The 265,418-nt window shown below is 48.1% G+C and overlaps 8 protein-coding genes across 19 annotated transcripts; 3 read left to right on the plus strand and 5 right to left on the minus strand.

The window, feature by feature from the left end:
* Positions 1–8,054: 8,054 nt before the first annotated feature.
* LOC131580305 (putative lysosomal acid lipase/cholesteryl ester hydrolase) lies at positions 8,055–14,612 on the minus strand (the record flags this gene model as incomplete). Its single annotated transcript, XM_058841364.1, has 10 exons — positions 8,055–8,288; positions 8,717–8,782; positions 9,361–9,432; positions 9,866–10,009; positions 10,394–10,530; positions 10,853–10,962; positions 11,170–11,368; positions 12,065–12,230; positions 12,709–12,802; positions 14,539–14,612. Coding segments are annotated over 10 exons (1,296 nt in total), but the record flags the coding sequence as incomplete, so codon positions are not given.
* Positions 14,613–21,493: 6,881 nt separating this feature from the next.
* Positions 21,494–24,695, plus strand: LOC131580257 (lipase member M-like). Its single transcript, XM_058841275.1, has 9 exons — positions 21,494–21,517; positions 21,874–21,991; positions 22,429–22,627; positions 22,740–22,849; positions 23,088–23,224; positions 23,376–23,522; positions 24,013–24,084; positions 24,322–24,387; positions 24,462–24,695. The coding sequence occupies exons 1-9, from the start codon at positions 21,509–21,511 to the stop codon at positions 24,693–24,695; spliced, it is 1,092 nt and encodes a 363-aa protein (XP_058697258.1). The 5' UTR covers positions 21,494–21,508.
* Positions 24,696–29,851: 5,156 nt separating this feature from the next.
* LOC131580306 (lipase member K-like) lies at positions 29,852–40,602 on the minus strand. The gene is made up of 12 exons (XM_058841365.1): positions 40,541–40,602; positions 37,355–37,409; positions 35,689–35,758; positions 34,795–34,910; positions 34,541–34,658; positions 33,477–33,675; positions 33,111–33,220; positions 32,821–32,957; positions 32,244–32,381; positions 32,075–32,146; positions 30,974–31,042; positions 29,852–30,085 (listed from the first exon to the last, which is right to left on the minus strand). The coding sequence occupies exons 1-12, from the start codon at positions 40,600–40,602 to the stop codon at positions 29,852–29,854; spliced, it is 1,380 nt and encodes a 459-aa protein (XP_058697348.1).
* On the plus strand, positions 40,566–92,704 carry RNLS (renalase, FAD dependent amine oxidase). Of its 6 annotated transcripts, XM_058841393.1 has the most exons (9): positions 40,566–40,712; positions 40,820–40,916; positions 41,682–41,824; positions 42,438–42,463; positions 42,566–42,596; positions 51,085–51,153; positions 82,347–82,520; positions 89,333–89,508; positions 92,394–92,704. In XM_058841393.1, exons 1-9 carry the CDS (start codon positions 40,601–40,603, stop codon positions 92,589–92,591), a joined length of 1,026 nt encoding a protein of 341 aa, XP_058697376.1. In that variant the 5' UTR covers positions 40,566–40,600; the 3' UTR covers positions 92,592–92,704. The 6 variants fall into 6 exon arrangements, with proteins under 6 accessions (XP_058697376.1, XP_058697374.1, XP_058697377.1 ...); XM_058841391.1 differs by having other exon boundaries at positions 42,438–42,596; XM_058841394.1 differs by lacking the exon at positions 51,085–51,153.
* Positions 92,705–111,560: 18,856 nt separating this feature from the next.
* On the minus strand, positions 111,561–184,215 carry PTEN (phosphatase and tensin homolog). Of its 5 annotated transcripts, none has more exons than XM_058840681.1 (9): positions 183,972–184,192; positions 168,079–168,163; positions 164,304–164,348; positions 159,499–159,542; positions 156,081–156,346; positions 150,590–150,731; positions 147,920–148,086; positions 118,447–118,523; positions 115,330–115,513 (listed from the first exon to the last, which is right to left on the minus strand). In XM_058840681.1, exons 1-9 carry the CDS (start codon positions 184,048–184,050, stop codon positions 115,345–115,347), a joined length of 1,074 nt encoding a protein of 357 aa, XP_058696664.1. In that variant the 5' UTR covers positions 184,051–184,192; the 3' UTR covers positions 115,330–115,344. The 5 variants fall into 5 exon arrangements, with proteins under 5 accessions (XP_058696663.1, XP_058696664.1, XP_058696666.1 ...); XM_058840683.1 differs by lacking the exons at positions 115,330–115,513; positions 118,447–118,523 and adding exons at positions 135,743–139,399; positions 140,730–140,954 and having other exon boundaries at positions 156,081–156,319; positions 183,972–184,215; XM_058840682.1 differs by lacking the exons at positions 115,330–115,513; positions 118,447–118,523 and adding exons at positions 135,743–139,399; positions 140,730–140,954 and having other exon boundaries at positions 183,972–184,215.
* Positions 184,216–187,629: 3,414 nt separating this feature from the next.
* ATAD1 (ATPase family AAA domain containing 1) lies at positions 187,630–201,234 on the plus strand. 3 transcript variants are annotated; one of them, XM_058840776.1, is made up of 10 exons: positions 187,630–187,762; positions 189,489–189,664; positions 190,876–190,974; positions 191,205–191,325; positions 193,119–193,319; positions 193,952–194,058; positions 195,787–195,876; positions 197,367–197,417; positions 198,854–198,990; positions 199,820–201,234. In XM_058840776.1, exons 2-10 carry the CDS (start codon positions 189,503–189,505, stop codon positions 199,938–199,940), a joined length of 1,089 nt encoding a protein of 362 aa, XP_058696759.1. In that variant the 5' UTR covers positions 187,630–187,762; positions 189,489–189,502; the 3' UTR covers positions 199,941–201,234. The 3 variants fall into 3 exon arrangements, with proteins under 3 accessions (XP_058696759.1, XP_058696760.1, XP_058696758.1); XM_058840777.1 differs by lacking the exon at positions 187,630–187,762 and adding an exon at positions 187,971–188,109; XM_058840775.1 differs by lacking the exon at positions 187,630–187,762 and adding an exon at positions 187,983–188,121.
* On the minus strand, positions 199,932–228,476 carry PAPSS2 (3'-phosphoadenosine 5'-phosphosulfate synthase 2). The gene is made up of 12 exons (XM_058840759.1): positions 228,378–228,476; positions 214,864–214,969; positions 213,224–213,459; positions 212,409–212,547; positions 212,030–212,148; positions 211,797–211,910; positions 211,044–211,155; positions 207,687–207,892; positions 206,891–207,026; positions 205,669–205,937; positions 204,953–205,182; positions 199,932–204,782 (listed from the first exon to the last, which is right to left on the minus strand). The coding sequence occupies exons 1-12, from the start codon at positions 228,396–228,398 to the stop codon at positions 204,641–204,643; spliced, it is 1,830 nt and encodes a 609-aa protein (XP_058696742.1). The 5' UTR covers positions 228,399–228,476; the 3' UTR covers positions 199,932–204,640.
* Positions 228,477–238,324: 9,848 nt separating this feature from the next.
* On the minus strand, positions 238,325–254,455 carry MINPP1 (multiple inositol-polyphosphate phosphatase 1). The gene is made up of 5 exons (XM_058840764.1): positions 253,879–254,455; positions 253,071–253,259; positions 252,091–252,188; positions 251,011–251,144; positions 238,325–242,106 (listed from the first exon to the last, which is right to left on the minus strand). Exons 1-5 carry the CDS (start codon positions 254,417–254,419, stop codon positions 241,707–241,709), a joined length of 1,362 nt encoding a protein of 453 aa, XP_058696747.1. The 5' UTR covers positions 254,420–254,455; the 3' UTR covers positions 238,325–241,706.
* Positions 254,456–265,418: the final 10,963 nt, after the last annotated feature.

A 265,418-nucleotide genomic window follows, 5' to 3' on the forward strand; every position in this document is an offset into this window, starting at 1 on the left:
CTATGAACTGAAACTGGTAGAGCCTCATAAGAAGACTATTGGTTAAATAACTGTAGGCTCAAAAAACCAGAAACCTTTTTCACCACCTTAGAAGCTCCTGAGCTGAGCAGAAGCCTATTTTTAATGCACACAATTAATATGATATATGATTTCTAATGTTTTGCCAGGTTCTCAAAAGTTCGAGCTTAACTTCAGCCCAGCAGCACAAACTGTGAATTACTCTCTGCCTCCCTCCTTCTGCTCCCAGTGCATCTCCCACACCACGAGACTTTCCTGCCCTTGGACGTATTCCCAGCAAACCTACCTGTGGTACCACCAAGATGCAAGTTAAAATCAAAAAGATGCTTTTCCCCTTCTTGGGGCAGCTCCAAAAGGACACAAATCAGAAGGACACGGAGGAAAACACGTTACCAGGCAGAGCCCACTGGCTGGTCTGAGCAGGCTGCTGGTGGCAGTGCTGGTGGCTCTGTCACCACCAGAGATAAAAGGACCACGCTGTGTCAGAGCCCAGCCACGCTGGCACACTGCTGTCCCTCATCACGTGCCTTCCAATTAACAGATGTGTGCTGATCACTCCTGTGGCACCTCCCTCCGTGTGGCTGTGACTTTCGTGCGTGCAGAGGATTGCGTTCCCAGATCCGTGTGCTGGGGAATTCCAGCTATGGAGTTGCACCTCAAGCTCATGATAGCCAAGATGAAGAAAAAACAAACAAACAAAAAAGCCAACAGCTTTTCTTTGTAAATGTCATTTCCTAACTCCCAGGGTCATTTCCTGTCTCCCAGAGTTATTTAGAAGAGTTCCTGGTGCAACAAAGTCAGTTTGGGCTCTACCATCTTTACCAAGCCTCAGCAGCATGCTGAGCTCCCCAAGGACAAACAAGGACAGGTCAGGCCTCGCTGCCTGCCTGGATGGGACACACTTGGTCATTCCACTCCTTGTGAAAAGTGACAGTAAGGTCTAAAAGTGTCGTGTTAGCAAGGGGCAATTCACAGAAGCTCTGCAGGAGCTTTCTGGAAAAGCACGAGGCTGCAGGTGTCACCAGCAGCCAGCGGTGCGGAGGAGAGCTGGTGCAACACCTCTGCTTGGCCAAAGCCACAGAGATAAGGTGTTTGTTCCCCACCTGCAGCCCGTGACTGCCTACCTACGCCTTTCCCTGCCTTGGTAGCCACCTAGAAACCTGTGGCTGGCTCTGCTGGAGTGTGCCTTCCCTGGCTGTGGATTGGGCTGCCTCCCAGCGCTGCTGCCAGCCGTGGTGCACGAGCGGGATGTGAGCTGTGAAACGCAGCCCGAGCACGCGCCCTGCTCCAGCCCCAGCCTGTGCTTGTCTCTTGGTGCCACAGCTGCTGGCACAAGGGGCTGTGTGGGTATCTTCCTCCTCGTGGCCAGGGCCTTCACTCCTTCATTACCTTCTGCACCCCCTCTTGGCTTTGGGAAATGTCTTCCCTCGCTTGTGAGCACAAAAATCCCATGACAAAGCGTCAGAGGATCGTGGAATGGAGCCCATCTAGGTTGGAAGGGACCTCAAAGCTCATCTCATTCCACCCTCTGCCATGGGCAGGGACACCTTCCACTATCCCAGGCTGCTCCAAGCCCATCCAACCTGGCCTTGGACACTCCCAGGGATCCAGGGGCAGCCACAGCTTCTCTGGGCACCCTGTGCCAGGGCCTGCCCACCCTCCCAGGGAACAATTCCTTCTCAATATCCCATTTATCCCTGCCCTCTGGCAGTCTGAACCCATTCCCTGTGTCCTGTCACTCCAGTTCCTGATGCAGGGTCCCTCTCCAGCTTCCCTGTATCCCTTCAGGCCCTGGAAGGAGCTGTGAGGTCTCCACACACCCTTCCCTTCTCCAGGCTGAGCAGCCCCAGCTCTCCCAGCCTGGCTCCAGAGGGAAGGTGCTCCAGTCCCCTCAGCAACTCCATGGCCTCCTCTGGACCTGCTCCAACACTTCCATGCCCTCCTTCTGTTGGGGGCACAGAACTGTGCACAGGGGGGGTCTCACCTGAGTGGGGCAGAGAGGCAGAATCCCCCCTCCCCTGCTGCCCATGCTGCTGCCTTCTAACTCCACTACTTGTTCTCTAGGAGAGTTACTAAGTAGTAGTAATGGTAGTAATAAAATAAAGTAATAGAGGTTGGAAAGGCAGCAGAGACTTCTCTGACATCCTCAGGTTTTGGAATGAGGCCATTGGAATAGTTTGTCAGTGCTGAGGTGAGTGTGTGATTCAGCACCTGGAGTTATTCTACCTGTGCTGGAAGGAGAGAAGATGCCAAAAACAAGCAGCTGGATTTTACTGAGGAGCTCCTGTGTAGCTTAGTCAAAGCAGGGAATGAAGACCTTTGAGGACTTGAAGGAGGTTGGGTTTAGACGGGATATTGGGAAGGAATTGTTCCCTGGGAGGGTGGGCAGGCCCTGGCACAGGGTGCCCAGAGCAGCTGTGGCTGCCCCTGGATCCCTGGAAGTGTCCAAGGGCAGATTAGTCAGGGCTTGGAGCAATCTGGGCTAGTGGAAGTTGTCCCTGCCCATGGCAGGGGATGGAATGAGGTGATCTCTAAGGTCCCTTCCCACCTAAACCACGCTAGGATTCCACAGTTCTCAGAGGGATGTGTGTCCAGGTGTGACTTGGAAGGCAGAGGTTTCCAGCCAACGAGTCATCCATGTGCTTCCTGGGCTCCACCTGAGACCCAAACCCTGTATTTTTCTTGGCCTCTGAGGCCCTTTAAGAATCAAAAGCTCCATCTTCTCGTGTGGTGTGTTGCAGAAGCCTTTTGTTAGCTTCACACTTCATAGATACTAGGCAGCATTGCTGCTGGATACCTTTCATGTTCTCCTTTGAGGCATCACAGGACTGCAACCCCACCTGCTGCTGGCACAACAGGAAGAGAAACAGCCCCTGGCATCAGCTGTGTCCCCACTGCCACCTTACAGGGGCAGGTCTGCTGCTGCTGAGTCACCTCCTCTGAGGCACACCGGGGCACGTTCCTCAGCCCTCAGCACAGGGACTGGAGTTCATCCTGTCCTGGGCTATCCCAGGACAGCTGGTGCCCTGCTGTTTTCTCCTGCAGCCACCAGGCTGTGTGCCCAGGGTGCTGGCTGGTGCCTCTTGCCGAGCACAAGGGTAAACCAGTCACAAATCATCTGTCCCTGGCATCCTGAGCTGGGAAAGGGAGTATCACCCTGATTTTAGCAATGAGAGAATGTCAGCTCTTGTGCAATTCCTGCCAGATAAGCACAACTCCCTGGCAGTAACCTTGGAGAGCATGGCTCAAGTTAAAGAACCTGACAAGGGAAGCAGTCCTTATCTGCTTGTAGCTCTCCCAGTTTAAAGTCCCTTTGGCTAGGCTGGGATATCTCTGGTTATTATTGTTACCTTTGGCAGGGTTTTGCCCGTGCTGGAGTTGCACAGTGGAGCTTGAGGAAGCAGCTGATCTTTTCACAACACCTTGTTGGAGTTGTTCGGGCAATCATTCCATTCGCTACAATGAAATGCAATAAACAAAAGCATAAATGTTCCTGAATGTGGATTGGGAAATCATGGAAATGTGATCACTGGTGCTTTTCCTCCAGTAATTCCCCCTCTGTTCCTGCATTCAGAAGATCCCAGAACAACCCTGAACTTCTTCTACTTCTTCCCTCATCTCTCTTCATTGTACAATTGGCTTTAAAGCGTATTTTACAGCTAAAAGAGTTTGGTTTGTGGGTGAACAGACCTGGGACAACATGAGCAAAGTTTCTCAATAAAGAAGTACCTACAGTTTTCAAATTTGGTGCAGTAGTGCTCTTGAGATTATTTTCCAGCGTCCTGGAGAAAAGCTGATCTGGCTCAGCTTTGCCAAAGCCCTGATCAGGGCTATCAGAGATGTTTAGGGAGCAGGAACATGTCCCACAGGACGTATTCCAGGGAATCAATCACAGAATGAACTAGGTTGGAAAAGACCCTTATGAGATCATCAAGTCCAAGATGTGACCTAGCACCTCCTCATTGACTAAACCATGGCACTGAGTGCCATGTCCAGTCTTTTATACAAGTCCAGGGATGGTGATTCCACCACCTCCCTGGGCAGACGATTCCAGCTCCCAACCACTCTTTCAGTGAAGAATTTTCTCCTGATGTCTAACCTAAACTTCCCCTGGCACAGCTTAGGGCTGTGTCCTCCCGTTCTGTCAGTGGGAGAAGAATCATCATGGTCAACTCTGGCTTGTGAAGTTTTGGAGAAAATGACATCTGATCTTGATTTCAGCTACCTGCAGCTTTCCATGGCCTTATACCATTCCCACCTGCTTGAAGTCCCATCACATGAAAATGCAAGTCTCAAAGGCCAGGGTCTCTCACTCTCAGAGGTTCATCTAGCAAACTCCAAAGAAAATTTAGAAATTACATTGGCAATAACACAGAAATTGCTGTGAGTTCCTGAAAAAAAGGCAAAGTGTTTTCAACCAAATGAAAGCCTGAATCTACTCAGCAATGCCTCTGGAAATTGTTGGCAGGCTGTTAAGGATCAAAAAGATGTGAAAAGGCAGTGCACCATCTGTCATAACTCGATGAAACCTTGTCCTAGATTAACTCTGGGACCAATCAGTTTCTAAATAACCCCACAGGCCAGCACGTTGCTTAAAGCAGACACCAGAGCAATCTCTGGATTACTTGCAAAAGCACCACTTCTCTCCAAGCCTGTGCCTGTGGGAAGGAGGCTGTGGTAGGGCTGTTCAGCACCTCTCCAGTGTGGGCACAGCCTGAAGCTGGCCCTGTGCCCCACTGCACAGCTCCTGTGTGTGCTGCTGTCCTTTGCACTGAGTGTGTGATGGTAGGAGATGATGGATCAGCCAGCACGATGACACTGCTGCGCCCTGAGCGGGATGTGACACAGCTTTGAGCCCTCATGGCCTCATGTGACACGCTCTGCATGAGCACATCTCGAAGAAAATTGAATAAGAGGCTGAGTGACCAATGTCCTCCCCACGTGGAGGTGTGTGACTGAGGCTGGCTTGCCCACACAGGGAGGAGAACAAGGGTGGTGAAGGCTTTGTGCTGCTTTGGAAGCTCTGAGTGTGAGAGGTTGAATTGATCTCCATGGACTGAGATATGCAGGACATTGATCTCTTGGAGCAGGTCCAGAGGAGGCCACCAAAGTGATCAGAGGGATGGAGCAGCTCTGCTGGGAGGAAAGGCTGGGACAGCTGGGATTGTTCAGCCTGAAGAGGAGAAGCTTTGGGGTGACCAAATTGTGGCCTTCCAGGGCCTGAAGGAGATATAAAAGTCATGAAGAGAGACTGTTTAAAAGGGCCTGGAGTGCCAGGACACAGGGAATGGCTTCCCAGTGCCAGAGGGCAGGGATGGATGGGATATTGGGAAGGAATTGTTCCCTGGGAGGGTGGGCAGGCCCTGGCACAGGGTGCCCAGAGCAGCTGTGGCTGCCCCTGGATCCCTGGAAGTGCCCAAGGCCAGGTTGGACTTTGGGGCTTGGAGCAGCCTGGGATAGTGGAAGGTGTCCCTGCCCATGGCAGGGGATGGAATGAGATGAGCTTTGAGGTCCCTTCCAACCCAAACCATCTGTGATCCCATGACTCTGGGATACCCTGTGAAATCACCACAGACCTGTCCCATGATGTTTGACTTGCCTGACAGACCTGAGACACACAAGGTCTCCAATCCTGCCATGGTGATCCCAGGAGATGGAATTTCACGGTATTTATTCTTCAAGCGTAAATCAATTTTCTTCCAAAACACACACCCTCATCCATTGTTGATCCTTTAACAGCAGAGGGGAAGCAAGCACCACAACCTGATTGAGCCACAACTTCACCAAAGTGCTCTGGCACGGGAGAATGACGATAACACGTTGCAAACACTGAACCAGATAATTGCAGAAGTGGCAGAAACTTCATAACCTGAGCAGAAAGAGACTAAACCCTGCACTTTTTATGAGTTTTCAGAAGTTAGAAGTTAGCCCTTTTAAACTAAACCTGAAGAAATGGCAGGTGGGGAACGTGGTTTGTGGTGAGCATGGTCGGGTCTGATGATCTTAGGGCTCTGTTAAGGATTCTGTGATTCTAATTTCCTGCCAGCTTTGCAGAAGTTTGCAGGGCAAACATCTCACCAGTATCTTTGTGTGTTTATTTGCCAAGGTGGAGAGGCTGTCCTGCATTTGCATTGGTACCCATGGCATGAGCACGGTGCAGTCCTGTAAGATGCTGCTCCAGGGCACAGCCCTGCCGTGAGCAGCTGATCACACAGAAGAAGATGTCATTACAAATATCATAAGTGAGGCAGCTAATCACTGGCAATCCAGGCAGATCCCATCTAACCTATAACCTCATTCCTGCACCCTGGGATTACCTTGCCCTGTCCTCTTTTCTTCTGTGGTCAGTTCCAGGTACAAGGGTGGAAAGTGAAACACTTTAGAGGTGGTAACTCGAGCAGAGCCCACTGCACTTGCCCCACAAGGCACCACCAGCCCTGTGCCACCATCTCCAGACACCTGGATGAAACTCTGCTGCTGAAACCCCACAGTTTGGCTCCAGAGAGCAGCTGTGCTGGGCTCCATACCTTCCTCACCACCCACCTCTTCCCAGCAGGGAGATGCTGGTGGCACCGTGGGCATCTGCCAGCCTGAGCAGCCTGGAAATTATCCCTGAGCAGAAGGAGCACTGGGCAAGCAGCTCTCCCTCACCTGCACCTGGTAAGGTGTCTGTGCTGAAAACCCCCTACCCACAGAATCCTGGAATGGTTTGGGTTGGAGGGGACCTCAAAGCCTGGCTCATTCCACCCCTTCCACCATCCCAGGCTGCTCCAAGCCCTGTCCAGCCTGGCCTTGGACACTTCCAGGGATCCAGGGGCAGCCACAGCTGCTCTGGGCACCCTGTGCCAGGGCCTGCCCACCCTCACAGGGAACAATTTCTCCAGAGTTTTAACCTCTAGTTAACAGTACAACCACACAGAGCCCAGTAGACCCTACCAATTTATTATTATTATTATTATTATTATTATTATTATTATTATTATTATTATTATTATATTTGTAATAATAATTATTTGAAAGAGAACCTTATCCTTTGCCCTGCTTGCTCCCAGGCATATCCTAAGAAGATAGTTATACAAACCAGCAAATTCACAATTCCTCCTCTGATTATTAACAATTAATTATTGTTATTTTTAAGTATTAATTATTGTTAATTATTAAGTATTATTAACAATTTAATCCAGAAGCTGAAAATAGATTTAGACTCGTTACTGCTTTCCACCACACTCTTCTTCTGTCTCCCACAAAAGAATTCCCTGGGAGGCACCAAAAGGTGGCCTTTGCAGCTGGGTTTGTGCCTTAGAATAGCTTAAAATAGTGCAAAATGGTGTTTCCTGGTAGAACTTATTGAAACTCCTTTGTTTATAAGTAAGATTATCTAAATCAGCATGAATCTGAGAAACATGTCTTCTTTGTTAGTAAAATGGGCAGTTCTCATGGAAAAAAACCTTTGGCCACTCCTCCTTGTCACCAGGCAGGAAGTTTATAGCTCCTTCTGAACGTGAAAGAAGGCAGTGAGTGTCAGGAGGTTGGGATTCTTGGTGTGGAAGTGTTGCCAGAAGGAGAATAAAGCGATGCAGTATCCGTCCACCACGTGGTTTCATCCCAGCAGACCTGTTCCTGTGGGACACCAGCATCCAGGAGGGCATGGAGCTTCTGTCCAGCTGTTTGCAGCTGGGAAGCCAAGCTCAAGGAGCCCAGAGTCCACAATGGCCACCAGGAGCCAAATTCCACCGAAATTGGTTGTTGCTGGAACCCCTTGTGAGTGAGGCACACGGGAGACTCAGGCTGTGAGGGCCATGCTCAACTTCTGCAGGGAACCTCAGCCTATTGAACCTCAGTCCAGAGTGCCTTTCCAGTCATTGGATTGGCTGATTTTCCTCACTGGCCAGAGTAATATCAATTCAGACCAAGTGTAGCAGTTTATTGAGTTTTTCCCCCCACAGTTTTTCTTCATTTTTTTTTTCCCCCCACCCCCAAATGAAAGAAGCCCCAGAAGTCATTGAGAAGCCAACAACCACTGCCACTGCACCACTCTAGGTGCCCTTCTCCATCAGGTCAAGCATTTCTTTGTACACCTGCTCATAGACCTGCTTGCCCCAGAGGAAATCAAAGTGGACGAATTCAGGGATGTACTTCTTGTAGGCCACGTTGGAGATACGGGGCAGGGTGATGTTCACATCTTCAGGGGCTGAAATCCAGTCCTGGCCCCCATACCAGGCAGCCAGCGGGGTTTTCATGTTCTCCAGCTCATAGAAGGGAGGAGTGGTCTGGAAGACAGGAGGGAGGTAAAGGGCTAGCCAAAAATTCAAAGTGTATCCTGATGGCTGCTTGGAATTTCTCCCTTATCCCAAGGGATGGAAGAGGAACTATCACCAGGGAGCCTCACTATGTCTTGGACTCCTTTTCACCAGAGGGTAAAAACATCACCACTGAGCGACTTTTTTTATTAGAAAGTGACAAACCTGCTTCCCCCCTATAAATTAAATTCCATAAATACCATGGAATTCATAGAGTCACAGAATGGTTTGGGTTGCAATGAACCTCAAACACCATCTTGTCCCAGATCCCCTGCCACGGGCAGGGGCACCTTCCACCAGCACCAGGCTGCTCAATTCTCCAAATTCTGTCTCAACCACTGCAATATTTTCATTGCAATATTCATTTATTTTTTCCTCTGAGCATGGCTCTCTCTTACCTGGTTGTAATGAAGCACGTTGTCACTGCCATAATCATAACACTTGAATTCCCCTGTCTGATAGAGCTGGAAAAGGAGAGTTACGTTTATTATCCACGCATTGGAGGGGTCTCTAAGAAAAGGAAAAGATGTGACAGGGGACTGCACTGTTCCCTCATGCCACTGAGGCTCAGTGAAGCGATTTTTACATCTGGTACTGGATTCTGGGAGGAGAGCTCAGCCCCAGGAAGACCTCGGCACGGAAACCCATGGGGAAGAACCTGGTGTACAACCAAGAGCCTCAAAGGAGACACGAATCACACCTTTGGACAAGTTTTTTGTGTGTTGTGGTCACTGCCACCAGCAGAAGGACGTGAGCAGAATGTTTTCAATAATTAATTGTGTCATTAGTGGTCATTAGGGTCATTACTGACCCTCAGCCTTTGCTCTGGCATCTCCTGTCCTGGTTTATCACCAGTCTTTGTTTCACCTTCTACAAGCCCCGAGGACTCTTGGACCTCTTTTGTTGGAATAAATAACTTAAATAAATAAATAAGCAGTGTTCCAGGGCAGCGTTCCTCTCTCTCCCTGCACAGCTCTGCAGGGGGAGAGGCTGGGGATAATTCCCAACCCCTGAGCAGAGAGAAGAGAACATGAAGCATTACCTGGCGCCAGTGCAACATGTTTTTTAGGGATGTGGAATCAGGGTAGCGGGCCAGGTAGACATCAACGCGGCTCTGCGAGAAACCATTGGAGAGGTTTGTTCTCCGCCCCCCAAAAAATTCCACGTCAGAAATAAAACCAAACCTGCTCAGTAGCCACACTCACACAGAGCTGAGCAATCCCAAAAATGGGAGGCTGGGCCATGTTAGGAGTCTGTTTCCAAGACAAAGAAAAGCTCCATATCTCGTGCTCAGGATCCTTTTGCAAAGACGAAGCTCAACTCATGGCAGTAGCTCTATGTGTTGTTCTTAATATGCTTCTTCCTTGGAATATTAAGGAATTACACCAATGCTTCACTTGAGAAACCCCCACCCTTCCCAGGTGACTCCAGCCTGAATTTTTCTACCAATCAAAGAGGTGAAAGGCCATGTGGAGGCGGCAGATCCCAGCTCAGGCTGGGACAGTGAGAGAGCGGATCTCTTGAGAGGGGAGCTGGGGTGTACGTACCTCGTTCAAGCTGTTGGTAAACCCACCGGGCAGGTAAAAGATAAAAGAGCACAGCGTTTTCAGCATGGGGTAGGTGCACATTCTGGAAATCACTTGCTTCAAGACCTCATCCTTATCAAAGACCACCGTGTGCCCTAAAATGAGCTGTGGAAGTCAGAGGGGTGTATCAGTGGGGTTCATGTTCTTTTCTGTCTCCAGATGCTCCCCACCTCTTTGCTCACCCCTGAAAGCTGCTGACAGCTTTGCTGTGCTTTGTCATTCTGGCTTTTCAGAAATGGCCACGGCCCTGGAAGAGCCCTGACCTTCCTAGGAGAGGTTTCTCCTGGGAGAAGGGATCCCAAACCAATTCCTATTAATAGTTCTCTGATTAAGGCTGGACAGGAGGATTATTTCCCTGCCCTCCAGGCTCACAGCACACGCACGAACACTCAGAGCAGGGAGATGGAGGTGATGTACGAGCACTGCGTGTCTCAGGTGACCTTCCCAGTCCCTCCTCCCCATCACACCTCAGGTGTGCTGAGGACATACCTTAATCAGCACCTCGGGAAGGTCAAACACCCTCACCAAGGGTGACTTCATGTTTGAGTTCACGGTGATGGGAGCCAAGGCGAAGAACATCTTGATTTTACGATCCAGTTCGGGAATGGATGAGAAGGCAATGAAACCTGCATGAGGGAGAAGGAAGCAGACCCTGCCCTGTTGTTTCTGAGGGAGCTGTTGACTTCCAGGTGTGTGTCCCCTTCAGAAGTCCCCTCAGAGGTGGCTCCAGCAGGTCGGGCTCTGGCAGCAATGAGATGCACCCGGTTTGGGGCTGCCACTGCTCAAAACCCTTCTGTTAAAGCAATTACCCGCTCTTTTCCCTTTTGTTGTTTGAAAATGCCTGGACATTACCCTCCCTGGCCAAGGTTTTAGGAACATTCCCAGGCTGGGGGTGCACAGCCAGTGTGGCTCTGCCAGCTCTGCTCTCCTCCTCCTCCTCCTCAGTACCTGTGGTGGTGCCTTGGGAATAAGCCACGTAGTACAACTGCTCCTGCCCCGTTTTCTGCAGGATGTAGTTGATGGTGGCTGGAAGGTCATACATGGCCATCTCATGGAAGCTGCAGGGGAGACAGGCACGTGACAAAATCACTCTTGCTGAACTTGCCGTGGCTACTTGGGTGCGGGCGAGAGCTCTGGCAGGGATGGGCGACCCAGTTTCTGCCCACTGGCAGAGGGTGTGACTGTCAGGAGCACCCCTCCTCCAGCCTGCAGACACTGCTGAGGGTACCAGGGACCTGCCCACCCTCCACTTTCACAGGAAATACCTGTAGGCTGAGTATTCCTGCTGGTAGAATTCAAACTCTTTGTGTTTCCGTGACCAGCTGTTCCCGCGGCTGTTCCCGATCCAGACGTCGTAGCCAGCGTCGGCGAGGATGAAGCCCAGGCTGCCGTTGGGCAAGTTGGTGACCCAGTTGCTGCCCTCCAACACCAGGCCGTGCTGCAGGAGGACCACGGCCTTTGGAGCTGGAGGAAGAAGAGGAAGGAATCATTTTCTCTGACCACGAGCAAAAATTGATCATTCACGTCCAGGTATTGCTTTGGCAGCTCCACCCTGGGAAGTGACACCAGTGCAGGGACACGGTCACCTCCGTCCTCAGTCTCTCTGGGGAGGTGTTTTTGAAGAAGGCCAGGGCAGAGACTGGAAATGTGGGGAATTTTTACACTTTTTTGCCATATTCATGTATCTATACCTACGTGCTTCCCAGGGGAGGGAGGCACTGCCGAGAACCGGGTGTCACCCCACCATTACTTTGAAACAGGGGTTTCAGTGCAGAAAATCCCAAAATGGTGAGAGGGCACTGAACTGGACACAGGAAGGATCCCAAAGAGTCAGTCAGATGTCATTGGACCTGCTTTGGTTTCCTTTCCTGGCTTTTTGCTGCTCCACTGTCTGGTTTTGAGCTGAGGTAAAACCTGGGGCAAGATTTCTCTGTCCCATTCTTTCTCCTTCCTCTTTGGAGCAAATCCTCTCAGAACAAGGTCAGCATGGTGGGCACCTGCGTCTCTTCTGCTCCCGAGGCTATTTGCCTGATTTTTCCTTCAGGGAAAGCTGTCTCTTGGAGGACCCAGCCCATGGTGAGGTAGCCTTGACCGTGGGCCTCCTCCAGCCCAGCAAAGCTCTCAGGGTGCCCTGCAGGCAGAGCCTCCTGTGGCACTTACAGGGACAGAACATGTTGGATGCCTGTGCTCCTGCCTTGTGGGAGATGCTGAAGCTCTCCTGCTTGTCTCTGCCGTGGGGAATCCTCTGCAGGGTGAGGTAATAGCCATCGTCTGTCAGCACCTCGTGCTCCTCATAGGGGTACCCGTGGTAGCGGACGATTTCACCCTGTGGGAAGGGAAGGACAGCATGGGATGGTCCCCAGGGAGGGAGGGTCTCTGTCCTGAGGGGTGGCAGGGCTTGGCTGGGCAAAGCCATCAGTGCTGGAGGTGACTCCAGGGGGAGGGTGGGCTCAGGACCTCCCAATGTCCCTTCCACCAACGCTGTGGCGATGCCATGACTTCAGCCAGAATTTTTGGCGGCTCCCTGAGCAGGTCTGGTGAAGAACTGTCACTTTCTGTGCTGCAATCCAGAGCAGGGCAGCACAGACAGCCAAACTCTGAGCCTGAGAGGGTTGTCCTGGCCAGACCTGCTGACTTGGAATGAACCCCCCCAGTAAATGTCTGCCATAAATCTCTGTGTACGTAAGAACAGGGAGACAAATACCTAACAAAATCCACATACCTAACACAGAGCCCGTGGGTCTTGCACAGACAATGACAGCACAGGTAGCTTGCACAACCAAGCAGGAAAAGAAGGGACTTACAACATCCATGGACACCTCGGGGTTTTCTTCTGAGTTTGCAGCGATGAACATTGAACAAGAGATGGTAAGGAACAGCCACATCATGGTGCTCTGCAAAACATTGTTGTGAAGAGTGTGAGAGGCTTTGCTGGCACTGGCACAGGAGCTGGGGGGGAGTTCTCTTGATGTGCACTGCACTTCTGTCAGGATATCAACCTGACCCCTCAACAGGCTGAAACGATTTTAAAACTCAAGTCCTCTAATCGGTTCTGAAAATGGCTCATTTTGCTCATCTTGAACAAAGCCAGAGTCCAAATTCCATCACATTTTATTCCCACATTCTCCATCAGGCCCTCACACTCAGAAACATGCACAGGTACATCTGTATGTGCCCAGGCAAACCTGGTTTTTGAGGGGGTGATTATAGATCATTCATTTAAAAGAATGTCTTGGATAGCTGGAAGAAGAGGTTGTTCCACTAGTAGCTAAACCACCCAATTTTAAGTTGCAGGGCCGTGTTCTCAAGAAGAAATCAAATGATGGGGTTGGTTTGTGTTCTCTTTATGGCTGAGAGAGACCCTGGGATACTCTTGGCTTGTTTTTGCAGACCTGAGTGAAATGCCATCTCAGGGCACCCCTGTTCTTCCTGGGAAGGATTTTGGTGTCTTGTCTGGCTTGTTCCTACCACAGAACATCTCACTGATGTTTTATCTCATGGAAACAGAATCACAGAATGCTTTGGGTGGAAAGGGACCTTAAAGATCATCTTGTTCCAATCCCCCTGCCATATAGGAACAGGTAAATCTGTTGGAGGTGACAAATTCTCAGCAGAAATACTGCCTCAGCTACTTAGAGGGGTTCAATTCTGTGGAGAAGTTTGGCAGGGACCGGCCGAGTTCCCACTGAATGCCGGCTCCAGGTGTCTCACACACACCCCATTCCTTCTCTGGTGAAACAGAGGAGATCTGGGAGCAGCTTTCTGTCGCTTCTCTCCTTGTCATCCTCGCCTTTCCCTTCTGCGGGAGGACCCGGCTCCCCGTGCTGCAGGAGGTGTTTTGGCAGCGGGGGAGAAAATCACCTGCTCCCTCTGCTGTCCCCGGAGCGGAGCAGGGAGAGGAGGATCAGCGCACCTGCACCTGGGGACACCCAGGACCCAGGGACCCCATCTCCCACCCGAGGGACCAGGGGCTCCCCCACATCACCCTGAGCCCCCCGGGCCGCGATCTGGGGACAAGATCGCTCCACCAGTCTCCAGCCTCGTTATTTTAAGGGCAAGCCTTTGGAAAAAGCAAGGAGAGACCGAACACATTTTTGTGGCGTAGCGTCAAGAGAAGGGCATGCAAATTCCAGGGAAGAGCCTCGCCTGGGATGGCCCTTTCCTCTCAACAGTCAGCTTGGAAAAACATTCCCTTTGTGAGGTGCCCCTCATCTGAGCAGACCCCGAGAACCCCCGGCAGCAGCAGGGTGTCCCCTCTTCCCGCATCATCCCGGTCCTGAGCCCTGTCCGAGCGCTGCCACTCTCCTCCCTGGGCAGGGACATTCCTTTGGAGCCGGGACTCCGGGAAAGCCCTGCTGTCCCTCCCCTGATGCTCTCCGGGTGCCTGCAGCTCTGTCCCCAGGGATGGCACCCACGGAGGAAGGATTACCCGCGGCGGTCCAGGGGCTGCGGCAGAAGAAGTGTGGGAGCCTTTGTCCCTGATGTCCCCCGAGCAGAAGGTCCCCGCTGCCTGCTCTCATCGGGCTGCTGTTCCCTCTGCTCCCAATTCGGGAGCGTCAGGAGCCGCCTCTCCCTCTGATCCCTCCTCCTATGAAGGTGTAATTTACCTGAGGGCTGGAGTCTGGAGACACCCTCCCCACCTGGGAATGTTTTCGTGGCGCTGCAGAAGAGCTGAGAGCTGTAACAAATTGGTGGTTTCCACCCGAAGGAGTCATTTGGCATCGGCCATGACCTCTGTGACCCCGAGGATGGGCAGACTCCGGACTCTCCACCTGCTCTGGGACTGGCTTTGGTGTCCTGGGACTGGCTTTGGTGTCCTGGGACTGGCTTTGGTGTCCTGGGACTGGCTTTGGTGGCCTGGGACTGGCTTTGGTGCCCCTGAGGGCTGAGTGGGACCAGCCCAGCTCATCCCACCAAACTCCAGTGGGAAAACCATCCAAGCTCCTTTTGGCTCTTTCCGCTGCCTCCTGGCACGGAATGAGCCTGGAAATGCAGAACTTCCCAGTCCCAATAGCAACTTCAGGGGCTGCTCTGTACAAAAAAAAAAATAAATAAAAATAAATCAAACTCCAGGGAGGGAAGAAGCTGTGGATGGAGACTTCACATCTTGCCAGGCTTCCCTTCGTGATGCCTTTGGCCAGGAGCTGCCTGGTGCCCGAGGAGGTCCCTGCAGGGATGGGTCACACGAGCTGTGGGTGTCATTTTGGCTCCTCTGCCTTGGTGGTCACCTCTCCACTCCTTGCCCAGGTGCTGACTGTGCACCCTGTGGGATCCTGCAGCCAACACCTGCCAGCTCTGGTCCAGCCACCTCTGCTTGCCCAAATGCAGACATGCTTTGGAAAGCCTAAGTAGCTTTCCACCTCTCTCTGGAGCTGTAATGACTGGTCTTTACCAAGGGCTTGCTGGAGGCAGTGCCAGAAGCCCTCCCAGCTTTGAGCCACCCTCAAATGAGCAGTGGCTCAGAGAAGAATCTGATTTTTCCCCTGCAGGGAGAGGAGGAAAGGTGGAAAAACAGGATCGGGTATGCCCAGACAAGAAAAAAAACCCACTCACTCTTCCTCCCAGCACCTACAGAATTTGAGTTCCTTTTGGGGACAGGACATCAGAAAGGTTCCTATGGCCACTCCTGGTCCTGGCATCACATTAGTGGGGAGCTCCCCAGGGTGAATCACTGCACAGCCTGTTAAGGCATGAGCAAATCATAAAATAAAATAAAATAAAATAAAATAAAATAAAATAAAATAAAATAAAATAAAATAAAATAAAATAAAATAAAATAAAATAAAATAAAATAAAATAAAATAAAATAATTAAGAATTCTGAGCCAAGCTTATTCCATGGGTTTTAAGAGTTATTTCATTTTCCTCCAACAAGCACCCACTGAAAGGCATGGGGAGAGGAGGGGATTACTGGAAAGCAAGCAGAGGGTGAACACTGGGCTGCTTTCCCACCAGTGCTGCTGCTAGGACAGACTGGTGTGACCCCTCACAGGGGCAGGGAGGGACCAGAGGCCACCTGCCCCACACTGCTCTCATCTCAGGGGTTTTTCCCTAAATTTCCTTGCACTTCAGCTGGCTGCTGCCCGGCCATGTGGGCACTGAGGTGCTGGGGAGGTCCTTGTCCATGGGATGGTGCTCTCCAAAGGAAACAGGGAAGCCTGGGCAGGGCAGCAGAGGGTGCTGTGAAAGTGCTGCAGAGGGAAACGAGCTCCTGGCCAAACCCTGAGGGAAAGTGCAGGGGTTTGGTGTGTGGAGAATCCCCAAACCCAGCAGCCCATGGCTGTCCACATCTCCTTGAGCATGAGGTGCCTGTGTGGCCCGGCCGTGGCCACCCAGGGCAGGAGCTCTGTGGGGATGGAGCTCCCTCCTGGGAGAGGATGGGAAAAGGCAGCCCGGCAGGGTTACAGACAGCATTTGTGTTTGTGCTGCTTTGTCGGGCTCAGAGGGGCAGTTCTGTTGCCTTGATAAGCCCTGCTGTTATCTCGGGTCCTCAAGGACCCTCAGCAGCTCTGAGCTTGTCCCTGATGGGGGCTGAGGTTGGACCAGAGGTCCCCAGAGGCTGCTGCCAGCCAGCATCACCACAATGCCCTGGCTGGCTTTACCTTTCCTCTTCCTGCAGTTGTGGAGGAGCAGGAGGGGGAGAATAGGCCCTTCCATGGATCCTCTGTGCTTTTCAGCTGATTAGAAAGGTTTTTGGCATTCCTTCTGTTGCAGAGAGGGTGGGATGTCTCTTTCTGTGTGCACAGCCAGTGCTGTTGAGTTTAACTTAACGAGAAACTTGGGCTCAGGTTTTGCTGCTTTGTCAGAGACAGGATATAAAGTCTGCTAGTGAAAAAAATCCCACCCAACCCCAAAACCCCAAGCCACCCCTGTCTCTGGTTTGCTTTCCTCCTTTCTCACCAGGCAAAGGTCGAAACCAACCAAGCAAGGCTCTGTGCTGAGCTCCCTCCCTACCTGATCATTTCACTGCTCCAGTCACTAAACCCCTCCCTACCCTCCCTCTGGAGCTATTTTGGAAACCAGCTTTCCAGGGTGGAAAGACCTCACTGGCTTCAAGGAGAGGCCATTGTCCCCTGGTGCTGGGCTGAGAGTGGCAGAGCAGGGAGGTGTGCCATTGCTGCTCCCAGGCTTCCTTCCCATCCATGTGTCCCCTCAGCATCCCTCAGCTCCTGCTTGGTGGGGGACAGCATGTCCTGGCTCCAGCTGGGATTGTCCTGGCTGCTGGCTGTGCACAAGCACAAGGAGCTCACAAGTGGGACATGCAGAGAGGGATTTGTGCCAACAGCTCTCTGCCCTGGCCAGGAGGAAAAGCAGAGGGCTTGGAGATTTCTGGAGGTTTTCTGGACCTGCCAGGCAACCCACTACAATCTGAGCCTGTCAGACAGCTGCCTTGGAGCTGGGGGATCCCCCAAGGCTCAGGGCCTGGCCCCAGGGCTGCCCTGCTCACACATTTCAGGCTGCTTCCTTGAGGACAGCCAGGCTTTCTGTGCTGCAGCTGTGCCTCTGGTGCTCTCTCTGTGCCTCTCCAAACAGGACCCTGGTGCCTCAGGACCCCTTTGGGCAGGGGGAATAAACCACTGGGTCTGGTTGAGCCAACCCAGCCTGTCCTGGCACTTTGGCCTGGGCCTCCACCCACCATCTCTGGGCTCACTCCCATGTGGGGGTGTCCCAGTAGTCCCTGGGAACCCAAATCTGGATTCTGCACGGAGATCCAGCCTCCCCAGTGCCAAGCAGAGGGGATAATCCCCTCCCAGGACTTGCATGTGCAACACATCTCCTCTGTCTTGAGTGGAGCTGGAGGGTATGGAGTCATCCTTCCCGAAAGTGGCCGAGCCTGTCCAGGAGGAGAGGTTAAGGAGGTGGGGCAGGGGCTGGAGAAATAAGGAGGGAAGGCCAAGGGCGAGTTGTGGGCTTTCGGCTTGTCCGGAGAGGCACAGAGGAAAAACGGGAATTTTGGGAGAGGAAGGACCTCTGAAGGACCAGGAAAGGCTCGTCAGGCTTCCTGCAAGCCACTCTGAGGGAGATGAAGGTGAGCCTGGAGGCCAGAAGCTGCTTGTGAGGACACAGGGACCGAGGGCAGCCCTAACCCTAACCCCTGCCTGCATCCTGGTGGGATCTGGCTTTGCTGCACCTGGGGCATTCAGGGGAGAAGGAGAAGGTCTGTGCAGCTCTGTCTGCAGAGCTCTGTGCATCTCAGCAGCCTCCTGCCTGCCCCTGCTCTGGTGGCAGCAGGGGACACTGGGGACGGTGTGAGTGCTGCAGGGAACCGCAGCCTGAAGGTCTGGGCTAGGGACAGGCAGGTTTTGGGGAGCATCCCCCCAGCCACTGGGCTCCAGAGTGGTGGGAAGGAGGAGGTGACCTCGGGGGGGGGTCACTAGAGTGATGTTAAATGCCCAAGCTGTAGGAGTAGGGAAGCTGAGGGAGGGGACTCTCATCATTTCTGCTGGTGGAGGTGGTCCCTAGGTCAGCTTGAAGATGAAGCCTACTTTGTTCTCTGGCACTTCTCAGCATGGATTTTGCTCTCTTTTCTCGAAGGAATGCCCAGCTTTGCCTTGTCAGGTCTGTGCCTGGTGCTGCCTGAAGGGCCAGTCAGGGCAGGGAGCTCCTAACCCAGCATTTTGCCAGCTCTCTGTAGCTGTTAGCAGACCAGCCTCCTTCCTCCAGGACCTCGGCTCCGTGTGGGGAACAGCACCCAAAGGCCTCGTAATTAAACACAGCTCTTGCAAAGTGCCTCATCCTGCTCTTTCATGCCAGCATTTAAATCCAGGAAAAAGCCCAAACAATAATTCTGCTGGTGAAAACCACAACAAACGGGTGTCTATCCAAGCCAGAGGTATTTTGCACTGATAGAGGAAATATTTTGCTCAGCAGTGATATCACCCCAAACCAGGGTGAACAGGAGGCTGGGATGGAGATGGAAACCCTAAAGGTCCCTTCCCACCACCACCACTGCTCTCCTGGCAGGAGGAGAGGTGATGGGGCTGGAAAAACCTGGTTAAAGGAGCCCATGGGGCATGGTGGAGGGCTGACTGCCACCCCTGCCCACAGAAGATTTGCTTTGCACCCTTTGGATGTCCACTCTCAGGATGTCCATACCAACAAAATTCAGTGTCACATGCAAGTGGTGTTTCTTCCTCCTTTCCTGGGTGAAATTTGCCCCTTTCTTTTCAACCCAGGCATGGTCCCTGAGCCCTGTCGCTGAGCCTGGTGCTGACACACAGAGCTGACACGTGTTACCAACACCTGGAAAGCCAGGATGAGCAGCCAGTGGCCTGTCTGGCAGCTCCAGAGCACAGGCAAAGCAGCTGGAATCCCTCTGCCAAGGAATGCCAAAAATGCAGCTCCCAGCTGGAGGACACCACCAGATCTGTGTGTTCCCAAACTTTAGGATGTGGCTCTTTGCTGCTGAGCTCCCTGGGGCTTGGGATGCGGTGTCTGAATCACTGGGCTGTGTGACTGGGGAGGGACTGGGCTTCCAGGTGTTGGTGGACAGGTCCCAGCCTCCCTGGGTGTCTTTATAAGCCAGAAGGATTGGTTCCCTCAGTGCCACCAACCCCGCTGACTGCACGGAGGGCCTGAAGCAGCAGGTCAGGTTGATGTTCTCCTCCTAGCCCAGGCTATTGCTGAAAGAAAGGATTCCAAGTGAGTCAGTAGGTGTTATTATCACTCCAGCTGTGCATTTTATGTGTGGAGAACTCGGTGGTTAGACATTTTCCTGTGTCTTCATCCATTTTTAGCTCTGTGAGAGGGATGGGGTGCAGGGGCTTGGGTTGCATTACCCAGGGCTGGTGCCTGGGGAACAGCAGCTTTGAGGATGAGCAGGGCCCACCTCTGCCCTCCTCCAGCCTGGTTTCCCATGCCCAGGGACTCACAGCTGAGTGCCAGTTTGGGTTTGGATGGTGGGATGTGTTGCCTGCAGGGATGGGCAGTTCATGGCTGGAGGAGCTGGCCCTGCCTGGCTGAGCTCTGAGATCTGGGGCTGGGGTGGCCTCTCCTCCTCCAGGGAATGCTCTGGGCTGTCCTGGTCACCCGGGGATGGACTCAGCTCTGATGACCTGTGTGACCCCAAGGCTGGGTGCAGGAAGTGGGGACTGTCATTTTGGCTGTTCGGGCATGCACAGGGAGGAATCCTTCCCTCTCTGCCACACCTTGGGACACCAGCAGGATGGCCACGGAGCAGTGGAAGGTCCCCTTGCACGTGGTGAAGTGCAGGGTTGGGTGTAGATCTAAGGGAGATGGACCATGGGGACAGAATTTGGCAGGGATTTGTCAACTCTCTGGACAGGAGATGTAGCCCTAAGGGAAAGAAGCTCTTTCCTAAGTGACAAGCTCAACCAGAGGATGCAACAGGTGTGAAACTCCTGTGGGTTTAGCAACAAGAAAACAGCACTGAGGATCACAATGTTCTGGAATCTCCTGAGCAGGCCTGGCTTTTCCATGCCTTGTAACCCACAGTGCTCACTGAGTGGTTATTTCAGCAATTGGTCAGCCTCTGATGTCCCCAGGCATGGCCTGCAATGTCTGTGGGTGAGGAGTCACTGCAGCTCCTGCCTTCCTGCCATCCTTTCTATCTTCATTCCACACACAGGTTGAGGGGTTGAGGTTGAGACATTTTAGGGACTAAAATCACCAAAACGTGCTGATTTGCACTGAGTCCAGCCTGCAGCTGTGGCCAGTGGGTTTGGGCAGCTGAGCAGGTCGAAGGGAGATCAGGTTTAGCCATGTGGTTTGTCTGTGGGATCAAAGAGCAATCCAACCTCTCCATCCCAGCAGAGCAGTTTAATCCCAGGACATCCCTTCTTGCCTGCATCTGGAGATGGAGGCACTGAGGTGCTGGTGGAGGGCTTGGACCCAGGGCAGGGATTGAGCTGGTGCTTTGTTTTCTGCTGTGAGAGGGAGTTTTTGCTGTGGCCCACACAGGTGCTCTGTTGCCGTTTTCCTGAGCAGCCCAGGAAAGCTTTAATGTGCAATAAGGCTACTGGGAAAATACCCTCAGGGAGGCACAGAGCCATCTTTAGCTCCTGCAGCAAGATCATCAGGGAAACAGACTTTGCTGGATCTGCCCTTGTGCCTGGAATGCCTCGGGCTGGGTGCTGTGGACGGCAGGGTGATCCAGGAGCACCTGGCAATAAAGCATCCAAGGCAGGAGCAGGGAAGCTCCTGCAGGATGGAGCTCTGACATGACCCCTCCTGTCTGGGGGAGGATTCTTCCCCTGAAATGCTTTCCCTGAAAGCCTAAGGATTTCCCTGGAGGCACCCTCGTGCTTTTCCCAGGCAGGGGCTGGTGGGAAGCTACTTGTCCCACACTGTAATTACAGCTGGACCAGATGAGAATGGTCAGGAAGAGAGGCTTGGGGTGGGTTCCAAACTGCACAAGGGGTTGCAGGCACCTGCTCCCTGTGGCAGCATCAGGCTTTGGCTGTGCTGGGGCTGCACAGTGTTCCTTGTGCCCCTGGAGCACCCCCAGCCCTGCTCATCCAGCCCCGTTATCCCCCAGGTGCTGTGGACAGGTCAGATGTGGCTGCTGCTGGTGGCCCTGTGTCTGGCCCAGTGGCTGGAAGATGCCACCCCAGCTGCTGAAGCGTTCTACAACCCTGAGAGGTTCATGAACATCGTAAGTGCTGGGGGACACATCGCCCTTCCCCACGGGTATGCCCAAAGTCCTTCCCAAGGGACCAGCTTGGTCCACCCCTTCCCTGCATCTGCACCTGGCCTCTTTGTGGGGCTTCAATAAATAAAAAATTAAAAAAAAAAAAAAAAAAAAAGATGGGGCATCAAAAAACTCCCATCTTTGCCTTGCCTGAAGTCACTGACTTCATGCCCTCAGCTTGAGCTTGGCCTCTCCCTGCTCTTCCTCTGATTCCTTCGGGTGCAGGTGACACTGGGGAACGTGGGTGGCAGGAGAGGGCGAAGCTGAGGCAGGCACGGGGGGCTGGGTCACCCTCTGCCCTCACACCACTGTCCCTGCAGAGCCAGAAGATCCTTTTCCACGGCTATCCCAGCGAGGAGTACGAGGTGCTGACAGAGGACGGCTACTTCCTGAGCCTCAACCGGATTCCCCACGGCAAGGAGGACACTGAGCTCTCAGGTGGGCTCAGCCTCGCCAAGGGGGCACCAGCTGTGACCCTGGCCCCTGCCCTGATGCAAGAGGGAACAGAGGGAATAGCTGTGCCTTCAGACACGGTTTGGGCAGCTGGAAGAGTGATGAGGAGTTTCTTCCTGGCTGCCCTGCGCTGCCCCTGGTGATTCAGGAGCTCAGCACTGTGTTTTGCTGCACCTGAGACGGGGCAGCGTGATCCAGCAAAGCCCCAGTGCCTCTTTCCCTGCAGCTCCAAGGTTCAGCCTCAGAGTCTGGGATAGCAAAAATCCCCCAAACACAAAAACCACCAGCATAACCAGGGAAATAATGGGAGAAGGGGACGTTTAATGTGAAGCCTGCAGCAAACAGTATCAAGAAGTACAGCGGTGTTTTATTTATGGGAAAGGTGTCTTCTTCTGCCAACTACCCAATATCTCCTCTTTCAGGGCCCAGGACCCCCGTGCTGATAGTGCATGGGTTTTGTCTGGATGGTGGCGACTGGGTGGACAATTTCCCTGACAGCAGCCTGGCCTTCATCCTGGCGGATGCGGGATACGACGTCTGGATCGGGAACAACCGGGGCAACAGCTGGTCCCGCCGGCACCGCAGCCTGTCCATCAGCTCCGAGGAGTTCTGGGATTTCAGGTCAGGGGCCACCAAGGGCAGGGCTGGGCTGCAGGGCTGCCAGTGCTGGGTCCCTGGTGGGAGGTTGGGAGGGAGGTGGGAGTCTCCTCCAGGCTCTCCCTTTGCCGTGCAGCTTCCATGAGATGGCCATGTACGACCTCCCGGCCATGGTGGACTTCATCCTGATGCAAAGTGAGCAGGAGAAGCTGTTCTATGTCGGCCACGCTCAGGGCAGCACCCTGGGTGAGTGAGGAGAGGGGGAGAGGCCATCAATGCCCATCCCTAACTGGACACTGCTGGCAGCAGGGCTGTGCTGGCCCTGCCTTCCCAACCCTTCTGCATGGGAGAGGTTTGCCACATCTTGCTCATCTATCCCAGGCTGTGCTGGCATCCAGGAGCGGTTTTTGTTCAAACCCTGCACCTCAAACACCGGGTCTGGGGTGAGCTGGGGTTCGTGTTGTGACCTCGTGCTGCTTTTCAGGTTTCATAGCGTTCTCCAGCTTGCCACATCTGGCTGAGAAAATCAAACTCTTCTTTGCCCTGGCTCCTCTGTACACCTTCCACCACGCCCGGGGCCCTGTGTTAAAGCTAGCCTTTCTGCCAGAACTGCTGCTCAAGGTACAGGAGGTGTTTGTGGCTTGTTACTGCCGAAATCCTGAGGCTTTTGGCAACTCCCGCCCCCTGCATTGCCACCATGTGCTGATCCTGCTCCTCTGGTGAGCATTGGAGCTCCTGACATCGTTCCTAACTTTTCCTCGTGCTCTTGCAGGAAATATTTGGAACCAGAGAGCTGGTTCTGGTGGGGAGGAAGGAGAAGCCGCTCCTGGTTGAGAAGTGCAGCAGGCCTCTGGCAGCTGACGTGTGTACCGACACCATCTTCCTCGTCGGAGGCTTTGACAGGGACAACTTGAACACGGTGGGTGCACTGGGCTCTCAGTCCAGCTCACAGCCCTCCCTGGTTTTTTAATTACCTGGAGGTGATTAATGAGACACAACAATGAGTGAAAACCCACAAAATAAGGTGTGCAAGGCAACGGTTGTTTGGAGATTCCCTGCAGTGGCATCAGGGTGTTACACCTAGTGGAGTCTTTGCTAAGAGAGAATCACTTGTGGTCTGATCTCTTAGGGAAAGGAAACTCTTCCCTTGTTGGTTTTTTTTTATTTTCTTCCATAGCATAACCAAAGAATGACTGGACCAGTTGTATTTCCATTTTAAGATATTGATTGAGTGGCTTACCTTTGAATGCTGCTTCTAGCTCTGAACAGGATAAAGCTACTAAAGAATAAAGAGCATATAAATTTTATATCACAGTTATGAGACGGAATGCTTGATTTTCATCAAAGTGGATCAAGGTGGATTTTCATCCTTCCCAACTCACTTAGAAAATACTTTCTTTTTTCTGTAGAGCCGACTGGATGTGTACCTATCTCATTTTCCAGACTATACGTCAGTAAAAAATCTTCTGCACTGGGGACAGGTAGAGACTCTGATTTTATAACTACTTAAACTTTTCTTTCTTTTAATCTGTGAAAGTGTTTTTTTTCAAATGCTGCTTCATTCACCCTTGAAATCGATAAAGGAGGTGGAATCAAAGCCAAGAGATAAAAGGGATTTTTAAGCTGCTGCACCAAGGTGTCTCAAAAGCCACAGCTGTCCCGGGCAGGGGGCTGATGCAGGGTATTACCTGGAGTAACCCTTTCCCTCTGCCTTCCAGACTGCAAAAACATCGGAGTTCAGGCAGTTTGACTACGGGCTGAGAAACATGGAGAAGTACAACCAGGTGAAGGGGCTGGCTGGGATGGGGATGGGGAATCACACCCCAGCAGATAACAGGAATGCTCTCCCCCTTCCCAGCTGACGCCGCCCGTTTACCGGATCGAAGCCATGAGCGTGCCGGTGGCCGTGTGGAGCGGGGGCCACGACTGGGTCACTCCCCCTGTGGAGACCCAGCGGCTGCTGCCCCGCCTCACCAACATCGTGCACCACGAGCACTTCCCCGACTGGAACCACTTCGACCACCACTGGGGCCTGAACGCCCCGCAGCGCGTGTACGGGCGGATAGTGGCCCTGATGGAGGAGAATCCATGAATCCATCCATGAATCCATCCATGATTTCATCCATTAATCCATCCATGAATCCATCCATGAATCCATCCTTGAATCCATTCATGAATCCATCCATGAATCCATCCATGAATCCATCCTTGAATCCATCCATGAATCCATCCATGAATCCATCCATGAATCCATCCATGAATCCATCCATGAATCCATCCTTGAATCCATTAATGATTTTATCTATGAATCCATCCTTGAATCCATCCTTGAATCCATCCATGAATCCATATATGAATCCATCCATTAATCCATCCGTTAATCCACCCATGAATCCACCCATGATTCCGTCCATGATTCCATCCATGATTCCATCCATGATTTCATCCATTAATCCACCCATTAATCCACCCATTAATCCACCCATGAATCCATCCATGAATCCATCCATAAATCCATCCATAAATCCATTCATGATTCCATCCATTAATCCATCCATGATTCCATCCATTAATACACCCATGAATCCACCCATGAATCCATCCAAGTGCTGCCCCAGGATGGAGGAGCCTCCTGTTCCCACGGGACACAGGGTTTGTGTGAGGGATGCCCTGCTTGAAAATGTCTCCTGTCCCCCTGTTCCACACTGATTTGACACTTTTAAATGCAATGCTGTGATTTCTGCCTGCCCTCTGTGTCTGTAGAGATCACAATAAAGTCTTGCACCACAGCCAAGCTCCAGCCCTTGGCTTGCTGGGCCTGCTGGGTTTGCAGGAGGTCTGCTGTGTTGGGGTGTTTTTTCAGCTTTTGCAGGTTCAGAGCAATCCAAGAGTGAGCTTTTACTCCAGGAATTGAGCACGTGCTGTGGTTTGTGGGTTTAGGCACAGGAAGGGAGGAAAGTGACCTTGTGAGAGCCACTGGTGGAAAGAGGCCACATCTGGCCCAGGGGGCTCTGAGCTGGGCACAGCTGGCAAAGGGCAGAGAAGCAGGAGATTCTCCTTGCCAGATCCTCCTCGCTGCACAGAGTGAAGTTCAAAAACCGGTGATGAAATGTGCAAGGAGAGGCTGAGCCCTTTTGCACCTCACAAATCCACCCAGCTATCCCTCTCCAATCACATGGGTTCTTGCCAAGCTTTTCTTGCTCATCCTGTTTAGCTCCTTACTGTTGAAATGGAAAAGAAAGTCACGACTAGAGGAATAAATTTCAGCCATTCTGTTTCCCCTGGAGGGATTAACTCATTACCAGCTCTCAGGGATCAAAGCTACAATAATTTTTTTGCCTACATTTGTGCCTCATTAAACAGGGCAGGAATTGGTAGTGCCATGACTTAGTTTCAGGTTCTGGGGACATCTGGTGAGGGTAAGGATCTCACTTTCTGGATTCTATCTTATCAGCAGGGCTACTCAGAGAAATCCCCTGCAATCACCAAATCCACTCATCTGCCAGCTTGTAGGAGCAGAGCAGCCCAGCAGCAGGATGGAGGAATCCTCTGCATGTGCCTTTCACCTTGCCAGGGTGGGAATGGAAGAGGATTGCCAGAAGTTGGCACCAGGAAGATCATCTGCATCAACAGGGCATCCTTGGTGTGGCCCAGTGACCAGGACTGAGCTATTCCTATCTTGTCAGCAACTCCAGGACTCTGGAGAAAAACCTCAGAGTGAAAACCTGACCAGGTGGATGATGAGAAACAGCAGCTCAAGGTTTTCCAAGGAACAGACACCAGCATCTCCCCACCTCCCTGATAACTGCCCAGCCAGCAGAGCCACTCATCAGGTGAGGTGGGTATGCTCAGCCTAGCAGCCCCATCTATTTATTACGTGGGATTAATTTATTCTGTTCATTGCACATTATTTATGACAGAGCCATCTCTGTATTACTTGTGCTGGCCAGCAGTTGTTTGTGGAGTTGTGCAGGATTCTGCCTGCAAGTCCCTGCACGTGGCAGAAGACACCCACAGCAGAAGGTTTCAGGACCTCCAATCCAAAGAAAATAAAAATGCTGATGGTCTGGGCGGATTAAACCTCATCTGGATTAATTTGCAACCTCTGCATCCCCCGCCTTTTAATAGAGAGATAAATATGTTTAAAGGATAAAGCAATGCTCTCTAACCCAAACTGACGTCAGCTGAGCAGCTTGTGGGGCTGCAAAGCTGGGCTCAAAGCATCGATCCTCGTGAGGAAGGCATCTGCTGGTGCCACCAGCACCTGGACCAGCACAAGCCACACTGGGCTCTCTGCTCAGGCTCTGCAAAGATTTTCCAACCTCTGACCTGCATCTGAAGAGGGAAAGGAGAAGGATCCACCTCGAAGTCAGTCTGTCAATAGATTGCCTAACAGCAGGTTGCCAAAAGTAAGGAATTGGCACACGGGATGGGAGCCTGTTGCCAGCGATTTGCAACACAATGCTGAGGCTGGTGAGGGTGGATCACACCTGTGCTCAAGGCTGCACACTTCAAGTACCTTTTCCAAGTGAAAGAAAGTCGGGCTCCTGTTATCCCAGCCACAAAACTGTGAGGATCTGGAGTCCTGGCCTCTATTTTGTATTGCTTCCCAATCCTTTCACTGAAGAATCAACCTGCTCACGGAATCAGAGAAGCTCAGCAGGCAAGGGCCAGCAGGTCTGGCTCTCGCTGGTGCCACACCAAACCTCCCAGGAGCCCACGAGCCCTGTGGCAAAAGGCTGTTTGTTTATTTATCTAGCCTTTTATTTTACTTGGGGATGGTTTGGGGGTTCTTTATTCATTTATTTCTACACTTTCTGGGTCCTGCCATGTGCCACGAGTCTCATCTGCAAATGTCTCCCACTGCTGGCAGATGATTTATTTTCATTTCAGCCAGGATTTGGGTCACAGCTTTGTTTCAGTGTTTTGAAAGGGAAAGAAAATGTTTAAGCACAGCAAAAGGAGACAAAACAATAAAGGGAAAGCCCTTTTGTCCCCATGGCAAGATACAAAGTGAAGCTGTTTTTAAATTTTTTTTTTTTTTTTTTTTTTTGGGAAAATTGTTTCTGCAGAACTGAAAAGAGACTTTTTTTTTTTAAAAAAAGGAGATGTGTTTAAACAGGATTAACTTAAGCAAGAATTTGTACTATGGAAAGATGCTTAGAGAATCTGTTAAAGACAGAAAAGCAAACAATATCCAAATCCCATAATCTGATCACCTGATAAAATTTATGAGCAATTTTCTTAGCAGAGAGAAGAGTATTTACTGGAAATGGACTGTCTTGAACAAACTGAATAACCAGATTAGGTGAAGAGCATTACCTAAAAAGACAATTTTACAGAAAGCTTCTTGGAATGAGGAGGAAGCTACATACTTAGGAAGAAAACGGGTGAAAAAATAACTAAATCATGAATTATTTACTGCACCCAACATGGCTTTGTGGTAAGCCAGGAAATTGTAATGAATGCAAGCTTCTCTTCATAAATAAATGCCATTAAGTTTTCATTTTGCTTGTTGGCTTTGCCTTTCAGAGGAGAATGGCTTAGGACAGGCTGAGGGAAGCAGCAGGGGAAAAAACATAAAGATAATTTTTAAAAAAATAAAATAAAATATAACATATAAAAAAGAAAAAAAATAATAAAATAGAAAAAAAGAACAAATAAAAAATAAAAAAATGAAAAATAAAGAAAAATAAAAAAAAGAAAAAAGAAAAAAGAAAAAAGAAAAAAGAAAAAAGAAAAAGGAAAAAAGAAAAAAGAAAAAAGAAAAAAAGAAAAAAGAAAAAAAGGAAAAAGAACAAAGGAAAAAGAAAAAAGAAAAATAAAGAAAAAAAGAAAAGGAAAAAAGAAAAATAATAATAAAAAAGAAAAATAATAAAAAAGAACAAATAAAAAAGAAAAAAGAAAAATAAAAATATATAAGAAAAAATAAAAATTAAAAAAAACCAAAATTAAAAATAAAAAAAATAAAAAAATAAAAAATAAAATAAAAAAATAAAAAACATTGCTTTGCCTCACAGCTGGATTCTCCTTCCCTGAAAGAAGCTGATTCTTCTGATGGTTGCACCACTGACACGTTTATTGAGATTTTCTGATGAGCCTTGGGATTTTGGCTGACAGAAACAGCCAAATTTTTTATTGCTGTAAAATAACTGCCCTTCCTTCAGGCTAAAGCAAATAATCATCAATATATCATGGCACCTCTGAGATCACCACTCAATCTTATTACCAAAACCTCTCAGATAAACCCTAACACAGGCACTTTGTGAATACCCTAAGCCCCTTTTTATTTGGATTTTACACATTCTGCTCCAGAATCACACACTGGACCATCAGACTTGCAATTTCTCTTCAGGATTTATTCATTTCTCACCTCTCAGTCACTGAGACAAAAATAAAAAGCCCAAACCCAGCCACATTAAAAATGTGTTTAATTACAATTTTTATTGAATTCAAAACCACTAGTACTGTTTTTTCTCTAGGGAGATGTCCTTCCAGTACCTGAAGGGAGAAAGATGGAAAGAAACAATTTACAAGGGCCTGGAGAGGCAGGACAAGGAGGAATGGCTTCCCAGTGCCAGAGGGCAGGGATAGATGGGATATTGGGCAGGAATTGTTCCCTGGGAGGGTGGGCAGGCCCTGGCACAGGGTGCCCAGAGCAGCTGTGGCTGCCCCTGGATCCCTGGAAGTGTCCAAGGCCAGGCTGGACTTTGGGGCTTGGAGCAGCCTGGGATAGTGGAAGGTGGATGGGCTTTAAGGTCCCTTCCCACCCAAAAATATTCTGGGATCCTACTTCTGGATTATTTACTGCAACCCACGGTTGCAGCAAAATCACAGATCTGTTGGATCTCCTTCTGATCCACCTCGATGGTTTTAAGCATAACAGTGCCGGACCTGAGGCAGCAACAATGAGCTTTGTGTCACTGATGGAGGCACAAAAAAACCCCCCAAAACAACCAACCAACAAAACAAAACAAAACAAAAAAAAAACCCCAAAAAACCCCTAAAGGAAAGAGAAGGAAAAGTGGAAAAAGAAAGGCAATGCAGTGCCAGCCAGGAATAGCAGGAAGGCTGCTCTCCCCACCCTGTCACTGCTCCAGTTAAAAAGCAGAACATTTTAATCAACTATATTCAGGTGATCCAGATAGAGGGAAATTTCAAAGTCCTCTAGAGACAGCACTAATCTTATGAGAAAAAAAAAAAATCAGGAAAAAACCATAAATCTGATATCAAGTAAACCCAGCAACTTTAGGGATGCTTCTTCATGATGTCAAGGATTTCCCGGTACAAAACCTCGGTGGCATCGAGGCCCAGCACGAAATCCATGTGGTTCCAGTGGGGAATCAGCTTGTGGTGGAGCAGGTTGTTGACCTGGGGGAGGAGGAGGGCGGTGTCCCGGGGGTCGGCCAGGCAGTCCTGCCCCGCGTTCCAGATGGCCGTCGGCACCTCCATGTCCTTCACGTCGTAGAACGGGGCCCCAGTCTGAGGAGAGGGAAGAGAGGTTTCACAAAGGCCAGGAATACTCTTTGGGAAGGGAGGGAAATAAAAACTGGAGCACCTTTCTTCTAGAAAGAAGAGAAACTTCTATAGAGACGCAGCGTAGCCTTACGTGCTACAATTTAGCGAGTTCATTTAACTAAAATTAATAAGAAAATTTGTTCTGCCCGGCTAGAAATTCTGGTTCTGATACTGCAGATGGTTTTGATACTCTGGATGGTTTTGATTTGGAGGCAGGACTTTGGCTGCCCTGATTTAGTGCTGTTGGATGATCATGCTACCAGCAGGAGGTTGGACTGGGGACCTCCACAGGTCCCTCCCAGCCGGCCCTGCTGGGGTTTGTGGTGATGCTTCACCAGCATTTCCTGCAGCCCAGTGACAGCAGGGAGGTGCTTGGAACCAAGTTTTTGAAATTAAAACATTTCTGGAGGGTTGTTTCAGCTCCACACCCTGAGGACTTGCCGTGAGGTGATTTGTCAGCAACGTCTCTCGTTACCTGCAGTGTAATTAATCAAGTTAAGAAGCACCCTGCTTTCTGAACAATTTTTGTTGTTGTTGTTTAAGGAAGAAAGAAGGGTTTTTCCTTTTTTTTTTCTATTCCAAAGCTTAACGACTATTTCAGAGAATAAATTTTTCCTAATATTCAGTTTGGTGTAACTTGAGACTCTGGAAACTCTGGAAAGTGGAAAGCCTCTAATTTAAAGTGTTTTATTCCATTTGAAAGGTGTTTGCAGAACAGAGCTGAGAATGGAAAATGCTGCTGTTCCAAGCAGAGATCCTGACTTCCAGTTTGTGAAGAGAGGAGGAGACACCCCAGGCATGGATGGGAAGAGGACAGGGAGAGGGAAGGTCGTGGCCATTGGAGAACCTCACCTGTCTGTAGTGAAGGCTGTTGTACATGTGCCCCCCGTCAAAAGCTCTCAGTGCCCCACCGTGGACTCCCTGCAGCAAATTCAGACATGCAGTGCTCTGAGTGAAATCACACTTCTGTGGGGGTGCAACCAACCCTCAAAAGTCAAACCTCAAAAGTTAGTTTTCATCGCTGAACTGGCAGGATTCTTCAAGTGTGTCTCACGGGTCTGGCCCAAGGCTCAGCACAAGTAATTATTGTGGTGATTTTGGAGAAATGGGCAGAGATTATGTTTCTAATGTTTGTTGATAACACCGGGATGGGAAGAGGTTAAAATGTTCTGGAAAATGGGTTTAGAACTCTAAATATTCCTTGTGGGCTGGAGAATTGGCACAGTCAAAAATGGAGGGAACCTCTGAACATCCCTTGTCTAACTGGAACAGGACTATCAGCAGTACAAGGTCAAGGTGGCCGTGGCTTGATCCCCCTCACTGAGCAGCAGCACTTCAGAAAATGGAGTGTGTGCTCTTGCTGCAAACCCCACAAAGTTCTTCTGGGGTCCCTGAGCAGGAATTCCATACAGGGAAGAAGCTGTGCCCTGAGTACAGCCTGTAGCACACACCTCAGAGAAGGTGCATGGACTGAACCTGCAACCTAAAAAAAAAAAAGTGCAAATTTGGAGCTTGGGGAAGAGGAAAGGATGGCAGCAGAACACAGCTGCAGTGTCGAGGGGCTCTGGTGGTGACTGTTCTCATGCCCACAAGGAGAAATAATCAGCTTTATTGCGAATAGGCTTAATTGGCTGCTATCCAAATGCACCTCTGCCACAGTCTGACCACTAATGGCACTCGGGCTGCAGGGCAAGAGTGGAGCTGGTTTGAAATAAGACCCCTGGAACGTGCCTGCTGTGGATTCAGGGTCCTCAGCTCCAAGAGTTTCTCTTGACAGATCCACTCCTTTGGGGCCTCTTGGCTCAAAAATCGGCCGAGTGTTTTAGGAAGGGGTGAAAACAAAACCCACAAAGATCTGACAAAGGTGTGTCTTGCATTTCCCAGCACAGCAGGCTGCCCATGAGGGACCAGGGACACTCTGCTTGGCTCAGGAAGGAACCTGGCAAGGTTTACCTGCAGCCAGTGGATGATGTTCTGCACTGAGGACCCTGCCGGGGTGTGTCCCACGTACACGTCGAATCGGCTCTGCAAGGACACGGGCACATTTCACAACAGGATTCACATTGGCTCCACATTGGCTTTGGCCTTCAGAAGGGCTCTCTGCAGATTTATTCCCACATACCATGTTTGTGTTCTTCCAGTTAAAGCCGAAAACCATAGACAGGATGTGCTTGCAGACCTTTGAGCAGACACAGAACCTGGAGAGGACCAGCTCCCCCAGGGCAGTGTGTGGCAGGAACTCCCTGGTGCCAAACAGCTCCTGTAAAATTGCAAATGTGCTCAGCAAACAGCAAGTCTGGTCGTGCTTTTCCCCAAAGCACCACCAACTTTACAATTCACAAACTTCTATTTTATCCCCACATTAAGGTTGCCCATAGTGAAGCCTCCCTTGCACCCCGTTAAATGCTTCTGTTCCTTGCTTCTCATGGTCATGATCTCCTACACTCATAACGCTCCTCTGTTAAATAGTAGGGCTCAATTCACAGCCTCTGCATCAGTTTTATTCACCAATGTTCTGGATCTAATTCTGCCAGAACATTTTGGGGAGTGAATTCAGGTTCTGTAGTGAGGTGTGTTTTTCTTCATTATGAAAACAGCACAGTGCTCCCCTCTCTGTAAATGACTTTAAATATTCCACAGATAATTTCACAATCCCTATGAAAAACATTTTGGCTGTGCAGAACATGTTGCAGACCAACCTTAAGCCCAGAGTCAGAAAAGAATGAGAGTTTTCTAAACGGGCTCTGAGAAAACGTCACCGTGGTCACAGGAGAAAGAGCAAAGAACACCTTGATTTTCCGAGCCAGCTGGGGCATGGTGGAAAAGGCTATAAAACCTGGGGGGTGGGGGGTTGGAAAACAGTAGAAAAAAGAAAAAATGGTTTAGTCTTTCAAGACACTGGTGCATGTAGTTTAATTTCAGTGAGTGATTTTACAAATCGGACAGGGGGTGTAGACTTGTCGTGCTGCCATCGAAAGGACCCACTCACCTATAGTGGTGCCTTGGGAATGGCCAATATAATACAGCTGCTCCTGGCCTGTTTTCTGCTCAATGAAGCTGATCATGGCTGGGAGATCGTATTTAGCCATCTCATCGAAGCTGCAGAAGGAAGAGCAGATGTCCTGCTGAGAGCTGCAGCATCCCCATGTGCACAGCCACCAGCAGCAAACCACAGGACCAGCAGGGAGGGCAGGGCTGCCCCACAAACTTCTTCATCCTACTGAGCTTTCACGTGGGGTTTTCACTCAAAATAAGTTGGATGAGATTCATTTCAGCCTGGTCCACTCATTCCCCAGCTAGGGCAGCGTGACCCCGACAGAATTTGGCTGTTTCTGAGATCCTCAGACCCATTTACCTGAAAGCCCAGAATTCATCCTGTTTGGGAGTCAGGACCTGGTGTCTCCTGGACCAGGTGTTTCCTCTGCTGTTTCCAATCCAAACATCGTAGCCAGCATCTGCGAGGATGAAGCCCAGGCTGCTGTTGGGCAGGTTGGTGAGCCAGCTGCTCCCTTCTGCAAGGAGACCGTGCTGCAAAAGTACCACGGGTCTCACACCTGCAAGACATGATGACTCCTTATTTTTAATTTAATTTAAAAATCAATATGAATTTATTATTTTTTACAACATTAAATAATATGATTAATATTAATTACATACCACGTAATAGTATAAATATTAATATTCTAGCATATTCTATTTTATCGATGTACATAAATTATTATAGTGATTATTATTATTTTATTAATTGAAATTTTTTCTTTTCTTTAATTTTTTATTTTTGATTTTGCGTGATGACTCCTTATTTTTAATGCTGTTTGTCATCACTTGAAACAGTTTGTAAAGTTCTATCCCCTTGGCAGCCAAAATCTGTGAAGGTTTGTGTCAGCGTTCCTCTAGATTTCATTTAAAAAGCAGATTTGCTAAGCTGAGCCATTATCTTGGCCTTTATCCCCAAAATCTCTGGGGATTCAAGCAGAACTTGAGCTGCCCGGGGAGCTCTGTAGGCAAACATGGAGGAGTCTGGGGATGGGACAGGAAAAATGCAATTTTCATGGATCTAACCCCCCTCACAGGACAAGAGGATCCCCTGGAGGCTCCTCAGGGAGTACCAAACCAGTCTGCTGATCCATCAAACGGCTGCAGGAGCACATTTTGGGAGCCAGGCTCTGGAGAGAGAACCCAAGGTGTGCCACCAGGATGGATGGGCTGCCTCTCGCTGCTGGGATCCTGACATTCAGTGCTCAGGAGTTCCTGAGGGGTGAGGAAACACCCCTGGCAAGGGATCAGCCTTCCCAACAAATTCTGGTCCATCAGGACCGATGCTACGGATGCCGAGCCACAGGGAGCCTTGAAAACCCTCTTGCACAAGCCCTGGTATCCCAGTGAAGGTTTGTGTGCTCTGTAGGGCATCAGTTTTACCTTGGCACCCGGCATTTCCTCTCCCATGAGGAATTCTGTTGAGCTGAAGGATGTATCCATCTTCTGTCACCACGTCATACTCCTCACTGGGGTAGCCCCAGAAGGAGACCATTTCACTCTGCAACCAGAGGAAAGCCAATAACAACATTTTCAAGGGGAGGAAATCCCTGAATGTGATATTTAACTATAATTATTTAATCAGCAGCCATTTCCTGGACGCTTCCCACCCTCTGCTCCAATGCCATCATACTCACGATGTTCATCTCTGCTTCTGGATTCTTAGCAAATGGGGAATTCAAGAGGCACTCCCCGGATGCCATCCCGTGGAACACGGCCACCAGAGCTAGAGCCAGCCACATCCTCACTGTGCCTGGAACAACACAGAAGCAGTGCCAGGGAGAGCAGGGGCAGGGGAGGTGAGGGCAGGGGAACACCCCAGGTAGGACCAGACTCGGTCTGATGGCCTGGATGATGGCTCAGAAGCATTAATGCACGTGGGGTGGCTTAGGAAACACATCTCAGCAGGGATGATTCCAGGGAGGTGGGAGAGACTTTCAGGAATTCCAGTAAGAGGCGAGGCAACAATCCTTGCAGTGCTCTGCAGACCACTGGGAATTACAAGAGGTTAAAATCATAGAATCACAGAATGGGTTAGGTTGGGGAGGGACTTTAAAGCCCCCCTCATTCCAAGCCCCTTCCACTACCCCAGGTTGCTGAGACCTCCTTCGAGCCATTCTGATACCCAGAGGATGCTGGGTGTTCCTTGTCCTATCGGTGACCGTGCAGTGCCACTTCTCCAGTCTCTCTTCCAGGAAAGGGGATGGCTGAGAGGGAAAGCTCTGTCCCATCACCCTGCTGTTTGCATCACCTGTTGACACCACTGCACAAACCTCCCCAGGAGGGAGAGGGAGGATGAATAAATCCAACACTGCCTTCCCTCCCTAAACAGAAATCATGGAAAGAAAATCTCTAACCGCTTGCCCTTCTCCCTGATCATGGTGTAAAAGACAAGAATTGATTACATTTGATTCAGAGAAGGACATTTTAAGGTGAAAATCTGTATGCAAAATGGGGAGGGATGCATCTTGCAGCAGATCTAGATGTCCCTTAGTGATACTGGGTTTAAGGCAGCTTAAAAAACCCCTCACTCTGTGCTGGAGACTGCAGCTGCCGCAGGAGGTGGTGGAGGCAGATGGGAACAGCAGGTTTTGCACACAACTATGGGCAGGAGGCATCACAAACAGATACCAGAAGGTCTGGGATTGCAGCATTGCTCCCTCTAACAACTGTGACATTGGACACCACAAGAAAAATTGGGCTGGACCAGCCTCTAGAACCGACCCAGCAAATCAGATTTTGGTCCCCTGTTCTGAGGCAAGCATGGGCTGTAAGTGCCACGAGTCCCAAGTGCCATTCCCAGCCGCATTTAGACCCGGCTCTAGCCATGCTTTTCCCACACTCACCTGTCCAGAAGTGAAGGCAGCCAGCCCAGCTGAGAGGTGGCACAGCTCCTGCAGGAGGAGATGGGGAGATGTCGGCCCCTGGGCAGGATGGGCAGCGCAGCAGGGAAGAGATGCCCAGCCCGGAGGAGATGGAGATGTGGCACACGGCAGTGTCAGAGGATGGGTTGTCACCCCTGGCTGCTGCAAGGAGCAGTGCTCTGCATCCCTCTGCAGACAGCCCTTTTTGAACTGGCTGCAGGGTGGAGTGGGGGGTGTAATCACCCTGGGACACAGGACATATAAATCGTTATGTAACACCACCGTTTAGAAAGTGCAATTCCCCAGAATTAGTTTGTGGAGGCCGGTTAAATACTGTTTAGGCAGAGTCAAATGACTATGGACGTTTGGAGGTGATTTCCATTGATAAAGTGGTTTAATTGATATTGCTGAAGAAAGTTTCCAGCTTCCCATTTCAATGGTGGTTTTATTTATTTGTTATTACAAGACACATAATTAAGTTATTGCAAGAAAAGATCAAAGTCTAAAATGTATTTCCAGTAGCTGTGGATTAGAAATGATGATGTTTCTTGTTATACAAAGATGCCACATGTGAGATGGAGATTAAATCCCAGGCAACAGGCTGAAAACATCTGTACTGGGTCAGGTCAGGCTGGGATGGAGTTCCCTTTCCTCATAGCACAGGGATGGGACACAGCCAAGTTGCCACAGCAACACTCAGTACCTTTATCCCTCCACCCAGTTTTCTCACTTTTGCTCTCCCAGTTCCCTCCACCTGCCCCACTTTGGGGTGGGGGATGGAGCTGTGTCAACCCACTGCAACCTCCTTCTCTTCACACCCTTACAGGGAGGTGTGAGGAGTACCTAAGTGCCTTATCCTACAGGTGTCCTGCCAAGAGGGAGAGTTATCCCTCTCCACCGCCCGTGCCAGGGCTGGCGCTGCCTCCTGCCCTTCTTTCCTAGATTGTTTTGCTTTGGAAATTGCGGTGAAAGGTCAGTAGGGAAAGGTGTCTTCTGTCTGTCAGCCTGGAATGGCCCTGACACCTGTCCAAGGCATGCACCTAGATGTGTCAGTTTGTCCCACTTCTATGAACACACAGTAGAACAGGGGTTTGTAACTTAGAGATTTGGAGGTTAAGGGTGGCTTTGTTTTTGGGGCAGTGAAACCACGCTGCACTAAGTCACCTCTGGCTTTCACCTTCTGAGGAAACACATCATGGAAATCTACACTCCAGGGAAAGGGCAGAGTAACTCTGGTCACACTCATCTGGAGGCACTGGAAGGGGCAAGATGAAGGCTGCACCCAAAAGAGTCCTGCAGCACTTGAAGAGCAGGACATTGTCACAGGCCTTACAAGATGCTCCGGCCTCCCAAGGGTCCTGTGCAGCTCCTGCTGAAGCACCACCACTCTAGAGGCAGAATGGGGTCAAGGAGAGTCCCTTGAGCTTCATTGCATGGCCAGACCCGGTAAACTCAGCTCCCTCCACCTCCTGCTGCAGTTTGTCAGCCTCTATGGATCGTCTTCACGCCCCTCTCACCAGGCATTCCAGAACTGGACGTAGCACCCAGGTGTCAGCTCCCCTGCACCGAAGAGCAGGGGTGACAGTGGCCAGGTGGCCCCTTGGCCACTCCTGGGGTTCTCCAGCCTTGCAGGGAGAGCACATTGTTGGCTTGTATCCAGTTTGGTGCCCACCACCCTTCCTTCCCAGGTCATTTCCAGTAAGGCTGTTGTGCTACAGCTCCTAATCAGTGTCCCCATGCCCTGCCCTCATCCAGAGCCAGCTGCCACCAGCACATACTTCAGGTAGGTGTTTAGCCTGAAAGCAGGAACGTGTCACACATCCAAGAGTTCTCACCCAACTCCTGCTGCCCTCTCTTGCATCACTCCTGTTTTCTTCGCTGGCAGTGCCCACATGTTCATCAGGTGAGCACAGAGCTTTTTCCACTGCAGTGGAAACTTCAGCTCTACCCATCGTGATCAAGTGTAAGCATCAAGTTTTCTATAAAATTACTGCCAGGTTTTCTGTCTTAATTCTTGGTGTTCCTCTTTTGGCCTCAACTCTTTAAATTGTAATAATGTCTTAATACTCTTCTACATCTAATAGGTGTTAGGAAGCATTCAAAGGAGGTGATGGGGAAGGCTCTGGAGGGCCACACGAGGGCTGGCTGAGGTCACTTGGTTTGTTCAGCTGGAGCAGAGAACACTGAGGTCACAACTCCCCAGGGGCTGCAGCTCCTCCTGAGGGCAGCTCTGCTCTCTGACAGGGACAGGACCCAGGGAAAGACTTGAGCTGTGCCAGGGGAGGTTTAGGTTGGAGATGAGGGAAAGGCTCTTCCCCCAGGTTCTGGGTTCTGGGCACTTCCCAGGCTCCCCAGGGAATGGGCACAGCCTGAGGCTGCCAGAGCTCCACACAGGATGAGATTGTTGGGGCGTCTGTGCAGGGCCAGGAGTTGGACTGATGAGCCCGTGGGTCCCTTCCAGCTCAGGATAATCCATGGTTCTGTGGCCCTGTGACTGCTTTCCCATCTCCTTCTACATGTAGGAGACTCTGCTGAGCCTGCTGGCATGCCGAGCTGGCAGTGAGAATCCAGGTGAGCACCCAGTGCCATCAACCATCGCCAAGCACATCTCCCACACAGAGCCATTCAGTGGCCAGTAGGCCGAGTATTTGTGAGGTTTGAGAAATCTCCTTTTCACAGACTCAAGGAAATGGTGGTGACAATCCCCTGCAGAGGTACAACCCCACGGGTCGTCTGGGAGGCAGCAGAATCTGGAGGGAGGGATCCACAGCAGGCAGGGAACAGGACAAGGTGCCAACTCTGCAGGAGGTGCTGAGGAGGGGACACAACCTCCAAATGGGAATCCGCAGCAGTGGATTTCTACTCTTACACGTTGGATGGTCAGTTACACAGCCAAGCTTTTATTTTTTTTTTAAAAGTCCCAGACCAAGCAAGGGGAGACAGGGGCTCCCACCTCTCTCCAGGAAGAAGGTGTTCTCCTGTTGAACAACACCTACCCTGAGGTCAGCTCGGAGCTCCCTTTGAAGATGAGCATCACCAACACCTGCCTCAAGCAGCTCTGTGCAGCTTCACACCGGTCTGTTGCTAAACACCTCTTCCAAAGTGTGGGGTTCTGGTGTCCCCCATACCACAATGATCCTATCAGAGGTTTTCTGGAACATCTCCTTTCACCCACACAGCTGGGGAAGGGTAGCAACCCAAATCCTTCCCCCAGCTGCCCACTCTCAGGGTTCTCAGGACGGGAGTTTGTTTTCCTGGGGCAGAGGCATCGCACGCAATGTCACCACCCCTCAGCACTATTTGCCCTGGGCCCAGCACCCCGCTTTCCTCACATCGAGCCGTGGCTCCTTGCAAAACACGGGCCAGGTGCTGGAGAGGAGCCCGCCAGCACCTTCTGGAAGATGTCACACCCCCCACCCCCAGCAGGTCCTGCCGTGCAGCACCTCCAGGTGGGCAGGATTTGATACGGCAGAAGCTGCTCGGTAAGGGTGGGTCAGACCCAGCTCTGGAGCACGCCTGGACTGCTGGCAGGGGTGTGTGACACTGGTGGGTGTGACACAGGGGTGTGTGACACTGCTGTGTGTGACACTGGTGGGTGTGACACAGGGGTGTGTGACACAGGGGTGTGTGACACAGGGGTGTGGGACACTGGTGGGTGTGACACAGGGGGTGTGACACAGGAGTGTGTGTATAGGTGTGTACACCAGGCATGCATGCACGTACAGGTGTGTGTGTGTGTACAGGTGTGCCCAGGACAGGTGTGTGCCCAGCCGTGTGTCTGTCCAGGGGTGTCTGTCCAGGTGTGTGTGACACAGGTGTGTGCCCAGCCGTGTGTCTGTCCAGGCGTGTCTGTCCAGGTGTGTGTGACACAGGTGTGTGTACAGCCGTGTGTCTGTCCAGGGGTGTCTGTCCAGGTGTGTGTGACACAGGTGTGTGTACAGCCGTGTGTCTGTCCAGGGGTGTCTGTCCAGGTGTGTGTGACACAGGTGTGTGTACAGCCGTGTGTCTGTCCAGGGGTGTCTGTCCAGGTGTGTGTGACACAGGTGTGTGCCCAGCCGTGTGTCTGTCCAGGCGTGTCTGTCCAGGTGTGTGTGACACAGGTGTGTGCCCAGCCGTGTGTCTGTCCAGGGGTGTCTGTCCAGGTGTGTGTGACACAGGTGTGTGCCCAGCCGTGTGTCCGTACAGGGGTGTCTGTCCAGGTGTGTGTGACACAGGGGTGTGTGACACTAGTGTGTGTGACACAGGTGTGTGTACAGCCGTGTGTCTGTCCAGGGGTGTCTGTCCAGGTGCGTCCCCAGCACAGCCGTACCCGCGGCTTCCCGCGCGCGCGCAGGCGCGGGCTATGGGCGTGGCCTAATTAGCCCCGCCCACAGGCGCGGCTCACGCCGGGCGCGCGCAGCGGCGCGGGAGACCCCGCCCGCCGAGGGCGTGGTCACATGGTGGGCGTGGTCACATGGGGTGTGGTCACATGGTGGGCGTGGTCACATGGCGGGCGTGGTCATATGGTGGGCGTGGTCACATGGCGGGCGTGGTCATATGGTGGGCGTGTCCGGGGGCGTGTCCGGGGCGTGAGGCGGCCATGGCGCGGGTGCTGGTGGTGGGCGCGGGGCTGACGGGCGCGGCGGCCGCGGCGCTGCTGCGCGGGGCCCCGCGGGGACAGGTGGCCGTCTGGGACAAGGCGCGGGGCGCAGGTGGGTCCGGCGGGGGGGTGAACCCGGGCCTAGCGTGTCGTGTGCGGTGTCGCGTGTCGTGTCGTGTCGCGTCGTGTCGCGGCGGTCTCTGACCGGCTGTCGCGCAGGGGGCCGCATGAGTACGTCCCGCGCCGACCGCGGCAGCGCCGACCTGGGCGCGCAGTTCGTCACCTGCGAGCCGGAGCTTGCGGGGCCGCGGCTCAGGTGAGACCGCCCCGTCCCGCCCCATCCCGTCCCGCCCCTTCCCGCCCCGCCCCCAGCGCTTCGGCTCCCGCCCTCCGCCGCTCATCCCGCCCATCCCGCCCATCCCGCAGGTGATGCTGTCCCACCTGGTTCTACATGTAGGAGACTGGTGGGAAGCGCGGGGTGCCCGGGGTTGGTGGCCCGGCGTGGGGACAGCAGGGACCCGCAGCATGCAGAGGTGCCGTGCTTTAACCCCCCACCGACACCCGGAGCCCCGCAGCCGCTCGCTCTCTGCCCCAGCAGCGGGATCCCGGGGACAGTGGAAGGGTGAAAGCCGGGAACCTCATGGGTTGGGATGAAAGATGCCCGGGTAGCTCACCGTACCTTGGAGAAGGGGATGGAGGTGTAGCAGCGGTGTGAAAATGCAAGATTTGCCTGGGAAGCAGCGAAAGGCAGGTGCGATTCAGGCGCCTGTGTTCGGTGGCTGGAGTATTCCTGCATTCCGCTGTGGCTCTGGAGTTTGTGCCGCTGTTCAGAGCTTCAGGGAGCTGCCGTGTATTCCTCTGCCTCCGGGTCATGCCGCTGGCAGTTCCATCCCAGGTAGCCTTGCTGTCAGGTAAAAGGCCAGGCCCAATGCAATAGCAAGGTGGTTTGTTCTTTTATTGCTGCATTTGTGCGTAACCTGCCTTGAAATGCAGCCTGGTAAAATTCGAAAGTCGGGCTGGTCTTAACTTTGATTGTGGGAAACTGAGCGGTTTTCATCCCTATGTGTTTTTTCCTTTCAAGCTTCTATGAGGACCTTGTGTCTCAAGGCATCCTGAAGCCGCTGACCGCTCCCGTGGAAGGAATGGTGGTGAGAGAAGGCTCCCGAAATTACGTGGCACCCCAGGGCATCTCTTCGGTCGTCAAGTACTATTTAGAACAGTCAGGTAATGCCTTTGTGTGAAGGGGAAAGTTTTAATGGTTGTGTTTTTGTCGGTGCCTTTGAACGGTCTTTCAAATTTAAATCCCTGATGAGGATGTTAAAGTTCCTTTTTGGTTTATGTGTGTGTGGAATTTGCTTGGGTGGATAAACGTGTTGGTGAGCTCAGTGAATTTCTGAGTCCTGCAGGTATAAAAGTCTCTATACAAACAGAATATCTGCTGTGTGACTGGGGGCAGAGGGGTGAGCTGTCCTTTGGAGAAAGGATGTGAGCCTGCTGCGTGGAGAGTCCTTTGGAAAAGGAGTTTAAACTTTCTGACGACTACCTTAGGTGTCATATGTACAGTTCAGTGATGAATTTAATCCTGCTTAGAAAAGTTTGAGCTGTGAGAGTTGTTTGGTTCTTCTATGCAATTATATTATTATTATTTTTTTAATCAGCTGTTTTTTTTTAAACCCTAATCTTGTAAATAATTAGCTATGTTCCTGCCTTCTGGCAGTGGGAAGCCATTCCCCCTTGTCCTGTCATTCCATCCCTTGTAAATAACTCTCTCTCTCTTCATTTTCAATTCTGTGGAATTCACTGCTACATGTATTTAGCTGCTGTTTTTTCCATGCAGGTGCAGATGTGTCCTATGAGCAGCAGGTAACTCACATCTCCCTGCGGGATGGGAGGTGGGAAGTCTCCAGGAAAGCGGGGCCCCCGGAACAGTTTGATGTGGTAATTCTCACCATGCCTGTCCCACAGATTCTCCAGCTGCAAGGTGACATTGTGAACAGTAAGTTTAGACCTCAGAATTGCAGGTGTTGAATTTAAAATAGCGTTTGAGCATCTTGTGAAGCAAAAAATAACACTCAGCAGTCTGAGCTGCATAATTGTTCCATCATGACAAGGTGGGGAATGATAAAAGGTGGGTGATTTCAAGGCCATACATGTGTGTGACCAGAAACACCCTGACAGAATAAATATCTAAATAGATGAGCCAGTTTTCAATCTGATCTTTATTTTTTTTTTTTTCTGACTTCTGAAGCAGGGCTTGTCTTTGTGCAGCTTGCATATAGTTACTGGATTGGACAAGTTTTCTTGAGCATTTCTGTAAAGACAAGTATTTTCATTACAACCTCTGGTTTTAAGCTTTGTGCCTAAGTAGGTAAGTGTCCTGTAAGAACAGGACTTCCCTGCTAGTTGCTGTTTTATGAGGCCTCCCGTTTCCCCTGTTCTTTTACCCAGGAAAATAATGGTGGGTCTGGCCCATCCTGTCCTTATTGAGGTGCTCTGGTTAATAGTGAAAGAAATAAAAATAGAATAAGAAATAGCATAGAAAAATAGAAATAAAAAATAGAAGGAGAGGGAGTGGTTTTTTTTGGGTTTTTTTTGAGCCCTCCCGAGGTTCTGCTAGTCTGCATTTCAGGGCCTTCTCTTCAGGGCATTCTCAGGGCACTGATGTCTTGCAAATTGTTTTTCTTGGGGTAATTAAATCCTTTCTTGTCCAGAAAGCAGGCAGCTCCCCTTCAGAAGGTGTAATTAAGATGAACAGTTCCTTTCACTTGCTCTTGGGGGAGCTGAAGCTGTCAGATGCTTCCCACAGCATCCTCTTCATATTCTGTGTAAGTGCAGGATTGACTTTTATCTGAATCCAGCAAGTTTTGTCTTCTCCTCCCCTTCTTCCTGTTTCTCTTTCCCTCTCTGCCTTTTCCCTGTGTGGGACCAGCTTCCAGATGTCCATCCAGCTGTTCATTCTGCACCTCAGGCAGCAGCACTGACTCCCCCTGCCCCAGAGTTCCTTGGCACTGGAGCCATGGCTGTCTTTACTCCTGTTTATTTAGGCTAAGGGGAAGAGTAGATGAGGAGGGTGTTTCAGAGCCTGAACAGGGTGCAGTTTCAGATCTGTTTCACATTTCCAGAGGGTCAGGTGCATCGCTGTGTGTCTAAACAACATCAGTGTTGTTTTGGTTGCACATCAGGGAGCCGAGTTTTGCTGGCAGAGAAGGGAACTTTTCCTGAATTCACCTCTCTTGCGATTTAAGATGCAATTTCACGACAGCTGCTGAAAGGAATAGGTGTTCCCTCCCCTCCACACTGACACTTTTCAGTCATTTGCATGCTCTGGTCTCCCAAATCCAGGGGCAAAATCCGGTGATTCTAACAGGAGCCATATTTGTCCCTTCCCGGTAGTGATTCCAGCTGCTCCTGGAAGGGGAGGTTCCTGCTGCCTGTTGGAAACTTCCCTCTGGCTGTCACTGTGGATGAGAGGGCTCCTGTTGCTGCTGTGGGATGGAACAGGAGCTGTGCAGAGCTGGAGGAAGGGGAGGGTTTCCTCCTGTGTGGCCAGCAAGGGTCAGGTGTGGCCGCTCCACCACGGTGGGCGAGCGGCTTAAAGGGAAGGGGGCAGGATTTGGGAATATAGCTGCCTTCCCTGCTGGTCTGGAAGGCCCTTATTAGATAGAAGAAGGACTCTGGAGCAAAGTGAAGGATGTGCCTGGGCAGTGTTAATCCCAGTTGCTGTTGTGGTTTGGGATGAGGGGTGTTAAAGGAGCGAGTTTTGGCTGTTCCTGCACGGTTCTGCTCTGTAGCCTTTACTGCTGCGGTGTAACATCCCTGCTTTGGCAGCTTCTCCACCAGAGGCATTTATGAGTTGAAACCTCTCCCATATCCCCCGTGGTCTCCCTTCACTTGCCCCCTCTGAGGCTGCTCCCTGGGATGCCTTTTTGGGGCAGTTTTGCCAGGGGTTGAAGTGCTTGGCTGGGGAGCTGTGCCAGGGCCCTCTTGAGCCACTGGGCTATAATTTACTCCCAGTTCAAAGCCAGATGAAGTTTTAATTGGCTTGTGATGAGATATTGCTGGCATTAATGTGTGGATAAAGGCTGCAGGAGAGGAGAAGGAGCAAAAGAACAGCTGGGTGGAGTAGGGGATGCTTTGATCCATTAGTGAGGGTTGGAATTAGCCTTTGACATTTGTGTGTAAAAGAGCCTGAGCTGGAGAGTTCAAATGACTTGCCAGAGGTGGGAGTTCAACCCTCCAAGAATTCACCGTTTTCCTGTTCGAGGGAGGAGGTCTTTTGCCCCCCACGTTTTTTTGAAAACAGTTTTCACTTATTTATACAATATTCGGAAAGTTAATATTTTGAAATAACCTCTTAAATTTCACATTCGGTGGCAAAGTTGCTGTTTTAATACTTAAACTCAGCAGACCAAACCAGACTGGATAGTTTTTGTGTCCTTTAACCTCTTAGATGAGCCTGAACATGATGTCATTGTGAAGCATTGTGTGCATTTAGGAGGAGACAGAATTAAGTGGCCTTTGGCACTTTATTACCATTTTATATGGGCTGTGTGAGAAATGAATGTTCCAGATTTGCTTCTCTTGTGAGAGAAAAGCCAAGTCTTAGATTAATGGAGATGTTAGTGTGTAAACATAACCAGTTTTTAAAATAGATATAAAATAAATAATGTAATAAATAGTGTATATATATATATATATATATGAAATGAGCCTTAGTTTCCAAACTTTATTCATTCTTGCTACAATTATCACACCCAAATAGATGCAGCAGTTGCATATTTAGCAGCATCAGAGACAGAAGTGCTTCCAGCATGACTTCCAGTAGCTGTTGGGTAAAGGGTTAACTCCTTGCAGCATGTTTGGAACAACAATAGGTGGCAGCAATCGAATGATGTTTGGGACATTCAGCATGAATAAATAAATTAAATTTACAGTGATTTGGGCTTTACATATTCTGGTAGTAAATATTGGGGTTGTGCAGAAGATAAAAGGGATATGAAGAAACGTTTCTGAGGTCGGTTCAAGGAAAGGAATCAATTTACTTGAAAGTAGGATCTTTGCTAATGAAAGGACAAGATTTTGCAAATGTTCATTGCCCAGTAGTATTTCACAGGTGCTGGACTGTTATACAGGCTGCTGATGTTACAAGAATCCTAGATTTATATCCCAGACTCCATAGGATCCCTGGTCAATGCAGTTCTTTCTATGCATTTTCAGATCAGTTGGAGAACCCCTCTTATCAGCTCTGTTTTTTAGTTTCAGGCATTTGGCAACATGGCAATTTAAGGTTGCAGCGATTTGCAGTAGTTTTTTTATTTATTTGTGTGTTCAGAATGTTTTCATTACGTTGCTTTCCTTGGAATTTCAAATTGCAGTTCTGCATGTTTAAGCTGCTAATAAAACAGGATGGCTTGGCTTTTGTTTTGAGCCTGACCTATTTTTTTTTTTTTTTTCTTTTCCATCTGTGTGAATGTCCCACATGTTTTAAATAATACAAGCTGATGAGAAGATACAAGTGAAACAGGGCTGTATTTGCGTGGGAAGGCTTTATAATGTGAGTTAGGAAAGCACAACTCTGATAATTTTTCACGACTCACAAGTCCTTGCTGAGTGAATGTGTTTATTTTTGGATAGCACGACGATAAATTCGGAATTCTGCGGTTCCAGTTCCAAGCAATCTAAGCAGGGCTTATCCAGCTTGGAGCTCTCATTACCTAACAGATCTGAAATGTCCAGTGTAAACATGTACACTGATTTGTTAGTTGCTTATCAGGGAGCTGAGGCCACAATGTGGAAATATTTGGGCTTTCTGGAAACACGAGGAGTTCTCGGTTGTGGTCCTTTTCAAACCTGTCACTCATCTGGCTGGAGAGCATCCTGGTGCTGCAGCAGGACATGGAGCATCCCTCTGCAGGAAAGCTCCTGCCTGTCTTGGCCTTGGACACTTCCAGGGATCCAGGCGCAGCCACAGCTGCTCTGGGCACCCTGTGCCAGGGCCTGCCCACCCTCCCAGGGAACAATTCCTTCCCAATATCCCATCTAACCCTACATTCTTCCAGTTTGAAGCCATTCCCCTTTGTCCTGGCACTCCAGGCCCTTGTAAAGAGTCTCCATCTTTTTTGTTGGCTCCTCCAGGCACTGGAAGGTCACAGTGAGGTCTCCCCAAAGCTTCTCCTCTCCAGGCTGAACAATCCCAGCCTTTCCTCCCAGCAGAGCTGCTCCATCCCTCTGATCATGCTGGTGCCTCCTTTGGGAGGTTGTTTTTGGATTTGCCCGTGGAGTGTTCTGACAGCTGTGAGGGAGGCAGGGGGGAGAAGGTGGGACTGCACATCTGGGGAGCAGGGGAGTGTCTGAGGAGGAGCAGCTGCCACCAGAACCTCTCTGGCAGCCTTCAAAGCAGGCAGATCTCCTCCGTGCTCGCTGCCTGCTTGCTGCAGCTCGGCTATAGCCTCTCTGAGGGAGCACTTCTAAAAATAAAGGCTGCCAGAGCTGGAATTGCACATCAGGAGAAAAAAAAATAAAAATGAAAGTAGGCCGTGTGTATTCTTCAGTGTGTGTTTGACTCAGTCTGTTTTGAGGTGGTTTTTTTGGTTCTTTTAAATATCTACAGTGCTTATAAGGGGCTTATTCTGCAGTTATTGAGCACATTGGGAACCTGTCAAATGCTGATCCCAGTGACCCTCCCCATCTGGGAAGTGTGGGGGTTAAACCCCATGTGTGTGAGCACGAGAGGCCTGGAAAGGAGAGTGAAATCAAATCTCTATTAGGTAAAGGGCTGCTTTGCATTTTGGTGCTGTTCAGATGAGGCTGCCTGCCTTGGGTGGAAAGCTGAAACTCTTATTTGACAGATCTCAGGGTAAAACAGAAGGAAAAAGGCCAGATGCAATTTGCTGAAAGAGCAAATAGGCATCTCCTCGTCTTCAGGCTTGGTTCCCACTCCAGGAGAGCCCATCCTTTGGCCAGACCAGGGTGCCAGCTCTAAAAAATTAACCCTGCAGAGAGGGTGAGTCCTGCTCTGTCACAGCATCACCTTTTAGTGCCTGGAGACGTGGCCAAAGCATTTCCTGCAGCAGTCCCTGCTCCTGCCCCAGCTGCAGCTGCAGCAGCACAGCTGTCTGTGGCACCACAGACACACAGCCCCCCTCCCTGCCCTTTCTCCCCCCCAAAAAAAGGGTGGGGGAGTTATTTTTAGCAGGCTCAGTGGTGTGATCCTCAGTTCACCATGTGGCCCACAGACTTGCTGGCACACTCTGCTCTTCCAGCAAGGGTAGGGGAGCAGCTCAGGGGCCGGGCGAGTGGCTGAGCCCTCGGAATGCTTGTGATTCTGCGGTTTGAGTCCTAAGCTTAGGTTTCCTGTGCAGTCCCAGGAGGGATTTCAGAGCACCTGCACATTAAACTGGTGGCAGATTGTGCTGATTTAGCTGAGCTGGTTTGAAAAGAAAGTTATTTCTGACGTGTAAGGCAGGGCTGCTTTTGTGTGCTGACACTTTTAAGTCTGCCTGACGTGGCTGCTTGTAATTCCTTGAACCTGGACGTGCTTCTCTTCCTGCTGTTGCAGCCTGTGCTGGTTTGGCAGGGTCCTTCAGCACCAGGGCACTTGGTCACAGACCTTTATCTAATGCTTCTTTAGCTCTTTTTGTGTCATTCCAGTATCCAAAATAGAAATGGGACCACAGACATATTGGATCAGCTGAACCTGAGCCCATGTGCACAAAGTGTGTTTTTTTGGTTTGTTTTCTAGATAATAAAGGTGGTGGTATTTGAACACAGGACGTACTTGGAACAGAACAAATAAATGCTCTGAAGTTTGTTTATCCCAACAATAAACACAGATACCTCTCAGCTTTTCCCAGTCTTTGGTTCTCTCCAAGGGTTACGTTCAGATGGAGAAATCTTTCCAAAGCTGCTTTTTGCCATGAGCCTAAAAGGAGGGAAAAAAAAAGAAAAAAAAAAAAGAAATAGTTCCTTGCCAAAAAATGAGACCAAACTGAGCAATTCTGAAACTTCTTTATTTGTGTCTTGTGGGACATGTGTTTAATGAGCTGGTGGTTTCTGTGATGTAGGAAGCTGGGATGTGCTAGAAGATCTTATTCTTCAGGAAGTCAGGTTAGAGCGTTTTTACCAGCCTTGAATTTTCAAATCCTGAATCTAAAATAGTTTTGATGGTTGGTTTTGGGAAACAGTAATAATGTTACCTGTCACCTCTACCTTTGAATAAAATCCTTTTTTTTTTTTTTTGTTGCAAGCTTTTCCCTCAGGTTTTTGGGTTTTTTTTGGAAAAACGTGTTTGGAAAAGCTCTGCCTCCTTTCCTGTTACCAAACCTTCTGGGCACACCTGAGAGAGAAAAATGTGCAAAGGTGACCACAGGCTGATTTGGACTTTACAGCCTTCTTTTTGATGTGAAAGCTGCCACTCAAACTATGGCTTTTATAGATCTGAAAACCCTTGAAAAGTCTGGTGCAGCTTTGCAAGCAGCCTTTACATTTAATTGCTTGCTTTGGGATTTATTTATTTTTTAGTGCTGCAATCAAGTAGGCAGACAAAAGCCTTCACTGGACAATGTTTTTTAAATGTGTTCTCATAGTTTAGGCAGTGCCTCTGGACTGGAGGGGGTTTTGTAGATTTCTGCAGGATATTTTAATAGTTGCTGGCCACTCCCATCACTGTAATTGAGACCATTCTTTACAAAGATTATCTTTACCTCCCACGGACACGTCTGCGAACTTTTCAGTTATTTTTGTGGTCCACATCTGGATTAGAGCAGGGAGGAAAAAATGCTAATTTTAAACCTAGCGAGGTTTTGGCTCCGTTGAGTCAAACCTAAATTTTGCATGGAGCCTGCTGTCAGCTTTCCCCACGTGGCTTCATAATTTCCAAGAGCGTTGGTATGGTCTTGGATTAAAGAAGCCTTAGGAATAATTTACCTTCAGCCACCTTTTGTAGAAATCAAGTTCTGTTCCTTTCCCTGAGCCATCAGGTAAGATGTTATAGATGGTTTTGGATTTACCTGTGCTGCCTTGGAAGCCTGAGCTTACTGCTGATTGCCTTGCTCTTCTCAGGGTTTTAATTCCCTCCTCTACTCACTTTGTCAGAGATACTCAAAACACTGCAACTGTTCTTTAAAGAAGAGAGAGCCCTGATAAACTCTCTTCAAGGGCTGCTGTAATTTAGGAAATGGGATAGGCTGGGTGAGAAATGAGGGTGTGATTGGTCACCTTTATTGACTTAGCTGATGAAGCACCTCCTGTTGTAGCAGTGGACTCTGCTGCCAAAATTTATTTAAAGTGTAAAGAACCCACTGCCTTACTGAAATGGATTAAAGCTATCTCTTCACTTGATTTATGAGCAAGGGATATGCAGATCAGGCTTTCCAGAGTCAGTCCTGAGGCACCAGTAGCCTCCAATTCTATTCCCAAAGCCATCCTTTAAAAATGCAGCTCTGCCAAGATGTGTGTGACTGCACACCTCTCCATAAAGAAGGATTTACTGCTCTCTTCCCACTGGATTCATAAGTTAGGGAGAGCAGGGTGGATGCCTATGGAGACTCAGGAAAATAAATTTTACTCAGTGAACTGTGTGCAGGCAGCAAGTGGTTTGAGTGTCTCACAGGCAAACAGAACAACAAGGTGGTGTTTGGGTTTGTAAAGCACATAAGAAATAGATTTTCTGTCTGTTTCCATGCCCGTTTCTCTCTGGCACGGTAGGAGGTGTGTTCAGGAACACCGATGAGAAACCTTTTCATATATTCTCATTTAAGCCATGCTTGGTTGCAAAACCAGCATTCACATTTTCTAATGGAAATCATGCTCAAAACCAACATAAAAGCAGGAAAAAATGTTAACTTTGAAATGACCGCTTGTTTTCAAGCTAGGATTTGTGCCCAACTCCATGGAAAAATGCATCATTTTCCCAAAGAATTTAGCAAAAGCTTAGTTTCCTAGTTGGAAGAAAACGCCACATAATTCATATTTAAACAAGGAAATTTGCCTCAGAATTGGGGTTTATGTGCAGATGATCCTAGAATGCTTTGGGAGGGACCTTAAAGCTTCCACGACAAGAGGGATTCCTTCCACTATCCCAGGGTGCTCCAAGCCCAGTCCAGCCTGGCCTTGGACACTAATTAGGAATGAAATACTGACATTTCTTGTGTCTTGTTAGCTTTTTTACAAGGTGCTGGTCCTTTGCAGACATTTTGTAAGGCATCAGATAGTAAATGATACCTTTAGATGTCAGTGTAAGTCTGTCTTGCCTCGTGCTGGTGCTGCAGGATCCTGTCTCCGTTAGCATCTGCACGCTTGGGAAGAGATGAACTAATAAATTACATATCTGTGGTGCTGTCAGAATGCTTCCAGGAAGGCATCCTAGTCTCAATTTCTGTGCTGCTTAAAATACTGGCAGAGGTCATCGTTGTGGCAGGCTTTTTAAACTTAACTCCTCCAAGTTTTTTGCCCCTTGGTTCAGAATTCCGTGTGATTTTTCCCAGCTCTCCCCCTGCCTGTTGGTGACAGTCACGACGCCGTGTTTGCTGCTTCAGGCACTGAAACACCAGCAGGTATTTGGAAAAGAAATGTAACACATCATTTATTTATTTTTTTATTTTTTTTTTAAGACACCCAGGAGGTGGTAAAATGCCTCAGTAATCCCACAGGGAAAGGGTCTGACAGTTCCTTGTGAGCAGTTTTGGGAAAAGGTTTGGCTTTCGTGTCTCAGAAGTGCTCAAAAACCTGTGGTAGTGTTGGAAGCAGTCTGAGTGGGATTTTCAGGTGGTTTGCTGGCCTGAACTGAGGTTTACATCAATACTGATTTTAAGGGGTTTGGCTTTGTATTTTTTAAGCCTGCATAAATCTTCTGGCAGTGGAATTGTGCTGCTGATCTGTGTGTGTTTATAGCCAATGAGAGATGTTCTTATTTGATGTATTTTAAATAATTTTCTGTTTCTTCGCTGTCACATTGCCTTCAGCCATAAATCCTATCTCCCCACTTTTTTTTTTATTATTATCTCTTGTATTTTACTGTATTTTTTGTGTGTGTGTGTTATCTCTTGTATTTTACTGTCAAGTCAAATGTCATGGTACTTGGTATTAATAACAGTTTGTGGGGGTTTGAGTTTCAATTTTAAATGAGTACCTGTGTGGTTTTTTTATCTTAATGGGATTTGCAAGGCAGATAAGTGTGGACAGTGTTTTATGACATCAGTATTTCTGCTTTGGTTTTGATTGGGTTTTTTTTGGTTTTTTTTGTTTTCTCTTTGTCACATTTAGCTATTAGAGTCAATAGTCACCATCAATAAAAGCAATTTTCTAAGAAACAGTTCCTTGCAGCAGGAGGAGGGCAGAGTTTGGCTTCAGAATACAGCATTTGGTATGATGTACTAATAGCAAGGATTTTTTATTCCATCTGGTATCTTTTTTCAGCCTCTGGTAGGTTGCAGCTGATCTGTCAATAACTTTCTAGGAATCATGTTTTTATTTTCCCCCTCCACTGTGTCACATTTTGAGCATTAGGATTTGTTCACCGTGGCTTCCCTCCTCACAAGCTAAAAAAAGGAGACTGGAGAACCAGGGTTTTTTAAGTTGTACACTTGATTGTGTGTCCAATTTATGAAAGTTGGCAAAATTATGGCAGAGGAGGGGCCAGTTGCAATCAGGTACAGCTTGTTTAATTTATCTGTGCTTCCAGAACATGTGCTCCGCATGCTTGGCTGCGTGTCTAAATCCTTTGGAAAGTCGTGACAGGAGAGACAGGACTCAAAATGAAAGAATGTGTGATAAAACAAAAGAAATAAACCAGAGAAGACACCCAGAACATGTGATCCAGTCGAAGCCACATGAAACTGATTGTGGGCGAAGCATTACAAATGTACACAGCTTTTAATTTTGTTTTATTATTTTAGCCATCTCTGTTAGTGATTATGTCTCAGGTAGATGTGAATACCAGGCGAGGAAGCTGCTTGAAAAACAAGCAAAAATCCCTATTACTAATGGAAATTTAGTCATTTAACAACATTTAGCTGTCAGAACTCTGTAGTGTGGCTGTGGTTTGCACGACAGTGCAGCTTGGGCTTGTGGGGGGGGAGATTTACCTTCCCTTTATCAGTGTCTCAGCCTGGGAGTCAGTGCTGACCCCACAGATAAACCCTGAAGAAGGTTTGATGAGGACTCCTGAATAACCTGACCCTTCAGACTTGCTGGCTTGCTTTCCCAATATTCCTTTTCCCGTGATTATGCAACTGCAGCACTGGGAAGTGTTGCTTTTGGGTTCGCCCTTTTTCTTGAGAGCAACCTGAACAACAGCTGGGAGGCCACAGGATAGGAGAAAAAAAAAAGGTAACACACAATGGGCTTTAGATGTGTCCAAAATACCTAGTGCAGGCCATGGGAAGAACACTGCTCCTGGGAGAGATCATTGCATAACCCAGAACGGGAAATTAAATATCATACAGAGAAATAAGTTATGCCACTTCCCCTTTGGCGTGTTTTTGATCACCAAAAGAGGTCCTGATATGAGGGAGAATTGAGGTGGTTTATCTTTGCTCCCCACGCTCCTGTATCAGCCTCCCTCTGTCACCAAGGCACGTATTTTGACGGAAAATAGGGAAGGAAAAAGCAGAACATGGGTTCAGTTATTGCCGTGGCATGTCACATTTTGCAAAATGTTACAAAGATTTAACAGAGTGGCTTGTTGGGTTTCCTAGCTGAGGGCCACACAGGGCATCATTGAAGTTTTAAATGTGAGGACAAACTACAGGACTTTCTAACCAGCTCTAGAATAAATCTGTTATTCAGGGTTTTTTTGCTAGAACAGTGGATTAGTGATTTTTTGTTTGTTTCCTCCCCATTGTCGTGAGGTATCTGCTCTGAATATCATTGAAGTGTCAGACACTAAAACATCACAGGTACCAGTTGACACCAATTCACAACTTTTTCAAGGGAGAATGCAAGAGAAGAAGCCAAATCATAAAATTCTCCTTCAAATTAAGTGCCTTGTACATTCAGCCAGCAGAACGAATAAAGAAATGAGTGTGGTTTTTATCAGTTTCTCATCAAACCTTTCTATAAATATGTTTGCATTCCCCCAGTCCTTCACTGAGGCCAACCTGAGCAGGCAGCAAAAGGGGAGAGAGATGAAACTTTCCTTCTAAGAGCATATGGTTTTATTTAGAATGTGTTTCACAACCGTGACGTACAGAGACAGGGCTTACTTGTGCTCCACACTCCCACTCACCCACTCTGCAAGGAAAACTGCTCTCAGGATTTTAATAAAAACAGGAAAAGTGCATGGAAGGAGGTGGAGATTTATTCTATCAAACTGAGGATAAACATGACTTCATGAAACCAAAGGAAATTAACTTTTTTGTGGTAGAAAAAAACATACACCTCTTGAGCACGCTGCTTTGCGTGCTAGCAGGTGATTTTTGGGTGTAGAATAATGCTGTATTTACATCAGAAATTCACTGATGATGGCATGGGAATGCTTAGAGAGGAAGAGTGACAGAAATCAGTCCAAACACAGATATTGTGGTGTGTGCATGGACAGAAAAATCTGTCCTTGAATGAAGTTATCACTGTCTTGTTTTTTCTGCCACATGGTGTTCAACTTAAAAATGCTGATAAGCCTCTGGGTCTGATCACATCCAAGTGCTGCATTTCTTGGTTCTGCTAAAACATCTCTTTTTTTTTTTGACAATTGATGGTTTAAAAGCTGTTTGTTCATGTTCCCCTTTCAGCCTCCTTTAGCATTTATGCATGTGACAGGACTGATATAAAAAGGGAAGTACAAGTATTTCAAATATAGATGTTGGTCTTAAACCCGGTGACTTTTATATGGTGACAGTTTCAGAGTGGTGGGTCGTGGTGGAGACACAGGATTTGTCATGTACCTGTGTCCTTCCCAGAGTATTCCAGTTTATAAATCCAGGTATTTTCAGGTTTATTCAGTGCAAGTGCAAAAGTGAATTTTCTCAGCTACGACCGTCTCACACTCACCTATTTTTTCCGCAAATTTCTTTTTTTTTTTTCCATTCAGTGCAGGAAAACCAGAGTCTTACCCTGCTCTCTTCAGCTCATGTGGAACAGGGTGGTGATTTGCAGTCTCTCTAAAGCCTGGGAAATTCCCCATGGAAGCAAATGGAGCTCCGGTCACATTCCAGACAGTGGATTTTTGCCACATCCTGTGCAATATGGACTCCGTTTCTCCATGAAGACAAAAGCCTTTGTTCTGCTGAGTCACACTCCAGAACAATAGACAGCTACAGAAGAGTTGATATGCTCTGTTTCTAGTTCCAGTTTTGACTTTGAAGTTCTCCCCTGTACTCACTTCTCTCCCTCAATTTTTTTTTAATTTTTTTTTTTTTTTTTTTTTGGTTGTTGTTGGATTGGGGTTTTTTGGTTTTCTCCTGTTTTTTTTTCAGGCCAGGGTTGCAGCGAGGCTGAGCAGGCACGCGTTTTCTGAGCCCTGCTGGTGTGGTTCTGTGGTTTCAGGGATCACACTGACTGTCACATGCCTGCAGGTTCTGCCTCCTTCACCTAAAGCCGCCTTGGGAAAGAGGGAAGTGGAAGACAACGCTCAGCTTTCACGAGGCTGGATCACGGCATCTCCCAAGGGGATGAGCAATAACAAATTGTTATTTCTGAGGTGCCTCCTTCTCTTGTTGGACTGCTTTTGCAGGGGTGCAGCCATCAGGGTAATAACAGGATGTGATCCATGGAAAAAGCAGTGTGACAAGGATGCTATAATATAGCCGGAGCCAGCTTATGGAAATACCTTTTGAATATTTGGAAATATTGCTAAAAATTGATGGGGGTGTTGCCTAGTGGCAATTACAGTGGATTAGAAGAGAGTGTAAGAAAAGGGGGTGAGAGAAGGGGAAAAGGGCCTTGTGGGTGTCACCTCCAAGCTGCAGAGCCCAGACTTTGGGCTGGTGGATTGCAGGTTTCATGTGAAATTCCTGTCAAATCCTTCTCCCTTCCCTGGAGGCTGAATCCCTGGAAGTGCTGGGGAGGGAAACCCATCTTGAAGCAGCCCCCCAGATTAAGGTTTGTGCTCAGATGCTTTAATCCAGCATCTGCATGGAGTGGAGCAGATTGCAAATCATTCCCAGAGGAGATTTTAATGGGGTCTTGAGGGCTTTATCAATTCCTTTTTGAAACTTCTGGCACCTCACCTTCTTTTGTTACACTGGCTGCTTACAGCTCTGTAATGTTATTTGTTTGGCTCTAGGAAAATCTACACTTAGAGGGTTTTTTTTCCCCCTATCAACATTATTAGTGGGGTTTAATTAGAATTATTGCTCACAATACTGATGGGCTAAGCTGCTTGAAGCTCTCTGAATCAAAAGAGAAGGGCTGGTTTGGGCTGCAATAAAGAAGCAAGGCTTTGTTCCTGTGGGAAGGTATTTTGAGCCTCTTCCTTATCTCTCTGTCATTTGGAGCACATCCTTCACCAGAAAAGTGCACTGCAAGGTTTGGCACACGTTTAGCTGCGCTTTGGGTGTTTGTTTTACTCAAAAATTAATTTTAAATTGAGTGCTTTCAGTTGTTTGAGATGAAATTGGTAGGAGACAACACTGACTATGAATTTCTGTGTTTGGGTAAATTATCTTGTGAGAAATTTGGTAAATGAAAAAAACCCAAAAAAGCAAACCTCCAATAAAATTCAGGAACTATCCATGCAAACTTAAAAAAAAAAAAAAAAAAGTCCCCACATAGGAAGAGGAAATAAAATATGGAATCCCTGAATTCTGGAATAGAAGGAAGAAGAAAAATGCTCGTTATTAAAATTGATGGAAAATTTGAGCATCTGAAAAAACCCAGAAGGATTTGCCAGTACATGCTGGATATTTATATGAATATGCAGCAAAGCCTTCTCAGAACCCTGATGAAGTGGGGGTAAAAGAATAGTGGAAAGGTGTATTAAAAAAAGTACATAAATTTACTTTTAAAACTCTGCTGTCACAGTTTGATCACCAGGAAAGAAAGGGTACCCTGGATCTGGCAGTTTGTGCAGCTCATCCTGCTCAGAGTTCATTGCCAAATTTCCACTGACTCTTTTATCATAACTAGATTTTACCTCAGTTGTGTTCTTCCACCATGATGAGGTTTGAAGGGTGCAATTGCCTCTTTATCCCAGAAAGCCAAAAAAAACGAAGGAAATGAGTTTTGCAGAGCTGCTGGGAATAGTAAAGGGATAAATAAATCCAACTGAAGGTGGGGACAAGAAAAAAAGAAGGTTGATGATTTTTTTTTTTCCTCTCCCCCAGGAAAACAAGTAGCTAAATTAAAGCCCAGAGGCTGTGTCCTCCAAAACCCGAATGTCACCTCCACAGGCAGGATTTCAGTCAGTTGGAAAGGAAAAGTAACAGATGCCTGCGTAGTAAAAAGGTTTTAGCAAAGAGGAAGATGATGCATGCATTAGCTTTGCAGAAGAGAAAGATAATTACTGTTAACCATCTTTTTTTTTTTTTCCCTTTTATTCCCCCCCCCCCCCAAACTGTTACTTGATTAACATAATCAAGTTACAGTGGGAGCAATTGCTCTCAATTAGTCCTTGGTTTGCCAATTACAGCTTCTACTTCAGACTTGATAAAGGCAGGGGAGGTTGGTGAGCCTCAAAGTGTGTCTGTTTTTTCTGTGCAGGATCTGCTGAACTAATAGAGGGGATGACTTCTCTCAGCAGCATTGCCAAGCTTATACCCTGAAATGATCAAAGGCACAGCCACACAGTTATTTAAGATACCTTCACGTCTGAGAAGATTTAGCACTTTTATTTCTTGGCACAGTTCTAAATCTTCCCTAAAAAGACACTTCAGAGTAAATAAAAAAAGCTAATTTAGTAGCCCTGACAAAGCTGGTACAAAAGATGACACAGCTGTGAACTGATTTGAAAAAACCCTTTAAAAACAAAATGTGCACACCGTAATTTGGAATATTTACTAGGGTGAGCCAGTCTCTTCTGTGTTTCTCTGTGTGAAAACTCCGAATGTGTCAGACTTTTTTTTTGTTTGTTTTAGTTTTCCACATTGGTAAAGCAAGAACTCCCCATCCATTTCTTAATCTCAGCCTCTGCACAAGATTCCCAGTGCTGGGAGTTCTTCATCACTGGGTACTTGTTACAGCACCCTCCTTTCCAGGGTTATTTTGATGCTGCCAGCACCTTGATGTTGGTAAAATCACAGAACCACGAGGTGGTTTGGGTTGGAAGGGATCTTAAAGACCATCCAGGAGTGGGATTCTTTGTCTTGGCTGATGTTTGCCTTCACAGCACAGGATTGGCAGAAGCTTGCAGGGTTTAATCAGAATTTTAAGCCCCCTCATTGGCTGGGTTAGCACTCTGTACAGAGGAAGGGTTTATTGCAGTTCCACAAACAGTTGTTTTTCCAGCATGAACCTGGAATTAGAGACCTTTCAGTCTAATGGTCCCAAAGTGAAATTCTCAGAACCTGAGGGACTAAGATTTTTTTTTTTTTTTTTTTTTTTGCTAATTACAATAGCTACTGTTCAGTGAAATGCCTGTGCCAAGATACTGCCAGGAGCACTTATCTGTCCTCAACAGCAAACAAAAAGTGGAGGCGGAAGAGTGAAATAAAAAAAATAAAATATATATTGTTCAGTCAAGATAGATTAATAGTGGTGCACACAAGCCACACTTCCTTGTGGGTTATATCAGTTCTTTGTATTTTTGTATGATCTAAAAATGTCTTTCCCCTGCCTTTTTTTTTTTAATTTTTTTTTTAATTTTTTAATTTTTTTATTTTTTTCTTCCTCTGTTTGGGGAAACTGGATTGAGCCTTCCCTTTCTGTGGGAACAGTTAGTGCCAAAAATGCTTCATTTTGCTATGTAAAAGTGTTCATTTCAGGGGCTGTGCAAATGCTGTGCCTCAACTGAGTTTTAGTGCTTCATGAGGGATTTTGCTTTTTTCAAAGGTGGTGTATTTTAGGTATTTTAGGCTTGGGGATCTCTAAGGAAGCATTAAATCAAGTGGCTTGCTGGAGGTTGCAGGGCTGGGGAGGCTGAGGTGAATTGTGCACAAATAAGTGGTTTTGTTTTTGCCTTTTTGTGCACTGGAAGGGTGATGAGCCTGTGGCTCACCCTGGATTATCCTGAGATGCTGCAGAAAGCAGTGGAAATGCCACCTGTGTTAATTCTGCGTTAATTAATTTCAAGTCAGAAGGGTAATAAAAGGAGGGATGTGGAAACCTCTGGAAACAGGAGCCCTGGGAATGTAAGAAAATCAGGGAGAATAAATTCAGCTTTGTGTAAATTGAGTGTTTTTAATGCAGAGCTGCAAGGCATGGGCACAGGATGAGGTTCTTGCTGGAGGAGTTGGTTTGGATGTGTGTTGACCTCCTGGATGCATCTCTAGATGGGCACTGATTTCACACACAATTCTGCATTTTCTCAGTTGTTTTCTAGTGGTGTAGGAAGACAAGCAGTGCTGCACGGGTGTAATTATGTGTCAAACGGCCAGCCCTAAATTTTAGCATGCTTTTACAAATGGAACACTGGGTTGTGTTCCAGAACCTCTCAGTGCCATTTACAGTGTGTATCTCTCTTTGCAGACGATCCTTTGTGAGGTGTGCATTCATTGCAGGGCACCTAAAACACCTCCTAAAAGCTAATTAATGAGTTGTCTTTTGTTCAAGTGTGAAAGATTTACAAAACTGCCAAGTAGGATTTTTTTTGTGTGGGGCCAGTCCTTAATTTCAGTTTAAATACTCTTAATATTTTACTAGAAGTTTAATATTCCACTTGTAGTGGAATGGAAACCTTCTGCTGAGTTGTCATCAATAATGTTCTTTTTTTTAAAAAAAACTAGGAATCCTGGTAATTCAGACACTTCTAATTAGGCCTGATATCTCTGGTTCTATTTTTGGGAGGCATTTGGCTAGCTGAAAGTGAGTGTGCATAATTATCATGCCAGCTCACCCCTGGCACTGGTTTTGATGTCAGCAGTTTCACTCACCGACGCTACAAATCGTGAGTCATTGATTGTTTTAGGATTAGAAATCTTGTGCAAGGTTTGGAGACGTTTGCTCTATGATTTGTGACTTCCTCAAAGTGTTTTTAGGAGGGTGAAGAGAATCTTGTGTGTTCCTGTGCACAACCAGCATGAGGGAGTAAGCATCCTGGAAGCTGTGCAAAAAACATTTTCTGGTTTTCTTTCTATTTTTTTTTTCCTCCTGGTTTATTCAGGACTCTTAATGCCCAAGAACCCCAAAACATCTTCTGCAAAGTTTCCTCTGATTTTAATTTACATTGTGCTACTTTTCATGATTTGGGGGGGAATAGCAAGGGCAAAGTCTGTCTGCTCTTTGCTAATTTTTATTCTGCCAATCCCAATATATGCAGCATTCTAGAAGTGATATTTTATAAAATTTCATGTTTTGAGTTTGGGAACTGATACTACTTTTTTTTTTTTTCTCTTTCTTTTTCAGCTGAGGTGACTTTATTTGGTTATGTTGTTTTGAGTTTTTCTGTTTAGATAAGTAATAAATTGTCTATTGCTTATCCCCATCAGACCATTTGACATGGAGTCCTGCCTTGAAACCCACACCATTACAATAAACAGTGCTAAAGACTTTTGCTGGGAAGCACAGGAATGATGAGCAGATAGAATCCAGCTCAGAATTTCGAAGGTGAGCTCCACCTGTGGCTTTGGTTTTCACTGAGGCTTTGTTTTCATCCCTTTATTCAAGTTGGTAAGGCACAGCTCAGGGCTAAACCAGATGTGACTGTAGTAAGCTTCAACTTTAGGTAATTCTGAAGAGAATGCATGAAATTTTGGAGTGAATCCAATGGTGTAGTTCAGATCACATCAGGACAGGGGTTTCACTTCAGAAGCAGCTGAACAACAGAAAGATCAGCTTTATTCAGATTTATTCATGCAGCCTTTAAATACAGGCCTGTTTGGGCAAGTAATGAGAACTTTGAGCTGCCTCACTGTTCCCTCCATCACATGTGCACAACTTGATGTGAGCTTGGAAGCAGCAGCAGAAATATTATCTGGGAAAACTTAATTTTCACTTGCTGATAATGCCATTAGTTGCATGCAAAGAAGTGTTCAGCAAAGCCTGTGGTGTTCCAGGTAGAATCACCTTCCTGCTGGTCAGGTTTTTGGAGTTTTGGAGTCTTGTCTACAGTCATTTTGAAAGCTGTGTCTTAAATTCCTCCCCTTGAAATGAATTCTGTGAGCTGACAAGGTGGGGATCTCGGTCAGAGGTTGGACTCTGTTTTGGAGGCCTTTTCTGACCTAAATGATTCTGAGTGTTCAAATTTATGTTATTGGTTGGTAGGAAAACATGAAATAGTTGAGGCTATTTTGCTCCTGATATCCCTCACATAAATGTACAATTTGTAAGTCAGGGGCCAGAGTGACTCTTTTCACTAATTTAAGCCACAAGTGCAAATTTTCATAGAAAATTTAAAATCAGGGGTTTAGTCCCTCTCCAGGTGAACACCCCCAGCTCTCCCAGCCTGGATCTGTAGGAGAGGTGCATCACTGGGTATTTCTCAGAAGGGTATTATAAGATTAATTCAGTTATTTTGTTTCCCTTAGGGGGTTTAAACCCTTTAATTTGGAAGCTCTTTTGTAACTACATCAGCCTAGCTGATCTTTGTAACCCTTGTAACCACCAGGAAGATAAAATTGGGCTGTAGGGGTTTTCTCAAATATCCCAGAAAGGTAAACTCTGGGACAGAGGGACAAAATGAGCCCTGGCCCAGAGACCAGCTGAGTTCCCCCTGGGGGGCTGCTCAGTGTTCCACAGCCTGATGGATGGTGGAATCCCCCTCCAGGGCCTTTCCCAAATCCTCAAAAAACCCCCAAAAAACAACACAGGGCCAGGCCCTCCCTGGCTGGGCTGAGTCACGGTTTTTGGAGGTGGAAATAACCCAAATTCTCTCCATGGGCTGCCTGGATTTCACATTTCCATGCTCCCCACACAGAGCTCTCTGGAGGAAATGTGTTTGGGGTGACGCTGCCATTCCTCCTTCCATCCCTCGCTCAACAAACTGAATTTATTTTAAATTCGAGTTGGGGTGGCTAAACAGCTACATTTGTGCTTCTCTGCTTTCAGGAGCTTTTTTCCCAAATCTGTGGACTTTGTTATTCAACATGAGCACAGCTCACAGGCCTTGGGACATGGCAGGGACCGTGGAAGTTTGTTAAATGCATCACAACTTCACCAGCAAAGCAATCAGGCCATTTCTGTCTTTCTGGCTGGAGCGAGAGAAAAGAATGATGCAGAATTTGAACGGCAGTAGGGCTTTTATTTTCATTTTCTCTTTCTGAGGTGCGGATATGTGTTTTGGGTAGTGATTTGCATGATTTTTTTTATATTTAGTTCCTCTCGGTTACGGTGGAGGAAGTTTGCAGTTCATGGGAATCCCAGGCTGAGCGAGCAAAGGGTGGGAATTGTCTGGTTACAGAGCTGCGTGAGGCTGGAATCTGTCGTGCAGAAAAAGACATGGAACGTCATAAACTCCAGCTTGGATTATTATTCCAGTCCACTAAGCTATTGCTCTGAAGACTCAGCAGTAATGAACTCATAATGTGTGGTTTTGGTTTATTAAAAATGTATGTGACTTTTTGAACTTTTAAATAACGCGCACACACGCTAGACAAGTCTTTGCTGTGCTATCACAATCTGGCCTCGTTGAGCTATTTATTGTTTGTCTGGCTGTGAATATGCTCTTTATGTGTGTTTAGTTCTTTCATGTTCCTTTTAAAGGAGCTCCCGCTCAGAAGCTCACGAAGCACAGACATCAGTGGTTTAAAAGAATGGCTGTCTGTCCCTGCAGTGCTGCCTTCCAGAAAAACTGAGAGTAATTATACATACAGCTCCTGTGGAATGAAAATTGGGCACTTGATATTTAATAAACAGATATCTGCTTATCATATAAAAAAGTAGGAGACGGCTCAGTGGGTTTTTTTATACTCCTAAATTGCCTGAGATTTGGAATTAGGGTTTTTTTTTAAATAGTTTTTATCTAGGCTGTGAAATGTCTTATTTAAATGTTCATTAATGTTTCTTTTCTATGGGAGACCCATTGGATAAACATGAGCGAGTGTTTGGTTTTGTCTGTTTTTACAAGTGACTTTGATCATTTCACCATACTTGCAGTTTTCCACTGAGCTAACTTTGTATCAGTCAAATTTCTTTCTAATTACAGAATTCTTTTCAAGGAAACATGCAAGACCTTCTTTTGTCTGTTGATTGTGTGGAGAATTGGAGAGAGAATAGGGCAGTCATGAAAAGAAAAAAAACAACAAAACATTCTTGGGCCAGGTAGATTTATTGTTCATATTTGTCATAAAAATCTAACCAAACTTTTTGAGTAGCCTGATAGTGTGGGGCAGGCAGAAGGGTCACTTGGCCACCTCCACTCTGGCAAATCCACAAAGAATTCAAAGTGATGGGAAGCAAGCTGGGACCAGCTCAGTGCTGAGAGCCCATGCTCAGACAAGGTTATTTTTTTCAGTTCTGTTCCCATTTTACACACCAGGATCTGTCAGCAGGACGGGGAGATGTGGTATGTTCTTAAATATGATGTCACCAAACCCAATGTGAATAAATATGTATTTCACTGCCAGGCTTTGGAGGGAAACTGATGAACGGAAAATGAAAATCTCGTGGCTGGCTGAGGAGCTGGCCGTCCTTAGCCATCCCGAACAAGTAGAATTATTGCATTTTCTCAGTAAATCTTAATTGTTTGATCCTTGTTCTGTGCCTCTTGCTGTGTCATCTGATGAATGCCATGAATTAAATATAGTACATTCGTTTAAACCACCCACAAATAGTCCTTCCTCCCTATCTCAGCCCAGCCAGCTTTAAAAATAAGTGCTATGTGCTTTTATTTACCACATCCTGCACCGCATGACACTTCCAAGGATGGAACCAAGGAGAGCACATAGCAGTGCTGTTCCACGATTGGAAATTAGATTACAGATTAGAAAGCCCAGAGGGACCGCCCTGACCAGATAAAACAGTCCCCTGGAGGCCATAAGACTGTTTTAATTGGGGCCAATCTGGAAAGAAACATCCAATCTTGGCACAAACACTTTCAGTGATGGATGAGCCAAAGGATGCTTGGTACGTTTGAGTGGGGATTGCTCTGGCTTGTGATTTTTCAGCTTTTGGGAAGGGCAAGAGGTCTTCCATTCCTTGCCTTTGATAGATTTATCTCTCCCTTTAAATCCTGCCTTGAAAGAAGCCTGGGTTTAGCTGGCCAGTAGTCTTGCTAGGCTTGCGTCGGCCGGAGTGAAAAGTCCTCTGTCAAATGTTTGCTTCCCAGACTTGTGCAATCCCTGTGGGATTAAGCTGTTCCTTGGCCTCCTCTGCGTGGGCTGGACAGAGCACAGTCCGTGAGCTTTTCATCTGCAGGCGTGGTTTCCAAAACTCCTCATGTGTCCTGCCCAGGGCTCCTTGCACTGCATTTCTTTCACTGGATAAACCAGTGAAAGATTAAAATCACATTTTAATCACGGATTTAAAATCACATGAAGGTGTGCTTCATATGTCTGCTTCTCCTGTCATTTTATACCTGCTGTTCTTCACATTCCTGGTGGTTTTTTGGGGGGGAGGACCAAGTACAAAAAGAGGTTGGTAAATGGGGTCATTTGCAGAAATTAAGGGGAGACTTGTGCTTCTGTTGTACCCTGGAGATGAAAACACAAAGAAAGCACCATCTGTTTGAAGAACCTTCAGCCTCTTCCTCACAGCAGGTTCCTGGCACGGCCAGCATTCCTTGAACCTGGAGGCAGAAGCCCCCTTTCCTCCCTCCTCCCCTGGAGTTTGCAGTGACACCGAGGATGTGGCTGGAATCCCTGGCGTGGCCCTGCAGGATCTTCCCACAGTTTCCCCAGGGACAGGCGAGTTCTTTTGCAATTAACATAATTGACTGGGAAAGAATCCTGTTTGCCTCGGGATAAGGAACTGTGGGATTAAACCTAGACACATGGTGCACACGCTGGAATGAAGGCTGCAGAAGGATGGGAGGCTCTCTGTTCTGGGAACTTTCCTGCTTGCAATAGGTGCCCTCAGTGCATTTTGCACTCAGATTCTGAATTTCTTCGATAGAAGGATGCTGAGGTGTTTTTTACATTTACCAGACTCTCTCAGTCTTCACCCATTTTATCAGCATATAGCAAATTCTTGTCATAAAGCATCATTTTTCTAAAAGTCTCCTTGTTTTTTTTGTTTTTTTCCTAATGAGCAGGTAATTCTCCAATTTACCTTGGGTAAAACTTGGGCTCTGAAGCTGTGGGCAAAACTGACTTCTGTGAGGCCAGGATTTTTTAATGAAAATTACAAAATATTGCTGACATGGGATCTTAACTCTTCATGATCTATTCCACATATTTGAGCCAAAGCTGAATTAAATCTCAGGCCTTAAATTCTGTTTTAAAGATCCCTTTTTAAATTCCGTGGTGTTGCAGGAGGTGTGTCGGAGGTTTCCCAGCTCTGCTGGGGACACGAGGTGCTGTTCCAGAGGGATGTGATCCCATTCCCAGGGTGCCACTGGACAGGGTGGGATGGGAGGAGAACCCTCCATGCCCAGGTCAGGGGGTGCCTGGTGTGCTCTGCAGAGCCCATCTGTTGTGTAAGCAGCTCCACTGTTGTGGCGCCTACTTTAATTAAGGCTCTGACAGTATTTCCATAATAAACCATATTTTAAAAGGGTTTATTACTCAACTGTAAAATCTGCTGCAGGCTGGGACTTGGACTAGGAAAGCTTCATTCTTTAAGTGTTTTCTGAGCTTAAAAAGCTATTTTTTTTTAAAAAAAAAATAGTGTGGCTGCATAGAAATCTTTCTTTGATCATATAGATGAAATCTTTATTTATAAAAAGAAGAGTTTGCAGTTCTATAAACAATGCCTGTTGAATTGGCTGGTGTTGACTGCATTGCTTAGGGTATTTTTAACCATGAAATAGCTGTTATGGTCATTCTGTAATTTGATGTAATTTGAATACTGATGTATCTTATTGTCTGTGTGATGAAAAGTAAAAAGCCTCACTTAGGGCTGGGGCTTTAGTGCTTGATGGATTTCAAACAGCAGAAGAGAGAACTCCTGCCTGTTAATAACCTTCCTGTAAATCAGGACAAGTGTAGGAAGGGACAGAGTGTAAATGCCAAGCAAAACTGCAGCTTCTCCACATGTTTAGGATACACTTGTCCTGCTGTGCTCCGTTTTCAGCCAAAGGCAAAAGTCAGAATAACATCTTTTAATGAGGGAAGTGCATTATGTATGAACTAACAGAGCACACCAGGACATGATTTTTGGAATGAATTTTTTTTCTAGATAACTGGACAGGTTTCCCTTGTTTTGTTGTGTTGTTTGTTTGTTTGTTTTTTGTTTTTTTTTTTCCTGGCTTCTGGTTAGTCAGGTGAGAAAGTCCCTGCAGAAGGGACTGAGCTGTAATTGAATTTCCCTTCAGTAACTGCTTGTTCAGAGATTTCTGTAGGACCAGAACCTGTGCCAGTAGGATTTCAGCAGCATGCTCTGAAACACAACAAGGTTTTCCTGGTGTTTTTATTCCTCCAGAAGAAGTTTCCTATTTTGGCTTGGCTATTTAAGTTGAAAAGCTCTGCTGTTACTTACTATGAGTGTGATAACATTTAGCTGCTTTACTCTGGATTATATTTAGACATACACAACTTGATCCAGGGAAGAGACCTAATACCCTGGAAGCCTGGACCACTCACTTAATGGGTTTCTGTTGCCTTTGTGACAAGCCCAAGTTCCACAGAATGAAGGGATTTGTCAAAAATAAGTAGTTTCCAATCCTAGTGATTGAGAGTGGGGCTGCAAAAGTTGTTTTTTTTTTTCTTTCCTCTGGCAGTTTTTTGTCAGAGAGCTTTGATTATATCATGCAACTATTCAAAACTAGAAATACTGTTTTTACAGCTATCATGATAGTATTTTTCATGTGGTTACGGTGGTATCAGTTTTATTCTGTAGCATCTGGGGGATTTGGTTTTGGTTTGTTTTGTTTGGGTTTTTTTAATCCAGAGTTAAAGAGTCACCTTCAATTCTGAGCTGCTTTGACCATGTCTGGAAAATTAAATATTCTATTTTCTATGCTAGTGAGGGAAGTTGAAAGAAATGAAAAAAATCAGAAGGGAAATGTACTTAGTTTCAAAGCCTGACCTGGGAGCCGGTGAAGCTGAAGTTTGGTGATCAAGGAATGATTTGGGTTGGAAGGGGCCTTAAAGCCCATCTCATTTCACCCCTGTGCCATGGGCAGGGACACCTTCCACTGTCCCAGGCTGCTCCAAGCCCCAAACCCCAACCTGGCCTTGGACACTTCCAGGGATCCAGGGGCAGCCACAGCTGCTCTGGGCACCCTGTGCCAGGGCCTGCCCACCCTCCCAGGGAACAATTCCTTCCCAATATCCCATCCATCCCTGCCCTCTGGCACTGGGAAGCCATTCCCTGTGTCCTGTCCCTCCACCCTTTGCACAGAGTCTCTCCCCATCTGTAGCTCCTCCAGGCACTGCAAGGCCACAGTGAGGTCACCCCAAAGCTTCTCCTCTCCAGGCTGAACAATCCCAGCTGTGCCAGCCTTTCCTCCCAGCAGAGCTGCTCCATCCCTCTGCTCATCCTGGTGCCTCCCCTGGCCTCTCTCCAGCAGGTTCATGTGCTGCTGATGTAACAAAACCATCACCGAGTCACCGAGACTGGAAAAGCCCTCTGAGATCATGGAGCCCAGCCCAGCACCGCCCCACATCCCGATCTTCTGTGGGAAGGGAATGGGGAGGGGATCAGTTCTGCTGTGTCCCAGCGCTGGCATTCGGCTCTCCTGCAGCAGATGGCAGTGCTCCCGGTGCTCCCAGTGCTCCCAGTGCTCCCAGTGCTCCCAGTGCTCCCGGTGCTCCCGGTGCTCCCAGTGCTCCCAGTGCTCCCAGCGCTCCCAGTGCTCCCAGTGCCTCCTGCACAGGCTGTCCTGCCCCCAGCTGTCCGTGCCTGTGCTGGCTTCAGCCCCTCTCTCAGGCCCTCAGGGCTGTGATTTTGTCTGTGTGCATCAGTGATGGGTCACTGTGGTGTGACTGTGCCCTAGGAAGAGGCAGAGTTGCTGTCAGGGGGTCAGGGAGTGTCACTGCTCTGCCTTAGACCCAGGGCTGTAATTGGGGAAGTTGTGTTTGGATCTTGGCTCACATCCAGGCTGCTGCAGGAGGGGGAGGAGAGGGGGTGCTCCCCCCATGCCTGCAGAGTAAAGAACTTCCTAATATCTAAACCTAATATCCACTTTTAACCTTCCCTTCTTCACTTAATGCCATTCCCCCTTGTCCTGTCACTCCACACCCATGGGAAAAGTCCTTTTCCAGCCCTTTTGGAGCCCCTCTAGGCTGCTGACACGACAGGAGAGACTTTGCACGGGCCTCACAAATTGTCTGAAGTTTGAAAGATGGTTCAGTCAGTGTATTTTCACTGACCTGTCACAGGCCATCCCTTCCTTCACATCCTGTGTTGAGCCTGGTCTCAGGTGGCAGCAGAGCACACCTAGGTTCCCTCTGGCACTTCAGCAGAGAAATTCCTTCAGGGTTTGCAGAAACCATCAAGGATGGAACAGCTGTTAGTTAACCACCTGCTTTTGAAAACTTTTCTTTCCAGTTGCTGCCTCTTGAGGTGTTTTTCTGGGGCTGGCCGATCCTCGTAGAGACGGGAAATCTCTGTCTAGAGGAGTGCTGAGCCTCCTTAATTATCCCATCTCCCAGATAGCGTTTTCCTCCAGCTCCTTTTTAGGGTCAGAATTTGTCATTTCAGGATGCATCTGATGAGTTCTGTACAAAAATTTAAGCTCTCCTCCTCCTTGCTACTCCAGCTTCCTGCATGGAAGGTACAGATTGTGCAGGGCTGCCCGCTCAGGGAGACTTTGTAGTCTCCCTGAAACATTTGTATGTATGAAACATTTGCAGGTTTCCCTTGCAGTTTACTTTTCAGCAATCAAATTGTGTGTACTCTTTTAATCTCTGCAGGAACCCACTAAAAATACCCACTGGCAACTCCTCGCCCGTTTCATAGGATCAGGGAATCACAGAGTGGTTTAGGTTGGAAGGGACCTTAAAAATCATCCCCCTCCAACCCCCTGCCATGGGGCAGGGGCACTTTCCATGAGACCCAGTTGCTCCAAGCCCCATCCGAGCTGGCCTTGAAAATTTCTGCATTTGTTTTATTTTTTTTTTTAGTGTATTTTAGCCTCTCTCATCTCCTGGTGGGCCTGAATAATTTTTCAGGTTGGGTTGTGTGTTGTCTCAGCCTTTTCTGAAAAGGTGGAATGAGCTCTGAGCTTGCTTGGGGCTGCTGGTGGTGCTGAGCATTCAGTTACAGAATGTAACAACTTTTTAAAGTACTTTTGATAGTGAGATCTGTTACAGTTCTGCAGTTCAGAAGAGTAAATAAAACACAGAGAGCATATTTAGGAGGAGAACAGCAGCTCTCTGGATGATTCTTTTCAGCAGTTGCAGTGGAAATCTTTAAAGAGACTTTCAGACATTTAGCACCGGCCAAGGCAACGTTAATTTTTAAACCGCGTAATCGAAAATAAAATACCCTGCCAATTCAGTAAAAGGATTCATCCCATTGTTTCTTCTAAGTTTAGGGAGACAGAACATCTGGCATGGGAATGCACAGAAGTGTCTGTTAATCTCAGTTGTGAGCCTTCCTTCTGGACTGCCTCTCTCTGAAAACCTCAGTTCTGCGTTTTCCTCGTTTAGTTCAGGTTTCTCTGGATTCATCTTTCACTTGTTTTTTGAGAACTGCTTTTCCATAAACGTTTTTTGTTTGTAAATCTGTTTGTCTGTTTGTAAATTACCTCTACTGTATTCTGTTGTCTTTTCCTCCTGTCTTATTGCCATGTATTTAATGTTGTTTTTCCTGCCTTGGTTCTCATCTGCCCTTTTGCTTCTTTCCCTGCTCCTTTACCCAGTCCCAGTTTCTTCCCTTTTCTCTCCTGCCTATTCCTTTGTATCCACTTCAGATTCTTCTGTTTGCAGTGCTGGAACACATCAGAAATTATGTTTTCCCCTCTCCCTTGCCCTTTTAGTTACTGAAATATGCACATAAGAATTCAAATGGGCTTCTAAAAATAGTAAAAGGATAAAACTGTTTGTTTCAGCTTTTCAGTCTTTGCTTTATTAGAACTTCTGGGAGGAAAGGCCCAGAAAGTCTAGAACTAATTCAGCTAAAAAAAAAAGAAAAAAGCGAAATAAACCCCCAAAAGAAATATGGCCACAACTTATTTGATTAAAAACTACCCAGAATAAAACAAAAGCCCCAAACCTCACGTGTGCTCTGTCCATGGGTGGTGTCAGTGTGGCATGTGTAATCCTAAGTGGCATTTATATATCCTGGGTGTCTTTATTTCTGTGAGGAGTTTTATGGTGTTTTTTGCAGTTCTGGTGGTTCCTATTAAACCCAGCAGAACTTGGTGTGGGTTTAAAAAAGGAATGGCTTGTCAGGGCCATTTTTAGAGAAGATGAGAGTCACATAAATTGTAAAAGATCTGATGGATGAGGATTTCTTCCTGCAGGAAACGTCTGTCCAGGCTGGCAGTTGTGAGTCCTGGCATTTTCCATTGTCCAATAGCTTCTTCTTCCCCAGCAAGAGGATTTGCTTTATAAGACTGCTTAGATAATTCCCAGATGAAAGTAAATGGATTTGATTTTTTTTTTTTATTATCATCCTGTACACAATATTATGAATGTTAAACTTTAAATTCCATCCAAATTTGGATCTGTAGATGTTTGTGACATGATTATGAAGATCCCCATCCCTGTGATGCTCCGGTGTTATGTAGCTTTATCTCAGGATGAGGATTCCTGAAACTGTGTGTCCCAGATTCTCCTGGACTAATTATTACAGTGCAGAAGCCTTCTAAAAATAAACTTTCTCATTAGATACTAGGTTTTATAACTACTTTTCTCTTCAGAAAAGTTGTATTTTCCTCTTGAAAGAATAAACTTTATGGCTTTATTTCCTTCCCCGTAACCCCCTGAAGTACTGGTAAGGCAGTTTACCTTTTTTACATTTTAAAAAGTGCTTTTAAAAAGTGTTTGGGGTGAATTAAAGGCTGAGACAGGGACCTATTGGACATGATTGGGCAAAAGATGGTAATCAGAAAACTTCTGGTGCCAGGCAGTGGAGTTTTGTGTTTGCACAGGCACAGTTGTGGTGGATTGTATTAAGCAAATACTTGTTTTCTCTGGTGATGAGGAGGGAAATGAGGGTCTTTGCCTTGTGTCACCTCTCTGAGCACTTCTCTGCCTTATCCCCTACTTTCTTCCCTTAAAACCTACTGCAGCTCCCTCCTGCTTGTCTTACAGGTGTTGACAAACCAAGCACAGTTCTCTTGGCCATGTCTCAGTGGGATGAGAGTTTACCCTCTGAAATAATTTGTATGCCTTTGGAAGCATCGGCTTGAAAGCCTCGTTGGGAGTTTAAATTACATTTAAATGGATTCAGTGTTTCAGCTCATGATGAGAAGATTTCTCCCAACAGTAGAAAATCACAGACTTCCTCCAAATATAATTTAGTCCTTTTTTTTTTTTTTTTTTTTTTGCAAATATTTGTGTGTGATTTGTCATGAATTTTCTAGCACCGCTGGCATGTCGCTGTGCCAGTGCCTTTCCTCCCTTTTTCACTGGTAACTTTGTCATCCTGATCCTTTTGCCTTGTAGTCAGGGGTCACATTCCACAGCAGGTGGTGACATGAACAGTAGGATTTGGTATTTCATGAGTTTTCAGCTCACCCATCCAAGGGAGAACACAGAACTTTTATCAGATGGGGAAAAATATCTTCTTGTTGCAACTCTGCTCTCCTGAGGGGCTTCAGGATTGTCACAGAGTCATAGAACATCAAGGAGTTGGAAGGGACCTTAAAACTCATCCCATTCCACCCCCTGCCATGGGCAGGGACACCTTCCACTATCCCAGGCTGCTCCAAGCCCCAAAGTCCAACCTGGCCTTGGACACTTCCAGGGATCCAGGGGCAGCCACAGCTTCTCTGGGCACCCTGTGCCAGGGCCTGCCCACCCTCCCAGGGAACAATTCCTTCCCAATATCCCATCTATCCCTGCCCTCTGGCACTGGGAAGCCATTCCCTGTGTCCTGTCCCTCTATCCCTTGTAAAGAATCTCTCTGTGGTTTTTGTTGGCTCCTCCAGGCACTGGAAGGCCATGGTTAGGTCACCTCAAAGCTTCTCCTCTCCAGGGTGAACAGTCACAATTCTCTCAGCCTTTTATATTAAGATTGCCTTCAAACCCCTTTTCTCTTTGGGATTTGTTCTGTGCTGCATTTTTTTTTTTTTTTCCCCTTCTTTGCTTCCATAGTGGTCCATGCTTTCCTGTGGTGGAAGCAGGAGAGATTGGGTAGCTGATAAGGTATTTCCTGTAAGGAATCATCTCCATAAGGGAATCATTCTTTGCAGATTTCATAAAAGAAAACCATACTAAGTTATATTTTTGTTTGTACCACCATCTTTTGCATCTCTTTGAGAAGTCAGGTGTCCGGCTTCAAGGATTGCAGAATACCCATCAGCATGCACCGAGGTTCTGGACAGGAGAGAGTGGAAATGAGCAGAGCTGGTAGAGGACCCATCTGAGGATGGTAAAACACAGAGGCAACTTCAGGCCAAACCCCTGGAACGAAGAGAAGCAGCCTGGAAGCATTTAAGCTAAATTGTGTGACAGATAGAAACTCACAGTCATTAATAATATCAAAAAAGGGAGGCTGTTTATGATGAATTGAGAAAACAAAGCTTAATGCTGAGAATTAGCAGCAGAGTAAATGTCCAGAAATTCCCTACAGATGTGTAAGGTCACTTAGTTCCCCAGCAACCATTTTTCTTAACTAAGGAAAGCAGCAGACAGATCCTTCAGTATTTAACACAGTCTTTCCTTACCAGTAAAAACCATATGGGAATCATAGCTGGACTGTCAGGGAGGAGGGGATGGCAGCAAACCCACTTCTTGGCTGTGTCTTCCACTTCAGTCCTGCTGTTTAAGGAGGAGTGTGATTGATAATTCCCACGACATCAGGAGGAAGAGCATCATAATTCGGTTTTAACACGAGAAAACCCTTGCCTTGGGAAGGTGCCCGTGGTGCAGGTCAGTGTGGAAGGGAAGCCAGGTCAGAAGCAGCTGCTGGAGCTCCTGTTCAGGAGGTTCCTCCTGTTTGTGCATGCCCTGGTGCTGCTGGAGACAGCCTGGTGTGTCCAGCAGTGCGTGCCCTGGTGTGTGCAGCGTTCCAGGAGCTCCAGAGGTGCTGGATGGCCAGAGGCACGGAGCGACTTCTCAGCAAGGGGTGACTCAGTGGCCTGGCACTGCTCAGCCTGGAAGAGACAGCTGCATTGTGTTAGGGGTGTAAAGCTCTCTCCCAGCACAGGCACTGGGAAGCTCAGGAAGGCTGTTTGGAGTGACTCAGAAAATTTCAAAAGCAGAGGTCCAATACCAAAACTTCAGTATTAGTCATGTAATACTATATACTAGTCTGGCCTGAATGGGGGGAGAAGAAGTCCCCTAAAAGTCACCCCAAGGGGGTTCTTTCCAAAGTTGAATGCAATTTCTTTGACTTTTAATGTGCACAGCTCTACCCTGTGTTCCTTCCTTCTGCATCCTCGTGGTAATGAACCAGATGCACTTTAAAAAGAGAAGAAAATATGTTAATATCTCGTCTTAAGTGGAAATTTCCAGAGGCCAGCTGAATCCTTCCTCAATAATTAATGCCTGAAAGCATTTTCCTCCAGTTCTTATTTAAATGGAAATAGCTTTGGTGTCTGATATTGTGAAGCTGCATTGCACTGCCTGGTATTGCTTTACAGGGCTTGAGGTGATCTGGGAAACAGGGAAGTGTTTCCAGGAGTCTGTCTTTACTGGGACCTTGTGGGAGCATCCCAGCTGCTGTGTCCCAGCCCTACAGGCTGTTGGGGTCTTCCACGAGGAGCTGCAGCCTGAAAACCACAAGCATCAGGCAGATCTAATTCCATTTCTGTCTGTGTTTCTTCTGCCCGAGTCACAGCACGCAGCAATAATCCAACCTCTTGCTTTGTTGCCTTGAAAAGCTTTTAATGCTATTTCAGCAACTGGTGTAATATTTAAAGAAAATAAATCCTCTTGGCTTTGGTATTCAGCTCAATGCTGTGTACAGTAGGTGAATAAGTTATTTGCTAAATGTTTTATGATGGTGATTATGTAAGCAATGAGCTTTTACGTTTTGGCACCAGAGAGTACCAGAACTGTGTGTAGTGCTTTGTAACTTGATGTAGGAAGGAAGCTTAATTTGCAAATTAATCCAGTTTCATCTTCCTGCTGTGCCATGTCATTACAGAGGACTTAGAAGAGCTTCCTTCCTACATCAAGTTACAGAGTAACTTCTGCAAATTAATTTGCAAATTAATCCGGGGGAAATGTGACAATGAGCTTTATTTTTTTTTTTATAGCCAAACTTTTCCAAGTCTCTTTCCTCAAAGGTAAGGACTTAAATCTATGTAGAGAGCCCCGAATAAATCAGATTTTCTCGAAGGTATCTTCAGTTTCTATCAGCATCAGTGCAAACCGCAGGAACTAGTGGGCTCTGTGAGAATAACACACTAGAAATGTGGTTTAGTATGGAAGCTGGATTTGCAGTGCTGCTAATCAGAGTGACACGATGGCCTGCCATATGTGTAATCTACATCTCCCTCTAAATGCTTACAAAGCAGGAACTGGAGTTGATTTTATTTTATATACGTGCATTTTATTTTTTATTTGGACTTCATTGACTAATTTCTCAGGGTTCTTTCTAAGTGAATCTTAATTTCCAGGCATGTTCAAAATCTTGTGGAAAATTCTGGGGCTCTTAGTTCCTTGCTGGAAGGAGTTATTCTGTGCTGGTGACTCCACAGCCAAACAAAACTGGAAGAAATGTCCCAGCTGAAATGTGGGCATTTTGAACCATGACAGGACTGGCTTCCTTTCCCCAGGCAGGTTGTGCTGTAACCACAGGAAGGGCTTGGATGGTGAAAAACACTCAGTTATTGTCGTCTCCTTTAGTTTTACTTGCTTATAAATGTCATATCCTGTTCTTCCCAGGGTGGAAGCTTAGCAGAGGTTCAGATTTTCAAGTGTCATTAATTTTGGATCAAAACCATGGATGCAATAACCCACGGGGAGCTGCATTTCCCTGCTGTGGTGTGTGGGCATTGCACGACCAGATTTTGGGTTGAGAGTCAGCCTCTGTCCTCACAGCTCAGTCCTCCAAATAATGAAAAGTTGTTTTCTTCATTAATGCAAATCCAAGGAAATGTGAATCTAATGTCAGAGTGTGCATTAAACCCACCTGAGAGTGAGCACGCTGGCTGAAGGGAACAGTGGGGATGTGTGTAATGCAGGGTAAAAATAAACTATGGAATTGGGGATGGAGGATAGTGGTTTACCAAATTTAAACATTATTATGTCTATGTCTATTAAAAGTAACAAAAAGTATTATTGCTGTGGATCAAAGTTTTTGTTGGTTTTTTTTTTTTTTTAAATGAAGTATGAGTTGAGCATTGAAGTGTTTGGCAAAGATGCCACAGAGAATCTGCCCTGGTTCCTCATCCCTCCTCTTTACTGCCCTTCCTCCAGGAGACAGGAGTGGGTGGCTCTCAGCCCCTGTGCCAGCTTTGCCCTGTGTTCTAGGAAAGCTGCAGTTCCATTTCTCTGTTGGTTAACAGATTAATGGAGATGTTCCTCGTGAAAATGCAAGGTTTTAGTTTAATACTGAGTGAAATACTGAGGACAAGGAGCAATGGCCATAAACTTAAACACGGGAAGTTCCACCTCACCATGAGGCAGAACATCTTTCCATGAGGGTGGCAGAGCACTGGAACAGCTGCCCAGGGAGGGTGTGGAGTCTCCCTCTGGATTCATTCCAAGCTCACCTGGAAGTGCTCCTGTGTCACCTGCTCCAGGTGGCCCTGTCTTGGTTGGGTGTTGGACTGGATGCTCCCCAGAGGTTCCTTCAACCCCAGCTCTCCTGTGATTCTATGAATTCCCAATAATCTCACCAAGAGCAGCTGATGGACAGTTATCCAAGCTTAGTTCTCAAAATCAGAAACTTCATTAAAATCTGACTTGTGCTGCCTTTTTCTCCCCCAGCATCTCTTTTCCACTTCATCATCTACATTTCTAAACATGCCTTTCCATTATGTGCCACAGACTTTAAATAATGAAGCTGTGTGCCAAGTGAGCCGGGGCTGCTGTGATTTGAAGTAGTTATTTAGGTCCTTAGTGTTGCACACACACAGAGGTGAGGGATGTGGTGGATCTGAGCAGGATTATTCCAGAGCAGTGCAGAGAATATCACAATAACTCTGCTTAGTGACCATTTCAGTGCAGACACAGCCGTGGCTGGCTTTTAACTGTTAACTGCTGCCTTTAGAAGAAAAAAAAAAAAAAACAACCAAAAAAAACCCCAAAATTTCTGAGCTGTTTGATAAGGAAGCTGAGCTTAAAACCGAAGCCTTTCTCATAACCTCTGCTCCCTCCTACGCAAAGCAGCAGCAGGAGCAGGCTGCATCTTGAGGAGGCGGTCAGCGCGGTGGCAGAGGGCCAGTGGCATGGGCTGCAAGGCCTGTCCTTTGTCCCCACGCAGCTGGAGAGCTCGGGGCAGCAGCTCCTGACCCTGGAGAGCAGTGGGAGAGGTCTCTGCCAGCCTGCTGGGGAAGGAGAGGCAGCCATCCAAGGAGGTTTTGTTGTGATAATGTGCCAACCTGAGTAAGTCACCTGCCGAGCAGAGCGGTGGCAGCTGTGACAATGAACTGTCCCTGCGGGTATTATCTGAGCTGCCCATTCTGCTGGGTGAATCTCTTGAGATCCCTTAATTTCATACCTGAGCTGAAAATACCTTTGTAGCCGTTTTACCAGAGTTTCTAGCTTTTAGAGCAGTGGTGATCACTGGGCACTGAGAGATGCCCTGTCACCAGCGGTGTCTGAGTGATGTGTGTGGATTTGCTGCAAGTAAAATCTTAAGCAAAGCAGTCTAAGGAAATCACAAAACCTTTTGGGGCATAGGATCAGTGGTGGGGTTATTGAGGGCATGGCTATGAGAGAGGCAGGTGGTCACTGAAGTGAAGTGCGAGAAAAAATGAAGAAGGTGGAGGGTTTTGGGTTCTGGAAGCTGCAGGGTGGCTGGGCAGTGACAAAGTCACAAAGTTCAAGCCAGGCTTTAATACTGTTCCCATCAAAATGGAATTATTAGAATAAGAAGTTTACAGTGAAAGAAGACAAAAAAGAGCAATCTTCTCCTGAAGTAAAAAGTCCAGCATCCTCATGTTTTGCAGTTTTAATAGCACTTTCATTCCTTAAAAGTACTGCCAAGGGGGTTTTTTCTCCTTGCTGCTTTGGTGGCTGGTCATGTCTGTTTAGCTCTAGATTTACAGTGACCTTGGCAAAACCTTAATAAGTGATTTTGAACATACTAGGCAGTAGCTGCTGTGCACTAAAGCAGAGGATAGTTCTGGCTGCTTGTTACCTTTTGGTGGAGCTGGTGATTGCCAGGATGCAAAATCCCCTCTGCCACTCGACAAGACTGGCTGGTGAAACAGTGAGAGTTTTCCCTCTCATGCCTGGAAGTCTGTCAAGCCAGGATTTTGGTTTCTGTGCCCAAGTTTGCCCACACACCCTTAGGGTAATGCAAGAGCTGGATCCAGGTGTCCCAGCTGCGCTCTGACATCGTGTGGTGACTTCATGGGGAGATGAGCCTCCACAAGCTTTTAGCGGCACTGCATTAGCAATAGTGGAACTTTCCAAAACAAGCCTTGTTTTAAATACATCTCACATCATAGCACCTGTTTTTCCCTGCAGTCCTGATGTGGTTTCTCCCTGCCCCCAGCAGCCTGAGTCCTACACTGACCCATTGTGGCTCTTGCCCATCTCTGCTTGCCCAAAAGTGCAGGTGGGAGCCCAGCCCTTGTTGGAGCCTCTGGCAGCTGCCACAAGCAGGTGGTGAGGGATCCAGGTGTGCACCCCTGCAGTGCCTCTCCGCAGAGCAGGGTGTCTTCAAACTGCCAGAGGGCAGGGATGGATGGGATATTGGGAAGGAATTGTTCACTGGGAGGGTGGGCAGGCCCTGGCACAGGGTGCCCAGAGAAGCTGTGGCTGCCCCAGGATCCCTGGAAGTGTCCAAGGCTGGGTTGGATGGAGCTTGGAGCAGCCTGGGATAGTGGAAGGTGTCCCTGCCCATGGCAGGGGGTGGGAAGAGATGATTTTTAAGGTCCCTTCCGACCCAAACCAGCCTGTGATTCCATGATATTGCAATCTCCTCCTGCACTTTTCTGGCAAAAGAGTAAAAGTCCAGGGTTAGACCTTGATCACCCCAGTGGGTTCCTGGCCGTCGGAGCAGCTGGGTTTATTTCTGCCTCCCTGGCTCGGTGCTGGGAGGCTGGGCTCCCTCCTGGATGCCTGGATGGCGTGGTGCCCGTGCTCCCAGCCTGCCAGCTCCAGCCTTGGCTCTCCTCTGTCCTGCTGGCCCTAATGGGATCTCTGGGTCCTCTCCTTCCCACAACACGAGTGAGGCAGAGAGGTGACATTAAAGCCCTGGAACAGCAGATAAAAGGCCCTGGCTGTATTTATTGAGTGTTACAGATAAGTAATCCACTCTGCTGTCAGTGTCTGCAGAAACAGCAAATAAAGTGTACATGCCCCTTGCTTTGATGTGATGAAATCTCCAGAGGACTCTCACTTCAGTGGCACTCGCAGTGCAGCTGTAGCTGAATCTTGCAGTGGAAAATACAAGATTTTCATGTCTTCATGCATTGCTTTAAAAATATCGCTATGGCTGTATGCTGGGCAATTCTGTGTTCTGAAAGCTAGGGTTGTTTTGGTTTTTTTCTTCCAAAATGTTATTAAAATCATCTTAACCGTTTTTGTTGGAAGGGGAAAAATTAATAGTTATTTTGTGGTTTCATACCCAGCGTTAAAACAACAGTCTGGTTTTCATTTAAACCAATAAAAGTATGGAAATTCAAAATGAAGGTTCTCTCCATGTCCTTAGATCAACTTGCTGGCCTTGCTGCAATGCATAATGGATGGAGCAGGGGGAAAACCTCAATCTTACAACTCTTAGCTTTGTTTTTGCTTTTTTTTGTTGCTGGATTTCAAATCTGACGTCACTTTCTTGCCTGTCTTCCCAAGCTATAAAAACTTCCTGGATTTGGTAAATGTGCAGCTGCTTAGAACCCAGTGAACCATAGATTTTATTTTTTTTTTAAGAACCTAAGCAGTAGTGAAGGAAAGTATTTAGCAAAGGCACATCAGTAGTTGAATTAATGCGCTTTCAAATGTTGGGGTGTAGAGCTGACTGTTGGGGATGAAGGGTTTCAGTCAGTTCTGGTTTATGGTGTGGTCAGAAAGAGACCAGAGGGGCAGCTGGGGCACAGCAAACCCCAGCCAGCCCCAGGGGAGCAGCCCTGGGGTGGGGCCCTGAGAGGTGGAGGATCCCCATCCCCAGGGATGCCCTGTCATGGCCTCAGTGACCTGGTGCAGCTGCCCTGAGCCTGAGCCTGGGGTCCAGGGCCCTCCTGCTTCCAGCCTGCAGTTCCCTCCCAGCTCTGGTTTAGCCTGGGACAGGGCAGGGCTGAGTCTGGAGGAACCTTTATCCACAGAAAGGGAGCTCAGGCCTTGGCAGGGGCTGCCCAGGGAGGTTTGGAGTCCCCATGCCTGGAGGTGTCCAGGGAAGGGCTGGACGTGGCACTCAGTGCTCTGGGCTGGGGACAGGGTGGGGATGAGGCACAGCTTGGACTCCATGGGCTGGGAGGAATTTTCCAGCCTCAGTGATCCTGGGGTTGTGTGAGCTCCTCAGTGAGTCTGGGGTTCACATCTCACCAGGTGAGCAGCATCTCACTGCCCCCAAAACATCTGCAGGCTCTGGGCACTGCAGCAGGCTCTCCTCAGCCTGGCTGGTATCCCAGCTCCTCAAGGATTGGGAAAGTCACTTCTTCCCGACGCTGTTCCTTCCCTGGCCACTGTGAATGAGCTGCCCTGGCTGTGTACAGCCCTTTGATCTGGGAAGTCACAGCCCTGGAGCTGCCTGCCTTCCCTCTTCTCCCCTCTCCTGGCCTGCTCAGCTGGGCTCGTGTCCTTCCTGCCCTTCTTCCCCAGCCAGGCTCCATGTGTAGGTGTCTGTTTACACCTGCCAAAATCTCAGCTTTTCCTCCATCCCCTCTCTGCTGTCCAGCACCCATCCCCATGATCCTGAACACCTTCTGAAGCTTCAGAGCTGGTGGACACAGCTCCATAATGACACAGTACCTCTCAAATGAGGTACTTGAGAGCCAGCTGGCCACCTTAGCTTTGGCAGCACCGAACGCTGTGAAGGTTGTACCTGCTCAAGGGCTCCCTGTAATAAACCTGAAGCAAATTCCCACCCTGGGGAGCAGGGAAGCTCAGCTCCATCGCAGGGAATTTGCTTCACAGGCTGGAGGAGGTCTTGTTTATTTTCCTTTCCCCAAGGGAAAAGGAGTAGCCAGAGTAGCCTGAGCAAAGGGTAGTGTTTTAGATGGGATGTTACAACTTCATGTTTGTTTGCTTGTTTATAGGACTTTGATATTCTTTGGAAGAGCAGCAAGAATGTGCAATGCATTGTGATTATTTGTGGTGGCTGTAAGAAGGGGCCTGGTGGTGATGGGCATCTGGGAGCCCAGCTGGGCACAGCTCCTTCCTGAGAGGGGCCAGGGGGGTTCTGCGTGACATCTGTCCCCTCTGCTGTGTTTAATGTGTTTAGCAGCAGCTCTGTTCCCTGTCTGGGCTCCTCTGGTCTGCCAGGAGGAACTGGGACAAGCCCCGGGGAAATCGCTCACGCCGCTGTTCCCGCTGGAAAGGAGCCCCGGGATGGTTCCCGGATCCTGGCACTGGGTTAAACTCACGGCTTTGGCGGGAACTTAGGCCAGAGAACATTTCCAGCGGGGTGGGATGTGCGAGGTCCTCTCCTGCTGGCATCCTTTCCTCCAGGGCAGCCCTCCATCCTGCCCCACAGCCCTGCTTAATGCCCTGGCTTCCCCTCCAAGCCACACCAGAAATCCCCCTGTCCTGAGGGCTGCAGTAGCTGGAAGGAAGCTGTGGAAGAGGGGAAGGACGTAGGAGGATGGAGGTGACAGCCTGCAGGAGACTCATGGAGCTGGGGCAGTCCTGCCAGTGCCTGGGTCAGCCTTTGAACGGCACAGAAAACTGGGATGGAGGCCAGAGCCCTGCCTGGGGCGTGCCAGGCTGCTCTGGGCCTTTGGCATGGAGCCCCAGGCACCCAGGAGCCCTAGATCCCAGGGGATGAAGAAAGCAGAGTGACCTTGGAGTAGATCCTTCTTGGAAAGATCTGAGAGCAGGGGTGAGAGGCAGCTGGACCCCTCAGCTCCTTCTTGGAGGGAGAACTGGAGAGGGAAAGGGAGCTTCTTCAAAGCCCTTTGTGCTCAGCCAGTCCTGCTTCCTCCACCTGGCACCTCCACCACCACCTACTGCCAGATGCCATATTTCTCCTCCTTTCCTCTCCCCAGGTTTTGTGGCTTGGGTCAGTGTTTCTTCCCGCTCTCCCTATTTCTCTGTTCCCCAGCGTATTTGTGGGGGAAATAGGAAAAAAAAGTACTTCCCAAGTGTTTTCAGGTTTTTGTGGGTTTTTTTTCCTTGGGGACATGTCAGGGTTGGTTTCTGGTGGGATTTGAGGTGGAATCCGACTTGTGATGCTCTGATGTGCTGGGCGTTGGGTCAGGCTGGTGGGGGAGACCCACCAGGAGCCTCAGCTGGGAGAGCTGGCAGGACAGAATCCTGTGCCATGAGTTTGGGATGGCCCTGCTGCGGCAGGGAGGTGGGGCCAGGTCAGCCTGACCCATTGTGGGGTGAGCGGTTCCTTCCTTCCTACAACATCAGCTGAACTGCTGTCTCTGCGTGTGCTGCTCCAGCTGGCACAAGCCTTGGACATCCACTCAGTCACAGGAAGAGAGACGTGGAGCTGGACTCCACAATTAGCCAAGCTGGTGGGATTCTCTGTGGCATGAAATTAAATATTTGAATGCTTACAGTGGGGCTAATGCTGCTTTGTGCAGCTTTTTATGAAGATTATGAAATTTCTGCAAAAAGCAGATCTCACTGTAATTGGAAGATAGAAGAGTTAATCACAGGGAGGAATTAGGATTCCTACTTGCCCTGAAATTTTATAAACTGCTTTGAAATACCTTCAGCTGAAGGAGATGAGCTTCACTACGAGCCTATTGTATCTTGAGTGCAGAGTTTTCTTCATTCATTTGAATTGCAGTGGAGAAGCCACAGGGCTCTTTTCCCCAGAGGTTCAAGAGGCTCTGAGTTCATTTTGTTGATATGTGAAGTCATTTTGGTGCTTGTCGAGCCATACGACCATTTACTCGATGTCCTCGAGGCAACCCAAGCATTTTATTGCTATTTATTCAGCCTTTGAGAAAAGATTTGAAACAAAAAGTCACCGAAGTCATTGAAGTTTCGAGTCAGAGGAAACTGAGGGGGAGTTGGGAGATGAACCCCCAGCAGCTGGGGGAGGGTCGTGTGTGAAGGACACACTCTGCATAATGCACCATTAAAACTTCATGAAGAGGTGTCCCAGAAAAAAATACTACAAAGCACTAGGCTTAATATTAAATTCTTAGTTTTAGCAGTCTGGTCATTTTCAGGAAGGGAATAATCAGCTTAACTGCAGCATTCCCATATTTAATGTTCTGAGAGGGATTGTCTGATTTTCTTTTCCTTTTTTTTTTTTTTTTTTTCCACAGTAATTAATGAAAGTCAAAAGCAGCAACTGGAATCTGTGAGCTACTCATCCCGCTACGCCCTGGGACTGTTTTATGAGGCTGGGACAGGGATTGCTGTCCCCTGGGCTGCTCAGTACATCACTGATAATCCCTGCATACGCTTCATCTCCATCGATAACAAGAAGCGCAATATAGGTCAGTGCTCCCATTATTTCCCTTAAACACAGCCACAATGGAGGGTGTAGAGCATGAGAAATGCTGTTTAATTGAGTGTTGCTATTCTGAACAGAGCGAGTATTTAACTCCAAGCCGCAGCGGATGGCGTTTAATGTCACATTTGGCCTGTAATAAAGCACACAATGAGAGCGGGCCGGCCCTCAGAAAATCAGCCCCCAGCACATGGTTTACGTTACTGCGTTTATGAAACCACTGTCAGGGGATTGGAGACATCAAAATGTTGCTATTCCAAGAAAGAGCTGGGGTTCCTTTGTTTAAACACTGATTCATGCACTCGCCAGTTTGTCTCCCCTCACCAGTTACTCTACAACTCCTGCTCTTTCCACAGGGCTTGGAAGGAGGAATGAGTTCTACAATTGGAGCTGCTCAGCCCAGTTCAGAGTTAGCCAGGGTGCTTTTGTGATCAGGGAGAGTCTCTGAAATGGCTGCATGTGCTCGGTAGGGCTTGGAGAATATCCCCCAAGACAGACCCTTCTCCTCTCTTTCTGGAGGATGGCAGTGGAGGAAGGGTGTGTTTCGTTTATTAAATGTGCTTCACGTGCCAGGAGTGTGGTGCCATAGAATAACTCGAGAAAAAACACTTGCAGACAAGTTAGAGTCACAGAATCCAGGATGGTTTGGCTTGTGAGGGACCTTAAAGACCCAAAGTTCCACCCCCTTGCCATGGGCAGGGACACCTTCCACCTGTCCAACCTGGCCTTGGACACTTCCAGGGATCCAGGGGCAGCCACAGCTTCTCTGGGCACCCTGTGCCAGGGCCTGCCCACCCTCCCAGGGAACAATTCCTTCCCAATATCCCATCCATCCCTGCCCCCTGCCAGTGGGATGCCATTCTCCCTTGTCCTGTCCCTCCATCCCATGTCCCCAGTCCCTCTCCAGCTCTCCTGGAGCCCCTTTAGGCTCTGGAAAGGGCTCTGAGGTCTCTCCAGAGCCTTCTCCTCTCTAGGCAAAACATTCCCAGCTGTCCCAGCCTTTCCTTGTAGGAGAGATTCCCCATCCCCCTGTGGAAGCACAAATTCATTGTTTTCCCTAAGAATTTAGCCTGTTCATCTGAAAAGGGTGAAAACAAAACAGAAGAACGGCTGGAATGGCCAAAACAAGGATGTATCCACCCTGATGTGCTTTCTCCAGCAGGGACTGAACAGTGAATATGTTAAAAAAGGAGCTTAAGGAAAGCCAAATACAGAGTGATCTTTTTTTCTCTGGCATTGTCTCCTTGTTACTGACTGTTCAGCTGGAGATTTTCTTGCATCTGAGATTCTGTTGCCATTGTCATGTTCAATGAAAAATACCTGATAGATAATAGGGCCTGCTGATCTTACCCTCACCAGTGTCAAGGAGGAATTCACCCATGCTTTCCCCTCCTCTTTGCACCAGCACCAAGAACAACAAATATGGAACTATGATGGAATTATCAAACAGCTTTGCTGTCTCCAGATGCAATTGAACCATGTACAAGGCACATTATTTGGGGCATATTGTTAACAAATACGTAGAAAGTACCAGAACATCAGTGTTGGCACATACCTTTCTCACTGAAATTTCCCTTGAACTGGGGGAGAGTTCTGTTTATATGAGCAATTTTTTCCAAGAAGAACAAACTTTGTGTGCGTCTCTTCCTAGGAGACAGACTTTAGACAGCACAGGCAAGGGAGGCTGAGTGTGAAATTTATTTACATGTGAAGTTCTGCAACCAAAACACATGAATAAAAAGTTCCTTTATGCTTGTTTTAGCACATATGCAAGCATTTGGCATCTGCATTTTTCTTCCTGTGTTTCCAGCTGCCCTCCAGAACATTTCAGTGGGAGGCACACGAGCACCTCGCTGTCTGTCCCTTTTAGCTTCACTCCACTCGTCCACCTTCCCATTCTTCTGTTCTTCAACCTTGATTATTTGGACTCATCTGAGGAAGGGGATGGTGGCAACCAAAAAAGTAAACAGTCAGAGGAAGCAGAACTGCTGGGTGAGGCAGCTGAGATCTTCCAGGGCAGTCATCGTTCCCAAAAATCCATCGTTTTCTCCAGTTGTTTCTTCACCTGATGTATCCGCAGTTAATGGAGGTTTATCTCACCCTCACTGCCACCTCAAACAGTAGCTTTTCAATAAACAGCCTGGAACAACAGAAATCCAGAGGAAGTAACTACAGCTGATAGTTGTGCCCTGCAGGAGGTTTGGAACTGGACGATCTTCTATCCATTTTATGATTCTATGATCCTGTGAGCTTTCTGCTGAGGGCCTCACATATATAACATCCCCCTAGAGCAGGTAGTCCAGCCTTTAAAAGGCCAAAAGGCAAAGGCTGGCCCTGGCTGTGGAAGCCCAGGCTGTCCTTGTCACTTGTCTGAGATGTGGCAGTAAAGCAGAGACACCCAACACACGAGCGTTTCACGTTGCACCAGCGAGACGCAAACCGGCCCTGTCGTCGTAATCGCGCAGCGGGGTGGGTTTGATAAAGCAGTTTCTCTGATGCCACCAATTCCTGGTGTCATCAGGAGTCTCCAGGAGGGAAGGCTTTTTCCATCAGCTGAGGATCCCAGCTGCTGTCGGTAGAATCCCGTCCCTGCCTGCAGAGGTGATGTTACATAAGGAGGAGCCCACGAGAAGCGTGTGCTGAATTCTGCGTGTGGTGTGCATGAATATTAAACACTTTGTGGGATTGGCTGCCTCAAACACCCCATCCATATTTATACCGGGTCGGGGGGACAGTGGGAATTCTCCAGCATAAATTATTTCTGGAATACCGCAGTCTTTGCATCTCTCTGCATTCCAGGAGGACTAAAGATAGATGACACATGAAAGGGGAAGTGGTTCCTTTCTTTTGCTCCAGGATTGCGGTGTTATGTAATTTAGAGGGAAGATCTGCCTTACAGGTTTTTAGCATTGTATAATTCCTGAGTGCCCTCTTTAATTGTGAAACAGAGATTCCTTTCCTTCCTGAAAAAAGAATTTTTAGGAAGATGAAAGAGTTAAAAGAACTATTTAAGTTTTTGCCTTGTTGTGTTGTAACCCTCTGCCAGCCCTGCCTGCCTTTTAGAAAAATAATCAGAAACTTGGTAAGGCTAATGAAATGCTGGGTTTCTGAATATAAAAAAGTTAGTGTCATTCTTTCTATGATTTCTCCCAAATGTGCCTTATCAGGCAGGAGATTTTATTCTAGGGAGAGTGTGTGACCTTAGGAGCCACAGGAATTTCTGAGGATAACTGGAGAAGCTCCTGGCCCTCCTTCCAAACAGCAGCGTGACATTTTAAAAGTGAATCTCCATCTCTCTTGCTTTCAAAGGTGTTGTAAAGTTGATTACTGCACTTTTTTTAACTTTTAGGTAGGGCTTATGAGGCCTGCACATCTCTTTTGGCACCTCCCAGGGAGCAGGGATGCAGTTCCAGTTCCAGCTTTCCTGCTGTCCTCCATGCTGACCCAGCAGCATTTCCCTCTTCCAGGGTTTGTTTGGTGTGGCAAAAGCCATTTCCCCTCCTCTCCTGCTACCCAGGACCAGAATGGGGTTCAGATGGCAAAACACATCTCCCCAGGAAGCTTACAAATTCCTGAGGGTCAGGAAACAACCGCATCTCGGTTTTTATCGGGATCCGTTATGGCTCCAGGTTTTGGGCAGCAACCCGAGAAGAATACTCAATGCTGCTCCCCTAAGATGAGGAGAACATTCCTGTGGGAGATGTGTGCCTATCACATCCACAGACAGTTTTCTGCTGGAGACCAGGCTGGAACTCTTGGACGATCCCTGAGCACTCCAACAATCGTAGAAAACAATCTGCCGTTGAAGCTGGCCCCACTTTTGAGCAGGAGCTTGGACTAGAGACCTCCAGAGGTTCCTCCCAAAGTTCTGTGACTCTGAGGCAGACAATGTTCTGGTGAGGATTTACTGAACACACTAATAAGTGAACTGGGAAGCGAATCTAAGCAAGCCCCCTTGGCGAAGAGAGGAAATTCTTCAAGATCTGTCTGCATTTGCTGCCCTGCAAGTTTCAATGTTAGCGCAGCTGAAACAGTAAAAAATATTCCTTCCTCTCTGTGGATGTTTTGTGGATGCATCTGTGGAGCTTGCAAATTGAACTGCAGGTTGTGGCTGCTTACTTTTATACCTTTATGAAAGTAGATCTCCCTCTCCTGAGGGTCAGTGGGTTTATGGGATCTGCATGGTCTGTGAGTCACAGATGTGCTCCACAGCGGCCCTCAGACATGGTTTTCTCTCCTAGAATATTGTTGTTTGGGAAAATACAGTTGCCTTTTGCTTTCTTGGGGATAGTAGGAGCTATGGCTGCTTCTCCCTGTCTTTGCCAAGTCTCCTCTCTCTGGCAGTTGAAGAGCAGGTGGGTCCTTCTTAGGGTGCCCCATTAATTCAGTCCCAAGAGCATTGTGCTCTGTCCCCATCCTGGTACCTTGAAATCCATTTAACCTGCCCATTCCTCCTTTTCCACAGTTCCTTTTCTAACCTGTCACGCTCCCAGAACATGATAGACACCATGCTGACCGTTTCCCAAATGGATCCTATGGCTTTCTTGCTCTGGTGGGGTTCTCTCTGCTAAGGGAACTTCAGGTCCAGGGATCACATCTCATCTCTGAAGTACTTTTTCAGTTTAGGGACTCTGAACCCTGACCTTGGCATAGATTCACCACAGAAAAATAGATTTTGCATTTTGCCAGGAGGAATATTTTGGTGGGCAGATGATCCACCATGGGCTTTCTCCAAGAACATATGTCTTGTTTCATTGTTGTAATCATAATTTCATATGTTTTATTTTACTGTAATTTCTCTGTCTCGCTCCATCCCTGAGACTGATGGTAAGGAGGACGTGGCCCCCACAGGAGCTGGCTTGACACCCTTAGTACCATCTGAGAACTTGCCAGGGCAGGAGGAGATCCCTGTGGGAGGACTTGGCACCAGGGGCTGTTCTTGTTGTCACTGCCTGGAGCAATTCACCCACGAGCCTTTTCATCCCCCTGTGACAGTGAGAGCAGCTGGACCAGGACACCACAGTTCTGCACTAAATGTGTTACTCAAAGCTCAGAGCCACATTCCTGACACCAGATGCCCTTGGGCTGCAAGCCACCGTGGCCCTGGGCTCTGTTCTCTGTGCTCTTCTCCAGGGCACTTTTTATTAGCCCCATCCTTTTTCTGGGAGCTAATACTCCCAGCAGACTTAACCCTGTATGAATTCTCACTGTCAGCAGTCTCTCCTTCCCTTTTTCTGCACAGCCTGTATGATTCCTCCAGCTGGGAATTGATGACGACTGTTGAGACAGTCCCAAGATGTTCAGAAGAAGCCGATGGCTCCCGCCTTCTGCTCACAGTCCAGAAACCTTTCCCCTCATTCCCAGGTTCTAGGTCAAGATGGAGTTTTCCATCGCTCAGGGCCCTGTCCCAGGGGTGCTCTGCTCACACAGGAAGGGGTTTGGTCTTCTTGCTCTTCTGTCCCTCACCATGTCTGTGGAGAGACATCAGAATACCTGGTTTCTGCCCCCAAAAAGGGGAAGGAAAGTCTGAGCAGCATTTCTGATGCCCACAGAGATATGTCCTGTGGTAGCTGTGAAACCAGGAAACATCTTCCTGCCCTTTTTGCCACGTTTTCAAGTGCAAGGGTTGGCTGAGCCGGCCCACCCTACAAAGAGACTCAGAGAGGGGTTCCTTCCACAGGAATTTAAAGCTGTGGCTTTCACACTTGCAGATTTGGTACTGCTGCAGCTCTGAAATGATCAGACCAGGACAGGAAGCTCACCAGAGAAAGACATTTCGGTTGCCTTTGGAAAGCTGGAATGTGTCATCTTCCCAGAGGGGGTCTCTGGCTCGAGGGGCTGGAGATTTCCTGACTGGCAGAGCAGTGATAAGGAGTTTATCAAGCTTGGTGTCCAGCAGCCAGAATGGTCAGAAAGTGCTCAGCTGCCTCTTTCTTTGTGGATTCCTCCGTCAGAAAACACATTTGCTGAAACTAAAATCTTCTTCTAAGAATTCAGGCAAAGGTCTAACCGGGAGAGGCTTTCTGCTTCCAAAGGAGGGAGTTGCTGGGTAAGGGAGTGAGAGGGATTCACTTAATTGAACAACCAGCTCAGCTGAAATGCAGCATAACCCACGTCGTGTCCTTGCTCCATCCTGCTCATCGGAGCGGGAGTGACTCACACAAGGATCTGTTGGATCCTCATCCTGCCTTGGCACAGGGAAGTCCCTGAGCCCAAAAATCCCCTAATCCAGGCAAATTCTCCGGCATGTGTAAGGTGACAAGCCAACATGCCAGTGGGGACAGGAGTCACCTGCTGCAGAGAACCTGCAACCACCCCCAAATGTAACAAAGCCTGGCCCTTTCCAAATCTGCTGGAATCAACATCAGCACTAGAGCTATGATTCCGTGGTCAAAAGATGAGAACAAACATTTGTGACAGGACAAAAGGTGATGGTTTTAAACTGAGGGAGAGGGTTGATTTAGATGAGATAAAAAAACATTTTTTTTACCATGAGGCTGGTGAGGCCCTGGCACAGGGTGCCCAGAGAAGCTGTGGCTGCCTCTGGACCCTTGGAAGTTTCCAAAACCAGGTTGTTGCAGAGATGTCCTCTTTGATTTGTGTTCTTGTCATGAGCAACATGGGTTGTTATTCCTTGTGCTTTTTTCCCACCTGGAAGAACAGGGTGGTAACACAGGTATTCTTGTTCTTACTGACTCCTAGGCCAGAGGCACAATTGTCAGCATGTGGGGAAGGCAGGTATGAATGAGCAATCCTTCAGAAGCACCTCTCCATTTCTTTATTTTTTTTTTCTTTCAGAATCTCCTGAAATTGGGCCCTCAGTCGTGGTGCACACGACAGTGACCTTTGGAAGTGAGCACCTGGACTCAGACCCTGCAGAGGTGCAGCAGATCATCCTCAGCCACCTGCAGAGGATTGTGCCCTCCCTGCCCGAACCCAGCAGCATCAAGTGCCAGAGATGGAGATACTCCCAGGTACTCCCTGCTGGGGCTGTGTGTTCCATCCTCAGGGAGCAGGAGAAGAGAGGATGGTTGCTCAATATCCATAACACATTCCTCCACGTAGCCATGAGCAGCATCCAGGGCTGGCCAGCAAAAGCCAGGTCGTTTTTAGCCATTTTTTTTAACATTTTGGGCCTGGCTCAGCAGTGAGTTAAGCAGCTCTCTTGGTAAGGAGGGTAGGAGTAGTGTACAGGAAGGAAGTGAATCCCACGTAATTCAGTGGGATTTTCACTGGTGCTTAAAAATCATGACTAAATGCATCTCTCTGCATCCAAAAGTATGTGGTATTATTAGCAAAATTCCCACCCTACCACAAAAGAGCAGAAGTACAGACGTGCTAATTGTGATTATTTGATTTGGCCTAGCTCAATTTAACAGAATGTTATGCAAAAAGTATTTGAAAGTAAACTACCTAAGGGTAATAATAGCAAAATGTGTATATTTTGCTGTCTTCTTTTAAAAATCCAAGGAAATTGTTGGCGATTTCCTGAAGTATTGGAGTGTATCTCCATGTTTACCCAAAGCCTCTCAGATTTAATTACATTGGTGAATTTGAACGTGGAGGTTGACACAAAATATTTACTTTTAAAGCAGTCCCCTAAAAATTTTTCCTTTTTTGAAGTTTCTGTGGATGGATGTTGTGGAGTCTGCTCATACCCCTTGATCTGCATCCAATTTGGGAACCTGGTCTCGTTAGCACAAAGTTTATTTTTCTGCGAGTAAAGTATTGGTGGATTGCAAAAGCAACCTTAGCACGGGTACTAATATTTATATAAAACATATCAAAATTGTGGTGTGTTCTCTGAGTCCCTCTTTATCAGTTCAGGGGGGAGATTTTGGGAAAACCAGGTTAAGGTTCCCTGGTTGTGGCATCTGCTCTTTTCTCCTGCCTTACCTGCTGCGGACTGCTGGTGCTCACGAGAGCTGTGGGTGGGAGCGGGGAGAAGAGTTGGATCCAGCTCTGGAAGGGGCTTCCAAACCCCATCCAGCTCCTGCTTCTGTTGCTCTGACTCCAGCAGCTGCTGGTGCCACAGGAGGAATTATCAGCAGTCTGTAATTTGGTGGATGAATGTCAATATGTCTTAGGTTGCAAATAAGCCCCAGGAGGTCAGACCCGTTATCTCAGTAAAGAGATCTCTAATGCCACCCTATAAAATAATCACTGCCTAAATGAAATATCTGGGGCAGAGCTCCCTCTTTCTCCTAAAGCTCTCTTTACTTTCAATTATAATAAGCTGTTGCCACAGAGGCCAGGGGAACTGTTAAGATGGGTGCATCTTTCCCCTGACTCTTTTAGATGGGATTTATCCTACTTGTTAATTAAATCCGGCTGTAACATCCTTCACATGGCCAAACACAATCCTGGGATTAAAATGCAGACATTACAATTATCCATGGCAGATGAGAGATTAGGACTTCCAAAATTCTACTGACACTACTTAGCAGCACAGCTGCAGTTCTGGATCCCCTTGCTCTAATTATGGTGAAGGCACCATTAGCATTCAGAGCCAACAGCTTCCCAGCCCACCGTGTGTCTTTGGCAGAGTCACTTTATGTGGATTTACTGAGGCTGGAAAACACCTCCAAGATCATCAAGTCCAACCTTTGACCAAATACCAGGAGGGGTAGGAGCTGCATGGTACAGCCAGCATCAAATAAGCACTGGGTAGCCAAGAAGAAAGGATGCTCAAAAAAGACTTTTTCTGCCAAGTCTTTCTGCATTGTTTGTACTCAGCTCGATCTGTAAGAAAAATTCAGGAGTAAATAAAGTATTGACTTAAAACTGGTCACAAGGGGAATCTCTCTCTGGATTTGCCATACCTGGATGGACTCCTCTGTTAAGCTGAATAAAGGATAAGGGCTTGCTGATTTTGTCCTTTGAAGAGATGCTAACACCAGTAGCAGAAAATGCAGCCAGCAACATAAATGTGGGTTCTTTGCAGCTCATCCACACTTGGCAGTGGCAGAGAATGGCTGGCTCCTCAGTGGCCAGCTGAGGGTACATTTGAATCCGTGGAAAAATGCCCTGGATTTAGCAAGATTCCTTGGAAGCTGACAGTCCCAAGAGGGGATACAGTAACAGCTTACTGGGTGGGAATCCAAGAAATGATCAAAAGAAAATTGTACTCTCTGTATCATGCTTTAGCAGGTTGGGCACCAGGAGGAATTTCTCCATGGAAAGGGAGCTCAGGCCTTGGCAGGGCCTGCCCAGGGAGGTTTGGAGTCCCCATGTCTGGAGGTGTCCAGGGAAGGGCTGGACGTGGCACTCAGTGCTCTGGGCTGGGGACAAGGTGGGGATCAGGCACAGCTTGGACTCCATGGGCTGGGAGGGATTTTCCAGTCTCAGTGATCCTGGGATTCTGTGATCCCAGAGACAGGAGGTTCTCTTTCCTGTGTTGAACCCATCTGGGATTTTGCAAGCCCCACTTTGTTGATGTGAGATCACCCTCACACCTTTTTCAGTCTCTACACCGGGGTCAGATGAGTCACTCCTACTGAGACTGGCTTCTCTTAAAGTTTCTTAATTTCCACACGCAACAAAGTTTTACTCTTAATTTACTCTTAATTATTCAACTCCCAGAAATAAGTATTGTGTTATGGTATTTTGATGGTTAATGTTTGGATCTGCCTTTTGGAGTGGGAGGCCAGGCTGGACAGGGCTTGGAGCACCCTGGGCTAGTGGAAGATGTCCCTGACCATGGCAGGGGCTGGAACAAGATGAGCTTTAAGTTCCCTCCCAACCCAAACCACTCTGTGGTTCTGTGATGTGCTTCTCAGGAATTCAGACATTTCTGGTGTGAAATTCAGGTGAATAAAAGACTTTCTCTCCCCATTCCCTTCATGTTTTTCATTTCCAGGTTACAAGGGCTGTGCCCAATTGTCCAGGACAGATGATTCTTCACACTCAGCCTCTCCTGATCTGTGGGGGTGATGGATTCACTCGTTCCAACTTTGATGGCTGCATAGAGTCTGCCATGAGCCTTGCACAGGCTGTGAAGCCTCATTTACAGCAATTTCAAAGTCAGGCTGCTAAACTTCCTCTAGATTTGCTATGAATTTTGCTGTGATGGATTGAATTTGAACATCATCTTACAAAAAACAAATAAAGGAAGATGTATCGGTGTGCTGGAATAATTACTGGGATGGAATTAAATTGAATTTTCCAGGATCTGTGCTGAGAGTGGTTATTTTGATTGAAGTAAGATTTTCCCTGGCTCTAGGCAGGGGCATGGATCTCCAGCACTCTTGCCAGGTCTCCTAATACTTTTACAGAATAATGAAAATTATGTCAAGCAGAGGACCCTGACTTGAAGTGGCACAAAAATCCATAAAGCTGCAGAGTTTGTTCCTGGGAAACTCCTTATTTACTCCTTGTCCTAGTGACAGGACAAGGGGGGAATGGCTTCCCTCTGCCAGAGGGCAGGGATGGATGGGATATTGGGAAGGAATTGTTCCCTGGGAGGGTGGGCAGGCCCTGGCACAGGGTGCCCAGAGCAGCTGTGGCTGCCCCTGGATCCCTGGAAGTGTCCAAGGCCAGGTTGGACTTTGGGGCTTGGAGCAGCCTGGGACAGTGGAAGGTGTCCCTGCCCATGGCAGGGGGGTGAAACGGTGTGGGCTCAGAAATTACTCAGAAATTATGCAAGAAATAACTCATTTATTCTAAATTGGGTTTTAACTTGCCCTTCCTTTTCAATCACGTGTAACAAGTCTGGTAGCTCTCTACCACAGCACTAAAAATAACAAAATTTAGCAGACAGAATTTAAACCATTACAGAGTACAGTCCAGCCTCTGTTTTTCTTACTTTACCCCTGCATTCCACCCAAATCTGACATCCTGGATCACAGCACCTGACCACTGTGATTTACAAAATGCCTCTGGCCATTTCTAGTGGAGTATTTTAAGTGACACTAAGAATTTAAGACTTGTTAATTTTAACAGTAGGCAGAAAACTGGATGTAAGGTGTCTTTGACTCAACACTGTGTTGTTCCTCTCAGATGGATTTCTCTGAAGGGATGTGATGCTCTTCCAAGGGCTTTGTATCAGCAGCAGCCACTGATACCTGGAGTGACAGGTCAGTGGAGATGTCTCTGGCTCTGTCCTTTCAGCAATCCCTCAGCTTTTGGTCACCCTGATGCCTCAAAGTACCCTTTAATAAGCAAATCACAGATTCAGAGATGTTTTTGGAGTCGTGAGATTTTCAATTTGGAGCTTTTTCAAATCCTGGTGAGTCTCAGATTGCTCCTTCCTCATATCCCAGACTCATGGAGGTGGGAAAAGCCCTCCCAGGGCTGTGCCTGATCCTCACCTTGTCACCAGAGCACCGAGTGCCACGTCCAGCCCTTCCTTGGACATCTCCAGGGATGGGAACTCCAAACCTCCCTGGGCAGCCCCTGCCAAGACCTGAGCTCCCTTTCCTGGAAGAAATTCCTCCTGGAAATACCGTGCCAGTCTACCAAAATGCCTCTGTTCTGCAGCATCCCTCCAGATTAAGATGATTTAGATAAAAATTGCTTGGCTTTTTTTTTTTTAAGGTGGAGAGGAAAAGTTGTTGGATGTGTTGTGCTCCCTGGGCAGTGGGAATGTGGGAGCAGGGAGATGTGGAATTCCCACACAAGGCGGGTGACAGGGAGATGTTTCAAAGAGGCCACTGTGTCCAGAAGGGTGGCAACAGAAGAGACTTGTCTCGTTGATTTCCTGGGATTTCATCCCTGATTTTCGATTAACTGGCAGATCCATCCACTCCAGCCACTCTCTCCCTGTTCCCAGACAAGGGGGATGGCTGTGTCTGCCCTCAGCTGTGCCCAGAGAATTGGAATTGCCCAGAGAATGTGGAATTAGAGCCTTCCAGCTCCCAGACCAAGATGTTCTCTTCTTCCTCCTCACAAGGAAAGCCGGGGCCATGAGTTTGCAGTTCCCAGCTGTGGTAACTTCCACCCAGGGAACGCCCCTTGGCAGGGCTGGCCACTGCTCTTACAGTGGGAATGTGGGAACAAGGCTGCAATGGATGGATCTGCCAGTTAATCAAAAGTCACATCCATCCAGGGAAAACCCCAGGAAATCAACCAGACAAGTCTCCTCTGTCTCCAGAGACCTGGGCCGTGTTTTTGCGCAAGCGTATGAAAATAAATTGAAAGATTAATTTAGGTTTGGAGACTTGGGGTTTTTGTTTGGGGTTCTTTTTTGTTTGTTTGTTTGTTTTAAAATTCCTTTTGAAAGGCAGCTGCAGGTGGGAGGTTCTGCCCAGCTGAAAGCACCCCTGTGACCACATTTCCTCTTGGTGGAGGGGCCGTGTTGTGCTGGTACAGCCCCAGGCTCAAAGCAGGGGTCTCTGCTGCTCACCCTGGCAGAGGAGTTTCCTCCTCGAGTCCATGCAAGGAGCAGCAACCTGAACTTGTGCCACCCAAAGCGTGTCTGGGTCACCAGCCCCAGCCTGGCACCGAGGACTCTGTGCCTGCCTGGGCTCGGCTGCCAATTCCGGAGTGACCAACTCCGAGGGGCCGGTGCCTCCAGAGGAGGCTGTGACATGCCATGAGGAGGCTGTGACATGCCATGAGGAGGCTGTGACATGCCACAAGGAGGCTGTGACATGCCAAAAGGAGGCTGTGACATGCCATGAGGAGGCTGTGACATGCCATGTAGAGGCTGTGCTGGAACCAGGAGCCCAGGTGCTCCCAGGGAAGGACCAGGGCACTCTCTGAGCTGCCCAGCGAGCACCTTGAGCCCCTGTGCAGAGATTTCCCCGGAGCCAGAGCCGGTTTTGTCTCTAATCCATCCTCTGGCTCAGCTGTGCCGTCCCTAAGCCGCTTTGTGTGGCAGAGCCGAAGCCCTGAAATCCCGGAGCCTTCTGCTGCCGCCGTGCCCGGCTCACTGCAGCGCCTCCCTCTCAGCATCCTTGGGATTTGCGCTTCATTCCCACATCCAGGTGGGAATCAGCCGGTGGTGACACCTCCGCCGAGGAGGAGGAGGAGGGAGGCTCCTCTTGAAAAGCAAAATTCCTCCCCTGGAGGCAAATAAATGGAAACAGGGAGAGAGTTACGGCTCAACCCCAGCGGAGAGATTTTATGTGGAGTAAAATGGGGGTGCAGGGCAGGTTGCTGTCATCTTGGAGGCTGTGGTGATGAACCCCGCAGAGACCCCTGGAAAGCCTCGTGATTCTCCTCATTTCCCAGTTCTCATCCTAAGCGTCACCACGGGAAAACCCAGCCAGGTGCTTGTGGCTGTCCCCGACTGCTCCCAACATCTGGGAAAGCGCTTTTTAGTGCCGAGGCTTCCCGGGGGGCGAGCGGACAGCCCAGGCTGTGGGAAAGCCAGCCCGCTCCGCCGTGCCCCTGCCACCCCACGGCCGAGCCGGGGACTCTGCGGTCAGCCACGGCTCCGTGTGACATTTTCTGCTGTGCACAGGGCACCTCCTGCCTCACCTGGCCCGGAGCATCCTTCCTTCGCTGTCAGCCGCCGCATCTCCCCGCGGGGCCCTGGCGCTCCCGCGGCTGCGGAGCAAAGATGCCGCCACCTCCTCTCCTCTCCTCTCGGGCCGTGATGCTCGCTCCGGCTTTCACCATCCTTTTGCAGCCCAGATTGGAGGGGAAAAAATATTTCTTCTTTTTTTAGGAACGTGGTGGGCAGTCAGCGCTGGAATATAGGTCAGCCTCTGTCCCGGCACTGCTTGCCTTGCCCGGAGCGCAGGGAAAGGGGATGAGCTGGCAGGAGAGGAGGGGATCAGCCGCTCTCCTTCACCACCTTCTCCCAGCGCAGAAAATCCCAGCTCAGCACCTGGAAGCTGAGCGAGTTCCCGTTTGCAGAGAGCCATTTGCACCTGGCGGCTCCCCGGCACGGGAGGGATGGAGCCTCGGGAACACGCCGGGACAAAGGGATTTTTGTTCTCCAGCTGTTCACAGATGTGTTGTTGCAATAACCACGGGCTGTGAGCGAGCCTGGTGCAAACCCTGGATCACCAGCGCCCTGCATCCCGGTCATTGGGGGTTTGCACCTGTGTAGCGCAAATCCCACTTTCCTTTGAGTAAAAAAGCAATCCTGGGGGCCAGTTTGGGAGTGCAGGCTGCAAGCATGGCAGGATGGGAACAAATAGAAATAATCCCCTCAAATATCGCGGCTCCAGCCGATCCCCTGGCCCTTGCCAGGAAAGGATTCGCCAAAGGATTTTTTGAGAAGCTCGAGGTTGAGGAGAAACCCGGGGTTTCTGGAGAAACCCGGGGTTTCTGGAGAAAACTGGGGTTTCTGCCCCAAACGTGGCTGGAGATGGTTCCTGGCTGCTTCTCCAGGTAAAAGAGCTCATCTTAATTCCACCCCCTGCACCGTGTGCTGGAACTGGGAAGTGAAACAGCAAATGCAAGGGACCCATCCCGGTCCCGGTCCTGGTCCTGGTCCTGGTGCTGGTCCTTGACTGACCCTTTATCAACCTGCTGCTCTGGGGTGGATTTTCTTTAGGTGTCCTGGGCTTTTCCCTTAGAGCTTAACTCGCAGGTAGGATTGATGCTGAGCGAGCAGCTCAACTCCAGAGAGAGGAATTTGGTCGGGCAGGGAGAATTTCAGGGACAGTTCATGCCCCAGCCACACGGCCAAGAGATCCCTGGGCAAGGAGGGGACATGATTTGGAGGAGTGTATTTTCCTTTGCTCAAATCTGCCTAAAAATAAGTGAATTTTTCTTATAGGACTGGTCTTCTTTTGTCCTTCCTGCCTGCAAGTATTGTTTTTGAATTTGGTCAGTAAGAGAACAAACTTTTTTTGTATGGATAATTAAAAAAAAAAAAATAAAATTTTTTTTCTTCTGTTTTTCCCTGGGGATCTTAAATGGAGATGAATATTCTCTGATGCAGTGTACACACAGAGGCCTTCATGTGGGGGTGCTCAGCCTGGCCTGGGTCCAGGTAGTCATTTTGAGAAGGATAAGATATCCACCTCCTAAACTAGTGAGAAAAACAGAGCTGGGACACTGCGAGGCAGATTCTCTGCATGGATCTGTGAGCACAGGGTGCTAAAGAAATCCCCGCTTCCAGGGAGCGGCCAGAGGGTTAATTTTGGCTCCCTCTGCCTCACTTTATTCTTTGAATAATGAAATTAGTTGTTCCAGAGTCTTTTGAAGGGCTGAGCTGAGCCTTCTTGCAGAACAATACATGCTGTGCTCTCGATGTGAGTGCCCTTATGGTGAACTTTGAGCTACACATCTGCTATAAAGAACTAACTCTTATTCCCAGTTGGCCACGGCTAGGAAAGGATTCCGGCTCCATCCACGCCTCGGCACAGTTCTGTTTGCTCCATGGAAGCCTGGCCTCGGAGCAGAGGGGTAGGAACCATTTGGAAACCTCGTTAAAACGCCCCGGCACGTTCAGCGCTTTCCTGGGCCGAGGGAGAGCTGGAGATGAGCCCTGCAGGAGCTGAGCACGCGACTGAGCTCCAGCCCATTCCCAGCAAAGCCCCTTAAATCCGGCATTAGCTTCCCAGCTGTGCTGAGAGGCTGCATGAGGAATTCCCTTGGGATGCTTTTGGTTGGTGTTTAGAGAATTCCAGAACCACTGAGGCTGGAAAATCCCTCCCAGCCCATGGAGTCCAAGCTGTGCCTGATCCCCACCTTGTCCCCAGCCCAGAGCACTGAGTGCCACGTCCAGCCCTTCCCTGGACACCTCCAGACATGGGGACTCCAAACCTCCCTGGGCAGCCCCTGCCAAGGCCTGAGCTCCCTTGCCATGGAGAAATTCCTCCTGGTGTCCAACCTGAGCCTCCCCTGGCACAGCTTGAGGCCGTTTCCCCTTGTCCTGTCCCTGTTCCCTGGCAGCAGAGCCCGACCCCCCCTGGCTGTCCCCTCCTGTCAGGGAGTTGTGCAGAGCCAGAAGGTTCCCCTGAGCCTCCTTTGCTCCAGGCTGAGCCCCTTTCCCAGCTCCCTCAGCAGATTTGACTTTTTGGCAAAGCTGGTCCAGCAGGCTTCACTTGACCTGCTCACTTTGTAGTCCCTGCTGCTGGGGCTGAGGGATGCCCAGGATGGGCAGCGAGGGTGCTGAGGACCTGGCACAGGGTGCCCAGAGGAGCTGTGGCTGCCCCTGGATCCCTGGGAGTGTCCAAACACAGGGCTTGGAGCACCTGGGATAGTGGAAGGTGACCCTGCCCATGGCAGGGATTGGAGTGAGATGGGCCCCTTATCTTTGTAAACCAAAAAAAGCAGGACAATGGTGTAGGAAGGAGACTGAAATGGTGAGAGCACAAGGTGTGGTGGCATCTCCCTGGAGATTTGGTTCCCAAATGGACATGTCATTTGTTAGTTATTGCAGGCAGCACTGATGGCAGCAGTGAAAACAACCAGTGGCAAAATAAGTGGCAAGCTGTGGGTGTCACAGTGTCACCTATACCATCACCAGGTGTCTGCGTGGGATGATTCATGCAGTCACAGTGACTTGGTCACAGGAGGTGTTAGATCAGATGGTTTCTCACACCATCTCATGGAGTTCAACATGAAAAAAGACAAATTCTGTTTCTTTATCCTCCTTGGCTTTTAGGCTTGCTGTTGGCTGTGGATCAGGATGGTCTCATTTGAAATTATTTTCCCCTTACAAGCCTCACTTTTGTCCCTCATCCTCTCAGTTCCTCTTCTTCATGCTGGTGGCACCTCCATCCCACATCAACATCCCTCAACACCTGCAGTGGGAGGTGCTGTGCCCAAAAACGAGATCTTCTCTCCAAAACCAGCCCTTGACCATGTGCTTTTTATCCAAGCCCCTAAATTTGAGTTTGTTGAGTGGAAGTCACGGTGAAGAGCACAGAAACACAGGTTTGGGGCAGCTCAGTCCTCCAGAATCAGGGACTGCTACATTTCCCCCACGTGTTGCAAGAGGAGCAGCTCAGGTTCATCCCAGGAGGCTGAGAAATGGTAAAACTAGGATTTCACTGAGTGCTGGATTCATTCCTGTGTCCTTTTCCTGACGGGACTGACTGCAGCTTGAAGCAGCAGGACTTGACAGGCCTTTTGTCCCTGCCCCAAGGAGCCCACTGGAGCACAGTAATTCCCTCTTCAACACACGGCAAGGAAACCACTTCATAATCTTCTTTTCCAAAGCAATATAGGCCAAGCATCTTGATCCTTTCCTTTTCAGCCTGGATTGGGGATGCTGGACGTGGATCCTGTAATCCCCTGGGATGTCCGGGAGCGTGCACCCTTCGCTCTGCAGGACTCGGATCAGAATCCTGCTGCAGCTCCTGCCTGGAGACCTGGGTTTGAAGGGCAGGATCTGAAGGGGGTCCAGGAGCTGAGCTGCTCCAGTTTGAGCAAAGCAACCAAGAGGGGTCTTTTTCCCCTGGTGGAAAAACCGCTGGAGATGGCTGCCGTGGAAAAGCGGAGTTATTGCCAGACACGGAAATGTTTCCTGATCTGTTTACTAATATTTGGTGCTCCTTTCTGGATGGGGCTCAAACCGAAATCCAACCACACGCGTCAGCAACTTCCTGCCCTCCTCCCCAGCCTGGGCTCCTGCACCCGGGGGAGCAGCAGGGGTGGGAAGAGCTGGTGAGAGGCGAGGAGGGAATTGGGTTGTTGTTTTCATCTGGCAGGAGCTGTGGCAGGGATGCTGGCGCCAGGCCCTGCTCGGAGGGGCACAGGGACAGACCAGAGGCGTTTGTTGCATGCCACGGTCCCCGGCCGGGTCGTGGCAGGAGGGCTCGGACAGGCCCTGCCCACCCAGCCCCTCGGGCAACCCAAGCCCGTGCCAGGCCAGTTCCTAATGGCAAATAAATAGGATCTTACAATCGTGTCTTTATGATGGGGATGTTTACAGCTGTCCCAGGCTGTGGGGGAGGGATGGGAGGGACGGCCAGATCGCGGCTCCCGAAAGGTCATCGCGGCACACGGGGCTACCGTAACCCTCCGACTACAGCAGGCCTTGGGCTCCCTGCTGGATCAGCCATCCCCAGCACAGAATGAACAACGCTCAAAGTGCCTGTTGTTCCTTGCAGCTATGCTAAAACCAAGGCTTTTCACCTTTTACTTTCACCGAAGGTTCTTCCGTGTTTGAGGTTTTGGTATTTTCCTGTCTGGACAAAAAGCAATGGGATCTGGTGTTTTACTTCCCTGCTCTGCTTGAATCATAAAATTACTGGTGAAGAGAATGGTTTGGGTTGGAAGGGAACTTAAAGCCCATCCAGTACCACCCCTGCCATGGGCAGGGACACCTTCCACTATCCCAGGCTGATCCAAGCCCCGAAGTGCAACCTGGCCTTGGACACTTCCAGGGATCCAGGGGCAGCCACAGCTGCTCTGGGCACCCTGTGCCAGGGCCTGCCCACCCTCCCAGGGAACAATTCCTTCCCAATATCCCATCCATCCCTGCCCTCTGGCACTGGGAAGCCATTCCCTGTGTCCTGGCACTCCAGTTCCTGACGAAATCCCTCTCCAGCTTCCCTGTAGACCCTTCAGACTCTGCAAGGAGCTGTGAGGTCCCCAAACAACTTTCTCACAGCCCCAGCTCTCCCAGCCTGGCTCCACAGGGGAGGTGCTCCAGTTCCCTCAGCAGCTTGGTGCCTTCTCTGGACCTGCTCCAACAGTTCCACGTCCTTCTTTTCTTGGAACACCAGAAATGTGCACAGGAACTTTCCCTGCCCAGTTGCGCTCCTCAAGGGAGCTGCTGGCTCTGAAAACCCACCCTGAGCACTGGGCAGGAGGGCAGACAGCCTTCTCAAGTCCTCTTTAGCTCAAGTCCACACCACTGGGCAGATCCACCCTAATCCAACCTCTCCCTGCCTGCAAGATGAGCAAAGAGCAGCATTTTGCAGGGGACACTCGTTGCTCCACCGGTGTCAGTGCTTCCAGGGCAGCTCCCAGTTTCAATGGCCCCAGGTCTCTGTTCAATAACTTAAAGCTCACCATTTTAATCTCAAGTTCTTATTTATTTGTGGCAGAAATCAGCACTGAGTCTCCACAGAAATTGTTTACTTTGCTGTTGTCAATAGAAACTAAAGGTCAAACAATCAGAGCTGAGCCCGTGCTTCTAACTCAGTATCTGTTTATATTTTTGCTGATGAGTATTAATAAAAATATTTGTTTGGCCAGGGAGGCTTCACAGCTAAAACAAAGGTGGCCATGTAGTTGAGAAGTGTGGGAAAATAATCCAAGCCTACAGCTTGCATCCCAGCCTGGCTGAGGCACCACAGCCCTCACAAAAATATCTCCTGGATCCCTCCATCTTCTTGGGCAACTCTTTACACCTTTAAAAAAACAACTGTGCAGGATCCATTGTAGCTTTTTAATGAGAGAAGGGCAAAGGAATACACCTGGGGACTTTGAAAATAGCCCTATCTGGCACAACAAGCAATTTTCTCTGGCTTCCAAACTTTCCATTTACAAGAGTTTTGTATACATGGCTTAAGCAAAGCTTTGGGGTTTTTCTCTTTCATTCTTTTGTGTCAGATTCTAGTTTCCTTGGGGAAGAAATTGAGGGAGGAGAGGAAAAAGCATCTAAGGAGTCAAAAGAGGGTTGTACTTTTTAGATGCTTGAGCCCTCTCACTCCACCTTGTTCCACCTCTGCCAGATCCTGCCCAGGTCCCCTTTGGTGCACCAAAACCTCTTCCTTCCTTGTGTGAGATGGATTAGAGAAGACAGGCTCTGGTATTTTGGAAATGAATTTGTGATGCCTGGGTGATGGTTAAGAGCTCTTGTGTCATCAGTAATTAAAGCCCACTTGTCTCTCCCCAGTGAAGAACCGAGATTGTTTTGCTGAGTCTCAAACAATATCAGCCGCGAGCGAACTCCGGTGCCTGAAACGAGGGCTCACTGGAATGAAACCTGCCTCAAACTGGGGGGAAAAAAGAGCTTGGAGGTCTCATTTTGAAGTCACCTGCTCAGTACCTCTTTGGGTTCAAAGGGTGCAAAACTTCAGTAGCATCACACGATGCCATGCGTTAGCACGGGGCTGTGAGTAATTCCGAAACCCTCACCTCTGAGGTGGAGCCAAATGACACAAAGTGAATCACCCAGAAGCCCGTGACCCTTTTCTGCTGGCAAAAGAAGCTGTGAACACAGGTTGCAAGTGGCACAGGTTTCAAGTTTCTCTGCTTGTTCAGCATTTTGGTTGGCTGGGCTTTTATCCTGCCAATATTGCTCAGCAGTTGGATCCCGAGGCAGCTTATGTGTAGTTCTTTTACTCAGAAACCTGGGACCACAGGTGTTCTGAAACAGAATGCTTTGGGGGAGTTGAATTTTTCCATCCCCCAGTCTCTGAACTCTGGGCTTCATCATCAGGTGCTCAGCTTGAATGAGGATATAAAGCAGAAATCACTTGCTCATCACATCCGTCCTCACAAGGGAAGGTCTCTTTGATTTCCTGTGTCAGAAGAGCGTGACAATGTCTGTATTGTTGCAAATCCCCTGAGCCCAGTGTCCCGTCTTGAACTCTGCCCAAATACCCGGGGAAAGGTGCAAGAACAAGAAAAACGTGCAGGGAAATTTCACCTGGGGGCTCTCGCAGCTTCTGGCACTTTGCTGCTCAGGGATTTTATGAAGTGGGTCATTTTGGAAGCCATCAGCACCCTGGAAGGAATTCCTCATTCATTAACTCATTCATCACCCTTTTAAACTCACAAAAACTCCTCACATCCCCAACAAAACTAGGGGACTCTGCAGGGGAAATGTGTGTCCTGAGAGCAGCACCCTTCTCCTGCCCAACCTGAACCTGTCTCCAGCTGAAGTTGGTGCCATCTGCTTCACTCGAATTTCTCATAGCTGGGCCTGTCATAGGCAGCAGGACAGATCTGGCTTAAATAGCTCCTCCTACAGAAGCCATTCCAGTTCTTTCATCCTTCCCAAAGCTTTCCCAGCTCTGTTACCTCCCTTCAGAGATGGGAAGACTAAAACTGCTCGCAGCATCCAAGTCCCAGGGGTGTGGTGAATTTGTGCTGCAGCATCATGGTGCTCTCCCTTCCTCTGCTGGCAATTCCTCATGGCGTTATGGCTTTGTTTGGATGCTCCTGTTCTTTCCAGAGACCATCCATCAGAATATAGGGATGTCATTCTGGAGTGCTGAGAGCAGTCAGAGCCAATCACCTCACTGGTAGAATTTGGGTTATTTTCCCTTTATGGATCACTTTGCACCCAGTTAATGAATTGATTCCTCCACGTTGTCCTTCAGCTTTACCATCCTGCATATCCCATTTTTTTCCAGGTAGCCAAGGAATGTGCTGAAAAGCCTGGATTTCAGTCATGTGGGAATTCCACTGCTGCAGCTTGTGCTGGTGAATCTGAGGCTCTGATCCCAAATCCCCCTAGAATTACCTACATCCCCGCTGAGCTCCATCCACACCGGCACCAGGGGCTCCTGATGTTCCCGGGGCGTGGCAGGGACACGCCTGGAAATGGGGATGGGAATGGTGGCACCTGCAGCTGTGCTTTGAACATTGCTTAAATCCTGAGGAATGAGCCTGGAGCTCCAAAAACCTGCATTGACAAGGAAATCACTTGGTTTTGCCTCACACAGGGGCAGCGAGCCAGGGGTTTGCCCTGGTTAATGAGCCAAAATGCTAATAAAGTAAATATCCTCATTTGTGCAGGATTCCTTCTATTTTACATCAGGGACAGCTTGGCCTCCATCCCTCAGAGGGCTATAAACCTGGTAAGACTAAAATAACAGGGGGAGCATCAATCCAAGGAGATGAGGCCAGTATTTTATAGCCAGTGGATGTGTCCTTGTATCCAGTACTGGACAGTGGGGATGGAGTTTAATGGAGTTTAACCACTCCATTACTGTGCTCTTTTAGGAGCATGCCTGGGAAGATGCTGGAGTTCAGCAGCTGAAAACTGAAATCCCAGCACCTTCCCCTGTATTAGCCACTGCTCTGTGCTCAAGGAGAGGTGTTTTTGCAGGGACTTTGGAAAACCCCAGAAAAAGCAAATTCTTTTCTCACACACAGTTACACGGAATATTTCCTGACACAAAATATCTGCTAAACCCCTGCTCAGCCTCAGCTCTGCTGGACATTTTTGAGGTCCCAGGAGCTCCTGACATCTCCAGTGGCATCATCAGAGATTCTCCTGCCCTCTCTGGCAGGCCCCATGGTGCCAGCCCTCTTCCCTTTGGTGGGATTCCCACCCATTCCCACTCTTCCCCCAGCCATAAAGTCCTTTCTTCAGCCCCACCTGCCCTGCCTGGGGGCTGGGACAGCTGGAGGAAGAGGAAAGAGTGTGTTTGGCTGCCCCTACACTTCAAAGGGCTGTTCCAGGGATTTCCTAATTAACCTTACACCCCACTTAAGCAACGTGAAAGCACCGAGGCTGCTCCCCGTGGAGGCACAGCTGGTTTGGGCAGGATATTTTTTCCTATTTGTGTGTGGACATATGGGCTGTGTTAACATTTTGACACGTGGCAAGAAGGGCAGGGGAGGTTCCCTCCTTCTGCAGCATCGAGGACCTTCTCTCTAGATCTGCTGGCTTGGATGGGGAGCATCAAGGGGTTTAAAAGGGGAAGCTGGAGACCTCAGCTCACCCCATGAATGTGAATTTTGCACTGGGGATTGAGCCCTTGGGATGAGGTGGGAGGCCAGCCCCAGGAAGAAGGGAGGGATCCACATCAGGAAATGAGCAGCTCTTGTGCCATCCTTGGGTTGGGCTGGTTTCCAGCTGGGTCTCCAGGGACACAAGTTAAGGTCCCCAGTGCAGTGCACCTTCATTGAGCAGCAAGAGGGCACTTTAGAGCCCAGATCTGGCTGTGTCTCTATTTGTCCCTTGGAGAAAGTTTCTAGAAGAATTGCAAAGGGGAAATAATCATGGAATCCCAGAATGGTTTGGGTTGGAAGGGAGCTTAGAGACCATCCAGTGCCACCCCTGCCATGGGCAGGGACACCTTCCACCATCCCAGGCTGCTCCAAGCCCCAAAGTCCAACCTGGCCTTGGACACTTCCAGGGATCCAGGGGCAGCCACAGCTGCTCTGGGCACCCTGTGCCAGGGCCTGCCCACCCTCCCAGGGAACAATTCCTTCCCAATATCCCATCTATCCCATCCATCTGGTAGCAGGAAGTCATTCCCTGTGTCCTGTCCCTCCAGGTCTTGGAGTCCCTCTCCATCTTTCCCCTGTTTTAATGCCAAGGTTTCCCCTGGCAGGTCAACGTTACTTCCACTGCAGCCCAAAGGAAAGGACTCAGAAATCAGTGATTTCACTTCCATTGTGCCATTATTCTGCCATCTCACCTGCAGCCTGTGGTTGGTGCCATTCCTGTGCTAAGGGGGCTGAGAGGAGCAGAACCTCCCCACAGCTGCCTCAGCCTCTCCGTGAAAACTCCCTCATGAGACTGATTATCAAAATCGAGGTCATGACGCAGGTGTGTTTGAGAAACCCTTTCAAGTGATCAGGGGTGGAGAAAAGCAACAATCAGGGCTTGCTAGATCAGCAAGCTCTGACCTTGCCTGCAAGGTGAGCGGGCCACAGAGAGGAATCAGGTCTGTAGAACAACTTTTAGCACAAAACTGCTCCACTTAGGCAAGAAAAATGACTCTGTAAACCTAAACCAACGAGCAATGGAAACTGAACTTCAGCTTTTTGGGTTCCCACACTTCATAAAATCTGTCTGGGGGGTGGGGGTAATGGTTTGTGAGAATGAAGAAATGCTTCCCATCAGCTGCTGCTTGTCACGGAGGATTTTCAGTATCAGTGATTGGAACACACCCTGAAGTCAGCAAGGGCAGGTGCAGCATCCCCAGGAGCCTGGGGGGCTTGGAGGAGGTCTGCAGCCAGCTCCCCTCTGCCACTGCAGAAGCTGATACCATTTTGCAGCCTGGCACCGTCTCTAAAAGATGGCTTTTAGAGGCTGGACCACCAGTTTGCTCTGCAGTCTGTACCTGTTTCCTTCACCTGGGTTTTCTTCAGCTGATGCTAAAGAGGACTCTGACTCAAAATCAGTGGATTTATGGCCACAGATAAAAAATTCCTCACAGGATTTTTTTAATCTTCCCTGTAACCTCTTTAGATGTGGTATCTGTGCTCTGAGAAATTCACAAGATGAGGACAGGCACTCTTGGTGTCTACACTCATTACCTATTAGGTCATTTTTAATTAAAAGCAATTAATTTTGTGTATTTCCAGAGTAGGAACCAGACCTACCTTGACTTATAATGGGATAACACTCAACAATTCACCAACCCAGATAAACAGCGTGAAAACCAAAAATTCATGGATATTTTGAGAGATGAAGAAGATTGGCAGCCCTCGGGTCACAGGATCAAAACAACCTCAGTTTGTGCCATAAATCTCCATCCCTGGGGGGGTGGAACTGGGCCTGATTCTGGAAAACAAAAGTGCCCTTCCCCAGTGGTCGGTCTGGGTTTATTCTTCTATCAGACAGTCACTTTTGATTAAAAAAAAACTGAGCCTTTTTTCTCTCTTACCGTGAATGCCTCGCACAGTCAAGAAACGGAGATCCTTCCTAACCATAAACACCACATATGATTTTTGCTTGTTGTAGCTGTGGCCAGATGCTGGCAGGCCCTGTGCCCATGGAAATCAGGCACTCTCCTCTTCCCAGCCTCTCCAAGAGCCTCAGCACTGACTCACAGTCAAGGGGAGGAGGGGGGAAACAAGGGAATGGAAAGAACGCAAAGCAACCGCTCGTAGTATTTTATTTCTCCTGGATCTAATGAAAGGGAAGGAGGACTTTGAGACTGAAGACAGTAGAGATCTGATCGTGATGCTGAAGTGTTATTTCTCCTTGGATTTTTCTGTTCCTCCTTTTCAGCAGGCAGGAGTCTGTGGTTTTGGTTCAAACCACTGTTGGGAGGAGCTCCAAAAGCCAAACAACTGAAGGTAGAAATAAAAGCCAGAGGTGAAGGTTTCTTTGGAAACCAAAGAAATCTCTCTGCATTTCAGGCCTCAAGAATTTACCAGAACAAAAAAGCACAAGAGGCAGGTTGTTTTCTGCAAGGCTGTGTCCACAAATAGCCCAAACACACACCTCCCTGAAAGTAAAGATCGGTAAGAGATCATCTCGTTCTATACCCCTGCTGTGAACAGGAACCCCTTCCAACAAACTGTCCAGCCTGGCCTTGGACACTTCCAGGGATCCAGGGGCACCACAGCTTCCCTGGGCACCCTGTGCCAGGGCCTCAGCATCCCCACAGGGAAGGATTTTTTTCTAATTTCAACCCTAAACCTCCTTTCTTTCAGTGTGAAGTTGCTGCCCCTTGTCCTATTACTACACATTCTTGTAAATAGTCTCTCTCCTGTTGTCTGCTCTCTACTCCAGGAACCCCAAACCATGAGTTTTGCTGATCCTCCAGGTGTAACTTGGATTGGCACAAATCCCCAGTGCAGGCAGGCTGCTCTTCCATCAGCTCCAAGAAAATTCCCAAGCATCACCGCCCTGCTGCTAGCGAATTTGGGATCAAGGAGTGCAAATATCTAGAAAGCAAATGAAGTTTGCTGCTCAGACCCTTCACTGAACTAGAGCTGATACCACCATAACTGGGGTTTTCCATGCACCTGAACTGCCCTTCCCGTGGCTTCCCGAGGGTTCCGAGGGGAGACGCTGCCATGCCAGCCCTTGGATCTCCGGAATGCAGGTGGCACAGCCGGATCCAGGGGAGTGGTGCCAGCTGCAGGCTGTGCACAGGGCTGTCAGCACCACCTCCAGACACGGAGTGCTGCAGGGAAGCTCCTGAGCATCAGCCAAGCAGGATGGATTCCAAGCTCCTCATCCATCGCCCGTAACCCTGCCACTCTGGGAAAGGTAGCTCGCCCTCCCTGAGCCAAAAATGGAAAGGATTAGCACATTTTCCACCCCCCAGAGGGAACAGGAGACTGTTTTACCTCTGGAAAATGGGTTGTAGCCACTGGCTCCTTCCTAGGGGATTACATGGCATGCCTTGCCCAGAAATCCGTGCAAGTGGTTTTTGGTAGGGATCCCCAGCCGAGCGCTCCATGAATAACTTCCCAAAGGAAAGGCAGGGAGCCAGCCCAGCAATCCTTCCCCCAGCACTTTCAGGAGGTGGCATTTTGTCAGGAAAGGCAGTGCTGGGGAAGCTGATAACTTGTCCTGGGATCTCCACAGCTCCCAAAAGAGGGGCTGCTCTGGGGAAGCAGCTGGCACAGGGCACCACAGCAGCTCCCAAGGGGATCTCCAGGGCTCATTTCCTTGCTCCTTCCTCAGCCACGCCTTTGTGGCCACAGATTCCCCAAGGTGAGGGTGAGATTGGGAGCCTGGTCAAAGTTCAGTGACCCTTGAGAGCAGAAGGGAGGTTGCAATTCCAGCAGCACACCCAGGAATGGGGGGCAGGCAGTGAATATTTTTCCCTTTCCATAGCTTGCTCTCTGCCCACCACTTTTATCGGTGGTTTTGGTATTTTTTAAATAGCAGCTGTTCCAAAGCCTGACACTGAAGAATTTCTCCCCAGTTTAAAAGCTACCCCTGAGTACAGAAAGCTGAAATTTGGCAGGGAAACCAAGAAGTTCCTTGGAACAGCTTCCTCTGAAAGATTTGGGAGTTCAAAGTTCCACAGCAAGGTTTCACAGCACATTTTGCACCTATTTTGTTTGAAGAGACCCATAAACGACCTGCCCAGGAAGATTTCTTAGCACATTATCCGTGTTGGGAGACCTGAGGTTTGTGGGTGTTTCTCACCCTCTGGGCAGAGAAAGCCAGGGTTGCCAAATTTCCCTGGAAGGCACCGTGGCCACACGGGAAAACCTGCACCAAGGAGGTTTCCAGTGACATTTTATATCTCATGTCCACCAACAGGAGCGGGTACAAGCTCCTAAATTCCCATGAATGGGAAAATCCTCAAAAAAGAAGCCCTAACCAACAGTCCTTGGAGATCACAACAGCTCAGCCACAAAGAAGAGAAGGCCTGGGGTCTTTTCTGCCTTGGGTCGGGGTTGGTTTTATGCTGGGTTTTACACTTGCCCGTGGACCTTGTGTAGTCAAAAATAGAACTGTAAATTCATCATCTGCTTTGTTCTGTGCAAGTAATTCTCTATTCACAGCTCACCCTCATCCTGCAGAGCAACTCACATGCTCTGGTTTGTTACGCCAGCATAGTCTAATTCCAGAGATCACAAAAATAATATTCCAAGTCTAATCCCAAAGAAAGGATTACCAGGGATCAAATCCATTATTTCACCATAAATCCCTTTTATGTCTTTTTTTTTTTTTTCCCCATCAGCGATCAAAGCAAGTGGATTTCAGCTCTAAAATGCTGCTGCTGTACAGCCAGAAGAGATCCTTGCTCAAGGCACAAGGCTTAACATTTACTTGCTTTTTTTTTTTTTTCCCCTCCTTTTTTTTTTTGCACAGTATCAAAGGAGATTTATTTTTTCCCCCTTGCCAAAAATAAAGTCTGGTCTAGATTCTCAGCTGCAGCTGAGAGCACTGGGAAAGAAAGTAGCTACAGCCCATTTTTTGCAGCTTCCTAATCTTGTAGGACAGTTTCTAATCTTCTCAAATTGTCAGCAGCCCATCAGTGCTGTTTCTTCCTTTGACAGTCCAAGATGAAGGGAGAAGCTCTGGCCGTAGTGAGGGGAGGTTTAGAGACCCCCAAAGGGGTTTTTTCCCCCCTCTAAACACAAGGGCAGGCTCAGCTCACCAGCTGCAGTGTTTTTGTCACTGCTGTTGCCCCAGTTTGCTGTGTGATGCTCTGAAATGACACCTTCAGCATCCCACTGCCCAGGGGTGGGACACTGCAGTTCTGATCCTTCTGTTTTCCATAAAACACAGCCAGAGCCACCAGCCACAGCATTCCAGACCGGGCTGGTGGGCACAGGCAGCCACCTACTTCCCCTGCATCACATCCCATGGAAGACAAAAGCCATCCAAAGCCGTGTCAGCCGCGTGCCACCAATAAACAGCACAAACCAGAGCAGTCTGTGCCTCCTCATGGCTGGGAATCCATGGCTCCTCCACTAACTGGAGCATATTTTCTGTCCTAATCTCAGCCTGTTGGAATCAGCTCTGCCGAAACCAACAGAATGATACGGGTCAGATCGATTGTGAGGAAAAATTCAATTTATGGTTGTGCCATATGCGGCGCTATAAAAGGGACTGGGCCGTGCGTATGGCTGGAGAAACAAACAGCACAAATGCCCCCACACTGTGCTGCCCTTCAGTCTTTCAGCACTTTCTACATGGGCCACGATGAGAGGAGGGAAAGTGCCATCACTTGTCCTTTGAAAAAAATTGCCAGCCTTCAAGTGTCCCTCTCCAGCACCCTCCAAAAGACCGGGAATCGTCTCCTCGTGGAGGTTGCTTGGAACACTGAGAGCCTTTGAGGAGTTGGTCAGGCTTCTGGCATGAAAATTTCCACCAAAAATTATAGAATAATTAAGGCTGGAAAAGAGCTTTAAGATTATCCAGGCCAACCATCAACCCAGAACCACCAGCATTATAAAAAAAAAATCCCAGTTTTTCCCAACATTTCCTCCTTCCCCAAAAAAAAATAAATCTGCCTTGTTTCCTTAGGGATGCATTGAGATTGAGGTGCATGCTTAAAAATGTTTTTTGCAGAGAGGGGGAGCATAATAAAAAATATTTGGAGACCACTGACTCAGAGGAATCGCCACTCCCAGCTGGAGTTTCAGCCCAAAAAGCTGAGGGAAATCGGCTGCCACAGCCCCTCAGCACGCCTGAAAAGCTGAGGGGAGGTTTTGGTGCCAGACATAGGCTGCTTCCAGGGAGAAATAGCGTGTCCCAGAATTCCCCTTCAGCCTCTAATGGAATAACCACCAGCACTGCAACATGCAGCAAAAGCCCCTGAGAAGTTGCCATCGACTCATCACAAAAAATAATGATAAAAAAAGCCCTCAGTGGATTGACCAGCATTCAAAAATACATCCAAAGGATGCTCTTGCACGTCAGCCTGCTCTGGCACGCTCCTTCTGCACAGGCTTCCAGATGGTCCATCTTTTTAGCCTTTCCTTTATTTTAGGCGGACAGCCTGAGGCACAGCAGGACCGTATCACTGCTTTATTTGAGAGCAGGGAAAATGAAAGTTCTCCCAGCAAAAAAAGAAATTATTTTTCTAAAAATAATTACAAGACAAATAATTCTCAGATTTCCTTTTATTCTTATTGTTCTTCCCCACGCAAGGCCACAGTTTTCAGAGAGCCCCAGCTCAGCAGAGATTTAAAGGAGCCTCTTGGTGGTTGATAGTCCCTGTATTGCAGTCACTGATTCACAGATTAATTTATTTTTTGAGTCTAAGTCATGCACTCCATGCTGGACAACTTCAAGTGCAACAAAAGAAAGCCTATACACTATAGATCTATTTATTAGACAGTTTTCAAGGTTTTCCAAAAGGCATCTGTTTAAATGATTTCACACCCTCTTTCAGTAAAAAAAACCAAAAAACAAACAGAAACTAATTTCTCAGGGTCTGCTGTGAAACCAACTGATTTCAGGAGGCAAACCTTAAATCTTGATAATTATGTTCTGTTTAAGTGTGATTCTAGAGCAGGGTGGGGAAAACCCAGCCTGGCATCTCCAGGAGCTTCAGGGCTGTGAATTGAACAAGTTGCTTTTCCTGCCACCACCTCCCTAAAAAAGGAGGGGAAAATCATCAAGAACAGCGAGCACATACAGTAGGAATCCAACTGCTCTTTACCATTTCCCTCTTTCCTCTTCCAAAAGCCTGCTTGATGGGCAATCAGCAGAGGGGAGGGAAGGATCCTCTGAAGACGCCACCAGGTCCTGGCTGTGACCATGGTGTGACTCTCTCACGTGCTATGGCTCCCTCCAAAAATGCGCGGCTTCAGCACACGCCCAACAAGTCCTACACTCCCCAAATGAAAGAATCTGTTGGTTTAGGAACCTGGATTGAGGCCTGTTCACATCTGACCCTCCCTTGAGCCTCCTGAGCCTCCGATGAGGGCTCATCCTTGGAAGATGCCAAGGGGAGCAATCCGAGTCAATGAGAAGCACAAAGCCACTGAGCCTCCAAAAAAAAAACCCTGGATGGGAGTCAAACAATACAAGTTTTGAGAATTATTTTAGACTAAATTCTCCTCAGGACGTGATCTCCAAGGGTGAAAGCTCGGCCCCACCGAGGCCAAGAGCAAAACTCCTGCAGACCTCAGCAGGACTTGGCTGCCACCCAAAGCAAACTTTTCAAGTCTCAGTCAAGCTCTTCAGCTGTAGACGTTCATTTCTATTATTTCTGCAGCCTTTTTGTCTCACCAAAAGGATCCTTCCGCAGTGGCCATCCAAAAGCCGTTGACAAGACAGAAGAAATTTAATTTGCAGCTGAAAAAGAAGTCTATAAATTTCTTTTATTTCTTTTTCTTTCTTTCTTTTTTTTTTTTTTTTTTTATGTTTTCCCTATTAAAATCAGTGTGTCTGTGACATGGTCTCCAAGCGTGGTGGTGTCAGTCTGGCTGGTGGAGGAGTCTGACAGCCCTCAAACCCTTTGGGGACTGGGATTATGCCCTGTTCTATTCCTGCTCAGCCCCTCACCCTACAGGACCCTGCGTCTGCCGCAGGAGCCTTCCAGGGACCATGGTAAAAGCAATTATAAACACAAGCATTTTGATTTCAGCCCTGTTGCCTCTCCCTGTGCCAGCATTGTTTGTCATTCCCAGCAGACCCATGGCATTTTCTCCTCCCAGGGAACAGCACTGTGACAATGATGTTGGAAGTTCTCGCTGCTTTGACGTTTGGAGCCACGGTAACGAGTGAAACACGAAGCCTCCGCTTTACAACAAGTTCTGTGACTTGTGGTGATTTGTTATAAAGCTCCTGGAAACCAGAAGTTGCACCAGTCTCTGTTCTTGCTGTCAGAAGGAAACGTCCACGTGGCCACAGGGGATGGCTCAAAAACACGGCTCTGAGCGTGCCAAAAAGCTGGAAAAGAAAGAACAGCCCGTGCTGGACTAGTTTTGTTCTTGGAGATCACCCTGGTCACCCTGTGGCTGGCAGGGAGAATTGAGCCATCCCACACCAGCTCTGTGGCCCATGACCTCATGAGGAGAGGTGACCACAGCCTCTGCCCACGGACAGACACCTCCTTCGCCCAAGAAATCAGCGCCAATCACCAAAACCAACCTCGATTGCCTCTGCTCCCTGCATTAAAATGCCAAGAAGTTTTGTCACTCCCAAGAAGAATTCCCCACCCCAAATGCCATAGGTTCAGACCCCAACTCTTTACAAGAACCCCGGAATTTTCCCCATATGCTGGCACTTATGGAATCATTCTCAGCAAGCAGAAACACAACAGGCTTTGGGAGGAAAGAAAAGAAACCGTGTCTTGCTTCCACCTTTGTCTCCTCTCCACAGGCTCCGACATTTTTTGTGCGATGGGAGTGGGGCCACGCCCTCCTCGTTCCTATAGATGCCAAGTTGGTGACTTGCCACGTTATTGGAGCCCACAAACCTCGGGCTTTGTCCAAGGAAGGAAGTCAGGCTCCAGCAGAGGCAACTGCATTGAACTTGCCCAAACATGCAGATTTCCAGAGCTCCCCGCTCCCACAGCCCAAAGGACATTGCAACACCATCCCGAGAGCCTGGCGCGCCAAAGCGGGAGCTGATGTCCAGGTTAGAGCTAAGCCACTACAGGAAGATGGGCATCTTAGACCCTGGGAAATGCAGGGCTGCAAGAACAGGGAGAATTTCCTAAGATTTTCCTGCAGGACATGGGGGAATCTTGAGCTTTTGTGTATTTTTTTTTTTTTTTTCACTTGCACTTTTCGAGGAAAGGCTGGGAGAGTTGGGATTGTTCAGCCTGAAGAGGGGAGGCTGCAGGGTGACCTCATTGTGGTTTTCCAAGGCCTGAAGGAGCTACAGGAAACATGGAGAGAGACTCTGTGCAAGGGATGGAGTGACAGGACACAGGGAATGACTTCCCAGTGCCAGAGGGCAGGGATAGATGGGATATTGGGAAGGAATTGTTCCCTGGGAGGGTGGGCAGGCCCTGGCACAGGGTGCCCAGAGAAGCTGTGGCTGCCCCTGGATCCCTGGAAGTGTCCAAGGCCGGGTTGGACTTTGGGGCTTGGAGCAGCCTGGGATAGTGGAAGGTGTCCCTGCCCATCGCAGGGGTGGGACAGGATGGGTTTTGAGGTCCCTTACAACCCAAACCATTCTGGGATTCTTTGATTCTAAAGACTACAGGAACCACATCCAGCTCTCCCAAAACCCTTCTGGTCCTCCAAAAGAGGTGAGCAGGAGACAACAGGGCAAGCTTGAAGACAGAGCTCCCATAGACATAAATAAATTCCTGTAGGATGGCCTGGATGCACAAGCTCAATTCTTGTTTTGGAGGGGTTTTCACAGCAATTTGGCACATTAAATAAAAGCTTTGCTTGCATTCAAACACCCATCAGGAAATGTTCCGTTTGCTGGATGTGTTGGTCACCCCAGCTTTCCCAGCTTTAGAATCACAGAATATCCCAAGTTGGAAGGGATTCACATGGATCACTGATCCAGCTCCTGTTCCTGCCCAGACCCCCCAACAATCCCAGCCTGTGCATCCCTGGCAGCGCTGTCCAAACGCTCCTGGAGCTCTGGCAGCCTCAGGCCGTGCCCATTCCCTGGGGAGCCTGGGCAGTGCCAGCACCTCTGGGGGAAGAGCCTTTCCCTGATCTCCAGCCTGAGCCTGGCCTGGCACAGCTCCAGCCCTTCCCTGGGTCCTGTCCCTGGTTGCTGAGAACTGAGGAACCTCTGGGAATAATCTGCTGCACCCTTCTTTGTCTGAGGGAATTCCACAGGCAAGTGACTTCTCCAGCGCCCTCGAAGAACCAGCCCAGAGTCATGCGATATTTCTCCTTCCTCCCTCTCTCCTCACCTCAGATCAACCCCATGCAAGGAGTCTTTAGCTCTGCAGTCATCTGTGAGTCACTCGTGGCACCTACACACATGTAGCCACCTGAAGCAAGCTGCAGCAGAGCCGGGCTCTGTGCTGCAGGGAGGACACCGTGTTCCCCGGGCCGCGCATCTCCTTCCCTTGGCAGCTGCTGCAAGGGCTGTTCCTCCCGCTCCAGACACCAGGGAGCACCGAGAAAGGAACCCTCCCCAAACTTCCATCCAACAAAAACAAAAGGAGGGATTTGGGAAGGTAGAAATTAACAAGTGTACCAAATTATAAATCCCAGGATCACTGAGGCTGGAAAATCCCTCCAGCCCATGGAGCCCAAGCTGTGCCTGATCCCCACCTTGTCCCCAGCCCAGAGCACTGAGTGCCACGTCCAGCCCTTCCCTGGACACCTCCAGACATGGGGACTCCAAAGCTCCCTGGGCAGCCCCTGCCAAGGCCTGAGCTCCCTTGCCATGGAGAAATTCCTCCTGGTGTCCAACCTGAGCCTCCCCTGGCACAGCTTGAGGCCGTTTCCCCTTGTCCTGTCCCTGTTCCCTGGCAGCAGAGCCCGACCCCCCCTGGCTGTCCCCTCCTGTCAGGGAGTTGTGCAGAGCCAGAAGGTTCCCCTGAGCCTCCTTTGCTCCAGGCTGAGCCCCTTTCCCAGCTCTCTCTTCTGCTCCCCATCACACCTGTGCTCCAAACCCTCCAGCTTCAGCATGGTTAGATGGGATATTGGGAAGGAATTGTTCCCTGGGAGGGTGGGCAGGCCCTGGCACAGGGTGCCCAGAGCAGCTGTGGCTGCCCCTGGATCCCTGGAAGTGTCCAAGGCCAGGTTGGACTTCAGGGTTTGGATCAGCCTGGGACAGTGGAAGGTGTCCCTGCCCATGGCAGGGGTGACACTGGATGGGCTTTAAGGTCCTTTCCAACCCAAACCAGACTGGGATTCCATGGTTCCATGTTAGCTCAGCTCAGAAGAAGGGGATGTGTGTGCTATACCAAACCCCAGATGCCCTGACAGACACTTGCTCAGGACCACAAAATGAGCTTGAGAAACTACAAGGGGGAAATGCAAGATAACATCAGCCAGAGTTGGGATTTCTCTGGAGGGAACAACCATTTTCTCTCCCCACAGGAAAAAAAAAAAAGAAAAAAAAGAGATGAAAATACGAGAACTGGGGGATCACAAGGGTTATTTATGAAACACTCCTGATGAAAAGGATAAGAGCAGTTCATAAACCTCCAGAGAAGGCAGCAGCAGAGCAGCCCATCTGCAAAACAAGTGCCCAGGAGACTGTGAGGATTGAGAATGGCCCCAGGCTAACAAACTCTCACACCAAAACATCCCACTGAATTCTAGTAAGAAGTCCCACCCTGCTGGAAATAATTTATGCTTTTCCTTAAAAAGTTTATGATTTCAGGTACTTTTAAGGAATTTTTCACAACAAAATGTTGTTCCTGGAAAAAATTTTATTCATTAAAACTGAAGCTTTTCTCAGAAGCCGGTAGGAACAAGCAGCAGTCTTCTGGGATGAGACTTAAATTCCCCCTATTATTCAGCCCCTGGATCTGAACCCAGATTTTTCACCTTCAGTTTAGTACTTGGTGTGGGATATCTTCTCTCTGGGGTCTCTTCTTCTCAGACTGAGATCCCCCCTCTTGAAGCCTGTGGCTGCCTTTAAATTACTGGGCTTGGCAAGGTAAAATGACCCCTGGTAGAGACATTTCCCTTTGCAGGATTTTCACATTGCGAGGCCTCTGATCACCACAGGGAAAGTTCCCAAAACCTTTTGGCTGCTGATCCTACTTGCAGTTTCACTTCCAAGCTTGTGGCCCCACTTCACAATCCCTTAGGTTCTGCTGTCCTCTGCAAAGCGCCCTCAATCCCACCTGGCTCTGAACCTTCTCCTTGGGAAGCCACTTATTGCTTTGTCACTGGTCACCTGGCAGGCTTGGAGCACACTTTTCCCTGACCTACTAGCAGAAATTAATCCCTTTTCACCCTGCCCAGGTTATAAATGGTGTTTCTGATCCCACCCCTGAACCTTTGTGGTTTTTCTCGTTGTGGCGTTTGCCCGTCGTGCGTCAAATGCGGCAGCGCTGCGCCCTGAACATCTCAGCCACATTTCTTTGGCCAGGGCACAAATTCTGGTTTGTGGTTTCAGATTAGGTCTTCAGCATGTGAAGTGAGCAGGCAACACCCACACTTCTCTCCAAGCAAAGCAGTGATGCTGAACCATGGAAATCCCGAATGGTTTGTGTTGGGAGGGAACTTAAATTCATCCAGTCCCACCTCTGCCATGGGCAGGGACACCTTCCACTGTTCCCAGGCTGCTCCAAGCCTCAAAGTCCAACCTGGCCTTGGACACTTCCAGGGATCCAGGGGCAGCCACAGCTGCTCTGGGCACCCTGTGCCAGGGCCTGCCCAGGCACCACATCTGTGATAAATTACTGCAAATTTAGTACAACTGTTAAACACAGTGAAGTCCATGCAACTCTCTCATCAGTGCACCCACCTCCACACCCTGCTACCTCACCAGCTTAACCTGTATCTTTGTGGCCATCTATTCTTCTGAGATTGCAATCAAGCAAAAAGAAAGAATTGCATGCTCTAACACGTGTTTAATCTGGTAATCAATTTGCTCTTATAGTATGCAAGAGCTGTAGCTGTCCCCAAAAACGGGCTAGGTCCACGGTGGAGCATCTGCTCTGCTCTCTGGATTAGGGAGGATTCAGTAGGAGACCACACTTGGAGCAGCTGGTGCCAGCATCCAGCAGCCCCTCTCTCTCTCTCCATGCACTGCCCAAGACAAGGCAACATCAGGTTTCCATTTGAAGATTCTCCCCATGCTCAGCCTGGAGCTGAAGTTGTCCTGCCTGGTGGCTCTCTGCAGCTCCCACAGCTGGCCTGGACAGCAGGCTTTCCTTCTTTCCCTGACTCCACAGGCAAACAACACCTTCCCCCTACAATTCCTTAATCCAACCTGGCCAGGCAGCAGCAAATTTCAGCCTGGGAGCTCCAGGACGGACTTGGGCAACCTTCCCATCATCAGAGTCTGCTCCTGGCAGAGAACCAGAGCAGCTGTGGCATCTTCTACCCAAAGGGGGTAGACAAAAATCCCCTTGGTCTCTGCATGAGACCTTGGGGTCTGTACCCACCTTCTCCCCGTGGACAGCTCGGGGTCTCCAGGTCTGTGTCTGTGTTCACCAAGAGGTGGAAGCGAAGCCCCCTGACCCTGCAGACTCACAATAAAAAAATACCTCAAAATTAGGGTCTCCCCAGTTAGGGAGGTTTGTCTCAGCATGTTCAGATGAGGCTCCTCCACATCTTGATGTCTGCACAGGCAAAGCTGGGGGGTTGTTTTCACTGTACTTGCACCCTCCATACCCTCACACTGGAATGATGGGCAAGAGAATTCCCTGAGAATTCTTAAAAACATTGAGTTAATGTTTTCTTTATTGTTTTTTTTTTGCCTCAGTAAGTGAAATTGAAGGGAGCACTTGCCTACCACAGGTACTTCCCTGTGGAGTTTAGACAAATGAAACAAGTGAATTCAAGAATCAAACCTGCATGAGGAACAAAACCTGTCATTTCTTCATATTTTTGATCAAAAGGCTTTGTTTGCCTTGCCTCCCTCCCCAGAAAAAAAACCACACCAGAAAATTCCTGTGCCACACAGAGCTGTTTTTCAGAGCCTGTTGGAGGAAGAGAGTGAGTCTGTTTTACTCAGCCTAGGAGTTAACAGCACGCTGTTACTACAGGTTTGCACACATGGCCGAGGCTGCAAAACACACCTCTTCTGAAAAGAAATTATAACTGGAAGCTTAAGCTACCACTGAACATTGAAGTTACAAAAGTTTCAGTTATGCAAGCGCACATTTCCTGGGTGTGAACATCTGACAGGCAGTAAATGAGGTGGAGAAGGAAGTTAATAAATGAGCACAACCAGCACAGTTGGAAAGTAAGTGGATTTGAAACTTTCTAAATAAAATCAGTCATTCAAAGCTCCGTGCTTGCAGTCAGCCCACGAGGCATCTCGACTCCACAGCTGTGCACAAACGCCTGCAAGCACCTCTGTAAGGCATGGCAAAGGGGGGAAAAAAAGGCACCTACAGGTTCCTTGAGTTTTGTGGAGGAGAAATGGGTGTAGCAGGGAGGATTTCCTTATGTCCCTTTCAAAACACCGTGACTGTTACCTGAAAATTTAAACCCATCCTGAAAATTGCTCCCCATCCCTTTTTTCCCTTACAACACTTCCCGTGTGGGTCCCATGTCTGAAGTTTGTCATATGAGCATATTCCTTCTTTGCCACCTTTTCCCTGGGTCTACATCACCACAGCCTGCCTGTGAGAAATGGAATCAGCTTTCCCTATAAAGAAAAATTTTGGGAGCATCTCAGTGGAATTTAGACCTGCTAGCTTCCTGGAGAGAAAGTCCAGTCTGCACCCTCAGGGCCAAAACCAGAGATAAACCTTTAGATTCTAGCCAGCAGGGAAATAATTCTGCAGCCAGCCTATGATTTACTATAAATTTCCTGAATATTTTGTGATTTTTCTGCGTGCTTGTCGCTCTTCATGATTTTTCATCCCCTATCACCGCTGTATTTGAAACACTAACCCTTACTTTGCCCTAAATTCCCTCTGAGAGGAAATATTTCAGTGTGTTGGTTCGAGTATCAAACCACACTGAAGTTTGAGTGCCTCAATTTGGTCCCTGTTATCAAATCCAGTAAAAAAAGAAACCCTCACAGATCTCCATGGCCAAATTCACTCAAGAAAAAGCGACAACAAACCAAGTAACAGGAGCTCCCCATCCAAAAATAACCACATGTCCATCATTAGTGGTTTGGCTGCTGGTGGGGAATCACGGTTCAACAAGGTCATGCTCTGTCACTCCACGGGCCAGATTGGGTTTCTCAAAGGGAGAACAGATCCGAGCAGGAATTTTAAGCTCTTTGTGGAATATAAACCACAAATTGGAGTGTTGACAGTGGTGCTTCTTGATTTGTTGTTACCTGGGAGCATTAAGCACTGAGTGGAGAAGAGGGATTTTCCCTGTGTGTGGAGAGGGGGCATCCCTTGGATGGGTTTCCAAGCAGAGGAGGATCTCCATCCTCAGGGATGCCAGGACTCACCTGGATGTGAGCAACCTGCTGGAGATGCAAGGTTAGGGACCTCCAAGGGAGCCTCCCTCCCCAGTCTTTCCCATCATCAAACTTTACCCAGGCTGATGTCATGGCAGATCCTGCTTTTTTTTTGCCCTCTGAACACTCAACAAGGTCTCAGCCTTCCCAAAAAGGCCCATCCAGTGTCCATTTAAACCTGGTGTGAGGGTGGGATGTGGCCTAAACAAACCCCACGTGGAAGTTCAGCTGAGGGCACCCATCCCACCACCAGGGCTTTTCCCTTTTCCCAGCCCAGACCTGATTCACAGCCCCAGGGGGACTGAGACAGGCAGCAGGTGGCAGGAGGTGGCTGGACACCAAGTTTTGCCACGTGAGAGGTTTCTCCAGGGGTTTTCCAACCAAGGAGGTGCCTGTGGCAGCAGAAGCTGCAGCCTGTGCCTTCCTCCCAGCCCTGGTGCAGCCGTGGCCATCAGCAGATGTTGGATCCTGGTGTGCCTTTTCCTTTTTTCTTTCTTTTTTTTTAATAATTTTTCCTTTTTATTTTAGGACTAGCATCTGGTTGGCTCGCTCCCAAGGCTCTTACTCAGCTCCATGGCACTGGCAGCCGACAAACACAGCAGCTTCAGCAGCACCTGCCCAAATCCCCAGTTATTCACCTTTTCTCAGCGCTATCTTAATTTCTTTCACAGGCAACCTCTTATTTACACGACCACTTCCATCAAGCTTTTTTCCCTTTTTCTTTTCCTCTCGATTTCCAGAGGAGTTTTTGCCAAAGTGAGGTAAAATAGAAGCAGCAACAACCACCATGAGTTGTGCCACAGGATGGCTGAGGACCTGTGAGGCTGGGCTGGGCACAACCCCAGCACTGTGACCAAGCAGCACTTCTGCTTCTTCACTCTGGGACTGGGACCAGCACTGGGAAAAGCTCAGCAGCACAAAAAAAAAAAAAAATCCGTAAGAACATGGCAGCCATGCCATCAAGGCTTTCCCCCCTCCCTAGAACAGCTGATACCATCAACAATTTTAATACTTTTTTGTGTTTTAATAAAAAAGAGTGCACGCCCAAGACAGCCCAGAGCAGACCCTGGCTGTGGGAATCCCATCCTGGGGCTATTTTCTATTTGAGGGATGGCCAGACCCAGCAGCCAAGTTCAGGCCTGTTAATGCATGCCTCGCACACATTTAGATGTGTCACATTCAGTCTGCCTTGAAGGACGGAAATAAAACCTTGAGAGGTGCCAAACATCTCATCTGCACGAGATTCAGTGTTTAAAACCTGCCAGTCCCGAGCAGGAAGGGCTGAACTAGGTGTTTTGCTGGGATTTCCCACCCTGTGGGATTAATATTTCCCCTCATTGCTGCCAGGTCTTAGACCAGCCTGCATCTTGAGTTGTCTTCCTGCAGCCTCTCTGGGAGCTGCCACCATCCCTCTCTCAAAGCTCCTCAGCCTCCCTCAAAGCTGCCAGGAGCTCCTTATCCAGAAGCCAAAGGCGTTATTTTGGCTGTTTTCCATTCAAGGAGTGACATGGGAGGGCATTTCAGTGTTTGCCCCCCCACAGGAGAGTCTTTTTCTGACTTCAAGAACCTCCAACACCTTCCTGGTCAATTTATCCCACAGAATAGCCTGGGTGGGAAGGGACCTTAAAGCCCATCCAGTGCCACCCCCTACCCTGGGCAGGGACACCTTCCACTGTCCCAGGCTGCTCCAAGCCCCTTCCAGCCTGGCCTTGGGCACTTCCAGGGATCCAGGGGCAGCCACAGCTGCTCTGGGCACCCTGTGCCAGGGCCTGCCCACCCTCCCAGGGAAGGATTTTTTCCCAGTATCCCCATGCAGTTTCTCTCCTCAGGTCTAACCCCACGGACATCCAGTGCTCCCTGTTTCTATTTCCATCTCCCGTTTCAAGGCTTGCTGTGGTTTCCACTTTGAAGGGAATTCAAACCCTCTTGTCTTCCCCTCCACACCAACCCAGCTTTTTCTGCCAGCACTGCCTTCCTGACCAGGCCTTGGAACATCCACTGAAACGTCCTTGAGCAATTCCCCACGAACTGGGACCAAAGAGCAGCTAATTCCTACAGCGATGCCCAGATTCATTTGGTGCCGAGCCCTTGTTTAATGGATTTCATTTGCACCGGGAGACTTTCCGAGGTGGAATTACTGTCTATAACATTTAGCAATTCCAAGAATATTTTATAATTCTGACAGCCTGCATCACCCTGGAGCCTGCCATGGTAAACAGGCTCTCCCCTCTCCCTCTCCAGCAGATGGCAATTGAGGCAGTCAGGGAGGTTTCATGTTTGTTCTCATGCATGAGCCAAACTCCATTATTCCCTTTTTTTTATTTTCCTGGAAGGACATTGACCTGCAGGCACTGGAGAGAATTTTCTCCCTTCCCTCTCCACATTTTCAGTGGTTTGGTGACAGACCTTATTTGCAAGAAGCAGAATCCTGGAGGCCAAGCACCTTTCTAGGCAGGGCTTTGAATTCTGAGTCGGACATCCCAGGAAAGCCATCCCACCTGATCCCAATAATGCCACTGGAAAGCACAGGCTTGCAGCTCTGGCACCATGCAGCTCCACAGCTGGCATGGCGTGGGGTAAAGTTGGGCCAGAGACCCCCAGCAGGTTCTTCTGACCTAAATTATCCTCTGATTCTAAGCCACATGCACTGGACACTTCACCAGATTACTCCTTCTTGTTCTCTTCCCTCACAGGGGACGTGCCAAAATTCCTTGATAATTTAAAAACCATCTGAACATAACTGGTTTTCTAGAGATTTAAGGGGTCACGGATCTGTGGCACTGGGTGAAAAAATATTTTTGAAGGTGCCAGGGATGGTTTATGTGAAAAACAACCACAGTTAGACTTTAACAATTTCTTTTTCTTTTCAGGAAGACAAGTGTTTCACAAATTCTGACAGAGCTTGGTTTTCTATGGCAGGACAAACCAGTGAAGATTCCTGCAAAATACAAATAGCACAACAAAGAGAGTTCATAATTGATGCTAATAAAGAGCAGGTTTGAAGACTGCAGAAGCAGCAGTGCTGACTTCCACGAGGTGATCAGCTCCAAGGCTTTCATCTTCCTGCCTGTTTCCCCCCCAACCCTGCAGTGCCTTGGCTGGAGCCCATCCAGAGCCATCCACAGCAGGTTCCAGGGACACTTGGAAGAGCAGCATTGATTTTCGGCCCTGAAAGAAGCATCAGTTCCAAGAGCAACCCTTCACCAGAAGGACACAGCATTCCTGCCCAAACCCTCCTCCTGATGACGCCTTTGGTTCCTGCACCCGATGCAGGCGATGGCTCAGGATCACTTCATTTCCCCCATGTAATTAACGCCAGTCCCACGGCCCGGCTTTGGCCCGCCACAAACGAGGTGCCAGGATTTATGGCTCCAGGAATAGCTGGGCTTTGCATCCAGCAGCCAGGCAGGGGGATCCTGGCTCCTCCAGGGGGGATTTGTGCGTCACTGAAGTGGCTCCAGGGGAGTTAAGTCATCCCTGAGTGACTTCAGGTGCTAACGGCTGCTGGAGCAAAATGGGAAGAAAGTACGGTGAGAACTGGATTTGGGGGATCAGAGGTGCAGGGGCATTCAGTGAGTTCTACTCAGAAGGTAATCCCAAATTCAGAGGGAGCAAAGAGTTCCCCAGACTCCTGCCAGGGCTGTGATTCCGTGCTGTGCATTCACACATCCCCCACCCCCTCCGTGCTCTGCCCCATCCAGCCTGTGCTTCCAGGTCGGGAAATTGTCCTTAATCCACGGCAGCCACGGCGTGGGCTGGAGGCCAGGAGGGGAGAGGCACTGATGGGCACAGCAGATGTTGCTCCAGTGGCTGCAGAAGGCAGGCCCAGGGCCAGGGGTGAGCAGGGGCGGTGCTGATCCAAGTGGGAAAGAGAGAGGCTCGGGAGGTGCCTCCAGCCTTGCCTCAGGATGAAACTCACCCCAAGGATGGGGACACACCTCGGTCCCGTGAGCCCCTGTGAACCCAGGGCCTCCTGCCACTGGTAACTGGGCAAACTCCAGCAGAGAGCCAAAATTCCATGGCCTCTGCTGGCCTGCCCCAGGCTCAGCCTGGACCCACCAGGACATTTCCCTAAAAGCTCCCACAAAGCCCAAAGAGGAAGAGTAAGGAGCAATGGGAAAGCCGGGATATTTCCCACTCTTCCATGATGGAGAAAGTCATGGCTTTCATGGTGTGACCCACAGATGTGTATTTTGCCAATTTTAGGTACAGTGCACTGAGCTGAAAGAGGTGGGAAGCAAGAAACCCCCTTCTTTATATTTGCTTTATTTGTTTTGCTTTCTACAGCCATCAAAAAAATTTCATTTTTCTTTTAAAATCCATACCCAGACAGTGGCCTTGTTTAACGTGGGCTAGGATCAAGGGAAGCAACCTGGGACAGTGGAAGGTGTCCATGCCCATGGCAGGAGGTGGAATAGGACAAGCTGTAACCCAACCTTCCAACCCAAACCATTCCGTGATCATATGATTTTATGATTTTTTTTTTTTTAAAATGGTGACAAACAACACAAGAATCGAGTCATAAGAATGAAGATCAACCAAAAGACAAGAAAGGAGGATAGAGGTTACAGCTGCACTGAGGAAAAACTTTGGAAGAGCCATTTATTTTCCGTGACAGAGCAGCAAATTGCCAGTCAGCCATTAATCACCACAGCAAAAGAGTTCAGCTGAGCATTCTCCCCCAAGAGGGTGGACCAATGGGGTCAAAACCTCTGCTTTTGGGTTTTATAGAGGTTCCCCACCAAGAAGAGACAGCTTGAACCTCTTCACTGCAATGATTTCATTTTAAAATATCCTGGGAAGTAATTTAGATGTGAACAAGCCGTGGAAAATGTTAGCCTGCTGGAGGAGTTGGGAGAAAGACAACTGAAAACAGAAGTGAGAAACGGGGAAATTTCAGAGTGGCTGCAACACCCCAGCATCAAGGGATTTTTATTGTTTTTAATATTATTATGGTTACTACTTAAAAAAGAATTTTACAAGCCACAGTCAATAAGGTTTGGCCGTTTCATTTGCCCAAGTCCCCGTGAAAGTGAGTTTGAGCTCTCAGGGAAGTACAAAAAAAGCAGCCATGCCATGACACAGGGAGGAATTTTGGTAGGGGCAGCTTGGACTTTCAGGAGCATGAGCTAAACCATGCTGCCTCCAAAGCAGCTGTTAAAACACGCTGGAAGATATCAAAGCAGCTCTAATTAACTTCCTGCTTCAGCCCTACTTCAAAGTATTTCTGAGAGTTCTCAAGGCAGAGCTCGCGCGGGGCAGTTTCTGGAGGAGGGCAGCTTGGCGCTCCTTCACCGCCGACTCCAAACGCGCTTGAGATCTTCCCGTTGCTGCTTTTGCTTAAAAAGTGGGTAGAGAAAGGCTTTGTCTATCACATATCATGGGAGGAAAGCAGCAAAACACCAGATCGGTCAAATCCTTCCCTAAGCCATCACCTCCTAAAGGATGGTCCGGTCTGGTCCTTCCCAGTAACGTTACCTCGGATTCCAACCCCATTTTACCTGTGAAGCTTAAAGCAATTTGAGGTTTGGACCAATTAGAGTGGCAGAATCCCAGGATGGCGTGGGTTGGAATGCACCCTAAAGACCCAAAATTCCACCCCCTGTCATGGGCAGAGACACCTTCCACTATCCCAGGCTGCTCCAAGCCCTGTCCAGCCTGGCCTTGGACACTTCCAGGGATCCAGGGGCAGCCACAATTCCTTGCCTTTGTTCTCCCAGGGCCACCTCAAGCTCTGGAATGATGCTGAGTTTTGATCCAATCTCATTTTTTTCCCCCCAGTCTTGAGACATATGCTCCTGTGTTTATTTACCCGTTTGTTTTGATCTTTTTTTTTTCCCTGCTCCAAGAGACATTTTCCCACATATCCACGTCTGCCTCCACTCTGACACGCCAGGATCCCCATCACCATCCACTTAAACTGCAAGGAGAGCAGTAATAGATTCCTCCTGTCCCTGCCTGAAGCTCTGCCTTGCTCCAGCCCCATCCCACACCACTCAAACCTAAACAAACCCTTGCCATGCTTTGTTTGAATCATTTTATTCCCAGAAAAGAAAAAAAAAAAAAGGAAAAAAAAAAAGAAAAAAGGTTGTCAGGCCAAAAATAGAACATTTTTCCGCTCTGAAGAACAAGCAGCAGCATTCCTGGGAATTCAGACAAATAACATTGGTCAGGAGACGTCTCACAGACAGCAGAGACATCCCAGAGCTGCTCCGATGTCCCGCAAAGTGGGAAAGTGTTTGGGATCCCTCTGCCTCCCACTCTGCGGGGTGAAATCAGAAGTGATGAGCTTGTTTCTGCAGCGTGCTCTGTGAGAAAGGGTGGCTGCTCTCCACAGAGAAATTTTAATTATTTTTTATTATTGTTTTAAAGAGAAAATGCCTCCTGACAAAAATGTGATGCTGTTTGGAGCACGATCTTTCACTAAGCACAGTCACCAACAGTGACATTTTTACCAAGGTAAAACCAGCATTTTTGACTTTCTGTTAGAATATACACAGTATTTCACCTGACTGTATGCAATACAAGTTACCTATAATAGTATCTATATATATATATATTCTATATATAATAGTGAATAAAATTATATACAATTTGGAAACCATGTTTGGTGGTTGGTGGAGAGGAGACTTTCAGTGAAATTTTCAGAGAGCTTAAAATACTCAATTTCAATACTCATTGTAGGACCCTTTCAACTGAAAACACTCAGTTCCAGTCAGTCACAAATCACCCAATTTTAATTTCACTAGGAGCTGCTCTCAGTTTAATTGACTTTCTTTAGCAACTTGAGGTTGGGTTACATCAAGGCAAATGGGGAGCTTTGTTTTCAAAGACATCTGTGGTGTTTTGGGAGCCTTTGGGCTGTTTTTTGAGTGGGAGAGGAAGGGCAAATCCCAAATTTCACCAATCCTCAGCTACACTGAAATCCCTCCAGGCAGATTGGGTTTGTGGGACCCTACTGGAGACCTCATGAACGGAATGTGGAAAACCTCTGGCACGATTTACACTCGTTGGGCAGAGCATCACAAGCACGTGGCACAAATATCTCACCTTTGAAGCAGCAAAATCTCCCCTGGCAGCTGGGGGGGTCTAAAAGGAGCCTCACACCCAGGCCAGGTGTGGGGGAGAGCTCCCACCTCTGAGCACTGTCACACCCCCAGAGCAGCAGCAGGCTGGGAAAACACATCCCTCAACAGGAGACCTCAGTGTGGGTCAAGCAGACGTGCCTGGATAAGCCCCTGTGATTTCCAGCAGCATCAGGTTTCCTCAGGCCACTCTGCTGGATTTAATTCCCCAATAATCTCCTGCTGCATCAGCTCCGGCCCTTTGGCTGGAGACCGTGCTCTGCCTGCACACTCCGGTCCCTCCTCATCTGAGCTGAATTTGGAATAAAAAGTGTGCTACCAGCCCTCTTTGGGAGGTGAAAATACCTCCAAATGCCTCCTGAAAGTATCTCCATTTACTGGGGGAGAAAAAAAATCCTGTTCTGTTCAACAGACTTGTGGGCAGATCTCACAGCACAGCCTGGAAGCTCACTGCTATTAAACTGGACAGGTGAGGAGCCTTTCTGGCTCAGGACTTATTTTTCTTTTGATGGGGTGGGGGGGAAAAAAATGAAAATATTAACTGATTTGGCAACAGTTAATAACAGTTAACTCATGGGAAAACATCCATTTGAACAGGGATTTTCTGTGCCAGCAGCAGGGTCATTGACAGTGTGCCACAGGGAGAGGAGGGCAGGAGGGAGAGGAAAAAAATTCAGCTCAGGCCACTTATTTAGGGTCTACCTCATGAAATTCTTAATAATGACATGCTACCAGGAATCCAGCTACATCAGAAAAGCAGGACAAACCCTGTGCTCAGCAGCCATGGCCATGGAGGAGAGAGCCAAGGCTGCTGGCACTTCCTACGGATTTAGGATTTGCTATGGATCAGCGCTGGTTTGAGGTCCACAGGTGCTGGATTCAGCCTCAAGCTTTGGCTCCTGCCATGAAAGCCCTTGGATGAAAGCCAGGTGTCTGCCACCTCCAGGCTGAAATGGTCCAATATCAGCATCTTTTGTCCTGGGAAAAGAGAGGAAAAACCTTTAAAAAGATACTGTAGCTCAACCTGAGGATGCAGCTCCAGCTGGAGGAGGTCAGACCACAGGGGTGCAGCTGATTACGACCCCAAAGGGAGAAATATCGACATAAGGAGGGTGAGAGCAGCACACGTGGCACCGAGTGGCTCTGCTTTTATTCATTTTTGCTACAAAGGCTAGAGGAAAACAGGCCCTGAGAGACCACAGCTCGACCTGCGCCGAGCACGGCGGGGCCGAGGCACAAATCAGAGCGGGGACCACATCAGCTCGTGGTGAAAGACCACAGATCAGATAAAGAGTCAGCTTTTGGCAGCAATTGGAACAGAAAAACAGGAAAGCTGCAGCCCTGATGAGACCAAAGTGGCCAGAGACTGTGCACACCCTGTTTGCAAGAGCACTGGGCACCTCTAGGGACACAGAGAGTAAAATCCTCACTGGGGCTTGGCTTGACAGCTGAGAACAGAGCACAGACATCTTTAAGACACCCCTGCAGGGGGGATTAACCCTTCCCCAGCCACCTGCACAGTGCCACAGCCACACCTTGGTCCCCAGCAAGTGCAGGGAATAAAAGCCTGGGTCACCTCACAAATGCAGCAAGAGGAAGAAAACGGGGGAGAAGCGACTGTCACGTGAGGTAAAAAATCATTGTGAGGCATGAGCACGGCTAAGCAGCTCATGTATTCAAAATGCCTATCCAGGAGCACCCATCTCCCAGTTAAATTACTTAATGGGGTTCAAAATGAAGGAAACACGTGCTGGAGATGCTGGAGACAGAAAGTGTTGGCTTTGATCTCGTGATTTTAAACTCAACACGCAGGGCAGAGAGGGAAAGCAGCAATGAGCGCCGGGGGCACGCACAGTGACACAGGCACCCATGGCCCACACAGGGTTTGTGCCATGGAGAAACCCCTGGGAGAACCTTCCTTGCCTGTGTCATCACCAAACCTCAAAGCACAAGGATGGTGATGCCAAACTGAGCGACCCCTTGGGGAATGCAAAGCAGGGACGGGTCCTGCAGCCACAGCTGTGCCACGAGGGGAGAAAACAGCCTCGCTCCTGAAAGGGGGCTCTGCTGTGGCAGAAAACCTGGAGATGCCTTTCCTCTGGAAGTATTGCATTCAGGCTTGGACACTTCAGCCTGGAGGTGGCTTTGCCAGAGATCTCCAACAGGGCAAGGAGGAGGAGGAAGGGATGGCCTTCTGCTGCCTCTTCTAGCACGAGCACTCCAAGCGCCTGACTGGACTGAGGAGATGTTCCCTCACATCCCCCACAGCACCTGTGAAACCCCTTGTCCAAAGATGCAGAGGGTGCCAAGAAGGGGAGATGGGAGCCTTGAAGAAGAACGTGCTCAATACACAAACCACTCCAGGCTCAGGAAGCCACCAGCTGGTTCTGGTGAGGGGCTGGTCTCAGATGTGTGTCCCCTTACTCACCCCTGAGCAGCCACCTCCAGCCCCCAGGGCAGGACACCCTTTTCTGTGAGCCAGAAGTCCAAATGGTTGTACAGTTACACAGGTGTACATTCAAAACTGTTACTTTTACGTTTTAAGGCTTTACAGCAAGACACTGAGCTAAATAAAACCACAGGACCAACCACCCAAAGCAAGCAGTCAGCAGTGGGCAATTCCTCTTTTTCAGGTTTTCCTTCAGATATTGTCATGTGGACATTCAGCTCCTTTTACCTCCCCACACCTCCTTGTCCAGACTTCTCACCTCTCCTCTTGCCTTCCCTTCTCCCTGCAGTCAAGCCAAGCTTGCTTTGACTTCAACTCCTGGAAAAGTCAGAAGGCATTAATCAAGCACTCTATTGTGCAACTGTTTCCATCACCGAGTTGCATCTGGTCCCTGAGGTCTCTTAACTCTTCATTAAGAAAGCTCTCCACGTGGAAGGAGGCGAGAGAGGGCTTGGACAGCACTTCACAGGCTCTGCTGCGCACGGTTCTGCACGGCTGGAAATGAACGCCTGCAGCCCCACAAACACATGTGCAAAGGAGCCCAGCACCGAGGGCTTTGTCACAAGGAGGGGACACAAGCAGCAGCAGGGCCACTTCTGAGTCATCTCACTGGCAGGGTGATGGAGAGGAGGCACCCAGAGCTGCAGGTACAGAGCATCAGACCCAGAGCACTGAGGTGCCCAGCCCCTGAGCACCAGCCCAGGGCCAAAACCATGCAGGACCAACCCAGCTCCCATGCAGCTGCTGCAGGAGGTGGCATGCTTCATGAAAACTCAGCTACAGATGAACTGGGCAGTGTTCCATCCCAAAAAGGGCATGAGCTTTGTCAGAAAAACAGACCTGTCTAATGGAAGTCAAGTAGTGAAGAGAGGACATCAGGCCATGGCCACTAACCTGTGCCAAAAGCCCACCTTGAACACCCTGACAGGAACTGGCCCATCAGGGTTTTGGGCAGTACTTCTTGGCCAGCTCGTGCCACAGCACCTGCATGAGGGTGTAGGTACTGCCACAGAGCCCCCAGCTGCTCTCAGAGGACTCTCTTGTACTCCACAGGTCCCCCAGATGATTTCCTTTCCCAGCCACGCCGCTTAACTCAGCCCCTCTTTGGCTGTTGGAAGTGACTCCAGGGCACATCCACCTCCTCATGCTGCATCTTCCCTGCCAAGAGCCACCTCAGGGGGTGTCTGAGACCGTGCCCACCCATCCACCTCCTGCTGTTGTGAGCACGTTGTCAAATCCCTAAAAATCAAACCCCACCTCCCCAGAGGGGCCTGAAATGCTGCCCTTGCAGAACCAAAGAGATCAAAGCTTCCTACTCCCAAGTTTTTTTGCTATGGGGACAGGGAAGAAGAGGGATGAGGATGGATGGAGAGGAAAAAACCTCTGCCAAGCGCACAAACCTGAGCAAGCTCCTGATCACAGGCTGGGACCTTCACCAAGGACACAAAGAACACAACATGAACAACGAGCTGGCTTAGGGGAATTCATACTTCCACCTCCAGCATCCAGCTACCTTCCAGATTCTGGTCAGGAGATGCTGTGCCAAAGCTCAGGATTCTGTCCAACAGGTAGAGCTTTATGTGAATGTCAGAGTTTGGCAGATCTGATCATACTCCTCTCTACAATAACCTCTCCAGATCTTACTCTCGAGAAATTAAGCTTGTCAGAGGGAGCTGACAAAGAGATGAAGGTGGCAAATTATGCTCCTTGCAGAATCTTCCTTCAATGCTTCAACCTTCAGGAGAAGCTGGAGCATTCCCTGGAGTGCTGCAGCACGGACCCCACCCCCAGAAAAGGCCAGACACGTTGGGTGCCATCCCTTCTCCTGCTTCAAGGCACAAACACGAGAGCTGGAAGTTCTTGTGCAAAGCTTTGCCTTCCTCTCGACACAAACGAGACAAAAGCCAAGACGATGGACAAGCTGGAGTAAAAAAAACACCAACCTTCCTATCTGGCTTTTTATCATTGCTCTGTGTTCCTCAGCTCAGTGGTTCCCAGCTGCTTCCAGCCCTTTCCCTTTCCTGGGGGGCTGCAGCTTTTCCAGGAAGCCTCCAAGCCCCCCAGACCTCAGCTGCAGGCTGGTTTGAAGGGCGCCCACCTGTGAGTGAGGGCTGAGAACCACTTCAGACACTCTAAAACCACTCAAAACACGTGGACCTGAGCTGCTTTTCAGGTTCCAGGGAAAAGCCACGTCCTTCCCAAGTGCTGATATTCAGGGAAGGGGAATAACTCCTCTTTGTGCTGGTGAGTGGATGTTATCAGTCTCCTCTCACTGCTGCGTGATCTTTACCATCCTCCAACGCAAATTTCAACGTTTTCCTAAGCTGGTTGCAGTCCCAACTCCAGTCTGGAGCTGTCAGCCCTCCTGTTTCCATAGTTTCAAACACTTTTTAAAGCGGAGGATCCCCAAGCCAACCTCTCAAACGCATCTCCCGCCCTCCAGATGCCTCTCAGACACCTCTCATCAGCTGTTTCATCCCATCCTTGCAAAACCCCAGCAAATCTCTATAAACATGTGCCATCACCCCTTTCCTCACAAGTTCCATGCCTCCACCCACGAGGTTTCACTCTCCCATTACCAAATCCTGATTTACATTAAAGCCTTTGCCGCCTTCTCCTCCAAACTCATTAATTTCCATTTAAGAGGCTCATTCCTGCAGAGATTTCCATGACAGAATCCTTCCCGTTTTCTTCTGCCATTTTCCTCCTGCCACTGGAGGATGGGGCAGCCCAAGATCTCTCTGTCCAGGCTGCTGGAATTCCTCAATCCAGCTTTTCCCAGCTGCTTTCAGCCTCTTCCAGACCCCACATAACCTTCACAGTACAATTATTTTGTCAAAGGCCACAAAAACACCAGTAGGGCCTGAAGCAGCCCAAATTATACAAATTTAAAGCACAAAGCTCAGCCTCTGAAATATCATCTTTTATCAGCTTAAAACTCCTCTGTGAACAGGAAATCTTGAAGGCAGAGTGCCACAAATTTCAGGGCTTAGGGATGGGAGACAAAGTAAATTACCAAGCACAGGAGCCCTCAAAAAGTAAAAATAAACCCCACTAAGCCCATTTTTTTAATATTTCTGTAGCCAGCACAGCCCATACAGCAACATTTGCAGCTAGAAAGTGTAGCCCAGCAGTTCATTAGCAAGGTTTTTTTATTCAGGTTGCTCATCACAAGTCCAGTCCATGTGCTCATCGTTCCCATTAGGCCGGATAAACACATCCAGGTTTGTGCAGAGCACCAGGAGCTCACCAAGGCAAACACATCTGCTGAACCTGCACAACCCTAATGTTTCTCAGAGATGTTATTTCTTTTTTTTTTTTTTTAAAAAAAAACTAAAATCATTTCTCTCTGCTATGCCTTCAGAATAAAGCTCGGTAGACAAAAAGAAAAAAAAAAAAAAATCCAAACCACAACCAACCAAAAACAACCAACCAAAAAATAAACCTAAAAAAACCCCAGGCAGAAAATAATTACCTGTCCTATATTGCAACACAGAGCAGTGGCTGAAAAGTTTGAAAGCACAGAAGGTAAGTGGAAAATGAGAAGAAACACATGGAAAAAACAATGAAATGCCATTAAAAAAGCTAAACAAGGAAAAGCCTCAAAGAACAGGGAGCGAAAGGCAAAGAAACAAGCAATGGTTTTTATTTTAGTGGGACCTTCAGTTCAAAATAAAGGGATTTTCTCATCTGCCTTGCACAGGATTGTATGGAATAAATAAAGGAGCAGAATTACCAGGGACAGATGTGGAAAGACGGGGTTTGAGAAGATATCGAAGAATGAGGGTGACAAGAAGCCAAAGCAGCAATTCATGTTCTGTTTTTGAGGAGACACTGAGCTGACTCCTTATTCGACCTCCCTCCCTTTGCATCGAGTCACAATCTATAGGAATGGTTTGTTGGGTTTTTTTTTTCAATCCAGCTCCCACTGCACCCAGGTCACCTCAGGGAATCTGCTCAGACCGACACATCATCACTCATTTCAGAGCCAACCAACCGCAGGAAAAAGAGTTTAAATTCTCCCACCAGTACCTTTCCTTCTTAAAAGAGTGCAATTTATAACTCTGCTGCAGCTTTAAAAGAAGACACAATTAATTATTAACCACCCCTCCATGAGCTGCTGCTCCCTGCTGATGCCAGTGGTTGGGAAAGCTCAGCCAGGCCCTGGAGCTGCAGAGGGCTCAGAGGACACAGAAATCCCAGGTGTGGGGATGGAGCACAGGGACTGTCCTCTGTGCTGCCACCCAGCACCTCCCTGGGAAGCTCTGTCACCACATTGGTCACCAGAGTGGAAAAAATGAGCTTTTTTTTTGCCTAGAAACCACCTTTAGCTGCTGGAGGCTGGGCCATGAGACTTTCAGTCAATGGGATGAGTGTCAGAGTCAAATAAAATCCTCTCTCCACAGCACTTCCCACCTGTCTCCAGAGCAGAATCCCTTCACAGAGAGAGAGATCTCTGTATATTTATATTGGATATATATGTATGTATATATATATTTATAGAAATTCCTCATCATGTTGAACCCTGTTCAGACTACTCTCCTCTGCATCTTCCCACCCTGCTTTCATTTTTTGGACACAAACCAAGCTCACCAAAAGGAACATGCTTTAACATCCTGGGTGGCAGCACGTGCTGAGGTGCAAAGCCCTTCCTGGTGCCACTCACCTGGCGGGGTCAGACCCACCTGGCCAACACTGCACCCACCCCACAGTGCACCAAAACCTCCCTTCCCAAACAGAACTCAGCGTTTTTTGGAGATGCTCAGCCAAATGTAAGCGAGCTGACCTTACCAGTGGTGGGAAGGAAGGAGGAGTAACAAGAGGCACCCGAAGTCACCCGATTTGGGGGTGCAGCAGAGCACCTCCCCACCCCTTCTCACCTTCCTGCAGCCCAGGGGGAACCCTGGGAACAGGGAACACCACCTAGGATTGAAGTGCCACTTTAAAATCTGGCTTGAAAACAGCCAAGCAACCAGAAGAACCCCAGAATTACCTACTTGATCTGTCCTGAGAGTGGACTTGATGATCTCAAAGGGCTTTTCCAACCTTAACAATCCTGTAATTCTATAGGGAAAAATGCATCTCACTGTCAATGTAAAGCTACTCCAGGAGAAGAATTCTCAGGTGGCACTCACGTCTCATTATGCAGCAGATGCAACATTAACTTATTTATAAGGTGCATTTTGAAGTTCTCTGTGAGACTAAATATAAAATCCCAGAATGGTTTGGGTGGGAAGGGACCTTAAAGCCCATCCAGTTCCACGGGCAGGGACACCTTCCACTATCCCAGGCTGCTCCAAGCCCCAAAGTCCAACCTGACCTTGGACACTGCCAGGGATCCAGAGCCTCCCCACCCTCACAGGGAAGGATTTCTTCCCAATATCCCATCTATCCCTGCCCTTTGGCACTGGGGGGCCATTCCCAATTTCCTGGCACTCCAGGCCCTCGCCATCAGCCTGTCTCCATCCTTGTTGCAGCTCCTCAGGCACTGGGGACAGGCACCTGCCAGTGTGGTTTGATGCCCCAGGAGGTGCCTTCCCTTCACCAGGATAACAAAGTGAGGGTCTGATATCCCTGCACACCTCTGGACTTCCACTTTGGCACTGCTCAAACCTCTGGAAAACACCAGGATTTGGAGCAGCAGCTCCCTTCAAACCCCTGGATGCACAAGGAGCACCCTTGGCTCCAAGCAGCGCACTCCAAATTCCACAGCTTTACAAGCACAACGTTTCAGCTGTTCGCCAAGCTCAGAACACTGCAATAAAACACCCACACAGTGACAAGAATGAGACTTTAATCAGTTTTAAGTGGAGTTTTAACACTAAGAGATAAAGGGTTGTTAAACACAATAACAAACGGACATCTGATTTGTATGAGGCATTATCCTGTACATGTCATACTTGGTTTTTGTGTATTCTCAGTTACACACAGAGCCACTGTTGCACAGCACAATAGTATTTGAAGAGGCTGAATCAGAGTAAGGCTGCTTAACAGACTGATTTTTTTTTTTTTTCTTTTAGTATCTATATATATATATGCTATATGAAAACAGACTGGAAATTTGAACTGGCAGAGAAAGGCAGCTCTGCCAAAACGCTGCAGTTGGAGCCCCTTTTAGTGCACAGTCCCACCCCATCCATCTGCATGCACGACACTTTCCAACAGTATTGAGAAGGTAAACGAGGCACTTCGTGGCAACCACAGGCATCGTTAACATATTGCACACACTTGCTAGGACTAAACATGGAACTTGCACACCAGCATCCTCTTTTTGGATTATTTGAAGGGTTTGTTGGTTTTTTGTTTTGAATTTGGAAAGCTGATTTTGATGCTGCATGTAAACTCCACTTCAGTTTACAATGTGTGCCCCGGGGAGGAATCTGGAGGCTGTATTTGCACAGCTGCCCTGGAGGAGCTGTGGCAAAGATTTTCACTGGGGCTGCCCAAGCCCAGGGGATGCTTCAGGGCCTTACAGTTAAGCTCTTACCAAAGTGATGCCTTCAAGTAGTTTCAGACATGTAAGCTCTTGCATATCCCAACAGGCTGAAGCGTACAGTCCGGAAACTCAAGGAAAGATTACCTACAGAATGCAGCTCAAGCTAATTATGAATACTGTCATAAATAAAGTTTTAATAAGGACTCAAAAACCTTTCAGTCATAGCAATTCTTGTCAACTTCTATGGGGGTGGTAACTGAAATAAAGTATAGGAGAGTATGTATAATATATATTTATATATATAATATATATATATAATGCCATTTTTCCATATCCAATGACTACACCATAAAATGTAAGCAAGGCTTTTCAAAGACGTCGAAACATTAAAAAAAAAAATCCAAAAAAAAAAAAAAAAAATTAAAAAAAAATTCAAAACCCTCATTCCAACCTTCACATTCCAAAGGAAAAATAACAGTGCAAAAGCCCATCCTTGCGTCCTGATTCCCGATCCGGCGTCACCGACTGGAACTGCACCATCCAATCCTGATTATCCAAAGTGGGACACGCAGCAGTGCCAAGATCCCAATACTATCCAAGCAAGAACAGTTTGGTTTATTAAGCCAACACAACTTTCAACTGTTATAAACCAGACAGGGTGAAACACGATTGGAAGGGTAAGAGTTAAAATTCCTGTTCCCAAGGGAAAACCACCTCTTGCTCGTCACAATGAGCACTGAACCTTGATCCATTAAAGTCTAATTAAACCTGTAAGTCAGAACATATTACCAGCTTTGTTAGAATCATGAATCTGAGGAGCAGAATTGACCAACAGAAACCAGATAAGAAAAAAAAAAATAAAAAAATTAAAGCCCTTTACACCTTGGTTTACCAATTGTAATTAGTGGAAGTCCTGCCTTGTGTGGTTCAAATTCCAACCATTAATGCTGCTGTACAGGGCTCTGACAGATCCCATTCATAATTCTGGCTGAGAACACGCTCATGAACTTCCATGTCAGCACCAAAAAGTTAATTAAGTGGGGGGATGTGTGTACTAAATACTAAAAAAAAGCATCAATTTGGGGTCAGCTGTTCATGGCCCACTTAGAGGGGCCCGTTTTGGCAGTGACTTCACATCTGGATGCACCAGCAGCTGGACTCCTGAGTCACCTCAGGCTGGGCATGACAATCGTCCACCAGAAGCCAACTCTGAGCCCTACCCGTGTCCCTAGGAACAAATAATCCAACACTGCCACTTGGTTTAGGAAAACAATTTGTTGGGTGGTTTGAGGGGTTGTTTTTTTCTAGTTTTTTAATATTTTTTGTATAATGCGTTTCTGCTTTTTAATCTTCATTTACAGCGTTGAGAATTTACTGCAACACTGGTTTTTCCTGTCTCTGGTGTGTAATGTCCGTTTTTAAAACATTGCAGGTAATGAGTATTCAAGTAAAATTCCCTAACAGTTAATGACATTTTTTTTTTAAAAAAAAAAAAAGTGTGCAAAACTGCAAAACTCATTGTAATAGAATGTGTAGGGTCAAAGGGGTGGAACGGCTGACAGAGGCTTGATTGAATAAATGCATCAGAAATCTTCCAAACAAACACTAACCTGGAGAATCTCCAATGACATTTCCTGTGCACCATTACAAAATCTTTTTATATTCATGAGAGAGGGAAAAAAAAAAAACCAAAAAGCTTGCAAGGCAGCACATGAAGTATTCACAGCAGGAATATGATTGAAAAACTACTAATATAAATGTAAGATGTTGACTGTTGTTTTTGCACTAAGAGCATCTGACTTTTAGCACTGGCCTTGATTACACAGGAGATGGAGCAGCCATTACAATTCACAAAAAATCCCAATAAATCATTGTCAAATTTTGTAACCATTTGTTTCAAGCTCTTACTTTAGTTGATAGCCTCCACATTTGTATGGTTAAGTCATTGTTGCTGTGTTTCCTTTTGTTTGTTTTTTTTTGTTTTGTTTTTCGTGACCCCAATTCCTGGTCTCCCTTCATTGCGCAGGTCTCGTGGGTGTCGTGAAGGTTCATTCCTGTACCCCTAGACAGAATCACTCTCTCTAGCTGCCTTTTCTAGCACCATTACACTTAAAAAAAATGAAAAATGCACAAACAACAAGCAGTGACAGCGGCGACTCCTCACCCATTGTCCCGGATGAATTAGGGCAGCATGCTGAGGAAAGGTGCATGGAACAGCCGGATATGGTACACAGGCCACGCTCCTTTCCGAGCATCACCTTCCAGCCCCCATCCAAAAAACATGCATTAGAATGTAGGAAAAACCTTCTAGAAACATCTCTTAGCCAACTGCAGACTTTTCTGTTGCCACACAAGTGCAAAAAAAAGGGGCAGGATGTGAACCTGTAAATATTTTTTTTTTTTTTTCGGTTTTTGAAACTTCGTTTGGTGACAGAACACAAAAGGAAAAATTCCTACGCATACACATTAGGTCTGTCTCCACTTTTATAAAACTGGAATAAAATGGGAAAGTGCCATGTTTATAGTTCCTAATTGAAGTTTTAATGTCCTTTGACACAAAAAGGTATATACATAAGAGCTACGTAACCTTTCTTTTACCCCCCCCGACTGGACAAGTGTCAAACCCTGTAGATTTATAGGGCAAAACAAGATTGGTCAGGAAAGAATTGTTCCTATAATTGGTAATCTGACACTATGTCCTTTTGCCATTTAGAAAGGTCCTTTTCTTTTTTTTCAGTTTATTCAAGTTTGTCTGTCTTCATGGTTGGTTTTTTTGTATGTTTTTTTTTTTTATCTCTGATAAAAAAAATATTCAGACTTTTGTAATCTGCGTATGCTGATCTTCATCAAAAGGTTCATTCTCTGGATCAGAGTCAGTGGTGTCAGAGTATCTATAATGATCAGGTTCATTGTCACTAACATCTGGTGTTACAGAAGTTGAACTGCTAGCCTCTGGGTTTGATGGCTCTTCTACTGTTTTTGTGAAAAATAGCTTCACCTGGGGAAGGAAAAAACAACATTTAAAAAGGGAACCCGGACTTCAACTGAGCACAGGCAACAAAGCAGCTCTTAACAGCACAGCTCCTTGGCTACCCTGAGTCACACCCCTGCTCCTCTCCCCAGAGAGAGGTTTGCCAGCCTCTCAACACCACCCCTGGCAAAACAAAGGCCTGGCAAAGCAGCAGGATTTTCCAGCCCAGCTGCAGGAATTGTGTCTGGCTGAGTGCTCAGGTGCTCCTGAGCTGCAGCAGCAGGATATCCCAGCACACCAGGCCACACCACCACCCTCCTGCCCTGCACAATTCCCAGAGCACCAGGAGATTGCAGCAAGAGTGCACAGGAATGAACAAAACACTCTCTAATGGGTATCTCCTGTGTGGGAAGTCTGATCCAAGCAATATTCCAAGCAGCTATGACCATTACCTTCAAATGAGCACTGGCTGATCTTTTATGAGGAAGTTAGAAAATGCTGGAATTCTTACAAATGCCTTTTTCATGTTTAAAACGCTGCTGGCAATGGCTCATATTCCCCAAAGCTAAACTGCCTGGGTAAGGTATTCCTGGAATCCCAGGACAGCTGAGGTTGAAGAGACCTCTGGAGATGATCCAGTCCAACACCCCCTGCCCAGGCACAGGAGCACTTCCAGGTGGGCTTGGAATGTCTCCAGAGAGGGAGACTCCACACCCACCCCAGGCAGCTGTTCCAGAGCTCTGCCACCCTCATGGAAAGAAGTTCTTCTCATGTTGAGGTGGAACTCATGTTTTTGTTTATGGCCTTTGCTTCTCACTCTGTCACGGAACAGAGCCTGGCAGCCTCCTCTGGAGGAGGAGGACAGGAGGACATCCCTCTGGAGATGTCTGTGTGGGACAGACAGGGATCCCCCCTCAGCCTTCCCTCCTCCAGACTGACCCAGCCCAGCTCCCACAGCCTCTCCTCATCAGAGAGATGCTCCAGACCACAAATCATCCTTGTGGACCCCTCTTCTTCCCGGGGAAAAGGCGCTGCTGCAAATCAGCTGAGTGTGCCCAGCCCAGAACTCAGGCAATGCAGCTGGAGCAGGGATGATGGCACCTGGTCACCGGCTCTCCCACACCTCTGATGGCTTCACTAAACACCTGAACAACCTGCAGACTTCAACCCCAGCTGCTCAACATCCATCAGCTCCCCCAAAGGCAGACAGAAGTACAAAGCTCAAAGCTTTGCTAAGTGATGGCAATACCAAAACATGAACTCAGCTTCTACACAGCAGTTTCACAGGGTCCCTCCAAAGGCAAGACAAACAAATCATGCAGCTTTTCAGCTTTGTTCACACATAAAATATACTGACCTTGAAGTTTGGAGAGAAATATCTGTTGGCTTTATCTTTATTTGCTTTGTCTAGATCGTTTTTTGTTAATGTAAGGATTAAATATTCCTTATCATTATCTGAGCGCTCTGTACTGAAAATACCATCAAGTTCCTGATCTGCAACTAGACTTCCATTTTCTACTTTGTCTGAATTTTCATCCAGTCCTATGAAGAATGTATTTACCCAAAAGTGAAACATTTTGTCCTGGGGGAGGAAGAACACAGAAAACAAGCTTGCTTTAGTATTCACTAATGGCACGTTAATTAGACTGCTATCAGCATCTGGTCAAAAACAGATCTGTAATATCAGGCAAAACTTGGACAACAGTCTGTCATTTGTTACATTGCATGCAAAGACATTTTCACCACATCTCCTGGACAACACACAAAAATCTGCATTCATCAAGCTCAGTTTTAACCAATTAAGCTTTTAAAAATCACTCATTGAGAGCTGGGCTTTAAACTAGCATACCTGCAATAAAAGCAGATGACAATAAATTCAGTAAACTAAAACTTGCAATCACAAGGCATAAAAAGATTTTTTTTTTTTTTGCTCACACCTTGCCAAGCAATCCCTAAACCAAACAGACAACCTCATCAGCTGAGGTGAGCAATATTGAATCTCCCCTGTAACAGAAAGCTTTTCTTATTTTTATATTTATATTACAGATATAGCTACAATTGAGCAACTACTTTACAACTACAGCAAAGGATTCATGGGTGCTTTGCTGAGATGCTTTCACTCAGTCAGACTTTTGCTGAACAGCACTAGGAGGAAGGCAGAGCCAGTGCCTGCTGTCCTGTCACTCAGCAGGAAGATTTTAGGGAGAAGCTGAGGCACTGACAGCTGAAGGATGTTCAGCTTAAGCAGAACTTGACAGACGACCATCAGCAGTTTGATTCTCCACTCTGCCACAGCTCCAGCTGTACCAAGAGGCAGGACATCCCTGTATCAGAGATCCTGAAGGCTCTGGAGAAGCAGCTTTCTGCCAGCCCAGAGCTGGTGTTTCCAAGGGCAGCTCTCCTCGGCAGCTTGGTCCTGATTGCACAGCAAACCCCTCTCCATCTGACACTGAGCTACATCCACTTGCTCTTTACATGTGAAATCTTCTGTGTGACTCTGATGTGGCTTTTCAGGGCAAAGATCAAAGAGGCAAATGGACAGTTCCTCCCACAATGGTTAGTATTCCTGCATTGCTGCTAAAGCTGCAGGGAAAGTAACCCATTCCAGAATCTCACATTCCTTGCTATTACACAGGACCAGAACACAAACTCACTCCTTCTGAGCTAACTTACATATTTTGGTTTACCAAGGAGATTTAATTCCAATTTCTTATTGGAAAAATCCATGTCCTGCCCTATCTTCCTATTCATCTCTGTTAGTAAGGAAGCGGGGGGGAAAACAGAGGTGGAACAGAAGTGATTCCAGCATGTGTGACACGAGCAGGCCTCCTGCTGAAGGCAGTTTGGCACCAGCAAAATACCACAGCATTTTCCTGAGCCAATGAAAGAGGGCAGGGAAGAGCTGGACTACTTAACTTACACTCATCCTCCTCACGAATTTATTCAAACAAGATACTGGGAATTCACAAGTGCCCCTCTCCACCAAACGTCAGTAGATTGATTTTCAGTATTTTAGGTAAAGCCTACAAAACCGCTTCCAGCTTGTCTGCATTTTTCTAAGCACCTGAGAGACCCCAAGACAGAAGTTTAAAATCCAGCCAGGAACACTTCTGGTAGTTGAGTTCCCGTGCCTCTCTCTCCAGCACTTTGGGAATCAAGTTCATCTAGCAAATGAGTTGTTGGGGGAGTCTGACAGCTGTTTCCCACTGCCACTGATTCCCTTCAAGCCATCCCATCTCTGAAGAAGCCTTGTTGGAGCCCATCCATGGGAGGCAGTAGTTAGCAGGCTCTTGCCAGGCCCTGCATATACATTTCACACTCTCCTCTTTCCCCAAGAACAGCCTGAGAAATGCCCTGCCTGGGTCTGGAAGCTGAGGATTAATATCCTGGGTTCACTCTGATAATGTCTCTCTCCCAGAGCAGGAGGCAGCAGACAAAATCCCTGTGAAGACAACCCCATGGTACCCTGATCCAGGCTCCTCCTCACCCACACAGTGAGTTCCTCAGAAAGGACTCCAAGGAGGTGAGATGTTTATTCCTGCTCAAAACACAGGACCTGCTCAGGTCAAAACAGAGACAACCAGCAGCTTTCCTGCTGAAAATCCCCCTGGTGCTGGTCCCCAGCGCCACCAGTGTCATCTCCAGGGAGGGGAGGACATGCAGCAGGGGATGGATGGTTGGAGAATGGCTCCTGTCACCAGTGGGAAAGCAGTGCCAGAGAAAAAGAGGCCACTGGATGGGAATCAATGCCAGCAGAAGGCACAGTTTTGTCATGCCTCACCTTCAGCTCCACGAGTGGAAAACCAGGAGGGATTTAGTTGGTACTTTAGGGGCTAGGGGGGACTCAGCTTCACTGACAGGGGCTGACAGACAATAAACCTCTCACTAGGCAGCTTTTAATCTGTGTTCCTTGGGATAAATTTGCAGTAGTCTTCAGGGACTCAAACTAAACAATACAACTCAGCTGAGCTGGTCATTTCTCCTTTTATCTCCCTCCAGCTTTTTAAAGCATCAAGTTATTTTCCTTTCCTTCCCACTACACAACTTAATTAGCCTAATAAACTGAGTTCATGGGTCCTGGAACATGGCATGGCCACCACTCAAATTGAGGGAAGACTTGGTCATGTTTTTTGGAATTAGCTCTTCAGGCTGATAACGTGTCACTGTTTTCTCCGAAGAGCAAATCCATTATTCAAAGTGAGCATTCAGCTAAAGCATCAGGACCCAAGATATTTCATGGGAGACAAGGAAGAAAGATGATGTAATATGGGCCAAAGATAGGAATTTTAAAAATCAAGGCATGAACTGAACTCAGGCTTTATATAGCAAATCAAAATACCAGACCAAGTGCTCACATAACACAAGTTAATGAATAGATCTCTAAAAAAAAAAAAAAGAAAGTATTAGAGACTGTTTTTCAATGTGTTTTGCTTCACTTCCAGTTACATCACAGACATCTGTCTTAAAAAAAAAAAATAAACCACAGATGTACTTCTTCCCATAACCAAATCTGTGCCATAAATCTCCACTGCAGTATCAGATGAGACAGAGGCTGATTTAATCCCACAATTCTGACAAACAGTGCTTGTCCCTACCTCGTGCAATTTCACAGACTGACAGAAAAACATTCTCCACTCTAGAGCTGGTCTCTAGCTGCAGACTGAGATGCAAATCCAAGATTCAAGCCATCAATCAGGAGTCCCCATGTCCTCCTGAGAGCTTAACTTTTGCAGAGAGATCTACAGGCACTCAGAGTCACTCTGCAGCACCCGCTGAGGGTCTGGAGATGCTCTCCAAGAATGGAGATCATGGTTCAGCCTGTTCCCTAGGCCTGCCCGATGGAACTTCCTGTACCATTTTCAGATCAACACTGAGTCTTCTGACATTTTCAGAGTTCATTCCTCAGCGTTTGCTTAACAGCAACTGCCCAAAGTCTTGTTGAACTCTGCAGCAGAACTTATCTCTAGACTTGAGAGATGAAATGCAACTGCTCAAACAATGCTGTCAGCCCTCCTACGCTGGAGTCTGGGGATAAAACACCACTGACTCTCACAAATTAAACCCACATCAACATTTCCCTCTCATCTGTACTGGGAGGACTCCCAAAAAAAGGTCTCCTTCAGCCCCAGGCTCTGGAGATGAGGAGATTTCTGTATTATTTTTAAACAGACTCCCATTGAACCGAGTGATCTAAGGATACTCTGAAATACTTTCAGATTATCATGTCAACATCAGTAACCAGAAAAAAAAGGCTTTGCAGAGATCCATGGGGGCAAAACTAGAGTGACTACAGCAGCAGCCTGAGACGGAAGAACAGTCAAGCTACAACAAAAAGCCATGCTCCAAAAAAAAAAAAATTAAAAATAAAAAAAAAAAAATAAATAAAAAATCCCCCAAATTACTAACTTCTACCCATCAGAAATTCATACAGAGTCACGGCACTCGAGCCTCAAGCCATTTTGTTCTCATGTGGGCATGCATTTCATTCTTGAAAGGAAGTAGCTACAGCTCACTGAAGAAATAGTCTGAGGATAAAGTAAACAACTTGATTAGACAAGAAAAGACCAAGAACTGGGGACTTCTAACTGATGCCAGGTGGCAGAAACTATGGAAGGGATGAAACTTTTCCAAGGCTGTCAGCCCTGTACCAATACCCCAGTGGCACCAATGATCCTGTGGCTGAGGTCAGCTCCCAAAAGCCACTGAATTTGCTTAAATTAGCTTTTGCTATTAAAAGAAAGTGGCTGCTTTAAATCTCACACTGACTCTGTAACATTAGGTGTTTGAAATCATTTGGTCATTCAGGTTTGGTTTGGTTTATGGATAATAATTTCATCCAAAATGAGCCTGAGCAAAATTGAGGAGAGCCCTCCCTACAGAGAGCTCTGCAGATAATGCTCTTCATCAAAGGACTGGGAAATTTGGAAGCAAGTACAGGTGAGGGAATCTGGGGACTTCAGCTAAGACCAGTGTTACCGAACACCAAACCACAGCCAGGGCAAAGAGGTTTTCTTCATCTCCAGAGATGAGACACAGCCATTCTCCAGCCTGAGGCTCAGAATGGATCAGGAATTACACTTTCAATTGATCTTATTAGGTTTTTTTATTATGCTAAAGTTAAAATGCAGACTGGTCAATACGTGATGTCTTCAAGACTTGTTTAGCTATAATCTGCTAACAGAAAACCTGGGGAGAACAAGAACCAGTGTCAGGCAAAAGACTTAAATTCCACTTTTCATAAACCTGGTTAATAAAGCAGAATCTCTGAGAGATAAGATGCTGTTACACCTAATTATGCTGTCCCTCCTGAACTAGGTGATCATTGCATAAAGGGATCTTTAAAATACAAGTCTCCCCAGTGGAGGGCCTTCATTTTGGGGTTTTGGCTAAAAGCTGTGTAGACAGTTGATGCAGAAAAGAAACAGGCACAGATGTGAAACACCTGGACAGAGAAATGTGTTCAATCTGAGCCAAGGTAGGTTCTTCTGGCACCAATATTCCCCTTTTCCCTGTTCTCACCTCATTCACTTTATGCAACAACCTGTCCAAGGACCTCTTAGAAGGATCAGCTCCTGCACTTGTAGTAGAGCTGAGAGAGGTGATCTGACCAGAACTGTGGAACATCTCACACCTATTTTCCTCTGTCCTCCATTCATACTGAAAGCTGAGGCAATAAGACACTTGATTCAACAGATATTTAAGACAGATTATCAAGGTAGTTCTTTTACTGGGTGATGAAGGAGCAATTTCCATCTCAGAAAAGTTTGTGGATGTGAAAAGAACCACCTTCACCGTTTCTTTGGCTCTACCAGGCCAAAACCACTGAGAAACTGAGCACCTCTGCACTATCTATAATCCACAGAACCCAAATAGTTCAGGTGTTTGATAAGAATAGACAAAAAGAAAAAAAATAAAAGAAAAAGAAAACAACCAGCTACTCAGAAACGACAAAGATTCTTAAGAAATGAAACCACAATCTGACACCCTGAAATGAAACTCCAGCACAGTAATCCTCCTGCTGTGGTTCTGCACTTCTACACACTCCTGAAGACCCAATCCATACTGCAGAAACTGTGTGTGCTCATGAGGGGCTCTCATTACGCTGTCTCTGGATCTCAGTGCTCTCTCCAGAGGTAAAATAAATACAGGAGTTTGTTCCTGGGGCTACAGAGCCAAGATCCAGCAGCTGACCTGCACACTGGTATTTCAAGGATGGCCAGGGCAGCACAGCACTTCCCATCAGGTGTGTCTGTAATCCACATGTTACTGGAAATGGCAGAGAAACAACAAACTCACAGTCCAGATAGGAGAGAGTAGATAAAGCAGGATCTTGTCTCAGATGTTGGGTTTTGCATCATCTCCTCCCTGCATCACTCATTTTTAGCCCACAGTACTCATCCGGGTGCTCCTTTAAAAGACTCTTCTCAAAATTGGCTGCTTGTGCACCAATAATCTCGGCTTTGAAGTACAATTTCTACTTTCAAAATGCTTTTACAGTCTCTGTACTGCACTGACCAACTAAAACATCTCCTCAAACAGTCAGAGAAGGAAAACAGGGCCACTAAGGAACTGTCCAGAAACTTTTGCAGACACCAGCATGTGAATTAAACTTGTTCACACTACCAAGCCCACGCAACAGTGTGCATTCACACACAGCTGGCAGGTACAACCTGTCTGCACAGCTCTAAGTGATGTTTCCTCACCACTTCTTCGTCTCCTGATCCACTTTAGCATTTCTTATTTTTATGGATTCACTCACTGAATGCTCTTAAGTTTCCTAACCTCAATTCAACAGGGAGTAAGTACTGATAAGGATTTTAAGTAGCAAAAAGCAAAGCAGCCTTTAATCAGCACATCTGAGTCTCATCCTCACCTTTCACTCTGGTAGACTCAAAGTGGCTCCACAAGCACCAGAACTAAAGAAACTCAGGGATTCAGCTTTAAGAACTGACTTTGGCTTCAAACTGAGTTCTAGATTAATTTTTTTTTCCACAACTAAGACCCTAATAAAACCCTCAGCTCTGAGGGAATTCTCTAAACCTCTCATGTCAAGGCACTGCAGCTGGGAACAGAGAGGTGGTGGAAGAGATTGCAGAGATACTTTTACAAAGTGCGTGGGAACGCAATTATCTCAGAAATTCAGCTAAATTTGACAGATGGGTACAAATCAGCCAACAGCACAGACAGGATCTTCTGTGCCTGCTCAAACCTCAGGAAAATTTAGTGAAGAAAACAGCTGGAGTTAACTTGCTCAGTATGCAAGTCTATTTTTAGAAGGTGAATGTTTCCTCCTCAATTAGATTACTCACTACTACCCAAACGACTGCAATACAGACCCAGGATCATTTTTATCCAACCTTTGTACTTAATCTCACCAACTCCCCAAACATCCAGCTTTCATTTTGTGGTCAGCTGGCTCCTCGGGAAAACCAGACATCAAAGAATTAAATGTCATGATTAAACATCCCTGAAAAATAACCAACACCCCAACCCCCAGCATCAGGGGCTGGCTCGACAACATTTTCCAGAAAAAGCAAGGAAACCAACCTTTTTCAACATCTTGTTCTGTTTGTGGAAAAATTCCACTTTGATATCACCGCATACCGGCAAAGGTTGAGGGAATTCAAAGTACATGTACTTGTCTTCACGTCGTGAGGGTCCTGAAGGGGAGGTGAATATCTTTACCTTGAGCTGGTACACCACAAACTGAGGATCTGTGTGACAAAACAGAGTGCCACTTGGTGAGAAAAGACTCAAAAGTGTCAAAAAACACAACAAGGGGAGCAGAAACAAAATCATGAGCTATGGTATTTTCAAAGTTAACTAAGTTTCTATTAAGGGTTTAACAGCACAGGGGATCAAACTTCGCTAGATGCTACTGGAAACAACCTTAGAGACTTCTGTCCTTCATGGCAATACTTTCAGGCCACCAGGGAGATCCTAAAATGTTATTTCTTTTTAATGATGTAAAACATAAAAACTACTTGACTGTTCCTTGCATTTTCCCTCTCCTCTCTATTACACAGACTGAAGTGAGAGATTTTATTCGTTCTCACCTCTTCTTCCAATTGTAGAGTGGCTGGTCATGTCAAACTGACTCTACTCTTACACAAACAAGCAAGAACAAGAACGAAACTGAACATTAATGCTGAAAACTAACCAGCACAGCCTAAGCTGGTCCTGTAAATCACCACCAGAGAAATGCCAGCCATGGCATATCTTCCCCAATTAAATCTGCAGGGGTAATACTGAAATTAAAACAGGTTTTTGGTCCAGTTTGGGAGGAGATGCTTTGGAAATGGTCATATCAGACACCCCTGTAGAGGTGTGGCAGTCCCTACTAACCACACCCACACTGTCCTGCTGAAGGGCCCAGTGATGAAACTATTACTGCCAGGTTCAGAGAATCCCCAGGATGGTCTGGGTTGGAAGGGACTTAAAGTCCATCCAGTGCCACCCCTGCCATGGGCAGCGACATCTTCCACTATCCCAGGCTGTTCCAAGCCCCGTCCAACCCGGCCTTGGGCAGCTCCAGGGATCCAGGGGCAGCCACAGCTGGATCCAGGGCCTGCCCACCCTCCCATGGAACAATTCTGTATATCTCACCTAAATTTCCCCTCTGGCAGTGTCAAGCCATTCCCCCCTGGTCCTATCACCGCAGCTCCTGTTGCAAGGTGCCTCTCCAGCTTCCCAGTAGCCCCTTCAGACCCTGGATGGTGCTGTGAGGTCTCCACACAACTTTCTCTTCCTGCCCTTATCTCCCTCGAATCCTCAGAGCTGTGAAACTGTCACCCCCTCATTCTGCCCTAGAGGCTGGATTCTGCTCTGTGCATGACTTTAAAGCAGCAGAATGATAACAAGCAAGGCAGACTGAAAGTTATCACGTTGGTAAAATTCCTCCCACCACAGCTGACAACACAACTAAAGACACAACACAGACCATCGATTTCACATTCTGAAAAATCACTGAGAACTCCACAGAAACTTAAAATATTGCAGCATATAACTGCTGAGCTTGGTAGTTAATTTGTCTTCTCAGGTGCTTGGCCAATCCCTTGTCTATCCCAACATCCTCCTGTGTAAAAACCACCCTAGGAGCCTCTCATGGACATGCAAGTCAGCGCTCACTTGAGCAGCTCAGACTCACAAGTACAGCACAGCTCATCCAAAACATTAACCAAGTGGTAATTGCAGAAATCTGTAACCTCCACACCTCTCTTCCCTAAGGCAGAGGGGTTTTGGCAGAGGCTCCTCCCTCCCTCCTGGTTACAGCCTGACAAGCTGCTCGATTGTTTCTTGTGTGTGTGACATGTTCAGGTACTGTCTCACAACAATATTAACAGGGCAATTTTAATCAAAGCCACAGGAGGCACTGGAATTAATTACACATTACTGTAATCCTCATAGCAAAACCATTACATTTTTTCCACCAACAAAAAACAAGCACGCAACACAAGGCAGTCACTGCCCTGCAACACAGCCCACAGGACAGAGCAGAATTTGTTTTTGTATTTCAAAGCTTCACAAAATCTGCTGTTCCTCACTAACTCAGTGTATCAGGAGATGAGATTAATCATTTACAGGTGTATTAATGCTTTAGAAACCTCCACATAAAGAAAAGTTTATTCCAGAGTTAATTAGATATTTATCCAGTTGAACGGATTCATTTATTTTTTTTGAACATCATGGGAAGAATGATGTTGCTGTATTGGAAGCCAACATGCCATTAGGCAAATGTTTTTCAGCAATTCATGTTTCCCAAGAGTTGCTGTGTTGAAAAAAAGGGAGGCTTTTCATAAAACTAAGGAGCAAATACCCAAAGAGTCATAGAATGGTGGAGTCCCCATGCCTGGAGGAGTCCAAGGAACAAGTGGATGTGGCACTCAGTGCTCTGGTTTGGGTGACAAGGTGGGGACTGCTAACAGGCTGGACTCAATCTTGGAGGTCTTTTCCAGCCTCAGTGCTTCTACATATGGAATCACTTATCTTCAAACCATTAAAACACTTGCCAATTTAAAACCATAGTAAAACAATCGTGAGTCCTTCACAGACTACACCTGGGAGGATCCCAGTGGACAGAGCCCACTAAGCCAGCAGATTTTGGATTGTGAGGCGTTTACACGTGACTTTCTCCAAGATGTGCAGCTCTTGGTGCCATCACCCCATCCAAAATGCCAACAGGTTCCCTAGCAGAGGTGAAGGGGTGCTGGTACTTACTGCAAGTTCCGCTGCTGAACATGGGAATTGTTTCAAACATCATCTTGTGGAACAGCAGTGCCACTGGTCTATAATCCAGGTGATTCTTTAACAGGTAGCTATAGTAGTACACGTAGCGTCTCTGACTGGGAATTGTCACTCCCTAAACAGAGGGAAAACAAGTGTCAAAAACCTTTGATCAGCATCACTGACAGGGCTCCTGCCCATCACCTCCAGCCCAAAGGAGCAGGTCATTCACTACTGACCAGCCCCCAGCACACAGAGCAGGGCACTGCTTTGCCAGCTACTTCAGCACATCTCGGGATGGAGCACCTCTCCCACCAGGAAAGGCTGAGGGAATTGGGATAGCACAGCCTGGAGAAGTGAAGCTTTGGGGGGACCTAATGTGGCCTTCCAGTACCTGAAGGGGCCAACAAGAAACATGGAGAAGGAACTTGGAATGGCTTCCCAGTGCCAGGGGGGAGGGTTAGAGGGGATATTGGGAAGAATTCCTTCCCTGGGAGGGTGGGCAGGCCCTGGCACATGGTGCCAGGAGAAGCTGTGGCTGCCCCTGGATCCCTGGAAGTGTCCAAGGGCAGGATGGATGGCACTTGGAACAACCTGGGATAATGGAAGGTGTCCTTAACATGGCAGGAAGGCTGGAGCTACCCTCTAAGGTCCCTTCCAACCCAAACCCTTCTGTGATTCTGTGCTCTCCAAACATCCATCTCCAGCCATGAAGCAAAGAATGCAGATGCTTCCCATTTCTTAAAAACAAACACCACAGACACCCTGGGGGTCATGTCAAAAATAATCCCATACTGCTCCTTTTTTGGGTATGGAGAGCATCAAATGTTTAACAAGAAGTGCCTTGAATATACTCTAAAGCACCACTACATTTAGGAATTCTAAAATCTACCACTAGAGGAATTACATTTTGACACCATTTTAAGTCAAAAGACTAATTTTGGCTAATATCACTGTACTCAAGACTGATGCTGCCTTCTCTTTACAAAACATCCTGGAATATTTTCCCAAAAATGTGGAAAGTTTCATTAAAAGAGGCCCAACAGCCCAAGTGTTCAAACTCTGAGGTAAACATTTGCTTTGAGAGCATAAAATCTAAGAATGTTTTTATTACTGATTTTAAATCAGCTCAAAGCTTCAAATAAGGGAACGGCTCTTTAAGCCAATACTTTCAAGAAAAATTGATAAAGGTGAAAAACTGTTTCATTTCCCAGAAAATGCATTACATGATCTAGAACAACCTGTTACTGCAGACTTTCAACAGCATCAGTGAGTGATCTGATTAAAACTGAATGTGGAATTGGAATAAACTGGAGATAAACAAAAAATTTTCATACACAAGCCTGTGAGCATTGTGACAAAACCTAGACCTCATTTTTCTATAAACTTTTAGTTTCATCTGTTTCACCTCACAACAGCCAGAAGCTAAGAGTAGCCAGAGTGTTTTTAATTTAGTAAATCTCTATTCTGCACACATGGAAATAGTCACTTCCTGCCATTTAAAAAAAAAAAAAAAAAGAAAGTTGATAATTATGTCTCCTTATCACTTGAGCTGCTTCTATATTACACAAAAGCCCTTTCCCTGCAGCACTTGCACAATGACCTTCCCAAGCAGCCTTGCACACTGGCCGTGGTTTTGGCTCAGATGTCCTCAGTGCTTATCACATCCACTCCTTGAGGGAGCTCTAAACTTCTCTTTCCTGGGATCTGAGCTTCAGGACTGAGCAAATCCCAGCCTCAGAGCAGGCCAGCAGTGCTTGCCAGGGCTGCCAAGCAGGAGGAAAGCAGAGGTGAGGAGAACACATCCTTCTCTGCCCAGAGCTTCCCTATGGAAAAACCCCAGGACACCTGGCCAGGGCAAACAAGGCTGGGAGCAGAACCAAGGGAACACTTTCTGACAGTCAATCCCACAGCAAAGCCAGTTCTCAGCCAACAGGGCAGTTTTAGCCCTCCAGCCACAGTCTGACTCCCTGGAGATACAGCCCTTAGATCCTGAGACCCTAAAACCAGTCCCACTGAAGCAGAACTCCGAGTTCTCCATTTCCAAAGGTCTGAATTCCAAGCAGAACACTTTCATAACAAACTAACAATGCTCCAAGGGGTGCAATCGACCACCACTCACTTTTACTCCAGAAGCACAGGGAAGTAATTCAAGCTTGTGTTTTCCATCTATCACTATCACCATTTTAGATGGGCTGTGAGATAAGCTCCTCTGGTCTCTAAGCCAGAGCTTCCCAGGGCATCCCAAACATTGTCAAGTGCTGCTCCTGGTTCTCCTCTCAATGTAGCACAGGTAGGACTATGAAGAACAAATATTTTGGAAACAATATTCCCACATTCCCTTTAGGAACATACTCTACTGGGAGAGTGAAGCTGCAGCCTCAGAGCAGGCCTAGGGCATCAGGTTTAGCAAAGGTTGGCACCTGAGCATGTCCAACAAACAGACACCACAACTGATGAGCTCTGACACCAACATGGCATCTCTGCCCTGGGTCATTCTGAGGCTTCCTCACATGAAATAATTGGTTTTCACTTCCTGTTCAGGTACAGCAACACCACAGAAACACAGCATGGTCTGGGTTGGGAGGGACCTTAAAGATCATCCAGCGCCACCCCCTGCCATGGGCAGGAACAAATCCCACTATTCCAGGTGGCTCCAAGCCCCAAAGTCCAACCTAGCCTTGGATACTTCCAGGGATGCAGGGGCAGCCACAGCTGCTCTGGGCACTCCCAGGAAAGAATTCCTTCCCAATATCCCATCTAACCCTACTTCGTCAGCATGAAGCCATTCCCCTTGTCCTGTCCTTCCAGGCCCTTGTAAAGAGTCTCTCTCCATCTACTTGTCAGCTCCTCCAGGTACGGAAGGCCACAGTTAGATCACACCAAGGCTTCTCTTCTCCAGGCTGAACAACTCCAATTCTCTCAGCCTTTTCCCATATGAGAACTCTTAGGAGCCATCCTTGAAAATAAAACTGTATGGTGCTCAAAGAATGCTCCCGAGCAGATCATCTCCAGCACTTGAAGAGCTGATCCCTATCCACTGAGCTTCCTTCCAAGCCTAATCCTCACCACAAAACCCTCCAAGGCAGAAGCAGGAGTAAATTAAGACCTTCTCCAGCTGTAGGGAGGTACGCTGCCAGTCTCTACCACCACAGTAGCGTGTCAGTGCCTGTCATAAGGAAGAGGTGGGATAAACTAATCCCTTCAAACAGTGGAAGCAGCAGCTTCTTTAGAGGGCTTTTTGGGCAGTTACTTCTTCCCCACCTCTGACAACAGACAAGCACAGTTCTTTATCCCATTTCAGAAAACAGTTTGTCTCCTTTTGTTCAAAAGGAAAATAAGAATCACTCCTGTTCTACAGTGGTGGAGACCGACAGACACAACCATGCAGCCCACACTTCCTAATCTTCACCACTCCCTTCTTCTGACTAAGTTCCCCCCACTACAATGAGTTTCAGAAGCCAAAAGAGGCAGCTTGTAGAGGAAATAAAATACCCCACGAGAGGGCTTGGTCAGGGAAACGCTGGGCTCTGCCATGTCTTGTTGTCCAGCACAAGAACAGCCTGTGCAGCAACTCTGAGCCTCACCTACAACAACTCTCACTTGATGGTGCAAAGGCCTCCCTGGAGCTGCTTCTCCCGGCAAGCATTTGGGAAAAGCTGGCTCCAGAAGTACTCAGGGCTGTGCTCTTGACCAATTAGTCATACTTCCTCTTGCAATTAGACTCACACTTCCTGCCAGCACAGCCTGAGCCCTCGCAGCAGCACTCTGCCATGAGCATTAATGGCAGCAGTGATTGGAGCTGGGCTGCTCACAGCAGCCACACGTGCAAAGTGGGCACCTTGTCCCCGCTGTAAACCAAGAAAATCTGGTCCCTATTAAAGCCTTGATCATATCTATGTTGGCCCAAAAGGAAAGAAAAAAGGCATTTGCTTGTCCCTTTGTACAAACATCTCTTTTGATGCCTCATTGACTTTGAATTGAGGAAGTCAGTTATACAAAGGTGTGGTGAAATATCAAATCAGAGAGCGGCACTTGACATATAATGCTGAAATATGGGCCACAAGGGAAGAAAAGGCTCCAGAAACCTGCACTGGAATACCTGTTTATAAACACTACTGAAGGATTATGTGAATCACATGCTGCTCACTGGCCACATCAAGATAACCATGCTCAAGTGGAGCTAGGAAGGGAAAAAAGTCAACTCTTGCAGCAGAGACACTGAAACCAAAACAAGTTGCTGGTTACAGACAGTATTTACAGTCAAGTAAACAAGGCTCTCATTACTCCTGTTTAACTGAGTTCTCCCTCCCTCCAAGATGCCCAAGGTATCCCTGGGGTACTGATAAACACCCAACTGACCTTACTCCCAGCCTGCAGAAATACAACCTTCTTTTCACATAAGGGAAACTGAGGCACAGCATTTCACTGTGTATTTGTCATTTTCATGCTGCTTTATTCAGCTCTGGAGATAACCCTTATCAGCAGCAGTAATCTACTCTGTTTATTCAGCACACTGCTCATTCCTAGTCTCTCTCATGCACTTTTACCAAAAGCCACAAAGTTTTGATGGGAAATCTTGACCTTGTCTCCACTCCAGCATTACACCACAACCAGCTCAGCAGTACATGGAAAAACAGCTCCACCTTATCAGCAGAGCAAACTGAGGAGTTACTTGCTCCTTCCACTGAATTAACAGCCAAATTCCAAAATTTCTTAGGTGACATTTCTGCTCTCAAGAGCCTTCAGACATGAGCTCTTCTTATTAGAGACCAACACATTGTGAAATTAATACTTTAATTGTAAATACTCCAGGAGCAGGGAGAGCTCTGTGCTTGAGGAGGTTGAAAATGGCTTGCAGGGATGATATCCCCTTGGGATGCTCAACCAACACACTCAGGGAAATATTGAAGACGAGCAGGGAAACTTGCTAAAACTACCTTAAAAGTCGTATCTTATCATCTTTGGAGAAGATTTCAAATAAGGAGGGTAAATTGTGATTAATGAGGCCTTAACTACCCTTTACTGACAAGGGGCACCCAACAATAAGGGCCTTCCAGTTGGAATATTCCCCTATGCATCTCCAAACCCCACCACAGCAGTAAAGAGAACCTGAGGAGATGAACAACTCATCCATTCAGGCAAAATCAGCTGGAACAATCCTCTCATTTGGGCAGAAAATGCTGAACGAGAAAGTTCACTGCCCCTCTGATGCACCATGCAGCAGAACAGTGCTGAAAAAGCCATTTAAAATCAACTGTCCAGGTCTTCTTGAACAGGACAAGTGAAAAAACAGGCTGGTTTAGAGCTGTGACTAAAGGCTACTGCTGCTTAGGAAAGCGTTTCCATTTCCACTGCACTGATCCAATTCTACTGGAGCTAAATCAGACATCACAACTTAAAAGGGTTTGAGCATCAAATGGATCTCAAGGAGGAAAAAGCAGCCAGTTACAGGTAGAGGGACAGAAGAACAGCAACAGCTCACCTTCTTGTCTCTGGTCCTTACTTCCCCATAGAAATCGAGGGCTTCTTGGGCCCTTAAAAACTTCCCTCGATGCAACAAATATGCACAAATCATTACACCAGTTCGTCCCTTTCCAGCTTTACAGTGGATTGCTGCCACATGATTGTCATCTTCACTTAGCCACTGGTCAAGATCTTCACAAAAAGGTTTGATGAGCTCCAGCTGTGGTGGGTTATGGTCTTCAAAAGGGTACTGTGCAACTGCAGGGAGAAGGAGTTCATCAGAACCTCAAAAGGCAAAGCAAGCTCAGGTCACCTTTGTGACAAGCATGTAAAAATTAAGTTATTCAATTATCCACCCCCTCCCTCCCATCTTCCATATCAATATGTATTTTTAATTCCAGTATTATTCAGTATATCATGAGCACTGCAAACATTTCTCCAGTAGTCCATAAGCAGGCATCCTGCTCCACTGAGCAACTATTTCACCCCTCTATTGAACTGAGTGGCACAGGCTCTGTAACATGAGTTTTCTAGAATTTAAGAGCGTGCTGGCACACAGAATAACCTTGTGAAAAGCCATTACTCCAGCAATAATTAAACCACTTGCTGAGAGAGAGCAAGGCCAGACCTCAGTCACTGAGCAGACAACAGGAACTTTGCTGAAAAATTATCGAACACAGTTGGGTCTACATTGGGAAAAAGCTCTCAGAATCTGTTCAAAGGCCTTGTGAAACAAAAATCTGTCATTTCTATATTTCAAAAATGGTAATCGGGAGAGAAATCTCAGGTAAGGCACTGGCAATACTTGTGGGGTTTAGAGTCAGAGCACTGAACAACGCTGTCCTTTCTGATATGGGTGTATTCACACACACTTTTCCATCTAGGGATGAAAAGAATTTCAAGCGATGCAGGAAATGCAAGAAAACTCAAGACAGCAAAAAATAAGCAGAGAGAAGCACCCAAACTTCTCCCACCTCCGATGAGATGAGGGACAATATCACCCTGACCAGCAAAACTACACACAATGTTCTGCTTTCAGCAGAACAGCCCTTGATGAAGTGCACCCCAATTCCTCTCTGACAGCCTTGGGAATCTTATAAATACAACTCCAGTTCACTTCAAAATTCCCAGCTAGAAACACCATTTCCTTTTCTGGGCTAAAAATGAATACATTTCATTTTTTTGGCAAGTGTCTGAATTGGTTTCGTAAGCACCACTCTGTAGCCACACATGCAAGACTCCTTTTGATGAATCCCCAAGGACTCCAGGAGCACAAGCGAGGGATGAAGTTATGGAACTGCTGAAGGATTGCAGGACAAGTCCACAGCCTTTTGGAGGAATCAACAAATTTATTCACTCACAGCACAGACTGCCCCTTTCATCTCCCAGAACAAATGGGGAAGCTGATAAAGTGAATAATCTTTGCTTAAGAGCCAACACATGTTCACAAACGTGAACACACAAACTCTGCCGCATAGAAGATCCAAAGGCTCCCCAAATGACCCCCAAAGTTTTACAAGACCCTAAAGATGGAATTTATTTAGAAGTCCCTAAGAAAAGGAGCTGCAAAAATGTCTGTACAGCTTTGAGTCTATCACAATTACAGCCAGCAAGGTTTCCATGAGAAGGGGAGTAAAGAAGTCCTGAAAGAACAGCCTGGAAACTCCCAAGTAGTCACAAGATGCTGAAGATGCTCTCCAAGATTTAGAATCAAAGGCAAACCTTGTGGTACTTTCTTCAAAGCTGAAGTGAGAAGATGAAATGGGTGCCCTGGGATGGTGTGGAGGGATTAAGAGGAAAGAAACATTAAGCTGTACAGTCTTGAGCTGGGCCATGAGAAGGTACAGTTTGTTCCTCCATGGATTTTGATTCCTTACAATGGAACACACAGCCTGGAGAATAATCCTGCTTGCTCTATCCCAGCCCCTACATATATCAAGAAGAATCCCATAGCACATAGAAGAGTTAAAAAAAAAAAAAAAAATGAAAGTCTGTGGCAAAGCAGAAGACAATTCCAGCATGGAAGGGTTTCAGAAACTGGAAAAGCCATGGACACAAAGTTACTTCCCAAAGAAGATGAAGAGCTTTTAGTGTTTGGGGTTTTATGTGAAGCAAGATCATCCTGGGTGAATAATGAACTATTCTGGTGCTTCATGGTCAGTACAAAACAGAAGTTCCCTTTGCAGTCAGTTCACTTCAGAAGATTTTCAAGTAGAACTTTTGCTCCTCTGCTAAGGGAAGTCCTGAGTCACCAATTTGGTTATCTGAGGTTAACTAATTCGGGGATGAACATTAAAAAATGCAGCATGTCTTGTGCAGAGGAGCTGTGAAAGGTGCTGTCATAAACAGCATTTGGGGCTGGGATTGACAGTGAAGGGAGCTGAGCACCCCCGTACCAAAAAGCAGAAATTAAAGCAAACATATGTTCTGGCCATATTAGAACATGTCCTCTTCTCTTCTTACCCAAAGCACTGCTCAAGCAGATCCTAAAATACTTTTTTCTGGCTGGTGAGTATGGAGTGAGGTTTCAGGGCACTGTCATTCAACATCGTAAGAGCAAATCAGAAGCGCTGACGACTTCAACAAGACAATTTCAGTCCTTCTATATTAAGGCATTAAAGCAGCCATTACATTTTGGTCACGTTCTAAAGCCTCTTCATAACTAGATGGATGGTTTAAAATAATATTAATGAAAAACAGAAGTTGAGCCATTGCTATGATGCAGAATAAGCCCAAAATTTGTTCATCTCCTACGATTCCATAGGCACAAGGTCTCCTCATCTACCCTCATCTGAAGCACAGGAACTTCTGAGCAAGAAATGCTCCTCTGCCCAAAGAACATGGATAAATCTAAATTTATTTATTACCTGGGGAGGTAACACTGACACAACAGTTACATCAGTATCCACTCACAAGGACCTGGTCAAAAGGCACCTCTGAAAGATTCCTCACTGCTTTTGGCAGCTCTGCAGTGTCTAAGACCCAACCCATCTCTAAGGACGTCACATGGGAATTTATCTTTTTTTTTAGCATCTAAAGGTTCTTCCAGATCTTCCAAAAGTTGCTTTACACACATAGTGATAGTGGCTTAAGTGTTCTCCATTTTCATCCTTCATAAAAACCAGACTCCTCCGAGCCTCACACTGTAAATGTAAATTGTACAAGGAGTTTGTACTTCACTGAAATGAAACTCCCGTGTAACACATTCTGCAGAAATTTTTTGCAACTGTAGACTTTTTATTAGATCTTGATCTTTAACTGTCAGGAACACAGTTTTTTGAAAGCACCAAGAATATAGCAAGTTTTTCCAATGACTCAAAGCAATCTGACATCATTCCTTCTGCCCAAATCTCCTACATGACTATTCATCAGCTCCTCCTTTAGGCCTTCATTCACTGAGGTTTAAAGAGAACACACATTAGGCAGTAAAAACGTACCTCTGCAGTTAAATTTGGCGGTGTCATAATGTCTTTCAGCACATCTGAAAAAGAAAAATAGACAAGAGTTCAAGACAAGTCTCTGAGGCACTCCCAGCATCTATCACACCCAGGGAAATAATGCATGCCCATCACCTTTATGATTTAAAACTACAGGTTACACACACACACACAAAAAAAAAAAAACAAACCCAAACTGTTTTGCAGCAGACTGCTCACTAAAATGTGAATTACTTTACTGAAAGGCAAATACTTACCCCTCTGGTAATTGTAGTCCGTGGCTATGTTTTAGTCAACATGACTCAATTCATTCAAGTATTATTACCTTCTAACCCTGTGCATGAGCAGCTCCAGCACTGGAGCAGCTTTCTGCTGCCAAACACATGGAGAGCAGACAGCTGTGACCTTCATCCAGGGGATCCTCAACTCAGAACACAGGTCAGGGTGCCTCAGCAGCAGCGTGGGTGCTCAGAGCGATGGGGATCACAAGGACATCACAGGAGCACCACAAGCCCCACTGAGTATTATCACTTGTATCAAGCAGAGATTGTGACACTGCTCTGCCACTCGGCATTTCATCAAAGACTCCTGAATTTAAGTGAACCCTGAAGGCCAGTCAGCCACTTTCCCCCTCAGAGCTGGCAAATGACACATTTCTCAAGGCTCTGCAGCCACATCAGGCTCTGCCCACTCGAAGAGATCCTCTCCAGCTAGACAGGAGCACAGCAAACCACACTGGATTTGCCTTGCCCAGGGATAAACACCAGTGATGAGACAGAAACCATCCCTCAGCTGGGCTCTAAACCAGCCAAACCAGCACACTAGGAAACAACCAGATCAGATCTTGGGGTAAGGGGAAAGAACGCAAGACTGGATATCCTCCAGGATTTTCCTTGGAGCTGCTTCCTGCAGGGAAGATGATGTGAGTGGAAGTGCAGTTCAGAAAGGAAATTTGAGAATAATCCTGCCTCAAATCCTGCCAAGACCAGATTGGATGGGGACCTGAGCAACCTGATCTAGTGAATGGCATCCCTGCCCACAGCAGGGAGTTGGAACAAGATGATGTTTAAGGTCCTTCCAACCCAAACCATTCTATGAAAGTGGACACCGGGTTGAAACACAACTACTGGAGTCATTTCAGTAGACAAATCACACCTAGATCTTTGGTTCTGATTACAGCCTGTACTTTTCACAGGGTTCCAATTCCCACAGCAGTTTCAGGACTGCTATGAACTCATCCCTGCTTACCAGGTATGACTGCAGCCTTTGGAGCCATATGGAGCTTAGCTGACACTTTCAGACATTCAAACTTTTGGGCTCTTCCTTGTGCAATTGTAACTGGAGCCTCCCAGAGCTGCCCTGAGCTCTGCCCATGACACAGACACAGGCAGGGCTACTGAGGCTGCACATGCTCTCACTGCTTCCCTTTCCCTGAATTCCAGAGCCTTCTTGGCTCTACCCTCTGCTAGAGAAAAGCCTGGCAGCTTTCAAAGCTCCAATCACATTGCTGACACTTTCTCTGGGTCACAAGTGACCAGGTTAAGCTGGCAGAGGGGACTCACAAAAATATTATCTGCACTTGAGCCTCTGAGCAGAGAGGCTGCATGTAGGATGTACATCCAAGAGGGATGGAGCAGACAGCAGCACAGAACTGTGGAAGCTGCTAGGAAGCAAAGCAGTTAACACAAAGCATCTTATACAGGAAAGTTTCCTGCTTCCTTCTAAAGAAACACCCAACTCAAATGGGGAGTAAGTGATGAAAGTCTTCAAAACATTTTAAAAAATCCACAAACAGACAGAAAACTCATCAATTTTGGAACTTTGATAGAGTATCATCGAGTAGAATACCATGAGGGATAAAAAAAGTAGTTTTGTTGATACCAAGGATAAAAACTGAGTGCAGGACATGGACATGTCCCTCTCTCTGCACTCTCCTGGGAGCTGAACACAACCATTGCAGAGCTCCTGGCTCAGCTGCACTAAATTTTTGTGTGTTGGCAGCAGAAATCCCACCAACACCCACTTTGGGGATACTGATGGGGCTTAATGCTCCAATGCATTTGGGGTGGGGTTTTTAAACACCATTATAACTCAAATAGCATCAGATCTCCAGATGAAACCTGAATATTTTTGACATTTTTGGGGTTAAGGAGGGGGTTGGCTGCTCCTCAGATCCTCCTTAGGATTAAAGTGAGTTTAAAGCAGCCCAGAAGCAAAGTGCTGCCAGCCAGGCACCCTCCTGATCAGTCATGGTTCCACTGCTGACAGGACTAGGGGCTTCCTCTGCCATTGCTCAGCCCCAGGGATACAGCAAGCACAGAAAATCCCCATTTTCATCACAGCTTCTTCCTTTAACCACCTGCCTGCAGGACAGTTCAAGGAAACCCACTGGAGAAGATGGAAATGATTACAACAGGGCAGGTGACAGTCTGTCAGCATGGGAAGCTGAGAGATCCAAGTGGAAGAACAGATTTAAATTAAGGAGAATACTGAAGAAATAGCAAGGGGTTAAAGGCAAAGAGGACAGAAGCAACACAAGAAGGAAAATGAAACTGCTCAAACTGCTGGGAAGTTAAAAGCCAAGATGTAAAGATGGGGCAGAGCTGACAGTTTCAGAAAAATCTCTAAATCCTTTTAGATAAAACTGCAATACACACATTATTATCAACTTCATGGAACAGCTACCTTAAGGGAACTCAAATCCCATGACAGAGTTTGAAATAATTCTGACTATAATCACCTAACTCCTCTGAACTCCCACCTCCTCTTTTGAAACACTGACAATAGATCACTATTTACAAAGGATCAGCTTAATCTGAAGAAACTGAGTTCTCTGGAATACCTGATGGATGCAATTCTTCCCATCTCCTGACCAAACATTGCCACAATTCACCTGATGGCATTTTATGTGTATAAATTTTGCCTGCACAACCATTAAGATCTCTCTGGACAGTTTTATCCTCCAAAATTTTTCATCTGAGGATGAACAAAGTAATTCTAGGAAGATTTGTGATCATTTTGCAGTTAACAACAAGAAAATCAATTTTTATATAAAGAACCCAAAGACAAAAACCTCTGGCACACCTGGACAAATTTTTTCCACAGCTGAAAACACACAGAGCAGCAACAGAAAAGTCAAATGCATTTGTCTCATCGCTGCTCTTCTCACTTACAAACTTTAAAGCTTCCTTTAAAGGGCTGGGGGACTGAGCTGTGTTTCTTTACAGTAAAATGAGGCAGCTGGCAGACAGCAAAGTGGAAGCTTAGTGAGGAGCTCCTCAGGGAGGTGGTACTTGAAAAGATGCTCATCAGTCCTCCCAAAATCCTCTTTTCTGACAAATTTCCTCCAGCAGCCTCCAGTTGTTACCTGGCACCTCTGGAGGCACACTGGAACAGGGGGCTCAGCAAACCCAGACCCTGTCAGGGACACCAAAGCCGCCCTTCCCAGCAGGTGACAGCTGCACTGGCCCCAGGCAGCAGCAGGAGATTGCATTTAGCTGCCCATGCTCTGCTTTGCTCCTCAAAACAAGCAAGGGCTGCCAGGAAGCTTTGGGGGGGCTGATGAAGCAGAGCAGTTTGATTTTAAATGATCCAGATCTCCAGAGCTGAGCTCCAGAAGATTCCAAAGGAAAAGAGCCAGGAATTACCTCCTCTACCTGCACCTCCGTGCCAAGGAGCCATCAGCTCTTCTGGGAAGCACTGGCCTTTCCACCCGGAAATGTTATCCATCTATTAAAAGGATGACACTCTGGAAAGCTCCTAAGCTGGAAAATATAATTTTGCTACTGAACTCTATGAAAGGTGACCAATGTCTCTTTTTTTATCTATCTTTTTCTGCCCCACAACAACTTCAATGACCACTGTAAAGTTCCTCAGCTTCTACTGTCACTTCCCTCCAATATCAGGGAACAGCTGATTGATCCACAATCCTTTAGCTAACCTAGAGGCAAATTTAAATCCTTATTTTTAAATATTTGTTTTAATGACTGACAGATTACAATGTCATGCACTGCCTGGATTTCAGTACTACAGTAATTTTTCTATTAATTGTAAATATTTAAAAACATATCTATTAAAAAAAATAATAAAGCTGTAACAGTTCAACGAATCAATCTTCAACTTAGACTTTTAAGAAAAAAATGAGGGGTAGGAAAACCATGGCTCTTTGACATCACCAAATCATTTATACAAATGAAATTAGCCTAAGCTAACGAATAAATTAGATGAAGGAACAGCAACAACAAAAAAAATATAAAACCAAAACCAGAAAACTCCTTTAAATGTTTCAGCTTTCTGCAGAACCAAATTTTCAGAGGAAAACATTATACTTAGAGAAGTCAGAAACCACCACTAATTGCTCCAACAGCTTTTTCGAAGTAATAAACAGGGACAGACATAAAGAGGGAAGAAGCAAACAGAGTCTGGGTACCAACGCAGTTTGATTTTTTTAAAAAATAAGAGAAAAAAACAGGAAAATATTCATTTGGCAAATGGACATTAATACATGAACAGAAAGCCTGCTGTGAATTACTTTTCACTTTTTAATCACATGGCCCAAGCTCCAGATGGGCTGGATGCCAAGTCATTTAAAAGCGTTCAAGTAACATGGATACACACCAGCATTTCATTTAACCTCACTCAGCTCCACTAAATGAAGTACCAGTGCTCTCAATCAGGCTTAATTGTTTTAAGAAATGTGCAAAACATCTCCATCTCTGCTTCAGGACAGCAACAAGCCACTTGCACTCCTCAGCTATTTTTAGAAGTCATTATTTTGGAGAATGCATCTTTAAGAGCATACTTACAGATTGTATATCTTGTAATGGTTTTTATGCTTTGAATCCAAAAACCTTCAAGAGAAAAAAAAAAAGTATGCATTAATATACACTGAATAATATTGACCTTAATTTGCAGCATCCTTAAAGCACCACCCAGCCAGCATGTGCAGTTCTGCATTCCCAGTCCCAGCCCTGCAGAGCCCCAAAAATCAAGAAGGCAGCATGTTGGGAACCTCAGTCCTCCAAATAATCCAACAGCATGGATAACATGACTAATGCAACTAAGGGAACCAAGATCTGACCTGAAACTGAAATATTTACTGTACGTGGACTGATTTCCTGATTGCTAAAACACCTGCAGATCACTGTGAGAAGCTGAGGAAGGCTTGGCTAATTTCAAACAGAAAGCACTGATTACACCAGGTATCTGTAAACAATTCCTATTTAATCACCTATACGAAATATTTTGTCACAAGGAAGAAAAGCAGTTAAAGAGAATCATTCACTTTAATCCCAGTTTTTTTATTATTTGCCACTGAAGTCTGTCCCCAGTGATATTCTGGGTTTTAGAAGGAAGACCACTACACTTTTTCACACTCATTTCATTTCCATGCTCACTTTGGAACACAAACTTCCCATACAAGCCTTGGCGAGCCAAACTGCAAGCATGATTCATCAGAATTGCTGTGATTATATATGATGTGTCACCTGGCAATGTGCAAGAAGAAATAACATGCAAATGTTTACACTTAACATCATCAACAGTGTGTATCTGCACATCAGCCAGAAGGAATTTAATTAGCCATGACAGAACATGCTGTTCAAATTGAAAAGAAACACTAGCTGCTAAAATCCTGGAAAGCTCAAGCAAAAACAAGCTCTGGTTATCAGTCATAATATTCCAGAAGAACCTAGAACAGCTCTGTGGTTAAAGGCCTGCGCTAAAATGGGAACAGATGTGAGCGCTCCTTGTGCAGCACCGAGTGTGAAACTCCGAGTCCATCAGGAAAAAAATTCCCTGACTCCCACTGGTGCCCCTGTTGGCAGCCTTGGAGAGCCTCAGGAAGATGGTGGACACGGGGATTTGCTTCAGGAGATGTTCTGTTTGTTAACACACACCGGAGAGCGAGGAGAGCTGGCTCTGCTTTTCTAGGAATATCCACACAGTGGAGTATAAGCTTCCAGGCAAGGATTTTTTAAAGGACGAAATTCCATCCAAAACCTCTCCAAGCGTCAGTCACAGGAGACAGCCAGCGGTGCAGGTTGTACTTCTCATCCAGCATTAGCCTGGAATTTGTCAGGGTACCAGCTATTCAGAAAAAGCCCACTGCTGGATCCTGGCTCAATACCAATTGCTCGGCAGCTCGAGCACCTTGGATTTCTGCATAAAAAGCACTTGGAAAAAACTCCCCCATCAAAAGATAACTGGAGCAGATGAGGACTGCAACATGCAGAATGCTGCATGATCACATTTTATTCTTGTTTAAAAAGAGAAGACAACTAATGTAATAATACTTGAGCATCCAGTTCCCTGCAGCCACTTAATTTACATCTCTGTTTATCTTAATTTGGTTGATGATGCTTTTAGGTGATCACTGCTCCTTTTGATCAGTGTTTATGGACAGCTTAATAATTATATAGGCATTCCAGTACTAAAATCTAATTTACACATATCTACCTACTCAACCACTAAAATGTATTTTCCTTCATCCAGAAGCTACTGAAATCAATGCTGTGAATGGAAGAGAGCCTTCAAAGACTCCTGCCTATCAATATTTATTTACATTATTTCCATGTTAGATCAGATATTACTAAGAAATTCTTGGCTGTGAGGGTGGGCAGGCCCTGGCACAGGGTGCCCAGAGCAGCTGTGACTGCCCCTGGATCCCTGGAAGTGTCCAAGGCCAGGCTGGACAGGGCTTGGAGCACCCTGGGATAGTGGAAGGTGTCCCTGCCCATGGCAGGGGTGGAAGGAGATAATCTTTAAATACCTTCCAACCAAAACAATTCTGTGACTGATCCAAAGTCCAGCCTTTGACCCTATCCCACAATTTTCAAAGGTGGAGCTCATCAGGGACTGGATATTCCATGAACTTCATTAAAAGGGGCCTCTGGCTGCTGGGAAAGAAAGCTGGCTGGAGAGGTGGAATTTGTGTGTCGGGAGGGACCTTAAAGCCTATCCAGTTCCACTCCCTGCCATGGGCAGGGACACCTTCCACTATCCCAGGGTGCTCCAAGCCCTGTCCAACCTGGCCTTGGGCACTTCCAGGGATCCAGGGACAGCCCCAACCTCTCCAAGCAATGTTATCTTGTGTGAATTAAAGAACACAACTTCCCCCTCTGTTAACAATCCCCCTCCACACACACACACCCTCTCTCCATGAGTGCTTCCTGCCCGCTGCACTGACCCTCACTGATCTGCCCAGCTCTGGAGAAGCAATGACTTCTCAGCAAGGCAGCAGAGAATGCAGGCACTGCACTTCCCCCAGCCAGGTCAGCTCCAGGCTCTGACACTCTCAGTGCTATTTGTGGATGGTGATTTTCATCATGACAGTGGAACATGCAAAACCAACCCCCTGGAGCCCAGCTGAGTGCAGCTGTGCAGGGAGCCACTGCCTCCGGACTGTCAGGTGAGGGTGACGAGTCCTCCCGGGGTGGGAACCGAGGAGCTCAGCTCACTTCTGCATCAGTCTGGATGCAATCCCCACAGAAACTCCAGCAACCCTAGTTCTGCTTCCCAGCATCTGTAGAATCATGGAATCCCAGAACAGGTTGGGTGGGAAAAGACCTTAAAGCCCATCCAGTGCCACCTCTGCCAGGGCTCCAGCCCCATCAGCATCTCAGTGGCCTCTGGACTTGCTCCAAGAGCTCCTCATCCTTATGCTGGAGGCACCAGAATTCCAGGTGGGGTCTCACCTGAGTAGGCCAAAAACCTCCTTTCCCAGACACACCCATTACCTTCCCTGAAAACCTTCCTGCATGATACTCCACCCTAAAGGCTGAGTCTCTCACAGACCTATGGAGCTCATGACTCTAAAGCACCACGGCTTCAGAAAATCACAACTTTTAATCCTAAAACCACAAACTTTCAGCAGCTTCTACCAAGTGTTTAGTTTTTAATGCAACCTCTCACACTCTCCAGGTAGGGTTTTTTAACTAAATTAATTACAGCAGCGTTCCTACAACACTCCCCACCTCGTCTTCAATTGTAGCCAGCAGTTCAGAGTAATGACTTTATTTGAAATTAAAAATGACAACCTAGAGGTCTGTTATTTTTTAACCAGCAATAACAGATTTTAGGTCATCTTTCTCCTTGTTCGTAATTATTCAACACAGCCAAATCTACAAGCCTTTATTTCAAGTCACCTATATTTACTATTTGAAATCAAAATTCCCTTATCAAGCACTTCATTTATTAATTAAGAAAGGATAAGGGCAAACTTATCCTGAAATACCATCAGCTACCTGAGGAAACTCTTGACACTGAAGAGATGCATGGTTTGATGTCTTTCTAAAAGTAAATAACCTTTTTATACTCCAACACAACTTACTGAAGTCAATTTTTCACACTAAAAAAGCAGATTATGTGCATTTGAGATCAACCCAGAACAGCAGCCTGGCCATTTTTTGTTGTTCCAAACATTTTTCAGGAAAGCTATTAAGGCAATTATCTACAAGATGCAAAAAATCTCAGCATTTCTGCAAGTCAGAACACACAGCCTTCCCTCAGCAGGATATAAACGAGTGTAGAAAAGATTATTCCAAGTTTTATAAGTTAAGGAAAAGAAAAATAAAGCCTTACCTTACTACATCATCAATGTTGTTCCGGTACACCCCTTCAAGCCTCTCCGCAGGAAAGCCCATAGCAATTATGTTTGGATAAATATCTGAATATGCAAGTTATGGAAATATTTAGAAAGCACATGAAATGTCTACAAAAGCATTAAATGGACATTAATCAAATGTGTAGCTGTACCCAAATCAGAGCAACGACTCAAAAGACTGCATGCAATAGGTGTAGGGATGTGTAGATCTGAAAAGGATTATATACCTTGCTTATCAAAAAAACCCCAACAATTACCCACTTCTGAGCAAATGTTCTCATTTCTTATTCTGAGGTATCTGCGATTCACTTGCCAAAAGCAATCCAGGAAAAAAAATTTAAGAGAAATACCTCTTAGCCAAACGAATCAATACTAAGGAAAAAGGGCAAATAAGAAAATTTAAAGTTTACATTTAGAGTTGATGTACTAAAGAACTCACAACTGCTAGAAAATTACTGGTATTTATTTTCCCTGTGGTGAAATGATACATGGATTTCTTTTTAAACACGGTTCTAAAAAAGAAAGTCCTCCCAAGTTTAAAGCATTATTAGAAATGATAATGTAGTGAAAAAGCTCAGCTGAAAAGCGAACCAGAAATGAAAGCAGCAGCTCGAAACAGCCCATACCCTGCCACATTAACATACTCCTCCTCAAACTAATTTTAGAAGGAGCAAGAACAAAGCATGGTATGTTTGAAGTCGGCCCTGCTTTAAAAAGGGGGGCTGGAGGAGGTGATTTCCAGAGGGCCCTCTCAACCTAAATTATCCCACCCTTTTAAGACTCATTTTTATTTTCATGGTCAAAATACACCAAAGCTCCAAAGAATAATCACATCAGAATGGGAGACACCGCATCGGCTTCCAAGATATTAAAATTCCAGTTACTTGTGCACGAAGAAAAGCCTGAAGTAGGACACAAACTACTTTACTCCACCCTTGCAAAATTCCCACAAGTCCTCAGAGCAGAGCAGCACAGACCAAGTTCTGCACTGACACCATTAACTGCAAGGCTTCAGAAAAACATTAGGAACTGAATACACGGAAATAATGTTTTGTACTCTTGGAAAAAAAAAATAAAAATTAACGTTTACTGTGTTGTAATCCAAGTATTAATAGACATTGGTCTGCTTGGACCATTCAACAGATCATTTATATAGACAAAGAAAAAAATATGAAAAAGCTTTGGAGTAAGCCAAATAAATATTTGTGGCTGCTTTAAATACAGACACTGAAACAGGTTTGTGTCTGGTTTCCAGTTTATTCTGTACTTGCCCAAACACTAAAAAACACATATTGGGGAAAAAAACCCAAACACCTCAAACATTAAAGTGCTTAACTTAGAGAGCTTGGGATAACCTCAAATCACAAACTTTGAATTTCCCTCTGATCTATTTTACTCAGCAAGCAGTTCACACCTCTTTAATTAACAAAGGTGCTATATAATTAGCAATGTCTTCACTGTTTTATCAGTTATTCCTTGCCATAAACAGAAGAAACTGGTTCTATAATATATTAACTGTGAATTACCTGGCTAATACACCCCATCACTCCCTCCTCCTTCCCAATTTCAGCCTGATTCCTCCCTATTCCCAGTTCCAGCATTTATCCTCCAGAGCCCATCCTCTTGCATCCTGCTCTGAGCAGCGGGGCTACACAAGCTATAAATTACCACAGCAAAATAATCCAGTACATCAGTCTGCTCTCCACAGCAGTTTGTGTAGAAGATGAGCCCTGGTGCTGGCAACAGAGGGAAAACAATTTTGACACATCAAAACAAAACTCAGTTTCAATTACACTATCACCAATGGGACAGATGCCCAAACTTCACTGAATTGTGAGTGACTTGTTCACATTTCTATTTGCAATCAAGAGCTTTCCTACATTTTTCAGGCACTGCAGCCTGTGGTTGATGCTCAGATGCTTCTCCTCTCCGAGGGGCTGAGACAGGAGATACTTTCCAGGATTCCCAGCTGGTGCAAGATGGGAGCGAGGCAGACACACCCCCCGAGCCAAGGGAACAGAACATCTTAACAGCAGCGTTCCCAGCCTGCTCACACACTGCTCCAAACACCAAAGCCTCCAAACACGCAGGCACAGGGAGATAAAAAGTTCCAAAATATCCGGGGCGCTCCCAGGCTGTTGGAATCGCGATTCCCGCTTGGCTCCCGGCTCTCCCTGCTCCACTCCCTTGCTCAAGGGCGATGCACGAGGGTGAGGGCACAGCTCACAGCCATTCCTGCTTCCAAACTGCTGCAGGACTGGCTCCAGGATCCAGCAGGCTGGGAAAGCCCTCTAGGATCAGGAGTCCAGCTTCTGACTGATCACCACCTTGACAACCAGGAATCACTGGGAATGCTTAAGCTGATCCATGCATCATTCCTGGCAGTGTCCCAGGCCAGGCTGGACAGGGCTTGGAGCAGCCTGGGATGGTGGAATTCCATGGCATGGCACCGAATGAGCTTTGAAGTCCCTTAAATCATTCCATGATTCTGTGACCACTACAACTATTTTTACTTTTTAACCAGAAGTGGGAACTGCAAAAGCTGTTCCCCAATATGCCAGTAAAGAAATCAAACAGGGTGTGTGGAGGGGAAATATGAATCCATTTACTGAGGCCACTTTGACATGAGGAAGAACTTCCCTAGAGGGTAACAGAGCACTGGAACAGCTGCCCTGGGAGGGTGCTGAGTCTCTCTGGAGACATTCCAAGCCCACCTGGGAGTGCTCCTGTGTCACCTGCTTCAGGTGACCATGCCTGGAGAGGGAGTTAGACTGGGTGGTCTCCAGAGGTCCCTTCCAACCCCAACCATTCTGTGAGTCTGTGACGCCGATTCACTAAAAGTGTTTACTGTGCTCTGGGGCTTTGCAACCTGACAGCACAAAAACTCAAGTGTTGCTCAAAATTAAATATCCAACAGTGAGCTGAATGGGGATGAAGGGTTGTTTTAAGAAAAACATGATTATTTTCTTAAATAGGCAAGCCAGTGTCTCCCCCACCTAAATATAATCGTCCTGAAGCACCTCAGTGATTATCTCAAAGCATTAGACTGGAATGCAGCTCACAGCCACTGCTGACTCACCCTGGTGTCTGCACAGGGCTGGTGCCAAAGGACACGGCCCCAGAGACGCCCTTCCAGGCACCAGGCTGCATCTGCTCCTGTGGAAAGCTCGGAGCAGTAATGACAACCCATTCTTACTGCTGAGAAAGAGAATTTGGGGTCTTTTCAACACGTGCTCCTGAGAGCATGGAGAAGAGATGGAACTAACAAATATCCTGAGCTGGCAGGGACCCACAGGGATCACCCAGTCCATCCCCTGGCCCTGCACAAACACCCCAACAATCCCAGCCTGTGCATCCCTGAGAGCATTGTCCAAATGCTCCTGGAGCTCTGGCAGCCTTGACGTGTTGCTTTGCAGCTCCTGTGGTTGTTCCAACGACTAAAGAATGCCTTTGCTTTAGGGAGCAGTAAGATGGAAGAACAGCATGGAAGTGGTGCTGCTGTTTGCACAGATGAATTAAATCTCTGAGCAGAAATAGAAGCTTCATCACTTAAATGGAAAAGCTGTCATAAAGCCAACTTCTTCCACCCATCCTGTGAAAAGATACCCCAAGGCCTGCAAAGGGGATGGTTGTTCCTGCATCCCTCCCAGCCTGTTTTTATTCCCATGCTGGGAAATTAAACCCCTCTTCAGGGACAGGGACAGCCCCTGATGACTGCAAAGACCAGTTCAGGAGCAACCATCCACTGAGCACCTCCTTCAGCAGGCTCTGCTCTCACCAGCCACGCTCAACAGCTCACAGACACCCCTTTTCACACCTCACTTCATTTAACATCGATTTCCAAAGCTGAAATTAAGATACTCACTACCGAGATGAGATTTTGTACACAGGAGCTTGGGAAGCTGGGCTTCCATTCAAAGGAAGAACTCTGAGTCATCATGAAATTGGTAATCATACTACTAATTTTAGAAATCTGGGAGAACTGATCATTTAAAACGTGCAACAAGCTCATTATCAATTCCAAGCTTTTTTTTTTTAAGACAGGAAAACAAAAATGGAAAAAGCCTCAGTCATTTACTGAGGCTGTTCAACACATGCAAAAACAAAGTCAACCACAGTGGTGTAACTACCAAAATTTCATAGGATCATAGGATATGCTGAGTTGGAAGGAACCCACAAGGATCTACAAGGATTTGAGATGGGCTTTCTAAACAGCATAAAATAAATCCCACATTTTGCCAAAGTAGCTCTTTCCGAGGATACTCATTCCCAAAAACGGTTCTAACAGTTTTGAAAGTACTCACTCCTTCCTCAGTCTTGTAAACATGGAAGCTGTGATTTTAGTTTAGTGCTGATAATAAAAAAAAAAAAATTACCATGGAGAGACTCATGATTGTAGAACCACAAATATCCTCAGCTGGAAGGGATCCCCAAGGATCACCCAGTCCAGCTCCTGTTCCTGCCCAGACCCCCCAACAACCCCAGCCTGTGCATCCCTGGCAGCGCTGTCCAAACGCTCCTGGAGCTCTGGCAGCCTCAGGCCGTGCCCATTCCCTGGGGAGCCTGGGCAGTGCCAGCACCTCTGGGGGAAGAGCCTTTCCCTGATCTCCAGCCTGAGCCTGGCCTGGCACAGCTCCAGCCCTTCCCTGGGTCCTGTCCCTGTCACAGAGAGCGGAGCTGCAGCCCCTGGTGAGGTCTGAGCTCAGTCTCCTCCAGCTGAACAAATCCAGTGCTCCCAGCTGCTTTTCATGCAGCCCCTCCAGACCCTTCCCCATCCCCGTGTCCCTCCCTTGGTCACTCTCTGGCAGTTTTACATCTTTTCTGTACTCTGGTGCCTCATGACACACAGGCAGAACACCAGAACACTGCTCTCCACTCAAGTTCTTATCACCAACTACAGAACTCCATTTCCAAAGGAGCCGAGACGACACTGCGCTGTGCCCAAGGAACCTTAAAATCACAGCACCCAATTATCTGCTAAATCACCCAATGCCACAATGATGCTTTGTCAGTACTGAAACCAGACCAATGCAAATAACCCATGTGCCACTTCAGAAATGCCTTTGCTATAATGCTGCTCACAGATTGAACAAAACATTCTCCTTAAAGCCTGAAATCATTCCCACATTGCTGAAGATGACAGTCTTTCCAGTTGCTATGAGAAAAAATCCTGGATCATTATGTAAATCAGCTGTTATAATCACTTTCAAAAATAGCTGTCTATATATTCACATTATGCCAAGACCAAATTAAAGAATATGCAGTATACACTTGCAATTCTTTACATACATGGAGATATAAAAGTAAATTACTCATGCTGGTCCTGTAACTGATTTTGCTCACAAATTCAGACTTTTTCCTAATAATGGAAGGTGGCCAAAAAAGCATAGCAAAATATTTACCAATTCTTAATTCTTAAACAGTCACAAGGAAGCTGCAAAAACCAACAGCTGTAGCTTTTTCTGCAATGATCAACATTGTCAATTAGTAACTATAACATCATTAGAATGTCTGAGTGATTTTATGAAATCCTGTATTTCCAAGTATTTAACCCCTGATCCTCACTCCACTCATTAAGGTGGCTACAACAGGAAAACAAAGAGCAAATGACCTCATCTCCTACTTTACAGACAGGCCAGAGCACGCAGTGCTTCAGAATTTACACACAGAATTTACTTTTTAAACCCAACATTGAGACAAGTTTTACATCAAAACACAAATGAAAAAGAACTTTAAAACTCATAGCCCTCTGCAATCTTACAAATCTTTTTATTAGGGCCTGGAACAAAAGGAGAAGGGGGAATGGCTTCCCACTGATAGACAGTAGGTTTATATTGGACATTGGGAAGAAATCCTTCCCTAGGAACGTGGGGAGACCCTGGAAGAGGCTGCCCAGAGAAGCTGCGGATACCCCTGGATCCCTGGAATGTTCAAGATCAGGATGGACAGGGCTTGGAGGGACACGACAGCATGGAATATCTCCTTGCCTATGGCAGGGGGTGGAACTGGATGAGCTTTCAGGTTCATTCCAGCCCAAACCATTTTGGGATTCTGTGAATCAAAGGCTTCAGGAAGACCTACCAAGCATTACATTTCATCTTTCTTTAGAACGGAAATTTCAAAGAAGCTGAGTGCTCCTGAAGCTGTGAATGATGGGGCTGTTCAAGTTGCACTCTGGAGCTAAAAACCTTACTGTACATCCTGAACCCGACACCTGCACGTAAAACAACAACAGTCCATTTCTCCCAACCCTCAGCTTCCAGCTCCCAAACAGGAGCTTCATTTAACAAAGAACAGACTTAAATCAGGGAATCTACAGCCTGAAAAAAAGCTTCTCGACTGCCAGGAATGCTAATTTTCACTTCCAGTTCAGGCAGGGGAGGTTTGGCCTTGCTTTAATCTGCTCCCCACCAGCCCACTCCTCATCTGCTGCCAGCTCTGCTCCGTGTCACCCCTCACCCTCCTGCCTGTGAGGGGACCCAGCCACCAGCGCGGGGTGGCCAAGCTGTCACTGCCAAGTCCCGTTTGACAGCAAAGCCCGGGAGCAGAGGCACAGCGTGGCTTTGAAGTCTCTCAAAGTTGCTTTGTTGTCTGAATTTGCCTGCAGTTTTCAGGAACTCTGGCTGCAGGAGCCATGTGAGGCGGTCTGGCGGCGCAGCTGGGCCTGCCAGCGACGAAACGTTCGCCTGGTGACCTCCAGCCCTTTAACTCCAGCTTAAACAAGTCCACAGAGCAACAGCAAAAGAGAAAAAAACCAGCACTGTTCTAACTGTTCAACAGCTTGACAGCCTGGAGCTACGGGGGGAGTGTTACAAGAAGTGTCCACACTCCATCCTCAAACAGATTTAAGAGCCCTGACAAATGGCCAAGCTCTTATTAGTGCCATTTGCTTGACAGCATCCCAACAACAAAAAAGAAAATGACATAGGAAAATATACCCAGACAAATCTAGAATACTTTCTGACATACATGCTGTTTAAGCTGTAGTCATGACTGCTTGCTTTATTTAACAGGCAGCATTTCCACTAGCCAGCATGAAATGCAAAATAAGTTTAGTATTTTTCTATGAGCCTGGATCATCAGGAAGTATGGAGGAAATGAACAGGAAGAAAGTTCTTCAGAGCAAAGGAGGATTCCTTGTAGCCAGCCAGCTGCACTTGTCAACTCTACCATCTGTGCCTTGAAGAACAAGCAAAGGGACCAACTCAGATGTGGCTGAAACATTTTATCATTTAGAAAAAATGTATTTAACCCCTTGATGCTCCATATTCCAACAAGGACTCTTTTTTTCCCCATTCTTTAGTTTTTTAAACTTTCAGCCTGCAATTTAAATGCAACAACTTGGATAAGGGATAACTGCAACTCCTTCAAATCCAGTAGGTAAACCTGTCCACATGAGGCTATGGGGCTGACAGCAGGTCTGGAGGGAACCTCAAACTCCCACAGCATAAAGAAATAAATCAGAAGTCACCTCAAGAGGATATGTCAGGTTGTCTACACCCACAACTCACTTCTGGACCTGCTTATTGTATTGCATTTGGGAGGTCATCCCAGAGCAAGAGTCCCTTACCTTCATCTGTGAGGTGTAGGAAATGTGTCCAGGAATTCTCAGCCATACAGAGGCTTTGCTGATCAGCTAATGGGGTCATGTTATGATTGGGGAAAAAAACCCACAGTCCTCACAGCACAAACAGAAGAAATGGTAACAAAGGCATGAAAGATGATGGGCTGCTCTGGAGAACAGCCTGTACTGACAAAGGCTGAGAAAAAGGCACCTGCTACTTCCATTTCAAAATGGTCTGGAATCATAAATAAAGATACAAAAGCATACAGATAGTAAAGGTAACAGGAGCTCTTGTGTAGAGCTGCAAGAAGTGTTTGGACAACGCTCTTAGACACAGGGTGGGATTGCTGGGGTGTCCTGTGCAAGGCCAGGAGCTGGACTTTGATGATCCTTGTGAATCCCTTCCAACTCATAAAACCCCTCTAAAATAGCTGACTATATTAAAGGACACAGAAAAGCTGCTCTTTCCATTCAGAAAGAGCTAAGAGCAAATGGGAACATAACAAATGATATATCAGACTCTGTACTATTGATGCCAGGTTTGACAGAACTCTTCAGCTGTGATGGCAGAGTTTGGGCCTCCAGTCCCTAACTCAACCCCAAATCCAGACCTACAATCCCAACAGATTTCCACAGGGAAAGATGCAGAGGTCCAGTAAAGGAGGTTCTTTTATTTCTGCTGACACTTTGGAAGAGGCCACACCCCATCTTTCCATAGCCAGCCCAGCATCCCAACAAGCTGCAACAACATATGGTGGCCCAAGGACAATGGAGCAGAATCCCAGGATCAGTGAGGTTGGAAAATCCTCTGGGATCATCAGATCCAATGTGTGACTGATCCCCCTCCTGTCACCCAAACCAGAGCATCTGGTGCCACATTCAGGTGTGCACATGAGGTGAGACAGGGACTGAGCAGAGGAACCAGTGCTGTGAGGAGCTGGACTGCCACATCTCAATTTGAGTTTTTAAGTGCCAAACTGACCTGTTTTAACCACCAACCCAACTCAGCATGAGCTCTTTCAAGCAGAGCTATGAGCTGTCACCGTGTGTTTCCAGCACACCACCCCACTTTGCAGGATCTCCCTGAACCACCACTGTGTACTTAAGCATGTCCTAACCTCAAACACCCCCAGAAAAACACAGGAATTTTATTCAGTAAAGAGAAGCCAGCACAGAAGAGTCACTACTTTGATATTTACTGACAGGAAGTGAAAAATGGCTCAGACTCAACTTTTTGCAAGCCTGAAAGAACATCCAAAACTTTCAGAGACAAGGGAATTTAAAATAGCTATTGGTCTGGAGGACAAATACAGCAGACTAAAAACCTTCATAGAACAGAAATTACAAAAAGTAGACTTTGTATGGATTTATCAAACCTTAATCAAAAGAAGATAAAGGTGCGTGGCCAAACTAGACACAAGACCATTCTAATAAACCATTCCTCAAACAGTAAGCCCAAGTAGATAATTTTATCCATATGAGATCTGGTGTTTCCCTCCTCTAAATGTTAACATAAAAAAGGGACATTACTTCTCTAACTCACCCACACAAGAAATGAAAGAACAGAAGATACACAACTCCTCAGTTGTAGCCCAATATATACCCAGGCAATGCAATGAATTAAGCAGAGGCCTCTAAGAAAATTAATCATGCAATTAAAAGCTATTATACTACAGTTCCACAAAGGCAGAATTAAGTTTATAAAGACGTTTCTTAAGCACTTCACTACAAAAAACTGGATATTAAGCAGTTTTTCTGCACTGCTGCACGCTGGGGCTGTGGAGCTGGGAGTTCATCTTTAAAGGGAACAATGCCAGCTTTTGCAATAGTCATCATCCCAAACACAGAGCAGTTGAGTTTAATTTTTTTAGCTGCACAGTCAATTACCATTTGAATCACAGAGCCACCACTTGAGCTACATTGCCTAAGAATCGTTATTAAGATAACCTAGATTTATGCAGCATGATACAGGGCCTAATTGCACAATTATTTACTTCCATTCTACAAAAATGCCTTTTCTTTTTTTTTTTTATCCCAGGGCCTCACAAGCAAGACAGCAAACAAGGCGGATGACGACAGGAGCAAAGAGGATGCTGGCTTGAATTAGAAACTGGAACAAGGATTTGTTTACATCTGAAATATCAACCTGGGCCTAAGACACATCTAAAAACTAACAGAACCCAGAGCAGAGTCAACCACCCACAAATAATCCATGTTTCAGAAGACATCCTGCTCTACAGGGCTGCACATTTCCAAATAAATTCCCTTCTTAGAGCACAGAAATCACCATTCCAGTAACTCCCAGGAAAGCACAAACTTCCACAGCTTTAATCCCAAAAAACTTTCACTCAAGTGCCAAATCAGAGGTGTCCACACCTCCCCTAGGATTTAAGATGAGGCAGAGGGCATATCCAGGAATTACTGGATACACAACTCCAGGCTATATCAAATTTTCCCCCCGAAAAAGCCGTGCAATAAATTAATCTTCAACATCCACGCTGTATCATGTACAACAAATGAATAAAAATCACACAGAGCTCTGAGTTGCTCCAAACTAGAAAGGAGCTGGGCTTTGGAAAGGAGTTAGTTATGAGTAATGACAGTATCTTTGCCCTCTAATGTAATTAAGGGATTTGACAGCTCGGCTGCCTATTCCCTCCCTTCTCTTCCAGTTTGTCTGAACACAACAATTGTCCTTTAAATCATTATATAACAACCATTTTCGTGTTTAAACCTGTTATAGAGGAAGACTCTGGCTAAAGTACCAGGGTATAATTTGTCAGCTTATGCAGCATTAATATGGCAACAACATTAATCCATTAAAAATATAATTTCATTTAAGGAACTATTCAGCAATTCACAACCAGAGAAAACTTGGTAGACAGAAGCTTTACATATAAAATTTCAACTTTGTACTTGTACTCCCTGAAGTTTAGTTTTGGCTTTATGCTTTTTAGCACAGAGGGGTTTTAACACAACATCCTTTCAGCCATATTATTACTGAATAAATTATATCAATTGCTTCCACACCAAAGAGGACTTGGGTGTCCAAACCAAAGACAAGGAAGAGAATGGAAAATACAGCCACCTCTCTTCTGGGAGAAAATTAAGACAATTCTGTGCTCCTCTACACAGTATTTTAAGACATCAATACTCACTGTCTCTACAGCAGACACCAGGCTCCACAACACTTTGGTAAGACAAGCAAGTTCTTCTTGGTGTCCGAAGTGTAGCACTGGGTAGCAACAGGAATTTTGTCCTAAAGAAATCTGTCAGCCCCAGCCTAGCAGTCATCAAGAGCCAACTAATCTGCGTGCATGCATTATACTGCAGCAGCAACAGCAGTTCCAGTGTTGCATAAGCTCCACACTCACAGCTACATCCTCTCCCAGGTCAGAGGAAGGCAGATGGAATGATCCCATGGACAGAAAGGCCTTCCTGACTAGCAGAGATTCCTAGAAAGATGCATTTCCAAAATTCACCACCCTCCAAGACTCCAGCTGGACCCGGTGCTGGTGCTGGCCAGCCAACCACACAGAGTAAACTTGGGGTGGGATTTTCACAAGTCCTCAACGGTGACAGAACTGTCCTCACCAAGCACACCCCACAAAGTAACTCCTCAAGTGCCAACACCCTCATCAGGTTTAGTGTAAGCAAGAGGAAACTTGGATTTTTCCTTAATAAAGGAACACTCAGACCCGGTGCTGGTCCTAGCAAAGCTGGCACTTGATTCAGCATTACCCTCTTCACATTCAATAGCAAAGCTCTGGATGTTCTGAGGACTTCACACAATTAACTGAGCTTAAAACCATGCTCCAATCATTCATCACTTTGGCTGGGCTTTTTTTAAGAGGTCACCATGTAAGAAATACTATACAAGGTCCACTCATTTCTCTGCCCACCTTGAGAAGAACACACAGCCACCACTTCAGCAGCTTCTGTCCACTTAAAAGTGTGCACAGACAGGTATTTTTTAATTTGAGTTCAGCTTGTGCAAACAGTCTCCACGTACACTGATAATTTCTGATGATCCGAGCTGAAGCATTTCCCTAAGAATCCTGCACTACACTTAAGCAAGTGCTGTAATTTGTGAGGGCCTCCTCTAAGTCCCTTTCTGAATAAAAGCAGTGAAGGGGCTGGGTGACCCTGGATGGGATTGCACCACACAGCACCTGCTGAAGTGTGGGGTTTGAAGGCTTCAGCTGCTCAACACCCCTATCCACACAACTATGACAGTATGCCACAGGGTTTGGGGTCTGCTGGGCTGTGAGGAACAGTAAATGAGCCAGCCATGTCTAAACCCAGAAGAGAAAATGCAGAAACACATTTGCAGCAATCACCACCTTGCTTTCTCCATCTGGACAGGTCAAAACCCTTCATCCTTGCTAAGTGCAGAAAGAGCAATCTTCCTGGGATCAAACACATCCTGTAACAAGCAAGGAACTGAAACTCAGATGAGTCCCCAGCCAGCAGGGATGCTGGAGTGCTGTCTATGCAAACAGACTTCTGGGATGAATTCAGAGCAAAACTGGCACTAATCTTGTCCAAAACCCAACATCATCCCAGGCTCCAGAAGCAAAATGAGTCTGTCGGGCTCTAAACGCTGCTAAGTAACATGGTTTACTTCAGAACAAAGAAATATTTTCCCACCAATAAAATGCATTGCTAGTTGGTCTCTTCTAGTTTCTGCTAAACCCTCCCTGTGCTTGTGTGCAAGACAAACTTGTTACAAAACCTCTAACAAACTTCAATTTTAAAATGAGACCAAGTCTTCTAAACAAATGGCATTTCCAGCTCGGGCTCTATTTTTAAACACAGTATGGACTTCATGCCACTAATTCACTTTTTTTTTTCCTGGAAGCTGAGCCATTTTGAGTCAAGTCCCATAATTTAAAATTTCATTAAAAATGCAAAGAGCTTTAGGACTGCAAATAGCATAAAGCAGTAAGAGATTCTAAGCAGCTTCCTCCCGCAATTTCAGCGTTCCCTGCCTTTCATTCCACGAGACAAACGACGTGTGAGACGTGTAAACTGCACCCAACATCTCATCTCGCCTGAATGTTGCTGCAGTTTGTACCACTATGTAGGTCACGAGCTCCACATGCTTCAGTCAAGCCCTGGGCTCAGCCTAGCTGCCCATTTTCACCCCTATCAGAAGGCCTGGGGACACGAGACAAAGTTTAACCCGAGCTAGGACGGGCACAAGAAGCAGTTACACGATTTTTTTCCCACTTGCTAAACTCAGTTACACACAGAGCTCTTAAGGCACAGGCAATCCATACACTGCTACATGGAATTGTTTTCTCTCTGCTGTTCCCTGCACTAATCGGGGCATTACCAAGCTGCACAATTTCAGAAATTACCCACAGAGTGCCTCAGAAAACATTCTGGTGCTTGCAGCATCAAGAAATGCAACCATCAGAGATGAAAGAAGTGAATACAAGCTTTCCTTCTCATCCATGTGCACCAAAAAGTATCAAGTACTGCAGAAATTAATTAGAAACCCAAATAAACCAGAAAGAAATATCTGAAGTATTAAACAGCTGATTTCATATCTCCACCTTTAAAACCCTTTCTTCTAAGTTCATAGTATTTTTTTCCAAGATGTGCATAAAGACTGCTCAGAGAGAACATCTGATTAGATGAAAAGCAGTAGCAGTGTGGTTTTTAAAGACACACAGGCCCGTTTTCATACTCTGCACAGATTTTGGGAAGATGCTGTCTCCCTTTGCTGAAATCCCACACTACACACACAAGGATTCTTACCCAACCCTCAGGAACTGAGAGCTCCAAGCACAATGTCCTGTAATGCACATACAACAAGATCACTTTTAAAAGGATCTGACAGAGCCCAACCAAGGATTCTGGCTCCTCACCCAGCCTGCCTTCAGCACCCAGGAGTTCCTGCAAGGCCTTTGGATAATATCCATACCCAAAAGTCTCTGGCCACAGGGGACACCAAGACAGGAAGCTTCCCCCAGAGAAGGCTAGGAGAAAGGGCAGAGCACGGACCACAAGCACTCCACCTGCCTTCACTGCAATTCCTTTCACTCTCGAGCTCCCAAAGCCCAGGAGAGCACCAGCTGCTGAGGGTTCTGGAGCTGCAGGAGGAAGCCAGAACTCCTTTTCCCATATCCCAGCCAAGTGTCCAAATCATTGGGCTGCCCAACTCCTGGCTGCCTCTCCCTTTTAGCTGGACAGAGGCGGCTACCCTGAACTAACCAGGCATCTCTAACAGCTGGTCCTCCTGCCATGCCTTGCTGAACAGCACACTTGGCCTTCACATTTTCTCTTTTTTCCCCTTAATACCACATGGTTGGAGAGATAAATCCATGCCATGTGTGTAAGGGATAAAGAGGTTATTTCCCAGCTACCAGGAATGGTGAGCAACATTTCCATCGGAGCTCTGCAAAAGGAAGCCCGCACAAAATGATTAAAAAAATTCAACTTTCGCTTCTGCAGCACCATCAGTCTTCAAGCAAAGCCATGGCACTGCACAGGCAGAAGTCTTCATTCATTACTTATCTGTTCAAAATGTGCAGCTACAAAAAAATCCACCTCTTCCTATGATATTTTTTTCTATCATTAAAGAAACCATACCATCCTTTCCATATATTTCATGGCAAAACTGCAGCCAGCTGCTCCTTTTAGAAACGCCAGCATAAGCCCAGTGTAATGGCCTGGTTCTTTAACACAAAATTCTAAGAATAAAAATTAAAAATAAGCAATCAGTTCCATTTGACACATCATTAGGAAATATTGAGCAAGGAAGCCGAGGTTCAACATTCACTAATTTTGTTGCTGGGAGCATATGACCAGTTAAAAAGATGTGTTTGGGTCAAAATATCTCTCTCTACCAAGCGCTCATCTGGGCAAAGATACCTGAAACACCAAACTCTTCAACTGTGAAGGCAAAACCTTTTGGTTTTGTCACCACTTAACTCTTTCCATAATGCCAACAGCCAACAAAATCACCAAGTGCAAACACCTAAAAATCCAGGCCTAAAAGTATTTTTATCACCAACATAACGCAGGAATAATGAACCAGACCTGCTGGGTTTTTAATTAAAAGCTAAGCAGCTACTTGCTAAAGTCCAGAACCTTTCAAGTTGTTTTAAAGCCACCAAAATTTCAGGCCAAGGCTCAGTGCAAAAGCAAGAGCTCTGTACCAGCGGCAGCTTTTATCAGCTTTGATCCTGCTCGAAAACTGGATCTATTTAGAGCACTTGCTCAGACCAGGATGTAATTGCTCCAAAACCCAATATTTCCACCTAATCCTGTTGCAGAACAGAAACATCCCTCCACAGAGAGAAGTCCAGCACTGAGCACTACTGTCAATATTCATTTTTCCAACTTCTAAGCAAAGCTCTTACCCCAAAAATCTTTCCCACGGCACCAATCTCTCCCCACCAAGCAGCAAGGCCCTGTCCACAGCAGAGCCCCTACCCACCATGAACCCTGCAGGGCATTCCAAGCTAAACATCTGCCTGATGCTGCTCCAGCACATTTGTTCCAAAGGCCACCAAAACGGCACACCGGGTTTTGCCTCATTAGCCGTAAATGCACGCTAATTACTTATTCCAGAATAAATATTCTATACAATCCTCAGCGATGAGACCCGGTGCGCTCTCGTTTGTGACACATCCTCGTGCAGTTCACCGGTAAAAAAAAAAAGGTGAATGGTGGGATTTGGTTGGTTTTTTAGCTTTTTTTAATTTGGAAGGAGCGATTGCCATCTCTTGCCATGGAGAGCCTTGCTGCATCCTAAGGTACAGCTCTGACTTAGCGGAGGGCTGGAAATGAGGGCAGAGGACACAGGCTTCGACTGAAGCAACCCGAGGGAAGCCACAGGCCTGCCATGATTATAATCGCAATTCAAGACAAGTTACTAAATTAAAAAAAAAAAAAATTAAAAAAAATTAAAATAAAAATAAAGCGCTGCGGACACAAATCACGGCGGGCCGGGCGCATTTGGTGCGTGAGCCCAAAAGCCAACAGAGCCGGAGATAAGCGGCTGCTCCGGAGCGGGCAGGGGCTCCAGGGCCGGGGGGAGGGGGGGGTATTGCCCTTCGGCGGCTCGGGGGGGCCGCGGGCCGGCCGGCAAGGAGCGCTGGCGTTAATCCTGGAGCTCCCGTTAATCTGCCGGGCCCGGACAAAAGGCGGCCGAGGCGGCGGCGGCGGCGGGGGAGGGCGCGGCGGCCCGGGCGAGCCCCGGCGGCGGAGCGGCCCGGGGCAGCGCGTTAGGTAACGCCGCGCGGGTCTGATGCAATCGCGGGACGTGCGGGAGCAGGAGCGGGAGGAGGATACAGGTCAGGTCCAGGTCGAAGCCATCCTCCTGGTATCGCCTTTTGTTCCTGCTGACGATCTCTTTGATGATGGCGGTCATGTCTGGCAGCCGGGGGCCGCTCCGGGGCAGCGCGCAGGGCCCGGGCGGCGGCCGCGAGGCACCACCGGGCGGCCCCGGGCGCTGATGCTCCGGCGGCTCAGCCCCGGGCGGGCCCGGCTCCCGGCGGCGGCACCGGCTGCTGCTCCCTCCTCCTCCTCCTTCTCCTCCTCCTCCTCCGAGCGCGTCGGGAGCCGCGCCGAGCCCCTGCGGGCGGTGCCGCCGCCGCCGCCGTGTTTGGGGCGAGCGCGGCGGCGGCGGGGGGAGCAGCTCTGCGGCGCTCCGGGCCCCGGCAATGGTGACAGCGACGCGGGGCGCGCCCCCGGCCCGGCCCCGCTCCGCTTCCCGCCCCGGGGGCCGGGCGGTCGCTCCCTCGGCTCTTCCCGGCGGCGGCTCCTCAGGGCGGCACGGCCGCGCTCATCCCCCGGCCCGCAGCGCTCGCCGGCGCGGGGCGCCCATCATGGCCGCGGCTTCCGAGAGGGACGGCGGGCGGCGCCGCCACGCCCACGCGACGCATCCGCCAACACACAAAGTAGTCCCTCCCACCCCGCCACCGGAGAAGCGGAGAAGCGGCGGACCGGGGGGACCGGGGACCGGATCGCACTGCGCGCGCCGCCCGTACCTCTCCGCCCGTCGGGCCCCCCTCGCCCCCCAGAGGGGGCGGGGGAGGGGGGGGTAGGCGGCGAGCGGAGGGATACGGGCGGTAAAGTGAGACGGCAGCGGTGGTGCTGCGTTGGGTCACGTGGGCGCTCGCGGCGGCGCCTCCCCCGCGGGCGGAAGTGGCCGTGAGGGGCCGTGAGGGGCCCGCGCGGTCCTGGGGCCCCCCGAGCCCCTCAGAGCCCCCGGGGCTCCCGCTCGCCCGCCTCTCCTCCTTCCTCAGCCGAGCTGGGCGGGAAGAAGCAAGGGAAAAAAACGAGCTCGGTGCGGCCCCGCGGGGAAAAGGAAGAGGGGGGGGCGGTCAGCCCGGCGTCTTGAGGGAGCTCGCCTTCCTCCCCTCACGCCCCCCGGGGCTGGCGTGGAGCGGAGAAGCCGCGGTGAGCGGGCGCCTGTCGCCCCCTGCAGCCACCGGGAAGGGGGCTTTGGGCCACCTGCTGCCCTCGGAATCGCAGAATCATTAGGGTTGGAAAAGCTCTCCAGGATTATCGACTCCAAGCTGTTCCCGATGCCTACCTTGTCCCCAGCCCAGAGCACTGAGTGCCACGTCCAGCCCTTCCCTGGACACCTCCAGGCATGGGGACTCCCTGGGCAGTCCCTGCCAAGGCCTGAGCTCCCTTTCCTGGAAGAAATTCCTCCTGGAAATACCGTGCCATGGTATTCCATGAAGAAATTCCTTCTGATGTCCTCGGGGTAGCCAAGCTCGGGGACGGGGACACGACAGTCCCCCCAGGTCAGGCTGGCTGGCTGGCCCAGCAGCCCGTGGTATTTCCATGGAGCTTTCTGTCCCACTCCCTTCTGCTTCCCACACTGACTGTAATTACCCTGGCAGGGCGACAGCCCCGTCTGTAGATCTCTAAATCTCTCTTTGTAACCCTTTAAAACATTAGGAGATAAACCCCATTGTACAAGGCTCTTCTTTAGTAACTTTCTGGGAATTAGTAGCGTTCATGTTTTGCAGGAAAACGACCTTTAAGGGCTCCAAATAAAGTGGAACATCAGGTGGAGGGATTTCCCAGGCTGCTGCAGGCTCCAGCCTTTGCAAATGCTCTATTATATAATTCCTTTCAGAAACGTATCAAGTTGCATCTTGAGATGTTTTGCCACCCCTATTCCCACTGCGAAGCCGTTCCCAGAACTTTCTCCTGGTTTTCAGGCTAAATATATTTGGGACTGGTCTGCATCCATTTATCCTTGTGCCAACACTGGCCTCAAAGAGAACTTTGTGCTCTCCCAGGCACAGGGGTCCCTCTCAGCCCCCTTGATTTCCTCACTCCCCCTTTCCTCCAGCTGCAAACCCCAAACTGATAAAACTGTGGCTGCCCCTGGATCCTGGGAAGTGTCCAAGGCCAGATGGGAACAACCTGGGATATTGAGGAAGGTGTCCCTGCCCATGGCACGGGGTGGAATGAGCTGGATTGAGGTTCCCAGCCATCCCAACTCATTCTATGTCCGAGTTTTAATTCATGTTTCCACCTCCTGGATCTGTCTTTATGGGGAAAGCGCTCCCCATGATCCAAGGCATGCCAAGGGCTTGGGGACAGAGCTGCCACAAAACCACCTTTTTCCCTCCAGTATAACCCCATTTCTTCTCCAGCCAGTCCATTTCACTGGAGCTGTGAATGGAAACCTGAACGTTGGGAAGGAATCCCAAATTCAGTCACAATCCCCATCACAATCCCTCAACATTTGGATAAACAGGAGCCCATTCCAATCCACACCTTCTGCATCACCACGACCCTGGCTGGCTTCTGAAACACTGCACTTCCCCACATCTTTAAAAAGTATTTTTCCATGGGAGTTTTTTCAGAGGTTGCCACCACAGCAGTGACAAAACGGAGGTTTTGAGCTGCTTTTCCTCGTGTGTGTGTGTGTGTGTGTGTGTGTGTGTGTTTGCATTTCTCCTTAATTGCAGCAAAACAGATGTCCCTTTATTTTCAGGAGTGGGAAGAAAACCAGAAGGGTCCCAAGTATTTTCCTCCAGGAATGAACGAACACAATGGTGAACATGAACTGAAAACCAAAAACCTCGAGAAGATTATAATCTTTTTTACCATCAAAGCCTGCAGGAGCAGCATGAAAGGGAGGACCTGCCTGATCAAATCAAAATAATTTCTTCCTTGAAGAAATTCCTGCTGATGTCCCACCTGAACCTCCCCTGGCACAGCCTGAGGCCATTTCCTCTTGTCCTGTTGCTGGAAAATCTTGGCTCTAGAGCAGAAGGGCTGAAGAGAAATTGCCAAAACTTTGAGTTAATTACGGCTGTTAGACAATAAATGTTGTCATTTTCACCTTTCTTCTGGACATTCTTCTTTCACTGTGTACATGTTGTAAATATGTTAGATATGTTTTGTATCTGCTATGTACACATATGTATGTAGAAGTTATATCTCTATCTATATAAAATATGTGTATATATGCATGTTTTACATATTATATGTATTATATTTATGCTTACATTATATATTTATTTTCATATTTCTCTTAACGCGTTGCATATGTTACGTTCTGTGAATTTTACGCGTTCGTGGCGATAGAGCGGCGTTCCCGTTGCCATTACACGCAGTAAGCGGGAGCCGCGGCCCCGGGGGTGCCGGTGAAGCCGCGCTGGCCGCTCCGTTCCGCTAACGCTGATCCCGGTCCATCCCGGTCCATCCCGGTCCATCCCGGTCCATCCCGGTCCATCCCGGCCCATCCCGGCCCATCCCGGTCCATCCCGGTCCATCGCGGTCCATCCCGGCCCATCCCGGCCCTTCCCGGTCCATCCCGGCCCTTCCCGGTCCATCCCGGCCCTTCCCGGTCCATCCCGGCCCTTCCCAGCCTGGAGCTGCCGCGCATCCGGTGGGCGGAACCTTCTCGCGGGGCGCCGCCGGCCGGAACCTTTGGGCGGGGCAGCGAGCGCCGCACGGACGGAGGAAGTGCCGGACGCGCCGCTGCCGGGCCCTCGCTGCTGCCGCCGGCTTTTGCTCCGCTTCTTCCTCCTGCTCTTCCTCCTCCTCTCCTTCCTCCTCCTGCTGCTCGTCCCGCCCCTTGCCCCGGAGTTCCGGAGAGCCGCCGCACGGTGAGTGACCCGGCGGGACAGAGGCAGAGCGGCCCCGGCGCGCCGCACCTGCCGGGCGGCGGGAAGGTCACGGGCGGCGCGGCCCGGCCCTGCCCGGGACAGCCGTGACGGGGCTGCCCGGCACCGGGGGCGATCCCCGCGCTGGGGCGGGCCCTGCGGGGCTCCCCGGGCCCGGGGCAGGCCAGGGTTTCCCGGCAGTGCCTCCATTTGCCCTCGGAGCGGAACAGAAGCCAGCGCCGCTGCCGCTTTTGGTTTCCCTTTTGCGCCTGTACGGAGAGAGCGGAGCCGCAGCGGGCCCGGAGTGAAGAGTCCTCGCCTCAGGGAAAAGAAACGCTGAGTTCCTACAGGTTTTAGCGTTTGTGAGTTATTAGGACTTTGCTCAGCGAGATTATGCTTCAGTTTCTCTCGTGTTCAAGCTTTTCCTTTCGGTTGGCCCTCAGGGCATGGGTTGCATAAGAAAGAGATTTCTGCAGAGGGTTCTTGGGGAGGTTTTCTCCTTGTTCGGTGTCTACAGAGCCCCTTTATTTTAATAAGTCAGGTTGACGAGGACATGCAAAAATCCTCCAGCTCCGGAGGACTTCCTTAGGTCCTTTAGCAAGCATCCATGGATAATTTAGCTCCAGGGTTGCCTGGGGAGGGGGATCCAGGGATGATTTGGCTGTGGGTGCCCCAGGGTTGCCCTGGGGAGGGGGATCCAGGGATGATTTGGCTGTGGGTGCCCCAGGGTTGCCCTGGGGAGGGGGATCCAGGGATGATTTGGCTGTGGGTGCTCCAGCGTTGCCCTGGCTGCCAGCTTGGTTTGGAGAATGGCCAGGGAGCGTCAGGAGCTGCCAAAGGAATTGCTGCTGGTTTTGCCCTTGCATCAGGAAAATGGGGCAGTGTCCATGGAGTGATTTAGGGATTCCCAAGCAGATCACCCCCTCCAGCTGAGGAGGAAGTGGACCCTGATTTTACAAGTCATTTTTCCAATGTTTTAGCAAAGTTCTTTCCTCCGTGCCTTTTGTTCCCGAGATTGAGGGTGCTGTGCTCTCTGGGCTTGGCTCATGCAGCAGTCAGGCTTTTCCCTGGATAGCTGTGTGCCACATCCAGCATTTTCAGGTTTCCAGGGATATTAATAACTCCCCATACATCCTGCCAGGTGCAGGCTCCAGCTCTTAACCTCGTTTTAATCAAATGCGAGTCGTTGATTGCTCCTTAATGTGGCAGCTGGCTGCCTTTCCTGTAAACTTCCTCTTAGGGAAAAGACCTCTCTGGTTAAATAATGGATTTCCCTGGCTCCAGGATTCAGCATTCAGGGTCAATAGCAGTCCCAAAATGTTCCCTCAATGGGAATGTCAACTTTGTAAGCACAGAATCCCAGGATGGTTTGGATTGGAAGGCACCTTAGATTTCTCCCCTGCTGCCAGGGCTGGGACACCTTCCACTATCTCAGCTTGCTCCAGCTTGGCCTTGGACACTTCCAGGGATCCAGGGGCAGCCACAGCTTCTCTGTGCACCCTGTGCCAGGGCCTGCCCACCCTCCCAGGGAACAATTCCTTCCCAATATCCCATCTATCCCTGCCCTCTGGCACTGGGAAGCCATTCCCTGTGTCCTGTGCCTCCATCCCTTGTCCAAAGTCCCTGTGAAGCAGCTTCTATCAAACAGCATTTAAACACAGGGCAGGTGTTTCTTTTCCAGCTCTGATTTTCCATTCTGTCGCTCCCTGTGCTTCCCTTTTCCCCTCAGAGCTGGGAAGGAGGATGGTCCACGCCGAGGCGTTCTCGCGGCCCCTGAGCCGGAACGAGGTGGTGGGGTTGATCTTCCGCCTGACCATCTTTGGGGCCGTCACCTATTTCACCATCAAGTGGATGGTGGATGCCATCGACCCCACCAGGAAACAGAAAGTGGAAGCTCAGAAGCAGGTAGGATTCCATTCTGCAGCGTTTCCCTGGGATATTGAGGAGTGTGCTGGTGGGAAGCTGAAGTTTTTTAGTCAGTCTCGGGGTTTAGGCTGTTGGTCTTTTCAGGGCTCGTGTTTTGTAACAAATTACAGTATATAACAAGCAACAATTTTATAACAAATTACAATTTCTAGCTTGAAGTGGTGGCAAAGCTGTTGGTTTGGAGGCTGCTGTTGGCTCTGATTCTCAGCAAGTCTGTGGGCCTGCTGCCTTCTCTGCTTCTGACAACTCTGCTGAGCAGCAGTGGCCTTAAATCATCAGCCTCTTGCTTGTTTTTGAAAACCTTGAGCAGAGATAACTTAATTCTTAAAAGAGAACTTGAAAGCTCTGCATCTCTGGCATCTTAGTGGCAGAGACCTCCACCAGCAGTCAAGGTGCCTTGGGAAGGGAAGGGGAAAAGATGAAAAGCCTCGTTCCTTATCTTGAAATGGAACGATTTGCGCTCTGGAAAAGCTTTAGTGGCCCTTCAGAACCAAGAGTTAAAGGTTTACTTTGGAAATGTGGCAAATTTTTTTTGTTTGGTTTCTGACTGTCAAAAATTTCACAGGTTTTGAGCAACCTAAATCTGTGTTGGGTGGTTTCCCTTCTGTAATGAGCTTTTTGGTTGAAAACCAGCTTTCCCAATGGGTTCAGTGCCAGCTATTATCTAGGAGACTGCACTGTCCCAAAACCTTCTTGGACTTATTGCAAGTTTGAGTAGAAACTGAAATGTGCAAGTGTGTTGGCACAATGAGTTTTCCTCGTAAATTAGGGAAAACCCACTGAACACTTATTAGAAATTGAATTACTTCTGGGAATTCAAAACTACATTAATATTTCCTTGATTCATACAAAAATACAGAAATCTCCCCAAGTGCTATGGAGGCTTGTGGGGCGCACTCTGTGTTTCCAGGTTTGTTTTGGTCGTTTCTTAGGTCATAACAGAGGAGTTGAAGATTTGGGCATGTGAGAGCCCCAGCATTTGTTTGATGGGTACTGAGACATCTGACTTGCTTTCACTCAAGTGACAACAAAGTCATTAGGAAACAGCAGAACCTTCTGCTTAAAATAAGATTTCACCTCTTAGGGAGAAGCTTTTCAAACCACAAACAGCAGTTCTTTCAAAAAGCTGATTTTTGAGTGAAGCATTTGGTTTCTTTCCCTTGATTTTCTTGGTGTTTGGTTTCCCCCAGGCTGAAAAGCTGATGAAGCAAATAGGAGTGAAGAATGTGAAGCTGACTGAGTATGAGATGAGCATTGCTGCCCACCTGGTGGACCCACTCAGCATGCATGTAAGCAGCTTCCCTGCTCCTCAGACCTGCAAAATTCCCCTTTGTCTCTGGATTACATCATTTGCACCTCTGTGGAAACACACAGGAAATATTCCTGTGATCTAAAACTCAAACTGCATCATTGAGATTAGAGGGTTTTAATCTCTTCTCCTTTTTCCTTTGAAGCTGGTGGGTGCTTTTCCTTGGCAGGATCGATGCTGATTACTCCCAACACTGTTCTTCCCTTGCAGGTCACCTGGAGTGATATTGCAGGCTTAGATGATGTCATCACAGATTTGAAAGACACTGTCATTTTGCCCATCAAGAAGAAATATTTATTTGAGAATTCCAGGCTCTTACAGCCCCCCAAAGGTAGGAAGGGAATGTGATGGATTTATACCTTGGTATTTAAAACACAAACGGTGCAGTTTCTCAGAAAGGGAAGTGGGTTGTTAGGTCAGAGTGCAAACATTAGGACTGATGCCAGGGGAAACCCTCAGATTTTCCCTCTTCTTCTGCTTTGGTGAAGAAATTTCATCTTGGTAAAGGAGCAATAGCTGGATTTTGGTTATGGTGGTCCATTTTTGTGCACTAATCACAGAATAATGAAGTGATTTGGCTTGGGAGGGACCTCAAAGCCCATCCAGTCAGGGACACCTCACACTGTCCCAGGCTGCTCCAAGCCCCAGAGTCCAACCTGGCCTTGGACACTTCCAGGGATCCAGGGGCAGCCACAGCTGCTCTGGGCACCCTGTGCCAGGGCCTGCCCACCCTCCCAGGGAACAATTCCTTCCCAATGTCCCATCCAAACCTCCTCTCTCTCAGCATGAAGCCATTTCCCCTCGTCCTGTCACTCCAGGCCATTATAATCCATGTATCCTGCACTTTTAACTGCCTAAATTGTCATTTTTATTGTCTTTACACCCTGTGTTGTCCTTTGGCAGAGCTGAGCTCTAACTCTGCTCTATAGCTTTGGCACTCCTAGAAATTCCCATCATTCAGCAAGACAGACATCCCATTTTTCCTCTGGAGATCCCTTGGTTCTTTCTGGAGTTGGGTTCATTTTCCACAGTACAACAGAAGTTGGACTCTGCTTAAACCCCTACAGCCATATTTATTATATGTTACTGCAAAAGAAAAGAAAAAAAGCAGAATTTAAGCCTAAAATGTTGGAAAAAACCCCCCAAGTTTATTGTTTTGTTCCCTGGAATATTGATTTCTGGAGCTCTTAACTACTGCCTGGCTCTGTGACCACCTCAGTCCTGTGTCCCAAGGGATGGAAAATGCAGCACTTTGGTAGCTGGTTTAGTTTTTCCAGGCTATGTTCTGTGTAAGTCCCAAACTGAAGCTGTCTGGAAAATTACATGAATTCCATGATCTAATGAGCTGAAGGAAAAAATGAATTTTTTTATTTATCTTTTTAAAGCAGACTTGCCAGCTCGGGCTGCTCCCCAGTTTTACGAGTGGCTTGTGCTGGGTGTTAATAGGAAGTCACTGCTCCAAAGTAATGATGTTTGTGGGCATCACTCACATAAACAGAGAAAAAAACCTTAATAATTTCCTGTGTTTCGGGCTCTTTTGACTGAATGTTGCTCTTGAAATTGTTTTCTTTGTAACTGTGCTAGAAAAACACTCCTGTGAATTCTTTCACTGTGACAAGTTTAAAAATAACACAAAATGTCATGTTTAATTGTGGGTAATTTGTTTCAAATGTCTGTGGGTCTGTTGTGTGATGGATTTTTCCTTTCCTCATTCCTCTGTGCTAAGTTTTATTAGCAGGACTGAGAGGAGCTATAAACAAGGCCTGTCAGGTACTGACAGGGCATAAATAGGGGTTAATTTTCTGTAACCTTTATAGTCCTGGAAATGGAATAAAAAGGAATCATGGAGTGGTTTGGGTTGGAAGGGACCTTAAAGATGATGTTCCACCCCCCTGCCATGGGCAGGGACAATAAACCAACCAGTCATCTTTCATGTGTCTCCTCTCAACTTCACCATTCCTGTCTTCGGCTATTCTGAGTTGTAATTTAATAGGGATTATCTTAAAACCTCTTGATTTAATGGAATAGTGGTTTGGTTTCTTATCTTCTAAGGCCTGGATCAAACTTGAGCCTGGACACCTCCAGGCCTGTCCTAGCAAAGCATTAACACTGTGAATTTTCCAGGAGTCCTTCTCTATGGCCCCCCTGGCTGTGGGAAAACCCTGATTGCCAAAGCTACGGCCAAGGAAGCCGGGTGTAGGTTCATCAACCTCCAGCCCTCCACGCTGACGGATAAATGGTATGGAGAATCCCAAAAACTGGCTGCTGCTGTCTTCTCCCTGGCCATAAAGCTCCAGCCATCCATCATTTTTATTGATGAAATAGGTAAAAATCTCTTTTTTTTTTTTTATCGGTAGTTATAGCAGAGTGACATTGAACCGTAGGTTCTGTGATGTATGGATCTACTGTCATCCTTAGAAAGAGCGAAGGCTCAGTAAGAGAAATAGAATTGTAAAGGAATGGTGGCACATTAGGAAAAACTGGCTTTTTTTCCTGGTGACAGTGAAGGAATTTTTCATTTGTGAAAACTTTTTCACAAGTAAAACAAGTTTCTACTTATTTTTGGTTCACAGGGAAACCCAGCAACAAATACACTTCAGTGCTTCTGCTGTCAGGGCACATACTGGGAAATAAAATATGGTTTTAGGAGAGCTCTGGAATAGTGATTTCATAGGGCTGAAGAACAGGAGGGGAGGCTGCTTTCCATGAATTCAGGAAGGTGGAAATTTGGAGCATAAGATGTGGGGCAATCTCCTGTGATGGCTTGTGTAGCATCCTTTGGAAGGGGGGTTTAGGAATGGGGGGGAGAGTCCACTGTGCTGCCTTCACCCTTGGCAGCACTTATTGTTTGCTGACACTGGTGGTTAAAAACGCATTTATGAGCTAAGAGAAGAGCCCAGGTGTGCATTCCCTCGAGGAACTGGGCTGGCAGTGTTTGCTTCCCTCCTTTGGCACAGATTCCTTCCTGCGGAACCGATCGAGCACCGACCACGAGGCCACAGCCATGATGAAAGCCCAGTTCATGAGTCTGTGGGATGGGCTGGACACCGACTACAACTGCCAGGTGAGTCCTCAGGGTGCTGGGAGAAGGGATGGGATTCCCTCAGCTGGGATATTGTGCGTGGAGCTGCTTGGGAACAGGGATTGCCAAAGGCTTCTTTACTTGTCAGTGATTCCCTGAACTTCATGGGAACGAGGGGAGTTGTATCCACAGATCATTGTTCTTCCTGGGAAGATTGGCTTTGTGCTTACTTTGGTTTTAATCAAGAAGTGGTATTTTCAGATGAGATGGGATGGGCTTTAAGGTCCCTCCCATCCCAAACCTGGGAATGGTTTTCACTGGAATTCTGGGATTCTAAATGACTTGAATGTAGCAGAAAGCCTGCATGCCATGGTTCTGCACAGTCACCTGGGATGACCTTCTTAAAGCCCTGAAACAGGAGGTTTATTCTCTAAGTTGAAAATTTTCAGCCTTTTTCATGTGTATTTTTCCATAAATGGCTTTTCCTCCTCTCCCAAGCTTGTGCCAAAGATGTTTCTCAGCTTATTTTTCCCAAAATGAGTAAAAAACAAGAGGAGGGTTAAAGCTTCCCATCAGTAAAAATCCAGTGGTATGAACCCTTCACTGGAAACTGATACTATCTTCCAAGTACAGTGTATTACCTTTTCTCCCAATACACTGACAATTCCTTGGAGCAAATTAAATTATTAATTCCCTGCAGTGAAACAATTTGGGGTCTCTCGAGCTCAGCAGCGTTTGCCTTTTGTAAGAAAAACAAAAATCCCAAATGCTTGGAAGAAATTGTAATGAATTGTGTTGAGGTGGATGTGTTGATTCCATCTGGAAGCCACACTCAGCTGTGGGCTGGATCTGGAGCGTGGCAGGAACTCGGGGCAGGTGGGGAAATTGCCTTTTGGCTGAAAATAATGCCCAGAGAATAATGCCAGCAATCCCAGTGCCTCTAGGTGGCAGGGTGACTCTGCCGGGCCACCAGCCCCGCTGGCCCGCCTTCCTGGAGCTGCTGGGCCTGGCCCAAAGGCAGGAGCAGGGCAGGAAACCCCCTGGAGCCCAGATTAATCACCCTGCCGCTTTTCACTCTCCTGCCTGGGTGTTTACCATGTACACAGCTTAGAGTAAGAAATGGGGAAACAAAGCTGCTGTGAATGGGGAGTAAATTTGTTCTGGAATTAAGAACTGGAGTGCTCCAGGGAGGTAAACACTGTCCTGCTGTTGGGCTTGGCTTGGACACCTTTAACCCACTGCTAACCTGTGGGTCATGGAATGCTTTTTTTGAATGCTTAAAAAAATAAAAACACTAATGCACATTAATTTGGGTGCATGTGAAAGCTGCCAGGTGAACCCATTGCCATGGGGGTCTCCTGGAAGGTGCCCCTGCCCACGGAGGGCTTACATCAAGATGACCTTTAAGGTCTTTTCCAACCCAAACCTTCTGTGATTCTTTTTTCAGCACATTTTTAAATACCTTCCCAAAACATCTTTGGATTTCCACCATCCACCAAAGTGACATCACAAGCAGAAGTTTTAAGTTCCTTCTTAGGGTCTGAATTTTCAAGTTGGACTGGTGCAGAAATCTCCCCCCAGGTGGTATTTGTGGCACCAGGGCTCTCTCCAGCTGCCTTTGCTGAGATCACTGCCAGGAAACCTTTATGGAACTTCTTTAAATGTCAATGCTGTTGATACAGCAGGGGAGATCCCCTGGCTGGTGCTGACATTCCCAGGCTGTGGATGTTTGCCAGCTCTGGTTTCAGGGGTGTCTGTGGTGTCACACAGGTGATTGTGATGGGAGCCACCAACCGGCCCCAGGACCTGGACTCTGCCATCATGAGGAGGATGCCCACCCGCTTCCACATCAACCAGCCCGTAAGTCCTGCCTGCCCTGCCCCACCAGAAGGGAAATCCACAGCTCTGGGGGGTTTCCTCCAGGAAATGCTGCATTCTGCTGAGCTGGGTTTAGGGGGTTTGAGGCATGTCCATAACTCGGCTTTTTAAGGTGAGGTTTTGATCTCATCCCTGCTCTTCTCTGGGAATGGAGCTGTTTGGATGCTGCAGCTGGGAAGGGCTGGTTTGTAACTCTGCTCTGCTCAGGTCTTTCCACAGCAGACAGCGTGGAAAACCTTGTTTGTTCTGCCTCTGATGGGCTTGGAATGAGATGGTCTTTAAGGACCCAAACCGTTCCAGGATTCTATGATTTATGCCCCAGTTATTGAGTTCTTTATCAATCAGACAGCTGTCACAAGGTTGTCCTTCCTCCAAAGGTTGCTCTTGCCATCCTTTTCCAGGTATTTCAGTCACCTTTGAGTGCCTGCTGATGTCACCAGACACTTTTGTGTCGGTGTTATCAGGAGTTCAGTCGTGGCTGTCGGAATTCCCTTCTGGCTACAGAAATCATCATCCATTTCTGCTGAAACTCTGAGACCAAACTGGAGGAGTAAAATTCTTATTGATTGTGCAAGAAGAGAGGAGTTGTGTTCCCAGGCCTGTGTTGTTGGAACTGACTTTCACTCCATGGGAGTGGATCCCTTTGGAAACAGCAGGCATAATCTGGGAACTGCTGTGCTACCATACCCTCTCCACACACCTTCCTCATCTCCAACTCTTCCCTGAGTTAGCAGGGGATAGGGATGTGGATTTTAGTACTTTGTTGTGTCATTCTATCAAGCCCCATCGTTAGAAGGATGAATTGTGTGCCCTGGGATATTACAGGGATTGGCTCCCTCTCCCAGGATCAGAATTACCAGAGGAGGTGTCATTTAGGGAACAGATTTTCCTTACCCCACTACAGCCCTGCCATGAGCTTCCTGCTTCTCTCTTGCTTTGTGATCAGCCCAGGTTGGCCCTGACTCTTACTGAAGGTGGAATAATTGATGTGCTGTGGATTGGGAACAGGCACAGGCAGGAGTAAAAGCCTTGCAGATTTTATAACTGAGTTTGAGATGAAAAGGCCCCAAATTACTCATCAAAAATTACCTGCTAAGCAGAGTGAAATGGCAGAAGTGGGTTTTGGGACAGAGTAGCAACTGTTCAGCTGCCAGATTATCTGTGGGGAAATTTTTCCCCTTTTTCATGATGTAAGTGAGGTTTGGCAGGCACAAAACCCAGTCTTTGCTGGCTGTGTTTGACCTTCCTAGGAAGGATCTGCTCAGGACTCTTCAGTAACCTCCTCACAGAGTGTGTGATTTATCTGGTTTAGAATTTCCCATACATCACCTGTGGAGCTGAATTTGCTGTTAGAGAGGTTTCCTCAGTGTGTGTCTTGTGTCCTAGGCCAGGGAACTGAAGGGACTGAAAGCCCTGTGATGTCACAAGTATTTTTTTTTGCCCCCTGGTAACTTCAGTCTCTTCTGTTCCAGGCTCTGAAGCAAAGAGAGGCGATCTTGAAGCTGATTTTGAAGAATGAAAATGTGAGTAGCCTCCTGTTGGTGGCTCATGGCTGCATTGCTGCCACCAGTGCAGCTCTTGCCTTGCAGAACGTGTGGTTTGTAATTGCCTGCCTTGCAGTGAGGCTGAGATGATCTGCCAGGGCTTTCTGGTGAGAACTTGGGAGTCTTTTGTGGGTTTAGGTGTGGCCTTACATTAAAGCCCTGCAGTTGGCTCCTTTGTGAGCAGGAGCCTTGGCTTGTGTGGTGAATCACCCCCTCTGAGCAGAGTGACTCCATTTCTCTGTCTCTGTTTGCTTGCTCTGTTACAAGAGAAGAGATTTCACTCTAAGAAAGGTGAAGGTGAATCATGTTTAGATCAGGGAAGGGAAATTTCAGTTTGAAGCAGGGAGAAGATGCTGACTCTTTAACTCTTTCTTAGCCCAGGTCAAGCAAGGAGGAATGACTTTGACAGTGCTGCTTTTGATCCATAATTCAAATTGCCTTCAGAGAGAGGAGAGGAGAAGGATGAGGTGTGAGCACAGCTGGAAGTGTCTGTGGCAGGATAGGGGATCCCTGTCATCAGAGCTTCTTCCCAAATTTAGTCAGCAGCACTAATTGCCTTCAAGTTAATGTTGCAAAGTATCTCTAGGCTGAGCTCCAGCCTAATAAATATCTTTTATTGGTAAAACCAACTGAAATTATTTGAAGAGGCCTAAAAATGGCAGCTCAGAAGCATCTGGCAGGGAAGCACATAAATAAGGTTTTCAGGGAGGTAAAAACACCAGCCTGTATCGGTTATCCCACAGGAAGAGGAACTGGATCTCTCAAACCCAGACTTCACATGGCAAGGGGAGCCCTTCCCCCCTTTTTCTTGCCTGATTTAAACCACGGAATAGTTCCCCTCTTGAGAGAAGTCATCCCAGAATTTCAGCCTTTTATTGGACTGCCTTGGCTTTAACTTTTTGAAAAGGAAATACTGATGCACATGGTGGGAAAGGAATCAGAAATTCCATAAAAAGATGGAATAAACCTGGGGTCTTGGCTGGCAAGAGTTCAGCCTGACCCAGTGCACCAAGGCAGACGCATTATTTTGCCTCTAAATCCCCCGGGTTGGGGCTGTGTAAAGCGGGAACAGACAACAGAGTCCTGGGAAAAGGGGTCACTATTCCTGGGATCCAGTTTTTCCCAGGCAGATCCATGCAGGAGCGTGGTTACTACAGGACATACCAATGGTTTATGTGGAGTTCTGGTGGGGTTTTGAACCGATGGTGGGGTTTGATGAGCCCAAACATCAGTTTCCTGTAAGGGTGTGAACCACTGGGAGGTTGAGAGTAAGGGAGAAATTCAGCTCCCCAGAAATGTCCAATGAAGATGATCTCAGAGAGGGTAAAAACTCTGGGAGGGAGGTGACCGGCGCTTGTCGTGGTGACCAAAGGCAGTGGCTTTGGAGTGGTGGCCTGAGCTGGAGTTTCCCACAGGTGGACAGCCACGTGGATCTGCTGCAGGTGGCCAAGGAGACCGACGGCTTCTCGGGCAGCGACCTGAAGGAGATGTGCCGGGACGCGGCGCTGCTCTGCGTGCGGGAGTACGTCAACAACGCCTGCGAGGAGGACGTGTACGTGGGGCCCTGCTGCACTCTCACAGCTGTTCCTTGTGCTCCCTGACTGCGGCTGGGATTGCCTGGAGGGTCACACAGAGCAGGAGTGCCTCCCCCCCACCACAACTCAGTTATTGTTATTCCTTTTGGCACCTTGGTTGTTGCAAGGTGCCCAAGCTGGAGGTGGCCTGAGCCACCAAGTCCTGCTGCTGCAGTGGTTAGTGCCAGTCTTCAGTGCTGCTGACACAGTGCTGGGACATCCCTGTGGTATTTGCCACTCCTGCAGCAATCCTGGGTGCATTGAGGGGCTGGAACGTGTCCAGGGCAGGGAACGGAGCTGGGGAAGGGACTGGAGCCCCAGGAGCAGCTGAGGGAGCTGGGAAAGGGGCTCAGCCTGGAGCAAAGGAGGCTCAGGGGAACCTTCTGGCTCTGCACAACTCCCTGACAGGAGGGGACAGCCAGGGGGGGTCGGGCTCTGCTGCCAGGGAACAGGGACAGGACAAGGGGAAACGGCCTCAAGCTGTGCCAGGGGAGGCTCAGGTTGGACACCAGGAGGAATTTCTCCATGGCAAGGGAGCTCAGGCCTTGGCAGGGGCTGCCCAGGGAGGTTTGGAGTCCCCATGTCTGGAGGTGTCCAGGGAAGGGCTGGATGTGGCACTCAGTGCTCTGGGCTGGGGACAAGGTGGGGATCAGGCACAGCTTGGACTCCATGGGCTGGGAGGGATTTTCCAGCCTCAGTGATCCTGGGGTTCCAGCCTGATGCTGGATCCATGTCAGAGCTGCTGTTTGCAGGGATGGCTGCTCACAGCCCCTGGACCCTCACCTGGCTGTTCCTCTCTCTTCCCAGCCACGATGAAGATGAGATCCGGCCTGTGCAGCAGCAGGATCTCCACAGGGCCATCGAGAAGATGAGGAAATCCAAGGATGTCTCCATGCAGAACCTGGCCATGGAGATTGTGTTTGATTAAGAGGAAAGAGTGTGTTTGCAGTTCCTGAAGTGATTTAGTTTGACTTCTGTAATCAGTTAGCAAAACCAATGTCAGGGGGTGGGAATGGGGGTGGCAAAGGGAGTTCTGTTCCTGGAATCGTTTTTATACAACAACAACCTCTAAGTTATTGCAATTCCAACTGGAAGTGGAAGCACAGATCATGAGTGGAACAATTCAGCCCAGACCAAGAGCGAGTGCCTGCGTGTTGTCCCCAGGGATCCCTTGGAGCCTTCCAGCAGGAGAGGGTGGTCCCGGAGCCAGGGGGCAGGACCTGGCACGGGCTGGGTGTGTACAGATGGGTGTGTGAGTGCAGGACCTGTACATAGCCACACTTTTTTTTATATATAGACATAATCTGTAGATAACTTGAGTACGGAAAATCTTTTCTACTTCCTGAAGCAAACCAAATCAGAAGCTGCATAGGGGAAAGATTCCTCGATACTCAGTTCACTTCTACCTTTTAGCAGCAAATGCCAGGATAGAAACTGCTCCTAGAACATTTGAAATGCTACTGATTTTTCTTCCACATGACCACTTGAAATCTGGTGCCATTTAGTCAAGATAGCAAACTATTATGTAAGAATGTTTGAATACTTTTAATTTTTTTATGAATTCTGCTTTTGAAGGCTTTTTACATGAAGGCTGTTTTTGTTTTTGGTTTTCACTTGCTGTGAGCAGTTAGAGTAGAATCCCACTTGCTCTTTCCTAAAGCCCCATGTCCTCTGAGCTCTCTGAAGCCTGAGCTGTCTGAGCTCCTGTGCACTGTCCCAAGGACTTGCTTCTCCCTCGGTCTCTGCAAGCCCCACTGTGGCACCGTTCCCTGAAGTGTCACAGCCCTGAGGCACAGGGGGGGACACTGTGTGATGTTTGACTCTGTCCCATTATCAGATCTGTGAATTTAAAGAGGATGGGTTTGGGGCTTATTGATGTGTTTTAGCAACATGCTGTCCTTGCTGGTACCAGTTCTGGTGAATTCTTGTTCTCTTGTGATAAAGGCCAAGGGTTACAAATGTGAGTGGCAAAAATGTTTGGTTTTTTGTGAAGTTGTCAGAGATAGTCAAGAACTTCAGGTTTTTTCATATAATGCTATGAATTGTGCACTAATTGACCCCAAGTCTGTAAAGGGAATTAATTGTTCAAAGCCCAGGGGTGGGATGCTGTGTCACAGCTGCCTGTGAGGGGAGGGAAACATGGGAGGCACAGAATGATGTAAAACCAAATGCACTGCAAAGGGAAATAAAGTGAAAGAAGGAGGGCTGGAGCCCTGGCATGACACGGTGTCAGGGGCTGGTGACAGTGTCCCTCAAGCTCAGCCTGCTCCCTGCTGCCCTGCCCTCTGCAATGCTGGCTGGGTGATGCAGCAGGGCTGAGTTTGTCCCAGTCTTAAAACCAAATGGGAGGGGGAGGATAAAAATAGTTGAATAATTGCTTAGATTTCTTCTCTGTATCACAGAGCAATGGGAGGTCTAACACAAGGGTGCAGGAATTTAGGCAGAGCAGAACTGCTGGGCTATGGAAATGGGGAAAGTCCAGGATCTGGGATGTTAATCCCACAAGTTACTTCAGTGCCAGGGCTGAGTGCCCAGTGCTGGCTCTGGGTGAGCCTGGAATCCAGGAATGGGTCCAGAGGAGGCACCAGGATGAGCAGAGGGATGGAGCAGCTCTGCTGGGAGGAAAGGCTGGCACAGCTGGGATTGTTCAGCCTGGAGAGGAGAAGCTTTGGGGTGACCCAACTGTGGCCTTGCAGTGCCTGAAGGGGGTGACAGGAAAGAGACTTGGGACAAGGGATAGAGTGCCAGGACACAGGGAATGGCTTCCCAGTGCTAGAGGGCAGGGTCAGATGGGATATTGGGAAGGAATTGTTCCCTGGGAGGGTGGGGAGGCCCTGGCACAGGGTGCCCAGAGCAGCTGCAAATCCCTGGAAGTGTCCAAGGGCAGGTTGGATGGGACTTGGAGCAGCCTGTGACAGTGGAAGGTGTCCCTGCCCATGGCAGGGGGTGGGATGGGATGGGCTTTAAGGTCCATCCAGCCCAAACCATTCTGCGATTCCATGAGTAACCTTAACCCTGCCATTAGTGCTGGAATTCCTGGAATCCCTGAGAAGGCTGGAATGGCGCCTGTGCTGGGGAAATTCTCCGGCATTCAGTGCCTGCTCTCACCTAGGGCTTGTTCCACCTGAGAAATTCCAGGGAAAGCCCGGGAAGCTCCTCCCGCACCTCCTGCCTTTCTTCAGGCTGCTTCCTGCTTGGTGAAACCCCAGCAGGGATAGGTCTTAATTGGCTTTAATTGGAGGGGTTCAATGCCACAGCAGGAGGGCACAGGAAGAGCCGGGGGCAGCCCCGGTCACTGCCTGAGCCCCGATCCGAGCCTGTGCCTCCAAAGCTGCCTCTCCCTGCTGCCCACAGCTCATCGGGGGCTGCCTGAGAGGCACAAGGAGCTATTGCTGATTGCCCCTGGGGGCAGTTCCTGCAGCTGGAGTGCAATTCCCACTGCTCCAGGAACTCTTCCATACTTGCCTGCTCTTGCTGCTGCTGTGGGAGTCCCTGTCAAGGCACAAACCCTCTGGCAGCTTCCTGGAAAGGCTGAGGAAGCAGCGTGGTTTGGAATGTGGCTGCTTTAATTCCACGGCTCCAGAGGCTTGGTTCAAGCCTCAGCATCTGATCCTGACTCCCTGAAGGAGGGAAGAGCCTGATCCCTCTCCCACAGCTCCAGGGACAGCTGCTCAAGCACAGCATTGCCGAGGCTGAGCGAGTCGCCAGCAAATTTCCACCCAAAAATCACCAAGTGAGAGCTACTTTCACACATATAAATATTTATTTGTACTAAAAGTGAGTGTTTCATAGAGTATCGAGTTCAGAATATATTAAATCATGAGATGCATCAGTTGAGGTACAAATTCCAGTCTCATGTCTTTAATAAATAGACTATAAACCCTCCAGTCCACATGTTTTAATCAGAGGTAATCAGGACACTATGCTGGTTTAAAATGATAATACAAAATCTGTATTTTGCTGTGATTTACTGGGGGGCAGCTTTCAACACTGGATTATTTTACAATGAGCAGCAACAGTGCTGTTTCACTCCTTAAAAATCCTAAATGGGAATATTTCTTTTGGCTTCCTGCCAGAGGGGCTGGCTGGATGAGGCTGCTGCACTGTCAGCTCCCATGGAGGCTGCAGCATCTGCCCTGGGGTAAAACACAGCTTTGCTCCAAGTACTTAAAAAACAACAAAAAAAAACCTTAAAAGCCCTTTTGCAAGGATATTTTCCAGTCACAGACCGTGGCCTCAGCAGAGCAGGTTCCCGTGCCACAAGTGGGAGTGGGTTGGTTTTGCTGAGCGTGGATCTATCGGGAATTAAAACCAGAGCACGAGAGGAGAGGAACGCTGGTCCCCGCTCATTGGGAACGCATCCTGATGGGTCCTGGGGCAGCTGCTAAAGCAGGCCAGCTGCAAAAATCACCGAGTGAGACCATTGCTGTCCTTTTACCAAGTGCTTGGTTGTTTTCCTCTGCTGCCACCTCACAGCTGGGGAGGCAAGGCAGGAGCAGCCCTGTCCCAGGAAGCCCCCGCTGGCCAGCCAGGAGCTGGAGTCAGCGGAAAAGCCTCAGGCACGGCATAGGCAAAGTCCATGTCAGGATGAGGGTGGGGAAGGAGATAAAGTCCGGGGTAACTTTCCACAGCCAGAGCTGGGAGCAGCCCTGGGCGCTGGCTCTCAACTCAGCAGCAGCGCCCCTCAGGGCTGAGGGGCCCGAGGGCTTTCCTGCCATCCTCTGGCTGTCCCCAGCGGCCCCATCCCACAGACACGGCATAAATCTGGTCACCTGTACCCACACAGGTGTGGATGAGGGCAGGAGCTTCAGCCTCCTCTCAGCTGGTTCTCCAGATCCACCTTGCGCCGTGTCTTTGCTGCTTCGTCTTGGATTTGCCTTTGGGATGGGAGGAGTGTGGGCAGAGGGAAGGGGGATCCCATCCTGCCATGCTGGAGCACATGAAAGCACAGTGACAGCATCCCTGACTTTTCCTTGCTGTCCAGAGCTTTCTCAGGGATCTCAGGGCTTTATGGTGCCTCCCAGGACAGTTCTGCTGCTGAGCTGTGGGTGCAGGGATCAGCATGGCACAATCTCAGAGACAGCTGAACTCGGAGCAACAGGAATGCGCAGCCTGGGATTTGTTTGACCAAAGAGGTCAAACAGGAGGAAAGAAGCAGCGAGGAATTGGCTCAGCCACAAGGAACTGGTGGTGGTCACAGCTGATCTTAAAAAGTCCTTTGTAAAAAAGGGCATTAAAAAGATTCTGCTGTTAATTAGCAAAAACTGTCTAAGGCACAGTGTGGAAAGGCACTTCTTCATTTCTGCTCCAGGCGGGGCACAGGCAGGATTTACCCTGGCCCGAGGTCCCCCCTCTGCACTGGGAGCTGCTGTGTGGTCCTGGCAGCACCGCAACGATCCCGGTGGCACGGAGCCGCTCCCCATCCCTTCCAGCTCTGTGGGAATGCTCCCAGCAGCTTTAGGGGGAGAAGGACCAGGCTCAAAGTATTTCTGATTGGTAAAAAACACTCTGACCCAGGTAGGAAAATCCCAGGGTCACGCCAAGTGATCTGCGTCACAGGGAATCAATCGATCATTGCTCACTCTTAATACAGGTATTTCCAGGGAGGGGGAGGAGGAGGAGGAGGAGTTAATTCTTTTTTTCCAGTGACTGGTAGTATGTGGTGAGGACTTTCCAGGCTTTGGGGGCCATGAAGCCGTCTGGGGGGTTTTCCCCTTCCCGAGCAAGCTTCCTCATGCGTGTTCCTGAGATGAAGTCAAAGTCGTCGTGCCTGTGTGGAACAGAGACAGGAGACATCAGCACAGCTGGCCCGAGTCACCCCCCAGGGTTCCTCATCCCAGAGGTGCTGGAGTGTCCAGAACACAACTCCAGCTGCGGGAATGCGCTCCTACCGCCCCTCAGCCTGAGAAACCCCACGTTCTGAAGAAACCGCTGCGTTACCTTTTGGGGTCGTAGAAATCCATGGCTCTTTTGAGCTTGTTGTAGGCAGCCACCCGGAAGGGGATGATCTCCACCGAGGTGAGGCCGGGGGCCATGCTCAGCACCTTCCCGCCGTGCGTGGCCTCGTACAGGTCCTGCTTGGTGTCGGGGTGCGGCATTCCCGCCGGGTCGCGCCCCACGATGTAGAAGTTGGCCCCCGCAACCATCCGGGCTCGGCAGTGCCACTGCACCTGCAGGGAGGGGCACAGGGGCTGAGGGCTGGGGCACAGGGAGGCTCTGGGGACCCACAGGCAGGGAATCGGGCTGGGTGCAATCTGGTGGTGAATGGAGGTGGCAGGTTGAATTTTCAGCGTGCCAAAGCGGTGGCCCCCAGCACATGGAAGGGGAGGTTCAGCATCTGCCCTTTTCATCCCACTGATTTAGGGATGGAAGGGAAACCCCTGGGGACAAATAAATGAACATTCCTGCCTGCCAGAAAAAGGTGAAGCTTGTTTCTGTCCCTCCTCCCCAGCCCTCCACAGCCCAGGAGAGGATGGGGACTCCGTGGGGAGACGCTGCAGCAGCGAGAGCAGGCAAACCATGCAGGGAGCCAAGAGAGGGGACACGGCTCCAGCCCCCTCCCAGGGTTTTCCAGAGCTGCACAGGCAGGCTGGGAGCACAACTCCCATGGACAGGCTTCCTGCCTTGCCCTGCTCAGCATCCAAGGGCTGTGTTACCTCTGTGGGGCCGGCATAGAGCATGGGAGAGGGGAAGATGGCCACGATGGTGGACTTGGGGTCCAGGACTTGCTCCTCCAGCACGGCCGCGTGCTGCTTCATGCGCCACTCCAGAGGGACATCGTCGTCCTTGGTCCACCCCCCCAGGGGGTGCAGCAGGAGCACAGGGTTCTTGTAGCCCCTCTCCAGGAGCTGGCGCCGCGTGTCCTGCATGAGCAGGGCGTGCCCGTTGTGCACGGGGTTGCGCAGCTGGAATGCGAAGACAGCATCTGGAAGGGAAAGATCAGGGGGTCACGGGCCTCATCCCCTCACCCTGAGCTTCCACATGGTCCTGAGAGATCTGTGTGTGCCCTGCCTCAGTCCTGAGAGATCTGTGTGTGCCCTGCCTCAGTCCTGAGAGATCTGTGTGTGCCCTGCCTCAGTCCTGAGAGATCTGTGTGTGCCCTGCCTCAGTCACGACAGACCTGTATGTGTCCTGTCTCCACATGAGCAAGGCCCTGAACACCTCAGCTGAGTGTTTCACACACCTCACCCTCCCAAGGTTATTTTCACTTCATTCCCTTCCTTTGGAGCCCTATCAGCTCTCCTGCAATGTTTGTGCACAGCACTGGACACCTTCACTGATGTCATAAGTGATCTGTCACCTCCCCAAGCTCAGCGGCACCTTCAGGAGGGCCAATTCTCTTTCCCCAAGGTGAGGGTGGGTGTTTGACCTTTGCCAGCCTGCTGGGACCATGTTGGATGGGGCTTGGAGCAACCTGGAAATGTAGAAGGTGTCCCTGCCCAGGGCAGGGAATGGAATGTGCTTTAAGGTCCTTCCAACCCAAACCATTCTAGGATTCCATGGCACAGAGAGCTGGGAGAAGCTGGTGTCTACCTGAGCTGGGCCCCAGGTGTGAAGGCCAAGCAGGTCAGTGCAGAAAGGATCTGACCTGTCAGGGGGGACCTGAACAGGCTGCTCAGCACTTCCCAGCCCCCAGAGCAGCTGTGGGAGGACACAGCCCATCCCAAGCACTGACCTAGCCAAAGAGACCCTGTGCCACTTCTTGTGCCGTGCCCTGAGTCTCCTTTACTGCCCACCCCCCCAAACAGCCCTGTCTTGGGAGCATCCAGAAGCCACCTGGAAGTGCTGTGAGCTTGGGAGCAAGTCCCAGATCACACCAAGGCCTGGTGGGGCAGGAAGAGCCCTGTCACTGTCACTGGTGTAACCCAGGGCACTCACCAGCATTCATTTCCCTGAACTTCTGCTTGAGAGCCAGCGGGGTCAGGCGGTACTGGTCGAGCCCATCATTCCATCTGATCTTCTCCAGCACCTGCAGGTCTCCACCAACCAGCCAGTCTCCACTCTCCATCACCATCTGGGAATTACACACACCTTCAGTGCAAAGGGGACAGCACACCCCTCCTTGTCCCCCTCCCAGTCTCCTTTGAAAAGTGTGAGGCTCAACCCCACTGTTGATGGCCTTCCCTTCTGGCAGGTGGAAAACATCCCTGCAGTGCCCACCTGAACCGAATGCCATGGGCAGCAAAACCTCATCAAGGGGGCAGCAGCCACCCAGTCCCCACCCAGCTGGGTGCTGGGCTCCCCTCTGGCAGCCAGCAGTCTACAGGAAGGCAGAGACCTTCCTCCCCCTCCCTCTTTGCTCCTTCCTCCCAGGAATAGGCAGGAGGAACGAGCCTGTTGCAAGGTGCACGCCTGCTGTTAATTAATTAAACGAGTCATTTTAAGGGAGGGGAAAGAACTACCACAGCTGTAGCCTTTTTAAGCAGAAAGCTCAGGTCTCTGTGTGAAGCCCAGAGCTCTCCCCTCCCGAGGGACGATGCCCTTTGTGCCACCACAGACTAAGCGGGAAGAGAGGAGCTGTAAAAACACAACAACCCTGTTGGCTACCTGTAGGGAACAGCCAAAAAATTCTGTCCTGCCTGTGCTTCCCAGCAAGGAAGCGCAGACAGAAAACCCATCACCCTGAAGAAAACCCTTGGGAACACTGAGTTGGAGAGGGAGGCGCGGGTCCCACCTGGATGTGTGGGTGGCGGGGGCAGGTGGTGCCCCAGACGCGGGCGCATCGCTCCTCTTTCCTGTGCGCGAAGAACTCGGGGCTGCGCAGCACCGCGACCCGCCGGCCCTGGAAGCTGAGCGCCAGCGCCGCGCTGCCCTCCAGCCGCTGCTTGTCCTCCGCAGACACCGGCAGCACGATGGGGATGCTCAGGTTCACCACGCCGTCTGCCGAGAGACGGGGAGAGGAGTTTAGCAGGCCCCGGCCGCCGCTCGTCCCGCGGGGATGCTCGGGCTCGCAGCCCTTGAAGGGTTGGACACCTTGCCCGCACCGAGGAGAATTTTAACCATCCCCAGAACGCGGTGAACAGAGGTTTCCGTGGGAAATCAGCCATTGAGGCATTTTCTCTGCGCTGCTGACAAATGGTGATGGTAGAAGAGTAGAAAAGCTCCTTATCTAAGGGCCAGAGATGTCTCCAAGACACCTGGAGCATCTCATCGGTTCCTGCTTCCCTTCCCTGGTTCTTCCTCGTTAGCTGCTTGTGAAGGTGAAAAATTTAAATGTGCTTGCAAAATGCAAGCCTGGCTAATTGAAAATTTTCAGTGTGCTTGGAAAATGCCTTCTCCTCCAGGAGAACCACCTCTGTGGAGATGGCTCCAGTCTGGTGTTCCCTGGAGCATCCCATTCCCTGCACACCCCCTGGGCTGCCTCTTCCACCACACTCAGTCTTAATTTGGGTTTTTTTCCCCTTTTTGTCTTTTTTTCCTTTTGGGTTGTTTTTTTCCTTTTTGGGTTTTGTTTCCTTTTTGGTTTTTTTTGCCCTGGCTAATCTCTATACTGCTACTCGTCCTCTTTTACATCTCTGCGCTGCCCATGTTTAATCTGTTTTCTTTGTGAGCCTGTAAGTGCACACATAGTTTCTAATTTCAGTGTTGTCCCTAAATAGCCTGAAATCATCTTGGTTTTAAACCAGCTATCCCAATTTCCCAGTGTTCCGCTGAGGTCCTCCCGTTTCTCCTTGGATATTCCAACGTTAATACGGGAGAATCGTCTCTCCAGTGGGTTTCCAATCACAAACAAATCACTGATTCAATTTGTTCTGATCTGACTGAAATCAGTTTGGGCCCTTGAGAGTTTTAATTTGAGGATTTTGACTATGATATAGATTTTTACTTTAATTTTTGTTACAATATTGCATTTACTTTAAATTCATGACTGGGTATCATTCATCAGCCAGGCAGCAATTTTCATGAATAATCATAATTATATTCACATGGGATCCAATCAATATCAGCTTCATACATTTAAATCATAGTAATAATGAATCAATGAAGCCGGCACGGGGGGAAAAATGAATTATGAAACCAGCAAATGCTGCTGAGAGTGAGGATCTTCAGGCTCCCTTTCCAAATGCAGGATGGAGAGGTAACAAAAGATCACTCCAGTGCAGGTAATTACAAAATTACACAACTGGGATCTTTGTGCAGACTGGTCCCTAGGACACAGGGTGTGTCGGGCCATGTCATAACTGCCTGGATCATAAACGGGTCATGGCTGCAATAATTTCATAATCATTTCAATAGTTTAGTTTTTTTAATAAATCTCAAAAAATTATAGCCAAAAAGAATCTCAATTGAGGCAATTTGTGCAGAACCTGAGAAGGGTTCCATACATACCAGCTACCGTGCGCCTCTTTCCTGGGAGAACACAAACATAATTAAGATAATTAATGCTCAGGGGCACGTTACAGAAACCATTTCAAGACTCAAAGCATTTAAAAGCTCCTGTTGGTGTGGCTGTGGTCCTCCACAGTGCGAGCACAGCCTCACACCGAGTGTGGTCCAGCACCTCCACTGTCACTGTCACCCCTGCCGAGAGAGCCGTGGGTCGCCGGTGCATTGCCGCAGATCCACCCCCCCTTCCTGGTGGCCCTGCACAAAGCACATCCCCCACCTGCTGGGGCATTCAGGAGGGATTTACTGCAGAGCTTGAGTAAATGCTCCCAAAAAACCACAGGAGCTGCCCAAACCATGGCTGTGGCCACAGCAGGGTGACCTTGGCCACCTTCAGGAGCCCTGGTGTGTGGGCTGGGTAGCCCAGGCACAAGGGCTGTGCCGATGGCTCTGGGAAGAGCAGGCTCAAGCCTCTCCTTGGCAGTGCCAGGCCCAGCCTCTGCACCTTGAGGTGGAGCCCTCCACCACTTCTCAATGCTTGTGCAGGAGCACCTGGGTGTTCTCTTTCCCACTCAGATGGCACCCTGGGGGCCTGACCACAAAGATGCAGTTTGGAGACCCCCGTGGAGACAGGGTGCACCAGGGACCGATGCTGCTGCCCTCTGCTACACAGAGCTCACTCTGGAGAGCTCATCCCTCTGCAAAGCTGCTCTCCTGGCCTTCATCCCTGCTCCCCACAGAGCTCTACAAACCCTGAACATCCGTCCACAGAGCTCAGAGACGTGCTCAGGGATGTCAGCAGGTTTGGGGGGCACGCCAAAACCAGATACGCTCTGGAATGAGCCTCCGGCACAAAGTACGGGGCTCTGGAGCAACGTGGCCATCCCAGGGCACTCTGCGACCCCTCCAGGCACAACAGGCAGCTCAAAGACCACAGAGGAGGCTCTGATAACAGGGACATGTGCTTCTGAATGCTGTTTGCACACTGGGCAGGAGGTGAAAGGCTATGGCATGTCTGGGAGCAGAGCCCCCACACAGACACTCCTGCGGTGCAAAGTGAGCAGTCCTGAGCTTTGCCTCTGCTTCATGGTGCCCAAATCTGAGCAGCAGCAGCAAATCACTGCCCTGTGGGACCACAGGATCGTCTAGAAGGCATGCAAGGCTCAAAGGGACTTGCTCACCCAGGTCCCTGAGGGCAGAGATCACTGCCAGGTCCACAAACCCCAATGTGAGTGCCCCAAGTGAAGTCACAGCAACAGCGTCCATAGCTGAGAAACGGAGTGGAAACTGCTGTGCCCAGTCTCAGCTGTGGATGGTCATCACCTGAGCCCTCTTTGCCTCTTCCAGGGAGGAAGCACCTCTAACAGGTGACTGCATAGGGAAATCAGATTCACTTTACCATGTTGGAGAGGCAGGGAAATGGGGTGGGGGGCAAAAGCAGGCTCTGCTCCTGTTCCCACAAAGCCTTCTCTCCTCCTGCCCCCAGCTCAGCCTGGCAGCCTCCCTGCTTCCTTGGCTTTGGGTTTGCATCTCTATTTACCCTGCTACAGCCAAGCACGACAGGAGCCACACAACATCTCCTGGAAGGTTTGAGCAGCACTGTGTGAGATGCCATGGCTGTGGCCACAGCAGAGTGACCTTGGCCACCTTCAGGAGCCCTGGTGTGTGCCCCAAGGCAGGACAGCAGGACACAGGGGATCCATACCGTTGAGCAGGGTGCCAAAGTGCAGCACTTGCAGGTACTCTGCCTCCCGCATGAATCCTGTCAGAGGAGTGGCCCAGCCTTCGCTCAGCACCTGCACCCACTGCAGATCCAGCTGCAAAACAAACCCAGGGGTCACACTCCTGCCACGCTCCTGTCACCATGTCACGCTCAGAGGTTGCTTTTCCTTCCCTTCTGCTGAAACAGCATTTTCATTTTGTTTTGCTTCAAATACAGGACATTCATTAGGAGGAGAAAGACATGGGGGATGTAGCTCGGGGCTTTTTAAGCCAGACTCATGTACTTTCACAGCATGACTTAGAATCCCAGAAAGGTTTGGGTTGGAAGGGACCTTAAAGCCCATCTCATTCCACCTCCTGTCATGGGCAGGGACACCTTCCACTATCCCAGGCTGCTCCAAGCGCCATCCAGCCTGGCCTTGGACACTTCCAGGGATCCAGGGGCAGCCACAGCTTCTCTGGGCACCCTGTGCCAGGGGCTCCCAATATCCCATTTGTCCCTGCCCTCTGGCAGTTTGAACGTGTGGGGCTGTACGAGCACAGCAGAGGATATCGCAGCACAGGGTGGAGGCATGGCAGAAAATGGCTGAGGATTGGGATCCCACCTCAGCTTGCCATAAACCACAGCCACAAAAGATCAGGGCCATCAGAAGAACACACACATCCTTCTGGAAACATCCTCCTGGAAGTTTCCACCCTTGGAATAAATAGTGTCAGTACCTGTGTGTGACAATACCTTAGTGATCTCCACTGCTGGCAGCTTCTCTGCCTCAGCCCGGACACTGCTGAGCTTATCCTCAGGCACAAACAGCTCCAGAACATCCTTGACTGAGCCTTGGGGCACGATGTTCTGAAAGACAGAGACAGGCAGCACTTGTAACCTGCTGGTTTTTACAGGCACACCAAAAAGGCAACATCCCTAAGCAGGCTTCCAAAGCTGCCAGTGATGGTGACATAAGAGTGACCCACCTGTGCTTGGAGGAGCTCCACGACCTGCTGGATGCACTCAGACACCGATGCAACATTTGTTTTCACCACCAGCTCCGGAGCTTCGGGTTTCTCATAGTCTGAGTCAATCCCCGTGAATCCTACGGGCAATTAACCCCCAAATTAAATTTATTTAATAGAACAATCAGTGCCTTAGAGCCAAGAACGCTATACAAACAACCTGGGGGCATTCAACCATGCTGGTACAAGTGACACTTGTGACAGTAAGATTAGGGGAACAGGATCCTCTTGTGCACTACAAAGGGCTTTTAGACACCCACCCATATCTGTGGCACTGCCAGGACAAGGCATCCAAAGCTTTGGCAAGCAAAAGGCAAAATAAGATCTCACTCCTCTGTACCTTTGATCTCTCCAGCTCTTGCCTTTTTGTACAGGCCCTTCACATCTCTGCTTTCACAAATATTTAGAGGAGCATCTACAAAGATTTCAAAGAAAGGAAGTCCAGCTGCCTCATGAATTTTCCGTGCATTTTGACGATCCTGTTAGAAGAAAGATGGGAAAAATATGAATTGCAGCATAAAAACCTCCCTAGATTTTGACACAAGTAAATTAATCTCTTACAGATTTATTAAATGTACACTAGTTCTAATAAGGGTTTTTCATCTCACCTCCCTCCTTTCCTTTAAAGATACTTTAAAAAAAAAATTGTCAAAATCTACAACTGTTTTCATCTTTTCCCATGCAAAACCTCAAGATCTTTTTGTTAGGCAGAACAGCAGAACTTTAGATTGTGAATAATTATCTGCCCTATGTCAAAAGGGTCAGACCCGATGATCTTAGAGGTCTTTTCCAACCTCAGTGGTTCCTTGATTCTACGAAGAAAGGAACTGCTTGCATCAGCCTGATAACAGCAGCTACGGAAGAGAAAATCGCAGCCAAATCTTTTCCCAAAAGAGCAGCGACAACTCTAGGACAGGATGCTGCTTCTGTGACCCTCTTCTGCTTCTGAGGAGTTAAGAGCAGGGAGATCTTAAACTCCTCTTGGCTTTTCATCAATTTGTAACACTGAATTTATCCATCCCTCCAAACTCTGCTCGCGTGCTGTCGTGTGTCAGTGGTGTTCTACGAAACATCCGACGGTGGATTTAGGAAACCCTCTCCAGAAATCATCTTCATCATCTGAGGTGAAGCTGAGAAGAGAGCAGGATCTCTTACCTTTGTGAAGGGGGAGATGAAGCTGGTGATGCAGATGAGCCCCGCGTCGGCGAAGAGCCGCGCCACCTCGGCGATGCGCCGGATGTTCTCCTCGCGGTCCTGGGCCGAGAAGCCCAGGTTCTTGTTCAGGCCGTGCCGGACGTTGTCGCCGTCCAGGGAGTAGCACGGGATGCCGTGAGCCACCAGGTACTCTTCCAGAGCAAAGCCAATGGTTGTCTTGCCAGCTCCAGAAAGGCCTGGGGGAGGCAGAAAAGTGAGGGGTCAGGTTTGAGGGCAAGAGAGACCTTCAAGGTTTGAAAGCGAGAGCGCAACTGTGACACCAGCGGACCAAACTCCTGTCTGAAGTCCCCTACCTCATTCCTTTCTAAAGGAAGTTGGATTCATCCTCCACAGAGCCCTTTTCAACCCTTTTTGTTGAAGGGGTAGCATTAATGGCGTGAGAAAAGCACCTACAGCCCAAGCTCTGAGGGGGTCCAACCCAGCAGTGCCTCTTGCCAGGCCGTGTTGGGACACGTGGGCTCCAGGATGCAGGGGAGGGTTGAAAGGATGCTGCTGGATTCCTTCAGCTCTCTCTGCATCTTCCTCCCCCTGCTCCCACTGTCAAGAGCCAACTGCTCTCCCATTCTGAACCCAAGGAGAGGCTCTTGCTGCAGCCACGTGGAGTGGGACAGGCTCCAGCAGCAAAGGCCCCTCATCACCTCCTTCTCTAGGTGTGTATTCCAAAGAATAATCATCAGCCAGGCGAGCTCAAACCTTTCAGACATGAGATTTTTGAGCAGTACTCAAAAACAGAAGGAAATTGCCTTGGCTTTGGTTTCAGAAACTATATAAAAGCAGATTGGGCACTTCAAAATTGAGGAGGAGAAAAGAACAGAAATGTGCTTTAATCCAGGATCTACAGCCTAAGGTGACAGGAAGGCAAATCAGAATGGCTTTACAAATCCTTCCAAGCACGTCCTTCAACATCTTCCAGCAGCCAAAGAAAATGCCAATATTTAACAAGCAAAGGAACAACTGGACAAGTGGCAAAAGACAGACTTGTCTAAATATTAGAGATGAGAAATTCAACTGTCATTTCTGGCAGCCCCTAATCCTCAAACAATGAGTTTATACTTCAAGACAGAAGAGAAGGGCAGCAAAACAAATGCAAGGGATCACTTCAGCGTGACTCTGTGGCTGGGAGTGTTTATTCTCCAGACAAGGTGGCTGCCTCATGCTGCCTCAAACACAGCAGACCTATATGTCCCAATAAACTTCCCACCGCTCCTGAATGAAAACATCCGCGTTTTGGACAGCCCTGGGTATGTTCCACTGCCAAAGACTGGCTGGATTTGAGCCAAGGCTTCCTCAGCTACACACTTGGGAACAACAAGTGCTACCCCGAGGGCCTCTGACATGTTCAAAGGAGCCTGATAGCAGCTGGGAAATCCATAAAAACATTAGTTATGGGCAGCAGCTGCCAGGGAGAATATCTTGCTGCGCCAGCACCGCACGTCTGCGTTTCCCACGTGGGGATGTTTTGCAATTCCCGGCTCGCAGGGAACGCTGACGTTTCCTGCAGATCCCAAATCCCCACCTGCCAGCCATTCTCATGGAGTTTCACAGGTGAGGCCACGCTTTCACACCCAGCCCAAAAATACCTGTGAGCCAAACCGTGCAGCCTCGGAATCCTCCCCTGGTGCCGACAACTTGTCCTCTCTTACTCCTGCTGACATGATGGGCTTGGTAAACCACGTTGGTGGATCCCTGAGAAAACAGAGCAGAACAAAGCGCTTCTGTTACCTTTGCTGCTCTCAGTGCAAAAGGAAATCTCTGCTGGGACAAATGGATGGGAGGGAAGTGCGAATTCATTAATGAGCCAGCATGGTGAACTCTGGTGCTTTGGCCTGGGTTGGATTTCTGTCTCAGCAGCGCAGACTCATTTTTTGGAGGCTCTCTACCTCTGCCCAGGGTGTTTCTGGTGGTGATGCCTTCGTGCCAGCAGGGAGGAGGGAGAAGGTGACTGGCTCTGCTGCAGGAGCACTGCCAGGTGACTGATCCCCCTGCGGGCAGGCAGGACACAGAGTCTGGGCAGAGACAGCCTCCCTGCCTTCTCGACAGTTTCAAACACAGACAGACTCACCTATTATTTTAATCAGGCTTGAAAAATGAGAGCAACTTCAGGTGCTAATTTACTGGCTGTGTAACAGGAGAACTGCAGCTGGGGCAGGAGCAGCACTGAGCTGGGCACGCCATGGGAGGCAGAGGAAGCATCCCCTGACGTGTCCATGTGCGTTCCCAAGCAAACCAAGTGCCAGCACAACGCTGAGCCACAGGCCTGAACTCTGGTGCTTCCTAATCCTGGTGGTTCCTAACCTTGCTGAGCCCAGAGTCTCTGCAGGGCTGGAGGTGAAACAGCCTGGCTGTGCCCTGCAGCTCCAACAACAGCACCTCCACAAGGAATGTTCCATGTGAAATATCCACAGGACCCTGTTAATTGTGAGGATGATACTCCCAACTGAGGCATGCAAGGGAAAGACCAAGGAGGATACAAGGATATAAATATATCCTGGATACATACGCAGAGAGAGAGAGAGAAGAGAAGGTTGCACGGAGACCTCATGGAACTTTCCAGTATCTGAGGGAGCCTACAGGGAAGCTGGAAAGGGACTGTTCATCAGAGGGACAGGACAAGGGGAATGGGCTCAGACTGAAAGAGGAGGGGGAATTTAGGTTAGTTATACAGAAGAAATCCTTCCCTGTGAGGTCGGCGAATGGTGCCCAGAGAAGCTGTGGCTGCCCCTGGATCCCTGGAAGTGTCCAAGGCCAGATTGGACAGGGATTGGAGCAGCCTGGGATAGTGGAAGGTGTCCCTGCCCACGGCAGGGGTGGCACTGGGTGGCTTTAAGGTCCCTTCCAACACAAACCAGCCTGAGCTTCTATAAAAAGCCCAAAACATCTCTAGACCTGCCCCTGAAAAGGTGAGTGAATGCTACACATCCTGTGACTCAGAGAATAAGAGATAAATAGCTCAAGACTTGGTTTCTGTGGTTTGTTCCATTTTGTGGTATTTTCTTTTGCGGGAGGGTGTGGGTATCAAAACTTTGAACATTTTGAGCTCGCAAAGGTGAGACAGCACCACCATGGATGGATTTTCTCCCATCCCCAGGAGTTCAGGCCGTGTCTCGCGGGAGATGAGCCACGATAACGTCTGTGCCTCGGAAAGATGCAGGATCTGGCACATTCCTACACGGCTGATGTAAGGAAAATGTTCTAAGTACAGGTTGCTGTGCCATAAATCTGCACTGGGTGAGCATCTCAGAGCTGTTATGTTGCATGCTGGCACCTTTGGGAGCTTGGGAAAGCACCACTGAGGGAATTTTTGCAATTCAGCAACACTGTCACACCTCTCCCACCTGCTGGGAGCTCCAGATGGTACCAAACCCCTCAGGTTTTTCTGCTCTGTTCATAAACTTCCCAGGAAACTCTTCCCAACCCTGAGCAACTGGATGGCTGGGCTGGGAATGGACTCTTGAGTGGGAAAGACCAACTTCCCACCTCATCATCCACCAGCTAGGAATGGTTTGGGAAGCCAGAGCTGAAGTGTGGTGGAAGGGAGTGAAGGCACCAGGAAAACTGATTATTAATGGCCTGAGAGCAAATCCTGGAGAGATTTTGCCTGGGAAGAGCATGTTCTGCAAGATGGTTGGGAGGCAGAGAGAAGCAATGGATGGGGTTTAATCAGATGCAGGGCTGTGCTACTGATTTGACTCTTGGGGTTTTAACCCTGTCACAGCAAATCAAACATGTTTAAGTAGATAATAATAAACCTGGATGTTGGGCCCTAAAGCAGGGACAATTTAAGACACCGGAAAGCAAGTCTTGAATAGTCTGGGTCAGTGAAATGAAGTTTGGGAGAGGAACTTCTGACTTATAATTCAGCCCCAAACAAGGCTCCAAACAAGGCAATAAATGTCCCAGCAGCATCTCCAAAGAAGGGCCGTGCATCCCCTGCCAGACAGATGGTCAAAGATGACACCACCACACTCTCCCCATTCCTTGGAAATCTGCTGTTTGGCCCTGTCTGGATGAGCTCAGTGCTCAGCCCACCCTGCCTTACTTCATCCAGGAAATGAGAAAAAAAAACAAACACGTCGCTCCAAACCTTGGACTGAGGCTGCAGCAGACCAAGAAACCAAATCCTAACTCTGCTTTTGGTCTCCCCTCCCACTGAACCCTTCCATGAGGTTGGCAAACAGGGAGACACCAAGATTTTGACAGTCTTTAGGATCAGGCTTGACTGAGCTGCCCATCAAGGGTCTCTTGGCTTAATTTCCAAAGGGAAGAAGCTTTTCATCAACCACTCTGGTGGGACAAGGTGCTGTCCTGCTGTGTGAGAGCAGGTTGCAGCCAGAGCCAAGTGATCCTCCTGAATAAAGAGATGTGGCCTCTGAGATAGGAAAGTCTTGCTGGAAATTAGAAGTGATCAGTGTCCTCTGCTCTGAGAGCCACCATTGCTCAATTCATAGCATCCAAAAAAGTGACCTCAGCTCCTTCTGAAGTAATTAGCCCTGGAAGGGAGTAGCTGTGCTTGCCCACATAAATTATGTGTGACTACTCAAGGAGATCTTATCAGGAAAGTTGACACCTGACAGTTAAAAGCACGAGATCTGTGATCACTGATGTTTGTTGGGAGCAGAACCACTGCACATTTAACAGAAAATGCACCAGACAAGAAACATTTATAATCATAGACTTATTGAGGTGTTGAGGTTGGAAAAGACCTTTAAGATCATCAAGTCCAACCATCAAACCAGCACCACTACCATGTTCACCACTAAACCACATCCTCAAGGGCCATATCCACATGTTTTCTGAACACTTTCAGGGATGGTGATTTCACCACCTGCCTGAGCAGCCCATTCCAATGTTCTACAACCCTTTCCATGAAAAAAAGTTTCCTAATATCTAGTCTAAGCCTCCCCTGGCACAGCTTGAGCCCTGAGCCTCCTTTGCTCCAGGCTGAGCCCTTTTCCCAGCTCCCTGAGCTGCTCCTCATCAGAACCCCTCCCCAGCTCTGGTGCCCTTTTGGGTTTAGGGTTGTCCCAACAAATTGCATGGATGTTTTGCCATCTCCCACTAGGAATCCAAGTATAAACTCTGATCCTTGGGGCAGCAGCTCCTCCTGCCTCCACATTCCTGGTTTTTCAACCAGCACCTCCATGGCTGCATCACAAGCAGAAGCATGGCAAGAAGCAACTGCAAGTGCCACGTTGCACAGCTGAGGGGTGGAAATGAAGGACATTTGAGAGATCCCCACAACACCCTCAGGCCAGCCCTTGCTCAGAGAAAGCAGAGCTCTGTGATGCTGCAGAAGGAGATGAGGCACCAGAAAGCCATGCTGGCCATGGCGGTGGCCCGGCAGGTCCAAGCCCGTGTCCTTACGGCGCCCTCACTTCACCCCTGCCTGCTGCAGCTGGCACAGGCACAGACCTGGAAGCTGTCCAGGAGCTGCAGCAGCATCCTGCTCCGGAGAGGGACTTGCTCCCCAAAGCAGGGATCGTGCTGAGGCTGCGGAGCACCGCGCTGCGAAGGGCACGTTACTCACACGTCCGGCTCATTCAGCACCAGGAGCAGCATCCAGCTGGCAGCGCTCAGGGCCCCGGGGAAACCCTGACCCAACAGCCAGGGCAGGGTCAGGACTCCCCCAGCTGCCTTTTTATTCATAGGGCAAGCTCACAGCACCAGGAATATGATTCATTTTTTTCCAGTCAAGCGTTTCACACACGCCCTATTTCGGTACCGTGGCCTGGACATGTCTCCAGGAAGGAAAAATTAGATCAAAATAAAAATAGAGGCTTTCAAAATGTTTTCAGCTGATCCTATTTGCAAATGGTAGAATGGGCTTTTAAAATAATAGAATGATCAAGCAAGCCTTCACTTGCACAGGCAAGCTGTGGGATCAAGCACATGGAGGGATTATTGGGGTGTCCTGCGCAGGGTCAGGAATTGGACTTGATGATCCTTGTGGGTCCCTTCCAGCCCAGGAGATTCTGTGATTCTGAGTTTGAAGTCAAACATTTCCCTAAACCTCAGGAGAGTGAGCTACCCTATCATTAAAGAAACTCTCCCAACTCCTGCATCATACTGAAAAAAAAAAAAATTAAAAATATTTGTTCCTACCAGTTGCATTTGAAGTATAAAAACCACATTTATCAAATTTTTCCTTACAAAATTATCTTCTTCTACCAGGGCTGCTCTGGAATAAGGGCAATATTGTATCCATGAGCAACCAGAGGGGAAAACCTGCTGCAAAAGAGTCATTTGCTGAAGAAGAGCAAAAGTGATACTCCAAAGAAAAGGAGGAAGAGAGGAAAAAGGGGGGTTTTGTCTGTGGCAGCAAAGATTTGATTACAATCATATTGAAGAACAATGGAGAAACCTTGGCATCTCTTACATCCTAGCTTAGCTCTTGTAACCCAAAACCCATGGACTTTCCCCAAATATTCACTTACTGCACTTAAGGCAGAAAATGCTTCAAACCCAGCCCCATTCTTCCCCACAGGAAAACCCCAGCAAGGCAGGGTTACCCTGGAAATTCTGCCTGTTTAACCCCTCAGGATGCAGGCCCAGGTGGGGAAGCAGGACCTTGCAAGCATCTTTCGTACTGCCCACCTTCCTGCTCCCATGCTGCTGTCCCTGCTGTGCCACCACCTCCCTGCTGTCCCTGCTGTCCCTGCTGTGCCACCACCTCCCTGCTGTCCCTGCTGTGCCACCACCTCCCTGTTGTCCCTGCTGTGCCACCACCTCCCTGCTGTCCCTGCTGTGCCACCACCTCCCTGTTTCAATGCTGGTGTCCCCCTGTTCCCTGCCCATGGGATGAGCCTCCTTTCCCAGCGCCTGGAGGTGAGCAGGAACCTCTCCAGACTGAGCTGAGGGGCTGCCAGCATTCCCTGTGCTGGGCAGGATGCTGGACTGGGATCCCCTTTCTCCACCCCGTGCTCTGAATAAAGCCCAGCAGACTCAGTCTCTCCTTGGCACTCGCAGCCTGCTCCTCTTGGCATCGCCCCCAGGGCCCTGCCAGGAACGAAACACAGGAAACCTTAAGGAGAGAGCAGCAGAGCCATCCCAGTGCCCCAAAACAAGCGGCCTTTCAGCCTGGAGACAGACAGCTGGAGATGCCAAACGCCGCTAACACACGAGATTTTCAAGCTGCTGTTAAGATGAAGCCGTGTTTTCTTAAGCCACAAGAATTTCTGAGCTCTTAGCAAGACCTTAGTTGCTGATGGCAGCTCAAATATTTTCCTCTTGGCATAAATTTGCACGGCTTGGGTTGCCACAATCAAGTTTTATACAACACTGGCACATGAGAAAAAGGGAAGAAAATCAACAAAACCAGGCTCATGTTCCAGTAACTTCACAAATCAGATGCTCATTTCTACACTGTGAGTCCAAATCAGCAGTTGGGTACTGAAATCTGCCTCTCTGAAGACTCCCAGCTCAGGCGTTTCCTTATCTTGGAATGAGATGATGTCACTACTCTAATTTCCTCGATGCAGAAAAGCTAGTGACTCATCCTGTGCTCCTGCATTTTTGGGATAAACTTGTAAGGCCAGGACAGATGTTATAAAAACAATCACACACACACACCCCCCTCCCATCTTCATTCCTGAAATCTCAAAGGACAGCTGCAGGGGCAACAAATATTTAGCAAACAAAGCATTTTGTCAGGCACTGACAAAAATGACAATTTAAACACAAAACCTCTCCATGGTTGCCCAATGTTTAATACTCAGAGCAGTTCTGCTAAATGATCTCCCCCAGATGAACCCGCCTGAGCAGTTGGGCCCCTGCTCCTTTTGCAAACAATGGGTTTGACATTGCAGAAGAACTGCCTTGGTTTGATGCCTGCCAGGAAAACCACCCAGAACACACAGCTCTGCTTCCCTACCTTCCCCTGGAGAAAAAAATCCGGTTCCAGAAATGAGAAACTGCGTATCAGCCCCTCAGGTTGCAAGGACAAGAGGAAAAGAAGGCACAGGTACAGATTCTGACCACACATTAACTTCAGTGACATAAAGATTTCCAGGTAGGAATTGTATTCATGTGTAAATTTATTGTTTTTTCCCCCCTGAATATGAGAATCAGGAATCTAATTAGTAGGTTGTGGTTCTGTATGGTAAATATGGAACTGTACATGCCCTGCCTCCTGCCATGGCAGGACAGGCACCCTAAATCTGAAACAGGTCTCAGTGATGTGAGACCTTTTACTGTGCCTGACACATCCCTCTCAGGAAAGAAATCCTCTGTCTTTAGAGAAGCTCCAGTGGTTTCATAAGCAGCAGGAGCTGCAGAGGATCTCTGTTTCAAGCAGATTCAACAGGTTTTAAAATACATCTATTTCTGAGCCCAGGGCAGGGAATGGAGCTGGGGAAGGGGCTGGAGCCCCAGGAGCAGCTGAGGGAGCTGGGAAAGGGGCTCAGCCTGGAGCAAAGGAGGCTCAGGGGAACCTTCTGGCTCTGCACAACTCCCTGACAGGAGGGGACAGCCAGGGGGGGTCGGGCTCTGCTGCCAGGGAACAGGGACAGGACAAGGGGAAACGGCCTCAAGCTGTGCCAGGGGAGGCTCAGGTTGGACACCAGGAGGAATTTCTCCATGGCAAGGGAGCTCAGGCCTTGGCAGGGGCTGCCCAGGGAGCTTTGGAGTCCCCATGCCTGGAGGTGTCCAGGGAAGGGCTGGACGTGGCACTCAGTGCTCTGGGCTGGGGACAAGGTGGGGATCAGGCACAGCTTGGACTCCATGGGCTGGGAGGGATTTTCCAGCCTCAGTGATCCTGGGATTCTGTAAAAGAAATTCTTCTGTGAGGCCTCTCCTCTGCAGGACCTGGTGAAAGGGAAAAGCTGGGCTCCAGCCCAGGCTGGTGGGCTCTCAGTGCTGCGGCCACACGGTGCCTCTCCCTGCCCCAGCTTGGATGCCCACCCTTGAACCCGGAGTTTTGTGCCCCATGTGCCTGACTTTGCAGTGGTCAGTGGTCACCAGCTGGCCATGGGACACCTCTCTCCACCTCAGCATCTTTTTTAGGGCTTTCAAAGTGCAAAAGCAGCAGCAGGAAGGAGCGCAGGGGAACTTGGCCAGGAGCACCGCACAGGACATGGTTAAATGGGGGAACTTTGCCTGGCGAGCCAAAAGTTCACTAGGCTGGAAAAAATCACGACAATGAATTCAGGGAAGGAAAATTCATCAAGGACTATCAGGAGGAAAGGCACAGCCTCTGGTATCTCAGGTCATAAATCAGTGGAAAGGGGGACAATGCACTGGTGTCCCAGCCATAAACTCTTTCCTGGCTCCCACTCTCAGCTGCTGCTGGGGACAGGGTCAGATCGTCCCCTCACTGAGCACCTCCTCAGCCCCCTTGGAATTCCTGCTGGATAAGGACAGGGCTGTTCTCACTGCTGTACCACTGAATGCGCCTCTCTACAAAACCAGCTGCAGGAGACAAGTCCAAGCTGAGGACTTCAGGAGGATGAAGTTTTCCTGTCCCGTCTCCCTGTGCATCTGAGCCCTACAAGCTGCAACATGGGCTTTTAAATGTGTGAGTGCACACAGGGTCACCTAGACCCTGGCCTAGGTCAGCACTGAGGATGTTGGACCCTTCCTGAACGAGTGGATGCTCAGCATTTCCCCCACCCCTTCCCAAAGCAGGTCTAGACACAGCCCTTAGTCATTCCACGCTGCTCAAAGGTTGGTCCAAGGACAGTTCCACATTTTCCTTGCAGATTATTGTTAATTGGTCCCTCAAAAGTTCATGCAAACTCCCAGCATCTCTCAGAGGGTGGCATCACCCCAATTTTACAGCCACAGAAGGGTAGTGGTGAATAAGACCGACAGCAGATGAAGACTTCAGCTCCCACAATATTTAAGACATAAAAATGACATCGCTTGTTTGAAGAGCAGCCCCCCTGGACTTCAGACTCCACCTCTGAGAGCTCAACACCCCTCACATCCATCCCCAGGGTCTCAGATCAGCTTTCCAGAGATGCAATGAGTTGCCCCAGCCGTGGCTGGGGGGACTCATCATGCCCAGAGGCAGGTGCCCAGTTCAGTCCTCTTAAAAAATTACTTTTTCCCCCCTCTTCCCATGCTCACTGGCAATACAACCTAATGACCTTCCCATCAGAAGGGCTGGGCAGGCCAAAAAAATGACCTCCCACCCAAACACAAGTTTTGCACCACAATGGGAAGCTAAAATACAGTTTGATATCGAAGAAAACATTTTGTTCTGCCAGAGAGGCTGCAAAGACCTCCAGGTCAGAAGGTCTTGGAAATGTAGGTGCAGATTGCTGTTTTCCAGCAATGCACAGAAAAAGCTCATCTCAACAACCCACAAAGCGCTGCAGCTAGCAGAAAATAAAATCAAATCTGTGTAAACCAACTCCTTCCTCAAGCTCTGCTCTCTAAAGGCATTTTGGCACCCACTCAGCAGACAAAGCTTTTGACACATGGAGCTGTAACCGAGCCAAGCTGCGAGCAAAGACCACTCTGGGAGGGACAGGAGGCAGTGCTAGCAAGGAAGGAACTACCAGCCCCACAGGCAAATCCCAACTTCCCAGCATCCCGTGGCATGACGCACACCCAGGGCTTTTTTTGCATCCCTCCTCTTGTTAATGATACACCCCGTGTAAATTTTCACTTGGAAATGATTAAGCTGTGAAACCATTAAGGAGCTATTTCTCACTCCCTTCAGCTGTGACACCCTGCTCACGATAACAGCAAAATCATAAATGGTAACTTGAATTACATAGACTTTTTCTTAATGGATTTTTGAGAAGCAAAGTGTATGAGCAGTGTGACCAAAGTACAGGTTGAAGCATTCACACAGGCCCTGCACGCTTCTTATCTTTGGGGACATGTAGAGCTGTAAGTTTATCTAAAACACTTGGTTTCAGATAGGCAAGGGCTTTTCATTTCTAAAGGCACCCTCCAGTATCAATATCAGCCCAGTTAAAATTAAAAAAAGAAGCAAATATTCCAGTGTTTGTCTTGAAAACCCTCCAGAAAAACAAAACCCCCGTGGCCCAAATCTAAGCTGCAGCTGCAGTGCACATGTCTGGGTAGTGTGGGTTCTTCAGCATCACTTGCTGATCGAGTAAATGCTCTTGCAGGGGCACGGATGGAAACCTACACCTGCATTAGGGGTTTTAGCACGGACTTGTGACCGGCTGTGAGTTGATCTGTGCAGCCTGAAAACCAGAGGAGGCTGGAGTCTGTGTTTATGCCGGAGCCCAGCAGCAGGACAGGAAGGAACGCGCTGGCTCCAAGTGTTCCCACTGCAGGAGCTACAGCTGGGTTTCTGTGCCTTGGCCACCCCCCTCCGGATGGCAGCACCGCTCCAACCACCAGCAGCACCAGCACAGGTGCTCAGACCACACCACGATGCTTATTTAATTCCCCGACCCCTGGAGGGCTCAAGCAGGGAAAGGAGAAGGCATTTGTGTTTAGGAATTTGCAATTTTTCTTGGCTTTTCTTCCCTGAAATCCCCCAAATTGAGCCTGCCTGCTCTTACAGCACAGAGTGTAGTTATTAAACACTGGTCTGCCACACTGGCAGCCCAAGAGAATGAAACAGCAAGGTGGGGACAAGAGACTGGAAAGAGAACTTTCTAATAGGGAAGGGCTTTAGAAGAAATTGGAAGAAAAGGGATGAAAGTTATAATCAACAAAGCAACAAAAGTTAATCACCTCACCTTTCCATGGTCTGCGAAGAAAAGAGATATAAAGCAAACAAAGTAACAGAAAATAAACCAAGAAATCCCAAGCATGCAATGAGCAGCTGGAAAACAATCACCTTTGGATGTCACGGTGCAGTGAGTTGGGCACCGTGTTCCACAGAATAAATCATGCTGTAAGAGCAAGCAGCCTGTGACTCGCTGGATAAAACATGAGTTTTGGACAAGTGACTTTCTTGAGTGACTCAACGCAGGGCAAGCCACACTAATTCCCTGAAATCAGGGCTTTGCTGCTCTGTCCCCCAGGCAGTGTCACTGCGATGAGCTACTCAGAGCTGCTTTGAAAATAAACATCTTTCAAGTTGTTTTGCTCTTTGCATTCAAGGCAACAGTTAAGACTAAGTGTGAGAGGAGATGAATGCATGGATTGGGTGTTTTAATAAGCTTTTTCTTTCATGTTGCGTGGCAATTAAATTGATGGAGATGTACATATGTTCCTGCTCCGCCTGGGGTATCACTCAGTCCATCTGAACTCTGCCCCGCAGCTCTGTTTTCTTTTTCAACATGAGAGTAGTTTTTAGGCAAAGAAACTAAGCCTCTTTCCTCAGGGTTGACATCTGATCTTGTGGGTTTGTTGCTCCTCTTTAAAGAAATTTAAATAAGCCCACATCATTTGCACATAAGCCCTACCCAAGCACAAGTGAGCGAGCAGAAGTCAGAGCTCCGTGACCCGCGGGGCTGCGGAAGCACATCCCGCTGCAAGCCAGGGATGCCACACCAGCCGGATTCCTGGAGATGCTCTGCGAGCCCAGGCAGGTGACAACACTGAAACACTTTCCCTGAAAAAGGCAGTTTCAGAACTGGGCTCTCATTCTCCCCAAGCAAAGCAAAGGCACCTGAAAAGAAACTTCACCCAAAAACCTGCAAAGGCACCCGAAGAGAAACTTCACAGTCCGGGGGCAGGACCCAACGCCTCCATCCCACGAGATGCGCTGAGCTGCACTTTCCACACAGCCCTGGGGACACAGGGCAGGGCAGGCAGTCACCCTGCCAGGGCAGGGCCCTGTCTGTGGCTCTGGCCTCTGTGGCAAGCTTCCCTGGAGCTCCCCTGGAGCACAGGGCACCGGCTGTGTCCTCCTGGCCCTCAGGAAAATGCCGCTCGGCGGGCACAGGGAGCGAGCTGCGGAAATACCTGCGGGGAGAACCAGAGCTCAAAGAGCCCCTCAGCCCTGAAAGGCACGCTGTGCAAGAGCCCACACAATAAACAGAGCAGGCCCACAGCCCCACCTCCCTCACTGCACTCCCTTCACGGTGTGCTTGCTCCTGAGAGCAGGGTTTGCCACTGAGGCACACAGGAGGGCTGTGTGAGGAACACGAAGGCCTCAAGGTCATCATTACAGAGCGTTCTTCTGCCCAAAAAGTCAGTCCTGAAATTGGCCAGAAATAAATGCTTTCTGTCAGGGAGGGCTGGGAACAGGAGGGTGATGCCTGGCACGTAGAGGACTTCATGCCTCTTGCAGTGAAATGAGCAGAAATGAAGAGAGCACAAAGCGTTTCCATATGAACCAGCCAAAGAGAGATTCCTGCACACCAAGACTCTGGTCCTCACACAAGGCAGAATTAAGGTGCCATTTTTAAGGACAGCACATGCAGAAGTGGAAAAAGAAAAAAGTTTTCTTCTTTACACCTTACCATATTATCAGTTAATAAATAGGTGTGCAATTAAAGCATCCTCACACCATATTCAAACTCTGAGAACATTTATTCAGGCTGAATTTAGGATTTAAATCCTGGGCTTCTAGTTATCCAGCTTGCAAAATGAGGAATGCTGTCAAATACCACAGTGGTTCATCTCACAACAGCTGGCACTGCTGTGCCTTTCCAAAACTGACAGCTGATCAACATCACCTGCAAACCCCAGCTCTGACATCCCCTCAGCTGGTGAATAAAGCTGGTGACCACCAGCCTCACAGAACCTGGTCTGTGGGACAAAGATTAACACAGCGCTCACATCATGAAACTGTGATAAAACCCGAGGTTTTTGTAGCAACAAGGATTATTTAGGAGTAATAAGGTTTTGTGTTATTGGGAGAAGAAAGAATGGGGAAGAAGGGGCAACAGAAGGATAATCCTACTGCTGTATCAATAGGGATTTCAACAGGATAAATGATTGTGTCTTCATTTTAAAATGGAACACCTTTGGCTGTTGCAGCTATGAAAGGTGTCACGACAAATCGTCTGTGGGCACAAAAAAAAAAAGTAAAAGTGTATAAAGTGAAATTCCTTATCCATGCCTTTGATATAAACTGGAGATGGTTGAAACCAAGAAGCTGCTGAGGTTGCAGTTCGGAGACAGAACTTCCTTTACGTTCTGTGCAACCGCATCTTCCTGGCAGGGGACTGGAAGATCACTAATGGGACATCACCGTTTCACCATCGCTCCCCAAACCTTTTGTAATTAGCGAAATCACGCCTTTTCTCACTCCATCAGATACCTGGCAGATAAAGACACCAAAATCCGCCTACAGCTGTCAAGCTGATAGCATCTGTTTTGACAGCCACGGCACAAAGGTCGGTCACAAACTCGCTTATAAAGGTCATTTTTCCAGCAATAAACAGAACTCTCATACACAGCCTACGGCTCGCACCTCCCCTGCCTGAAATAATCCCTAAACCACAGGTTTTTGCGTTTCCAAGAACACCCCGCCACACAGGCGTGCCTTGTTCCGTGTGGTTTTGGGTGCATTCCTCCCAGGACAGATTACCACTGTGTCCAAAATGCATCAAATCCATCGGAAAACTTTATGGAAAACTTAAAGAAAACGAAAACCAACCAGCAAAAAGCAGCCCGAGAGACTTACGTCAAGATTTCTTCTGGTTCTGATTTAAAACCTGGAAAACGTATGCACAGCCAGAGGGACCCAGAGCTCCCATCCCAGATCCAAGGAGTAGGGGAGGGCAGCCGGCAAGCGGAACGCGATGTCTGGCCTCGGCTGCGATTTGCAATTTTAATTTCTAACTGAGCTGTGCCCTGGCTACGATTACTTCGCTTTGCTGCGCGCGTTCCAAAGCGCTGGCTGTGCGGCGATGCTGAGAGCCTGGCAGTGCCGGCTCACCGACTCCTTTCCCCGGCCGGCACCGGGGCAGAGGACACCCAAAAAGCCACGAGCGAGGCCCGGAGGGACCCGCGGGCACCCGGCTGGGCACAGCGGGACAGGTGCGGGGTGCGGCCGAACGCCAGCGGAGGATGCTCGCACCGTGCCCCGCCGCCCGAGTGATGGATGGGGCTGGGCAGCTCCGGAGCGCCGCCGGCCCGGCCCGGCTGCCGCTGCCCGGGGATCCCAGAGCAGGACAGGGACAGGGAGAGGGACAGGGACAGGCAGAGGGACAGGGACAGGCAGAGGGACCGGCAGGGACCGCCCGCCCCCCGCTCCCCGGCGCGTCCCTACCGTGCGCTCGCCGCTCGACATGGTGCTGCGGCGGCGGGCCCGGCGGGCCGGGGCTATAAGGGCTGCGGGACACGTAGCGCGGCCCTGGGCCGGCCCCTCTCGCCCTGTGCCCGCCCCCGCCACCGCCTCCTCCGGCCCGGCCCCCGGGGGAAGCGGGCAGGGCGCTCCGGGCCGGGGGGAGCGGCACCCAGCCCCCGACAGAGCCGCCCGCAGGAAAGAGACCTCAAATGAAGCGCTTGGGGCTCTCCTGCCACGGCTCGAGGAGAGGGAGGAGGAACAGCAGCCCATACAACACCAGCGAAAAAGCGAAAGGGCGAAAAAGCACCTCCCGAGGATGATGATGATGATGATAAAAATGATGTTTAAAACCAAGCAGTGCTGGAGGCTGGTCCCTGAGGGTTTGGGCAAAATAGCAAAAAAGTTGGAAAGAAACACGGAGGAGGCTCCCAGCAAACAAAGTGCAGCAGGTGAGGGGAGGAGAACCCCATGAATGACAGCTTTGCCCCAGATCCTCAGTTTTCCACTGCTGGAAAAGCTCAGGCCCCAGAACTCTGCTGAAACAGAGGAAAGGGCCAGTGATGTCCTGGTGAAGGGAAACCACAGCACAACCCTGAGCATGGGCCAAGAGCCAGGGACAGAGAAAGGAGGATCCTGGTGTGTGGGTAATTCTATACCTGAGGGTGAATGGTCCCATCCAGCATGGCATTTGTCCTCCTGGACCACTGCCCCCTGCTCCATACCCATCCCTAGATCCATCCCAGGCCTACAAGGATGGCTGTGCCAACTGTGCTGCCTCTCCTCTAGGAGGAGATACCTCACTTCTCATGGAGCCTGGAAGAGCAAGTGCTCCCTCCAGGCCCAACACGCTGAGCCTACTTGGGGCAGCTCCTGGGACCTGTTCAGCACATGGTCACCAGCTGTCCATAAAATACTCCTGTTTCATCTCTGTCCTTCATTCCAGCAGACTTTAAAATCAGTGATGCCCTGAGTGAAGCCCCTCAAAGGAAAAAGGTGTTGGGGTTTTGCAATGCTCCCCAAGGTTCATTCTCCTGGTGAAGTCCTAAAACAGAAAATGGGAAACCCCAAGGGACCAGTGAAAGGATAAATGGGGTTCCTCAAATGAGGTCCTGCTGCAGGAAGAACGGGGCCCACTGTGGGAAAAACATGGAGGTGAAGGAATGGGGCTGGAAGGAGGCAACAGCACCTGCTCAACCAACTTCCAAAGCCAGGCAGCTATTAGAGTGTGATCAGCTATCAGCTGAACTAATCCCCAGTGTAATTCCAGTTAAACCCAGGGCATTACATTCAGGATTAACTCAGCTAAATAATACCAGGGTCGTTCTTTAGCATCACTCATTCCCTGCTTTTCCTCATATTGTTTTTCTCAATTAAGGGCAGATTAAATTTCTGCCATAGAAACAACACAGCAAGGTTGGGAAGGACAGGGAAAGAAGGCTGAATACTCTATCCATTGGAAAATTCCATCCTGGTGTACATTTAAATTCACATCTTTACTTTCTTCTCCACATTACCTTGCCTTTCTGTACTTTCAGTAAAGCAGAAGTGTAGAAAAGTTGCCCAACAGACCACTCTAAACCATCCTGGCCTGACACACAACTGGTTCTGGAGAGGGCATTTCTGAAGGAAAACTTTTTTTTTCCCCATTAAAAGTGAGCTGTAGAAAGGAGAGGGGAAAGATGGAGAACAAGTGTTACAATGTACCAGAAAAATTAGCATCCAGAGCATGTAACACCTCCATGTGTCCCCTAGATACCTATCAGTGAGACAGAAAATGAGTCAACGCTATCTCCATTTGTTGCATCATTCCTCATTTCTAACTTCATCAAAGTTATTTCCCTTCTAGGAATTAAACTGACTCCTTGTAACCTCCTGACAATTCAAGCAAATGTTTTGTGTATAAGAAATCCAATGTTTTTTCACCTATATTTCACTTATTTTCCCCAAGCACAGTGCAAAGAATAGTGTGAAATTTTGTTACATTGAGCTATAATAACTAAATATATTTGGCTGTTGTCACAAGTTTTAATTCGTGTGGGGCTTTTCAAGGAAGTAACTGATGAAACAATCGGAAATGAAGCAAGAGAAAAAAAAATGTAGTTGCTTACCTCAAGAGACATGCAAATTAGCAACACTCAATTTTCATCAAAGAACTTCCTGGGCTATTGAACAAGAGCTTCAGCCTCACACAGCCAGGGAAAGCAGAAACATCCCAGCAAAGTAGGCAGGGCCTTTCCCTGGATCCCTGGAAGTGTCCAAGGCCAGGCTGGATGTGGCTTGGAGAAACCTGGGACAGTAGAAGGTGTCCCTGCCCATGGCACAGGGTGGAATTGGATGAACTTTAAGATCCCTTTCAGCTCAAACCATTCTGTGATTCTATGATTCCAGGGAATATTTTTATTTGTGGGGATTTTCACTCTGCCTGCAGGAGACTGTTGTTCCTCTCCTTACTGGGAAGGACAAAAGAAAGTCATTCCCCTTGTGCACTGGGATTCAGCATTTTACTGCAAAGTCTGTACCACCCTGACACCCCGATCTCAAAGAGACAAATTCCTAGAGAAAAAGCTCTCTTAGGAGCCCATTGTGCAACCTGTTACTCTAACAGAGAGCAGAATCTATATATAACTCCCCCAAACAGGCCCAGCAAGCAGCTGCTTCTGAGGCATTTGCTCCATCCACCTTCCCCATTCCAAATCACCTTCTTAGTCAAAATTCCTGTCCCAGCATTACCTGTCCCAGCAAGAAATTGCCCCAAAGCACCAATGCTCACGTCAATGTTCTCAAGCTGGCCATGACCAGTGGGATAGGTTCACCAACACCTTCTGCCACCTACAAGGTAGCAGAGGTGGAAATTAAGAGGCCACATCCTTTCTGCTCTGGGATGTCAGCCCCAGAAGTGCTGCAGCCTCTGGGCAAGTGCCATGGAAGAAGAGGGCTGTGCCTTGTGGAATTCTCCCACATGGAAGACACAGGGGGGAGGTCACTGTCTCTGACTTTGCACAACTATACTCTTAAATCCTTGCAGGAATTCCCTTATTTGATGATTGCTAGGTGGAAAAGCACTCCACTGCTGCAGCCTCTGCTCTAGTTAATTTGCTTTCCTAGTGCCAGGGAACCCGCAGATGAAGGTTCTGTGCCTTGCTTAGTTTTTCAAGTGATGGACACACAGTTGTTGCCTTCAGCACCATTTCTGCTCAGATTCTCTGGCTTTGTTTCTCCAAAGTGCCAGGGGAAGCTGTCACCCAGTTAATGGAGCATCCTCCAATCACTGGGAGTATGACAAATTCTGCTCATCGTGTCCCCAGTGCCTTAGGATCGGTACCTTTGAAATCTGATTATTCCCCAACTGAACACACGTAACACCTCTGGCATCAGCGCACAGAGATACCAGAGATACTCAACTGCCCCAACAAGCTCTTCCAGCTTATCCACCTCACCTTTCACCCTTTACAAATGGGGTTGAATTCTGTCAAGGGTGGATCTGCAGCCCCAAAGCCTCACTTGTAAGATGTCAAATCAGAAATAAGCTATGAAAGCAAAGCACAGGTTGCTGAAAGCACCAGAGAGCCAGGTTAGGGCATTACCTCCTGGAGTCAGCAATCAGGACATTAATGAGAACAGGAAACATTTTTCCTTTCCTTGTTCTATAATTCAAACACATGGTATCATCCCCAACTTTCACAAAGATGTTTGAGAGAACAGGAGCTCCAGAAGCAACAAGAAATCAGCCACTGAAGCCTCCAGCACCAGCAACACCCACTGCTGTTGGGGACTGCTACAGCCAGAAACCAAGTTCAAAACCAGTTTGCCAGGATTTCACAACGGGAGAGAGGAGCCTAAGCCAGGAACCAGCTCTGCATCTACTTTGGTCTTCTCATAGTGCTGCAGAGCTCACTTTATAAACAACCCAGAGCTGGGACTGCCAGGCCGGGTTTTTGATGCCCCAGTGACACAACCACTCCTGCTCCCCAGCAGGATCTTGCTTTCCCACACGCCCTCCAGGCTGCACTGACAGCTCTGAAGGTTCCCAGTGCAGCTGGTCCAGCCTTGGGGATGGCATCCCACACATACCAAATCCCCATAAACATTAGGGAAATGGTAAAAATGCAAAATATACGGTCCCACAGCTGCTTCTGTGACCTTCTTGTTCAGGGTGGGTACAAATGTGTCCTGTCCTCTGAGCACTGCTCAGCACAGGATCCCAGGATGGCTGAGGCTGAAGGGAGCTCAGTGGGCAGCTGGTGCCACCTCCCAGCTCCAACAGGGCCATCCCAGAGCACAGGGCACAGCATTGTGTGCACACAGCTCTGCCACAGCCCCAGGCAGGAGAGCCCACAGCCTCTCTGGCCAATCTGTTCAGGGCTGGGCACTGCCCAGGGAAGAAGTTCTGCCTCCTGGCCAGGGGGAATTGCTGCCATCAGCTTCTACCCACCAGATCTGTAAACTAAGTTCTGACAGGGGTCCTTGACTTTTCTCACTCACCACTTTTTTCTTATTTTTTTTGTATTCATATTTCTTTTCCCCTTTGCCTGTCTATAAACTTGCAGTGCCTTTGAGGTTTCCCTGCCAGTCCCACAGAGCCCAGAGCACTCCCAGCTCCCATTTACCGAGAGACCTCATGCTCTCCTTCTGATTGCACACCACAGCTGCAAGATATAAAATATATAACATATAATACATATCCCTACAAGGGCCTGGACAACACAAGGAAGGGAATATTGACTTAACAACTATCTTTCCTTGGAAGCACAAAAGGATCCTTATCCTTTTGTGGTGTGTCATATTGCAGTAAAGATATTTATTTATTTATTAAGTGTAATTATCTGCTACAGGTCTGTTGCCTTTGCCCTATGCAATTTCTTATCCCTATCACAGACTTTGACCTATATCCCTACCTTATTCCTTTTACAATACCAGAATAAATATCTCAGCTCCTGAATTTTTTTCGGACACACTTTCCCTACAGTAATCTGGGAACTCAGGAAGTCAGATTAGAAGACATGTATATTTTCTTCTAAAAGCAAGCTGGCAGAAAAAAAGGCCAAAGATATCTGTAAAGATACCAGGCTGGCTAAAACTGCCACCAGGACAGTTGTGATTGAAGCAGAATCAGCTAAGGAAGGGCCAATTTAAAATCCAGCCTCTCTAGGGCCGGGCAGTGTTAGAGCTGGACAAGCACAGGCAGGTAGAGAAGTCAGCTCCTATCACATTTTGAAGTCTAATTTCATCCTAAGCCTTTTACAGAGCAGCCAGCTGTGACAGCAGCTCCCACCTGTCACTCCCTCCATCTCCAGACACTTGTGAACAGGAACACCAAGCACCTTTCCAGCCAGCACAGGGAAAACCCCACAGTCCCCACCTGTTTTCATTCCTGTGCAGAAGCAGATTTAGGATCTGCAATACACTACTGGATTGTAGCACTTTTCCCCCTGTGCCATTTCCTAGTGGGGTCTGTCACACAGATTTCCAGACAAGCTGTCAACCATGACAGATGTGTGCTGCCACCAACCAAGAAAAGCAACTGCTCTCACAGGAAACCATGTGAAGGGAAACTTCTTCTGGTTTTATAAACTCAATCTCAATTTTGCTATTTTTAGAATAATCCAGAGAAGCCTTTTTACCACTCTCATACAAATGCCCTTCTTAGGTAGCAATGATAAGCTTCAAAAAAATCAGGGTGTCATTTACTGTTTGTGACAGGTGTTGGGTGCTTTATTCAAACACTGATTTTCATACAACAGCCTAGGTTAGAAAGGACCTTAAAGCTCATCCAGTGCCACTCTCTGCCGTGGGCAAGGACACCTTCCACTGTCCCAGGCTGCTCCAAGCCCTGTCCAACCTGGACTTGGACACTTCCAGGGATCCAGGGGCAGCCACAGCTGCTCTGGGCAAAGTGGCCCAATAACCACGATGGAGTTCAAAACTCCTGAGAGCTCTCTGTTGCTGCACAGCTTGGTAACAGCTCCTCATTTACCAGCAGAGCTGTCTCCTCCAGCTCAGGTCTCTGCTCTGCAGGCTGTGTGTGAGAGCTGAAGAAGTAGGTCACATGAGCCTCTGCTCCTGTCTTGCCTCATCCAGCTGGAAGCTCCAAGCACGCCCCCAGATTTGGCTTTGACACCCAACTCCAGCCCTGTGCCCAAAGCTGGGTTGATCAAGATGCAGCACCTCCCGAGGGAAAAGAGAAAAAAAGAACCTGAACCTATCAAGAACCCCTTTGAGTCACCACCTCTTACCTGCCTGAGCAGGGACATGGAGCACAGGACAGTCAGGCCATGGCATGCTGGGGGTGGCATTTGCTCCCAGTTCTGCCTGGAAAGGATGCAGATGGAGACAGAGGAGATCTGCTCCATGGAACACTGGAGGATCCATCTCACCTGACCTCAAACCCAGGAGAAGGAAGGCAAAGGGGAAACCTCCTGATTATCCCCAGGGATAATCAACCCTGGGGATACCAGGGGACACCAAACATCCTCGCTGGTGGGTTTGGGACAGAGCCTGCATTTCCTGCAGAGGAAAGATGTGCTGTTCTTTGCCACACCAAGGCCCACGAGGGCTGACAAACAGCCTGATAATTCTGGGTTATGGGAGATGAAATCTGAACCCCAAAGGCTTTTCTGCAATGCCAAGACCCAGCAGGACTTTGCATATACCTCATGCTTGAGAGGGCTGGGAGCACGAGGCCCTGGGGAAGCAGGTCCTGGATAATAAAAGCAGCAGGCATGCAGGCAAATGGAGAAATTCAGGATACAGGTAGCAACACTCTTTATATTGCAAAAACAAAATTTATTCTACACAAATCTATGTGCAAGAAATGACCTGTGGCATCTGGTGAGAAACTTCTGTAGGAGAAGATGGGAGCCAGAGCACAAAACCTCCACAGGGCCACAGAAAACAGCCCTTGACCAACCAAATAAATATAAAAACCTCACTGGCCTAATGATTAACCCTCCCAAGAAAAAAAGGTGGGGACATATCCCCACCTGCCAGCAGTGAGCTGTTTGTTAGACTGCATCTGGCAAACCAAGTACAATGGTGGCCATTAAAGTTCAAAAGAACTGAAGTGAAACAAGCCAGCACTCACATGAAGTCAGTCAGGTGAGGAGGAGATGATGGAGAGGAACCAACTTATCAGACCTGGCAAAGCAAAGACTGAAATGAGATGCCAGTGGCATCTCCAGAGGGACCAGGCAGGTCAATGACTCTGTCAGGACACAGAATAGGGAGACCAAGGGTGAGTATAACATTACAGGCTGAAAATCAAACACCTAAGGACTTCAAATCTCTCTTCTGGCACATAAAGCAGGAACTGGAGCTTAGGGGTTTTAATTTAAAAAACTGATAGGTGAATGAGAGGCTGGACATGACCTGGCAGCCTAGAAAGCCAATTCTGTCCTGGCTGATCCAGCACAAAGGGGGAATCACAGAGGATCAAGAGCCACCTCCCTGTGCTTTGGACAGAAATATCTGATTGTCTAAAAATATTCCCTCTACCTCACCCCTTGTATATTTATTCTAACAAAACAATCAATTATTAATTTCTAACTACCATCATTAAAAAATACAGGATATTGAGCGTTTATAAATATTAGAAAGTTGTTCCAGTTTTCAGAAGTATTTTTAGGCAACCAAAATCCTCAGAGAGCAGCAAATAGCATTAATAGCAAGAAGGAGCAATACATCATACACAGAGGACATCTTTGGGATGCAATTTTATGTGGGGGAAGTGTGAAATAAAAACCTAGAAAAGTTCACAAGAATTATCATTTCACTCCTTTTCAAGTCAACAGCACAGCCTCACCTTGAGCAATGTGTGCAAGTGTGGCCCAGGAAATATATTTATAGGCACAGGGCAAAACGAAGCCAAAAATCAAAGTAGCAATGAGAAGAACAGAATAACTTTAGCACAAAGAATAAAGAAGCAAGATGAGCCCCTCCCATGTGGGGAAAAGAAAATCAAAGTCACAAGTAGCGTAAGTGGGATGCAAAGAGGTCAAGTGTTTAACTCCTCTCCCAATAAAAGTGCTCCAAGGAATGTGATGAATTGCTGGTGCTGAGGAAAACAACACTGAAACAAGATCTGTATCACAAGAACTGCTCCAGAACACATGCCAAGCCTCACCATTTGCATATGGTAACCAACTCTGCTAACTGAGAATGTTGGAAGCTCTCAGTTTTCAATCACAGCTCCTGGAAACGTGGCTGAAATTCCAGTCTAGCAGGAGACTCAAATGAGAGGAGCTGGACCTTCCCAAAGCTCCAGCTGAGCTCCAGCATCCACCACATCCTACTGCAACGCAAGTCATGGAATCACAGAAAGGTTTGTGTTGGGAAGGACCTTAAAGCCCATCCAACCCCACCCCTGCCATGGGCAGGGACACCTTACACTGTCCCAGGCTGCTCCAAGCCCTGTTCAAACCTGGCCTTGGACACTTCCAGGGCCCTGTGCCAGGGCCTCCCCACCCTCCCAGGGAAAAATTCCTTCCCAATATCCCATCTATCCCTGCCCTCTGGCACTGGAATGCCATTCCCCCTTGTCCTGGCACTCCAGGTCCTTTTTCAAAATCTCTCTCCACGTTTCCTGTAGCTCCTTCAGGTCCTGGAAGGCCACAACTGGATGGATCAGTCCACAGCTTCTCCCCTCCAGGCTGAACAATCCCAGCTGTCCCAGCCTTTCCTCCCAGCAGAGCTGCTCCATCCCTCTGCTCATCCTGGTGCCTCCCCTGGACTCTCTCCAGCAGCTCCAGGTCCCTCCTGTGCTGGGCCCCAGGGCTGGGGCAGCTCTGCAGGTGAGGTCTCACCTGAGCACAGGGGCAGAAAGCCTTTGGGTTAGGGAAGCACCAGGAGAGCCATAAAGAAGAGGAATTCTTTAAGAGAAATACATCAAGCTAAACACAAATCCACTGTCCTCAGGTAAAAAAACCCTGTAGCCACAATCAGGAGTGGATGGGGAATGTTTGCTCTGTCCCACCAAAAGCCAGAAGGCACCAGGCCAAAGGACCTTGAGCCTCATCCCACCTGGATCCTCTTTCTGGAGTGGTTCCCAGGATCACCTGGGCACACTGTTTCTGTAAGAGGTTCAGGATCTGTTTTCACAGCCAGGGAAGCATTTGAGAGCTACAGGCCACTAATGTGGACAAATCTGCAGAGCTTTCATGACCCCTAAAGAAATAATATAAAATTCACCTCACTCCCTCATACTACTCCTTCCACAATAATTCCTTTCCTGAAGATGAGGGATTTGTTTTTTTTAACTGAAGACAGTAAGAGGTGTCTAGAAGACAGTAAAAGGTTAGAGGCTCTAACCTTTCAACAGAACGTCAGAAAAACAATGGTCCCTTTAAACCCCAAGGAATTGTTAAATTAAATAAATGAGTCCACCACCATGAACACCACATGCTGTTTAGCCTGAACCTCCTCAGTCCTGACCTTCACCCCAGGCCAGTCAGGTCAGGAGAAAATCTATAATTTAAAGCCCAGGAAAGCAAGAATTTAACACTTTAAAGATAAGCCATTATTCCTGCATCAGCAGCACCTGGTAACAAGCACTTAGATAACAAACAACTCTTTAATGTGTTACAGAACCAAAAAACAGGGAGTGGAGGAGATGGATGGTGGTGATCATACTCCTTCCCTGAAGTTCTATGTGGTGCCTTAATTTAAGAGGCATTTCACTCCTTTGCCTGTGACTGCACAGTTTAGAGGGCTTTTCCCTGTTTTGAACAAAACATCCTCTATTGTTTTCCATTTCCAGCTGTTTTACAGGCTAATTCATCTACACAGAAAATACAGAAACAGCCCTTAATCGAAGATGATGCCATCCCAGCCACCACACCCCTTTTTGTGTCTGCAAAAACCTTGTCAGGAAATTGTTGCTGCTTTTCATACCAGGGTTCCTGGAAACAAGATAAATCTTTAGTCCCCTCAAAATGTAAGTGTAAAAACCTAATTAAGGCATTTTTTATTAGCCACTGAGAAATCTGATGACTTAAAATAATCAGGGACACCAACACATGTAACAGCAACCTCCCAACTGTATTTTGAAGGAAAACACAACCATGATTCCAAAGATCACATCATTATTGCTTCTCAGAAAACAGATGAAGAAAAGTGTGCAGTTTTATTTCACAGCACTAAAAATCAAAAAATTCTCCAAATTCATCCAGTTAGTACCAGATCACTACAAATCCGTATTTGACAGCTCCACACTCACCAGAAAAACAGCAGCTCTTATTAGACAGAAAAAAAATCGCTTGCCAGAATGATTAACCATTTAACAAATTAAACTGTACTTCACACATATTGAAGGCCAGCATATAAGAACACTGTTGGTATTTCCCATCAGTGAAAGCTTCCAGTTTCAGAAAGGTTGCAAAGAGTCCTTGACAGATGTCTGAGATGAGGCCTCCAGAGCCACAGGAAGGAGGAGAAAGCATTATTTTTCTTGCAGGACTTTTGCAGGATGTGGGAATGTGCACTGCCAGGGGATGTGGCAGCCTGAGCAAACACTACACACTGAGCTAGTGCCCATCTTTGGATAAGTATTTTGATCCATTTTAGTTCTCTTTTAAGTATCTAAACAAATGTCTTTGTTTATTAGACAAAAGGATCAGAGTGAAGTCACCTCCCCAGTGCTAAGAACCAGAGTAAGTGCCTGGAGTATTTACATGTCCCAACACTTCTACAGTGCCACAATGGTGCAGTTTCCACACCGAGCCTCTAATTCTGCCAAAGGAGTGAGTCAGAGCATCCTCTAAACACAGATCAGAGCCCCAGCAGCACATTTTCCTCTCCAGATAATTGCTGACAGCCACTGAAGAGAGATCTGTTACACTGGTGGTATCAGGGACCAAGGCTCCAAGGTGAAACTGGGAACAGCTTCTGAGGCATCACCCGCAGAATTTAAACATACAATCAACCTGTTGATGCAAAAAGGGCACTCCACAATAGGAGTTTTTTGGTTCCTGCACCTCATCTGGCACACAATCAAAAAAGCAGTCAAGTGCAATGTAGTCTTCTTTCCATAAGGAAGAAGGATGTATCTTTTAACAAATGTGATGTCTTAAAATCAGCCTTGCTGAACTGACAACAGAATCCTCCATTCATCTCACATAGTCAGGCTTTCATCCCTTCTGTTCATGAATCATCACTGACTCATAGAAAAAAATATTTGTTCAAAGGTGGATTTTCTCACTCTCGTATCTGCTCTTTCCAAACTTAACTGCCTTTAAACAAAGGCTCATTTGTAGCCTGACTAAAATGTTGCAATGAAGTTCCTAACTGCAATCTGTCACAACCATTTCCATCAGTTGACTTAGTCTCAAGGTAGGATCATGTGAAAAAGGAGACATGCAAAGGTGATTGAGCAGTAGTCATATGCAGGGGCTGACAATTATCCTGACCTATATTCCTCTGGTTGTTGCAGCACTGAACTCCTCCCTAACCATTTCCCCAGCTTCAGAAAGAGCTGCTGGTTTAACATAGGCAAGTGCTGAAATATTTGAATCAGTATCTTCAGTGATCTCTTGGTCTCTTCAGCAAGTGGTGCACTAATCAAACAGGGCCCTACAAACACAGGTAGGGAAATGCCCTTAACTCAGAGAGCAAAAACCAGGTGTTCAATTGCTCCTTAGCTTACAGGTATGTAAATACAAAGTGATTTTCATACAATGTAGATTAAGAAGAAAAAAAGTGACAAAAGGCTGAGTCCTCAAGAGAAAAAAAAATTAAAAAAACATACACTATGTGTAACTTCTCTACTTGGAATTTGGCTTTTTTCTGTTTTTGCAGCAGTTAAGTTCCCAGTTCTGGGGGTGAACCTACAGAAAGAACTTATCAGGTGCGCAGTAGACATTTATACCCTCAATTGCTGCAAGTTATACTGTGGTAATCACTTATTCCCAGTCTTCACCTCCTGCCCAGGAAACACAGCAAAATAAACCCCACTTTTCAGGGTGAGCTCTGAATGCTCATAAGATGGTGGGAGTTCACACTTCAAGAGCTACCAGCACCATAAATCCACGCCCTCATTTACTTTTGGGCAACTTGGTCAAACAGCCATTCCCTTGCAGGTGATGAACAAATTTTTATCTGACTTAATTCAGACATTTCTCATCAGTTATCTTCAGTTTTCCTTTTACTGTCACACTGCTGAACTCTAAAATACTCCCCAGCTTTCAGGCATAAGGGAACATACTTAAAGTGCAGTTGCTTTAAAATATCACCAGTGCCATTCACCTCTTTAAAACCAGCTGCATTTCAAAAGCAAGGTGGCACATCAAAAATGTAAGGCCTACATAAATGGCAGCTTGTTTGGCACCTTAAAGCCAACAGAAGTCAAGTTTCAGCCCAATCTTTATACAGCTCAAAAACTTGGATTTAGAGTTAGCAACAATTCTGTTTCAGGCAGGAGATATCAGAGGTGCTTTCCAGCCAGAGCTGGTAGGAAAACTGTCAGCACCTGGCCAGGACCAAGAGATTCAAAGCTATGGCACAGCCTAACCTGAATGTCCCAGCCCAAATAACACCAGAAATGGATGGTGTTAGTGAAAGGACACTCCATAGTATTTAGAGAATAACTGCTGCATGTCCCAGAGGACCTTAAAGGAAGAGTGGCTACTTTCCACTGCCTCACTTTCACTTTTTTCTCCTACTTCTTTTTAAAGATAATTTACTTACCCTGGAGACTAACTTGCTATGCAGGATGGGTCGATGATGACCTTAAGACCTTTAATTCCTTGCCCCTTTTCAAGCAGGTGATGCATGCAGGAACTCCTCCTGCTTTAAAATGCCCAAAATAGAAATGGTGCTGTCCAGGCAGAAGTTGTGCAGCTGTGGAGAAGAATTACGTACCCTCTCCCTTCTAGAAGCTTGGGAAAAGGATCAAAAAAAGGTTTGAAATACTTCATGCATGGCACAGGAAAACAGCAGCTAGAAACACAGGGAGCACAAAGCAACACTGAATCAGTGCAACCACGCTCAGATCCAATAAAACAGAAGCTGCCCCAGCTCTTAAATCCATCTATGGCCCATTCATAACAGCAGTAACCAATGAAATCAGCTTATTTTCCCACATAAACAGACAGGTATTTGTGTCTTGCATCACGCATTTGTTACAACTTCCCTGTGATAGCAGTTGTTTATGCAGTCCTGCTTATGCAACAGAGAACCAGTGCACTGAGCTGAGACAACCCCCCAAATCTGCAAGGTTAGAAAGTCAACACAGCAGCAGCAAATCATCTGAAGTGCTTGTTCCCAACACCTGTGGAATTGAAGCCAGACCGATTTGATGAAGGCCCACTCTGTTTCCTTCCCTCACAGCTCATCGACAGCAGTGACGTTGACCGTGGGCAATTCGCACTCCTCTTTGAAGTGGCAGTTTTCCAGGATGTCCTTGTAGTAGTCCTTGAGGTCTGTGTAGGTGGAGATGGTCTCGTTGGAGTACTGGAAGGACAGCAGTTTCTCATTGAGCAGCAGCTGCACCTGGTACTCCTCCTGGGAGGCGTTCACGTGGTCGCAGTGGTAGAGCACAAACACCAGGTTGGCTGCGTAAGGCACAATGCGGCCGCTGCGGAATTTCCGATGCGCTTGCCGGGCGTAGTTGCTGGCCAAGAGAGGCTCATCATCTTTGAAGTAACCCATCAGGGCAAGCAGGGGCTGGAGGGTCTCTGCATGCCCAACTTGGACAATCAAAGGTGAAGAAATGGGTTTGGAGCTACAAAAGAAAAGAAGCATAAGGGATGAGCAAGCGGCTGTGCTTTAAAACAAAACAACACATCACACAGCTACCAGCAACCACGGCTGAAGGATGCCTTGAGCCTGTGGTACTCCTGAGAAAAACCTGTTTGGGAATTCCAGCCTGTTACAGACATTTTAAATGCAGCTTCCTAAACTTTCTCCAGTTATTGATCTGAGGCCAATGCAGTGAGAGTTTCAGCAAGGCCAAGTGCCGGGTCCTACCCTGGGGTCACCCCAAGCCCTGCAGCTCCAGGCTGGGGCAGAGGGGCTGGAAAGGGCCCGTCAGGAAAGGCCCTGGGGAAAGCTCCTGTGCCAGCGGCTGGACAGGAGCCCAGGGGGGCACAAGGCCAATGGCCCCTGGGCTGTGCCAGCATGGGCTGGCCCTGCTGAGGGACCTCGAGGGCTGGGTCCAGTTCTGGGCCCTGAGAGCCCTGGAGGGGCTTGAGTGTGTCCAGGGAAGGGAACAGAGCTCACACAGTCAAGCCCTTCACTGGATGTGAGAGAGTCTCCTTCAAATCATCAGCAGCATTTACCAGATTTAGTCTGAAGACAGTGATCCAGTGATCCAGGAGAACAGCTGTTCCTCCCCAGTTTAGCAGTCCAAATGACCAGCAGCAATACTGCTATTACCAATTCCTGAGGACACCAAGCAGTCCAGAAGGAGATGATGTTCCCTCAGGAACAGGTCAGCAAATCAAGCCAGACTGGTACCATGACAGGGGACAGTTTATGTAACAAAAGGTTACACAGCGCTCAGCCAAAGGAGAGATAAGAGCTGGCTTGCTGTGCCAGGAAGCACCAGCCAAGAGGAAAACCTGACCCTTGCTCCAGAGAAGGATGATGGCTTTTGGGAATCATTTCCAAGTGGCCCATGGTCACTTGATCTAGCCCAGGTAAATACAAGTTTAGCTTTCAGGAGACATCTTGATTGGTCAGAAAAGGAGGCGTTTCCTCCGCTCCAACCCAGAGCAATGGAGAGACTTGCCTGTGGATTGGAACTTTGATCAGCTCAGCAGGAATTCAGTGCTGGGCCAGGATAGAGCCTGCCAGCTCAGTGCAGCCATGGTGTTTGTGCAGTCTGACACACACCTTGTACCATGCTCTGGTGAGCCTGAGCCCTTCTGACTCCACTCCTCAGACTCTCCCTTTAGACAAAACATCCCTTAAAAAATATATCCAGACCCTGCCTCTGTTCTCTGTTCAAAAGAAGCAGCCTTCAATCCACATAGAAATTCTCTGTGAAGGACACTGTATTTTTTCCCACCTATGCCTTCGCACCAAGATCTTTACATCTACCACACTCTTCCAGCTCCTCCAAAATCAGTGATCCTGCCCACCTTCGCCCCTTGCTATTTATGATCCCGTCACTCATTTTAAAATTGCAAAGCTTTTGGGTTCTTGAATCCCTTTCTCTTCCCTCTCTTGTCCACTTGACCAGTTCACATGTATCCTTCCCATCCACACACACCTGCAGGGAAGTATTTTTAGGTTTAAGGACACATTCACATCCCTCCTGTCACAGCAGCAAGACACAGATGTCTGTGGGAGGAAACCAGAAGGCCATTCCTTTGATCTCCTCCAATTTCCAGCTCAGAAGTCTCCAGGGCCAAAGGTGGCTTCTAAATAATGAATCACTCCTTTGCCAAATCTTTCCCTCAGTCCACATGCATTTCTGGCACATACAACGTCCTGTAGCAAGGAGTTGCACAGCTTCACACATTGCTCTTAATTTTTTCTGTTTGTAGATACCATGTCCCATTTGATCTGTTCTACTCAGAGCTTTGCAATAGTGTTCTTTCCAAGTTGAGATATCCTACCTTAGTCCTTCCACAATTTTCCACATGAGGTATATCCCTTTAAATCAGAATATGCAGATACGCAGGAACCATAAGTTACACAGAAATTGATGCTACACCCATGAGCACTCTGCTTAATTCTTGATATCCAGCATGGAATCATAGAATGGTTTGGATTGGAAGGGACCCTAAAGATCATCTCACACATTCCATAGACCAGGCTGCTCCAAGCCCCATTTGCCTGAAGTTTGAAGTATCCTGAACAGCTACAACAACTCAACCCCTGAGCAATAATCCAACCAACAGGTGATAAGAAGATCATTTTCCCCGACATGGATTACTTGACAGGTCTGCAGTTTTCCAGCCCAGTCAGTCTCACCAAGTCCTTTCATAATCTTCCTAGCAGAAGCACTTCATCTCATTTATCTTGAATAAAACTGCTACATTTGCAATACCACTGAACTTGTCACCTCTTTTTCGTAGGTAATTTACAACATTCGGAGCAGGTCAGATCTTTTCAGCTCTATCTTTACTAAGAAAAATCAATTAGCTGTCTCTACCCTCCATTTTATGTAATTTTATCAATTTTTTCCCTGTGCAAAGACTTTTCCCCTTAACCCTACCTTTAGGTAAGGAAACCTGTTCAGAAAGATGTTTGGAAATCATGACTGTGGCTACTTGATCACCTTATTTTATATTTGCTGATCCCCCCAAGAGCTCCAAGAGGAATGTTTTCCTTTTAAAGAGCCATCCTAACACTTCTCAGGTGTATCAGATTCATCAAGGTGCTCAGCAGTACTAGTCTGGAGTATTATTTCAACAAGACTGGTCTGGAATTCTGATTATCTCCTGGAGCTGCTCTTTTAATTTTACCCTTGTTTAATTATTTGTACTTTCATGTCATCTCAGCCACATGGTGGTCTTTGTTTTGTTAACTAAGAGGGAGGCTGGGGATGCAAATATGCTGCTAGAATCTCCAGAACAACCTTACATAGGCATTAGTAGCTCCACAGGGAATGGATTTCACATCCCACCACTCAAAAAAGGCTTCAGAAATGCCAAGACAAAAAAAAAAAAAAAAAAAAAATAATAAAACATTCTGGCTATCAATGCTGGCTTTAAGCAAAGTTTGGCTTTACCTTTCAGCCAATGCCAAGCAGGAATGTTGAAATGGAAGTAAATCACAAAAAAAAGAGAGGAAAAAATAAATCATAAATAAACCAGCAAGGCTTATGTTTGCAAAGCAGGAAACAAATTACAGCACAGACAAGTTTTTAAGAACAAAGGAAGAAGTAGGAAAAGAAGGACTAAACAAGGTGCTCATTCTCAGTGCAGCTTGAGCTTTTCCTTCACCTGCCTTAGCTTCATGAAATCCTCATGCCAACAGGCCAAACAGCCTTGGGAGGCAAAACAAACCTCTCCCACTCAGAGCTATCCCACTGGATTAGTTTAATGAGGATTAAAAGTGTTTCCTGATACCACACCGTTTTCCACAGCCTCTTTAACACAGCATGCCTGGTATTTCACCAGTACTGGTGATTTCCCAGACTGCTCCAGCACTCCCTGTTCAGGCTCCAGGGTCAAGGCTCCAGATCAGATGTAGTTTCCCATCATCAGCAATGGCAATCAAAATGGCCATCAAGGTTAAAGAGCAGTATTTTTAATTGTGGGGAAAATGATGACAGATTACCTCTTCAGATAATACACATAGGCAAAGGTTACAGCTGCCACTGCATTTCTGATAAAAGCAGAGCAAGCAACAAAACACTGATAAACAGTAGCACAGGCTGATAAAATATTAAATGGCAGGCTTGATGTTTCCATGCTCAATTTGCCTCACAATCTATCAATGACTCAGCATCTTGATGGAACCACCAAAGTTCTCAACATCATATTCCAGCAATTATTAATGGCATTTCAATCCACTTTTCCCCTCCCTTTTATTTACTAGTACATGGCTTGAGAAAGCCCACTGAGGAAATCTCATTCCCACCTTTGAAGGGAGATGAAGGGACTGTGCATAAAACTCTGCCATAAAATATTAGGAGCTGGTTTGAAAGTGATTGATTTCATATTCATTTCATGGGGCACTTCCAAATGAGCAGCAGGGCTCTCAGTAGGCAGAGCACAAACAGGTTTCATTGGAGAGATGTGCCATTTCCTGAACTGCCCACATTGGGGTTTCATGGTTTGTCTTTTTTCACCTTTTAAGTAAATCTGACCACAGATGAAAATGGACAAAGTGCTGAACAATGCAGCAGCACAAGCCCAAAAGCTGAGTCTCACCATGGTGGGAAAAAAGCTTTGTAGAGAAGCACAGACATGGGATTTTTCATCCAGGCAAATTCTAGTTCTCCTGGACCTCAGCAGATTTGGGTTTAACTCTGAATCTTCTGCATCAGCTCACCCATCCTCAAGAGTAGATCATTCCTACTCTTCCCAGGATTACTGATAGTTCATTTTCCATATGGAAAAAGTGAACTTTCTTTTAACCAAAGTTTACTTCCTAAGCACTGATTGGACTTTCAGTTAGAAATAACTCAAACCCCAGGAAATAGTGGGATAAGATGAAACATTTCCTGCAGCAAAGCTCAACTGGACAACCTTCAAAAAATACCTTCTGTGCAGTTCTTGGAGGGAAGTTTTAACACCTGTTTAACAAGCAAGCTTATACCACATTCTGTCCCTTTTCTCCCTAATAAAAAAGCCAGGCCAAAGGACTCCAAAACCTGCTTTCAACTATGGAATCCTTCATCCTTCTCACTTCCCCCTGTGATTTATTTCAGAGGAAAAAAAAAAGTTGGACAAACCCTAAACATAGCAGGAAGCAGCAGAGATGAGGGAAGGCAGTGGTGGCACTCAGAGGGCAGCACAAATATTTAACAGTGTTAAAGCTCAGAGAGTTTTCACCAGTGTGAAGAAGAATAAAGAAAGTTAAATAGTAGTAAGTCCTCATATGTCAAAATTTCCACCATAAATAGAAGACAGACAATAATTCCCAGAATCAGCACCAACACAACAAAATGCCACCAACTAATACTGACAAGAGAAAATTTTTCTTCTATTGCAACAAGGAACAAGCTCACTCATGACAAAAGCAAACTTGAAGAGCTGACTGGACCACAAAACTCATTAAAAACACTGATTAAAAGGCTCTTATCTAGTCCTGCAACACTTAAATCACTCAGAGCTAATTAGGCTAGGCCTCCTTATGTTTCACTGCAGAGCTGCTGCACTTTCAAAGCCTCTCTCCTGGCTGATACCACCTCTCCCCTTGCTTCAGACCTCAGAAAGCTGCAGCAGCACGATGCTCAGTGTTGATCCATCATGAGCCAAAACCAAATGGCTGATGGCACTTGCCAAACCCTTGCTGCCCAAGGTGGACACTGGTCAGACCAGCTCATTTGTCTGGTACTTGTCTGGTGCTGTTTTATTTGGGTTTTTTGTTCTTACATAAAAGGGTATGACTACCAAAGCTGCTCAGATACTTTTCCAGATCAATCCTAAGCAAGCATATATTAATTGATTAATGTGAGATTGAGGACATCACTGAAAGGCCCAAGAAACTTTAAATCTCCAGTTCTGTGCAGACATATGAACAGCCACATTCCCAGGGGAGAGACCCTGGGCTGCGCAGCTCTCTGAGCCATGTCAGCACACACTTCAGAAATGCAGACACAGGGATCCTGCTGAATGTGCCACAAGGATCTGTGGTAAATTTAACAACCCTGGCTTTCCCCAAAATCTCCCTTTACTCATGTCAGAAGTTCCACCTTTGAAAGATGGAGCAATCAAAGCCAACCACACACTCTGATAGAGAGCTGCTGACTGAAACATCAACTGTTTATTAATGAAAGTCATCCCAGCAGCAGTGAAGGGATTTTTCATAAAAAAAAACCTGACAGAACGTTTTGAACCTGAGCAAAAGAGGATTTTCAATCTAATTATTTCATTGCTACTGTACACACAGAAGCTTTTTGCTCAGTTCCCTTTGTAGAGTTTTGAACTGTGAAGTGGTTTCAGATCATCCATTCTATTCCTTTGTACTGAGTCATAGGTTTGGAAGGAGCAATTAAGGCACAGCAGTAAATGACTCCTGTAATGTTACCTATTGTGCAGGGAAGTGACCTGCAGAGAGAAAGGCAAATTACATGCAACAATAAAAGCTACCAATAAATTGCCAAATGGTTTTGTTTACCGTACATCTTTGTGATGTAACTCACAAAGATCAACCTCAATCGATCTTGAAACAAAGTCAAATTCAAGTAAGTATTTTTTATTTTATTTTAATACCTTGGGCCCATTTACTCTCTCAGAGGAAACCACCACCAAATATTTTGCAATGCATATGTGCAGCTAGGCTGGTATTTATCAATACACACTATAAATACTGAGAGGGCTGCACAAAGCATCCTCACAGTTTCCAGTGCCTTATGGTAACCCATTTGGACAGTACAAGCAATAACAGGTACTTCATATTCTTTCACCAGCAAGAAATACTAAATATTTGAAGCTAGAAGGAAAAAAAAAGCAACCAGGCAGTTTAAAACAGCTTTAGTGAATAGCTGATATGCTTTAAAGTGTGCCACAACTGATTTGCAAATCTACCTCTGCCCAAGTGTGCAGCTGCAAAGATTTTTAAAATCAGATGAGCAGCTTCATATTGTATAAAGTACCAAAATACCTGAATTTCTCATCAACACACAGAGTTCCTGTGGGCAAAACACTGTTCATTAAACTGCTGGGAACACCAGCAGTGAAAAGTAACTCTTCAGGAGCTCTCTGGCTATTTTCTATCCCTAGCAGGTGGACTTGGGAAAAACACAATTCTTTATAATTGTGAAGGTGTAAGACAACTGCCCAGCTATGCCATTTCAGTACAGCAAATCACATGGGTTTGATACGTAACGAGTGAGATTTTTAACCAGTCTATTTCCTAAGCAGAAATGGCTTCATTTTATAAACATCTCTTCTGATAAATTTAATTATATTTTTGTAACTATGAAAATTTGTATGGAAGAAAGAGAGCCCTGGCCCCCACCCTACCCCTTTCACAGCTTTTAACACTGTCTTGATGTACAGCAAGACCTGCACAGAAGAGACTATTGCTAGTTTAAACATCAGAGTTATACTCGAATTCACATGGTGGAAAAGCCTAAAAACTGAATTTCTGAAACTTCTGCACTGCAAACTGAAAGTGGAACTAATTAGGAATAGGTATTTATTACCACATTTACCATAGTCTTAATCATAGACTAATAAGCAGGAAGGGTATTCCACCAGGAAATAAAAGCAAGCTTTGATAAGGCAACTAAGTTTGGTGAGCAGATTGCAAGGGCCACAATCACGTCACAGAAGAAGCAGGTTCTCTTTTTAATTTCACTATAACTGGGAATGAAAACAGAACAAAGCTACTGAACATAAATGCATAAAGTATGCTACAAAAATACAGCTTTGCCAACACTGCTCTCCACTGCCAAGTCTGGAGCAGAACAGATAATCCAGATCTTTCAGCTTCTTCCCAAAACAGAAACGCTTTCCTTTTTACTTCTGGAAAGCCCAGTCTAAGCTTTCCAAAAAGAAAAAAAAAAACTTTGGGGCAAAAATAATGCCCTAGAAGTAAATTTATTTTCCTTTAATTTTTAGAGTAATTTCTTGTTCTTAAATTTTTAGAGCAAGCAGCCAGTTATAAATCAATGTTAAACACCATTAAATTGAAACAACATTCCACTGAAAGACATTTCATAATCACCAAAGTTCATTTTCTGATAATGCTGCAAAAATATCTGTTGTCTTGAAGTTGATCATCACCATAAAAAGAAAGAAGAGACTGGCATATCTTTTTATTTGTATGTTTTCTCATTTTCATTGTACTCTCACACTGCCACAGGGTGTCTCTCCATAGATGAAAAAAGAGATAAATCTCTCTGTGTAGATGAAATAGGATTAGCTGCATCTCTGCTCCCTAGATTCCAAGAGAGACAAGCTGGCCTCTGGTAGATTCCCACATCCTCTCCAGGGTTACCCAACCCAGCTTATTCCCAGGTCTCCAGTGCTTTACGACTGCCACCTTCTGTTGTGGAAGGGAGTAACATTCCTGTGGCGCTCGGCTACCTCCTACGGCTCTCCCGTTCCTCTTAAAGATGAGGCTCATCCTGAAGGCTGCTCACCCGGCTTGGAATTTTGCAAGATTTAGGGTCCTGATCCTTCCCACTCACTACCTGCTTCCCTCTGTGAGGGTAAAACAACACCAGAGCCCCAGGTGTTGCAACTGAGCCTTCCATAGCCAGTGCTGGAACACACAAAATTACCACGGTGCTCGGGAGCTCTGCCTCAGACACCTGCTCTTCCCACCTCCCAATTTAGCAGCTGGTGATCCAGCTCCAAATAAAGCTGAAATCTTCATCTGTACCTCTTTGTTCCAACTACAGCTTCTGGGTTTTTAAAAATCTGTTGTTATTATTAAGTTTACAGGGATGTTTTATATACAGTTGAGACACACAGCTGCACCTAGTGCGTGAAATGTAAGGATTGAAAGGCTCTCAAAGAGGAAATTGCACTAAAAGGGAACAAAACTGATCACTCTCCTTCCATTATATAATCCTATCCTTGATACCTTCACTTTTATAAAATTTCCATACCAATCTGCTAAGGTATTAATCCATGTGACTGATTACTAACCATGAATTTGTAATTGTTCAGTTTACATAAGAGCATGCACACAGGTTGTAAATTAACATTTAAGCAACAAATTATTTTTAACAAAAAAAAGCCCATAATTTTAACTCAATGTCTCCTCTCAAACTGCAAGAAGAGAACACCACTGTCAGACAGCAGTTGGCTGTCCCCTGAAGGCCTGTGTGGAGCAGCAAGTTAAAAGATGGAAATACTTTAGCTGAGCACAAAAGCATCAATGAAAGCAAAACTGCTCCAGTAAAAATTGTATTCTTGCTGTTAAAATTCCCTGAGCTCCAACTCCCCTAATGTTGCCATGTTTGGAAGTACTGAACTTCCTCTCACATGAAATCCAGCACAGGACTGACCACAGAAAGCTCACCCCAAAGCACTGAAGCTTCTCGATTTACCTTTTGCTCTCTTCCACAGCTTTGTCCAAGTGCTGGAAGATATCTTGGAATAAAATGCAGCTGGAACGACTGTTGATGTCATAGCCATATCCTCTTTTCCAGTATTGCTTCAGGTCGTTCAGGTATTCCAGCACCTAAAGTTAGAGCTCACAGGTTTTTATTACTGCACCAAGGGAAAACAGAAAGCTCAGAGCCTGCAGCAATAACAACAAACCCAAACATCAAGGCTCCAGCTGAAACTACTTCAGCACAAAAGCAGACAACAGAACAGACCAAAGAGCAGCCAAATTCAGCGTCTGGCAACAATCACGGTCAGGTGAGATGCTTCACATCACAAGACAACCACTATCCACTGCTTTTTTAGCACTTCTGATTTTGCCTTTGGCTCATGATTCTTCCCAAAGAATCCATCCCACACCTTCAGCCCAACTTGTCTGTTTTCACGTTCCAGAGACATGTGCACATCTCCAGTAGACAGAACTGTGCCTCGGAATTATGCAAGAGCACACGGTACTCTGCTCATTCTCTGTGCCTTTCCTGACAACTCCTGGCATCAAAGGCATTTCCCACCTCTCTGCTGAATTATTTTTAACTAGACTGAACAGAGCAGGTCTCAGCAGAAGCCCACGGTGACCCTGATCCTCTTAGTCAGGATATCACTTATTCCTAACTGCCCACCCTTTAGCCAAACACCTACCCATGAAAAGGTCTCCTCTTTTCCCAGGGGTGCAAATTTCCTTAAGAGCCTTGGGGGAGCCTTACTGAACATCAGAAGTTACATCAGACAGTTTTGAAAGAAGAGGAACAAACATTTGTCTCATTTATCTGGGTTCTACTGGGTTTTGTCAAGAGTCACTTATTTGTTTTAAGAGAGCTGATAGTCCCCAAAACCAAATGAAGAGTCTTAGAGGCCCTGGAAGACCTCACCTGATGTACCCCGGAGTGGATGTGACCACATGGTTCGGTCACGTGAAAAACACACATTATAGAATGGTTTAGGATGGAAGGCCATTTAAGACCACCCCATTTCAAACTCCCTGCCACTTTACACTAGAGCAGGTTGCTCCAAGCCCCACGTACCTTAGCATCTTCTTCACTGAAGAGAGAACACCATGGGGAGGTCACATTCTTTATGGCTAGTTCATATGAGCAGGTGAGGAAAGCCACTTGAACAAGATCTGCAATAAATCCAACAAACAAACAAGAGATAAACCACTGCTACACAAGTAGCAACTTCCTCTCCTCAGTTTACCTCTAAAATGAATTGCAATTACTGTTTCACAATGCAAACAATGAAATCCAATAAATAACTGGCAGGACAAAGAAGCACCAAAAATACACAGTTTAGCAGAATTATTGCGCAAAATCAAAATTTTGGACTGCAAACCTCACATTACATCATTGCAAGGGGAAAACAAGAGCATTTCACATGAAATGTTGCCCACCTGCTGATGTGTAATAGGTGTCAGCTGCTGGTGCAGCCACACAGGTCAGAGGAGTCAACACAGAGTAGCTGTGAGGTCTCGGACAACTCCCACTCCACATCAGCAGCTGAGCAGGAGCAGCACAAGGCTGAACTTTGTTTCCAGTGTGTCCCTAATGTTGCAATCCCAACAGCAACACTTATTTTGGGGCGCTTTTCCCACCACTTGAGGGCACAGGGAAACCCAGCACTTCTGCGTTGGACAGGTGAGTTACCACACAGACACACAGGGCTGCTTTTACTCAGGTCATTTATGTGCTTGAGTTGTAATGGGCTTCACAAAAGCTACACCTGCTCCAGAAAGTAAAACTAAAATACTCAAATCCCTCCAAAACCAGGTAAAACTGATTTCATCTGAAGGAAAGATGTTTTCAAACATCTTTTTCTTCTGACTACTATCCAACAATCATTCATTACTGCAACACCAACACAGACTTACAGTCTCATGCACTTAATTAGAGACTGCATCTCCAAGCGACAGCCACTTTAAATTACCTCCTCTGCATAACTACACATCTTGGAAGTCTGTTCTTGGCCAGCGTTGGAGCCGAAGCCACCTGTAACAGGAATTCCTTACCTGCATTTAGCTCCTCCACTGGCAAACACAAGGCACTGGCCACCTTCTCCAGGACCTTCTTCATCTCAGGCCCCTCTTTGAAGGCATTCACCTGGCACATGGCTGTGTCATTCTCCTCCACCAGGGCTACAAACTTGGCGCAGTGATCAAAGAACCGCATCAGGGAGTCGTTAACTTCAACCTCCACCTCTGAAAGAAACGTGGGCATCAGGAGGAGCACCACCATCCCCAAGGGTACAAGCACATGGCCACCGTGACACCCTCCAAGGGACAGCCCGCTCACCACAATCCCTACGAAGGGGACGCAGGGTCCCCCTCAACCTGGGCATGGGGTATGTGGGACTGGTCTTGTGGCTTCCCTCAACCCCAGGGAGAGCAGGGGACATCCCCAACCCCTCTGGGAGCATGGGGGAGCTCCCTCAGGGAGGAATTCTTCCAGCAACCCAGGAAGGCATCAGGAGTCCCCCAGAACCTCAGAGAGGTCATGGTGCCCCCTCAGGGCTGGATCGAGGCTCCCCCAGCTCTCAGGGAAAGCAGAGATGGTGTGAGGCACCCCCATCCCCTTTGGGAGAGCCGGGAATCCCTCAGGGAAGGCCAGGGGCTGCCCCAGTCCCCCAGGGAGGACACGGGAGTCATTCAATCAGGCCATGAGATTCTCTCACCTCCTCAGGGAGCAGGCCCCCAGAGAGCACCTGGCGCGCCCTCAGGAGGGCACGGGAGTCTCCCATCCCCTTGGCAGCGCTGGGAATCCCTCAGTCCTTCAGTAAAAGCCAAGGGCCCTCCCCAGGGCAGGGTGTCGGGCACTCACCGTCGCCGCCGAAGTCGAGGGTGGGCCCGAGGCCGCGGCGGAAGGCCGCCCCGCTCTGCAGGCAGCGGTGCTTGGAGCTGCTGGCCAGCGCCAGGCGGCGGCGGGCGGCGAAGAGCGCGGGGAAGCGGGCGGCCATGCGCCGGGCCAGCTGCTCCATGTCGCGCCGGCCCTGCGGCGCCAGCCGCCCGTCCAGGCTCTCCTCGTACCACATGGGCCAGTCGGCCAGAGCGGCGGCGGCGGGGCAGGCGGCGGCTCCCGGGGCCCGGCGGAGCAGCCGGGCGTGCAGCTCGCCCAGCCGGCGGATCTGCCCGGCCGTGGGGTAGCGGGTACCGTGCCGGAGCACGGCGCGGAGCTGCAGCGGTGTGCAGGAGGCGGGCAGCGACCCGCCCGCCCCGGGACCCAGCGACAGCGGGTCGCTCACCAGGTGCGGGTTCACCTCCTCGTAGCGGGACTTGGTGCCGAAGTAGCCGCTCAGCCCCGCGCTCGCCGGCGGCAGGACGAGGAGCAGCAGCAGCAGACCGGCTTCCCGGCGAGGCGCCATGGCTGCAACTGCGCGGCTGCCGCAGGAAGAGGAGGAGCGGGGCCGCCTCTTCACGGCTTCAGCCGCCCCAGGGACCGCCCCAGCCCCGCTCCTCCCGTCCCCTCACGGCTCCGCCCGCCTCCTCACTGCTTCGGCCGCCCCTTCGCGGCTTCACTCGGCACAGCGCAGCTCCTCATGGCTCCTCACGGCATCACCCGCCCCATCGCAGCTTCACCCGGGCCCTCTCGGCTTCACGCGTCCCCTCACGGCTTTGTCCAGCCCGGGACACTCGCAGCCAGGCGGGGCGGAGGCGGAGGCGGGAGCCCTGAGGGGAGCCATGAGCTGTCTGACCCATTTCTGCATCTGCTTTGCCGCTATGGAGCATCACTGACTTCACGGAGCTCAGTAAAAACAAAAAAGTCAATGCACAGTCAGACGAGGGGAATGGTTTAATTCCTCTGTAGAGGCAGAACAACTGCATCGACTGCAGTAGGGAAACAGAGGCAGAGACAAGGTACACTGGCTTTCTCTGTGTATAAAAGTCAGAGCAAACCCTGTGAAGCAGATGGGCTCAGGACAACCTAACCTTCTTCTTGGTAGTCAGTGTCCAAGATGTGCTAGTTCTGAAAAATTTAAAATTGCTCCTCTTTCTTCTCTGCAGTTGTGTAATGTATTACCAACTCTGTGGTTTCCTATTACCAAAAATAGCACCTTGTTCAACTGGTAACAGAATGTGCTGCTGTCCCTTGGAGTCCTGTTTTAGAGAATTTATCTATCTGATAATGTAAAGCAACAGCAGAAACTTCCTAGCCAATCTCTACCATGTTTTATTCATCAATTAGTCTAATTAGCATTTAAATTAGCTAAATTTTAAGACCAGTCAAAACCGTGTACCTAGGCTGTGCTGGGAATGGGGCAAGTGGGGATGTGGAAGCAAACTTTAAAGCTATCTGCTTCTCAGAGCTCTGTGAAAGCTTCAGCTATGATGTGCGTATCTCTGTCATTAGAGAAGCTCTGGCAAAGATAGATTTTTTTAAAAGTTAGTACAATCTCCTCTCTGTTGCTTCTTAATGGCAGAAATTCATCCCAAACCAGGAATGCTGCTGGGGACTGCAGCTCCCCTCATAATTTGCTTTGCCCTCCAACATGGGCAATCAAAGCCAAAAAGGGTCTTTCACAGGTGTTTCTGGTTTGTTTTTTTTTTTTTTGCTAAAAACTAGCTGTATTGCACTCAAAGTAAGGTAGTGATGGTGTGAGGGTGTTGCAGTCCACAACCTCAGGATCTTGTCCAGAGAAGGCGCAGGGTTCTGGGGACCAGCATGGAACACCAACGAGACGGGCCTTTGTTCATGAAACCATTTATTCAGCACGGGAAAAAGCTCAGATCCACAACAGAAAGTACCAAACAGAGGCTGAGCAGGGGTTTTTGAGGGACAGAACTCTTGAGGGTCTCCACCTTTGAAGGTGGAGTTCAGGGTCAGGGACCACTAGAAACACAGCAAGGGAGAAATCCCCCAAACCCAATCTGAACTCCTGGGCCGCCCTTCACAAGGGGTTTGGGGTGGGACAATGCTTATCTGAAGAAGTAACTTTTTACCTCCCCAGGGCACGTCACAACATGAGGGGATTGTAGGTGGCTGCTGCAGGGGTTGGCAGCATGGGGAATGTGGGTTTTTCCATATAATCATAGAATGTCTTGAGTTGGAAGGGACACACATAGATCACTGAACCACAGAATCCCAGGACCACTGAGGCTGGAAAATCCCTCCCAGCCCATGGAGTCCAAGCTGTGCCTGATCCCCACCTTGTCCCCAGCCCAGAGCACTGAGTGCCACGTCCAGCCCTTCCCTGGACACCTCCAGGCATGGGGACTCCAAAGCTCCCTGGGCAGCCCCTGCCAAGGCCTGAGCTCCCTTGCCATGGAGAAATTCCTCCTGGTGTCCAACCTGAGCCTCCCCTGGCACAGCTTGAGGCCGTTTCCCCTTGTCCTGTCCCTGTTCCCTGGCAGCAGAGCCCGACCCCCCCTGGCTGTCCCCTCCTGTCAGGGAGTTGTGGCATGGTAAAGACACCCCTGAGTCTCCTCACAGTAGTCCAACTCCTTTTAACATGTTTTTTTTTGTTCCCAGCAAGAGCAAGTAGAAATAAGCAGCTGTGTAAAAACAAGTGGCAGCAAGAAGTTTGCAGCCAGGGAAGGATGCTTCCAGCTGGGAGCTGTGTCCGGGGCACCACCAGAATTGGTTATAAACACAGGATCCCAGGATGGCTGAGGCTGAAGGGAGCTCAGTGGGCAGCTGGTGCCACCTCCCAGCTCCAGCAGGGCCATCCCAGAGCACAGGGCACAGCATTGTGTGCACACAGCTCTGCCACAGCCCCAGGCAGGAGAGCCCACAGCCTCTCTGGCCAATGTGTTCAGGGCTGGGCACTGCCCAGGGAAGAAGTTCTGCCTCCTGGCCAGGGGGAATTGCTGCCATCAGGCCCTGCCCGTGCCTCTGGTGCCATTGCTGGGCCCCCGGAGCAGAGGCTGGGCCCTGCTGGGAGCCCTCCCTGCAGACACTCCTCAGTCACATCCCGCTGGCAAGGCTGGCAGCATGGAATGATGGCATTGTAATGACCTATCCAGAAAAGCTTAGAGAGGCTTAGAAAAGCAAAGAATAAAAAGAGGCATCCTGTGGAAAAGCCTGAGCAGCGCAGTGGTGACACATCAGGTTATAAAACAGTTTGGGCAAAAGCATAAGCAAAACATCCCCATGCTGATTATACCCATTTTCAGCTAAACCCTCACGACTGAATAGCTACCAGCATGTAGCTAAGGAAACAGAGTTATCTGAGCTTTTGGCCCACAGCACATCCTGGGGAGGCTTGTGTTTTATAGAGTCAGACTTTACTCCCTGCCTGCATATTCAGTCTATTGCTGCTGCAGCTGAGAATTTTCAGTGAATAAATAAATTTTCATGATCTATTTAGTCCACTAGTGAAATGCTATTGGAAAATGTGCACCTCACCTGTCTCCCACCTTCTCAATATCCAAAAGAAAGTGCTAATGCAAGAGTATGCTAAGGCTCAAACAGGTCAGGTAAAGCCTGTAATAGTGAAAGGGAAAAGAAAATATGAGAATAAGTAAATGGTTTAAAGCTTCTGGGCAAAGTTATGGGCTCTCTGTTGGAGCAGGGCAGTGTGACTCAGCTGTCTCCCAGTGACTCTGTGCAGGGCTACTTGGCCCCTTTCCTGTGGTTCATTTAGTTTATATTAGACATATCTACCACAAATCACTTCTAGCCTATCATCTTTTATAACAAAACCAGCATGAGACTACATACAGTGTTGCTTTGAAACCTACCGAGGGGATTTTATAAATACCGAGGAAAATACCCATTCCATCTTCTGCATAATTATTCACTGTAAGAAATCTGCAGTTGGTTTTAGTAGGAAAAGGATTTTGCATATTACATATAATATTTTGCATATTATAGTGTGCACATCAGCTGCTGTGTGTGAGGGAGAAAAAGAGAACTCAAAGAGTTTTTTGTTAGAGATTGTAAATGTGATGTTAAAAGGGTAATAAAATAAAAACTTGTTTGTGATCCCAGTTTCTGCTCCAGAAAGGGATTTCTATGTTCTAAGTAGTCAAGGACACAGAGTTAACCTACAGAATCCCTTCCTTGCTCCTCTCACACCACATTAAATCATCACATCCTATCATACCCCATGAAATTGTTCAGATGTGTATTTTGAATGGTTTCACAGGATATTTTCTATTAGGACAGGGAAAATCTTATCAATAAGATATAATTCTTTGAGGAGTCACAACACCTCTAGTGCATATCCCAAAACTCTGGACAAAGCATTTACACAACAGCCACATTGCCACTTTCACCCTCCACGAGTATTGTCATGTTCTTTTTTGGTCCTTGTGTTTTCTTTATATCTAAATCAGAGGCCAAAACCATTCACAAACATGCCTGTTCCAAATGCAACATTATCAGATTGTTCTGTCTTCTGTTCTCATTTATTGTTTTGTTTTATTTTTTTTCTTTCCATCTTCAGTTCTGGTGATGCTGAGGGTGGTTAGTTCATGACTCACATTTCCACAGCAGCATTTTTTTTGTTCTCTTGCAGTGCAATCAGATAGTCCTGTCCTGAATAATTTCCTTGTTTCTGCTTCATCTATGGATTTTCTGTAGAGATGCATCAATTTCCAAACCAAGCTCTATTCAAAACACAACTGAGAAAGTTAATGCACCAACCTCTTCTGAAACCTCTCTTTTTTTTTCTTATAAACCCTCCTGCTCCTCACTGCTTTGGTGGCCTGTAATTGCCATTAATGGAAGTGTATTTCTTTAGTAGTGAAAGGACAGAGAACCCCAATTTTCCTCTGTCCCCAGCTGAGTGTGTGCCATTAGCTGGTTTTTCCAGCTAATGAAGAAAATGCTCCCATTGCCAGTCTGAGCGCTGGGGTAATTCCCACAGTACAAAACTCACTGCCTGCACCTGTACAAGTGACGCATGGTTTCAGCTCTCTGTGCAATGCTTTTAAACCCAAAGATATTAATTACATGTCCAGGGAGGAAAGGTGTCAGCCCCTAATTCTGTGTTCTGCTTTCCTTCTCCATGCAACCTCATTCCTTCACTGTCAAGGAACAGTTCTCTAAGCAAGAATCTCTTCCTGCTGGCTGGCAGCCATTCCTTATTATCTGATGAGCAGCCATGATTTTAGGAGAGGAAATAATCATAGAATCACAGAATGATTTGGGTTGGAAAGAACCTTAAAGATCATCCAGTACCAAACTCCCTGCCATGGGCAGGGACACCTTCCACTATCCCAGGCTGATCCAAGCCCCAAAGTCCAACCTGGCCTTGGACACTTCCAGGGATCCAGGGGCAGCCACAGCTGCTCTGGGCACCCTGTGCCAGGGCCTGCCCACCCTCCCAGGGAACAATTCCTTCCCAATATCCCATCTATCCCTGCCCTCTCAAAGTGGGAATTCATTCCCCCTTGTCACTCCATCCCTTGTACAGAATCTCTCCCCATCTTTCTTTTCAGCTCCATCAGGCCCTGGAAGGTCACAATTTGGTCACCCCAAAGCTTCTCCTCTCCAGGCTGAACAATCCCAGCTGTCCCAGCCTTTCCTCCCAGCAGAGCTGCTCCATCCCTCTGCTCATCCTGGTGCCTCCCCTGGACTCTCTCCAGCAGCTCCAGGTCCCTCCTGTGCTGGGCCCCAGGGCTGGGGCAGCTCTGCAGGTGGGGTCTCACCTGAGCACAGGGGCAGAGGGGCAGAATCCCCCCCTCCCCTGCTGCCCACGCTGGGGCTCAGCCCAGGGCACAGGGGGGCTCTGGGTCCCAGCTCTGACCCCCAACACCCCCAGGTCCTCCTCCAGGGCTGCTCCATCTGCTCATCCCCTGGATTGATCCCAGGAGTTTCCCTGACCCAGGGGCAGCACCTTGCACTTGTAGTTGTTGGTTGTTGTCAGCCTTTGAGCCTCACAGAGCCGAGGCAGTGTTGAAGTCAGACACACGGCAGTGCTGCTCTGGGGACACCCTGCTGTCACCTCCCGACAAGGTGTGCATTAACCCAGGTGGCCCAGAGCTGAATGTCCTCATTTCCTTTGGTTTTAGTTATTGTCCCTAAACAAATGAATTCCAACACAAGGGCACAAAGCAAACGCACAAGATCCCAATTCACTGCATCCTCCAGACACCTCAACTTCATCGTTCTCAAGCGGATGAGCCCTGCAGACACGGAACAGGCTGGCAGTGGCTCGGCTCAGCCAGGGCACACACAGCAGCCCAGGTGAGCAGATCTCCATGAGTGTGTCCCTGTCCTGGCCCTGGGCATGAGGAGTGGGCTGGGCAGAAATGAGCTGCTGGGAGGCTGATCTGGCATAGAGAGAGGCAGGAAGGTGAAGGGGTGTGGTGCAGACTCAGAGGAGGTGGAGGGTGCAGGCTTGGAGCAACTCAGCCTGCTTTTGGGTCACACCTTCACACTGGGAGGTGATGTGGCAGCACGTTACCTTTGGGAGTTCCTTGTGCACCTTGCCTACCACGAGGAGGGTGTCCCTCTTCCCCCTGAACTTCCCTGCTCACATGCAGCAGCTGGTGCTTGTGCTGAGCAGGCAATGCTGCGTTGTTGCTGCTGCTGGGTGGGATGGAGGCATCCAGAGACCCGGGCTCTTGACTCTCTCTCAGTTGGCATCACATCTCAGCTCACCAGTGCAAAGCCATGACAGAAGAGTGATGCCTGATTTTGGTGGCACACTTGTACTCTGGGTGCCAAACCTCTAATCTGGGGGCACTGCCAGGTCCCTGCTGCTCCTTTTGAAGTGTGGGCTCTTCAGAGGTACTTTCTGCTCTTCTGGGCAGTCCTTTGCCTTCTGGGCACGTGAGTAGGGAGCAGTTTATTCTCACAAGGAAACCAATTCCATAGCTGATGCCACATTTTGGTTATCAGTGGGAGAACTGGAAAAGGAATGACACATATAATTATTGCTTTCTGCAGAAAGGGCTGAATTCAGATCTCATCCATGCGGTCCTAATGGAGAGAAAGTGCTCCACATGCTCTCCCCTCTGGCACGGCACCATTTAAACGTGTGTGACACAGCCTGTTCTCCCAGAAACCACAGAAACCTCTGGGGATCCTAAGTGGTTTGACCTCTTTGGAAGCAGAGTTTCTGGTCTTGCAGTGTGGCTTTACCCTCTGTGGGTGTCATCAGCGTGGCCACCCCATAATTACGTGGTTGCCTTTCTGGAACATGGCAGGCCCTTCCAGTTCTGGAGCAGCATGACCCCATGCAGCAAAACACTCAGGCTGTGGAATGGTTTGGAGATTCAAAAACCCTGAGATAAATTCAGAAAGCCTCAAAACCCAGCTGAACAGGGTTTTTCAAGGGTAAAAGCAAATTTAAATAACTGTTTCTTTTTCCATGTAGTAAGAGGAGGACAGACAATACAGAAACTATGTGGATCTGTGCTGTATCTATAGAATGGTAAATTTCTTGGTTTTATGTTCACCAAACCACAGGCACAAAAAAAGCTCAAAGATTCAATCATGCTAAAGGCAAGAGACTATTCAGAATAGTGAATCATGAAAGAATCGGACTGGACAAGAGGAAACGGCCTCAAGCTGTGCCAGGGGAGGCTCAGGTTGGACACCAGGAGGAATTTCTCCATGGCAAGGGAGCTCAGGCCTTGGCAGGGGCTGCCCAGGGAGGTTTGGAGTCCCCATGCCTGGAGGTGTCCAGGGAAGGGCTGGACGTGGCACTCAGTGCTCTGGGCTGGGGACAAGGTGGGGATCAGGCACAGCTTGGACTCCATGGGCTGGGAGGGGTTTTCCAGCCTCAGTGATTCTGGAATTCTATGAACCAGGAAGAGTAATTAATTAATTAATTAATTAATCCAGTGCCATTGTTTTTAGTATGGTTCTGTCAGACAGGGTTTGGGCTTGGATGGCCCGAAGAAGACCAAGGTAAAGAAGTTTGCTGACATCACAAAGCTTGGCACTGCCCCAGCACAGAGAACAAGTCAGAGATAGGATGAAGCTTAACAGTGAGAAATTCTTGCAGCAAGAAGGGATTTCTGCTGCAAACTCATCAGCTCAGTAGGACAAAGGAAGAGAAAGGCTTGAACAGACCGGCAGATCTCCAGGCAGCTGGGAGCCCTCAGTGTGGCACAGCCACGTAGCAGCAAACAGGAGTTTGAGGCAGGTCCAAAGTGACGCTATCAGCACCTAGGGAGAGATTAACACTCCCCACACACAGCCACAGCCACAGGCAGCCACGGGCAGGACCGCAGGGAAGCAGTGCTGGCTGGTGCACAGCTTCTGAGAGGGCACTCAGATGGCTGCAAACCGTACAGGAGTGAACACAGACCGGACATCAGGAGGATTCTTGGCTAGAAAGGGATGCTTTGGGAGCAGCCTTGCAGCAGTTAATGACCCAGCTGACCTCAGGGTGAATTCAGCAATCTTGGTGAGAGGAAGGAGGTGCTTTGCCTGCCTCTGATGGCAGACACTAGGCTTGGTGAAATGGGATGTCTCCATCCTGTCCCCACTTCTACTCTGCTTTCAGACAGAGGTTCCAGCCTGCAGCACTATTTTACAAGCCAGCTCTTGCCCAAGACAAAAGGGATGTTATAGTAACAACAATAGTGTGACTTCCCCTGACCAGTGCCATCCATCCCCGCAGGAAAACAGGGGGGGAAAGCTCTCAAAGAGCTTCAGAAAAAATCAGTGTCAGGAGTTGGCATGAAATGAATCCAACTGTATCACGCTGCATTCAAAGCCACATCTTATTAAATCATCCAGGATGAAGGACTGGAAACAGGGGCAGTTCGCCAAGTTATTCAGCAGATGTACAGTCACGGCTGGTCAGCAGCTTTCTAAAATTACCACAGTCATCTAAGACAGATTTTCTTCATGACCAAGGCAGCTTTTTAATAGATTCAGGAAACAAAATGTTTTCTGGTAACATTTCTCCTAATTTTAAGGCAATAAATTATCTGTGTGATACTGCTTTTCAATTCCACCTACATTTTTCATTCCTGCTCAGAATTTTTGTTTTCTTTTAAAATATGCTGATCACCCTCACTTACCCTTAGAAGAGTGAAGGCCGTGTTAACTTCTTTCTAGGTGTAAAAAGCTGGTTCGTAGGGAATTATTTCAAGAAGTTTGGAGTTCAAAATTTCTTATCTGGACTAGTTAACTTTTGTCACTAGTTAACTTTTTAATTTTTTCCATGGGAAGTAACAGCTCACTGCTGCTCACTTTGCTTCTCTGCCTACTCTTCACTCCCCTGTTTTATGAAGTTTAGCTTTCATCTCCTCTAGACTTGAGGCATTAGAAAGCCAAGGAAATTATTATACTTGCCAGTACACTCTGACAAGAGGAGAAGCAAATATTGAGAGTGAACTCCCAGTCCCTTTAGTGCTAAAATGAACACACATGCCCCAAAATCTGCAGCCATGCCAAAGGTACATCATGGTTATGGATGCAAGGGCAGTCCATATTGGTTGTCATGCAATCACAGAATCCCAGGATCACTGAGGCTGGAAAATCCCTCCCAGCCCATGGAGTCCAAGCTGTGCCTGATCCCCACCTTGTCCCCAGTCCAGAGCACTGAGTGCCACGTCCAGCCCTTCCTTGGACACCTCCAGGCATGGGGACTCCAAACCTCCCTGGGCAGCCCCTGCCAAGGCCTGAGCTCCCTTGCCATGGAGAAATTCCTCCTGGTGTCCAACCTGAGCCTCCCCTGGCACAGCTTGAGGCCGTTTCCCCTTGTCCTGTCCCTGTTCCCTGGCAGCAGAGCCCGACCCCCCCTGGCTGTCCCCTCCTGTCAGGGAGTTGTGCAGAGCCAGAAGGTTCCCCTGAGCCTCCTTTGCTCCAGGCTGAGCCCCTTTCCCAGCTCCCTCAGCCTCTCCTGGGGCTCCAGCCCCTTCCCCAGCTCCGTTCCCCTCCCTGGACACGCTCCAGCCCCTCCAGGGCTCTCAGGGCCCAGGACTGGACCCAGCCCTCGAGGTCCCTCAGCAGGGCCAGCCCAGGGACCCCTGTGCCCCCCTGGGCTCCTGTCCAGCTGCTGGCACAGCACCCCCAGGACCTTTCCTGACGGGCCCTTTCCAGCCCCTCTGCCCCAGCCTGGAGCTGCAGGGCTTGGGGTGACCCCAGGGCAGGACCCAGCACTTGGCCTTGCTGAACCTCAGCCCATGGATCCAGCCTGTCCTGATGCCTCTGCAGAGCTTCCTGCCCTCCAGCACATCCACACTCCCAGCCAGCCTGGTGCTGCCTGTGAAGTTACTGAGGGTACATTTTGGTAACTCTCACACTGAAATTTGCTCTCTGCACTCACACTGTGCTTGGTTTTGGCTCTTACATATTGCACAGTTTCTATGTTGCCCAGACAGAGTGGATTGCAAACAAAACATATCACCCATTTATACTTTTGGAAAGGTTTTGCCCCACCCAAAGCCAGGCTGGTGGCAAACAGAGCTTTGCAGAGGAAATATGTTGTTTTGCTCTCAGCTCTGCCCAGGGCTCAGCTGATCCTGTGTTTCAGAGTGCAGATTCCAATAATGGGAATGAAGCACCATGTCAGTCATTGGGCTCTTTCTTTTAGCACTGTTAGCAGTTACACCACAAAAGGGAAATGAACAGAAAGAGGCATTCAGCTGGGGCTAGCTGAGTCTTAGTCTTTTGTCTGGAAAATCCTTAACATCCCCATTGAGGACTGGGGTAACAAATTAAAAACTTTTGTCTGCTTGCCCCTCTGAATCAGCGTGTGTCACTAACACTGTGATCGTGGATAAAGGAAAAGGGAGTTGTGGGCTGGGTTTACCATTCATTAAGGTAAAGTCATTTACTCTTCTTTACACACGATTGAAAAGGGCTGCACCAGTGCAACAGTGCTTGGGGCATGGATCTGGACATAGGGGGAGTGGAGAAATGGTGCTATCATGTCCTGCTTTGAGAATGACTTTGAGTCCTGTGCTGAAAGCAGAAAGCTGTGAAAATCATCTTATTTTCTTTATGTGCGTATGGAGAATCCACTCAAACTCAAATTTAACAATGAATGGGATGTTTTATCCCTCTTCAGGGTGTTTGCAGGTCTTTGGTGCCAGACTGGTCAAAGCCAAACCTTTCCTGGTAGTGACAGCGATGGACCGATGGCCCCTGACCCCAGACTGGGGTGGATGTGGGGTAGCACACCTTCCATGGAATCACACAATCACAGAATCATTATGGATGGAAAAGGCCTCCAAGGTCTCCAACCTTTGATGGAACACCACCATAACCACTAAGCCAGCAGCCCTGGGACAGACACTGGGAGGGTTTAGGAACCTCCCTGAAACAGCCCATGAATGAGGGACCAGTGCAACACTGAATGGAAGAGGTGGGAAAGCTTCCTTTGAAGCAAAACAGGGGAAGGTATTGCTCAAATTCCTGTTTGACAGGAAAAATAGCGACCCAGGCAAGTTTTCTGTGTTGTTGTAGCTGAGCAAACAAACCTCTGTGCACAGAAACAAGCTCCACGTGGG

The sequence above is a fragment of the Poecile atricapillus genome, chromosome 6, assembly GCF_030490865.1.
Source record: "Poecile atricapillus isolate bPoeAtr1 chromosome 6, bPoeAtr1.hap1, whole genome shotgun sequence".
Classification (NCBI taxonomy): domain Eukaryota; kingdom Metazoa; phylum Chordata; class Aves; order Passeriformes; family Paridae; genus Poecile; species Poecile atricapillus.

Bases quoted from the DNA above. Each gene is read 5' to 3' on its own strand.
- LOC131580257 (XM_058841275.1), top strand. The intron at 22,628-22,739 runs GTCAGGGGCCAC...TTTGCCGTGCAG, and splicing joins GAGGAGTTCTGGGATTTCAG to CTTCCATGAGATGGCCATGT. The intron at 24,085-24,321 runs GTAGAGACTCTG...TCTGCCTTCCAG, and splicing joins ATCTTCTGCACTGGGGACAG to ACTGCAAAAACATCGGAGTT.
- RNLS (XM_058841391.1), top strand. From the start codon at position 40,601: ATGGCGCGGGTGCTGGTGGTGGGCGCGGGGCTGACGGGCGCGGCGGCC. The intron at 40,917-41,681 runs GTGAGACCGCCC...TTTCCTTTCAAG, and splicing joins CTTGCGGGGCCGCGGCTCAG to CTTCTATGAGGACCTTGTGT. The intron at 82,521-89,332 runs GTCAGTGCTCCC...TTTTTCTTTCAG, and splicing joins TAACAAGAAGCGCAATATAG to AATCTCCTGAAATTGGGCCC.
- LOC131580306 (XM_058841365.1), bottom strand. From the start codon at position 40,602: ATGGCCGCCTCACGCCCCGGACACGCCCCCGGACACGCCCACCATATG. The intron at 34,659-34,794 runs GTGAGTATGATG...CTCTGGTTGCAG, and splicing joins CAGAAGCAGAGATGAACATC to AGTGAAATGGTCTCCTTCTG. The intron at 33,221-33,476 runs GTAAATGGGTCT...TTCCTTCTGCAG, and splicing joins GATGAATTCTGGGCTTTCAG to CTTCGATGAGATGGCTAAAT.
- PTEN (XM_058840682.1), bottom strand. From the start codon at position 184,050: ATGACCGCCATCATCAAAGAGATCGTCAGCAGGAACAAAAGGCGATAC. The intron at 159,543-164,303 runs GTAAGTATGCTC...TTTCTTTTTCAG, and splicing joins CATTACAAGATATACAATCT to ATGTGCTGAAAGACATTATG. The intron at 156,347-159,498 runs GTACGTTTTTAC...TTGCCTTTTGAG, and splicing joins CGCCAAATTTAACTGCAGAG to GTTCTGATGAACTCCTTCTC.
- ATAD1 (XM_058840776.1), top strand. From the start codon at position 189,503: ATGGTCCACGCCGAGGCGTTCTCGCGGCCCCTGAGCCGGAACGAGGTG. The intron at 189,665-190,875 runs GTAGGATTCCAT...GGTTTCCCCCAG, and splicing joins AAGTGGAAGCTCAGAAGCAG to GCTGAAAAGCTGATGAAGCA. The intron at 197,418-198,853 runs GTGAGTAGCCTC...AGTTTCCCACAG, and splicing joins TGATTTTGAAGAATGAAAAT to GTGGACAGCCACGTGGATCT.
- PAPSS2 (XM_058840759.1), bottom strand. From the start codon at position 228,398: ATGTCGAGCGGCGAGCGCACG. The intron at 211,156-211,796 runs GTATTGTCACAC...TTTGTTTTGCAG, and splicing joins CAGCAGTGGAGATCACTAAG to CTGGATCTGCAGTGGGTGCA. The intron at 204,783-204,952 runs GTAACGCAGCGG...TGTTCCACACAG, and splicing joins GATTTCTACGACCCCAAAAG to GCACGACGACTTTGACTTCA.
- MINPP1 (XM_058840764.1), bottom strand. From the start codon at position 254,419: ATGGCGCCTCGCCGGGAAGCCGGTCTGCTGCTGCTGCTCCTCGTCCTG. The intron at 253,260-253,878 runs GTGAGTGCCCGA...CGTTTCTTTCAG, and splicing joins CCTCGACTTCGGCGGCGACG to AGGTGGAGGTTGAAGTTAAC. The intron at 251,145-252,090 runs GTACGTGGGGCT...CTCTAACTTTAG, and splicing joins TCAGTGAAGAAGATGCTAAG to GTGCTGGAATACCTGAACGA.